This window comes from Aquarana catesbeiana, linkage group LG13 (genome assembly GCF_042186555.1).
Source record: "Aquarana catesbeiana isolate 2022-GZ linkage group LG13, ASM4218655v1, whole genome shotgun sequence".
Lineage (NCBI taxonomy): Eukaryota > Metazoa > Chordata > Amphibia > Anura > Ranidae > Aquarana > Aquarana catesbeiana.
Genome location: NC_133336.1, coordinates 234805680 through 235070338, shown reverse-complemented (window position 1 = coordinate 235070338; position 264659 = coordinate 234805680). Strand labels below are relative to the sequence as shown.

Below are 264659 nucleotides of genomic sequence, written 5' to 3'. Positions count from 1 at the left end.
AGCAAGGTCCATAAAGACATGGATGAGTGAGTTTGGGGTGGAGGAACAAGACTGGCCTGCACAGAGTCCTGACCTCACCCAAAAGAACACCTTTGGGATGAATTAGAGCTGAGACTGCGAGCCAGGCCTTCTCATCCAACATCAGTGCCTGACCTCACAAATGGGCTTCTGGAAGAATGGTCAAACATTCCCATAGACACACTCCTAAACCTTGTGGACGGCCTTCCCAGAAGAGTTGAAGCTGTTATAGCTGCAAAGGGTGGGCCAACTCAATATTGAACCCTACGGACTAAGACCGGGATGCCAGTAAAGTTCATGTGCGTGTAAAGGCAGGCGTCCCAATACTTTTAGTTATATATATATACACATACACACACAATTATAGTGCTGTGCAAATAACGGCACTATATATGTACCTGCAATTAATAAACAAACAATTAAGGATATGGGGGGAGGAAAGAGTTAATAAGGGCTGGTTAGGGTAAGCTACACATTATATAGTTTCTTGCTTATGTTTTTTTTAAGTGGTGATAAACCCTAAAGCAAACATTAATTATATTGCAGCTTACCAATTATTAGATGGGATGGCTACATTAGTTTTCTTCTTTAGGCTTACTTTCTTTTTTTTTTTTTCACCCAATGATCCAGCCAGTAAGTCTGTTGTTTTTCAAACATTAACATGTGATCCTGCAGATGTAACAGGGGGTTGAGACAGACCATTTACCACTGACAAGGGTACTTACAATGATCAACTTTTATTTACTTACTTGCTTATAAAAGTATTAGTTGGAGGTCAGCTTCAACTTGTTAGTGTATTTAACTCTAGTAGAACATTTAACACTCCCCCCCCCAGACTGAAGAAGCTGCTCTCCAAGGGTGCCTCCTGTTCTCCTTTAGCCAGAGTGGGGGCGCTCTAACACAGGAGGTGTGTTACTGGCCAGATCACCAGGTGAAAACAGAGGGGTAGAAAGCCTAAAAAAAAAAAAAAAAAAAAAGAAAACTAATGCAGCCACCACATCTAATGACTGGTAAGCTGCAATATATTATATTTGTGGTTTTGGGTTTAATTTTCATTAATTTGAAAGTTTGCTGGACAAGCATTATGTAGATAAAAACGACAATCCTATGACCCGCACAGCAACAGGAAAAAAAAAATACACAGCAGCAAAAAATATGACAAGTTGAAGGAAGAGGGGGCAGTGCACTGACTCTTTGGCTCGTCCGCACTGACGAAACATGTCAGAGTATAACGGCAGATAGGACCGCAAGTGTGGAAAGCACGCTGATCCAGAGGAGACACGGAAGGTAGCGAGCTGTACCGCGAGGTGGTGAGAAGCCGGAGATTCAGCTCATGCAGGAAAAGCAGGCACACTGGCAGCTTGTTTTTATGGTTAAAAAGCAATGCTTTTTAACCACTTGCCTACCGGGCACTTTTACCCCCCTTTCTGCCCAGGCCAGTTTTCAGCACTCTCACACTTTGAATGACAGATGCGCGGTCATGCAGCACTGCACCCATATGAGATTTGTATAATTTATTTTCACACAAATAGAGCTTTCTTTTGGTGGCATTTAAGCGCCACTGTTTTTTTTATTTTTTGCTAAATAAAAAAATAGACCAAAAAGGTAGAAAAAAAATAACTAACTTTCAAAGTTTTTTAAAAAAAATCTTGGAAACAGACAATTTTTCTCCTTCACTGATGGGCACTTAAGAGGTGGGACTGATGGGCATTAAAAAGGCAGCACTGATGGGCTGCAATGATGGGCACTAAAGAGGCGGCACTGATGGGTGCTAAAGAGGCGGCATTGATGGGCACTGATAAGGCAGCACTGATGGGCTGCACCGATGAGCACTAAAGAAGCGGCACTGATGGGCTGCAATGATGGGCACTAAAGAGGCGGCACTGATGGGCTGCAATGATGGGCACTAAAGAGGAAGCACTGATAGGCGCTAAAGAGGCGGCACTGATGGGCTGCACTGATGGCCACCAAAGAGGCGGTACTGATGGGCTGCACCGATGAGCACTAAAGAAGCGGCACTGATAGGCTGCACTGATGGGCACTAAATAGGTGGCACTGATGGGCTGCAATGATGGGCACTAAAGAGGAGGCACTGATAGGCACTAAAGAGGCGGCACTGATGGGCTGCACTGATGGCCACCAAAGAGACGGTACTGATGGGCTGCACCGATGAGCACTAAAGAAGCGGCACTGATAGGCTGCACTGATGGGCACTAAAGAGGCAGCACTGATGGGCTGCAATGATGGGCAAAAAAGAGGCGGCACTGATGGGTGCTAAAGAGGCGGCATTGATGGGCACTGATAAGGCGGCACTGATGGGCTGCACCGATGAGCACTAAAGAAGCGGCACTGATGGGCTGCAATGATGGGCACTAAAGAGGCGGCACTGATGGGCTGCAATGATGAGCACTAAAGAGGAGGCACTGATAGGTGCTAAAGAGGCGGCATTGATGAGGCGGCACTGATGGGCTGCACTGATGGGCACTAAAGAGGCGGTACTGATGGGCTGCACCGATGAGCACTAAAGAAGCGGCACTGATAGGCTGCAATGATGGGCACTAAAGAGGCAGCACTGATGGGCTGCAATCATGGGCACTAAAGAGGAGGCACTGATGGGCACTAAAGAGGCGGCACTGATGGGCACTGATGAGGCAGCACGATGGGCTGCACTGATGGGCACTAAAGAGGCGGCACTGATGGGCACTGATGAGGCAGCATTGATGGGCACTAAAGAGGCGGTACTGATGGGCTGCACCAATGTGCACTAAAGAAGCGGCACTGATGGGCAGGGCCAGATTAAGAGCAACATGGGCCTAGTGCTAAGGATTTTGGTGAGCCTTTTATGAAAATAAATAAAATGAAAACGCAAACAATTTTTTGTTGAATTAAATTAAAGAGAGAGAGGGGTGTGAGAGAGAGAGAGAGGGGGGGGTGATAGCGAGATAGGGGGCTGAAAGAGAGGGGATGAGAGGGAGGGGAAAAGAGAGAGAAAGGCGTTGAATGAGAGAGATGGGGACGAGAGAGAGGGGGTGAGAAAAAGGGGAATAGAGAGAGGGTGAAAGAGAGAGAAGGTGGTAGGAAAGAGGGGGTTGAAGGGGGCGAGAGAGAGAGAATGGGGGATGAAGGGGGTGAGAGAGAGAGAATGGGGGATGAAGGGGGTGAGAGAGAGAACAGGGTGAAAGAGAGGGGATGAGAGAGAGAGAGGGGGGGTGAGAGTGAGGGGGTGAGTCTGTGGGGGGCACAGCATAGTACATTACACGGGGGGGGGAATAGCACAGTACATTACATGGTTGGCACTACACATTACATGGTGGATACATGGATACAGCACATTTAATGGTGGGCGAAGCACAGCACATTACATGGCGGGCACAGCACATTACACTGTTGGCACTGCCCAATACAGCACATTACAAGGTAGGCACAGTACATTATATGGTGGACACAGCACATGACATGGTTGGTACTGCACAACACAGCACATTGCATGGTGGGCACAACACAGCACATGCACACGGTGGGCACAGGACCTTATATGGTGGGCACTGCACATTACAAGTGGGCACTGCACAGCACATTATATGGTGGGCACAGCATATTATATGGTGGGTACTGCACATGGCATGGTGGGAACTGCACAGCACATGACAAAGTGGGCACTGCATGACACCACATGATATGGTGGGCACTGCATGACACAGCACATTGTGAGCACAGCACATTAATTGGTGGACACCGCACATGACATGGTGAGCCCTGCATAGCGCATTCCATTGTGGGTACTGCACGGCACATGCCATGGTGGACAATGTACAGCACATTACATGCTGGGTACAGCACATTACATGGTAAGCACTGCATGGAGCAGCACATGACACGGTGGGCACAACACAGCACGACAGGGTGGGCACTGCACAGTAATTTACATGGTGGGCACTGCACATGACACGGTTGGCACTGCATGGCACAGCACATTACATGGTGGGTACAGCGCATTACATGGTGGGCACTGCATGGCACAGCACATGACGTGGTGGGCACAGCGCATTACATGGTGGGCACTGAATGGCACAACACATTACATGGTGGGCACTGCATGGCATAGCACATTTCATGGTGGGCAATGCAACTGCACATTACATGTTAGGAACTGCACATGACATGGTGGGCATTGCTGAACAGCCCAGTACAATGCACAGTGGACACAACACACTACATGCTCGGCACAACACATGGCAGGGTGGGCACAGCACATGACATGGTGGGAACTGCACATGACATGGTGGGCACTGCATGGCACATCACATTACATGGTGGGCACTGTACACTACTTGGTGGGATCACTGCATGGCACAGCACATTACATGGTGGGCACTGCACGTGACATGGTGGGCGCTGCAATGTACAGCACATGACATGGTGGGCACTGCAATGTACAGCACATGACATGGTGGGCACTGCACATTACATAGTGAGCACTGCAATGCACAGCAAATTACATACTGGGCACAGCACATTACATTGGGGCACTGCAATGCACAGCACATGACATAGTGGGCACAGCACATTACATGGGGCCACTGCAATGCACAAGACATGACATGGTGGGCACAGCACATTACATGTGGGCACTGCAATGCACAAGACATGACATGGTGGGCACAGCACATTACATGGGGGCACTGCAATGCACGACATGACATAGTGGGCACAGCACATTACATGGGGCCACTGCAATGCACAAGACATGACATGGTGGGCACAGCACATTACATGGGGGCACTGCAATGCACGACATGACATAGTGGGCACAGCACATTACATGGGGGCACTGCAATGCACGACATGACATGGTGGGCACAGCACATTACATGGGGGCACTGCAATGCACATGACATGACATGGTGGGCACAGCACATTACATGGGGGGCACTGCAATGCACATGACATGACATGGTGGGCACAGCATATTACATGGGGCCACTGCAATGCACAAGACATGACATGGTGGGCACAGCACATTACATGGGGGCACTGCAATGCACGACATGACATAGTGGGCACAGCACATTACATGGGGGCACTGCAATGCACATGACATGACATGGTGGGCACAGCACATTACATGGGGGGCACTGCAATGCACATGACATGACATAGTGAGCACAGCACATTACATGGGGCCACTGCAATGCACGACATGACATGGTGGGCACAGCACATTACATGGGGGCACTGCAAGGCACATGACATGATGGGCACAGCACATTACATGGGGGCACTGCAATGCACATGACATGGTGGGCACAGCACATTACATGGGGGCACTGCAATGCACGACATGACACGGTGGGCACAGCACATTACATCATTTGAATATATGAGCAATTCATAATATATGTGGAAGATTTTTTGGGACTTCCATTTGCTTATATATATATATATATATATATATATATATATATATATATATATATATTATGAGGATTTGCAGCACCACATAATGTCATAGGTTGGAATTGAGTCTTTTTTCGACCTCACCTACTATGTAATGTCTATTTATTTGATTTATTTTCAGACACTGATTCGATTTGTATGATTTTTAAAAGGGGCAGCAGCACTAAACACTATTTTTGATTTATATACACTATATTGCCCAAAAGTATTGGGACGCCTGCCTTTACACGCACATGAACTTTAATGGCATCCCAGTCTTACTCCGTAGGGTTCAATATTGAGTTGGCCCACCCTTTGCATCTATAACAGCTTCAACTCTTCTGGGAAGGCTGTCCACAAGGTTTAGGAGTGTGTCTATGGGAATGTTTGACCATTCTTCCTGAAGCCAATTTGTGAGGTCAGGCACTGATGTTGGATGAGAAGGTCTGGCTTGCAGTCTCCGCTCTAATTCATCCCCAAGGTGTTCTGTTGTGTTGAGGTCAGGACTCTGTGCAGGCCAGTCAAGTTCCTCCATCCCAAACTCGCTCACCCATGTCTTTATGGACCTTGCTTTGTGCATTGGTCCAAGTCATTTGGTGGAGGGGGGGGGGGTTATGGTGTGGGGTTGTTTTTTGGGGCTTGGGCTTGGCCCCTTAGTTCCAGTGAAGGGAACTCTTAAGGTGTCAGCATACTAAAGCCCCATGCACACTACTAGATTTTCTGCAGATTTTTGTCTTCAGATTTACCAAAACCATGTAGTGCAAGGGCCTGCCTGATTGCATGCAAATTGAAAAACTCTTAAAGCGGTAAACCCACACATCTAATAAATAAATAAATAAATAAAAAAAATGAAAAACCCTGCAAGGCAAAGGCATAATAAGCTAGTATGCACCGCATAATAGCTCATTATGAAATACCTTAGAACAAAGTCCCCGTATCACAGCCCGGTCAACGCCAAGGGAGCTGACATCTTGCCCTCTGCGTTTCTTCCGGGTTCATGGCTCAGGCGCTGTGAGTGGCCGGAGCCGCAATGACATCACTCCTGCACATGCGCGCGGGAGTCTTCTTCCCAGCAAGGTCCGGCAGCATCTGCCGGACCTTCAGCCGTGCATTCAGAGAGCATGCGCCACTGACGTCAGTGGCTGCATGCAAAGGGAATATCTCCTAAGCCATACAGGTTTAGGAAATATTTATTTTACCTACAGGTAAGCCTTACCTATAGGTAAAAGTGACAAATTAGGGTATACAACAACTTTAAGGTTTGACCTCATATTATATGGTTTTGATGAATCTAAAGACAAAAATCTGCATAAAATCTAATAGTGTGTATGGGACTTTAGACATTGAAGATAATTTCATGCTCCCAACTTTGTGGGAACAGTTTGGGGATGGCCCCTTCCTGTTCCAACATGACTGCGCACCAGTGCACAAATCTAGGTCCATAAAGACATGGATGAGCGAGTTTGGGGTGGAGGAACATGACTGGCTTGCACAGAGTCCTGACCTCAACCCGATAGAACACCTTTGGGATGAATTAGAGCGGAGACTGCGAGCCAGGCCTTCTCGTCCAACATCAGTGCCTGACCTCACAAATGCACTTGTGGAAGAATGGTCAAACATTCCCATAGACACACTCCTAAACCTTGTGGACGGTCTTCCCAGAAGAGTTGAAGCTGTTATAGCTGCAAAGGGTGGGCCAACTCAATACTGAACCCTACGGACTAATGCCCCGTACACACGGTCGGATTTTCCGACGGAAAATGTGTGATAGGACCTTGTTGTCGGAAATTCCGACCGTGTGTAGGCTCCATCACACATTTTCCATCGGATTTTCCGACACACAAAGTTTGAGAGCAGGCTATAAAATTTTCCGGCAACAAAACCCGTTGTCGGAAATTCCGATCGTGTGTACACAAATCCGACGCACAAAGTGCCACGCACGCTCAGAATAAATAAAGAGATGAAAGCTATTGGCCACTGCCCCGTTTATAGTCCCGACGTACGTGTTTTACGTCACCGCGTTCAGAACGATCGGATTTTCCGACAACTTTGTGTGACCGTGTGTATGCAAGACAAGTTTGAGCCAACATCCGTCGGAAAAAATCCTAGGATTTTGTTGTCGGAATGTCCGAACAAAGTCCGACCGTGTGTACGGGGCATAAGACTGGAATGCCATTAAAGTTCATGTGCGTGTAAAGGCAGGTGTCCCAATACTTTTGCCAATATAGTATATATATATATATATATATATATATATATATATATATATACACACACACACACACACACACACACACACAAATATTTTATTTATTTTTTTATATTTAACATTTATATGTGGTATAGGTTGTTTTCTTGCAGACATGATATATTTTTACACATTTGCACATATAAGTCTGTGGCACGGTGTAAGTGTGGTTTATATATTTAGGAACAATTGGGCAGAACAGAAATGATTCAGGCTTATAATAACAACTCACATAAACAAACATGTTTATATTGTTTGTCACACATAAACACGTTTATTTTTGGAGGAGGTGAAGATGAGGAACCAGTTACTTTTTATGCCTAGATGAGTTTGTTACATTGTAACACATTTTATGTATATAGATGAGTTTGTTACATTGTAACACATTTTATGTATATAGATGAGTTTGTTACATTGTAACACATTTTATGTATATAGATGAGTTTGTTACATTGTAACACATTTTATGTATATAGATGAGTTTGTTACATTGTAACACATTTTATGTATATAGATGAGTTTGTTACATTGTAACACATTTTATGTATATAGATGAGTTTGTTACATTGTAACACATTTTATGTATTATAGATGTGTTTGTAACACGACAGTTTTATCTTTATTATTTGGTAGGAATTTAGCAGCAGATTTTGTTCACTAATGACAAGTTTTTGTCACCTATAAATCTCCATAGGAGTCTTTTTAGACACACACAGTGACAAATACTAGATTTTTTTTTTTCCAGTTTCATGTCTGCATTTAGAAATATAGTTTATCTATGGAGGTTACTAAAATTTAAATCTAAAAAGCATAATGAAAGCAAACAATACATTGTTATTATCCAGAAAATACTACAACCGTAGCAAAGTCTATTGTTATTTACCTCCATTTGAAAGGTTCATGTTTCAAAGGCCCCATCCAAGACTGCAGGCTTGCGCAGAAACATTCACAACACTTTTTTTTTTTTTTTAAATGAACTTTAATGTAACAAGCATTCAATAGACATAACACATGGAGGCCACATGTTCCTATGTCCCCTCCCTCCCCCCCCAGGGTATCTAGCTGCAGACCGAAGCTCCACTCTCCACAGGAAACACCTGGCCTCCACATTTTTTTAATTTTTAACGTAACCGTTTTGCTGCCAGAGCTTTTTTTTTTTTTTTTTTTTCCAGACATGTTTAAAAAATTATTTACTGCCCCAAGATTACATGAAACCCTACTTTATCCACTTACAGACGATCCCTGAAAACTCATCTCTTCGGAGATGCCCCCACCGAACAACTGTACATTTATCTTCTCAATCAGCACATCGCCCCACAGTTATGACCTCTTGTATCTCTTGACCTTCCCTCTTAGATTGTAAGCTCTAATGCCCAGCACACACGTTCCGATTATCGTATGACCGATCGTTCGCATTTTGTTGCATAAAACTAATATCGAATACAACAGTGCAAAATGTGTGTAAGGTTTTTGTGGTACTATTCTGGAAAAATCTTCCGCTGTGCGTAGCTACGTATTTTAAATGATGTCAAAAACGTGTGACCCCTGTGTCCGTCTGGTTTATTTTCGTGTTTCCGATCATGCATGGTGTTTGTCTATCGACTTTTAGCGGACGCAAACTGTACTGATTACACGATTGTCGTACGATGGGCTGTCGTCCGAGCAAAGTTCTCGTGTTTGTCCCTTCGGATTCGGTTGTGATCGGCTATCAAAAGCTGTGTACTAACGATCAGATCATCGAACGATCTGTCCGAAAGCAATTTTTATCATCCGATAATCGGAACGTGTGTACGGGGCATAAGGAGCAGGGTCCTCTGATTCCTACTGTATTAAAGTGTATTGTATTTGTACTGTCTACCCTCAAGTTGTAAAGCGCTACGTAAACAATATAAATTCTGTATAATAATAATAATAATAATAAACAATATATCTTTTCTGAGAGCAAACACACTAGAAAAAAAAACACTAAAGTGAATTTAATCACTTCAAAACCAGCCTCGTTTTGGATTTTAGGTGTTTAAGAGTTTAAAACAGGTTTTTTTGCTAGAAAATTACTTAGAACCCCCAAACATTATATATTGTTTTTTTTCTAACACCCTAGAGAATAAAATAGCGGTCATTGCAATACTTTTTTTTGCACCGTATTTGCGCAGCGGTCTTCTAAGCGCACTTTTTTTGGAAAAAATTCACTTTTTTGAAAAAAAAAATAAGACAACAGTAAAGTTAGCCCAATTTTTTTTTATATTGTGAAATATAATGTTACGCCAAGTAAATTGATACCCATCATGTCACGCTTTAAAATTGCGCCCGCTCGTGGAATGGCGTCAAACTTTTACCCTTAAAAATCTCCATAGGCGACGTTTAAAAAATTCTACAGATTGCATGTTTTGCGGTACAGAGGAGGTCTAGGGCTAGAATTATTGCTCTCACTCTACCGGTCGCGGTGATACCTCACATGTGTGGTTTGACCACCGTTTTCATATGCGGGCGCTACTCACATATGCGTTCGCTTCTGTGCGTGAGCTCGTCAGGGCCGGGGCGCTTTAAAAATTTTTTTTTTTTTTATTATTATTTATTTTACTTTATTTTATTTATTTTTTCACTGTTTTTAAAAAAAAAAAAAAATTTGGATCACTTTTATTCCTATTACAAGGAATGTAAACATCCCTTGTAATAGAAAAAAGCATGACAGGACCTCTTAAATATGAGATCTGAGGTCAAAAAGTCCTCAGATCTCATATTTAGACTAAAATGCAAAAAAAAAAAAAAAAAAAAAGTCGTTTAAAAAAATGACACAAAAAAAATTGTGCCTTTAAGAGAAGTGGGCGGAGCCGTCGTAATGACGTCGCTCCGGCCGTCACATGGTATAGAGACGGGTGGGGGCCATCTTGGCCTCACTCGTCTCAGTACCTCAACGGTGACAGGTCCCGATCTCCTCCGCCGCTACCGACGGCTCCGGTAAGAGGCGGAGGGTGCGGGAGAGCGGCGGGAGGGGGGATGGCACCTCTCCCGCCGCCGATAACGGTGATCTCGCGGCGAACCCGCCGCAGAGACCACCGTTATCGTGTACAGAATCGCCGGCCCTAAAGATGGATACCTCGGTTGTGGCAGCAGCTGCTGCCGTTACCGAGATATCCATCTTTAAAACAGAGGACGTCAATATACAGTGGGCAGTCGGGAGGCGGTTAAAGAGAAACAAATATAATAAAATGACCCACATTTTTTGGTAAAACAAAAAACTCCCCAAACATTAAATATACAGTGCCTTGCAAAAGTATTCACCCTCCTTGGCTTTTTACCTATTTTGTTACATTACAGCCTTTAGTTCAAAGTCTTTTTAATTTGAATTATATGTGATGGATCAGAACATAATAGTCTAAGTTGGTGAAGTAAAATTAGAAAAATTAATACATAAAACTATTTTTCAGAAATAAAAAAATGATAATTGGCATGTGCGTATGTATTCACCCCCTTTGTTATGAAGCCCATAAAGAGCTCTGGTGCAACCAATTACCTTCAGAAGTCACATAACTAGTGAAATGATGTCCACCTGTGTGCAATCTAAGTGTCACATGAACTGTCATTACATATACACATCTTTTTGAAAGGCCCCAGAGGCTGCAACACCTAAGCAAGAGGCACCACTAACCAAACACTGCCATGAAGACCAAGGAACTCTCCAAACAAGTAAGGGACAATGTTGTTGAGAAGTACAAGTCAGGGTTAGGTTATAAAAAAATATTCCAATCTTTGCTGATCCCTAGAAGCACCATCAAATCTATCACAACCAAATGGAAAGAACATGGCACAACAGCAAACCTGCCACGAGACGGCCGCACACCAAAACTCAGGGACCGGGCAAGGAGGGCATTAATCAGAGAGGCAGCACAGAGACCTAAGGTAACCCTGGAGGAGCTGCAGAGTTCCACAGCAGAGACTGGAGTATCTGTACATAGGACGACACTAAGCCGTACGCTCCATAGAGTTGGGCTTTATGGCAGAGAGGCCAGAAGAAAGGCCATTACTTTCAGCAAAAAACAAAATGGCACGTTTTGAGTTTGCGAAATGGCATGTGGGAGACTCCCAAAATGTATGGAGGAAGGTGCTCTGGTCTGATGAGACTAAAATTGAACTTTTTGGCCATCAAAGAAAATGCTATGTCTGGCGCAAACCCAACACATCACATCACCCAAAGAACATCATCCCCACAGTGAAACATGGTGGTGGCAGCATCATGCTGTGGGGATGTTTTCCAGCAGTCGGGACTGGGAAACTGTCCAGAGTTGAGGAAAAAAGATGGATGGTGCTAAATACAGGGATATTCTTGAGCAAAACCTGTAGCACTCTGTGTGTGATTTGAGGCTAGGATGGAGGTTCACCTTCCAGCAGGACAATAACCCCAAACACACTGCTAAAGCAACACTTGAGAGGTTTAAGGGGAAACATGTAAATGTGTTGGAATGGCCTAGTCAAAGCCCAGACCTCAATCCAATAGAAAATCTGTGGTCAGACTTAAAGATTGCTGTTCACAAGCGCAAACCATCCAGCTTGAAGGAGCTGAAGCAATTTTGCTCAGGAGGAATGGGCAAAAATCCCAGTGGTAAGATGTGGCAAGCTCATAGAGACGTATCCAAAGCGACTTGGAGCCGTGATAGCCGCAAAAGGTGGCTCTACAAAGTATTGACTTTAGGGGGGGGTGAATAGTTATGCACATTGACTTTTTCTGTTATTTTGTCCCATTTGTTGTCTGCTTCACAATAAAAAAAAAAAACATCTTCAAAGTTGTGGGCCTGTTCTATAAATTAAATGATGCAAATCCTCAAACAATCCATGTTAATTCCAGGTTGTGAGGCAACAAAACATGAAAAATGCCAAGGGGGTGAATACTTTTGCAAGGCACTGTATTATGAAAGTAGACACACTAGAGAATAAAATAGTGGTAGTTCCAAATTTTTATGTCACACAAAATTACCAAAGTATGTAGGAAACGCAAAATTTTTGTAAAAAAAAAAAAAACACACTAAAATGTATTTAAACCTTGGTTCACACTGACTGCGGGAAATAAATGGTGCGAGTTCAGCTGAACCCGCACGGTTTCATTCTCGCATGTCAGTCCCAAAATAGTACAGGAACTACTTTTGGAAATCGGTACGACGTGCACCGATTTGGATGCTGCCATTGCAGAGAATTGCTGACTGATTTGGCGTGACATGTCAAATCTCACGCCAAATCGCATCAATGTGAACCAGGGCTGAAGGGAAACAAATTCAATAAATTACCCCCACATTTTTTGGTAAAATATAAAAGACGAGGTTTCACGAGTAAATAGATATCCAACATGTCAAACCCTAAATTTGTGTGCACCTATGAAATGGCGACAAACTTCAGTAACCTGTATTTTCCATAGGTGACACTTCAAGAGCCCCCTATAGGTCATCAGTTTAGTGGTACAGAGGGGGTCTGGTGCTAGAATTATTGCTCACACTCTGGCGTGTGTGGTGACATGTAACGTGTCTCACAATCAACGTTTTCAAGCATAGGCGCCCCCTGACATGTGTGTTTACGTTCCTGCGTGCGTATATGTGGGGGTGGGGGACTCTAGTGGGACTGGGATAGTGCAATCTGACACTAACTGCTGCTGGGGGAACTGACATCACCAGTGACACCAATACAGTGATCAGTGCTAAAAACATGACACTGGATGGGAAGGGGTTAACATATAGGGGCGATGAAGGGGTTAAATATGTTCCTTAACTTGGTGTAATGTGTACAGAGTGTGCTGCTTTATACTAATGATCTCTCAATTTCTCACTCCCTCTGTACAGAGCGCTGTGTTGAATTTCAACACAGAGCTCTGGGCTGTGATTGGATACAGCTGATCAGCTGGTCCCGGGTGTGAATCATTGGCCGGGACGCTGTGTGAAATCACAGCAGGAGCCTGGTGGGGGTGAACACGCACGCGCCCTAAACCTGGGAGTAGGCAGAGACGTACCAGAGCATCGCTTTGCCTACAGCGCCCCCCCCCCCCTCCCCCCAGTCCTCAGTACAATGCGGTTGGGCAGGTCGTTAAGTGGATAATATTTGCACCAGAACAGATATGATTTTCAGGACAATGAAAGTTTAATGCCAACATACCATTGAACCTTAAAACATTTTTTTGCATGGAGATCCATGTGTGTCTCAATCTTGGTCCTGTTAGTTGGCATGAAGGTGGGGCAAAAAGGACTGTGCTTAGAGACATGGATTGTATTCTTCTTCCAACATAAACATGAACTTTCATCATCACCAAAAAATATAAATTGGTAAATAATAAACAATTGCTTTTACAAGGAGAGCACTTCAACAGAAAGTACAAAACCTCCCAAAAATATCTTGTATTTTTGCAAATCCCATTAATTATTAGTGACAACAGAATGGCTCAGTATGTGATGCAGAATGCTGTCACTGGAGCTCCACTCTACACAGAAATCATGTACAGGAGTCATGTGACCTCCACTTCCTGTAGTGGAGCTCCAGCTGCAGATGTTTCATCAGATTTGGCGACCCGTCAGAATGTGTAACGGAAGTGATGTTTTGTCACTGCCATCTTGCTACACCCCGCACTCCACCACAGTAACGATACGCTGAGAAGGGGGCAAGCGGACATCTTGTTACACCCACCGGAGTTTTGCGTTTTACACTTATTTTTAACAGTAAAGTGAGTTTATATAGTGAAATACAGTACTTACAACTCCGTCTGACTGGTTAGTTGTTGAATTTTAAAAGCAGCGGTAAGCCTGCTCATCTCATAGGTTTACTAATTCAACTAATTAAAATTCAACATCTAAACATTCATACGGAGTTCTTAGTACTGTATTTCACTATATAAACTCGTTTACTGTTAAAAATAAGTGTAAAATGCAAAACTCCGGTGGGTGTAACAAGATGTCCGCTTTCCCCCTTCTCAGTGTATCCTTACTATGGAGGAGTGCGGGGTGTAGCAAGATGGCGGCGACGGAATGTCACTTGCGTTACACATTCTGACGGGTCGCCTAATCTGAAGAAACACTGAGATTCACAATAAAGTTCAGTAAAAAAAAGAAGTGGAGTGGAGGCCATGTGCTTCCTGTCATCAGTGGAGCTCCACTCTGCAGACAGACCCCTCTCTGTTACATTAAAATTAATTGAACAAAAAAAAAATGTGGAGTGGAGGCCACATGTTTCCTGTGGACACTGGAGCTACAGCAATAGCTATTCATTGGAAAATAAGGGGTTGCGCTAATACTAATAAAACCTAGTGAATGATTTACAATGAAGAAAAATTCATATAGTGATCATAAATAAATCAATGTGCAAAACTTGGTGGTATTGAAAAAAAGTTCATAAAATAAACATCGGTTAAGTGTTGTGAAAAGTCCAAAACCCCAACATTATACAAAAAAGTCCAAGTGATGTAAATGAAGATCCGTGACAACAAGGAAAGGTCCACCACCAGAAATGGAAGGGGTTACTCCTTACCAGAAGGCCATGACCCCCCACCACAGAGGGTCACGGCAAGCAGGGATCTTTAAAAACCAAAGATGGGAACTATCAGCGGTGTCCACCAGGGGTCATCTCATCAACAGCAACTCCAACGACCCGGGGCATAGATACCATAAAATAGAAGGGGCTCACATAGTGTAAAACCACTTACATTTATTAAAATAAAGTAAAATACAGATGTACACTTACAGAGTGTCAATAGATGGAACAGCCTTAAGTCCGGCTCCGTGGTCACCGGAGCTTGGACAAACCCGTCCTACTGGAATGCAACTCGCTTGGGGGTGACGTCAGCGGAGCCAGACGACGCGCTGACGTCACCCCCAAGCGAGTTGCATTCCAGTAGGACGGGTTTGTCCAAGCTCCGGTGGCCACGGAGCCGGACTTAAGGCTGTTCCATCTATTGACACTCTGTAAGTGTACATCTGTATTTTACTTTATTTTAATAAATGTAAGTGGTTTTACACTATGTGAGCCCCTTCTATTTTATGGTATCTATGCCCCGGGTCGTTGGAGTTGCTGTTGATGAGATGACCCCTGGTGGACACCGCTGATAGTTCCCATCTTTGGTTTTTAAAGATCCCTGCTTGCCGTGACCCTCTGTGGTGGGGGGTCATGGCCTTCTGGTAAGGAGTAACCCCTTCCATTTCTGGTGGTGGACCTTTCCTTGTTGTCACGGATCTTCATTTACATCACTTGGACTTTTTTGTATAATGTTGGGGTTTTGGACTTTTCACAACACTTAACCGATGTTTATTTTATGAACTTTTTTTCAATACCACCAAGTTTTGCACATTGATTTATTTATGATCACTATATGAATTTTTCTTCATTGTAAATCATTCACTAGGTTTTATTAGTATTAGCGCAACCCCTTATTTTCCTATGCTTTTCTACAATTGATGTTTTTGTGGGGATTGCTGCTTTTCACATTATTTGATTCGCACTTGCTTTTTAGCGCAGTTTTTTTTCACCATTTTTTCTATAATAGGTATTCATTGTTTGTTACAATAAAGTTCAATAAAAAAAAAAAGGTGGAGTGGAGGTTGCATGCTTCCTATCAAACGTGGAGCTCCACTCAACACAGGGGCGTAACTAGAAATAGCAGGGCCCCATAGCAAAATGTTGAATGGGGCCCCCCTGCAAACAGCCCCCCCCCACAGCTGCCCTAGTGTCAATGCAGCGTAACCTGTGCCACATACAGCGTGACCTGTGCCCAATGCAGCGTGACCTGTGCCCAATACAGCGTGACCTTTGCCCAATACAGCCTGGTCTGCCTGTGCCCCATACAGCCCCACTTATGCAGAGAAAGAGGCAAGCCACCCGGATCAGCAGAGAGCGGGATTTCCCGCTGTAATAGCTTTCATTTGAATTTCCTTTCTTCCCAGGGCTCATCGTCACATAGCCCCACCTCTTGGCCCGACGCCTTTGATGACGTCACATGTCCCGCATTGTCTATCAAAGGCACCGGGCCAAAGGGTGGAGCTATGTGACGTGAGCCCCGGGAACACTGGAAGTTCTAATGAAAGCTCTTACATCGGGCAATTCAGCTCTCTGCTGATACGGACAGCTCGCCTCTTCCTTTCCTCTCTCTTCCCCTGGCTGGGAGACTGTGCCGGCGGTGCTCTTATCCTCACTGGGCTCCACTTGGCTGCGGGCCCCATAGCGCCCGCATGGGTCGCTATGGTGGTAGTTACGCCTCTGACTCAACAGCCAGATCTTTCTCGCCATGCAATGTGCTGCTTCCTGGGAATGTAGCAGTCTAAGCAGATATTCACACTGAGATCTGACCATCTCACTTGTAATTCTGCTCTAGAGAGTAAGATACTCAGCACAAGTTATCTGCTCAATGTGGCCCTCCAAACTGTTGCGGAACTACATGTCCCATCATGCCTCTGTCTTTGGAAGTCATGCATGTAAAAGTCAGCTGCTTGCAATGCCTCATGGGACTTGTAGTTCCACAACACCGGTTGAGCACCCATAATGCAATATTATGCCAACACACATACCAACCTACAAGAATACTTGATACAGTGATGCATTTTTTTTCTTCTGCCTTAACCCTACGTTTACACCTATACACTTTTTGGTGCGTTTTTTCGTTTTGGAGAAACGCACTACAGTCCATTTAACCTGCCCTCCTATAGTACACGCTCACATCTATGCGTTTCTCAGCCGATGCACTTTTGAAATGGGCCGGGGAATTTTTTTTCCCGCAGTACAGATTGCGTTTTGTGTGTAATAGTCTTCAATGGAGTCGCACCAAAAACGCAAGTGATGGATTTTTTGATGCGTTCTGTGTTTTTATTTTTGCTCTAAATTCACTGTATATAGTTGGTTGCTAAGGAGCGGGTCTGGGAAGCCGGCTGCCGCGTCCTTAACAACCGATGAGTCATCAGCTACCAGTGGGGTTCCCCGCTGACAGCTGAATGTAAAAAGATTTGCAGGCTAAAAAGATTTGAGAAGAAAATGCCATGGGGTCCGCCCCCCCAAATAGATACCAGGTGCTTTGGGTCTCGTATGAATCTTGAGGGGAAACCCCATGCCACAATTTAAAAAAAAAACGGCGTAGGGGGTCCCCCCAAAACCATACCAGACTCTTCAGTCTGATATGGATTTTGAGGGGAAACCCCACGACACAATAAAAAAAAAAAACAGCGAGAGGTCCCCCCAAAATCTATACCAGACCCTTATCCGAGCATGCAAACTGGCAGGCCAGGAAAGGGAGGGGGCCCAGTATTCTGTCCTCCTGCCATATTAGACCACATGCCCTCAACATGGGGAGGTGGTCCCTATGTTGATGTGGACAAGGACCTCTTCCCCACAACCCTGGGCTGTGGGCGGGGGGCTTATCAGAATCGGGAAGCCCCCTTTAACATGGGGGCTCCCAAATCCCCCCCATGTGAATGAGTTTGGGGTACAAACAAGAGGCCGCATGCCTCCCAACTTTTTGAGATGGGAATGAGGGACACCTATCAGCAAAATTATGCAGGCATAGGACACACCCCCTACCACGCCCCCTTAAAGGAGAATTGTACAAAAAAACAAGAGTGGTTAAACCCACTACTATTCCTTTATATTGGCTTTTGTGATTTATAACTGCAGCAATTTAGAAATCAGATGAAAGGTTTAGCACTGGGAAACACTTTTTGATAGATAAAAAGTGCATTTTAGATACAACTATATAGATCAGACCAAAATGAGGGACAAATGAGGAGGGATGAGGGACAGAGGGACAATGCTCCAAATCAGCGATAGTCCCTCGAAATCAGGTACAGTTGGGAGCTATGCCGCCACCTTGTGACATCGCTGCCCAGGGCATGATGGGTCAGTGATGTCACAAGGGGGTAAAGTCTCTGGATGACATCACCAGGTGGCCACGCCCCATAGTTATATAAGAAATGTCAGATGTCAGAGCGGACAGAACGGCGGGAGCCAGCATCAGAGGAGGATGTTTTTATTTATTTTTTAGAAGGTTGGCAGCGAAGAAGGCATTGGCGGAGGAAGTGGAGGAAGAAGGCCATTGCAGGAAGAAGACCAGCGGAAGAAGTAGATGAAGAAGATTGGAGGAAGAAGACTGGTGGAAGAAGAAGACCAGCGGAGGAAGAAGACATTTTTAATAGAGAACTTGTCAAAAACCGTGTTCTGTGTTTCTTTACACTACACTACTTTTTTGGGAGTGAATGAGTCGGGGTACAATGTACCCCAGACTCATTCACATAGGAGGGGCAGGATCTGGGGTTTCCAGGTTCCTATAAGCCCCAGCCTGCAGACCCGCACCACCCTGGGGAAGAGGACCACCCCCCCATGTTGGGAGCATGTGGCCTGGAATGGTTCAGGAGGGGGGGATACTCGCTCAACCCCCCCCCCATTTCCTGGCCTGTCAGGCTGTGTGCTCAGGTAAGGGTCTGCTATGAATTTTTTTTTGGGGGGGACACTGTTTTTTTTGGTGTTTTTTTTGGAGCTTCCCCTCAAGATCCATAGGAGACCAAAATGGCCTGGTATGGATTTTGGGGGGACCCCACGCCGTTTTTTTCTTGAATCTTTTTAACCGGCAAATCTTTTTCTTACATTCAGCTGTCAGCAGGGAATCCCACTGACAGCTGATGACTCACCAGCTGTTAAGGACGTGGCGGCCAGCTTCCCGACCCACTCATTAGCAACCAACTATATACAATGAATTTAGAGAGGAAAAAAATGCATGAAAACTGCATGCAAATATGCATCGTAAATATGGGTTTAAAAACGCAAAAATCACTGAAAAATGCAACTGCATAGAATGTGAACCTAGACTAGACTAAAAAAAAAAATTGAAATTTACTGCCAAAATTACCGCTACTGTTCAACTGTCCTGCTGGAAAATGTGATTAATCAGCGGCTGCAGCTATTGACGCTGACGCTGGCCAGTGTATTCTGACAGTGGGGAAGTCTCTGCAAAGGGGAAATTCCTACATCCAGCTTTTTTTCTTTGGATGCAGGAATCAGTTTTTTTTTTTTTTAGGCATCCTGCTGGTTAAGGCTCGGTTTCCACTATTGCAACCCCAAAGTCGTGCTTTTTTTCGCAATTTTTTTGCCATGACTTGAAACAATGTCTGTGTATTCTTGAGATCTATGGCCCTTAAGTCGCATCAAAGTGGGACCAAAGTAGTGCAGGGACTACTTTGAAGTCGCTGCCACTTGAAGTCGCACAGATATAAACGGTACTCATTGGAAATCATGGTGTACGACTTGTCATGCGACTTTTCAGTCCCAAGTTGCATGAAAAGTCGCACTAGTGGAAACCGAGCCTTACTAAAAAAAATAAACATGTCTATCCAGTAAGGAAAACAGAGAATATACACATACTGTATGTCAGGGCCGGCCTGTGCATTAAGGGCGGATGGGCACCGCCCCCTCTATCCTTACCACCCCCCTATATAGTTAATGGATAGATTCATGCATTGTATTGCATATCCATGGCCGCCGCTGCCACCCCCTATTCAGGCATCACCCCTTTTTGGATGCCGGGCGCCTGAATTACAGCGGCGGGGGTGTTTTTTCAAAGCACCTGATTAGAGCCAAAGGCTCTAATAGGCTTCAAAATAGGGTGGACTCGGGGCGCAGAGCATTGCACTCGGAGTCCACCCAGATGTGTTAGATTGGCTGAAAGGTTAGGCGATCCTATTAGATGCCTAGGTGGAGGGGAGAAGACGCACGGTGGAAGCCGCCGCAATCTCAGAAGGGAAGAGGACACGGAAGGTGCTGCAAGATGCCTGTCCCCCTGCCCGATGATCCCCGATGTGCCCGCCGATCGGGTAAGTGCTGGTGAACTGGCAAAAAGCGGAGGGGGGGGGGGGGTTGAGGTGCCGGGGGGTGGGGGGTGTTTGGTTGTTTGCCACCCAAAAAAACACCAGCCGCCACTGCTGTATGTACATATATAAATAGTATACAGATCAGTGTAATGATGTAGAGACCTGTGTAAAAAATAAAGTGATGGCTACGTGCACAAATAGAACGACAATTCAACTTTATTTTTGTAAGCATATATTTTAACAACGTCACATACTATTATACACATCAATGAACAGTAAATAATAAAAAAAAAACACATTCAGGTCCAGGTTTTTATTGCTATTGGGACATTGCAATATGCAAGTAATATTTACCGACCATCACACCAATGATACGAAGAGACTTTTAAAAAATAGAATAAATGTACAAAGAGTTTTTTTTACCAAAACATTTTTCTATAACACCAAAACTAAACCTAACTAATAAAAGAGCTGTTAGGAAAGGAGATTTCGATTCAGACTCAATTGTAAAGCGCTGTGTGAATTGACAGCGCTATACAAGTACCTTAAATAAATAAAATAAATAAATTAGCCAAAAGTGACAATTTTCTGATCTTGCCATGTCAGAGTCTGAAGAAATCGAAGAATGGACTGGGAAACTGGAGATGGTAACTTGTATGCATCATGTCAGATACCATTGGTCCATTTGTGGGCAATTAGCTGGTGGTAGGCACTAGAGGTGAGAACTGTCTACTGATATTGTGGAACACTGTAATGTGTGGAGGTTCCTGTATACACAGGTTGAATAGATTGGACAGGAAAATTTGGATTTTAAGGGTCATATGGGGCAGGGTAATGAGAAATGGTAGCATAGCTTACTTGTATTATTTGGATCCTCATTTTGGCCACCAAATCTGAATGCACCTTTTCCATTTCAGGGATTAGACTCTTAGAAAAATTGATGGTGCTCCCTCTCCTGTGTGGCCAGTTTTCTGACCACAGACAAAAATCAGCAGAGTCCTGTGAGGAGCTCTTTTTTGGGTGCTTGATATTTGGGTCTGTGTCGGTTCGCTTGGTATACAGGCCTGTTCCTTTTCTTTCCCATCAAAAAGCAGCAGGGATTCCTCAATGTTTTGTTCTGGTTCATCCCTGTTTTGACTTTTAAAACCGCTCAGACCTTCTTCATCGAAATTGCTTTCTGTACTGCGGTCAACATAACATATAATTTTAGAAGGCATGTGGCCTTTTAAACACTTGCAGAGGTTCACACGATCAGTCTATATATTGTACAATGCTGTAGACTTTGCATATACATGTACCATTTTCATGCAAACCGGATGTCCATTTTGTCTTGTGTTTCTCTTTCTGTAGCTCCAGTATCTAATTATTCACAAGAAGGAGTAGGTAGGTGGTATTGGAACTCCAAAGTTTTAATTCAAGCCACATAGTAGTGTGGGGTAATAGCCATGCGCCGTGACTAACACTAGGCTCGCAGCTGACACAAACCAAAGTGCTTCCAAGGCCACTTTGGACTGTGGCTGATGAATGAGAGGGTAATAATGAAGTGCTACATCATCATATTATAGTCTAAAAACAAACTTTATGCCAATAAAAAGTCTGCTGTAAACCGTATAAAAGGTCAACTTGTTTAGCTAAGCCTTGCCCTAACAATTAGGACTTGGAGGACAGAAGATACTGAACATGGACTATCAGATATTATTTTGTATTTTCTGGAAAAAGCTCATCAGCAATTTATTGTTGCAATATGTGGCTCTTAAGGAGGGGTTAATTTAACCCTTAATAATGGCAAGGGTTTACAAGGCATGATTGTGCATTGGTTTTATATCATCAACTTAGATCAGATTATTCTACTTTGGATGCATTAAATAAGAAGTAATTACATTCACAATACAAGATTCTGGGCTGACAGAATCCTATTGCATCCCCAGAACAAAGGAGGAGAAAATATTATGCACCTGAACAAAATTAAAAGGCATGTTCACAAATACTAAGATTATATTTTATAAAAATGAAGAACTGGAACTGCTGAGGAGACATGAGGAGGAGTTTAACTTTGTGGGAATATCAGAAACCTGGTTTGACAGCTCACATGACTGGCTTGCAACCGTTCAGTGGTACTCTTGAAGGGACAGGGTAGACAAAAGAAGGGGCGGGGTGTGCCTGTATGTGAAGAGGTATTTGCTAGTATATAAGGGATGACATTGCTAATGGGGCAAGGGAGGATGTGGAATCCTCGTGGCTGGAACGTCAAAGGGAAGAAACAAATAAGAAATTAATTATGGGTGTATGCTACAGGCCCCCTAATCTGAAGGATGAAGAAGAGACTGATCTCCTCTCACAGTTAGAAATTGCGGTGAGGCAGGGCAATGTTATGATCATGGGGGACATTAATTATCTGGATATTGACTGGGCAGACAGAACTACTCACTCATTTAAGGCTCATGATTTCTTAAATGTCTTGCAGGACAATTTCACGCATTAGTTGGTGCATACCCCAATTAAAATTAAATGCTTTTTTTTGCTTTTTTTTTTTGTTTGTTTAATTTATGTATATATCTGTCTGTATTTGGGAAGTATGTATGTAGTATATTATTCATTTTTTGTGCAGCAAGGTCTTTTACCTCCTTTGGTCTAATGAGAACCTCCAAGGCTAAAGATAGTTGACATCCTTCAATATGTAGTGGGTTGTGAGGCATAGTGGGTGCAAAGATGGTGAAAGTAATTGGGCGTCAGACTGGATGTAAAAGAGGTTTTATTTCTTTTAACAGTCCTTTTTATATATTTTGGGGGATAGAGGGTTAGGGCCAGGACACCCTTATATAGTTGCAAACTCAATTGACAGAATCTGAGACTTTAATAGGAAAACAGCCGTGCAGGGAAAGGCCCCAGCAAGGCGCCACTTCTGCACGTGCAGGATTACTGTCTCCTATGGTAACAGTCCTTTAACAGTTCCTAACTCAAATGTATCAGTTCTTTCAGCTCTACTACAACTGCTCCTTGTAGTTCTTCAATACTGAGCTCCTGGTCTCTCACTAGACCCACTGATTCACTAACTATGAATCCCTTGACCTCCTCCAAGGTTTGCAGTGGTATCCCCTCAAGCCTCACCCCCACTTCTCTGCTGGGTCCGTAGCTTGGCATTCCAGATACTCCTCAATCTTCAGCCCTGCTAACCGGCTCGGTCTCTGGCTTGACACACAAGGCTGCTCTGCAAGCGTCTCCTCCGCTGGTTGGGTCCCTGGCTTGATCATCGCCTGAAGTTTCCCGATTCTCCACCGTGCCCTTTGGTGAGAATATGGTTCTGGTACTTGCTTCAGTTACTCACTGTGGTCCCTGGTAAAGGTGATTGGTCCCTTCGTGGCAACAGCTTCCCTCCGACCACCGACAGGTTCTCCGGCCGACAGAACCGTCACTTTTGTTTGGACTGCAAGCCTCAGTCCCAACCCTGTGCTGCCCTCTTACTTCTGGATAGGCCCCCACACAGCCTGGCAGCCATATGCCTCTGGGATAGGCCCAATCTCCAGTCTAGCAGCCCGGGGCAGACAACACACGTTTACCCAGACGGCAGTCCAGTGGCACAGAACACATATCACCTGACCTCACCCAAATATATAGGCTCTCCCAGCAGGCAGGCCAAGGGATTAGAGAAAACCCCTGCCCATTGGCTGGGACACCCACATACCTATAACCTGACCTTGGGTTGCCCTTCTCATATCTAGTACCACCAAGTACCCGGCCATCTAGTGGTAGAAGAGAAAAGTGCAACAAGGCCAAGCTTAGGGAGAAACCAATAGATCCCTATCAATCGACCAAGATAACTACTCTTGGCAAATAAATTTGTGAGGAGCTCCCTGACTAAACTCCAGGGTACTACATATGTATATAAAAAACAATAAAAAAGTTACTGGATAAAAAAAAAAAAAAAAGAATTAATGCTCTGCTGGACATACTAATTACAAACAACACAGATCTGATTTACAGATGTGGAAGTAAAGGATAACTTAGGAAATAGTGATCACAGGGCAATTACTTTCACCATAAATTATAGGAATAAAAGAACAAGAACAGTACATTTCAAAAGAGCCAACTTTACTAAACTGCATTTTAGACTATACTACATTAAATTGGATCAAATGCTAGAAACAAAGAACACAGAGGAAAATGGGAGTGCTTTAACCACTTCAGGCCCGGAAGAATTTACCGGCTTCCTGACCAGAGCACTTTTTGCGCTGCATTGCTTTAACTGACAATTGTGCGGTTCTGCGACGTTGTACCCAAACAAAATTGACGTCCTTTTTTTCCCACAAATAGAGCTTTATTTTGGTGGTATTTGATCACCTCTGCAGTTTTTATTTTTTGTGCTATAAACAAAAAAAGAGCAAAAATTTTGAAAAGAAAGCAATATTTTTTACATTTTGCTATAATAAATATCCACAAAAATATGTAATTTTTTTTTTCCCTCAGTTTAGGCCGATATGTATTCTTCTACATATTTTTGGTGAAAAAAAAATTGCAATAAGCGTATATTAATTGGTTTGCGCAAGAGTTATAGTGTCTACAAAATAGGGGATAGATTTATGGCATTTTTAATATTAATTTTTTTTTTTTATTAGTAATGGCGGTGTTCTGCGATTTTTATTGTAACTGGGACATTATGGCGGACACATTGGATACGTTTGACACTATTTTGGGACCATTGTAATTTATACAGCGCTCAGAGCTATTAAAATGCAATGATTACTGTATAAATGACACTGGTAGGGAAGGGGTTAAACACTAGGGGGCGATCGAGGGGTTAAGTGTGTCCTAAGGAGTGATGCTAACTGTGGAGGGGGGGGGATGAACGGGGAAATGCCTTGTTTACATCTCCCCATTCTGCAGCTCCGTGACACAATCGCGGGACACTGGCGGACATTGAGTCCACGCGCGGCCACAATGCCGCTTCTTAAAGGGGACGTACGTGTACGCCCATTTGAACAGCTGTGCCAGTGTGGCGACTTATATCGTTGTGCACTGGTCAGCAGGCGGTTGAAAACATATTAAAGAAGTATTAAACCCAAAAGCAAACATTTATTTAATTGCAGCTTACCAATTCTTAAATGTACTGGCTGCATTAGTTAGCCTTTTTTAGGCTTTCTTTCCCTTATTTTCATCTGATGATCCAGCCAGGAAGTCTTGTTTTTCAACAGAGCAAGCTCTCTTTCAAATGTAGCAGTTAGAGTGTTGAGACAAACCATTTACCACTGACTTATGGTGCTTACAATGATCAGTCTTTATTTATTCATGTAAAACCTTCACCCCAAAAGGAAAAAAAACTGTTGCTATAACTCCTCGTGTAACTGCAGTTTTAGTTGGAGTTTGATTTGTTTGTTAGTATATCTAAATCTGCTACTACAGCCAACACCCCCCCCCAGACTGACAATGCTGCTATCCAAAGGTGCCCCCTGTGCACCATCATCCAGAGTAGGGGCACTCTAGTACAAGAGGTGTGTTACTGGCCAGACCACCAGGTGAAAACAGAGGAGAAAAAGACTAAAAAAAGAAAAAAAATAATGCAGCTACTATATCTAATGATTGGAAAAGTGTAATATCACATTTTTGGTTTTGGGTTTAATGCCGCATTAAATGATGGCATTACCAAGTGCATTGCAATGGGCAACACATATAAAAGAACTAAAGCTAAACCTGGGTGGCTAAATTCTAGTATGAAAAGGCATATTGATTAGAAAAAAGTTGTCCTTTAAAAATATAAGGCCAAGGGGACTCTGTCGGCATTCCAGTAATACAAAGATCACAATTAGAAATGTAAAAGTGTGATCAGCACTGCTAAAATAGACCATGAGAGACACATAGTGGAGGAGAGTAAAAAATCCCTTAAAATTTTAAAAATTTATATTATTAGGATACAATATATAAAAAGTAAAAAGTTGAGGTCAGGGCATTTTGGCCTAATAAGGGATAATCTGAGAAGTTGGTTACAAGTGACAAGGAGAAGGTAACTGCATTAAATAAATTCTTTGCCTCAGTTTCTACAAAGGAAAAGAAGGGGTAATTATACATAAGACTGTATTCGTATGTACTGTATTATTAGTGACACAACGTGGAAAATCCCCTTGTGGCTTAGAGAAGCCAGAGTTCAAAAAAGACTTGAAAAACTAAATTTGAATAATACACCAGGACAAGATGGCTTACACCCCAGAGTTCTCAAAGAACTTAGCCATGTTATAGCCCGACAGCTATTTCTAATCTTATGGACTATAGTTTCCAGATATATATCTCAGCCCTTTTTTGCATATTGGTACCACCTTTGTTTTTTCAACAATCCGCTGGTACCATGTTTGACTGGCATGTGCCGTTAACCCGTTCATGCTCTGCAGTATTAACCACTTCAGCCCTGGACCATTTGGCTGGCTAAAGACCAGAGGACTTTTTGTCATTTGGCACTGCGTTGCTTTAACTGACAATTGCACGGTCCTGCAATGTGGCTCACAAACAAAACCGACGTCCTTTTTTTCCCACAAATAGAGCTTTCTATTGGTGGTATTTGATCACCTCTGCAGTTTTTATTTTTTGCGCTATAAACAAAAAAAGAGAGACAATTTTGAAAAAAACATTTTTTTTCCTCAGTTTAGGCCGATTCATATTCTTCTACATATTTTTGGTAAAAAAAAATTGCAATAAGCGTATATTGATTGGTTTGCACAAAAGTTAGAGCGTCTACAAAATAGGGGATAGTTTTATGGCATTTTTATTAATCTTTTTTTTTTACTAGTAATGGCGGCGATCAGCGATTTTTTTATCGTGACTGCGACATTATGGCGGACACATTGGACAATTTTGACACATTTTTTTGACCATTCACCTTTATACAGCATCAGTGCGATTAAAAATGCATTGATTACTGAGTAAATGTGACTGGCAGTGAAGGGGTTAACCACTAGGTGGCAGTGTAGGGGCTAAGTGTGTCCTAGGGAGTGATTCTAACTGTGGGGAGGAAGGGCTACGTGTGACACATCACTGATCACCGCTCCCGATTGCAGGGAGCTGTGATCAGTGACAGTGTCACTAGGCAGAACGGGGAAATGCTTGTTTACATTAGCATTTTCCCATTCTTCCTCTCCGTGAGATGATCGCGTGTATCCCTGCGGATATCGAGTCCGCGGGACCTGCGATCTCACTCACGGAGCTCGTGACAGGTGCACACATGCACGTCTACAGCGACACGCACGCGATGGCACAACTGTAAATTCAAAGGGATGTACAGGTACGCTCATTTGCGTAGCTGTGCCATTCTGTCGACGTAAATATACAGGCGGCGGTCGGCAAGCGGTTAAAGACTAAAAAATATTGAACATTCTCTGCATCTTATCTTATATGTATTAGCTCATCTATGATGATTCCTCCTCGTCTTGGGCCATTTCTGAATTTCATTCTCCTCCTCATCCAGAGCAAAGTTCTGGCTCCATTCACAGCTGTAGCAAAGCTTCTTCCTCTGAGGTCACTATGTAAAAACCTTCAGTCCTGACCGGAGGCGTTCCAACCTTTTAAATTTTCTTTTAGTTTTAGCTGACAAACTATTGTCTTCGATCCTAGAATAGAGGATATAAATGGTCATCAGATCTCAGAAAAATGCTCTCACACCATATCCTTCACTCTCTGTGTGCAATAATAAAGGATATGCATGAATATTGTTGTCGTTATTTATATTATTACTGTTATTGTTAATACTGTTCACAAGCCTAATTACTGTGCCCCAGAGAAATAGGAGAAAAGGGACCCTCTCCCAAATGTCTGATTGTTGAACTTTCTGTATACCTCCAGCAGTCAATCAAGCTTTGCCTTTCCTGTTGCTATAGTTGGTCAGACAATGCAAACTGACACAGAAGTATATCATTTGATGGAATTGCAACTATATTCCACTATCCACAATAATTTATATCAGGATGCTTTGCAATACATCAAAGGCTGCAGAGATTGGTGAACAGAAAAAGAATGACATGATGATGGATGTAGACTGGGAGGATGAATACTGTACACATATGAGTACATGGATGGACAGATACACTTTGGAGGAATTCTGGGTAAAATAAAACTACATAGTTAAAACACTGATCCCTGTTTTAACTACTTGCCAACCGACTGGAAGGGTGATAGCTCAGGTTTTAGAGATGGACCCAGTTTTAAAGCATGACCTGTTAAGTATCTTTTTATTTGGTGTAACATCTCCTTTTATATTTCACCTATCAGGATGGTGAGTGGAAGGAAGACAAAAACATTTGTTTCTTGATCTCCCCTAGGAGGAATGAACCCCGAAATCTGTGAGCACTTCCAGGTACAGAGTTGTCAGATTGTGGCCAGGAAAAGGACTGATCAAGTATAGTCTGTACTTGAAGCTGGAGTAGTACAGAGGAATCATATGTCCAAATGGCCCAAGATTCCTCCACAAAGAGTACCTGACACTATTACATGAAGGGCTTGCCAGCTGCCTGCAATAGCAATAAAGTTTAACACACAAACACAAATGCACATGCAGAGTGCACACTGGGCATATAAACTAACATAAGACACATTTTAGGCATTTATGCACACTCACAATAAGAGGAATAATTTGAGGACCAACAGTAACTGCCAACTTGAGCTGTCAAGATTTTTTTTAAAGAGTCTCCTATGAAAATTGTTGGGCTTTGCAGATAAACCCAAGAAAATGTACATATTGCAACATATCAGTCCCTAGATTTGGTGGCTGCATTCATTTTTTTTTCCATTTTGAACAATTACAGAAAATGTCTGTTGGTCTTTCCAGAGATGCCATGTGCTTAGCTCTTATGACAAAACAACCAACGTTATTTTTCTTCCAAGAAATTGTGTATTAAAATAATATGATCCAAGCTAGCCTCATTATATAGGTAATTCATAAACATATATAATTATGTCTATATCCTATTTATTGCCTATATACAGTTATGTCAAATTCTAACACTATATATAAAACTACAAATAATATCAGTCACCAATTTATAATTGCACTTAATTCTGAGAATAATAAAACATTTTATTTATAAACTGACTGTATCCATATACAGTGAAAACAAGTCATCACAGATGGTGCACCTCCCAATGTAATGACCCACCAGTCTCCAAATTCACATAATGAGAGTACTACTTTGCTCTTAGGCCTCTTCCATATAAGAACTGTCAGGCAGCAAAAGCAGGAAGTTGAGGTGCATTCCTCAGCCACCTGTCAAAACAAGGCAAAGGCTGCCATACAGCGCCATACACATTGTTGCAGCAAAATGTTTCTTATCTGGCGTTCACAGGATGGTTAGTAGATGACAGTCTTTCTCAAGCCCAAACGTAGGTCTGCTTTAACATCTTGTCATGATTCTAGCACCCACTGCTCAAGCCCTAGAAAAAGGGAGGTCTCTCCCTGAAAAATTCATTAGCTAATAAATGTTTCAAAAAGACTTTTAAATGATATGAGCTTCTGTAATTGTTACTAAAAAATACCTGAGCACTTGGGTTTTTAAGGCACCAGATATCAATTAAATCTCAACCATGTATCAGCATGCAGAATTTTATTTCTACATAACATAAAAAAATGTACATAAAACACCTATGATTCTAATAATCATTGAAATTGGTGTACCCAAAGAAAATATCTAACCTTCTACAGCTTCCAGCAGCTACACTGGCAAAGCAGTTGCATTTGTGTTTATTTTTTTGAAAACTGTCATTAATCTATTTCTTCATTGCTGTGCTGCCACCCTATGGTCACTGTTTATATTGACTTTTTTTGCCAGAGCTTCCATCAGATGACTGAAATGAGGACCTTCCAGACAGTTCCAGGACAGGTCCAGTGTCCTCAGTGTCTGGTTATTTCTTATTGTATGTAAACTGTACCACAATATTATTGTCTCAGTCAGTCCTCTTATACTCCCTGTAATTCCTCTATCCGGCTTGTTGTCAGAGCTTCCATCAGATCCCTGAAATGAGGACCTTCCAGATTGTTCCAGGACAGGCCCAACGTCCTCAGTGGTTATTTCTTATTCCAAATGCTGGTTGGAGTCATGTTACTAGAGGAAAATAAATTTCTCCCCCAGGAATGAAGGTAACTATTTTCTACATGAATTGAAATTATTTATATTAGATCACTTTATAAAACTCCAGGAAATAGAATTTTCTAAGAAATATTTTAAAATTGAGGAGACCCCCCAATATTGTCATTCATGTGTAGAGACCAGAATATGTCCATACACAAGATGACCACAGATAGTTTTTTTCATTCAGCCATTTGTTGAACTTGCCCATTCAACAAATGTCAACCTAACGATCGACTTCTGTTAAACAAAGAAACCCACACACTGATCATAATTTGGCTGATCCCTGCTAAACTGGCCAAATTTAAATCCATTTATTGCCAGATTTGAACAGCAGTCTAGGATTGGCTACTTGGGGAGTCCAAAAAATTAGACCAATTTTGCTTACATTATCAATTACTAGCAAGATTCTAAGATTTATACAACTGAATGTTTAACTGCTCTAGAATAATGTTTCAGTCAGTCCTTTTATACTCACTGTAATTTCTCTATCCGGCTTGTTGTCAGAGCTTCCTTTAGATCACTGAAATTAAGACCCTTCAGATTATTCTCAGACAGGTCCAGTGTCCTCAGTGTCTGGTTAGTTCTTATTCCAGATGCCAGGTGGGGGCAGGAACTGTCTGACAGGTGATTTTTATACAAACTGGAGAAGAGAAGAATGTTGTAAGAGGACAACTACCCATTTTTTCTTTATGCAACCTTGCACCATATTGTGCCATACTCCTGGTTATAGTCCTGCTCTGGACATCTCTGGCCATAGGCCTTAATATGTATGATTAAAGGAATGTCCACACATAAAAATGCATTTCCAGCACTTTACTGTAACTTTGCAAGTAATTTTGGGACATTTGGCATCACATTTGACACACTAGCAAAATTCTTTGGTCTAAAACATCACACATAAGAGTAGACATTCTGTAGCTGTCATTTATGCACAGAACAATAGTTTGTAAACCATATTTCCCTTTGTGCCTCCTCTGCTTGGGGGCACCACAGAGTTGGGACCACTTCCCCGCGTATATGAAGTCCACAGCATTCAGCTTCCATCACAGAGTAAGGATAAGGTGCTTTCCTTAACATACCAATCTCTCCCATTTCTATAGCTGTGCCCAGCTGGGCACACTCCCATGATGGTACAATCATCCCCAGGTGTCACTAGTATTCACATCAGAGGACTTAGGCCTGGCCTAAAAGGCCTTAGGCATCCCATTCATAACCCACAAAAAAACACAAAAAGAGTCAAGGTGACTACAGCTGTTCCTTCTGAGTTCTGTACTCCCTCACCTAAGGGTTCAGGCTTCTTATGGGCCCTGGAACAGTAGCCAACTACATGCGAATAGCTCTGGGGTGTTTGGCTCCCTTGCCCCAACTCAACCCAGCTCCTCCTACTGGCATTAGGGATGAGTCGAACACCTCCCGGGTTGGTTCGCATCCAGAACATGCGAAAAGTCAAAAAATTTGTTCGAACACGCGAACACCGTTAAAGTCTATGGGACACGAACATGAATAATCAAAAGTGCTCATTTTAAAGGCTTATATGCAAGTTATTGTCATAAAAAGTGTTTGGGGACCTGGGTCCTGCCCCAGGGGACATGTATCAATGCAAAAAGAAGTTTTAAAAACTGACTTTTTTGGGGAGCAGTGATTTTAATGATACTTAAAGTGAAACAATAAAAGTGTAATATTGCTTTAAATATACCAAAACTAAAAATGAAATGTGTGGGAGTCCCCCTAAATTGCATACCCTTCAGGTCTGGTATGGATATTAAGCAGAACCCCGCACCAAAATAAAACAAAAAATGGCGTGGGGGTCCCCCCAAAAATCCATACCAGACCCTTATCTGAGCACGCAACCTGGCAGGCCACAGGAAAAGGGGGGATGAGAGAGCAGCTACCCGGTTACGTAAACGGGTGACCCCGCCCCCCTCTGACGACACGGGGAAAGCCACAGGGAAGTCCCCGTGCGTCACCGGGTGGCCCTGCCCTCCGTTATATAGGAAGTGTCAGAAGAACCGAAGCGTCACACAGCTATAGACTCCCACTGAGGTGGATCATGCAGATGGAGCGGAGAAGAAGCCGGAGGAAGATGCGGAACGAGAAGAGTGGAGGAAGAAGAAGATGGAGAAGAAGAAGAACACCGAAGGAAGAAAAGAAGATGGAAGAAGGAGAAAATAATAAAGGACTTGTCAAAAACCGTCTCTTGTGTTTTTTAACCTTTTTGACACTTTTATTGTGAAATGGTAGGGGTACACTTGTACCCCATTACCAATTCTCACAGGGGGAGCCGGGATCTGGGGGTCCCCTTGTTAATTCCAATAAGCCCCCCGCCCACAGACCCCCACAACCACCAAGCAAGGGTTGTGGGGATGAGGCCCTTCTCCCCATCAACAGGGGGACAAGGTGCTTTGGGGGCTACCAATGTTGAGGGCATGTGGCCTGGTACGGTTCAGGAGGGGGTCACTCTCTCGTCCCCCCTATTTTCCTGCGGCCTGCCAGGTTGCATGCTCGGATAAGTGTCTGGTATGGATTTTTTGGGGGGACCCCACGCCATTTTTTTTAAATTTTGGCACGGGTTTCCCCTTAAAATCCATGCCAGACCTGAGGGGTCTGGTATGGATTTTGAGGGGGACCCCCACGCCATTTTTTTTTATTTTTGGCGTGGGGTTCCCCTTAATATCCATACCAGACCTGAAGGGCCTGGTATGGAATTTAGGGGGACCTCCACAAATTTTTTTAAAATTTTGGTTCGGGGTTCCCCTGTGGGGAAATTCCATGCCGTTTTTATAAATTAACTTTTATGTGTATTGCCGGACCGACAATTCATTATAGCCGGCGCTAACGATAGTAGTTTTACATGACTTTTTTTTCCTTTAGAAATGTCATTTTGCTGTCAGACTGTTCTAAACACGGGAAACATGCGCCCCTTTACAGGCATACTATAGACACCCCCAGGTACTAAATTCAAAGGAATATTACACTTTTATTGTTTCACTTTAAGCATTATTAAAATCACTGCTCCCAAAAAAACGTCAGTTTTTAAAACTTCTTTTTGGATTGATACATGTCCCCCTGGGGCAGGACCCATAGACTTTTAAAGGGTGTTCCGCAGCTTTCAAATTTGCCGCGAACACCCCAAATTGTTTGCTGTTCAGCGAACAGCCAATGTTCGAGTCAAACTCATGTTCGACCCAAACATAAAGCCCATCCCTAACTGGCATATATACGGGCAGTGACTCCACCTATTACATCAGTGAAAAGGGACTTTCCTAGAAAGGGACTTAACACCCAATTACAAAATTCCCTCTACTATACTATATTGGGAACAGAGACATCTAGTGCCAGACAAGCTAATTGCAACTGCCAACACTGTTACCAAAAGAAAATAAATTTTTCCCAGGAATTAATGTAGCTATTCGCTACATGAATAGAGCTCATTTTTCTTTATTGGAATCATTTTTAGACCATGGATTGAAGAAAAGGCTGGACGGCCACACTCTATTGACACCTTTATTGAAGACAGCTTAAAAAATTCTTCTGGTGCAAAGACATCAGAGGCACAGGATCAATGAAAAGCTGACATGTTTCACACCACTATGGGGTGCTTAGTCATAGCTAGAGCTACACCCACACAAACTATCCATTCAATTTGTGTTCAATCAGACAGGCCTGTGTACTACTTGGCTGACAGTAGATATAAAAACTGCACATTCAGACTGTACCACATGTGGTGAGCTTTAGACAAAGTCTATTTTATAGATGATACCAGAGTGTAATAAGATTTAAACAACTGCATGTTAAACTGTCCCAGAATATCATTGTCTCAGTCAGTCCTGTTATACTCACCGTAATTCCTCTATTTGGCTTGTTGGCAGAGCTTCCATCAGATCGCTAAAATGAGGACCCTCCAGATTGTTCTTAGACAGGCTCAGCATCCTCAGTGTCTGGTTATTTCTTATTCCAGATGCCAGTTGGGGGCAGGAACTGTCTGCCAGGTTATTCTTATTCAATCTGTAGAAGAAGATAAGGATGTTACCAGAATAAAATGAATCCCTCCCCCAAGAATGAATGTAACTATTCTGTACATGAATGGAGCTCATTTCTCTTTATTGGAATCAGGCCTTGACTGGCCATAGGGCCCAAGGCAGCTGGGCTGCTCCGTGAGCCAGTGCCGCTCACCCAGCCCCTCCGTAGCTGCCAGTTCAGTGTCAGGGCCAGGTGACCCGTGACTATGGGGGAGGCTAGAGGAGACACCTGCTGCAAACACCACAGAGCTGGACAAGAGAGAATGTAAGTGTGGCCCCCCTGTGCACCTGGATAGGAGGAGTGGTGGGGGCAGCTACATATAGAAGAATCAATCTCTCCATTTTCCTTTCCTGATAGCCTGCTGCAGGTAGAGGAGGAGAAGCTGGCTTTCAGAGGCTGCAGGAGGAAAATGGAGTGATTGATTCTTCTATATGCAGCCACTCGCACCATTCCTCCTATCCAGCTTCCTTCTGCCACCCCCCCGTGCTCTCCGACCCCTCGGTGCTCTCAAACATCCCCCTGTGCTCTCTGCACCCCCAGTGCTCTCTGACATCCCCCTGTGCTCTCTGACCCACCTGTGCTCTCCAGCCCCCTATGCCCTTCAGCCCCCAGAGCTCTCCAGCCCCCCTGTGCTCTCTGGCCCCCGAGTGCCTTCCAACCACCCCCGGTGCTCTCTGAAATTCCCATGTGCTCTCCACCCCCTGTGCTCTCGGGGCCCCACAGTGCTTTCTGACATCCCTGTGCTCTCCAGCCCCCCTATGCTCTCTGCCTCCCCCCTGTGCCCTCTGGCCCCGAAGTGCTTTCCAACTCCCCCAGTGCTCTCTAACATCCCCCTGTGCTCTTCAGCTCCCCCGCCATGCTCTCCAGCCCCCCCATTGCACTCCGACAGCCCCCTGTGCTCTGCACCACCCCACTGTGCTCTCTGGCCTGAAGTGCTTTCCAACTCCCCAAGTGCTCTCCACATCCCCGGCTCTTTGGGCCCCCCAGTCCCCTCCAGCCCCCCAGTGCTCTCCAGCCCACCCTCAGTGCTTTCCAACCTCCCCCCCAGTGCTCTCTGACATCCCCCTGTGCTCTCGGGTCTCCCCCAGTGCTTTCCAACATCCCTGCACTCTCCAGCCCCCCTGTGCTCTCCAGCCCCCCAGTGCTCTCCAGCCCCCCCAGTGCTCTCCAGCCTCCCTGTGCTCTCCAGCCCCCTGTGCTCTCTGCCTCCCCCAAGCTCTCTGGCCCCCAAAGTGCTTTGCAACTCCCTCAGTGCTCTCTGACATCCCCCTGTGTTCTTCAGCCCCCCTCACCGTACTTTCCAGCCCCCCCCAGTGCACTCCAACATCCCCCTGTGCTCTCCACCTCCCCCTGTGCTCTCTGGCCTGGAGTGCTTTCCACTCCCCTAGTACTCGATGACATCCTCCTGATCCTCCTGCGCTCTTCGCCCCCCCAGTGCTCTCTGCCCCCCCATCACCCACCAGTGCTCTCCAGCCCCCCCTGTGCTCTTGGGCCTCTCTGCTGCGCTCTCTGGCCCCAAAGTGCTTTCCAACTCCCACAGTGCTCTCTGACATCCTCCTGTGCTCTCCAGCCCCCCCGCTGTGCTCTTCAGCCCCCCAGTACACTCCAACATACCCCTGTGCTCTCTGCCTCCCCCTGTGTCCTCTGGCCCCGAAGTGCTTTCCAACTCCCCCAGTGCTCGCCGACATCCCCCTGTCCTCTCCAGCCCCCCGCCATGCTATCCAGCCTTTCAGTGCACTCCAACATCCCCCTGGGCTCTCCAGCCCCCCAGTACTCTCAAGGCCCCATGTGTTCTCCACCCCATGTTCTCCTCTTCCACCCCATGTTCTGTGCCCCCCAGTGCTCTCTGTCCCACCCTGTGTTCTCCGCTTCCTTCCCCATGTTCTCCGTCTCTCCCCTGTACTCTCCACCTCCCCCGTGCTCTCTTTCCCCCATGCTCTCCATCCCCCAGTTCTCCCCACCTCCCCCCTGTGCTCTCCGCCTCTCCCACTCTGTTCTGTCTGCCTTCCCATTTGCTCTCTAGCCCTCCCCCCCAGTGCTCCCTGCCCCATCCCCATGCTCTCCACTCCATTTGATGTACTCCGCTTTTCCCTGTGTTCTCCACCTCTACCCCATGCTCTCCAACCCTCCAGTGCTCTCCGAGCCCCCCCGGTGTTCTCCAAGCCCCCGGCACTCTCCAGCCCCCCCATGCTCTTTGCCTTCCCCCGTGCTCTACATCCTGTGCTGTCCAGCCCCCCATGTGCTCTCTGCTTCCCTACATGTTCTCTGCCTCTTCACTGGGCTCTCCCTCCCCCCATGTTTTTTGCCTCCCCCTGTGCTCTCCACCTGCCCCTGTGCTCCACTGCCCACCAGTGCTCTTTAGCTCCTCTGTGGTATCCACCCCACCCCGTGTTATCCAACTTCCTCCCTGTGCTCTCCAGCCCCCCCATGTTCTTTTAAAGTAGCACACCACTCAAAGTAGTCATCCTTATGTGTTCCACCTCCACTGCACAAACAGAGGATGCTGGCCTTGCATGTAGCAGATGATCTGGTTTGTAGAAATACTTGGATGGCCGCATTCTATCAAAATCACCTTTATTGTGTCAAAAACATATGACATTCCATACAGCAAACGAGGGAAGGAGATACAGCATACAATACAGCTAACACTTTTCACACCATACTCGGTGCTTAATCATAGCTGAAATTATAAGCTAACACACAGCAATATATACATAACCCTTCCATGCTCTTTCCCATCATCTATTGCCCCCCTGCAGTTCTGGAGGGTTCCCCCCTCCCCTCTCCTGCTGGCTGCTGGGGGGGATCCATCAGGACAGAGAGTGGGGAAGGGGCCGGTTAACATGTCATGGGCTGCTCAGTTTAAAATGTCCGGGCCTATTTTTTGTCCCAGTCCGAGCCTGATTGGAATCATTTATATTAGATCACTTTATAAAACTTCAGGCAATAGAATTTTATAAGAAAAATGTTATAATGGAGTAGACACCACAATAATGTCATCCATGTGTAGAGGTGGTAATATCTCCACACACATGATGACCACAAAATAGCACTGACATGCATAGTTGTGCGCAAGGGGTGTGCCAGGTGTGTCAACTCCCCCTACTGCCCAGGCTTCCCCCCATGTTGCCCCCTCTGCAGTGCTGCTGGATTCCCTCCTCTCCCCTCAGCTGCTGTAGGGGAAGTTTCAGGATGGAGATTAGGGGCAAGGGCTAGTCAAAATGTAATTTACTGTTCTCTTCCTTTTCTAAATGAACACACACAATCACAAACTGAAGCATAGTAAACACTTCAGTATGTTTGAGCTTTGGGGTGCACACTCTAATGCAATAGGCTGCACACACCTATGCTGACATGACTCGTATTGTGCTATAACTTCCTTGTGTTCAGCAGACAGTGTGAGGCCGGAATCAGCATTGCTAGTGATTGGATGGGAGGATTCTTATCTGATATTCTGTTTATCTCTGCTGTTACAAGCTCTGTACTTATAGGAAGTATTAGGGAGATCCCCTGACACTGAATAGTGGATGTTCATGTCACATAAAAGAAATATGTATGAGGTTCTGCTCCCTGTATACATGACCTCCTATAATCTGATCTATTTTATTAAATACCAGACTAAATGTAAATTTAAATTTATAAAGCTCTTTAACCACAATACAAGGCACTTTCCTGGCCCAATTTTCAGCTTTCAGCGCTGTTGCAATTTGAATGAAAATTGCGCATTTATGCAACACTGTACCCAAACAAAATTTGTATAATTTTTTCCCCACAAATAGAGCTTTCTTTTGGTGGTATTTGATTACCACTGGAGTTTTTATTTTTTGCGCTCTAAATAAAAAAAGGCAGAACATTTCAAAAACATTTTTTTTATTTGTTTCTGTTACAAAAGTTTTTTTAAATAAGTATGTTTTCTCCTTCATTGATGAGCACTGATGAGGCTGCACTGAAGGGCACTGATGAGGTGGCACTGATCAGCACTGATGAGTTATATGCAGCACTGATGGGCACTGATAGGCGGCACTAATAAGCAGCACTGATGGGCACTGATAGGTGGCACTGATATGCAGCATCAATGGGCACTGATAGGTGCACTAATAGGTACTCATAGGCGGCACTGATGGGCACTCATAGGTGACACTGGTGGGCACTTATAGGCAGCACTGATGGGCTGCACTGATGGGCGGCACTGATGGATGGCACTTATAGGCAGCACTTATTAGGAGGCACTGACAGGCATCACTGATGGGCACAGGGTGTGATCCTAATGGGCACTGATTGGCATTCCTGGTGGGCTCACCTGATGGTCTCCAGTGGGCATCCCTGGTGGTCTCCAGTGGACATCCTCAATGGATCTGCACTGATAATAAATGGGCAGACCCCCCCTGTCAGGAGAGCAGCTGATTGGCTCTCATCTACTCGCGCCTGTCAGTTAAAGTAGAGGAAAACCCAATAAACGTATCTTCCTGGTTACCATGTGATCAGCTGTAATTGGACACAGCTGAACACATGGTAAAGAGCCTACATCATAGGCTCTTTACCAGGATCGGAGATGTGGTGTGTCAGACTGGCACACCACATCACTAATCACCGTGCTGCGTGCCCCCGTCCAGTCAGGATAATGAAACCGTTTTCCGCCCGTCATTCTGCTATATGGCGGGCGGGAAGTGGTTAAAAAAGTTTATTTTATAGCTGATAACAGAGTATGATTCTAAGATTTAGACAACAGTCTGGGATTGGCTACTTATGAAATCCAAAAATGAGATTGATTTTGCCTACAATATCAGATTTTATAATGTTTGGAATATTAAACTGTCCCAGAATATTATTGTCTCAGTCAGTCCTGTTATACTCACTGTAATTCCTCTATCCGGCTTGTTGTCAGAGCTTCCATCAGATCACTGAAATAAGTACCCCCCAGATTGTTCTCAGACAGGTCCAGTCTCCTCAGTGTCTGGTTATTTCTTATTCCAGATGCCAGGTGGGGGCAGGAACTGTCTGTCAGGTCATTATAACGCAATCTGTAGAAGAGGAGAAGAATTTTACCAGAAGAAAATTAATTTATCCCCAGGAATGAATATAACTATTCTATACATCACTGGTCTCCAAACTGCGGTACTGGGGCCAGATGTGGCCCTTTGCTTGCCTCTATCCTGCCCTTGAGGCATTATTTCTGCCAATGACACCAATAATGAGGCACCATTCCTTCAATGACAACAACGATGGGTCATAATTCCTTCCACTGACAACAAAAATGGGGCACTATTCCTCCCATTGACACCAACTATTTCTCCCCCCTAATACCAAACACTGGGCATTGTTTACTCCCACTGGGCACAGTCCAGTGCCCCTAATGTCTGAAGGTCAGTAAGGTCAGGCCCTTTCTTTAGAAATTTTGGAGACCCCTGCTTTACATGAAAGGAACTCATTTCTCTTTATTGGAATCATTTATATTAGATCACTTTATGAAACTTCAGGAAATTTAATTTTTTAAGAAAAATGTTTTAATGAAGTAGACCCCCCAATATTGTCGTCCATGTTTAGAGACGGTGATATCTCCATACACAGGATGACCACAGAACACCACTGACATGAATCGTATTGTGCTATAATCTCCTTGTGTATGGAGCATGAATGGTATCAGCAGACAGTCCCTGGAATTCAAAAAGAGTGTTTAGGACACTCTTTAGAATTACAATGAAGCCTCCCTACCACAAATGTCAGCATGGGTGACAGATACATATAACTTCTGTACAGTGTGGAGGTGCACTGAGACCAGAATGTCCATACAGACACTTTAACATAATTTACAAGGCGAGAGAAGACCTGATGGGGAATGTAGCTGACAGCCTCCTTAAAAACTGGTGGCCAAAGAGGAGCACCGAATATGCCACTCTGCTACACTACAGACAGGGGCAGGCACTCTGCCTGTCTCTGTATGGCAGTTTACAGTAGGTCTTAATTGCCCTGTTTGGTTATCTACAAACTGGAGGTAGTTATTTTTGAATTTGGTGCATTAATGGCATCACTTTGTAAAAGTGGCACTGTTAAGAAATATCTGAATCTTGTGTTGGTAAAGTTACCGAAATTGGCAGTAAAGATTTATGAATTTGGCATAGGCCATTTGAAAGGGCCATAACGCCAAAACACTGTCCTTACTTCTTTATTGCTGGTGATTGGATAGGGTGATTTTTTTTTATCTGATATTCTATTTAAGCCTGGTACACACTAATGCCCCGTACACACGATCAGACATTCCGACAACAAAATCCATGGATTTTTTTCCGAAGGATGTTGGTTCAAACTTATCTGGCATATACACAGTCACACAAATCTTGTCAGAAATTCCGAACGTCAAGAATGTGGTGACATACAACACGTACGACGAGCCGAGAAAAATGAAGTTCAATAGGCAGTGTGGCTCTTCTGCTTGATTCCGAGCATGAGTAGAACTTTGTGCATCGGAATTGTGTACATACGATCGAAATTTCCGAGAACGGATTTTGTTGTTGGAAAATTTGAGATCCAGATCTCAAATTTTGTGTGACGGAAATTCCGATGGAAAATGTCCGATGGAGTCTATACACGGTCAAAATTTCTGACAACAAGCTCCCATCGAACATTTTCCGTCTGAAAATCTGACCGTGTGTACGGGGCATAACAGTTTATTTTTTGTGCAACCCAGCAGGTTGCACAAAAAAAACCTGACAGCTCCAGTCAGAGCTGCTGTACTAGCCATGCGAGGTAAGTTCAGCGATCTCCCCCGTCGAGCTATTCTGTTCTGACAGAGGGACAGCCTCCCCGCCAGAACACTCCGATCAGCGCTCTCTGTCATTGGCTGAGAGCGCTGATTGGGAGTCAATCGGCTGCTGCTTTTCCAGCATGCACGTTCGATAGACTGACATACACACAGGCCGAATCTCAGCCGCTTTTTTTTCGAACCGGCCGTTGTTTTTCGACATTCGGCCCATGTGTACAGGGCTTTACAGTATCTCTGCTGATAAAAGCTCTTTATTCACAGGAGAGATATCTAATATAACAGTGTATGGTCATATCAGGTAAAAAAAAAGTATGTATGAGGCTCTAATTGCTCATTGCAGTAAAAAAAAGATTCCCCCATGTATAACTGCCTATTCTATTTTACCAGATATCCAAATAAACTGAATATGAAAATACTATTTTGTTGTGCTATTAACTTTCAAAAACAAGATCATTTTTAGTGATTGGTTATTTATGGAGTCAAAAGATCCATTTTATTGATAATGTCATTTTTTGTAAGTTTAGGATGTAAATTCCCCCAGAATATTATTGCCTCAGTCAATCCTGTTATACTCACTGTAATTCCTCTATCCGGCTTGTTGTCAGAGCTTCCATCAGATCCCTGAAATGAGGACCCTCCAGATTGTTATCAGACAGGTCCAGTGTCCTCAGTGTCTGGTTATTTCTTATAACAGATGCCAGGTGGGAGCAGGAACTATCTGTCAGAAGATTAGAGGACAATCTGTAGAAGAGGAAAAGAATGTTACCAGAAGAAAATTAATTTCTCCCCAGGAATGAATGTAACTATTCTCTACATGAATGGAACTCATTTTAATTTCTTTTTATTGGAATAATTTACAGTGGGTATATTGCAGCCAGAAATGAAGACAGACACAGTTTTTGTTTTATCCAGCTGTATTTACTCAGTGCAATTTATAACATCTAAGTGAAAGATATAACACCAACATGTCAGAAAAGATCCCCAGAATCACTAAGTTGGAAAAAGGATCACCCCCTTCCTAAAAATTGCTTGCAAAGTCAGTCAGTTGTAGCTAATCACCTTCTCAATGGCACACAAAGCCATCTGACTTTAAACTGTGATCAGTTGTGGTAATTTTGATTAGCTCAGCACTAAAAGCTTTCCTGGAGCATTTTAGTCCCTGGTAGTGCAACTGAAGCAAACAATGGGTGGCAAGGCACTCTCAAAAGATCTCGGGGATAAAGTTGTAGACTGGCACAAGCCAAAGGCTTTATCAATGCCTAGAAGCACAGTGAAGTTTATGTCAGGGAAGAAACCAGAATCAACCCTGTCAGTTGTGCCGTTTCCCAGTACGCATGCCCGGTGGAATGGCGCTTCAGCACACGCGTGTTCGTGGCTCAATTGAACGGCGCACGCATGCGCACTAGCGCACTAGCGCACGCATAACGTGAATCCTCTGCTGGCCTAAAAAGCCATCTGGCTGTTCAAGCAAATTGCTGGTTTGTCTCTCAGCTTCCCTGTGATCTTGTTCCTGTTTCCTGCTGATCAAGTGCCTGTTGTGACCCGGATTACCTTGACCTACTCTAATTCTCTCCTGGACCTGACCTCTGGCTTGTTTAACAGACTCTGTTTACCTCTGGTGTTTGACCCTCAGCCTGTGACCTGGATTGTCTCCTGTCTCCAGTGCCTTGACCATCTGCTTTTTTTGGATCATTCTGCTGTCTCCTGTGTTTGACCCTCGGCCTGCTCTTGGATTTCCTCTAGCCTTGTATCCTAGCTTGTCTACGAACTTGTCTCTGTTGCTGGTTCACCAGCCTGTCCTGTACTTTGTTCTCTTACCTACCCACTGGGCCCAACACCTACCAGCCCTTGCTTGGCTATCCAGCTCCTCGCTGACCTTCACGAAGATCTGCCTACCCTTTTCTGACAGAACAAACCAGTCATGTCAGAGGTCAACAGAGTGTGTTCTCCTCTTGATATCTTGTGCCAGCAGGTCATGGCCCTCACGGAAGCAGTCCAGAAATTACAAGAGGGTTATGTCCAAATCGATGGTCACCTTCAGCAACTTGCTGGAGCACCTGCACCAGCTCCATCACCCACCAGTGGGGCCTCCTCTTCTCAGGTCCAGTCTAACCCTGCTGTGATGATGGCCGTTCCCGAACCTAGGGTCCCCACACCGGAGGGATTTGTGGGTGACCAAAAGAAATTCAGAGCATTCAAAAATGCCTGCTGCCTATACCTAGCTCTTCAAACCCAGGACCTTTTCTTCTGAAGTCGTGAAAGTTGGTTTCATCATTTCCCTACTGTCCGAAGAGCCACAGGCCTGAGCCCACAGCCTCATGGAACAGAGAAGCCCTCTATTAAATTCCATGGATAGCTTTTTTGAATCTATGGGCCAACTATATGACGACCCACAATGCACTGTCACAGCCGAAGCCACTTTACACGCTTTGTTTCAAGGAAAGAGACCGGTAGAGGACTATACTGTTGAATTTCGCAAGTGGTCAGCTGACACCGGGTGGAATGAGGCCGCTCTCAGATATCAGTACCGCCAGGGTCTCTTGGATGCTCTTAAAGATGAGCTGGCTTGGGTTGAGACCCCTGCTACTTTGGAGGACTTAATTCAATTAGCTACTAAACTAGACAGGTGCATGCGGGAGCAGGGCTCCGAGCGCTTCCAGGCTCCCCGACCCAGCTGGATACTCCCTAAGTCTTCTTCTGCCTATCCACAATTACCGGTACCCTCAGTCACCTCCGCTCCGGAAGGAGAACCCAAGCAGCTAGGCCTGGACTGATCTACTCTTACTCCTGATGAGATGCAACAAAGATGTCAAGCCAATCTATGCCTGTACTGCGGAGGAACAGGACATTACCTTCGCAACTGCCCTGTAAGACCCAGTAAGTCACATTCACGGTTTATTATTACCAAGCCACAGTGCATGCTTGGCCAATCACAGCGCCGTCTGCACAGAGAGCTGTAATTGGCCAAAGCCAGGGAGGCTTTGGCCAATTATGGCACGGGGGTTTAGTACACGCCCCACACTATATAAGGCCGCCTACGTGGCGGCCTTGTGTAGTGTGTTGTGGCAGAGAAAGTTAGATAGACAGAGAGACAGTGTCATTTGATTTAAGTTAGATAGAGTAGGCAAGTCGAGTCAGTTAGCTGCACTTACAGTGTATTGTATATATATATATGTATATATATATATATATATATATATATATATATATATACATACATCCCAGGTGTTCAGTTTAGCTAGATCCATTTCAGTTATTCTCTTCCTAATATACTGACAGGCAGGCAGGTGTTTTTACAGTATTTCCAGTTAGTGAACTGTGTACCCTGCACAGTTGCACCTACTGTATAGCTACCTGAAGCCAGGTACTTCTGTGCTTCTTCTGATTCTATTAATAGCACAGGCAGGCTCTTGAAGTATTTAGAGTTAGTGTATTGTGTAACCATGCACAGTTGCACCTACAGTATAGATACCTGAAGCCAGGTGCTTGTGTGCTTCTTCTGATCCCATTAATAGCACAGGCAGGCTCTTGAAGTCTTTCCAGTTAGTGTACTGTGTACTCTGCACAATTGCACCTACAGTATAGCTACTTGAAGCCAGGTGCTTGTGTGCTTATTCTGATCCTATTAATAGCACAGGCAGGCTCTTGAAGGATTTCCAGTTAGTGTACTGTGTAACCCTAAACAGTTGCACCTACAGTATAGCTACCTAAAGCCAGGTACTTGTGTGCTTCTTCTGATCCTATTAATGGCACAGGCCAGCTCTTGAAGGATTTACAGTTAGTGTACTATGTAACCTTGCACAGTTGCACCTACAGTATAGCTACTTGAAGCCAGGTGCTTGTGTGCTTCTTCTAATCCTATCAATAGCACAGGCAGGCTCTTGAAGTATTTTCCAGTTAGTGTACTGTGTACCCTGCACAGTTGCACCTACAGTATGGCTACCTGAAGCCAAGTGCTTGTGTGCTTCTTCTGATCCTATTAATAGCACAAGCAGGCTCTTTAAGTATTTACAGTTAGTGTACTGTGTACCCTGCACAGTTGCACCTACAGTATATCTACCTGAAGCCAGGTGCTTGTGTGCTTCTTCTGATCCTATTAATAGCACAGGGAGGCTCTTGAAGTATTTACAGTTAGTGTACTGTGTAACCCTGGACTGTTGCACCTACAGTATATCTACCTGAAGCCAGGTACTTGTGTGCTTCTTCTGATCCTATTAATAGCACAGGCAGGCTCTTGAAGTATTTACAGTTAGTGTACTGTGTAACCCTGCACAGTTGCACCTACAGTATAGCTACCTGAAGCCAGGTGCTTGTGTGCTTCTTCTGATCCTAACAATAGCACAGGCAGGCTCTTGAAGTATTTCTAGTTAGTGTACTGTGTACCCTGCACAGTTGCACCTACAGTATAGCTACCTGAAGCCAGGTGCTTGTGTGCTTCTTCTGATCCTATTAATAGCACAGGCAGGCTCTTGAAGTATTTACAGTTTGTGTACTGTGTAACCTTGGACAGTTGCACCTACAGTATATCTACCTGAAGCCAGGTGCTTGTGTGCTTCTTCTGATCCTATTAATAGCACAGACAGGCTCTTGAAGTGTTTCCAGTTAGTGTACTGTGTAACCCTGCACAGTTGAACCTACAGTATAGCTACCTGAAGCCAGGTGCTTGTGTGCTTATTCTGATCCTATTAATAGCACAGGCAGGCTCTTGAAGTATTTCCAGTTAGTGTCCTGTGTAACCCTGCACAGTTGCACCTACAGTATAGCTACCTGAAGCCAGGTGCTTGTGTGCTTCTTCTGATCCTATTAATAGCACAGGCAGGCTCTTGAAGTATTTCCAGTTAGTGTACTGTGTAACCCTGCACAGTTGCAACTACAGTATAGCTACCTGAAGCCAGGTGCTTGTGTGCTTATTCTGATCCTATTAATAGCACAGTCAGGCTCTTGAAGTATTTCCAGTTAGTGTACTGTGGAACCCTGCACAGTTGCACCTACAGTATAGCTACCTGAAGCCAGGTGCTTGTGTACTTCTTCTGATCCTATTAATAGCACAGGCAGGCTCTTGAACTATTTACAGTTAGTGTATTGTGTAACCATGCACAGTTGCACCTACAGTATAGCTACCTGAAGCCAGGTGCTTGTGTGCTTCTTCTGATCCTATTAATAGCACAGGCAGGCTCTTGAAGTATTTACAGTTCGTGTATTGTGTAACCATGCACAGTTGCACCTACAGTATAGCTACCTAAAGCCAGGTGCTTGTGTGCTTCTTCTGATCCTATTAATAGCACAGGCAGGCTCTTGATGTATTTCCAGTTAGTCTACTGTGTACCCTGCACAGTTGCACCTACAGTATAGCTACCTGAAGCCAGGTGTTTGTGTGCTTATTCTGATCCTATTAATAGCACAGGCAGGCTCTTGAAGTATTTAAGTAAGTGTACTGTGTAACCCTGCACAGTTGCACCTACAGTATAGCTACCTGAAGCCAGGTGCTTGTGTGCTTATTCCGATCCTATTAATAGCACAGGCAGGCTCTTGAAGTATTTCCAGTTAGTGTCCTGTGTAACCCTGCACAGTTGCACCTACAGTATAGCTACCTAAAGCCAAGTGCTTGTGTGCTTCTTCTGATCCTATTAATAGCACAGGCAGGCTCTTGAAGTATTTCCAGTTAGTGTACTGTGTAACCCTGCACAGTTGCACCTACAGTATAGCTACCTGAAGCCATGTGCTTGTGTGCTTATTCTGATCCTATTAATAGCACAGTCAGGCTCTTGAAGTATTTCCAGTTAGTGTACTGTGGAACCCTGCACAGTTGCACCTACAGTATAGCTACCTGAAGCCAGGTGCTTGTGTGCTTCTTCTGATCCTATTAATAGCACAGGCAGGCTCTTGAAGTATTTACAGTTCATGTATTGTGTAACCATGCACAGTTGCACCTACAGTATAGCTACCTAAAGCCAGGTGCTTGTGTGCTTCTTCTGATCCTATTAATAGCACAGGCAGACTCTTGAAGTATTTCCAGTTTGTGTACTGTGTACCCTGCACAGTTGCACCTACAGTATAGCTACCTGAAGCCAGGTGCTTGTGTGCTTATTCTGATCCTATTAATAGCACAGACAGGCTCTTGAAGTATTTCCAGTTAGTGTACTATGTAACCCTGCACAGTTGCACCTACAGTATATCTACCTGAAGCCAGGTGCTTGTGTGCTTATTCCGATCCTATTAATAGCACAGGCAGGCTCTTGAAGTATTTCCAGTTAGTGTCCGGTGTAACCCTGCACAGTTGCACCTACAGTATAACTACCTAAAGCCAAGTGCTTGTGTGCTTATTCTGATTCTATTAATAGCACAGGCAGGCTCTTGAAGTATTTCCAGTTAGTGTACTGTGTAACACTGCACAGTTGCACCTACAGTATAGCTACCTGAAGCCAAGTGCTTGTATGCTTCTTCTGATCCTATTAATAGCACAGGCAGGCTCTTGAAGTATTTCCAGTTAGTGTACTGTGTACCCTGCACAGTTGCACCTACAGTATAGCTACATGAAGCCAGGTGCTTGTGTGCTTATTCTGATCCTATTAATAGCACAGGCAGGCTCTTGAAGTATTTACAGTAAGTGTACTGTGTAACCCTGCACAGTTGCACCTACAGTATAGCTACCTAAAGCCAGGTGCTTGTGTGCTTCTTCTGATCCTATTAATAGCACAGGCAGGCTCTTGAAGTATTTCCAGTTAGCGTACTGTGTACCCTGCACAGTTGCACCTACAGTATAGCTACCTGAAGCCAGGTGCTTGTGTGCTTATTCTGATCCTAATAATAGCACAGACAGGCTCTTGAAGTATTTCCAGTTAGCGTACTGTGTAACCCTGCACAGTTACACCTACAGTATAGCTACATGAAGCCAGGTGCTTGTGTGCTTATTCTGATCCTATTAATAGCACAGGCAGGCTCTTGAAGTATTTACAGTAAGTGTACTGTGTACCCCTGCACAGTTGCACCTACAGTATAGCTACCTGAAGCCAGGTGCTTGTGTGCTTCTTCTGATCCTATTAATAGCACAGGCAGGCTCTTGAAGTATTTCCAGTTAGTGTACTGTGTAACCCTTCACAGTTGCACCTACAGTATAGTTACCTGAAGTCAAGTGCTTGTGTGCTTCTTCTGATCCTATTAATAGCACAGGCAGGCTCTTGAAGTACTTCCAGTTAGTGTACTGTGTACCCTGCACAGTTGCACCTACAGTATAGCTACCTGAATACGGGTGCTTGTGTGCTTCTTCTGATCCTATTAATAGCACAGGCAGGCTCTTGAAGTATTTCCAGTTAGTGTACTGTGTACCCTGCACAGTTGCACCTACAGTATAGCTACCTGAATGCGGGTGCTTGTGTGCTTATTCTGATCCTATTAATAGCACAGGCAGGCTCTTGAAGTATTTCCAGTTAGTGTACTGTGTACCCTGCACAGTTGCACCTACAGTATAGCTACCTGAAGCCAGGTGCTTGTGTGCTTCTTCTGATCCTATTAATAGCACAGGCAGGCTCTTGAAGTATTTACAGTTAGTTTATTGTGTAACCATGCACAGTTGCACCTACAGTATAGCTACCTGAAGCCAGGTGCTTGTGTGCTTCTTCTGATCCTATTAATAGCACAGACAGGCTCTTGAAGTATTTCCAGTTAGTGTACTGTGTAACACTGCACAGTTGCACCTACAGTATAGCTACCTGAAGCCAGGTGCTTGTATGCTTCTTCTGATCCTATTAATAGCACAGGCAGGCTCTTGAAGTATTTCCAGTTAGTGTACTGTGTAACCCTGCACAGTTGCACCTACAGTATAGCTACCTGAAGCCATGTGCTTGTGTGCTTATTCTGATCCTATTAATAGCACAGTCAGGCTCTTGAAGTATTTCCAGTTAGTGTACTGTGGAACCCTGCACAGTTGCACCTACAGTATAGCTACCTGAAGCCAGGTGCTTGTGTGCTTCTTCTGATCCTATTAATAGCACAGGCAGGCTCTTGAAGTATTTACAGTTCATGTATTGTGTAACCATGCACAGTTGCACCTACAGTATAGCTACCTAAAGCCAGGTGCTTGTGTGCTTCTTCTGATCCTATTAATAGCACAGGCAGACTCTTGAAGTATTTCCAGTTTGTGTACTGTGTACCCTGCACAGTTGCACCTACAGTATAGCTACCTGAAGCCAGGTGCTTGTGTGCTTATTCTGATCCTATTAATAGCACAGACAGGCTCTTGAAGTATTTCCAGTTAGTGTACTATGTAACCCTGCACAGTTGCACCTACAGTATATCTACCTGAAGCCAGGTGCTTGTGTGCTTATTCCGATCCTATTAATAGCACAGGCAGGCTCTTGAAGTATTTCCAGTTAGTGTCCGGTGTAACCCTGCACAGTTGCACCTACAGTATAACTACCTAAAGCCAAGTGCTTGTGTGCTTATTCTGATTCTATTAATAGCACAGGCAGGCTCTTGAAGTATTTCCAGTTAGTGTACTGTGTAACACTGCACAGTTGCACCTACAGTATAGCTACCTGAAGCCAAGTGCTTGTGTGCTTATTCTGATCCTATTAATAGCACAGGCAGGCTCTTGAAGTATTTACAGTAAGTGTACTGTGTAACCCTGCACAGTTGCACCTACAGTATAGCTACCTAAAGCCAGGTGCTTGTGTGCTTCTTCTGATCCTATTAATAGCACAGGCAGGCTCTTGAAGTATTTCCAGTTAGCGTACTGTGTACCCTGCACAGTTGCACCTACAGTATAGCTACCTGAAGCCAGGTGCTTGTGTGCTTATTCTGATCCTAATAATAGCACAGACAGGCTCTTGAAGTATTTCCAGTTAGCGTACTGTGTAACCCTGCACAGTTACACCTACAGTATAGCTACATGAAGCCAGGTGCTTGTGTGCTTATTCTGATCCTATTAATAGCACAGGCAGGCTCTTGAAGTATTTACAGTTAGTGTATTGTGTAACCATGCACAGTTGCACCTACAGTATAGCTACCTGAAGCCAGGTGCTTGTGTGCTTCTTCTGATCCTATTAATAGCACAGGCAGGCTCTTGAAGTATTTCCAATTAGTGTACTGTGTAACCCTGCACAGTTGCACCTACAGTATAGCTACCTGAAGCCAGGTGCTTGTGTGCTTATTCTGATCCTATTAATAGCACAGACAGGCTCTTGAAGTATTTCCAGTTAGCGTACTGTGCAACCCTGCACAGTTGCACCTACAGTATAGCTACCTGAAGCCAGGTGCTTATTCTGATCCTATTAATAGCAGAGGCAGGCTCTTGAAGTATTTCCAGGTAGTGTACTGTGTAAACCTGCACAGTTGCACCTACAGTATAGCTACCTGAAGACAAGTGCAGGTGTTCTCATACTAATAATACTACAGGGAGGCAGTTGATTCTGCTAGCTGCAGTTTAATCGGTATATATATATATATATATATATATATATATATATATATATATATATATACATATATATATCCCAGTTTTGTGCAGCTACATCTCACTGCAGGCCATTAGTATGTCTGGAAGGCTAACAAGGAGAGGCAGACAGTCACAAGCCAATAAAAGAGGGCATGCAGGCTCTGTGTTTAGAGGCAACAGTACTGGTCGTGGACAGGGTGCATCCTCATCAGCATGTGGCCGTGGGACACGCTTGGCCTTTTTTTCGGGAGCTGGCCATGTTGAGCCGCAACATGCGGAAGACTTGGTCGAGTGGATGACCAAGCCGACCTCATCCTCCTCATCCTCTCTCACCCAGGCTCAGGGTACTTTGTCTGGCAAAGCAGCTGCCAACGCGGCCTCTTCCCTCGGCTCAATGGCATCAGTCACTCGTTCCCTAGCCTCACCATGTCCTCCTGAGGAGTCCCCCGAACTGTTTGACCACAGTGTTGAGTACATGCTCCAGGAGGATGCCCAGCGTTTTGAAGGCTCTGATGATGGTACTCAGCTAGATGAGGGCAGTAATGTGAGCCCGGACAGAGGGGGTGCCCAAGAAGGACAGCAATCTGACAGTCATGTTCCCCCCCGCTGCAGAATACTGCCTGGTTTGCTCCAGTTATAAGGAGGGAGGGGGTGATGAGGTCACTGACTCCACGTGGGTGCCTGATAGGAGAGAGGAGGAGGAGGCACATCACCAATGAGGCAGGATGCCCTCCAGGGGCCAGCTTAAGGGCAGCACACTGACTGCATCACACCGCAGATCTCCGCATGTACAGGGCGCTGCTGTCTCTGCGCATTATTCCAAAAGTTCTTTGGTGTGGGTCTTTTTTGAGACGAGTGCATCAGATCCCACCGCTGGTATTTGCAACATATGTCTCAAGCGTATCTCGCGTGGCCAAAACATCTCCCGCTTGGGCACCACATGCTTGACCAGACATATGTTGACCTGCCATGCAGTTCATTGGCAAGCGTACCTAAAAGACCCACACCAAAGCTCCTCAGCAGCTGGGATCTCCATCCCCACTATACCTTCAGGCCTCTCTGAGACCTGCACTGAGAGGAATGAAGGTATAGAATTAGGTGTGTCACAGCCAAGTACTTGCGGGCAATCTGCTATCAGTACACCGACGTCAGATTGTACCAGGCAAATTTCCCTGCTCCAGCTGCTGCACCGCAGAAAGAAGTTCGCTTCCAGCCATCTACATGCCCAGCAGTTGAATGCTAGCCTGGCAAAATTGCTAGCACTTCAACTGCCACCTTTTCAGTTGGTAGACTCTGCCCCCTTCCGTGAGTTTGTGGAATGTGCGGTTCCTCAGTGGCAGGTTCCCAAACGCCACTTTTTCTCAGTGAGGGCGATTCCGTCCCTCTACCAGCATGTGGAAGGCAATGTCTTGGCCTCGCTGGACAGGGTGGTCAGCGGTAAGGTGCATATTACCACTGACTCATGGTCCAGCAGGCATAGACAGGGATGTTACCTAAGTTTCACGGCAAATTGGGTGACTCTGCTGGCAGCTGGGAAGGATGCAGGACAAGGCGCAGTAGTGTTGGAGGTTGTTCCGCCACCACGCCTCCAAAATGCTACTACTGGTGATTCTGACACACCTCTGTCCTCCACCCCTCCTCTTCTTTTTCTCCATGGCCTCTTCCTGTGCTTTGTCCTCAGAACCAGCGGTGCTCCGTAGGCATTCAAGGGTCTACGCAAGTACGCAGGCCAAAATATGCCATGCGGTTCAGAGGTGGTTGACGCCACACCAGCTTAAGCCAGGAATAGTGGTTTGCGACAATGGCACCAACCTCCTCTCCGCCCTCCGACAGGGACAACTGACCCATGTGCCCTGTTTGGCTCACATCCTTAACTTGGTGGTGCAGCGGTTCTTGGGCAGGTACCCGGGCTTACAGGAAGTCCTAAGGCAGGCCAGGAAAGTCTGTGTGCATTTCCACCAGTCGTATAATGCCAGTGCTCGGTTTGCTGACCTCCAAAAGGAATTTAACCTGCCCAAGAACCGCCTAATCTGTGGCATGCCCACCAGGTGTAACTCAACGTTGGCCATGCTGCAGCGGCTGCACACACAGCAGAGGGCCATCAATGAGTACCTGTGCGACTATGGCACCAGGACAGGGTCAGGGGAGCTTGGTTCTTTCCCCACGCCAGTGGGCCATGATCAGGGATGCATGCACTGTCCTGTCACCATTTGAGGAGGCCACAAGGATGGTGAGCAGTGACAGTGCATGCATCAGTGACACTGTCCCCCTTGTCCACCTGTTGGAGCACACGCTGCATGGAATAATGGACAGGGCACTTGAGGCAGAATAAAGGCAGGAAGAGGAGGCCTTCCTTAGCTCTCAAGGCCCCCTTTATCCAGACAGTGTTCCTGCATGCCCGCCAATCACACAGGAAGAGGAGGAGGAGGAAGAGGATTGTGTCAGCATGGAGGTGGAGCCTGGTACTCAGCATCAGCAGCAGTCTTTAAGGGATCATTTACAGTCCCAAGAAACCCATGGACTTGTACTTGGCTGGGAGGAGGTGGCTGCGGATCATGTCGTCCTTAGTGACCCAGAGGACTCTGGACTGAATGCCTCAGCAAACCTACGCTGCATGGCCTCCCTGATCCTGCAAAGCCTGTGGAAGGATCCTCGTATTCGTGGTATCAAGGAGAGGGATCGTTACTGGCTGGCAACCCTCCTTGATCCACGTTACAAGGGTAAGGTTGCGGACCTCATCTTGCCATCGCAGAGGGAGCAGAGGATGAAACATCTTCGGGAGGCCTTCAGAATGTGCAACGCGTTCCCAGAGACTGGGAGGTTACAAACTCCTGTTCCTGGACAACGTGTTGCTGAGGCTTTGGTTAGTCAAAGAAGGGGCGGTGGAGAAGGTGGCTGTCTGACCGATGTGTTCAGACAATTTTTTAGTCCGCAGCCCCAAGGTATGATCAGTTCCAACATCCATCGCCAGCGTCTGTTTTACATGGTGCAGTAATACCTAGGGGCAAGATCTGACTTGGACACCTTTGCCACCGAAAATCCTCTGGGTTACTGGGTCTTGAGGATGGATCACTGGCCAGAGCTTACACAGTATGCAATTGAGCTACTGGCCTGTCCTGCATCCAGCGTTCTTTCGGAACGCACATTCAGTGCTGCTAGAGGCTTTGTAACCGAACACAGGGTGCGCCTATCCACCGACTCGGTCGATCGACTGACCTTCATAAAAATGAATCATTATTGGATCACCACCAGATACTAAGCACCTGATGCTGATGTAACCGAACAATTTTTTTTGAAATGTCAGATTCCTTCAAGATTCCCTATGCTGATGCTGAGTTATGCTGTTATGCTGAGTGACTATCCTCTTCCTCCTCAATGATCATGCTGATAGCTTGTAAGAATATTTTTGGTTCTGGGTGCTGCCACCAGTGGCTAAGGCCCAATTTTTCTGCCCCTGTTTAACAGGGGCATGTAATTACAATTTTTGATGCAATACTTTGCAGCAGGGCTCATTCCTGCACTCCAACTAGAGTATCTGTGAGGGGTTGCAGTGTTGTGGCACCAGCACCAGTGCCTAAGGCCCAATTTTTCAGCCCCTGTTTAACAGGGGTGTGTAATTACAATTTTTGATGCAATACTTTGCAGCAGGGCTTGTTCCTGCGCTCCAACTAGAGTATGTGTGAGGGGTTGCAGTGTTGTGGCACCAGTGCCTAAGGCTCAATTTTTCTGCCCCTGTTCAACAGGGACATGTAATTACAATTCTTGATCTAATATTTCACAGCAGGGCCTGTTTCTGCGCCCATCAAGAGTAGCTGTTAGGACTTACAGTGTTGTGACACCAGCACCAACACCATCACCAAAGGCCCAATTTTTCTGCCCCTGTTCAACAGGTGCATGTAATTACAATTCTTGATCTAAAATTTCACAGCAGAGCCCGTTCCAGCACCCACCAGGAGTAACTGTGAGGACTTACAGTGTTGTGGCACCAGCACCACCATCACCAAAGGCCCAATTTTTCTGACCCTGTTCAACAGGGGCATGCAATTACAATTCTTGATCTAATATTTCACAGCAGGGCCTGTTCCAGCGCCCACCAAGAGTAACTGTGAGGATTTACAGTGTTGTGGCAACTGCACCACCACCACCAAAGGCCCAATTTTTCTGACCCTGTTCAACAGGGGCATGCAATTACAATTCTTGATCTAATATTTCACAGCAGGGCCTGTTCCAGCGCCCACCAAGAGTAACTGTGAGGATTTACAGTGTTGTGGCAACTGCACCACCACCACCAAAGGTCCAATATTTATGACCCTGTTCAACAGGGGCATATAATTACAAATCTTGATCTAATATTTCACAGCAGGGCCCTGTGAGGGCTTACAGTGTTGTGGCAACACCAACACCTAAGGCCCCAATTTCTGCAGCGTATATAGGGCAGGCCCCTACTTTCAAACATCCAACTTACAAACGACTCCTACTTGCAAACGGAAGGAGACAACAGGAAGTGAAATGAAATCTCAGAACAGGACAGAAAGTGAGGTGACATCTTTTGAAGAGGAGCACAGACAGCAAAACAACTGTCATGGGGTGATAACCCTTCCCTATGTTTTCCAAAAAGCTTAAAATAGATTTTTTGGCTAGAGCTAAACACTTTAAAAATGTACCAGTTCAAAATTACAAACAGATTCTACTTAACAACAAACTTACAGTCCCTGTCTTGTTTGCACCGCCTGTATACTGCTGTTCAAAGGGCCTGGGGGCCCCACACCTTTCCTTTTTTTAATTTGGGTGCGGGGTTCCCCTTAATATCCATACAAGACCCAAAGGGCCTGGTAATGGACTGGGGGGGTACCCATGCCGTTTGTCTCACTGATTTTCATCCATATTACCGGGACCCGACATTACATTAAAGCCGTAAGCAGTTTTAAATGACTTTTATTCCTTTAAAAATGTCATTTTGTGCAGGGACTGTTCTAAGCATGGGAAACACACTCCACTTTACAGGCATACTATAGACACCCCCCAGGTACGATATTTAAAGGAATATTTCACTTTTTTTTCACTTTAGGCATCATTAAAATCACTGCTCCCGAAAAAACGGCCGTTTTTAAAACTTTTTTTTGCATGGATACATGTCCCCTGGGGCAGGACCCGGGTCCCCAAACCCTTTTTTAGGACAATACCATGCAAATTAGCCTTTAAAATTAGCACTTTTGATTTCGAACGTTCAAGTCCCTTAGACTTCAATGGGGTTCTAACGTTCGTGCGAAGTTTCGGTCCCTTCGCAGGTTCTGGTGCAAACCGAACTGGGGGGGGTGTTCGGTTCATCCCTAGTTCCAGACCAGTCCCACAAGAAACCCAACCCATCCTTACCACCACAGACTCCGGTCACCGAGAGTTCTTACGCTTTGACCTCATCAGTTCCCCTATGTTCCCTATTATCTCGGGGCTCCCTTGGCTGCAGGCTCATGATCCTCAAATTAATTGGAACAAGAAAGAGCTCTCCTTCTCCTCTACATATTGCTCCAACAACAGCTACGGTGACATAACACTAATATCTATAGGGGAACGGTGGTGGTGTTTATGATTTTGAAGGACATTTTTTGATTAGTCTTTTCCTGATGTCATCTGTTATGGATTTCAATTTCAATTTGTAGCGCAGCTTTTTTATATAATATTGCTCCAAGCAATATTGTCTCGTTCCAGCTCTAGCTTCCTGCCTGACAGTAGTGTACCTCAAATTCAAAGATGTCTTTGATAGGAAAAAAGACTACTCTCTACCACCTCACCGGTCCTACGAATGCCCTATTGAACTGTTACCTGGCTCTGAGATCCCTTTTGGACGCATATTCCCCCTGTCTGAGACGGAGTTGGAGGTCCTTAAAGCTTACATTGATGAGAACTTGGAAAAAGGCTTCATTCGCCCTTCCTCTTCTCCGGCAGGAGACGGCATTTTCTTTGTTGGGAAAAAGGATGGCTCTCTAAGACCTTGCATCGACTACAGAGAACTCAACAAGATACAGTAGGTGACCGCGATATTGTGTCAATCTCGACGCTGTTATCGGAGAGATTTGACACCTGTGAACCCCGTCGCGGGAGCCAGCACCGAGCTGGCTCGCTCATCGGGAAAGGAAAACTTTTTTCCTTTCCCGATGAGCGACAGGCAATGCTGACATCTGTCTGGTATGGAGCATGAGGGGGAATGCCGCACCAAATTTTAAATAAAAAAACGGCATGTGTTCCCCCCCACGGGCATACCAGGCCCTTAGGTCTGGTATGGATTTTAAGGGGAACCCCCCTACGCTGAAAAAATGGCATGGGGGTCCCTCCCAAAATCAATACCAGACCCTTATCCGAGCACGCAGCCTGGCCGGTCAGGAAAGGGGGTGGGGACGAGCGAGCACCCCCCCTCCTGAACTGTATCAGGCCACGTGCCCTCAACATGGTGGGTGGGCGCTTTGGGGCAGGGGTGCTTCTGCAGCCCCCCCAGCCCAAAGCACCTTGTCCCCATGTTGATGAGGACAATGGCCTCTTCCCGACAACCCTGGCCGTTGGTTGTCGGGGTCTGCGGGCGGAGGGCTTATCGGAATCCTTTAATAAGGGGGCCCCCAGATCCCGGGCCCCCCACATCGTACATCATACCCCTACTCATTCACCTGGGGGAAAAAGTGTCAATAAAAAAAACACACTAGACAGGTTTTTAAAGTAATTTATTAGGCAGCTTCTTCTGACTTGGGGGTCTTCTTCCGACTTCAGGGGTCTTCTTCCGACTTCTCCGCTCTCTCCGGCCTCTTCTCCCGGTGTCCGGTTCTTCTCCTGCTCTCCGGCCTCTTCTCCCGGTGTCCGGTTCTTCTGCCGGGTTCCTCCACTATCTTCTGCTCTTTTGTTGCTCTTTTGCTAGCGGTGGCTCGGTCTTGTTACTTCTTCTCTTCTTCCAATGTTGACACGGCGCTTTCTCCCACTGTAATGCTGTGTGAGCAGTGCGCGATGACTTATATAGGCATGGCTCGGGACCATCATGCCCTGGGACTGTGACATCATAGGGGGGTGGGGTCACCGGGTGACATCACCCGGTGACTACGCCCCATGTCTATATAAGTCAACGTGCACTGCTCACACAGCAAGAAGGATCAAGACAGCGGAGAAGACCGGGCCACCACTAGCAAAAGAGTGGCAAAAAAGCAAAAGATAGCAGAGGAGCCCAGCAGAAGAACCGGACACCAGTAGAAGAGGCCAGAGAGCGGGAGAAGAACCGGACACTGGGAGAAGAGGAGAAGAGGCCGGAGAGAGTGGAGAGGTCGGAAGAAGACCCCTGAAGTCAGAAGAAGACCCCCTGAGTTGCCTAATAAATTACTTTAAAAACCTGTCTAGTGTGTTTTTTTATGGACACTTTTTCCCCCAGGTGAATGGGTAGGGGTACGATGTACCCCATAATCATTCACATAGGGTGGGAGGCTGGGATCTGGGGGCCTTCTTATTAAAGGGGGCTCCCGGATTCCGATAAGCCCTCCACCTGCAGACCCCGACAACCAATGTCTGGGGTTGTCGGGAAGAGGCCCTTGTCCTCATCAACATGGATGCCCCCCTGCCCCAAAGCGCCCACCCCCCATGTTGAGGGCATGCGGCCTGGTATGGATTTTGGGGGGACCCCCACGCCATTTTTTTCTGCGTAGGGGGTTCCCCTTAAAATCCATACCAGACCTAAGGGCCTGGTATGCCCCTGGGGGGGAACCCTTGCCGGTATTCTATTTAAAATTTGGCGCAGCGTTCCCCCTCATGATCCATAGCAGGCAGCTGTCAGCACTGCCTGTTGCTCATCTCGAAAGGAAAAACAAGTTATCCTTTCCCGATGAGCGAGCCAGTGTGAGATGCACAGTACCCTGTTACCGAGAACCAGCGCGATGGGATCGCGCTGGAAACACATTCTCGGGGTCAGGTACTCTAGATATTAAAAATCGATACCCACTCCCCCTCATCCCAGAGTTATTCCAGCGTTTCCGGACCTCCCAAATTTTTTCCAAACTAGACCTACGGGGCACCTATAACCTTATTCGAATTCATGCTGGTTGACGAATGGAAGACTGCCTTCAGGTCCAGATTTGGACACTACGAATACCTGGAGATGCCTCTTGGGCTGTGCAAAGCCCGGCCACTTTTCAACATCTAGTGAATGATATTTTTCGAGATTAACTTGACAACTTTGTAGTCGTCTACTTGGACGCCATCCTTATCTTTTCTGCCACCATTGAATTGCACCAAATCCATGTGAAAAAAGTTCTCACAATCCTCAGAAGACATAGACTGTACCTCAAGGCTGAGAAGTGCGAATTTGAAAAGACTGTTGTCCATTTTCTGGGGTTTGTCATCTCCACCGAAGGGGCGCTATGGGCCCTCAAAAATTCAAGGCGATCCAGGAATGGCCAGCCCTGGTAGATAAGAAGGGAGTGCAACGATTCCTAGGCTTCGCTAACTTCTGTTGGAGATTTATTATAGGTTTCTCATCCATTGTCTCACCCATCACTCAGTTAACCCTTCAGCACAGTCGTTTCCAGTGGTCCCAGGAGGCTCAAGAAGCCTTTGTCAAACTAAAGACTCTATTTACTTCTGCACCAATTTTACAGCATCCAGACCCAGTTCTGCCATTTGTATTGGAGGTAGATGCCTCCAAAACTGCTACGGGAGCCATTCTCTCTCAAAAAGGCGGGGTCCCAAGGCACTCCTTCATCCCGTAGCCTTTGCAAGTCCCCCAGAGAGGAATTATGATGTCGGTGTCCGGAAGCTGTTAGCCATCAAGTTCACCCTGGAGGAATGGAGATATCTGCTGGAAGGTGCGTCCCATCCTATCACAATTTTAACTGACCACAAGAACCTGGAGTACCTCAGGACAGCCAAACGCTTATGACCCCGACAGGCACGGTGGGCACTTTTTTTCTCCAGGTTCAACTTCCACATCTCATACAGACCTGGTTCCAAAAATGGGAAAGAGGACGCACTCTCCTGGATGTTCCCAGAATCTCCCCAGTTAATGGAACCCAGTAACATTTTATCGCCGCAAAATTTTTTTCCTCTTAGTCTGATCTGACAGACGCTATCAAAACAGCATCCAGCCACTGTACTGATCCAGAGATGCCCTCCTTGGAGAAACGCAACAACTTGCTTTGGGCCCGGAATAAGATTTTTGTCCCACTCAAAGTAAGACCTTTAATTCTAAAAACTTTTCATCATCATAAACTGGCCGATCATTTCGGAATGTAAAAAACCTCAGAATTAATCTCCCATTCCTTTTGGTGGCCTGGTTGGAGATAGGACTGTAAAGATTATGTCTCCTCATGCATCTCTTGCCAGCGCAGTAAGGGATCTAATGCCAAGTCTTGGGGGCTGCTGAGGCCCTTACCTATTCCAGAACGGCCATGGGCAGAAGTTTCTATGGACTTTATTGTCGATATGCCACCCTCAGAAGGATTTTCCACCATTGACCGTCTCTCAAAGATGGCACACTTTTTACCCATGATAGGCACTCCTTCTGCTCTGGATACAACCAATATCTTTATTAAAGAGATAGTAAAGCTTCATGGGGTACCTGTTAGTATTGTCTCGGATAGAGGCATCCAATTTACCTCCAAGTTTTGGAAGGAGCTCCGCAAGTCATTGGAAATTAAGGTTTGTCTCTCTTCCGCATACCACCCCTAGAGCAATGAACAGACTGAGAGAACAAACCAAACCCTAGAACAGTATCTCCATTGCGTTTGTTCCGGATCCCAGGACAATTGGTCTTCCCTTCTGCCCTATGCAGAATTTGCTTACAACAATTCCATACATACAGCTGCCAACCAAACACCTTTTTGGTCAAATTTTGGATTTCATCCCTCTTTTCTCCCTAACTCCATCCCCGAAACCTCAGTCCCTGCCGTTCAAGATTGAATAACCTCTATTCAATCAAACTTCCAGAAGATTCAGGAGACTATGCAAAAGGGTCAGGACAGTCTGGCTATCTGCCACCAATCTCAGGTTGCCTTGCCCCTCACGAAAATTGGGCCCTAGATTCATAGGGCCATTCAAGATTAAGAGAATGGTGAATCCTGTGGCCTTCGAGCTAGCATTTCCTAGCTCCTACAGGATACACCCAGTATTCCACGTATCTCTTCTGAAACCAGTGGTCCCCAGTCCATTTCCTGGAAGGGAAGAACCTCCTCCTCCAGTTGAGGTTAACTGGGAGAACGAATTTGAAGTGGAAGCCATACTAAACTGCAGAAAGATGGGTAGACAACTACAGTATTTGATAAAATGGAGGGATATCCCCCCGAAGATAACTTTTGGGAACCCTCTGGAAATCTACATGCTCCACGGTTGATCAAAACCTTTCACCAGGATCATCCAGAGTTAATGTCCAGTTTGGGTGTCCAGAGGCCACCTCTTGGGGGGGGCACTGTCAGGGAAGAAACTAGAATCAACCCTGTTAGTTACGCAATTTCCCTGCACGCATGCCCAGTGGAACGGCACTTTGGCACACGCGTGTTCGCGGCTCAACTGAACGGCGCGCGCATGCGCACTAGCGCACTCATAGCCTGAATCCCCTGCTGGCCTATAAAAGCTGCCTGGCTGTTCAAGCAAATTGCTGGTTTGTCTCTCAGCTTCCCTGTGATCTTGTTCCTGTTTCCTGCTGATCGATTGCCTGTTGTGACCCGGATTGCCTTGACCTACTCTGATTCTCTCCTGGACCTGACCTCTGGCTTATTTAACGGACTCTGTTTACCTCTGGTGTTTGACCCTCAGCCTGTAACCAGATTTGTTTTCAGTCTCCAGTGCCTTGACCCTCTGCCTGTTTTTGGATCATTCTGCTGTCTCCTGTGTTTGATCCTCGGCCTGCTCTTGGATTTCCCCTAGCCTTGTATCCTGGCTCCCAGCTTGTCTATGAACTTGTCTCTGCTGCTGGTTCCCTAGCCTGTCCTGGACTTTGTTCTCTTACCTACCCGCTAGGCCCAACACCTACCAGCCCTTGAATGGCTATCCAGCTCCTCGCTGACCTTCACGCAAGATCTGCCTATCCTGCTGGTAGCTTGTGCCTCTTTGTGTAATTCGCCCTCTGTACCATCTCCAGGGGGTGGAATGCGCTTAGTCGCAAGAGTGAACCGCTCTCTGCATCTTGGCCTCCGTGAGCACCCTTTTCTGACAGTCTATTATTAAGAAGTTTAAGGTATTTGATACAACACAGACCCTCCCTGGCTCCCAACTGGATGAAAAAGCCAAAGGAAACTGGTCAAAGAGGCTACCAAGATGCCTACAGCAACTCTGAAGCAGTTGCAGGAATTGATGACACATAGGGATAGACGAACGGTTCAGCCTGAGCATGAGTTCAGGTCGAACATTGGCTGTTCGCACATTCGCCAAACAACCAAATTATCAGAGCATTTGACCGTTTGTTTGGCCCGCAATGAAAGCTTTCCCCAATCAGGGCACAGAGCACTGTCAAGAGCCATTATTGCACGCTGTCATGATGGCTCTATCCAATCATGGCTCATTGCTGTTAGTCCCGCCCCACACTATAAAGGTATTCTTTCAATAGCGGCCATTTTCAGTGTAATAGCGGCATGGAGAGAGATAGAACAGGGCTCTGTTCAGTGCTATTAGACAGTTAGTGTGCTATTCTGATTCTATTGTCAGTGTAGAATATCAGTTTAGTGTGAATCTAGGGATAGTTCAGTGTGAGAGTAGTGCGACCATTCATCTTTACATTAGTGTGAATGTAGGGATAGTTCAGTCAGTGTGAGTGTAGTGACCATTTAACATAGTATATTTCATTGCATTACTGCAAGTTTAACACCAAATATTTCAGTGCATTACGTGCCGTTTAACGTAGAACATTTCTGTGCATTAATTTATGCTTAACGCAGTATATTTTTGTGCGTTACTGCAAGTTTAACGCCGTACAGTTCAGTGTATTACTGCAAGTTTAACGCCGTATATTTCAGTGCATTGTCTTCTGTTTAATGCCGTACAGTTCAGTGTGTTATTGCAAGTTTAACACCGTATATTTCACTGCATTATTTTCCGTTTAACGCAGTACAGTTCAGTGCGCCAATGACTGCTCATAGGATGCATGCACTGTACTGTCACTATTTGAGGAGGCCACAAGGATGATGAGCCGTGACAATGCATGCATCAGTGACTCAATCCCTGTTGTGTACCCGCTGGAGCACACTCTGTGTGTCATTATGGACAGAGGACTTGAGGCAGATCAGCGGGAGGAAGAGGAAGACTTCTTTTCCTCTCAAGGCCCACTGCAGACACCATTGTTCCTATGCCACAGAACACACAAGAAGAGAGGGAGGAGGAAAAGGAGGAGGAGGATTCTGGCAGTTTTGGAGGCATTGAAGCAGAGGAAGACATACGTCAAACAGTAAGAGATGGTTTTCGATCCACAGAACTCTTGGGAGTAGTACGTGACTGGGAGGAGGCAGTTCCAGATACTATAATCCTCAGTGACCCCAAGGAGTCTGCTTCTCATGCCTCCACAAATTTGTGGTGCATGGGCTCCCTCATGCTTCAAAGCCTGCGAAAGGACGTGCCGTGAAGGAGAAGAATCACGATTGGTTGGCAACCCTCCTTGACCACCGCTACAAGGGAAAGTCTCAGAACTCATCCCATCCCCACAGAGAGATCAGAAGATGAATTCTCTTGAGGACACCTCAAAGAGGAGTTATCTAATGCTTTTCCTGACTCTGGTAAGTTACAGTGTCATGGAAAATGTAGTTTTGAGGCTTCTGTTGGTCAAGAGAAGAGCTGTGGAGAAGGCGGTCACCTAAATGATGCATATCTCAATTTTTTTAGTCCTCACCTCCCAGGGCTGTCAGCTTCCACATCCCATCGGCAGCGTCTGCATCACACGGTGGACGATTATCTAGTGGCGAAAACAGAGATGAAGAGCTTTCCAGTCAACGATCCACTGGCTTACTGGGTCATGAGAATAGACCACTGGCCAGAACTTGCTCAGTATGCAATTGAGTTGCAGAATTCAGTGCTGCTGGAGGTTTTGTTACTGATAATAGAATGCGTCTGTCCACAGACTCGGTAGACTGTCTGACATTTATCAAAATGAATCAGTCCTGGATTACGGATTAAGTGTTTTTTGGATGTGGAATCTCTGCAGGACTTCTAGGCTGCCTAGCGTTGTGGGTGTTGATTTCATCTGGAAGAATTTTTTTAGTGTAGGTTTCATGGGCACAATGAACAACCTGTTTGACAAGTGCATATCATTGCATTTTAAGAAAGCAAGGCCAATTCTTGCTTTCATCAAGAGTACCTCTATAGGTTTACGGTGTGAAGGTGCCAATGACACCCAAAGACCAAAAATTCTGCCCCTGTTACTTCTACCCAAAGGATGTGGAAGAGACACCATAATTTATCAAAAAAAAATCTCTATTCTTGTTCCCAATGCACTACATTTTGGCCTCATCATACAGACTGGCTCTGCAAGCCATTGCTTACAAAATAAAGAAAGCTTGCAGCTTTTTGGTTTTATAAATGCAATTATTTCTGCAGGAGCTTCTCTACACAGTACAGATGTGCCACTTTACAGGTAGTCTAAGGGGACCCCACAGGCACTATATTGAAAGGAATTTTTAATTTTTATCCTGGGGTCACATGACAGTCTGAAGTATCTGTTATATAGAGGGCTTAGAGCGGACTTTCCTATCACTGGCTCTATGAATGCGACCTTCAAGGCCTAGTGCCCCATTCTTCACCTTAATGGCTCTAGTCAGGATGACATTTCTCTGGCCTCCCTGCTTTGGCTGAACCCTCATCTACTCCAATTTTTATTATGTATTTGTGCACTAAGCTTTGCTGAGCAGTTATATGCGTTGTTTATACCTCATGCAAAATATTAATAAACAGAATTTGATTTTAAAAAAAGGATTAAAGTGGTTGTAAACCTTCACATGTATCCAATTAAGTGACTAGCATTATGTGATACACAGAATGAAACAAATACTCCTACATTAGTTGTAGCTGTGTATCTGCAGTCATTTCTTCTGTAGATCATTCTGAAAACACAAATATGAAAGGATTTCTCCTCTGTTCTAGGAGCAGGGGGTGGGGATCTGAAGTCTTCACACAGCCGACAGCTCTGTGTCAGGAACCATGAATCAGACTGAGACAGAAGGGCAGTAAAAATCACACTTTTTAATAAAATGGTAAAATAGTACAAACAGAATAAACGTGGTCAAAACATAGCCAGTAACCAGAGCGGGTAGTCGGTACAAAAAATAACAGGTAGTTGCCAGGTTAAACCTTAATGGGTACTAATGAATATAAAGGGTAATAGCGAGTATGTACAAAACCTTCATCCAAACGGACGCAGTTCTGGTTGCCCTATAGGCATACAAAAAAACACTAATGCCCCGTATACACGGTCGGATTTTCCGATGGAAAATGTCCGATCGGAGCATGTTGTCGGAAATTCCGACCGTGTGTGGGCTCCATCGGACATTTTCCATCGGATTTTCCGACACACAAAGTTTGAGAGCAGGCTATAAAATTTTCCGACAACAAAATCTGATCGTGTCAATTCCGACCGTGTGTGTAGCCTGTTCCGACGCACAAAGTGCCACGCATGCACTTTCGTCACGCTGCAATGTTAAAAATGGTTTACCTTTACAGCGCACTCTCTTCTTCTTTATAATGTGAGAAGAATTAAGTAATTTTGCTGCTCATATTCACACAGACTTCTCACAAACTTCTTTCTTTACTATTTATCGGGATTCCCTCAATATATTTTGATTTGTGACATCTGACAACATTATTTTTGTGTTATGTTGTATTGTTTTTTTTTTTTTTGTTTTAAGGCAGATTATTTTTTTTGGTTTGTATTTTTTTCAAGGCTGATCTTTGTTTTATTGTATTTTTATTTTTACTCCAGAATATTTTTGTGTGTGTTTTGTGTGTCAAGTTACCACAACACCATTGATATGTTGTTATATTTAATCTGTAGGAGATTGTTTGGTGTTGTTGTCTCTTGTTAATTTCACATTGTACTTTAGAAATGTACCTGAATCGTCACCAACAAACTGTCTTTTTTGGATGAAAACACACATAGGAGAGTATAATTTTCCATAAAAATTCATTTATTAAGGGCTCACAACTAAACAAAGAGGGAGGCAACGCTGGAGAAACAGCAGAAATGGGCGAAGCCTTGGACCGCCAGGGCACACATCAACTATTTTCAAGCAAAATTGGTGGCCTGAGGAGTCCTTATCTAAGGGAGTGCAGTCTGGTCCAGAAGTCCCAGAGATCCGGAAAGCAGCAGATGACATCTGTGTCCCCAGGCTGTGGTCATACAAGAGACTGCAGCTTTTGTCAGACCAGACTGAACCCAGGGCCATCACTCTCTGGTCTTCCTCTCTGGCCCTGCAGTTTTGTGGCAGCCATGCAGGCAAAGGCCTCTTCAGTGAGGCTTGGAGGGACGCAGAAGCCTCCTGAATAAGCCTGAGTGCAGAATCCTGAACGTGACTCCCCTTCCTGGGTCTTTTGTATGAAAGGCGGAGGGGAGGAACCTGCGATTCGGTCATGCTGCGACTGGTCCCAGGCTTCTCCTGGCTGACACTTAGCCCCTCCTCCTCCTGGCTGACACTAACCCCCGCCTTCTCCTGGCTGCCACATTCCACAGCCTCCTCCTGGCTGAGGTCTTCCTGTGTATGAAAAAGGGACATTGTTTTAGTTTTTTATTCATCAATCACACACAATTTTCACCTCCTGACGGTTGCAAATTGAATGTTAACAAATATAACAGACTATCATTCTGAGTCCAGCATTTTTCATTCTTGTCCCAATTTTGGGTGCCCACTACTGTCTATTGATATGTAAAACACTTTTTTCAATCAGCAATTAGTGATCATTAATAACATCTAATAAACATCATTTATTTATTGACCAGATATCAGTAGAACAATGCTATACCTGACTCCAGCTGGGCTCCTCCACTTCTTCCTGGCTGGAAGGCCCAGGTTGGACATCGGAAGCCTCAGCTGGGGTGGAAGGAAGAGTGGAAGGAAGAGTGGAGAGGGATTCCCTGACTTCAGTGTGGTCTGACAGAAATCGCAGTCTCTCATAGTACCACAGCCTGGGGACATAAACATCATCTGCTGCAGCTCCGGATCTCTGGGAATCCGTGACCTTCTTGCGCTCCCTTAGATAAGTGCTCCTCAGGCCACCAATTTTGGTTTTTAAATAAGGGATGGTTGCTGTGGGGACCACCAGCGTCACCAACTCCAGCAGTTTCTCCAGCGCTGCCTGCCTCTTTTGTTTATTATTATAATGAGGATATCTCACCTACCACAGACAGGGCAGCTCCCTGTACTTGTCTATGAACAGGGGGAGGAAATTGTGGTCATTGAAGCCATCCATTTTCTCTGCAAGACACAACACAAGACAAACCCTAAGGTCAGGCCAAACTCTCCTAATCTTGTTACAATATAGGCTTCATTTTCGAAGCAGTATAGGCCCAAGTTTAGATCTTACCTTCGTTATTACGATCGGCGCCTCCGATGCTCCTTCCGCCGCTCACAGATCGTACGTAATACGCACGCGTGTTACGCTTTATACACACTGCGCATGCGTGTAACTCCACCCGCCCCTGACGTTCTTTCTATTCTATTCCCCGCCCCTTTTCGTTCTGCGCAGTGGGGGAAGAGCACATGGCGGAGATACAGTAGGTGCGTGCTAATTACAGGAACGAGGAGGAGAAGAAGGAAAGCCCGGATCCGGAGACATCCCGATCCAGAAGGAGATTTAAGGCCTCAAATATGTCCTTTGGGGAGATGTTGGAGATGGTCGACATCCTGAAGAAGGCCGACTATGATGGAAAGTATGGACCTTACTCCAACCCCAATGTCAGAAAGGCCAAGATCATGGCGAAAGTGGTCAGGAGTCTGCACCGGAATTTCAGGGTACGACGATCGAAAGATCAGCTCAGGAAGCGGTGGTCAGACCTCAAATTACGAGAACATGAGCAGTACAGAAAGATCCGGAGAGTGCTGCAAAAAAGTAAGTAGTTGTGCTGTGTTCCTATTCTTTATGTTTATTACGCTTGTGCTGCTCCATGTGCTTTTCTTAAAAGTGTACATTTTAAAATGGCAACTTTCATGTTCATGGGCACATTATTCGTTTGTATCAAACATTTTTCTTTCGGCCTATAAAACACCATTGTTTTGGCCATATGCATTTGGCCACATTTTTTACGCCCTACTTGTATGAAACTAATTTGGTTGTGTAGATGGCTTTGTTACTAGAATGAAATGCAAACTAGATTCTGTGTAAGAAGAGGACACTGAGCAGCTGTTTTCACATCTGGACACTGGAGCACTAGTGTGGGACACCAGAACACCATTTTTATTAGGGGGGGCACACAGGTGCTCCAGTGTATACTATAGGGGGGTCTCCATCTGTGAAGCTTGTACATAACAGGTAAAGTATTGCAGCTTGACAAAGGACACTGAAAATGCTACATTTTGGAACTCTGCCAAAATAGACAATTGTACCCCACTTCCAAGCAATGTTTCCTATTTATAGTTCTGCCATCAAATATCTGTGTGCTAAGTATAGCATTTTTGTTTTACGTAGGGGAGAAAAGACTCGGAACACCCCTCATCCGAGGAGACCAGATCCCCCCCTCTGGAAGAAGGGGAAATCCCCCCCAACACAAGAAGAGCAGGAGGAAGAAGATGTGGTGGAACTAGTCACCACAACAGGTGAGTGTCTGCGACCACAGGCTCAGGTAAGAGATGGATGCCGGCATATTTTTGATACCTGTTTTTGTTTGGTTTCTCTCTTTTTAGGTGATTGTGATGTTGTGGATCCAGATCCTTTCACATTAGAAAGTGCCCAGATCCTGATCGGGGAGATCATGGGGTGTAATTTAGCTCTGGTATACCTCAAGAAAAACATCAATGATGTTATTCAAAAAAATAAGAACATCATTGATGTTTTGGGGCGAGTTTAAAACCCCTCCAAATCACTTTGTTTTTTTGTGTGCTACAAAGTTCAAAATGTTTTAGCGATTTTTAGAAAAGCAAAATTTGGAGGATGCACACAGTGTGCCAACATGTGCTATCTGCTATTACGGGAGATCAATGTAGACGTTTTGGGGGTGCAACCCCTTCCTCAATAATAAAGTAGCAGAGAGGAAGGGGTTTCTCCCCCAAAACACGTCCCTTGATCCCCCGTGATGGCAGGTAGCACATGTTGACATTGGGAAATTTGTGTGCATCTTCCAAATTTTGCTTTTCCTGGGGTGACTTCACCCCATCTGAACGCAATATCAAACACAGTTCCTAAATAATCATGTCTGATATTGCCTTCAAGTTCTACCAAATGTGAACTTTGTAAGTTCAAGATTTGTGTCTTTCTTGTTGGTTTTACACATGCCTGTTTTATCTTAAATGGACATTTCTATTTTTGATAATGCCACCCTAAAAAATTTTATACAACAAACATGTTGGTTTGTTTTAAAAACCTTTTCTAAATGCACATGTGATTGTGCAGGTATTAAAAAGATTGTTAAACAAGAATGTGTGGATTATTGTCTCAACGCTACAACACTTTTGGGGTGATGTAATTGCTGTTTTCTGGGACAATGGGGGTTAGTTCCTAAGGGCAAATCCTCTTTGCACTACAAGTGCAGTTTCAGTGCAGTTTCAGGTGCACTTGTAGTGCAAAGTGTCTTTGCCTTTAGTAAATAACACCCAACAGTGCTTTTTATAAGGTTACACAATCACGCCATTTTCTGGACTCACCACATTTCTGTCAGGGTCAGCTAAAACAAACACAAGCAGTAAATGTCACCAAAGATTTGCATTTTTTTTTATTGGACAAAAGGTTTCACAAATTGTCTGGCATATTGATGGCCCCCCTACCCCCAAAGAACTCAAGGTATCTTAACCGGACATCACGGGCACTCAGGGAGGGCAAGCCAGGATGGCCACTTTCAAGCGCCGTCAGGGTTGTTTCATTTATCATTCTGGCCTCAGGCCCAACTGAGCTAGCATAGTTGGCAGAATGTTGACGTAAAAAGTTATGTAGAACACAGCACGCCAAGATTATATGATTCACTTTATACTCCGCCATATGGATGGGTGTAAGAAATAGGCGGAACCGGGTGGCCATGATTCCAAATGTGTTCTCCACCACTCTTCTGGCTCTGGCCATCCGGTAATTAAAAACCCTCTGTTCTGGGGTGAGGGTCCTCATCGGGAATGGCCGCATAAGATGGTCTCCCAGCGCAAATGCTTCATCCGCAACGAAGACGAATGGGAGTCCTTCCACATTCTCTTCTGGAGGTGGCAAGTCCAAGCTGCCATTCTGGAGACACCTGTAAAACTCCGTCTGGGCGATGACTCCACCATCGGACATCCGGCCATTCTTCCCCACGTCCACATACAGGAACTCGTAATTAGCTGACACCACCGCCATCACCACAATACTATTGAACCCCTTGTAATTATAATAGTACAACCCCAAGTTGGGTGGTGGGATGATGTGGACATGTTTCCCATCAATTGCCCCTCCGCAGTTAGGAAAGTCCCACGGCTGGGCAAAGTGGGAGGCCACAGTCTGCCATTCCTGTGGCATGGAAGGAAACTGTTGAGGAAAACAAAAAAAAATTAGTATTTTTGCACATAAACATGGAAAGCAGATTAGACACAAACATTCTTGGCCAACATCCAGATAACATTTATTAAGGTGAATTTTACAACACCAAAGTATAAGGTACACCTATCATATTCCCCCTCCCCCCCTCTCATGGGCCATTTCTAACATTATAGGGGGGGGATCTTGGGCAGGTAACCCTCTTCACTTCATTGAGAGATGAATGCCTAAATAATGGGTATTACTTGGAACAGCCCCTCCTTAGTTACAGTATTGGCAGCCCACTGGACAGGTAAGAAGTGTCATAATACAAAGATATAAATACACACTGTACACATTTGAGCACATTTGGACATTCTGCTATTACCTATCAAGATAATAATAGTATCCAAAAACTTTAAACAGTACCATTTGAAAGTATACCGGCAGGCCCTTGCACTACATGCTTTGGGGAATTCATCCATAAATCTGACCACAAAAGAGATGGGTATAGTGTGTATGGGTTTGGCAAAGTCAGCAGATAGAGGATTGAGGATAGATAGAGAATTGGGATCAGCTGACTTAGCAGTTGGGGGGAAGGAGGGTTCCAAATGATTTGGGGACACCACAAAAACAAGCCTCTGGCACTCTGCCTGAATTTAAAGCACAAATCACATTTCTAAACATTTTCGGGGTGTTTGGGGTAAAGCACTACTACGGAGCTGATAAAATACATTGTTAAGTGACTACATGAGGTGAATATAGGGCCAGGAGAGCATGCTGGGGAGGTAAGTGAAGGCAAATATGTATGAAGGACAAAAAAACCCCATAAAATTCCAGCATGCATGAGGAGAAAGGGGACATTCACAGTATATTACAATCATGGTAATTATGGAATGAGGAAAGAAATACAATATATTAGCAAACATTCAATACAATAAAATGTGATATCAAAGGATAAAAATCTTACCTTCATATACTCCTTCTGCAGGACCTGGATGATGGCAGAACAGGTCTCTGGGATAATGATACCCAGAGCCTGGGGTGAGATGCCTGTTGAGAACTTCAAGTCCTGCAGGCTTCTCCCTGTCGCCAAGTACCGCAGGGTAGTGACGAGCCTCTGCTCCGGAGTGATGGCTTGCCTCATGCAGGTATCCTGCCTGCTGATATAGGGGGTCAGCGAAGCCAACAAACGGTGAAAAACGGGGTCCGTCATCCTGAGAAAGTTCCTGAAATCATCAGGATTATTCTCACGGATCTCACGGAGCAAAGGCATGTGACAGAACTGGTCATGCTGAAGCAACCAATTCTTGGTCCATGAACTCCTCCCCACCCTGTTCATGGACTGGGCTTGTGTCAAGGTCAGGACCCCAACACCAAGCCCCCGCACAGCACAAACGCTACGAGGAGTACGTATACGCAACATGGCTAGAAAACGGTCGGCTGCTCAGAACAAAGTAACAGAACGCACTGAAGAACAGCAAGGCCTGTGAAGAGCAACCTGAAAAACAGCGAGCGGACAAGATCGCACAGAAAATTTCAATACGAACTGACTGCACGCACTGAAGAGCAGATACAAACCCACAAGCACAAACTGAACCGCAGAAAACGATTTGAAAGCCATGAGTCTGAAAAAGCGCGAATCGTCTCTCACCAAACTTTTACTAACACAAGATTAGCAAAAGGAGCCCAAAGGGTGCCAGCGCTTGGTTCTGAACTGGCCTTTTCTAGTCTTGTCGTATGTGGTTGACGTCACCGCGTTGTTGGCAATCGGAAATTCCGATAACTTTGTGTGGCCGTGCGTACGCAAGACAAGTTTGAGCCAACATCTGTCGGAAAAAATCCTAGGATTTTGTTGTCGGAATGTCCGATCAATGTCTGACCGTGTGTACGGGGCATAAGAGAATAAAGTTGCAATGGTGATTGTGGTGTGTATGCAGGATGTGTAGCCACGGCTCCCTATGTTTTTAACTATTTGACAATGTTGTCTCATTTTTAATTGGTCTGTGATAGCCACTTATTTGTGCCCCCCCCCCTTTTCTAGCTTAATTGGTTGTTGTGAATTTTTGTACTAATAAAGCCAGTTTGTATTCACCACAGTGTTCTGTTTTAGCCCTCTTAAGAGAACTTTATTCTCTTAGTCTTTTTTTCGGTAGTCGGTACAAGCCAGTAAAATAGGAATCCAGAGATCAGTGTAGTCAGAAGCAGCAAACGGAATCAGGAACCAGAACGGACATCAGCCAGGCAAAAGTCTTTAACAGGAAAACACAGCAGAGAATATCCGGATATGTTGACAATGGCGAAAGCACAGGAGATCTGTTCCAGTTTAAATAGCCAGCAAGGCTGACTGACAAGCAGGATATGATCATCAGGTGAGTCACAGTGGAATGAAGAGTACTGGCAATTAACCAACCGCTGGGTAGGGATGAGCTTCAAGTTCGAGTCGAACTCATGTTTGACTCGAACATCGGCTGTTCGCAAGTTCGCCAAACAGCGAACAATTTGGGATGTTCACGGCAAATTCGAATGCCACGGAACACCCTTTAAAAGTCTATGGGAGAAATCAAAAGTGCAAATTTTAAAGGCTTATATGCAAGTTATTGTCAAAAAAGTGTTTGGGGACCTGGGTCCTGCCCCAGGGGACATGGATCAATGCAAAAAAAAGTTTTAAAAATGGCCGTTTTTTCAGGAGCAGTGATTTTAATAATGCTTCAAGTCAAACAATAAAAGTGTAATATCCCTTTAAATTTTGTAGCTGGGGGGTGTCTATAGTATGCCTGTAAAGGGGCGCATGTTTCCCATGTTTAGAACAGTCTGACAGCAAAATGACATTTCAAAGGAAAAAAAGTCATTTAAAACTACGCGGCTATTGCATTGCCGGTCCGACCATACACATAAAAGTCCATTGATAAAAATGGCATTGGAATTCCCCACAGGGGAACCCAGAACCAAAATTTAAAAAAAAAAAATGACGTGGGGGTCCCCCTAAATTCCATACCAGACCCTTCAGGTCTGGTATGGATTTTAAGAGGAACCCCGCGCCAAAATTAAAAGAAAAACGGCGTGGGGTCCCCCCAAAAATTCATACCAGACCCTTATCCGAGCACGCAACCTGGCAGGCCGCAGGAAAAGAGGGGGGGACGAGAGAGCGCCCCCCCTCCTGAACCGTACCAGGCCACATGCCCTCAACATTGGGAGGGTGCTTTGGGGTAGCCCCCCAAAGCACCTTGTCCCCATGTTGATGAGGACAAGGGCCTCATCCCCACAACCCTGGCCGGTGGTTGTGGGGTCTGGGGGCGGGGGGGCTTATCGGAATCTGGAAGACTTGTGACGTCACGGGGAATGCCACAGGGAAGTCCCGTCACCGTTATTTAAGAACCGTCAGAAGAGGAGATGTGTCACACAGCAGGAGCCTCCCTCCATGCCAGCATGGGTGCGGAGCAGCCCGGAGAAGAAGATGAAGAAGATGAAGAAGATGAAGAAGATGAAGAGAAGAGCGGGAGCCTCCCCCCATGCCATGGGTGCAGAGCGGCCAGAGGAGAAGAAGATAGAAGACGCCGCGGAGGAGATGCTGGACGAGAACACTGGAGGAAGAACCAGAAGAGCCAGAAGAACCAGAAGAAGAAGAAGGAAGATAGAAGAAAGAAGAAGCATTTAAATAAAGGAATTGTCAAAAACTGTCTCTTGTCATTTTTAACATTTTTGACAGTTTTTTAGTGACATGGTAAAGTACCCCCTTACCATTTCACACAGGGGGGGCCGGGATCTGGGGGTCCCCTTGTTAAAGGGGGCTTCCAGATTCCGATAAGCCCCCGCCCACAGGCCCCCACAACCACCGGCCAGGGTTGTGGGGATGAGGCCCTTGTCCTCATCAACATGGGGACAAGGTGTTTTGGGGGGCTACCCCAAAGCACCCTCCCAATGTTGAGGGCATGTGGCCTGGTACGGTTCAGGAGGGGGGGCGCTCTCTGTCCCCTCCTCTTTTCCTGCTGCCTGCCAGGTTGCGTGCTCAGATAAGGGTCTGGTATGGATTTTTGGGGGGACCCCATGCCATTTTTTTTTTAATTTTGGCGAGGGGTTCCCCTTAAAATCCATACTAGACTTGAAGGGTCTGGTATGGAATTTAGGGGGATCCCCACGTCATTTATTTTTTTAAATTTTGGCCGGGGTTCCCCTTAATATCCATACCAGACCTGAAGGGCCTGGTATGGAATTTAGGGGGACCCCCACGTCATTTTTTTTTTAAATTTTAGTTCGGGGTTCCCCTGTGGGGAATTCCAATGCCATTTTTATCAATGGACTTTTATGTGTATGGTCGGACCGGCAATGCAATAGCCGCGAGTAGTTTTAAATGACTTTTTTCCTTTGAAATGTCATTTTGCTGTCAGACTGTTCTAAACACGGGAAACGTGCGCCCCTTTACAGGCATACTATAGACACCCCCCAGCTATGAAATTTAAAGGGATTTTACACTTTTATTGTTTGACTTTAAGCATTATTAAAATCACTGCTCCTGAAAAAACGGCCGTTTTTAAAACTTTTTTTTGCATTGATCCATGTCCCCTGGGGTAGGACCTAGGTCCCCAAACACTTTTTATGACAATAACTTGCATATAAGCCTTTAAAATTAGCACTTTTGATTATTCATGTTCGTGTCCCATAGACTTTAACGGTGTTCGCGTGTTCGAACAAATTTCTTTCTGTTCGCATGTTCTGGTGCGAACCGAACAGGGGGGTGTTCGGCTCATCCCTACCGCTGAGTAAGCCTGAGCTCTGAGAAGGAAGAGCTGAGACACATCTCTTTTACACAGTACATAGAACAAGCACAGCTGTGAATGAGTTACAGGCTGCTGTTCCCTTCCCATTACCATTTTAACTCTTGGTGTCAGGAAAAGCTGCCAGAAGTAAGCCATACTAATAGAGTAACCAGGCAGCAGAGAGAAATGACACTCAGTGCTTTGGAGAAAGACAAGGACACAGTATAGAAGGATGCGCGTTTTTCATATTTTATGTCTGAGGTTTACAACCAATTTAAGCCAACTAGGGGGCGTAACATATCTGAGGGAACTCTCCTGTGGGTGGAGATAGAGCTGAAGCCATCTTACATTACCAGGTTTAGTCTTGGTCATAGTGATTTGGGCATCTTGTGTGTGATTGGTCACCATTTTTCTGTAGCACTGCTACAGTATGTGTCTGACACAGACATCCCATCTGCTGCCTCTACTTATCCATTCATTCTGTGCAGCTATCCAATACATATACGTACCTAAATACTTATGGAGTTCACATACAGTATAATAGAATATAAGCAGCACCAATAATCACTAATTTATCTGGGGAAACTGCTGATAATTCCAGTATAACACAAGGTTATTCTTTACCTTAAATTCTTGAAGTTGTTTAGAGTCGGTATTAGTTTCCTCAGTTTTTCACTCTGAATGCTACATGAATGTAGATTTACTTCTTCTGTCTCTTCACAGGTTTGAAGGATAAAAGACAGCACAGAGCAGTCCGGAGGGGTGAGGGAGACTTCAGAAAAATCTACTTTTTTTGTTCCAATACAGTGTGACGCCAGAGCCTTATTCCTGCTCTCATAGAGATAATAGAATATATTAAGAAGACCTCGCTTATCTTTTATATATTTGTCAGGTCTTTGGTTTGTAATTTTCTTCTGGATCCAGGTGATGACATGTCTGGCAGCCTGAGTAGACAATTCTCCCACATGAGACTTTAACATGGATCTAGTAGAAGAGTCTGAGAGACCGCAGAGGAAACGGAGGAATATTTCAGCACGCCCGCCTTTGTAAGATTCAGCCTTATCAAGTGTTTCCTGTAATCTGTCAGGATCATAGTTAGTAAAATGAACTAAAGCAGCAAAAAACTCTTGAAGAGTGAGATGTAAGAAGCTGTAATCCACATCAGGAGGCTGACCAGATTCCATCATCAAAGATGAAAAGAGATGTTTATCATTTTTCACAGTGAATGAGGAAAGATGACACTCATCAAATACAATCCTGTGATTCATGACTCCATGTTCTGCCATCCACCCAATAGATGTCAGCAGTTCCCAGTCAGTGTGACCCCCGTCATTATTCTGGCTGTGATTGGCCAGAATGTTGGAGATAAAAGTCACAAAGAGTTGTGTCACTGTTTTGGATAATGATGTCTTCAGTGGATCAGTAATTGTTGGTTGAGATCTGAAGCACATTGATAACACTGTACAGATGATCCAGCAGTATGATGGGATATAACAGAAAGTGTACAGTGTGTCATTCTCCTGCACATAATTAAAAGCCTTCTCTGATGATTCCTCATTTCCAAAGAAATTTTTAAAGAAGGTCAGTCTGTCTCCATGAAGAAATCCCATGATCTCAGCTATTCTCTGGAAAACACCAGTATCAACTGATGTCAGTCTGGTTGGACGGCTGGTTATCAGTACAGAGCAACCCCTAAGAAGACTTTGCCTCACCAAACTGACCACAATCTCACCACATTTTGTCCTGTAAGCAAAGAGTCTACTTGATCTGAAATCCATTTGGTGAATACTTTCATCTAAACCATCAAATATAAACAGAAGTCTCTCTGGAACTTGTAAAATGTCTCCAATCTGACTCTGCAGATATGGATATTGACTAAGAATCATCTCCTCCAAGCTGACCTCTCCCAGTCTATTAAGGTCCCAGAATCTGAAGAGGAAGACAAAAGCAAATCTCTGGTAGTGTTTTCCGGTCACCCAGTCATAGACAAGCTTCTGCATCAGTGTGGTCTTTCCTATTCCTGACACTCCGCTCACCATTACTGCATGTGGTACACATTGTGACTGGGGGTTCCATCGGAACAGCTTGTTGGCGGAAATCTGTTCCAGTCCAGTTTGTGTTTTCTTCAAGCATTTCTCATGTGTTACCCCAGTCTGTATTAGCTCATTATGGGGACGCTGCCTGAACTGATCAGTGGAAACTATAATCAAGTTCACATAATGCTCATTGATGAGGAATCTTTGTGGTTCCAGGGTAGTTCCTGGGGGTCTATGCTCCACTAGAGTCTCAGTCTTCTCCATCAGATCTTTTTTGTGGTTTTCCTGAATATCTGGGAATGTAATGGAAATATTTTATGACTCAGGTTAAAGTAGAAATTTAAAATGTTGATATTATTATTCTCTTCTGTAATGTTCATAATATTAACAGAGATTTTATCACTGCTTTGTAATCTCATATTTTAATATTGCAGAAAATTATGTGTCCATCTTACATTCAGATATTATGTAACAATATAATTTTTTTTATAATTCAGCTGAGATGGCTGATTGAACTCCTTGAAGTAACACAGGCAGTGTGCACAGGACCAGGGCCTCTGATAGCAATGTACAGTCCTCCCAGTGGAAGGGTCAGGGATTGCCTGTAGCCCCTTCTAGGTGCAATGTGTCCCCTTGGTCTCTTCCCCTCACATTCCTGGTAAGTGCCTCACACAGAGCCGGCCTGCCCACTCTAAGACCAGACTCTGCATTCCATCTGCCTCTGTTATACTCTATGCTAAACGTTGGCATCTCTGGCTGTCACTTTTGTATCTTTCACCCCTTCTATCCAAGTAGACATGGCCTTTGCCAGCCAGCACAACCTCCCACAATGTACAGTATGTCCAGCAACACTACCACCATAAAACATGTCGCTGTGAGCGGGAGTAGCCTATTAAAAATACTGTCTATCAAGCTATAAAATAATGTTAAATAACATGTTGTTAACTTGCATTGATGCACAATGACCCAGATGTTAAAAACGTATCATCGACTAATAATTTTTACAAATATACATTATTAAAAATAAATTTAAGAAGGGTAATGTTAACGAGGAATGAGCCCATGGTTCGAGTCGAACGTAAGTTCGACTTGAACATCGGGTGTTCGCCAAACAGCAAATTTTATGGGGCGTTTGTGGCAAATTGAGTGCCACGGAATGCCCCATAATGGGCCCCATAATGCACTGCGAGGTCGCAGTGCATTGCTGTATGATGATTGGCCAAAGCATGCACCTGACCTGCATGCTTTGGCCAATCCCAGCGCCTTCTGCTAAGAGAGCCATAATTGGACAAAAGCAGGGTGCCTTTGGCCAATCATGGCTCAGGGGGACTAAGTCCACGCCCCACCCTATATAAGGCTGCCAACACAGCAGCCCTGTGTAGTGTTGTTGGCATGGACGGAGAGATAGCGTGATTTAGATTAAGCAGGCAGGTTATTCAGTTAGTGGCAGTGTATTTGATAGATTTTATATATATATATATATATATATATATATATATATATATATATATATATATATATATATAGTGGGGCAAAAAAAGTATTTAGTCAGCCACCAATTGTGCAAGTTCTCCCACTTAAAATGAGAGAGGCCTGTAATTGTCATCATAGGTATACCTCAACTATGAGAGACAAAATGTGGAAACAAATCCAGATAATTACATTGTCTGATTTTTGAAAGAATTTATTTGCAAATTATGGTGGAAAATAAGTATTTGGTCACCTACAAACAAGTACGATTTCTGGCTCTCACAGACCTGTATCTTCTTCTTTAAGAGGCTCCTCTGTCATCCACTCATTACCTGTATTAATGGCACCTGTTTGAACTTGTTATCAGTATAAAAGACACCTGTCCACAACCTCAAACAGTCACACTTCAAACTCCACTATGGTGAAGACCAAAGAGCTGTCGAAGGACACCAGAAACAAAATTGTAGACCTGCACCAGGCTGGGAAGACTGAATCTGCAATAGGCAAGCAGCTTGGTGTGAAGAAATCAACTGTGGGAGCAATAATTAGAAAATAGAAGACATAAAAGACCACTGATGATCTCTCTCGATCTGGGGCTCCATGCAAGATCTCACCCAGTGGAGTCAAAATGATCACAAGAACGGTAAGCAAAAATCCCAGAACCACACGGGGAGACCTAGTAAATGACCTGCAGAGAGCTGGGACCAATGTAACAAAGGCTACCATCAGTAACACACTACGCCACCAGGGACTCAGATCCTGCAGTGCCAGACGTGTCCCCCTGCTTAAGCCAGTACATGTCTGGGCCAGTCTGAGGTTTGCTAGAGAGCATTTGGATGATCCAGAAGAGGATTGGGAGAATGTCATATGATCAGATGAAACCAAAGTAGAACTGTTTGGTAGAAACACAACTCGTCGTATTTGGAGGAGAGAGAATACCGAGTTGCAACCAAAGAGCACCATACCTACTGTGAAGCATGGGGGTGGCAACATCATGCTTTGGGGCTGTTTCTCTGCAAACGGAACAGGACGACTGATCCATGTACATGAAAGAATGAATGGGGCCATGTATCGTGAGATTTTGAGTGCAAACCTCCTCCCATCAGCAAGGGCATTGAAGATGAAATGTGGCTAGGTCTTTCAGCATGACAATTATCCCAAACACACTGCCCGGGCAACGAAGGAGTGGCTTTGTAAGAAGCATTTCAAGGTCCTGGAGTGGCCTAGCCAGTCTCCAGATCTTAACCCCATAGAAAACCTTTGGAGGGAGTTGAAAGTCTGTGTTGCCCAGCGACAGCCCCAAAACATCACTGCTCTAGAGAAGATTTGCATGGAGGAATGGGCCAACATACCAGCAACAGTGTGTGACAACCTTGTGAAGACTTACTGAAAACGTTTGATCTCTGTCATTGCCAACAAAGGATATATAACAAAGTACCGTATTTATCGGCGTATAACATGCACCGGCGTATAACACGCACCCCAATTTAGGAGGGAATTTTAAGGAAAAAAAAATTACATTTAAATGCCCTTCATTGCAGCCTTGTCAGTGCAGCCTTGTCAGTGCAGCCATGTCAGTGCAGCCTTGTCAGTGCAGCCTTGTCAGTGCAGCCTTGTCAGTGCAGCCTTCCCCAGTGCAGCCTTCCCCAGTGCAGCCTTGTCAGTGCAGCCTTGTCAGTGCAGCCTTCCCCAGTGCAGCCTTCGTCAGTGCAACCTTGTCAGTGCAGCCTTCGTCAGTGCAACCTTGTCAGTGCAACCTTGTCAGTGCAGCCTTCCCCAGTGCAGCCTTGTCAGTGCAGCCTTCCCCAGTGCAGCCTTGTCAGTGCAGCCTTCCCCAGTGCAGCCTTGCCCCAGTGCAGCCTTGCCCCAGTGCAGCCTTGCCCCAGTACAGCCTTGCCCCAGTACAGCCTGGGATCCCCTGTCCCTGCTTCCAGGGCTTCAAAATCGCGGTCCGTGATTTGAAAATGGCGCCGCCGGCGCCGAAGTACACAGAGCCGGTCCTCGGCTCTTTCCGGGTGCTCTCGTTTACTTTTGGCTCCACTCGTAGTCCCGAGCGGAGCTATCCGAGTAGGTTCGGATAGCTCCGCTCGGGACTACGAGTGGAGCCGAAAGTAAACGAGAGCCGCCGGAAAGAGCCGAGGACCAGCTCTGTGTACTTCGGCTCCGGCGGCGCCATTTTCAAATCGCGGTCCGCGATTTTGAAATTTGGACAGCTCGGGATCAGCGGGGATCGGCGTATAACACGCACCTGCGACTTTCCCCTGATTTTAAGGGGGAAAAAGTGCGTGTTATACGCCGATAAATACGGTATTGAGATGAACTTTTGATATTGACCAAATACTTATTTTCCACCATAATTTGCAAATAAATTCTTTCAAAAATCAGACAATGGTGTCCTTTTATGAAACTGAGATCAGCGGCGATCCCGAGTCTCACCGCTGATCTCAGCGCTTTACCAGTTTATGAAACTGAGATAATCAGCGGAGAACATGTTCTCCGCTGATTATCTCAGCACAGTGAGAATTCACAGAAACGGCCAGTTTATGAAGGTGCGATCTCCACACCTCACTGGCGATCTGTGACAGAATTCTCACTTTCTGATTCACCATTTCAGAAGTGGAGAATCAGAGTGAGAAGCCTGAAACTGGCTGATATTCTGGAGAAAGAAAGAAGTCTTTTGACTTCTTTCTTTCACCAAACAGTCAGAGCACACCTTCCCCACCATTACACACCCCAAAACCAGCAGGATAGGAATTTATAGTGTATATATATATATATATATATATATATATATATATATATATATATATATATATATATATATGTATGTATATATATATATATATATATATATATATATATATATATATATATATATATATATATATATATATAAATATATATATAAATATACATCTATATATATATATATATATATATATATATATATATATATATAGCTATATATAGATACATATAGATACATATATATATATATATATATATATATATATATATATATATATGTATCTATATATAGCTATATATATATATATTTTTTTTTTTTAGATGTTCACGTCTCTGGCTGGGTTCACACTTGTGCGATGCGTGAACCAGCGTGATTCCTGTGCGGGTTTTCACATCGCACCTACATTGACATCTGCGCACCACTGCGGGTGTCAATGTAAAGTTAATGACACCCCCAGATCATTTCACAGATCGCAGTGCGAACTATGTAATGGTGCAGGAATCGGATCGCATGGGTGTTCACACCCATGCGATCCGATTCCAGTGCGGACCAAATAAAGGGTCCTGTACCATTTTGGTGCAAATGCAATATGATTTAGGGCCAGTTCCCACTGCTGCGGTGTCCGAGATCGGATGTGATTCGCACCGCAGTGCAAAATTACATCCGATCTCTGTGCGATGCGATTTCAGCCATACAGATAGTATTGCTAAATTTGCATTGCCCTCGGACCAAACTCTTACAGGACCCTTTTTTTGGTCCACAGCAGAATCGGATTGCATGGGTGTTCACACCCATGCGATTCGATTACTGTCCGAGTTTGCAGATCGCACTGCGATATGCGAACTGATTTGGGGGTGTTGTTAACTTTTAGGCCCAGTTCACACTTGTGCGATGCCGGACATCGCACAGGCATCGCATGTTATTTGCAGCACACTGCCATTCACATTACATGCGATGTCTGTGCGGTGCGATATCAGCTGTACAGATAGTATGGCTGATATCGCACCGCATTCGGTGCAAACACGCACAGGACCCTTTTTTCTGTTCGGACCAGAATCGGATCGCATGTGTGTTCACACATATGCGATCCGATTCATGTCCGAACTGTCAGTTCGCAGTGTGATATGCAAGCTGATCTGGGGGTGTCCTTAACAATGTATTGACACTCCCCAGCGATTCGCATATGGCAGTGTGAACTGACATGCGAGTCGGTGCGATGCGGGAACCCGCAGTGGATTCGCAGTGTTCTCGCATCGCACCAGTTTATCAATTTTTATGTTTATCTATAATGAAATATATTTTATTTTAATTTATTAATAAATATTTATACTTGTATACTTTATTAAAATTATTTTTTTAATGATTATAAATGTATTTTGCATTTATATGAATGGTGTATAGCTGCATTACATATGTGCATTACATTCATTTACTATACACCATTCACATTTAAATAGGGACATGTATGATCTTTAAATATTGATAAAAACAATGTTTTTTTTATAATTAGGTTAATGTATATTGTGTAGGGGGAATTTAACTTTATTATTTTATTAATATGTTGGGGAATAATGTGTGCTGATTTGTGTTAAAGTTTTGTATTTTATGGTTCCTCATACTGTAATCCCGCTATATCACGCGAGATTACAGTGAGAGGAGCCATTCTCAGGAGTTCCCGGCGTTTGTAGATCGCTCCTCAACTCAACATGAGAAGCGCTCTACACACTTTCATAAACAGGCACTCAGAGGAGAGCGATCTCCTCTGAGAATGCCTGAGAACTGAAAAGCGGTATTTTACCGCACTTTCATAAAAGGACACCTATGTGATTGTCTGCATTTGTTTCCACATTTTGTCTCTCATAGCTGAGGCATACCTATGATGACAATTACAGGCCTCCCTTATCTTTTTAAGTGGGAGAACTTGCACAATTGGTGGCTGACTAAATACTTTTTTGCCCAACTGTATATATATATATATATATATATAAACTGTATATATATATATATATATATATATATATAGTCTGCATCCAGTGTAGCCTATATCTACAGTTCATTCCGTGGTGTACTATTTCTAATATACTTCAGGCGGTGTATTAATATATATATATATATATATAAAGTCTAGTATATATATATCTATATATATATATATATATATATATATATAGATATATATATATATATCTATATATATATATATATATATATATATATATCTCTATATATATATATATATATAGAGATATATATATACTCTGCATCCAGTGTAGCCTATATCTACAGTGCATTCCATGGTGTACTGTTTCTACTACACTTCTGGTGGCGTATATCACAATACAGTGCAGCCGTAGTGCAGTTGCTACTACACTTCTGGTGGCGTACACAGTACACAATACAGTGCAGCCGTAGTGCAGTTGCTACTACTTTTCTGGTGGCGTACACAGTACACAATACAGTGCAGCCATAGTGCAGTTGCTACTACTTTTCTGGTGGTGTACACAGTACAGAATACAGTGCAGCCGTAGTGCAGTTGCTACTACTTTTCTGGTGGTGTACACGGTACACAATACAGTGCAGCCATAGTGCAGTTGCTACTACTTTTCTGGTGGTTTACACAGTACACAATACAGTGCAGCCGTAGTGCAGTTGCTACTACACTTCTGGTGGCGTACACAGTACACAATACAGTGCAGCCGTAGTGCAGTTGCTACTACTTTTCTGGTGGTGTACACAGTACACAATACAGTGCAGCCATAGTGCAGTTGCTACTACTTTTCGGGTGGTGTACTCAGTACACAATACAATGAAGCCGTAGTGCAGTTGCTACTGCTTTTCTGGTGGTGTACTCATTACACAATACAGCCATATTGCAGTTGCTACTACACTTCTGGTGGTGTACACAGTACACAATACAGTGCAGCCATAGTGCAGTTACTACTACTTTTCTGGTGGTGTACACGGTACACAATACAGTAGGCTTTTGCAATTCGTTTCGTAACTAATCGAAATTCGGCCGAATTTTGCATCTTTCGGACATTCGGATGCATCCGAATGTCCGAATAAAAAAAAAACGAATTTCAACTAATGAAACAAAAGGTCAACTCTAAGTAAATTTTACAGTCTAATCAGCTGATTAATTTTGTGCTGGAGGTTGGATTACTGGCAAAGTGCATTCCTGAGAACTGAGTGAGAAGGGTGTTGTATTGTATTTGAGCAGAGGAGAAGAGATATTGTCATTGTGTGTTCAAAGATTCAATAAACAAACGACTTTCCAAACTACGAATCTTAATTACGAATATATATACATACATAAATAGCAAATTTCAACGAATACGAACGAAATTATAACGCATATAACGAATGAATTCGACATGATTCGAGATTCAGTATAACGAATATCGACACTCTACAGAAATAAGGAATTATCCGAAAACGTATTAACGTAACATTTGCGAGGCTGTTGGAACTCTGTCTAAGTGGAACTGGTCTCTGCTCATTTGTGAGGCTGTTGGAACTCTGTCTAAGGCTGGATTCACACCTATGCAGTTTTAGTGCTTTTTGCATCTTGCAGATTTGCACTGCTGTCCATTTGACATGGTTTCCTATGGAACACATTCTGTAGTGAAAATCTGCAAAATGCAAAAAGCACTAAAACTGCATAGGTGTGAATCCAGCCTAAGTGGAACTGGTCTAAATGGTGAGTTAAAACCAGAGGCGGGACCTTGAGTGGAGAGTGAACAAGTCTTGCTTTTTGATTTCTGGGTTGCATTTTTGGGTAAGGTGTCCAGATTTTTAAAATGAAATCCGAGGACATATTTTTTTTTTTACTAGTAATGGCAGCAATCGACGACTCTTTGCCTGTCTCCGCCGCCGCCCGCCTCACAGCCTGTCAAGTCTAAAGCCCCATACACACTATCAGATTTTCTGCTGATTTTTTCCTTCAGATTTACCAAAACCATATAATGTGAGTTCAAACCTTAGGAGTTTCAATTTGTATGCAATCAGCCAGGCCCTTGCACTACATGGTTTTGTTAAATCTGAAGACAAAAATCAGCAGAAAATCTGATAGTGTGTATGGGACTTTACTCTTCGGGCCCCGGCTACTACTGGGTGGAGAGTGGAGGAAGGTCACTCCACCAGGGAAGGCAAGCAGATAAGCAGGCAGGCGGCTGGCTGGGACTTGAGCCAAGGCAGAAGAACATGCGAGCGGAGCTGAGTGGGCATGCGTGGGCATGCGCCCAAAACTGAAGAAATAGTCCCTCCGCTCCGACCAGCACATGATCATCAGAACACAGATAATGGAAAAAAATAAACCCCCATAAGCTAGTAGGAGCGGCAGAGGAGGGGGGGTGCAATTCAGATTTTTTATTTTTATTCTGCATGGGCTGTCTTTGAAATTGCCCCAGCCCCTGTTCAAATCCAATCCGGGGACAAAACTGGGGACAGACCTGGTCCGGGGACAGTGTCCTCAATCCGGGGACTGTCCCCAGAAACCGGGGATGTCTAGTCACCCTATTTTTGGGGCTTTTCCTTTTAGCTTTTCAATCACCTTTTTTTGTCACTTTTTAAACAGCGTTCTTTTTTTTCTTTGGTTCGTTCAGACTACCAATTAAGGGGAGTGGTTAATTGCTCACAGGTGCTTGAGACCTATATAAACCTGTGTAGGACTCATAGTGAGCCTGCTCATTTGTGAGGCTGTTGGAACTCTGTCTAAGTGGAACTGGTCTAAGTGGTGAGTTAAAACCAGAGGGGGGACCTTGAGTGGAGAGTGAACAAGTCTTGCTTTTTGATTGCTGGGTTGCATTTTTGGGGCATTTCCTTTTAGCTTTTCAATCACCTTTTTCTGTCACTTTTTGAACAGCTTTTTTTTTCTTTGGTTCCTTCAGACTTCTAATTAAGGGGAGTGGTTAATTGCTCACAGGTGCTTGAGGCCTATATAACCTTGTGTAGGACTCATAGTGAGCCTGCTCATTTGTGAGGCTGTTGGAACTCTGTGCAAGTGGAACTGGTCTAAGTGGTGAGTTAAAACCAGAGTTAGCGGAACTGGTCTAAGTGGTGCGTTAAAACCAGAGTTAGTGGAACTGGTCTAAGTGGTGAGTTAAAACCAGAGTTTAAAACAGGAGGTTATAACAGGGGTCATAGTACCTGTGTAGTGTGTGTAGTACCTGTAGTACCTAAGTGTTGTCTGAGTAGTGTGTGTGGATCGTTAGTACTTGTGTATTGTGTACTGTATACTTGTGTATTGCGAGTGCACGTAGGTCTGCGAGTGCACTTAGGTCTGCGAGTGGCCTGCAAGTGCACGTAGGCCTGCGAGTGCACATAGGCCTGTGAGTGCATGTAGGTCTGCGAGTGCACGTAGGTCTGCGAGTGCACGTAGGTCTGCGAGTGCACGTAGGTCTGCGAGTGCATGTAGGTCTGCGAGTGGCTTGTGAGTGCACGTAGGCCTGCGAGTGGCCTGCGAGTGCATGTAGGTCTGCAAGTGGCCTGCGAGTGCACGGAGGTCTGCAAGTGGCCTGCGAGTGCATGTAGGTCTGCGAGTGCACGTAGGCCTGCGAGTGCACGTAGGCCTGCAAGTGCACATAGGCCTGCAAGTGCACATAGGCCTGCAAGTGCATGTAGGTCTGCGAGTGGTCTGTGGGTGGACGTAGGTTTGCGAGTGGACGTAGGTCTGCGAGTGGTCTGTGGGTGGACGTAGGTCTGCGAGTGGCCTGCGAGTGCACGTAGGTCTGCGAGTGGCCTGCGAGTCTGCGAGTGCATGTGAGTCTGCGAGTGCACGTAGGTCTGTGAGTACCTGTGTATTGTCTTGTTGTGTACCTGTGTATTGTCTTGAGTATTAGTGCCAGGAAGCTAGCTATTAGGTAATTTGGACAGGCTATAATCCCCAATCCTCACTAAGTGTAATAGGTACGATGCCCGGTGGGTGTGGAGAGGCGACTCTTTGTATATCTTGCTGCATGTATGTGTTCCTTGATCATCCGATCGAGGGCGAATACTGCTGTGCAAAACGTAAGCACATTGTTTCCCTGGAAGCCCAGGTTCTGAATCTGGGGAAGCAACTGTCAGCACTGAGAAGTCCCTCCATACTAAAGGAGAGCCAGGAACGTACACGGCAGGTGCCGGCAGGGGCCAGCACAGAGGCGGGTGTAGACAAAGAGGTGCAGGCACTAGCAAAGAGTAGATGAGTGACAGTCAGGAAGGGTAAAGGGGGAAGTGCCAGGGAGGCCGATTCAGGACTGGAGCATCCCAATAAGTACGCTCCATTGAGTGACATTGGTGAAACCAGTCAGGGACCAGCACTGCTGGAGCTGAGGGACTCTCCTAGCTGCCGGGGGAAGAACTCCTCCAGTGAGAGTGGGGGGGGGGGCAGTGAAGGGAAAGGAAAGACAGATTCGGGTGGTAGGGGGACTCAATTCTTAGAAGGACAGAGAGGGCAATCTGTAACCAAGACCTGAAGCGCCGAACAGTATGTTGTCTACCGGGCGCTCGGGTTCGGCACATCACGGATCTTGTGGACAGATTACTGGGAGGGGCTGGGGAAGACCCAGCTGTCATGGTGCACGTTGGCACCATTGACAAAGTCAGAGGCAGATGGAGTGTCCTAAAGAACGATTTTAGGGACTTAGGAGCTAAATTGAGGAAAAGGACCTTCAAGGTAGTATTCTCGGAATACTACCGGTACATCGAGCCACACCAGAAAGGCAGAGGGAGATTAGGGAAGTAAACAAGTGGCTATAGAGCTGGTGTAGTAAGGAGGGGTTTGGGTTCCTGGAGGACTGGGCCGACTTCTCAGTCGATAACCGGTACTATAGAAGGGACGAACTGCACCTAAATGAGGAGGGTGCAGATCTGATGAAAATGAAGAAGGCCAAAAAGTTAGAGGGGTTTTTAAACTAGGCGATGGGGGGGGAGGGTCCAGAGGTAGAGATGGTCAGTGCGGAAGATATTCCAGAGGGTAGTATTGGGGGCATTAGTGGTAGGTTGACCAAAGCACAAAAACACAAGGTAAGTATAGTAGCAAGTCCTAGTTGCAATCTCGAAACACCCAATACGAGGACAATATGCAACCGGTCTAAACTATGTGGCATGTTCACCAATGTCAGGAGCATGGCGGACAAGATGAGTGAACTAGAGATACTGTTGTACCAGGAGGATTTGGATTTTGTGGGAATTTCAGAGACCTGGTTCAACAGCTCTCATGATTGGCTGGTAAACATTCAAGGGTATACCCTTTACCGCAAGGATAGACAGGGTAAAAAAGGGGGAGGGGTATGCCTATATATCAAGAATAATGTACAAGTGAATGTGAGAGATGACATCACTGAGGGAGCTAGGGAGGAGGTGGAATCCTTATGGGTAGAGCTCCAAAGGGATGAAGCTAAGGGGAAAATAATACTGGGAGTATGCTATAGGCCCCCTAACCTGAGGGAGGAAGTGGAGACAGATCTCCTATCACAATTTGGATTAGCAGCAAGGATGGGAAGTGTTATCATAATGGGGGATTTTAATTATCCAGACATAGACTGGGCGGAGGGAACATTCATTTAAGGCTCGCCAGTTCCTTAATGTCTTGCAGGACAATTTTATGGGGCAGATGGTAGACGCACCAACTAGAAATAAAACATTACTGGATCTACTGATTACCAACAATACAGACCTGATCACGAATGTGGAAATCCGGGGCAATTTAAGTAACAGCGATCACAGGTCAATTAGTTTCAGTATAAATCACACAAATAGGAAACATAAAGGGAATACAAAGACACTGAATTTCAAAAGAGCCAACTTCCCTAAACTACAAACCTTGCTAAAAGGCATCAATTGGGATAAAATATTAGAAACAAAGAATACGGAGGAGAGATGGGTTTGCTTTAAGAGCATATTAAATAAGGGCATTAGCCAATGTATCCCATTGGGTAATAAATTTAAAAGAGCGAACAAAAGTCCTGGATGGCTTAGCTCCAATGTAAAAATGCATATAAAAGCAAAGGAGAAGGCCTTCAAAAAATACAAGGTTAAGGGATCATCATCAGCATTCAGACTTTATAAAGAATGCAACAAGAAATGTAAGAGTGCAATTAGGACGGCTAAGATAGAACATGAAAGACACATAGCGGAAGAGAGCAAAAAAAAATCCCAAGAAATTCTTTAAGTATGTAAACAGTAAAAAAGGAGGACAGGCTAAATTACCCCCATAAAGAATGAGGAAGGACATCTGGTTACAAAGGATGGGGAGATGGCAAAGGTATTGAAGTTATTCTTCTCCTCAGTCTTCACGAGTGAATCAGCGGGCTTCAGTAACCAAAACTGCAGTGTTTATCCTCATGACACAACACAGGAAGCACCTCCATGGTTAACAGAGGACAGAATTAAAATTAGACTTGAGAAACTTAACATGAATAAATCACCCGGACCAGATGGCTTGCATCCGAGGGCACTTAGGGAACTCAGTCAAGTGATTGCCAGACCGTTGTTTCTAATTTTTACAGACAGTCTACTGACCAAAATGGTACCAGCTGATTGGAAAAAAAGCCAATGTAGCACCAATATTTAAAAAGGGCCCAAAATACATCCCTGGGAATTACAGACCAGTTAGCCTAACATCAATAGTATGTAAACTCTTGGAGGGGATGATAAGGGACTATATACAAGATTTTAGTAATGAGAATGGTATCATTAGCAGTAATCAGCATGGATTCATGAAGAATCGTTCTTGCCAAACCAATCTACTAACCTTCTATGAGGAGGTGAGTTGCCATCTAGATAAAGGAAGGCCCGTAGACGTGGTGTATTGGGATTTGGTAAAAGCATTTGACACAGTTCCCCATAAATGTTTACTATACAAAATAAGGTCCGTTGACATGGACCATAGGGTGAGTACATGGATTGAAAACTGGCTACAAGGGCGAGTTCAGAGGGTGGTGATAAATGGGGAGTACTCGGAATGGTCAGGGGTGGGTAGTGGGGTCCCCCAGGGTTCTGTGCTGGGACCAATCCTATTTAATTTGTTCATATACGACCTGGAGGATGGGATAAACAGTTCAATCTCCGTATTTGCAGACGATACTAAGCTAAGCAGGGCAATAACTTCTCCGCAGGATGTGGAAACCTTGCAAAAAGATCTGAACAAATTAATGGGGTGGGCAACTACATGGCAAATGAGGTTCAATGTAGAAAAATGTAAAATAATGCATTTGGGTGGCAAAAATATGAATGCAATCTATACACTGCGGGGAGAACCTCTGGGGGAATTTAGGATGGAAAAGGACCTGGGGGTCCTAGTAGATGATAGGCTCAGCAATGGCATGCAATGCCAAGCTGCTGCTAACAAAGCAAACAGAATATTGGCATGCATTAAAAAGGGGATCAACTCCAGAGATAAAACGATAATTCTCCCACTCTACAAGACTCTGGTTCGGCCGCACCTGGAGTATGCTGTCCAGTTCTGGGCACCAGTCCTCAGGAAGGTTGTACTGGAAATGGAGCGAGTACAAAGAAGGGCAACAAAGCTAATAAAGGGTCTGGAGGATCTTAGTTATGAGGAAAGGTTGCGAGCACTGAACTTATTCTCTCTGGAGAAGAGACGCTTGAGAGGAGATATGATTTCAATATACAAATACTGTACTGGTGACCCTACAATAGAAATAAAACTTTTTCGCAGAAGAGAGTTTAACAAGACTCGTGGTCACTCATTAAAATTAGAAGAAAAGAGGTTTAACCTTAAACTACGTAGAGGGTTCTTTACTGTAAGAGTGGCAAGGATGTGGAATTCCCTTCCACAGGCGGTGGTCTCGATAGCTTCAAGAAACTATTAGATAAGCACCTGAATCCCTGCAACATACAGGGATATACAATGTAATACTGACACATAATTACACATAGGTTGGACTTGATGGACTTGTGTCCTTTTTCAACCTCACCTACTATGTAACTATGTAACTATGTAACATAACGAATATAACAGAACGAAATTATGTATTTTACGAATGACAACAAACTGAAACTAAACAAAATTTTCCATTGTGCACAAGTCTACAATACAGAGCATCTGCTACTACTTTTCTGGTGGTGTACACAGTACACAATACAGTGCAGCTGTAGAGCAGCTGCTACTAATTTTCTGGTGGTGTACACGGTACACAATACAGTGCAGCTGTAGTGCAGTTGCTACTACTTTTGTGGTGGTGTACACTGTACACAATACAGTGTAGTGTGGTGTTGCAAAACAAAATATACATCATGTTCGGAAGGCCACCAAGGAGAGGCAGATGCTTGCAGGCCACTAAAAGAGGGCAAGAAGCTTCTGTGTCTACAGTCAACAGTGCTGGTCATGGACATGGTGCATCCTCTGCAGGTGGCCGTGGGGCATGCTTGTCAATTTTTTCTGCTGCTGGCCGTGTTATTGAGCCAGAACATGCAGAAGAGTTGGTGGAGTGGATAACAAAGCCGTCCTCATCCTCCTCATCCTCTTTCACCCAGGCTCAGAGTAGTTTGCCTTCCAATGCAGCTGCCAAAGCGGCCTATTCCACTGGCTCCTTGTCCACAATCACTCCTTCCATAGCCCCACCATCATGCACGGAGGAATCCCCCGAACTATTCGACTACAGTGTCGGGTACATGATGCTGGAGGATGCGCAGCAATTTAAAGGCTCTGATGTTGGTTCCCAGGTCAAAGAAAGGAGTAACGTGAGCCTAGACAGAGGGGGTGCCCAAGAAAGACAACAAACTGGCAGTCATGTTCCCCCAGCTGCAGCATACTGCCAAGTTTGCTCAAGGGACGAGGAGGGAGGGGATGATGAGGTCACTGACTCTAATTGGGTGCCTGATAGAAGAGAGGAGGAGGAGGAGGCACAACTCCAACGAGGCAGGATGTCCTCTAGGGGGCAGCTTAAGCGCAGCCACCCTACTACATCACACCGCAGAGCTCCGCAAGTGCAGAGCGCTGCTGACTCCCCGCTGATTTTGAAAAGTTCCTTGGTGTGGGCCTTTTTTGACACCTGTGCAGCAGATCGCACCATTGCTGTTTGTCTGAAGCAGATCAAGCGTGGCCAGAACAGCAGCCACTTGGGCACCACATGCTTGACCAGACATATGATGATCTCCAATGCAGTCCGTTGGCAACAGCACTTGAAAGACCCACATCAAAGAAAAAGGCAGACTTCTCCTTGCTCCTCATCTGGGATCTCCAACCCCACTATACCTCCAGTCCTCTCAAAAACCTGCACTGAGAGGAATGAAGGTATAGCAATAGGTGTCCCAAGTACTTGCAGGCAGTCTGCTATCAGTACACCACCATCTGATTTTAGCAGGCAAATTTCCCTATCCCAGTTGCTAAATCATAAAAAGAAATTTGGTCCCAGCCATCCACATGCTCAGCATCTGAATGCTAGCTTGGCCAAATTGCTAGCACTGTAACTGCTGCCTTTTCAGCTGGTAGACTCTGCCCCCTTTCATGAATTTGTGGAATGTGCTGTACTTCAGTGGCAGGTTCCAAAACACCATTTCTTTTCACAGAAGACCGTTCCAGCTCTCTACCGGCATGTGGAAGGCAATGTTTTGGCCTCGTTGGACAAGGCGGTCAGCAGTAAGGTGCATATTACCGCTGACTCATGGTTTAACAGGCATGGGCAGGGACGTTACCTTTCCTTCACTGCGCACTGGGTAACTCTGCTGGCAGTTGGGAAGGATGCAGGACAGGGTTTAGTATTGTTGGAGCTTGTCCTGCCACCACGCCTCCAAAATGCTAGTGGTGATTCTGGCACAGCTCTCTCCTCCACCCCTTCTCTTCTTCTTCCTCTATAGCCTCTTCTGCAGATTTGTCCTCTGAACCAGTGGTGCTCTGTAAGCGACCTCCCATGCAGTCCGTTGGCAACAGCACTTGAAAGACCCACATCAAAGAAAAAGGCAGACTTCTCCTTGCTCCTCATCTGGGATCTCCAACCCCACTATACCTCCAGTCCTCTCAAAAACCTGCACTGAGAGGAATGAAGGTATAGCAATAGGTGTCCCAAGTACTTGCAGGCAATCTGCTATCAGTACACCACCATCTGATTTTAGCAGGCAAATTTCCCTACCCCAGTTGCTAAATCATAAAAAGAAATTTGGTCCCAGCCATCCACATGCTCAGCATCTGAATGCTAGCTTGGCCAAATTGCTAGCACTGTAACTGCTGCCTTTTCAGCTGGTAGACTCTGCCCCCTTTCGTGAATTTGTGGAATGTGCTGTACTTCAGTGGCAGGTTCCAAAACGCCATTTCTTTTCACGGAAGACCGTTCCAGCTCTCTACCGGCATGTGGGAGGCAATGTTTTGGCCTCGTTGGACAAGGCGGTCAGCAGTAAGGTGCATATTACCGCTGACTCATGGTCTAACAGGCATGGGCAGGGACGTTACCTTTCCTTCACTGCGCACTGGGTAACTCTGCTGGCAGCTGGGAAGGATGCAGGACAGGGTTTAGTATTGTTGGAGCTTGTTCCGCCACCACACCTCCAAAATGCTAGTGGTGATTCTGGCACAGCTCTCTCCTCCACCCCTTCTCTTCTTCTTCCTCTGTGGCCTCTTCTGCAGATTTGTCCTCGGAACCAGCGGTGCTCTGTAAGCGTTCAAGGGGCTATGCAAGCACTCAGGCAAAAAGAGGCCATGCGGTGCTTCAGTTGGTCTGCTTAGGGGACAGGAGCCACACCAGGGCAGAGATTCTGTCAGCTCTGCAGGGGCAGGCTCAGAGGTGATTGACGCCACACCAGCTTCAGCCAGAAATGATTGTATGCGACAATGGCACCAACCTTCTCTCCGCCCTCCGACAGGGACACTTGACCCATGTTCCATGTTTGGCACATGTCTTGAATTTGCTTGTGCAGCGGTTCTTGAGCAGGTACCCAGGCTTTCAGGATCTCCTGAAGCAGGCCAGAAAAGTCTGTGGTCATTTCCGCCAGTCATACAATGCCAGTGCTCGGCTGGCTGACATTCAAAGGGAATGCAACCTGCCCACCAATCGCCTCATTTGTGACATGTCCACCAGGTGGAACTCAACTTTGGCAATGCTGCAGCGGCTGCACATGCAGCAGAGGGCCATCAATGAGTACCTGTGTGAGTATGGCAAAAGGACATGCATCAGTTTTACTGTCCCTCTTGTCTTCCGGTTGTAGCACACGCTTCATGGAATAATGGACAGACCACTTGAGGCAGAACAGCGGGAGGAAGAGGAGGACTTCCTTACCTCTCAAGGCCCCCTTTATCCAGATAGTATTCCTGTGGGCCCGCCAAACACACAGGAAGATGAGGAGGAGGAGGATTGTGTCAGCATGGAAGTGGAGGATAACACTCAGCAGCAGTCTTCAAGGGATGGTTTTCAGTCCCCAGAAACCCAAGGAGTTGTATGTGGCTGGGAGGAGGCTGATATGGATCATGTGATCCTTAGTGACCCGGAGGACACAGAATCGAATGCCTCTGAAAACTTACGCTTAATAGCCTCCCTGATTCTACAAAGCCTGCGAAAGGACCCTAGGATTCATGGTATAAAGGAGAGGGATCATTACTGGTTGGCAACCCTTCTTGATCCACATTACAAGGGTAAGGTTGCAGAACTCATCCTGCCTTCACAGAGAGAGCAGAGGATGAAACATCTCCAGGAGGCCTTGAAGAAAGGTTTGTGCAATGCATTCCCAGACCCTGGGATGTTACAATTTCCTGGTGCTGGGCAACATGTTGCTGAGGCCTCGTTTAGTCAGAGGAAGAGCGGTGGAGAAGGTGGCTGGCTGACCGATGCCTTTAGACAATTTTTCAGTCCTCAGCACCAAGGGCTGATCAGTTCAAGCAACCATCGCCAGCCTCTGCATTACATTGTGCATGAATATCTAGGGGCAAGAGCAGACTTGGAGACCTTTCCAACAGACCATCCACTGAGTTACTGGGTCTTGAGGATGGACCACTGGCCAGAACTTGCTCAATATACAATTGAGCTACTGGCCTGTCCTGCATCCAGTGTTCTTTCTGAACGCACATTCAGTGCTGCTGGAGGGTTTGTAACGGATCAAAGAGCCTGTCCACATACTCCGTTGATAGGCTCACATTCATAAAAATGAATCAGTCTTGGATCAGCAGCTATCAAGCACCTGATGCTGATGTAACTGATTGATTTTTCTATGGATGTGGGATCCCTTGAAGAGTATGCTGAGTGACTATCCTATTCCTCTTCAATCTTGATGATGCTAGCTTCCAACAATATTTTTGGTTTAGGGCACCACCACCACTGCCTAAGGCCCAATGTTTCTGTCCCTGTTTAACAGGCTTATCAGTGCCCATCAGCGAAGGAGAAAAATTACCTTTCCAAATTTTTATAAGAAACTATGAAAAAGTTTTTTTTTCATAATTTTTGGTCTTTTTTTATCTATTTAGCAAAAAAATAAAAAAAAAAATAACCAAGTGGTGATTAAATACCACCAAAAGAAAGCTCTATTTGTGTAAAAAAAAATATAAAAATGTAGTTTGGGTACAGTGTTGCATGACCGCGCAATTGTCATTCAAAGTGTGACAGTGCTAAAAGGCAAAAATTGGCTGGGGCAGGAAGGGGGTAAAAGTGCCAAGTAGGCAATTGATTAACCACTTCAATACAGGGCACTTATACCAATTTCCTGCCCAGACCAATTTTCAGCTTTCAGCGCTCTCACACTTTGAATGCCAATTACTCAGTCATGCCACACTGTACCCAAACAAAATTTTTATCATTTTTTTCACACAAATAGAGCTTTCTTTTGGTGGTATTTAATCACCACTGGGTTTTTTCTTTTTTGCGACATAAGTGAAAAAAGAGCAAACATTTAAAAAAAAACACTTTTTTTTTGTTTCTATGATGAAATTTTGCAAATAAGTAATTTTTGTTCATACTACTACATATCTTTGGTAAAAATAACCCAAATAAGTGTATATTATTTGGTCTGTGTGAAAGTTATAGAGTCTACAAGCTATGGTGCCAATCAGTAAAAATTGATCACACCTGATGGACTCTCATTTCTTGAGGCCCAATATGTCAGGAAAGTACAAATACCCCCCAAATGACCCCTTTTTGAAAAGTAGACAGTCCAAGGTATTTAGTAAGAGGCATGGCGAGTTTTCTGAAGTTGTAATTTTTCCCACAATTCTTGGGAAAATTAAGAATTTTTTTTCTCACACACAGCATATGCATACTTTCAATTACACCCCAAAATACATTCTGCTACTCGTCTTGAGTATGGCGATACCACACGTATGTGACTTTTTTACAGCCTGGCCACATAGAGAAGTCCAACATGCACGGAGCACCGGCAGGCATTCTAGGAGCATAAATTACACATAAAATTTCCTAATGACCTATTACACTTTTGTAGGCCCTAAAGCACCAGTACAATTGAATTACCCACAAAATGACCCCATTTTGGAAAGCACACACCCCAAAATATATTCTATGAGGCATAATGAGTCTTTTGAACGGTTAATTTTTTTCCACAAGTCTTTGGAAAATGTGGAAAGAAAACTAAAACGTATTTTTTTATACAAAGTGGTCAATATATAAGAGATTTCTAACACATAGCATGTATATAGCAAAAATGACACCCCAAAATACATTCTGCTACTCCTCCCAAGTATGGAGATACCACATGTGCAAGACTTTTAAACAGAAAGGTCAAACATTTAAGTAGTACCTTCAGGCATTCTAGGAGAACCAGAAGAGTGGAATTACCCTCAAAATGACCCCATTTTGGAAAGCAAACACCCCAAGGTATATTCTATGAGGCATGGGCTGCAGATAGGTACTCGGGTACTCTGATGGACTGGAGACAGGTACTCGGGTACTGTGATGGGCTGGTGAAAGGTACTCGGGTACTCTGATGGGCTGGTAATAGGTACTGGGGTACTCTGATTGGCTGGCGACAGGTACTCGGTTAATCTGATGAGCTGGTGACAGGTACTCGGGTACTCTGATGGGCTGGTAACAGGAAATTAGGTACTCTGATTGGCTGGTGACAGGTACTCGGGTAATCTGATGGGCTGGTGGCTGGTACTCAGATGGGCTAGTGACAGGTACTTTGATGGGCTGGTGACAAGTACTTTGATGGGCTGGTGGCAGGTTCTCTTTATTACTGGGGGGGCAATCAGTGTGTGTTGGTGTGCACTGTAAGTGGTAACAAGCTGTTACCGCAATCTCCTCGATTGGTGTGTGAGGAGGAGAACCCAGTAACAGCTTGTTACTGCGGTTTGTTTACATTCTGTGACCGGCTGTGATTGGACATTTGTAATATGTATATCAAAATGGCTGTCTTTTTCACCCCTTAAAGTTGTTAAGGACCCCAATGGTAGATATTTGTTAGTAGCAGGGGAAATAGAGGGGGAACAGGTTATCTTCCTTACTTTCTATGCGCCTAACAGATAGTCTTTTTCCAGTCTCTTTCCCAGACGCTGTCTCCGCATTTTCTGGGGACCGTGGTTCTGGGGGGTAACTCGAATATAGCTTTGGACTCGGTCTTTGATAAGACGGGGCCCCCTGGGTCCTGCATCCTATGGCCATCCAGGAAGGGCACTGTATTTGATAAATTTCCTACATCAATTTAAACTAATGTTTGGTGGGAATTCAATACCTCCAAATATGACTTTACATACTATTCTAATGTTCATCTAATCTACTCTAGGATAGACCACATCTTCACCTCTTTTCGAAATGTCCTCTTGTTCAGTTCTTCCAAGGTCGCTTGGTCCAATCATTCGCCTGTTATGGCAACTCTCAATGCTCTTCGCAAAGCCAACTCAGTTTACTTTTGGCATTTAAATGAACCGCTACGAGCAACTCCTCTGTTTGCTTTGATGTTGAGATGCATTTGAAAGAATTCTTAGCGGTTAACGACCCAACACAGGCCTCACCACAAACCAGGTGGGCGGCACATTAAGTCCCATGCAGGGTATCCTTATTAAGCTGGCCTCAAGATATAAAAAACAAATTTGGAAGCCTTAATATGCCAAAAAGAGTCCGAACCCTCAACTCGATCTTCGGAATAAAATAGAAGCCACGCGTCTTGAATTAAGCATATGTCTCACTTCCAAGATAGAGATACACCTTGGGTGGTCTCAGGCCAAATTTTACCAACATTTTGACTGAATGCAGAAACTGCTGACCCAGAAACTGACTTCCAGTCCGCAAATGACATCAATCCCTAAACTTAGAAAATGGACGGCTCACTGACTCAGAATCTCGTGATCGTGCTTAACCCTTTCACATCTAAGGGTAAAACAAATCTAAAAAACTAAGCTCAATTTTGCAACTTTGCCACGTGTTAGTAAAACTGTACATATCATCACAGCTACTTAGTGTATCCAGGTGGATTATACAGTGCCTTGAAAAAGTATTCTTACCCCTTGAAATTTTCCACATTTTGTCATGTTACAGCCAAAAACGTAAATGTCTTTTATTCGGATTTTATGTGATAGACCAACACAAAGTGTCACATAATTGTGAAGTGGAAGGAAAATGATAAATGGTTTTCAAAATGTTTTACAAATAAATATGTGAAAAGTGTGACGTGCATTTGTATTCAGCCCCCCCGAGGCAATACTTTGTAGAATCACCTTTCACTGCAATTACAGCTGAAAGTCTTTTTGGGGATGTCTCTACCAGCTCTGCATATCTAGAGAGTGACATTTCTGCCCATTCTTCTTTGCAAAATAGCTCAAGCTGTGTCAGATTGGATGGAGAGCGTCTGTAAACAGCAATTTTCAAGTCTTAACACAGATTCTAAATTGGATTTAGGTCTGGACTTCGACTGGGCCATTCTAACAGATGAATATGCTTTGATCTAAACCATTCCATTATAGCTTTGCCTGTATGTTTAGGGTCGTTGTCCTGCTGGAAGGTGAACCTCTGCCCCAGTCACAAGTCTTTTGCAGACTCTAACAGGTTTTCTTCTAAGATTGCCCTGTATTTGACTCCATCCATCTTCCCATCAACTCTGACCAGCTTCCCTGTCCCTGCTGAAGAAAAGAATCCCCACAACATGATGCTGCCACCATCATGTTTCACTGTGGGGATGGTGTATTCAGGGTGATGTGCAGTGTTAGTTTTCCACCACACATAGCATTTTGCTTTTAGTCCAAAAAGTTAAATTTTGGTCTAATTTGACCAGAGCACCTTTTTCCACATGTTTGCTGTCCCCCCCCCACATGGCTTCTCGCAAACTGCAAACAGGACTTCTTATGGCTTTCTTTCAACAATGACTTTCTTCTTGCCACTCTTCCATAAAGGCCACATTTGTGGAGTGCACAACTAACAATTGTCCTGTGGACAGATACTCCCACCTGAGCTGTGGATCTCTGCAGCTCCTGCAGAGTTACCATGGGCCTCCTGTCTGCTTCTCTGATAAATGCTCTCCTTGCCCGGCCTGTCAGTTTAGGTGGACGGCCATGTCTTGGTAGGTTTTCAGTTGTGCCATACTCTTTCCATTTTCGGATGATGGATTGAACACTGCTCCGTGAGATGTTAAAAGCTTGGGATGTTTTGTTATAACCCAACCCTGCTTTAAACTTCTACACAACTTTATCCCTGACCTGTCTGGTGTGTTCCTTGGACTTCATGATGCTGTTTATTCACTAAGGTTCTCTAACAAACCTCTGAAGCCTTCCCAGAATAGCTGAATTTTTAATGAGATAAAATGACACACAGGTGGACTCTATGTACTAATTAGGTGATTCCTGAAGGCAATTGGTTCCACTAGATTTTAGTTAGGGGGATCAGGGTAAAGGGGGCTGAATATAAATGCACGTCACACTTTTTACATTATTTGTAAAAAAAATTTTGAAAACCATTTATCATTTGCCTTCCACTTCACAATTATGCGCCACTTTGTGTTGGTCTATCACATAAAATCCCAATAAAATACATTTACGTTTTTGGTGGTAACATGACAAAATGTGGAAAATGTCAAGGGGTATTAATACTTTTTCAAGCCACTGTATCTTGTTTTTTTTTTTTTTTTCAGGACAAATTGTGCTTTTTTCTGGTGGTAAATAGTAATGGGTATCTCTTGATTTTTTTTTTTTATTATCAAAGGAAAACTGGCCCAAAATACAAAAAAAAAAAGTTTTGGTTGTGTAGCAAAGTCCAGTGTCCAGCTTTTTCCTGTGGCTACTGATTCCAGCACCACCTCTTCAGGCACTGCCATCCCACCTGGTTGCAGCTGCCCCTTTACACTAGCCCCCCTGGCTACTTCTCCACAGTCGTCCCAGACTGCTCACTCACCAGCCCACGCGGTTGACTCCTATGGAGAACTCCTCCTTGCTCCCGTGCCTCCAGGAAGGAGTTCCTCTGTGTGTTGTGGGGGATCCTTCCAGCACTCAAGCCCCAGGCCTGAGGTCACCCCCCCAGTCTAGGGGGCACCCTCAAGGGCCACTGACAGCCTCCAAAGCATTCCTTCTCCATCTTCCACCCGACTGCCCCTGCTGGCATGACCCAAGAGTATTTAAGAGGTCCCCGCCCCCTGCCAACCCACTTGGCTGGGGATTGGCTGGGTCCTTCATCAATACTCCAAGCAGCTCTTCCTAAACACCACCCTCTACTTCTGGAAGCTTCTCCAAGGTTCCAGAGAGTAGGGGGTGTTGACAGAGATGCTGCTTGATGAGTCATCCAGCCTCCCTGAGTCACTCATCCCTGACGCAGATTCAACCCAGGCACGGCTGCCCGCCAAGCCAAATTTACCTACTGTAACAACTATGTACACTGTCTAGTACACTAGAGGGTGCTACATCCCTTTCGAGGGTAAATTTCAACATTTGGGTTGCTTGCACCTATCATACATGTTGTTAATGTATGCCTTTTTTCTTTTTTTTCCTTTGTGTCTCGCCTGCCTTGCAAGCTCCATTTGCTGTTACCATCAAGGGCTTGTGGCTGTATTGTTACCTATTTGTATATTAACCTGCAATAAAAATATTGAAACAGAAAGTCAAAAATGTTGTTTTCTTCTCAAAATTTTTGGTCTTTTTTCATTTATATCACAAAAAAAAGACCCAGTGGTGATGAAATACCACCAAAAGAAAGCTCTATGTGTGTGAAAAAATGATAAAAATTTAATTTGGGTCCAGTGTTGCATGACCACGCAATTACCATTATGGGATTGTCCAGACTCCCATAAATATTCAAGCTCAGGGTCTGCCTCTTCAAGCCTACTACATTCTAGAGTCTACTAGAAAGCAGGGAGAAGTAGTGGAGCCTGTAGTCTGTGAGTCCCAGAACAGATAAAAAATAATCACACTCTGCTCCACTGGCTACAGAAGAGCCACAAAGATTACATTTACTTAAAACGGAGTTCCACACAGAAATGGAACTTCTGTTGCCTGGATCCCCCCCCCTCCGGTGTCACATTTGGCAGTGGCACCTTTCAGGGGGGAGCAGATACCTGTCTAATACAGGTATTTGCTCCCACTTCCGGTGAAAGATCACCGCAGTATCCGCGGCAATCTATGCTATGTCCAGCCCCTCCTCCTCCCCCCCCCCGTCTGTCTTCTGGGACACACACAGGTCCCAGGAGACAGAAGGGACCACTCAGAACACGCAGCACGACTCGCGCATGCGCAGTAGGGAACCAGGCTTACTAGCAATGCCGGCTCCTCTGCCCACAGCCGACGCGACGGATCAGCTTTAGGTGCCCTGGACAGGTAAGTGTCCTTATTTTAAAAGTCAGCAGCTGCACTATTTGTAGCTGCTGACTTTTAATTTTTTTTTTTTAGGCGGAACTCCGCTTTAAGCCTCACTAGCAACTAGGGTTGTCCCGTTACCGATACTAGTATCAGTATCGGTTCCGATAACGAGTATTTGCAGGAGTACTTGTACTGGTGCAAGTGCTCCCGATGCTTCACCCGATACCTGGACACTCAGGAACAATCGGTGCAGTGGCAAAGTTATAATCACTGATCTCCCAGTGTGGCTTTCAATAAAGCAGCTGAAAGCCACGGAGGGGAAAGGAGGAGAAGCACACAGGGAGATTGGTGATTATAACTTCCCCACCGCCACACTGGTTGTTCCTGAATGTCCCCTGTATCCTCCTCCAGCTCCGCTATGAGTCCTCCTCTGTGTTCCTTCGTGGGCTCCTCAGGTTCCCCCCCGTCCTCCTCCGCTCCCCCTCTGTGCGCTCCTCTGTGTTTATCTCCAGTCCCCCCTGTTCTCCAGCGTCCCCCCTGTTCTCCAGCGTCCCCCCTGTCCTCCTCTGGTCCTCCCCGTCCTCCTCCGCTCCCCCTCTGTGCGCTCCTCTGTGTTTATCTCCAGTCCCCCCTGTTCTCCAGCGTCCCCCCTGTCCTCCTCTGGTCCTCCCCGTCCTCCTCCGCTCCCCCTCCATGCGCTCCTCCTCCATTTTCTCCTCTGGTTCCCCCCCTCCTCCTCTGCTCCCCCTCCATGCGCTCCTCCGGTCCCCCCCTCCTCCTCCACTCCCCACCTCCTTGTTCTCCTCTGGGCCCCCCCCTGCTGCTTAGAAAGGGACTGGTGAATATCTATCCTCAGTGCCTTTCCATGTATGTCTCAAAGGGGAGATGTCAGGGGTCTGTTTAGACCTCTGATATCTCACCAAAGTCCCCCTACTTCCCAACAGGATAGAATAAAAAAAATTAAAATAAATAAACATTGTAATAAATAAATATTCTAAAGTAAAATTGAAAAAAAATTATAAAAAATAAAATAAACACTGACACAATAAACAAAAAGAAAGCATTGTAAAATAATATATATATATATATAATAAAAAAGTAAAAAATAAAAAATAGTAAAAAAATAAAAAGCTACTGACACAAAAAAAGTGTAGCCCCTGTTCCCAAAAATGGAGCTATAATGTAAATTTAGTTTTTGGCTGATCTGTAAACAGCTCAGCTTTGATTGATTGTACATAGTTTATTGGTTCTGATCTAAACTTGTGTTGTGCATTTCCCACTGTTGCCAGTAGGTGTCACTGGTACCACAGGACAGTGTGAAATAACAACTAGGTTGTGCTGTAATGTATATTCTTTTTCAGGAAACAGCCCAGTTTGAGGTTTCTGGCCGCTGTTTTTTCTGGGAAGGGGTATTTATTGGACAGAGGCCATGTGTTCTAGTCAGTTCTCACCTCGTGGCCCTCCAGGCTGAGGCTATGTTGCTGCAAGCTCTGCAAGTAGGCCCAGAAGCCTTTCTGGGGCCTACTACTCCTGAGGTGGTCCTTAGGCTGTCTTGCCTGAATGGAAGAAGCCGAGCCAAGCTGAGGAGATCCAGGGGAGGACTCTTGCTGGAGAGAGCCAGGATGAAGGCTGGTCTCTCAGAAGGGCCTGATGACTCGGTGGGAGGACGCACCTACATCCAAACTACTCTCATAGTACCGCCGGATGGCTTAAAGGTTCTGGTACTGTGAAGCTGTTTTACAATCCAATCAAAGTAACAAGCTCCTGGCTGCTAAGTTTGTGAGAGAGACTTATCCAGGCATCTACTGGCTGCTAAGTCTGTGAGAGAGGCTTATCCATACCTCCCAACTTTTGAACTTGACAATGAGGGACACTTAGAAGATCCGATGTGTGGAGAGCGCAGCGCACCATGCCGAGAAGTGGGCGTGGCCAGCAAAAAAGGGCGTGGCCATTTGGTTGTGGTTTAAGAGGTGTGGTCAATCATATTGGAGACATGTTTACATCACTATAATATTAAGTGCTATAAATTAAATTTCTGTTAAATCCTATATAATATAACTACCCATTTTAATGGCATGCCAATTAGCACAGCATGATGGATGTATATTAAACATTCAGCTATACAAACCAGGTCATAGCTGCCAGGTCATAACCAAAGATATACACCATTTAAATAATTATTTTTCTCTCTTGTTGCTTCTGCTACCTTGGATTTTGCAGGATATTAATAGTGGACCTGAAGTGCCGGTTCACACTGGTGCGATGCCAAACATCGCACAGACATCGCATGTAATTCGCAGCGCACTGCCGTTCACATTACATGCGATGTCTGTGCGGTGCGATATCAGCCATAGAGATAGTATGGCTGATATCGCACCGCATTCGGTGCAAACACGCACAGGACCCTTTTTTCTGTTCGGACCAGAATCGGATCGCATGTGTGTTCACACATATGCGATCCGATTCATGTCCGAACTGTCAGTTCACAGTGCGATATGCAAGCTGAACTGGGGGTGTCGTTAACAATGTATTGACACTCCCCAGCGATTCGCATATGGCAGTGTGAACTGACATGCGATGCGGGAACACGCAGTGGATTCGCAGTGTTCTCGCATCGCACCAGTGTGAACCGGCACGAAGTCAATAGATAGATGAGCTTTGTGAAAAAAAACACCCAATACTATAAGATTCAACAAGAAAATAAATTTATTTAAAACAAAATCTCTTAAAAAAAAACAACAGTAACAACTCCAAGTAGTGTTTAGTGAAAATAATAAACATATTTACTTTTTAAGAAACAAAATAATTTACTGAGGCTGCAGCATATGCAGAATATAAATTATAAATAACCCAACATTCTATTAACCTAAAGAATGCAAAAAAGCTACACTCAAGCAGAACTGAATTCACCAAAACAAGATCAGTCTAAAATGTCCTAATCCTCACTGCTGGTTTCTGCTACATACTTAGTTTCTATTGACTCTCTTTTCCGCTTTGGAGCAGCTTTTTTGCTCAGCAGAGCTGCAGTATGTTTTTTAAACAAAGGGGCAAATCTCTTTTTGGATACCCCTTCACTTCCTCTTTGCTTTGTAGAAACAGATGATGCCACCTGAGAGTCTTCAACTGCGGATATTCGGGGAGATTGCAGGATTGGACGGGGAGATCGCAGGATGGGAAGTTGGGGTGGACAGGGAGATCGCAGGATGGGACGGGGAGATTGCAGGATGGGACGGGGAGATTGCAGGGTGGGACGGGGAGATTGCAGGGTGGGACGGGGAGATTGCAGGGTGGGACGGGGAGATCGCAGGGTGGGAAGGGTGGTGGACGGGGAGATCACAGGGTGGGAAGGGTGGTGGACGGGGAGATCGCAGGGTGGGACGGGGAGATCGCAGGATGGGAAGTTGGGGTGGACAGGGAGATTGCAGGGTGGGACGGGGAGATCGCAGGGTGGGACGGGGAGATCGCAGGGTGGGACGGGTGGTGGATGGGGAGATCACAGGGTGGGAAGGGTGGTGGACGGGGAGATCACAGGATGGGACGGGGGGTTTGCAGGGTGGGACGGGGAGATCGCAGGGTGGGACGGGGAGATCGCAGGATTGGACGGGGAGATCGCAGGATGGGAAGTTGGGGTGGACAGGAAGATCGCAGGATGGGACGGGGAGATTGCAGGGTGGGACGGGGAGATTACAGGGTGGGACGGGGAGATTGCAGGGTGGGACGGGGAGATTGCAGGGTGGGACGGGGAGATTGCAGGTTGGGACGGGGAGATCGCAGGGTGGGAAGGGTGGTGGACGGGGAGATCGCAGGGTGGGAAGGGTGGTGGACGGGGAGATCACAGGGTGGGAAGGGTGGTGGACGGGGAGATCACAGGATGGGACGGGGAGATCGCAGGATGGGAAGTTGGGGTGGACAGGGAGATTGCAGGGTGGGACGGGGAGATCGCAGGGTGGGACGGGGAGATCGCAGGGTGGGAAGTTGGGGTGGACAGGGAGATTGAAGGGTGGGACGGGGAGATCGCAGGGTGGGACGGGGAGATCGCAGGGTGGGAAGGGTGGTGGATGGGGAGATCACAGGGTGGGAAGGGTGGTGGACGGGGAGATCACAGGATGGGACGGGGGGTTTGCAGGGTGGGACGGGGAGATCGCAGGGTGGGACGGGGAGATCGCAGGATTGGACGGGGAGATTGCAGGATGGGAAGTTGGGGTGGACAGAGAGATCGCAGGATGGGACAGGGAAATTGCAGGGTGGGACGGGGAGATTGCAGGATGAGACGGGGAGATTGCAGGATGAGACGGGGAGATTGCAGGATGGGACGGGGAGATTGCAGGGTGGGACGGGAAGATTGCAGGGTGGGACGGGAAGATTGCAGGGTGGGACGGGAAGATTGCAGGATGGGACGGGGAGATTGCAGGATGGGAAGTTGGGGTGGACAGGGAGATTGCAGGATGGGACGGGGAGATTGCAGGATGGGGCGGGGAGATCGCAGGGTGGGACGGGGAGATCGCAGGGTGGGACGGGGAGATCGCAGGATGGGACGGGGAGATCGCAGGGTGGGACGGGGGGTGGACAGGGAGACTGCAGGATGGGAAGTTGGGGTGGACAGGGAGATCTCAGGATTCAGGATGAATGGGGGTGGACAGAGAGCTCAGGAGAGGAAGCATAAACAGGGCAATTCAGATTGAGACACACACAGAACACTTCCCATTTCTCAGCACACACTCTCCTTATCTCCTGCTGCAGAGTCCTGTACAGATTAAACAGACAGAACGAGTGATGCTCTGTGTCTGCAACCTGAGCTAAGATTCTGGGCACAGGCTTCACCAGAAATCTATCTGTCATCTGCCAGGACACTGCAACAGCTTAAGTTAACAAAGGGGCAAATCTCTTTTTGGATACCCCTTCACTTCCTCTTTGCTTTGTAGAAACAGATGATGCCACCTGAGAGTCTTCAACTGCGGATATTCGGGGAGATTGCAGGATTGGACGGGGAGATCGCAGGATGGGAAGTTGGGGTGGACAGGGAGATCGCAGGATGGGACGGGGAGATTGCAGGGTGGGACGGGGAGATCGCAGGGTGGGACGGGGAGATTGCAGGGTGGGACGGGGAGATCGCAGGGTGGGAAGGGTGGTGGACGGGGAGATCACAGGGTGGGAAGGGTGGTGGACGGGGAGATCGCAGGATGGGACGGGGAGATTGCAGGGTGGGACGGGGAGATCGCAGGGTGGGATGGGGAGATCGCAGGATTGGACGGGGAGATCGCAGGATTGGACGGGGAGATCGCAGGGTGGGATGGGGAGATCGCAGGATTGGACGGGGAGATCGCAGGATGGGAAGTTGGGGTGGACAGGGAGATCGCAGGATGGGACGGGGAGATTGCAGGATGGGACGGGGAGATTGCAGGGTGGGACGGGGAGATTGCAGGGTGGGACGGGGAGATTGCAGGGTGGGACGGGGAGATTGCAGGGTGGGACGGGGAGATCGCAGGATAGGATGTTGGGGTGGACAGGGAGATTGCAGGATGGGACGGGGAGATTGCAGGGTGGGATGGGGAGATCGCAGGGTGGGATGGGGAGATCGCAGGGTGGGAAGGGTGGTGGACGGGGAGATCACAGGGTGGGAAGGGTGGTGGACGGGGAGATCGCAGGGTGGGACGGGGAGATCGCAGGATGGGAAGTTGGGGTGGACAGGGAGATTGCAGGGTGGGACGGGGAGATCGCAGGGTGGGACGGGGAGATCGCAGGGTGGGAAGGGTGGTGGATGGGGAGATCACAGGGTGGGAAGGGTGGTGGACGGGGAGATCACAGGATGGGACGGGGGGTTTGCAGGGTGGAACGGGGAGATCGCAGGGTGGGACGGGGAGATCGCAGGATTGGACGGGGAGATCGCAGGATGGGAAGTTGGGGTGGACAGGAAGATCGCAGGATGGGACGGGGAGATTGCAGGGTGGGACGGGGAGATTACAGGGTGGGACGGGGAGATTGCAGGGTGGGACGGGGAGATTGCAGGGTGGGACGGGGAGATTGCAGGTTGGGACGGGGAGATCGCAGGGTGGGAAGGGTGGTGGACGGGGAGATCACAGGGTGGGAAGGGTGGTGGACGGGGAGATCACAGGATGGGACGGGGAGATCGCAGGATGGGAAGTTGGGGTGGACAGGGAGATTGCAGGGTGGGACGGGGAGATCGCAGGGTGGGACGGGGAGATCGCAGGGTGGGAAGTTGGGGTGGACAGGGAGATTGAAGGGTGGGACGGGGAGATCGCAGGGTGGGACGGGGAGATCGCAGGGTGGGAAGGGTGGTGGATGGGGAGATCACAGGGTGGGAAGGGTGGTGGACGGGGAGATCACAGGATGGGACGGGGGGTTTGCAGGGTGGGACGGGGAGATCGCAGGGTGGGACGGGGAGATCGCAGGATTGGACGGGGAGATTGCAGGATTGGACGGGGAGATTGCAGGATGGGAAGTTGGGGTGGACAGAGAGATCGCAGGATGGGACAGGGAAATTGCAGGGTGGGACGGGGAGATTGCAGGATGAGACGGGGAGATTGCAGGATGAGACGGGGAGATTGCAGGATGGGACGGGGAGATTGCAGGGTGGGACGGGAAGATTGCAGGGTGGAACGGGGAGATTTCAGGATGGGACGGGGAGATTGCAGGATGGGAAGTTGGGGTGGACAGGGAGATTGCAGGATGGGACGGGGAGATTGCAGGATGGGGCGGGGAGATCGCAGGGTGGGACGGGGAGATCGCAGGGTGGGACGGGGAGATCGCAGGATGGGACGGGGAGATCGCAGGGTGGGACGGGGGGTGGACAGGGAGACTGCAGGATGGGAAGTTGGGGTGGACAGGGAGATCTCAGGATTCAGGATGAATGGGGGTGGACAGAGAGCTCAGGAGAGGAAGCATAAACAGGGCAATTCAGATTGAGACACACACAGAACACTTCCCATTTCTCAGCACACACTCTCCTTATCTCCTGCTGCAGAGTCCTGTACAGATTAAACAGACAGAACGAGTGATGCTCTGTGTCTGCAACCTGAGTTAAGATTCTGGGCACAGGCTTCACCAGAAATCTATCTGTCATCTGCCAGGACACTGCAACAGCTTAAGTTAACAAAGGGGCAAATCTCTTTTTGGATACCCCTTCACTTCCTCTTTGCTTTGTAGAAACAGATGATGCCACCTGAGAGTCTTCAACTGTGGATATTCGGGGAGATTGCAGGATTGGACGGGGAGATCGCAGGATGGGAAGTTGGGGTGGACAGGGAGATCGCAGGATGGGACGGGGAGATTGCAGGGTGGGACGGGGAGATCGCAGGGTGGGACGGGGAGATTGCAGGGTGGGAAGGGTGGTGGACGGGGAGATCACAGGGTGGGAAGGGTGGTGGACGGGGAGATCGCAGGATGGGACGGGGAGATTGCAGGGTGGGACGGGGAGATCGCAGGGTGGGACGGGGAGATCGCAGGGTGGGATGGGGAGATCGCAGGATTGGACGGGGAGATCGCAGGGTGGGATGGGGAGATCGCAGGATTGGACGGGGAGATCGCAGGATGGGAAGTTGGGGTGGACAGGGAGATCGCAGGATGGGACGGGGAGATTGCAGGATGGGACGGGGAGATTGCAGGGTGGGACGGGGAGATCGCAGGATGGGACGGGGAGATCGCAGGGTGGGACGGGGGGTGGACAGGGAGACTGCAGGATGGGAAGTTGGGGTGGACAGGGAGATCTCAGGATTCAGGATGAATGGGGGTGGACAGAGAGCTCAGGAGAGGAAGCATAAACAGGGCAATTCAGATTGAGACACACACAGAACACTTCCCATTTCTCAGCACACACTCTCCTTATCTCCTGCTGCAGAGTCCTGTACAGATTAAACAGACAGAACGAGTGATGCTCTGTGTCTGCAACCTGAGCTAAGATTCTGGGCACAGGCTTCACCAGAAATCTATCTGTCATCTGCCAGGACACTGCAACAGCTTAAGTTAACAAAGGGGCAAATCTCTTTTTGGATACCCCTTCACTTCCTCTTTGCTTTGTAGAAACAGATGATGCCACCTGAGAGTCTTCAACTGCGGATATTCGGGGAGATTGCAGGATTGGACGGGGAGATCGCAGGATGGGAAGTTGGGGTGGACAGGGAGATCGCAGGATGGGACGGGGAGATTGCAGGGTGGGACGGGGAGATCGCAGGGTGGGACGGGGAGATTGCAGGGTGGGACGGGGAGATCGCAGGGTGGGAAGGGTGGTGGACGGGGAGATCACAGGGTGGGAAGGGTGGTGGACGGGGAGATCGCAGGATGGGACGGGGAGATTGCAGGGTGGGACGGGGAGATCGCAGGATTGGACGGGGAGATCGCAGGGTGGGATGGGGAGATCGCAGGATTGGACGGGGAGATCGCAGGATGGGAAGTTGGGGTGGACAGGGAGATCGCAGGATGGGACGGGGAGATTGCAGGATGGGACGGGGAGATTGCAGGGTGGGACGGGGAGATTGCAGGGTGGGACGGGGAGATTGCAGGGTGGGACGGGGAGATTGCAGGGTGGGACGGGGAGATTGCAGGGTGGGACGGGGAGATCGCAGGATAGGATGTTGGGGTGGACAGGGAGATTGCAGGATGGGACGGGGAGATTGCAGGGTGGGATGGGGAGATCGCAGGGTGGGATGGGGAGATCGCAGGGTGGGAAGGGTGGTGGACGGGGAGATCACAGGGTGGGAAGGGTGGTGGACGGGGAGATCGCAGGGTGGGACGGGGAGATCGCAGGATGGGAAGTTGGGGTGGACAGGGAGATTGCAGGGTGGGACGGGGAGATCGCAGGGTGGGACGGGGAGATCGCAGGGTGGGACGGGGAGATCGCAGGGTGGGAAGGGTGGTGGATGGGGAGATCACAGGGTGGGAAGGGTGGTGGACGGGGAGATCACAGGATGGGACGGGGGGTTTGCAGGGTGGAACGGGGAGATCGCAGGGTGGGACGGGGAGATCGCAGGATTGGACGGGGAGATCGCAGGATGGGAAGTTGGGGTGGACAGGAAGATCGCAGGATGGGACGGGGAGATTGCAGGGTGGGACGGGGAGATTACAGGGTGGGACGGGGAGATCGCAGGTTGGGACGGGGAGATCGCAGGGTGGGAAGGGTGGTGGATGGGGAGATCACAGGGTGGGAAGGGTGGTGGACGGGGAGATCACAGGATGGGACGGGGAGATCGCAGGATGGGAAGTTGGGGTGGACAGGGAGATTGCAGGGTGGGACGGGGAGATCGCAGGGTGGGACGGGGAGATCGCAGGGTGGGAAGTTGGGGTGGACAGGGAGATTGAAGGGTGGGACGGGAAGATCGCAGGGTGGGACGGGGAGATCGCAGGGTGGGAAGGGTGGTGGATGGGGAGATCACAGGGTGGGAAGGGTGGTGGACGGGGAGATCACAGGATGGGACGGGGGGTTTGCAGGGTGGGACGGGGAGATCGCAGGGTGGGACGGGGAGATCGCAGGATTGGACGGGGAGATTGCAGGATTGGACGGGGAGATTGCAGGATGGGAAGTTGGGGTGGACAGAGAGATCGCAGGATGGGACAGGGAGATTGCAGGATGGGACGGGGAGATTGCAGGATGAGACGGGGAGATTGCAGGATGGGACGGGGAGATTGCAGGGTGGGACGGGAAGATTGCAGGGTGGAACGGGGAGATTTCAGGATGGGACGGGGAGATTGCAGGATGGGAAGTTGGGGTGGACAGGGAGATTGCAGGATGGGACGGGGAGATTGCAGGATGGGGCGGGGAGATTGCAGGATGGGGCGGGGAGATTGCAGGATGGGGCGGGGAGATCGCAGGGTGGGACGGGGAGATCGCAGGGTGGGACGGGGAGATCGCAGGGTGGGACGGGGAGATCGCAGGGTGGGACGGGGGGGTGGACAGGGAGACTGCAGGATGGGAAGTTGGGGTGGACAGGGAGATCTCAGGATTCAGGATGAATGGGGGTGGACAGAGAGCTCAGGAGAGGAAGCATAAACAGGGCAATTCAGATTGAGACACACACAGAACACTTCCCAGTTCTCAGCACACACTCTCCTTATCTCCTGCTGCAGAGTCCTGTACAGATTAAACAGACAGAACAGTGATGCTCTGTGTCTGCAACCTGAGCTAAGATTCTGGGCACAGGCTTCACCAGAAATCTATCTGTCATCTGCCAGGACACTGCAACAGCTTAAGTTAACTGCAGCAACTTTCCTATCACACATACACAGACCTGCAGAAAGCCCTCCTCCTCGTCTTCAGCACAGACTGGCAACTGACCCCGCCCCCACGGGGAGTGTTCTGTTGGCAAATACAGGAGGATGATTGCCATGTGCTGCAGCCAATCACCATGAGGACAAGCAGCCGCGAGTTCCAATCAAAGAAAATTTCCACACAGTGAGAAAACCAGCCTCAGGCTGTGCCGTGCGGGATTCATTCTGTGTGCACAGGACAATGCAGGGAGCATTCTCCTAACTTTCTTCCAGAGCAGGAAAAGCCTTCAGGGGAGACCCGGAGTTGGGGGGTGGAGCCAGGGGCAGAGCTTAGGCGTGAGGAGGAATCCTCCTCCAGCTCGCACTGAATGCTGGGGCTCCACTCTCCTCCTCGTCGTGACGTCACTGGTTGTTAGACGCCAGGCGGGCCATGCCTAGCAACCAGTTGTTTTGGCAGTTAGCCAGGCAGCATCTGGGGGTGAAATGAAGCGGTCTTGGCCAGAACCAGTACAGCGCCGGGCAGTGAGGGACAGCGGCAATTTTTAGGGGGCATCAGATTGGCCAATGGGGCAATTCCGGGACATTGTGTTGTCCCGGAATGAAGGTGCCCGGGATGCGGGACAGACCTCCCACAGCGGGACTTTCCCGGGCAATCCGGGATGGTTGGGAGGTATGGCTTATCCAGGCACTTACTGGTTGCTAGGTCTGTGTGAGAGACCTACCCAGGTATTCAAGATCTGCTAGAAGAAAAGCTGTTTTGTCCTTTGATTCAAGGAGTCTGTAAGTGATCTGCTAAAAAAGGTATCTGAAACCTCCCCTCAACCCCTTTTCTACAACCTTTCTCAAGTTCTAATTAAAGCATTGAAAAGTACCTAAAGTGACTGGCGCCTATATTCTGTTCAATATAAAGAAATGGGGGAACTAATGCGCAAAACCAAACTGTATAGAATAGGATATAAAAGGATGGGGGAAGCTCCCAACATAAAAGTGTTCCCACACAGATAAAATATACGAATAAGTGAAATATGTGGCGCTAACTAAAGTGCAGAAATGAATCAATATGTATATAAATACTAAATAGAACCGCTCACACACCTGACAATCGTGTAGAACAGAATAGGCAAGTGCAAGTGAAAATAAAGATAACAAATCTTCTCTCCTCTTCTCTAGATCACTGGTAAAGTGCACCAATGGCACAAATTCCAAACAGCAATCTAAAATAACATCCAGTGTGTATATAAGGTGCATTAAGTGAAAAAATATATGATAATTTTAGTCTAATGATATAATGACATACATAAAAAAAAAAAAGAAAAGTGAAAAATAAAAATTTCTGAATAAATCCAATATTTTCCTGGAGTGTTAAAGGTGAAGTTCAAAAAACAAAGTCCAACAAGTGATAAACACTAATATAAATAAGTTCACATATATAAGTTCATAAATTAAATCCATGTGCAAAAAAAAAAACTGCGCAAAAACAACTTTCGATCAATGTCAAATTCCTCCAATCACATATATAATATCTGTGGTGTGCCACACGATTCCCCCAGCCTCTCACCTCAGATGCAGACCCCTATGGGTCGAGTCAAGCCTTCAGTATGGAAAACAGCAAATCCCAGCACAACAATCGATTTCCAACGATTGTCCCAACAATAGCAGATTTTTGGGGGTGACTCCAGGCTTAACCGATGCGGTGAGTACATGAAATAAAAGAGGGTGGCTCCATCATGTAGTATTTCAAAAAATGGTTTTATTAAAACAAAGAGTAACTTACAGTTTAAAATCAGATAATCCAGCAAACAGCAGAGTACTTCCGGTCTCGGCCGGTGACCGGAAGTGAGGACACCTGGCTCTTCCCTGACGCGTATCATCACTGAACACTTGGATCTATCAAAGGTTATTCCCTTGGATAAAGTCACGTGTTCAGTGACGATGGATAAAGTCACGTGTTCAGTGACGATGGATAAAGTCACGTGTTCAGTGACGATGGATAAAGTCACGTGTTCAGTGACGATGGATAAAGTCACGTGTTCAGTGATGATACGCGTCAGGGAAGAGCCAGGTGTCACCCTCAAAAATCCGCTATTGTTGGGACAATCGGGACAATTGTTGGAAATCAATAGTTGTGCTGGGATCTGCTGTTTTCCATACTGAAGGCTTAACTCGACCCATAGGGTTCTCCGTCTGAGGTGAGAGGCTAGGGGAATTGTGTGGCGTACCACGGATATTATATATGTGATTGGAGGAATTTGACATTGATCGAAAGTTGTTTTTGCTCAATTTGTTTTTTGAACACGGATTTAATTCATGAACTTATATATGTGAACTTATTTATATTAGTGTTTATCACTTGTTGGACTTTGTTTTTTGAATTTCACCTTTTACACTCCAGGAGAATAGTGGATTTATTCAGAAATGTTTATATTTCACCTTTCTTTTTTTTTTTTTTTATGTATGTCATTATATCATTAGACTAGGATTGTCATATATTTTTTTTCACTTGATGCACCTTATATACACACAATGTTATTTTGCTGTTTGGAATTTGTGGTATTGCTGCACTTTACCAGTGATCTAGAGAAAAGCAGAGAAGAGAGATTTGTTATCATTATTTTCACTTGCACTTGCCTATTCTGTTCTACACGCTTACTTGTCAGGTGTGTGAGCGGTTCTATTTAGTATTTATATACATATTGATTGATTTTGATTTAGTTAGCGCCACATACTTCACTTATTCGTATATTCTGTTCAAGCTTCCCATTATAGCCATGGACCCAGCCCTGGGGTGAATGTAAGCCCGCTCCCTGTATCTGGAGGTACCTTCCTGCTCCCAGTAGACCCAGGGGGGCGCTACAAAAGTATCGGCGAGTACATGAAAAAAGTTACGGTACTTTTACTCGGTCTTAAAAAAGTGGTATCGGGACAACTCTACTAGCAACCTAACCTAGGTTGGTGCTACAGTAACATTACAGAGATAAGTATGTTCCTGACTGGCAAGTGACAGCTCCAAATCTCCTCTATCAATCAGGAACAAATCAGCATCATCCCCAACCTTGTGATCACTATGAAGTCTCTAACATGGTGAACACATTTTTTTACAAATATTGACAGTTGAAGCCGGAAGGCTGCGGAAATCTAGTTTTAAACATCCATTTCACTGCAATGAGCTTCTGGACTTGAAATAAAATGAGATGTTCAGGAATTCTGATTCTGGGAAGGCCAAAAGACAAGCCCCATGTGATATGCAGGTGGACGCATATCATTATTAATAATTTGTCAGATTCAGAAGCCCTCAGATGAGTAGATGGTATAAATGAAGTGTAATTGTAAGCTCTAATGAGCAGGGCCCTCTGATTCCTCTTGCACCAAATGGTTTTGTAACTGTACTGTCTGCCTTAACTTTGTAAAGTGCTGTGCAAACTGTTGGCGCTATATAAATCCTGTATAATAATAATAATATTTATTATTATTTCAACATCATCTCAGCACTTAACATGAAGTGAGTCCTGTGTGTTATCAGATACATTATGTGTTTTATTTACCTTTCAGCTTTGGAGTCAGTGAATGTCCAAGTTCATCCAGGAGAATCTGATCCACCAGACCCTCACCTATAGAGAGGAATATAAAATGATGGGTCTGAGTCATGTATAATTGAAGCTGACCTTTCACATACACCAAACTACACATTAGATTAATATCTAAACAAAGGAATATAACTTAAAGTGGCTGTACACCCTTACATAAACCCAGTGAATTGACTATCCTTATGCAGCGCCCTCTAGTGTGCTACTAGTGTGAGTGCAGGAAAATTTATGTTGACTCATGCTTTACCCTGTGAGTCTTAATTGGGTCATGGGTTTACTTTAGGTCAGGGCTGGATGAATCATGCAGACAAGTCTCTGGTGCCTCCCTCCCTGGTTCTGTAATGTTGGAGAATGTTCTGGAAATGGAGGCTAGGAGGATTGTTCTGAATACTCAGGGGAGTTTGGCCAATCCCTAGGTGGTGGGTCTGACAGGGTGGTCGGGCCAGCCCTTAAGTATGCATAAGTCATGCTGGCAAGGAGATGGGTGGAAGATGGAGATGGAGAGCTGAGGGGACTGTCGTTGGCCCTTGAGGCGAACCCCCTAGTCTGGGGGAGGGGGGGTGCTCTGCCTTGTGCATGGGAATTTAGCGCTGACCTGGAAAGGTACTGACCACAGAAGCAACATGGAAGTAGTCTTTCCTGAGAGGCAGCAGGAGCAAGGAAGACAGTGTGAGTACTACAGCATGGACAGGGGCTTACAAGGGGAGAGCCTGCCACACAAAGCAGGTCTCTCTGGAAGATAGCGGGGTGCTTAAATCTTCCCTAATCTTGCCCTGGAAGATCTCTGGAGAGGCAGTCAGGTAGACTGGTGAAGAGTCAGTCGGGTAGACTCGTGAAGAAGCAGCCAGGTAGACTGGTGGAGAAGCAGCCGGGTGGGATGGTGGAGAAGCAGTCGGGTGGGATGGTGGAGAAGCAGTCGGGTGGGATGGTGGAGAAGCAGTCAGGTGGGCTGGTATTTCCTGCAAACTAATATATAAAGTGCTTGTGCAATCATTAGTCCAGCATAGTGCAATCATAGGTGCAAACAAAGTGCCAATCGTAGTTCCTTCCTGCTTGTGAAGATTCACCAGCAATATGATTCAAAACCGCATGGTCTTTGTCCTGCACCAGTGGATGAATCTACCTCCTTCCTTCTCCAATTACAAGGTTCCCATCATGATGGTATAAGGCAAGGATATGCAATTAGTGGACCTCCAGCTGTTGCAGAACTACAAGTCCCATGAGGCATAGCAGCCACAAGCATAACACCCAGAGCCAGAGGCATGATGGGACCATACCATTGAAGAGAGAGATGTATATAGCGTAATACTGTTTAGTTTATTGAAATTGTTAAAAACAAATGCACTTACAGCAATGAAAAATCTTGCATCAAATCTTGGCATGTAAATAATGATTGACTGCTGCCGTGGCATGCATTCCAGCCATCAGATTAAGTTCTCGTCCCCACTTGACGTGTTTCGCTCTTCCCACTGGGCATCTTCAGAAGCCAGTGTGACACCCAGAGGATATTCACACAGGAGGCTTCCCAGATAGCCAGTGCTCCCCCTTATTCAGGGAGATCAGTGAGAACTGATATAAAACAATTCCACTATAGGTAGACAAGGCATCAGCTCCAATGGTTCCAGACAGCCCAATCATAGATCTAACCCTCCTATGACTCCAGATAGACCATCCACTGGATTCATGCTCCCACCAGAGGTCACATACAGTAAGTATAAAACAAAAGCTCCACATAGTGTAATAATGTAAAACCAATCCTAGCATGATTGGTTCTTCTGTATCCTCTCCTGGAAATAATTTGTCACCTTCTGTTCTAAGCCTGGAAGAGCCCTACTCTCTTTGTACAGCCGCTGCAAGGAGTCAGCACAATTGTCAGTTAAAGTAACGCAGTGTTGTATCGCAAAAAACGGCCTGGTCATGAAGGGGTGTAAATCTTTTGGGGCAGAAGTGGTTAATCTCAGTTTGACAGTGCAGCATGCTACAGATCTAGTATACAGGTAGGTAGGTCACAACACTGTGGTGCTCCCAAGGAGAGGAGTGAGGAGATACTAAGGGAAGATGACTTAAAAGGTATGTGCTAACGATCTCCACCCAAATGACTGCTAACGGATATCTGCTTGCGCCTACAGTGTTTTACGTTGAAGAGTTCTGTTAGTGTGATGTTAAATGTCCATCTTTGGAGATACAGTAAAGTGCGAAAAAAGATATCTTTTGTGTGGACATTCTTTTCTTCGTGAATATAAAAGCTAATGGCCGGGGCCGGCCTAAGGCCAGAAGTTGGGCACAATATGGCGAAGTGGGTCACTGTTCTGTTCAAGAAGAAGTGGAATAAGATCTTGAGCAATTTTGTGCCAACAGTCAGCCAATCACAAGCCACCATACATGCTTTTTTGGGGAAAGTTAGAAAGGAATTAAGTGGTCACATGGTTTCTAGACATGTGCGGTTCGTTTCGTTCGGAATTAGTGTTCGGACAAATTTTTTGTTATTCAGAGATTCAGATATATCCAAAAACAGAAATTACAATATAAACAAATTTTAGACCCAGTGCTGAGAGAGGGGCCGCAGAGGGTGGGGGATTAGTGAGGGACGACTCTCTCTTTCTCAGCAGATAAAAGCTGTCAGCAGGAAGAGGGGGAGAGACCAGCTTTCAGCTGTTGGGTTAGACAGACACAAGTGTCATCCATCACTAATCCCCCTCCCTGTGTGGGCCCCCCTGTGGGCTCGGGACCCCTACAAGAGGACTGGTGGCCCCCCATCAGCGGCCCTGGTTCCAAATTCGAATCAAAAATAAAAAAATAAAAGTTTTCGATACAACCGATTCTAAATGTATCGATTTCAACATTTCTAATTGAAAAAAAATTGTAAATTCGAAAATTTCCGAATGTAAATCTCGAATACGAATTTGAACGAATCAACTAAATTTAACTAAACGAAATAACTAGATTATGAATCTAAATGAAACAAAACACATTTTTTCATCCTGCGCATGATGCACATGTCTACAAAAAAATCTGTAGAAATCCTGTCTATACTAATAAAAAAAGACACATTCCAAACTGATAGTTTTTTTGTTCAGAAACTGGAACAAGAGAAAATCTATCAAATAGGAAATGAGAGGAGAGCAATGATAATGGAGAGGAGTGCAATCTTTATGGAGTTACACTTAGGATCAGGTGTAACTCCCCCTGTCTGAGGCACCCCTTGTCTCTACCCCCTACCCACTTCTGACCACCGTCCCTTGATTCCACCCCCTACCCACCTACCAGTACTGCCCCTTTTAGAGAATAAAGAACCAAGTATTATTTTGTGGTGCTAAATCATTTGTATGGAACATGGTAATGATAAAAAGAAAAGCAGTAAAATAGATCCCCTGCAGCCAGCAACAATAGAATCCCAGCAATAGATCCCCACACAACAATAGACTCCCCCAGCAACAATGGAGTCCACCCCAACAACAATAGATTCCCTGCAGCAACAGTGAACCACCTACAACAAAATATCACACCCAGTAACAAAATATCCACCCAAGCAACATTAGACCCCCCAGCAGCAACAACAGATATCCCAGCAGCCAGCAACATAAGACCCCCCCAGCAACAATAGATCCCCCATCAGCAACAATAGACCCTCACACAAAATCAGATCCCCACCAGTGACAATAGATCCCCCAGCAGACAACATCAATAAACCCTCCAGCACACCCCCCACCCAATGCTATTACATACATTCAGTGCTGGAGGTGCCAACTGCATTCCCCCGAGTTCCCACTGAAAAAAAGCCCTGTACAAAGAGGCTAGGGTATATAGAAGATAGGCTAGGGTATATAGAAGAGAGGCTAGTGTATACAGAGGCTGGTTATAGATAGGCTATTGTATACAGAGAGGCTAGAGTATACAGAGATGCTAGAGGCTAGGGTATACAGAGAGGCTGGGTATACAGAGAGGCTAGTGTATATACAGAGAGGCTGGGTATACAGAGAGGCTAGTGTATATACAGAGAGGCTAGTGTATATACAGAGAGGCTAGGTATACAGAGAGACTGGGTATACAGAGAGGCTAGTGTATATACAGAGAGAATAGGGTATACAGAGAGGCTGGGTATACAGAGAGGCTAGTGTATATACAGAGAGAATAGGGTATACAGAGAGGCTGGGTATACAGAGAGGCTAGATATACAGAGAGGCTAGTGTATATACAGAGAGGCTGGGTATACAGAGAGGCTAGGTATACAGAGAGGCTAGGTATACAGAGAGGCTGGGTATACAGAGATGCTAGGTATACAGACAGGCTGGGTATACAGAGAGGCTGGGTATGCAGAGAGGCTGGGTATACAGGGAGGCTGGGTATACAGAGAGGCTAGGTATACAGAGAGGCTAGTATATATACAGAGAGGCTGGGTATACAGAGAGGCTAGTGCATACAGAGAGGCTGGGTATACAGAGAGGCTGTGTATACAGAGAGGCTGGGTATACAGAGAGGCTGGGTATACAGAGAGGCTAGTGCATACAGAGAGACTGGGTATACAGAGAGGCTGGGTATACAGAGAGGCTGGGTATACAGAGAGGCTGGGTATACAGAGAGGCTAGGTATACAGATAGGCTGGGTATACAGAGAGGTTAGCGTATATACAGAGAGGCTGGGTATACAGAGAGGCTGGGTATATAAAAGATAGGCTAGGGTATTACAGAGTTTCCCCCCTCCTCCATGGTCTGCACTCACCTGCTCAGGAGCTTGTGTGAGAAAGTTCCTCCCGACTCTATGATATGAGCGGAGCAAGGGAGGAGACTCACTCTCACACTGATCTCCTGGCTGTGGATGTCAGGGAAGCATGGAGTGCAGACTCAGTGAAAGTGCCACAGCTGTGCAGGAAGCGCTCTCAGGCAGCCCGTGACACTCTCACGGTAGGGCCAGCCCTGGCCTCGGGGCCATGAGCCCCAGATTCGGGGCTCTAACCTCAATAGCCAACCCCCAGTTCCCACTGAAAAAAAGCCCTGTGTATATATATATATATATATATATATATATATATATATATATATATATATATATATATATATATATATATATATATATATATATATAATTAACATCTCCCCCTTACATTGGGGTCACCAGAGAGGTTGTCACATTACCTGCCACAAGATGCAGCTTGTCACTTGCCACGTCACCTGCCACCAGATGTGAATTGTTACATACAAAGAGGCTAGGGTATATAGAAGATAGGCTAGGGTATATAGAAGAGAGGCTAGTGTATACAGAGGCTGGTTATAGATAGGCTATTGTATACAGAGAGGCTAGAGTATACAGAGATGCTAGAGGCTAGGGTATACAGAGAGGCTGGGTATACAGAGAGGCTAGTGTATATACAGAGAGGCTAGTGTATATACAGAGAGGCTGGGTATACAGAGAGGCTAGTGTATATACAGAGAGGCTAGTGTATATACAGAGAGGCTAGGTATACAGAGAGGCTAGGTATACAGAGCAGGCTAGTGTATATACAGAGAGGCTAGGTATACAGAGAGACTGGGTATACAGCGAGGCTGGGTATACAGAGAGGCTAGTGTATATACAGAGAGAATAGGGTATACAGAGAGGCTGGGTATACAGAGAGGCTAGTGTATATACAGAGAGAATAGTGTATACAGAGAGGCTGGGTATACAGAGAGGCTAGATATACAGAGAGGCTAGTGTATATACAGAGAGGCTGGGTATACAGAGAGGCTAGTATATATACAGAGAGGCTAGGTATACAGAGAGGCTGGGTATACAGAGAGGCTAGTGCATACAGAGAGGCTGGGTATACAGAGAGGATGTGTATACAGAGAGGCTGGGTATACAGAGAGGCTGGGTATACAGAGAGGCTGGGTATACAGAGAGGCTAGTGCATACAGAGAGACTGGGTATACAGAGAGGCTGGGTATACAGAGAGGCTAGGTATACAGACAGGCTAGGTATACAGACAGGCTGGGTATACAGACAGGCTGGGTATACAGAGAGGCTGGGTATACAGAGAGGCTGGGTATACAGAGAGGCTAGGTATACAGATAGGCTGGGTATACAGAGAGGTTAGCGTATATACAGAGAGGCTGGGTATACAGAGAGGCTGGGTATATAAAAGATAGGCTAGGGTATTACAGAGTTTCCCCCCTCCTCCATGGTCTGCACTCACCTGCTCAGGAGCTTGTGTGAGAAAGTTCCTCCCGACTCTATGATATGAGCGGAGCAAGGGAGGAGACTCACTCTCACACTGATCTCCTGGCTGTGGATGTCAGGGAAGCATGGAGTGCAGACTCAGTGAAAGTGCCACAGCTGTGCAGGAAGCGCTCTCAGGCAGCCCGTGACACTCTCACGGTAGGGCCAGCCCTGGCCTCGGGGCCATGAGCCCCAGATTCGGGGCTCTAACCTCAAAAGCCAACCCCCAGTGATGCCACTGCTTGGGATGATTGGTGTCAGTCATTATTTTATAACAATGTTGTCTGAAAACACAAAGTCTGTTACCTGTCTGTCTGATTTCATCAAAAACCGCCAAAAAGTTAGGATGAGGATGATCTTTCTGTAGCGCACAGAGACATTCCCAGAGTCCAATCACAGCTTTTCTTCCACGATCCTGAATATCTTGTAACAAAGTGCGAGAGAAGGAAGACGGGTCTTTTTCCATTGGCTCATATTTCTGGAGACGATAAGTTATTATTATTCCATTTTTGCAGTTAGAAATGTGACTTCAATATATATCTTTTGCCTACTACTTGCCTACTACTTGCCGCCCGTGCTATAGCCGAAAGAAGGCTTTAATTGCCAGGAAGGCATCTGACATTCTCCCGAGCATGCGCTGCCTGCGTGTCCCTGCGGGTCGCGTGCGGCGCGCTCTGTGATCACCGAGTCTATGAGCCTCGACTGATCACAGATCTGAGTAAGGAGCCGATCCCGGCCCCCTACCACGTGATAAGCTGTCAGCCAATGATAGCTGATCACGTGATGTAAACAGAAGATCAGTAATCAATATTTTTTTCCCCTCACGCTGTCAGCGTGAGCGAAAATAAAATCCGATCACTGGCTTCTGTCAGAGGGACATCAGTCCCACACACAGAGAGCCATGGCTGCCTATTCTGTGCCCACCAGTGCCAGCTGCCAGTGCCAGCTATCAGTACCCACCAGTGCCACCTACCAGTGCCCACCGTGCCACCTACAAGTGCCCACAGTGCCACCTACCTTTGCCCACTAGTACCACCCAAAAATGCCCACCAGTGCTGCCAATCAATGCCCATCAGTGCCTCATCATCAATGCCACCGATCAGTGCTGCCAATCAGTGTCACCTACCAGTGCCACCTATCAGTGCCACCTATCAGTACCACCACTCAGGGCCGCCTATCAGTGCCACTTTGCTTATCAGTGCCTATCAGTGGGGCCTACCAGTGCCCATCAGTGCATCCTCATCAGCGCACATCAATGAAGGAGAAAAATTACCTGTTTTCAAAAATTTTTAACAAACTATGAAACTTTTTTTTTTTCAAAATTTTTGGTTATTTTTTGGTTTTTTTTAGCAAAAAAAAAAAAAAACACAGCAGTGAATAAACACCACCAAAAGAAAGCTCTATTTGTGTGAAAAAAATGATAGAAATGTCATTTGGGCACAGTGTAGCATGACCGTGCAATTGTCATTCAAAATGTGACAGCGCTGAAAGCTGAAAATTGGTCTGGGCAGGAAGGGGGTTTGAGTGCCCAGTAGGCAAGTGGTTGAGTTAAAACATAAAAGTTTACAAGATTTTACGCCAACAAAACCATGGAATTTTGACCGAAGGACGTTGGCCCAAACTTGACTTGCATACACAAGGCACACAATTGTTGTCCAACAATTACGAACGTAGTGACGTACAAGACGTACTACGTGGTTTTTCAGATCTTTAGCGCTACCCTTTGGGCTCCTTCAGCCAATTTCGTGTTAGTAGAAGTTTGGTGAGTGTTGATTTGCGCTTTTCAGTTTGTGCTTTTCAGTTAGTTTCTGAAGGCCCGTAGTCAACCAGCCATGTTGCGGAATCGGAGGAGATAACGTGTTATTTATCATTGGCCTTGGAGTTATTGCTTTGACATTATTTTTTTTTTTTTTGGTTGAATAATGATTTGATTTGGTATGTTTTCTATATTTTTGGATGCATAGAATGCACTTTTTGGTTAAGTTCTATTGGCAGATAGCATGTCTAATTTTATTTGTTTTATTTTTTTAATGCACAATAAAAAATTTGTGTAGACTAATACTTGACAGTTTGAGAGTAGGCAGTTACATTTTATAAAATACAATGTAAAATTGACAAGGGACATCAACATAGTTTTATCTTTGATCTTAAAAACTACGGGATAATGGTGTTGTGGTAACTTCCCCAAATAAAAAAAAAACAAAAAAAAACATAATAATATTATTCTTGATATCACTAGAAGAAGAGAATTGTGCGCTGTATTTGGAGATTTCATAATTTGCCACGTCACGAATGTTAATTCTCCATTATGAACGCTAGTTTACAAGACCGACCGCTTCCAGCTCGTCCTTGCTTCCGAGTCTGCGTGTTTGTACTTTGGACTTTTGTCCGAAGGTCTTGTGTACACACGTTCAGAAAATCCGACAACAGACATTTGACCGCAGAAAATTTGAAAACCTGCCATCCAACATTTGTCCGCGGAAAGTCCAACAACATTTGCCAGAAGGAGCGTACAAACGGTCAGATTTACCGACAACAGTCTGTCATCGAACATTTCCCATCGGAAAATCCGATCGTGTGTACGAGGCTTAACATGTATATGAAGATATTGATGTGAGGCATTTATGATGGGAAAAGAAACAATGTAACACCGCGGATAATGTTTGCTGTTTTATAAATACACCCCATAGTGTATAATTGTATTCTGATGGGAACAATTGTGCAATGTAATGAAGTTTTGATATGATGACATTTATCTTGTGAACTTATTATAAAATCAGTTGTTTATGATCAGTATGCAGTGATATGATGTACAATTACAAAGGCTCGGGGAAATCCAGGTTTATTACTATTGACTCCCAAACTATACATATTTTGCTGTAGGGAATTTAGAAATATCTTACGTCTGTGTTTAAAACATTCCGAGGTTGTAGTTCTACAAGGACGGCATGAGGGTCCATGTTCTCCAGGATGTAGATGAGGTCATCTCTGTAATACTCGTATATCCTCCTCAGTGATGAATCGTCATACGCAGACAGCTGACAACGGAACCTCCTGATGTCCTCTAGAAGAACACAGAAATACATTTTGTGGCCTTCCTAAAAAACAGCTTTATAAATGATGTGAATTAACTTCCATCACAAATGTTTATCCCAATGCCGGATCAGTGTTCTGCAATTGGTGGGTATGTAACAAATTACATTTTTATAAGGAGCATAGGAAGCAGAAATCACTATAAGGACCAATATATGTATTGCCCTGGGATTGGGGATTTATATTTGTACACCCCAAGCTAACGATCTATGAATCCTTACTAAAAGTTATTCATAATCAAGCTTGGTTGTAACCGGGGGCTTTTAACCATCTAAAACTCAACTAAAGATTATTAAAAAAAAACTTAATTAAAAAATGCATACAGTTAAAATACTAAATGTAAGGAAGATAGGGGGCGCTAGATACCATATTATTCAAGTGCTCTAAATAAATAAATCTCCTGCATTACCAAAAAAATGGAAATGTAAGAAAGCTAGGGGGCGCTAGATACCATACTATTCAAGTGCTTTAAATAAATAAATATCATGCATTACCAAAAAAAATGAAAAACATAATAATGACAAATCATAATTAGATTACACATTGGAGTGCCCACAATAGTGAAAAAAATATATAGTGATTGATTGTCCACATAAAAAAGTGATTTGCAGTGGTTAAAATGATATCTTTCAATAATATCCCAATCTTGTTGCTGTAAACGAAAGGTTTTCCATCACCAAAGGAAAAATAAGAAAAAGGAAAACACCTCGAAGTAGTAGATATCTGCTTACCAGATACCAATGACTCCTTTAGTTAAAAAGAGAGTCACTAGCGCTTGTGCAGGGTTGTGCCTGCTCACATGGATGGCCGGACTGTGGTTGGTATTATAGGCATGGATCGTTCCCGTCAAGCTCATTCAAGATAGGATAAGGATACATAGGAAACAAAAACAGTCTCCATAGCGTAAAACCATTTATTAAAAAAGTAAACAAATTAAAAAGCCAAATGGCCGCTTACATTGGTGGGTGCCTACCCGGCACTGGGGCTGCTTGCATGTCAGGGTGACTTCACAGTCAGAAAAAGCCTTTCATGTCTCCTCCACGCTGGCGTGCGTTCCAGCTTACACAGGGGGGCAGCCAAAGGATCCGGATGTTGTTGGGTGATAGGACATGTGACCACGTACCACTCCGACGTACGTTTCGTAGTGAACGTCTTCAGGGAAGCGTACGTTGGTCACTGGAATGGTGGTTTTTATTAGGAACAGGAAGGGGGCGGGTAATTGGCAAATGGGCCACAGGAACTGTGCTCATAGCAATAAAGTTGGAAAGTTCAACTATGGTCTGGAGCATTAGCTCCATCTTGTGGATATTTACTATATTGTTCAAAAAAAATCCTTAATTGAAAACGAATGTGACTTTTTATTAGGAACAGGAAGTGGACGGGTAGTTGGAAAATAGACCTTTTGGCTTTTTAATTTGTTTACTTTTTTAATAAATGGTTTTACGCTATGGAGACTGTTTTTGTTTCCTATGTATCCTTATCCTATCTTGAATGAGCTTGACGGGAACGATCCATGCCTATAATACCAACCACAGTCCGGCCATCCATGTGAGCAGGCACAACCCTGCACAAGCGCTAGTGACTCTCTTTTTAACTAAAGGAGTCATTGGTATCTGGTAAGCAGATATCTACTACTTCGAGGTGTTTTCCTTTTTCTTATTTTTCCTTTGGTGATGGAAAACCTTTCGTTTACAGCAACAAGATTGGGATATTATTGAAAGATATCATTTTAACCACTGCAAATCACTTTTTTATGTGGACAATCAATCACTATATATTTTTTTCACTATTGTGGGCACTCCAATGTGTAATCTAATTATGATTTGTCATTATTATGTTTTTCATTTTTTTGGTAATGCATGATATTTATTTATTTAAAGCACTTGAATAGTATGGTATCTAGCGCCCCCTAGCTTTCTTACATTTCCATTTTTTTGGTAATGCAGGAGATTTATTTATTTAGAGCACTTGAATAATATGGTATCTAGCGCCCCCTATCTTCCTTACATTCCTTTTTTTGATTATCTATTTTTTTGATTATTCAAAAATTGGGGAGCAGCTTACACTGATTGTTTATATATTTCCACAAATTTTCTTTATTGTTGGGAATGTTTTCTTACTAGATGTATCACCAGTATATGTAATTCATATATATTATCTGCTATCGACACCACTGGCGCGAAGGTTTTTACTATTTTCTAGTTAAAATAATAAACATTTCTGGTGGCAATACTTAACCTATCATCAGCAATGTCTCCTTCAGTATTCAGGCAGATACAATCTACTTTTTCCACTGCAGGTGGTGATCTTCTGCATTGGCACTGCAGTTAGGGAGGAAGTCAAGAGAAGCATGGTTCCTATTAGATAATGCCACCCCATGTGACTCCAGCAGTCATCTTGGGTCAGGCAGAGCCTTTTTAAGGCCCTGGCTCCCAGTTTTGGCATGCATTTTGCCAGTTGACCGGGACAGGACTAGTAGCAGGGAAAGGTTCCTGGCAAGGAGGAAAAGCATAGGCTCACAACCTCTCTGGACACCCTTCTGTTTGGGCACAAGACGGCCAGGCCACATTCTTCCCCTCTCAAAAGGCACTGTCAGTTCAGCTGAATCCTGCTCTCTGCATGCTTTTGAAACTCCGAGTGTTCCTGACTGGGGTGCCTACCCACCGGATTATCTGTGAACTGTCTCTGCATAATTTCAATACAAGTTTTTTCATCTACCTGGAACTGAGTCTATTACTGCCACCACACCATGCTGCACCCCACCTAAAAGTATTTTATTTTTGACACTACAAGGTGCTGCTCTCCCAGGTGGAATGAAGTCCATTATCATTTATCCCAGCTGATTGGCTGCAGCCATTGATCGATCAAAGTTTTACAGTGTGTCCGTTCTACAGAAGTCAATGTACTAATTTGACTACTGTAAAACAGGGAGGGCAAAATACAGATCAGAATTCAGACAGTCCCTGCTGAACCAGCAATTTCAACCCATCTGTACCCAGCCTTACATTATATCCAGCTTCATTGGCAGCTGTTTTTTTTGGGGGGGGTGGCAAACGATCCACCCCCTTCCCCCGGTTGGTCGGTTCACGGACGGCACACACCACCCACCCCTGTTGGTCAGTCAGTAGGTCGTGACCCTCGCACTTATGCTATCTTGCAAGCAGCGTCGGCTTCTCTCTGGGCTGATCTCTCCTGTGCCTCCTCCCTCCTCCTCCTGGTGGCCAATCGGAACTCCTTTCGGCCAATCGGGTGACGCGTCTCAAGACCCGCTTCCTGATTGGCCAGGAGGAGAATCAGTGTTACAATAGCGAATATTCATTTGCTATTGTCGCACAACTCGATGGGCTCGGAGCGCAGTGCTCTGAGCCCATCCTTTTTGAAGCCTATTAGAGCCTCTGGCGGAGCCAATGTGGACAAGTCATCAGCCTGCTCAGCGAGGATTAACAGACAGATTCCCACCCGAGCAGGCAGACTCCTGGTCAGAGGTGTGCGCAGCCTATTGCATTAGGGTGTGCACCCCAAAGCTCAAATACACATGCCTTTCCCTGCAGCCTCAGCTGTATTGGACAGTGAATGAATGGGAAGTACTCCGTGCTGGGCGGCTTCCTGTTCATTCAAAAACTGAAGCATAGTAAACACTTACTTAGTCAATAAACACTTTACTATGCTTTAGCTATGGCACACCCACTGTGCATGCCTATGTTCCGGGTAGAGTTCACCCCATGTGAAAGTAGCCTAAAGCTCAATCAGTGTACCATTGCTAAACAGAAAACAGCCAATACATATATATGATGAGAAAACACAGCTGCACACACGTAGATTTAATTCATTGTAACCTGCCATATATAGCAATGGATTAATTTGCAACAATATTTAAAAGATAGAGATGATAGAGATAGAGATGATAGAGATAGAAATGATAGAGATAGAGATGATAGAGATGATAGAGATGATAGAGATAGAGATGATAGAGATGATAGAGATAGAGATGATAGAGATGATAGAGATGATAGAGATAGAGATAGAGATGATAGAGATAGAGATGATAGAGATAGAGATGATAGAGATAGAGATGATAGAGATAGAGATAGAGATGATAGAGATGATAGAGATAGAGATGATAGAGATGATAGAGATAGAGATAGAGATGATAGAGATAGAGATGATAGAGATAGAGACAGAGATGATAGAGATGATAGAGATAGAGATGATAGAGATAGAGATGATAGAGATGATAGAGATAGAGATGATAGAGATGACAGAGATAGAGATGATAGAGATAGAGATGATAGAGATGATATAGATAGAGATGATAGAGATGATAGAGATAGAGATGATAGAGATGATAGAGATAGAGATGATAGAGATGATAGAGATAGAGATGATAGAGATGATAGAGATGGAGATGATAGAGATGATAGAGATGATAGAGATAGAGGTGATAGAGAGAGAGATGATAGAGATGATAGAGATGGAGATAGAGATAGAGATGATAGAGATAGAGATGATAGAGATAGAGATGATAGAGATAGAGATGATAGAGATAGAGATGATAGAGATGATAGATGATAGAGATGATAGAGATAGAGATGATAGAGATAGAGATGATAGAGATAGATAGATATAGATATACACGCATTGTATAAAAGGCAAACAGCAACTGTTTTCTGATTACCAGGAATGATGGCTCTTCCCTTACTCCCTAAACGCCCTCGGAAGACTCTTCTAATGAGGTTTGCCATCTTCTTGCTCTGTCTTCGTTCTTCTACAGCAGAATTCCAGTCATGCCATGGAACACCTAGACACCGAGATACATTGCAAATAATAGCCATTATGTTCAAAGTCCCTAGAAGAAATAAGATGTCTGAGGATCCACGTCCTGCTGCAGACTGAAATCTCTGTAGAACTTTATTTTTCATAATGGTATGTCCAAAATGAAAATCCATAGAAAGATAAATAGTTTTATAAAAGGCAAAATTAATAAAACTCTGTATTCATTAATACATCAATGCATTGGGGTTGATTTACTAAAACTGGAGAGTGGACATGGAAGTCCAATCTGACTTTGACCTGCGACTTCATGTCCGACTTACATGCGACTTCAATGAACTTGATCCGATTTTGAGATGATTGCTACTTGTCCTTTGACCAATCAAAACAATTCCTTTGACTCTGGAATGGATGAAACCACATGCCAAATTTATCCCAAAAAATAAAGGCGTGGGGTCCCCCCCAAATCTATACCAGGTCCTTTGAGTCTGGTATGGATCCTGAGGGGGAACCCCATGCCAAAATTAAAAACAAAACAGAGTGGGGTCCCCCCCCAAGACCATACCAAACTTTTTTCAAAGTCTGACCGACACAAGTCGGACCAGTTAAGATGGCTCTCATAGGGAACCATTGATTTTAACATGTCATGCGACTTGTGCTCTCGAAGTCGGAGTGCATGTGGGACCAGTGTGAACAGGCCCTAAAACCTGGAGGCTGGTTGGTTTCTATGCAGAGTTGCACCAGATTTTGCAAGCTCCGGTTTTAGTAAATCAACCCCTATTGATTTTTAAATGCAAGCAATGCAACCCTGGACTTTACAAGCTCAAAAATATCACGTCTTTACAGCATGTGATAATAGACTCCCGATGTCTCATTAAACAGAACCTGTTGCTTCCACTGCGCTGTGATACCAACAGAGGTACGTAAAGAAGTTTAAAAAAAATAAAAGTAACAAAAATCAATAACAAAAAACTGTTTTTAAAGGTCCCATGTACACTCTGATGTGGCTATGCTGAAAAATGCCAATTGCGCTTGAAGGGAGAGGTCTGTACTCCTCACTGCAGGTGGCACTAATTAAAGTGGCAATGCAGAAGGGGATGGAAGTTGTGTAGAACTTGGTTCCTCTGTGACTTACTGCAGTCACAGATAGACAGCTGTCTGATTGGATAGCTGGTGCCTCATTTGACTTTGGTGGCCAACTTAGGTTAGGCAGAGTCTATGTAAGATACTGTCTCCCATGTTTGGCACGCTTTATGCGAGTGGCTATTGTAGACACAGGATTCCTATCTGATAGGGACAAATGCTTAGAGGTAGAGAATGGTTCCGGAGGAGTAGGGACAGTGCAGGGATTACATTTACCTCCCTTCAGGAAGCTTCCCCTTTGACCATGGACCAGGTAGCCCGCATTCCTCTCCTTGCTGCAGAAGCTGTCAGCATCTTCAAGTCTTCTATTGACGTACCAGGTCTGTCAGGAACAGATTAGTACAGAGTGAATTTAGGGGAGCAGAAAGAACAGATTCCTTCTAAGCATCTGGAGAACCTTTAAATGTGGAGGGTGCTCCTACTGTCAGTTCATAAAAACCAATAAAAACATCTGACAACCAAATGGTGCCATCTTTCATGGCCATCACTGTGTCAATTGCAAGACCAAAGGTATTGCATTTTTTGTTAACTTGCAAATGTGGATGTTTTTATGTCACAAAAACCAAAGAGTTTTGGAGGAGAATATACAGACATGTACTAAGCATTAAGACATGCAACCCCAATCTTCCTTTCAGTAGACATGTTCCACTGGTGCATGAATGTATATTCCCATAAAATGTCTTTTTTGGCTTCAGATCGAGTTCACCCCAACAAAAGAGGGGATGGTCGGAATAAGCTCTTATTACAACATGAACTAAAATAGATATATCAATTGAAGGCAACCTCTCCCCCCGGCTTAAATGATTCTGTCAGCTTTAAGCCCTTCCTAGAGGGGTTCACATCAGAGGGAATGGAAAAATAACAAAACATCTTAAAGAGTAAAACAGAGAAAAAAACATTCCCCTCTGGGTGATCTATGTACATTACAAGGACTTTAACAACCTTTGTTTCAGATTCCTACCTTTTGTTATTCTGAAGAAATCCCTCTGTGTTTGTCTGTGTCCATGTGGTAAGGTAATCTAATGGGAGTGGTTTCTTAATTATCAACCAGCTGCTTCACCTGCAGGGCACTAATGATAAAAATTGCAGGGTCTGCATCCCTTTATACGGGATTTCCTATTGGGAGTATCTGACCAAAAATGACATGTTTGTTGCAGGGGATGCCTGAAATCTGACTTGTATCTCAGTGCAGACTTCTGTGAAAATCAGTGAGCCAAACGCAGAAGCAGGAAATTATGTTTCTGGGGGGCATTCTGTGTACATTCTGTGTACAGAACACCTCCAGGTAACCATATTGCATTTTACAGGAAATGACAGAGCTGCAGATTGAAAAGGAAAGGTCATTTTTAATAACATTCAATTACAATATGACTTGTGTACCAATTGTTTGCGTTATATTATTTTTTTTTATTTGCAATTTTTTTTCCCACAAAAGTGGAGTTACCCTTTAAGTCCACCAGTATAGCGGACATGTATAATGTTATATATATTTATGCATTATATATAAAAAAATACCATCATGCTACACCTTAACCACTTCCTGCCCAAGGCCGTCATATGACGTCCTGGACCATGAGTGTAGATAGACCCCAGATCTCTCCATAAAGAGGACCTGTCATGCCCTATTCCTATTACAAGTGATGTTTACATTGCTTGTAATAGGAATTTTAAAAAATTAAAGAGAAAGTGTAAAAATTTAAATGAAATAAACAATAAAAAAAAAAGAAATTGAAAGCGCCCCAGTCCCCGAGTGTTTGCCATTGCATACGTACGTCGCGCCCACATATGTAAACGGCATTCAAACCACACATGTGAGGTATCTCCAAGAACGTTAGAGTGACAGCAACAATTCTAGCACTAGGCCTCCTTTTGTAACTCTAAACTGGTAACCTGTAAACATTTTTAAAGTGTCACCTACGAAGATTTTTTAGTACCAAAGTTTGCGTGCCACCAGCGTGCGCAATTTTAAAGTGTGACATGTTAGGTATCTATTTACTCGGCATTACATCATCTTTCACATTGTAAAAAAAATTGGGCTAACTTCAGTGTTTTTTTCTTAATTCCCCAAAAAAACGCATTTGAAAAATTGCTGCGCAAATATTGTGTGACATAAAAAGTTGCAACGATTGCCATTTAATTCCCTAGGGTCTCTGCTAAAAAAAAACATATATAATATTTGGTGGTTCTGAGTAATTTTCTAGCAAAAAAATTATGATTTTTACATAGGAGAGGAGTGCCACAATCGGCCCGGGATGCCCCTTTTTTCCCCATGAATAAGGTATTCCAACTTCGATCTTTATTAATTCAGATGGGGGACTCCCATCTGTCAGATTAAATTGATCAGCACTGCAGCCACTGATTGAGCCCATGTTCACAATGGGCCAATTTGGCATGCGATTTGCATGCCAAATCGGTGGCTATTGCCAGCAATGGCACTGTCCGAATCGGTGCGGCGCCGCAACGATTCCCAAAAGTAGTTCCTGTACTAGTTTTGGAAACATCGGGGGCAATTTAAATAGGTATCTGTGCATTACCCACACAGATGTCTCTCAAATTGCCACCGAACTTCGACTGCATTGACGATTTGAAATCGTGCAAGTTCGAACCCGCAGCAGCGTGAACCTAGGCTCAATGACAATTTTCCAACATTCCTATTGAACAGAAGTCTATCGTAAGATCAACTTCTGTCTAGCCGAAATGGCCATAGATGAATCGAAATTCAGCTGGTACCTGCTGAATTACAATGGCCAGCTTTAGTTTATAGTTAGGGACCACACATCAAAGAGGGGCGCTGGAAAAGCAGTATTTGAAGGAGGCAGTGCCTTCCATTTTGAGGGCTAAGAACAAACATTTATGTTTACTGTAATTAGTATAACTAGATAGTTTATTGAGACTCGATTCACATTGGTGCAATGTTCACACTGCCCTATGCGAACCGCTGGGAGTGTCAATAAAAAGTTATCGACACCCCCAGACCGGTTCGCATATCGCAGTGCAAACTGTCAATTCGGACAGGAATCAGGTCACATGGGTGTGAACACCTATGCGATCCGATTCTGGTGCGGACTAAAAAAAAGGGTCCTGAGCGACTTTGGTCTGAATGCGATGCAAATTCAGCCATACAACCTGTATGGCTGAGTTTGCATCGCACAGACATCGTATGTGATTTTCACTGCAGTGCGGTGTGAATCACATGCAATGTCGCACAGCGCACTGATGTGAACTGAGCCTGAGAGATAGCCTAAATTATTACAAAGCTCAGTAAAGTCTTTTTAACCACTTCCAGTCCAACCTACAGCAGTTTTACAGCTACAGGGTGGCAGCTGTGTGCAGGATCACGTATATATATACGTGATCCGACACCTCCGGGTAAGGGGCATGCATGCACGCCGACAGCGGCTCACTTCCCCATGGTGGATGCTGGGTACTCAATGTCTGCTGGCACCCACTGACCTGGAAATTTATAGATAGGCAACTCCTATCCTCATATTGATTGGTGGTTCCAAATTAATAACTACTGCAGTAGGGAACAGACACAAAAGATACACCCCGCATCTTTCCAAATAACTGTTTGTTTTATTATGACGCAATTGAAGGTTTTTATACACATGATTATGTAGGTATCACATTAATATTACAATTGTATGTTTATGGCAACAAGGGGCGTAACATAGGCAGGCTAATTCTAATCAGGACTCGAAAGAATGCAAACATGTACTGAAAACAAATAATTGTATCAAATACTTACCGTAATTTTCCTTTCCTGACTCCAAACCATGGCAGTGTAGTGATAGAGCTCCGCCTCTTGACCACTCCCTCAGGACCAGTGAATAGCATAAATGAAAGGCCTAGTTAGGCCCCACCCCATTCTCTGTAATTAGCTACATACCGAAACGTACAAGGGTGGGACCATATACTGCCATGGTTTGGCGTCAGAAAAGGAAAATTACGGTAAGTATTTGATACAATTTTCTGTTTTCCTGGCGCCAACATGACAGCATACTAGTGATAAATAACTAGCTGACAGGGTGGGATCTACTTGTCAAACCAATCTTCTAATTAGGATGAGACAGAGGACTGAATAGTCCTTCCTACAAAGTCCCCCGATGACAAGGCCCCCTGGTCTATTCCGTCAAGTTTGAGTAGGAATGTTGGAACGACCACAATACCCCTCTACAGATGGGCACCATGGATTCTTTTGAATGTGCTGCCTATGAGGCTTCAACCACTCTGGTAGGGTGCTCCGCCACCACTGACGGAGGCTCGCGACCTATAGTCCTATATGCACAACCAAGCCTGCTAGGATCCAGGCAGTAACCTCTTTCCCTTGATGATTCCCAGCTGGAATGACAAAAGGTTTATTTAGATGGCCTGAAAGGGATAATTGTGGACAGATACTACTTTAAAGTTCTGAAAATGAACAGTACGTGTGACTTTCCTGTGTGATGTTCTGGAAAGTTAGGCAATGTCCAGCTGTCTGTTAAATAGCAGGCTGTTGCTACTTTTGATGCAGGATGATCTACAAGACCCAAAAAAAAAATTAAAAAAATGTATATATATATTCTGCTTAAAGTTCTTGCAATTGATACTGCCTTGTAAGTGATAGCCTGAACCGAACACTGCTCTGTTGGAACAAACGGTTAAACTGATATGAGATCCAGCAAATCCAATAGGTCTTTCTTCCTTGGTGACCGACTCCTCACGACTGCCCTCAAAAGTTGTGCAAACTGATGGATTCTTGGCCCATTTAAATGTGTTTTTGCCGATATAGCCCCACACTCGTGAGCTATGTGAGGATAGGCTAAGGCCTGGAGGAAGTATAGAACAGCTGACACTGGAAGGGCAGTAGGATCTGTCTCGCCCTACCAAGAAAAAGCAAACTTGTTCCAGAATTAGGCCTAGATGTTGTAAGTAGAATGTCTTCTCGCACACAACAAAGTAGAGATCACTCTGGAGTTGCCCATCCTCCCCCCTTTAGTGCCCCTGCTTGCAGCCCCAGTCTGCGTATGTTATGGAGGGGAAATGTCTTCTGTATTCTGAAATGAATGGCCAGGGAAAACTGAGGGCCTCCTGGCCAATACAGAGGACTGGCTATGACAACTATGTTCTCCCTTGATAGCCTCAAGAGGAATCTCATTTACGGGAAATATTGGGGAAAAATATATCGTTTAGATTGCAGTCCCAGGGAGAGACCAGAGCATCTGCCCCCTGCGCCTTGTGGTACGGAAACAAAGTCAGACCAAAGTTTGTGAACACTGTGGGAAACGAGGAGGTCTGTCTGTGGTAGGCCCCACCTGTGGACCAGCTCAGAGAAGACCTGGGACGTAGACCCACTCGTTGTGCTCTGGGAAGCTTGTACTTGCTCAAAAAAATCCGCTGGGAGGTAAACTGCTTCCGGAATTTTGCTGGTGATCTTCCGCCCCAGGCATTATGGGTTTCACCTCTCTCAATGGCATATTGCTGCGAGTTTCACCCTGGAGCTGAATGTAGGCAACTGCTGCCCTGTTGCTAAACTGCAAGGAGATTGGTCCTCCTTGACTCTGTGTAGTAAGGCCAAAGTGCTAAAAGGGCTGTTTGAACCCCCAGCGCCTTCAAGATTACCCTCCTTGGCTGGGAATCTCTGCTTGCCTTGACTGAAAGTCCTTCACAGTGCATCGTCCCAGCTGTCTTGCAGACATGATTCATAGCAATTCTCCAGTCTGGGGGTCCTAATGGACCGAGACTTCCAAGGTCTTCCAAGGTCTTTCCATCACCCCGGACCGCTACTCATACTGAGTAACACTTATTAACTGTGTTCTATCCTGTTTCCTCCCATTCACTAAGAATTCTAGTTAGAATTTTCACAGGTGCCCATGCACCCCAGGAATCATCTATATGCATGATGACGTTGTGCCCAGATGACTGAGGCAATGAGAAGCCATAAAACAAGCGGAAGTATTCGTCCTTTAGAATTCTGTTACTGACTGTCACCACTTCCTCTGATGGAAATAAAACAGGGGAACTACCAGAGCACCCCCGGGTACACCAACCATTGGGATGGAGAAAGTTGGCTTTGCTTTCCCTCTAAGGTGTGAGGATAGGATAGGCATCCTGACGATCCAGCAACAGCCTCCAGCCATGTGGTTATACTGTTTAATGGACTCTGTCTTAAAGATTTTAAAGAGGGCCCAAAAGGGTTCGACCTCTCCCGATCTGCAACTGGACACTAACCAACATCTCCTGCGAACTCCAAACAGGATTGGGTAGAAAACCTGCAATCCCTCTTGAGTCTGAGGTGTCTGTAAGCATTGTAGCAGCCCACCCGCTGTTGTGGTGGACTTGGCAGCTCCATGGGAGAGAAATGGTCTGGAGGAGGAGCAGTGAGGAATCTCCTGAAGTGACCATGAGTGCCTGATACTTTCATCCAAGGCTCTGTACAACATGCTGTCTAGAAACCCGTGAAGCGTGCCTTCTAGGTCTTACCTTAAGAGTCTAGGTATGCACTTGTGTGACTGGCTCACTGATTTTCCCAGAAGTCTACACTAAGTCAGATTTTTGGCATCCACTGCTACAAAAATTTCATTTTTGGCAAGATACTCCCAATAGGAAATCATGTCTAAAGGGATGCAGACCCTGCCACTCTCCTCAGAGTCCTGCAGGTGCAGCAACTGGTTGATAATTATTAAATCATTCCCATTAGACTCACCCAGTACATGGGCTGGTTATTGCAGGTCTGCCAGCACCTGCAGATGCTACAGTATGTAGAAGCAGGTTGACCATTAGCTTGTTCAGGGTATACAGTTTCGACAGCCTGTTTATATTTTTCTCGAACCCCCTCCATTCCCTCCACTTTTGTTTCTAGGAAGCAATACGCAGCCCAGGGTCTCAACCATATGGCTTCCCTAGCCACCAAAGTGCCAGGGTGCTCTTCCAGTGGTTAGACGAGCAACGAGGAGGGACTTCCTGGTCAGCCTCCATATTTTGAGTAGCAGACTGCTGCATCTGTAATATATGTAGCAAGGACCCAGGCCTCCTTCAGTCCAATGAGAACCTCCAGAGCCATGAGTTGTCGACATCCCTCCACATAAGTGGATCGTAAGGCATAGTAGGTGCAGTGCAAAGTAGATTCATGGACGCCAGACACCTAGGGTGTGCCACCTGTCCAGGATTCACCTGGACAGTTCGGGTTTTGAATCATGTGTCAGGGTTTCAGCCCACCTGAAACCCGAACACATTACCCAGACCAGGCTGTGGCTCCCCAAGTAACCAAGATAGTCATACACAAATCTGTTGCCACTGTAGGCGGCTGTTTGGCATCACTGAAGGGTGATGATGTCAAGGGCAATTTTGGCCACACCCACTAGTGCGCTCTGTGCGCTACATTACTGCTCTCCTTGGGGCATCCAAATGTGTCTGTGCAACGCCAACCCGGCAGACTCCCAGACTTCTACAGGAGGACAGCCACGCAGGGAAAAGCATCAAAGGAACAATGGGGGAAGGGAAAGGGATCACCGCTCCAGGTGGAAATGTGGATATAGAACTCTCCTCGGAACTGGAACACCAGGTGCCGGCTAAGCATATAGCAACATGAGGCAAAAAAGAAAGTTCTGGACAGCCGCACTCAGGAATATAGCCTTTATTAGTAAAAAGTTAAACGGATACAAGTCACAGCAAAAAATGGGACAAACGAGCTGACGCATTTCACACTTAGCAGTGCTTAGTCATAGCTGCCCTACCACCAAAAGCAGTGCAAAATATATACTAAAATGTTTCAAATATGTGACTCCATGTGTAGTTAATTGAGTCTAATTACTCAATTAGATCTTCAATTGGAAGAAACCTTGATTAACAAACGTGTACAACGTGTGTGAGTTGGGGGAATACACATGAATATGTGAATTCAGTGCAAACATGAAGCAAATGCTTTTATAATGAATTAAATTACATTTAAACCAACCAAAATAAAGTGTCTAAATAACTTATTTTGTTTTAATGAATTGTTCCAATGAACTGTAAATATGTCCAATAAATATGTGAACACCTAAATAGTTGGTGAAAAAATCAAATGAAATTAAAATAAAATGTGATAAGAATTAAACTTTTAAATAAAATAAAATTAGTAACTATATGATAATAATAAATCTGTGTTAATGATAATAGTGAAAAATATATATATGTATATACATAGGTGTGCCAAAACATACTTAACCACAGAGGTATATGTAAATAAATGAATGATTAAGTGCTGTCTAACACCAACTGTGTGTAAGGAACGTGTACTCCTATATACATATCCCCTGTGTATACTTTTATATGGGATCCACCAGATCTCTGTTGTTGTATATGCAATAGGTATATCAGCCCCCAAAAATTGCACTCGCCTGCTCGCATTTTGCGAGTGCATTTTGAGGGCTGGCGAGTAAGGGCTGCCTGGAGCGGTCGGGTGAGGAGGGCGAGCACAGCCTGGGTGGAATGGGGAGTCCTCCCAGCGATCACGGATGGGAAGAGAGAGAGAGCCACCCGGATGTTCAGAGCGCAGCCAGGGAACACAGCCATAACAGCTCTCATTTCACATTGCCGTGCTCCCCGCTGCTCGCTGTCAGATACAGCCTCGCTCCCTGATCCTGGGACTTTGATAGACAGATCACACGTCCAATCCCGGGACGGGTGATCTGTCAATCAAAATTCCTCGGCCAGGGGGCGGGGCTGTATCTGACGTTGAGCGGCGGCAACATGGCAATTGAAATGAAAGCTGTTATGGCTGTGTTCCTTGGTTGCGCTCTGAACATTCGGGCGACTCTCCTGTTCCTCTCCTCCCCTGCACAGGTAGGCTGCATGGTGGGCACAGGCTGCATGGTGGATGGTGGGCACAGGCTGCATGGTGGATGGTGGGCACAGACTGCATGGTGGATGGTGGGCACAGGCTGCATGGTGGATGGTGGGCACAGACTTCATGGTGGGCACAGGCTGCATGGTGGATGGTGGGCACAGGCTGCATGGTGGATGGTGGGCACAGACTGCATGGTGGATGGTGGGCACAGGCTGCATGGTGGATGGTGGGCACAGGCTTCATGGTGGGCACAGGCTGCATGGTGGATGGTGGGCACAGGCTTCATGGTGGGCACAGGCTGCATGGTGGATGGTGGGTACAGACTGCATGGTGGATGGTGGGCACAGGCTGCATGGTGGACACAGGCTTCATGGTGGATGGTGGGTACAGACTGCATGGTGGATGGTGGGCACAGGCTGCATGGTGGGCACAGGCTGCACGGTGGATGGTGGGTACAGACAGCATGGTGGATGGTGGGCACAGGCTGCATGGTGGACACAGGCTGCATGGTGGATGGTGGGCACAGGCTGCATGGTGGACACAGGCTGCATTGGTTGTTAATAGGGATGAGCTTCGTGTTCGAGTCGAACCCATGTTCGACTCGAACATCGGCTGTTCGATCGTTCGTCGAATTGCGAACGATATGGGCCGTTCGCGCCAAATTCGTGTGGCGCGTCACGGCCCATAATTCACTGCGGCATCGCAGTGCATTGCTTGCTGATGATTGGCCAAGCATGCACTATGACCCGCATGCTTGGCCAATCACAGCGCCGCCTTAACAGAGAGCCATAATTGGCCAAAGCCAAGGAGGCTTTGGCCAATTATGGCTCAGGGGATTTAGTACACGCCCCACACTATATAAGGCCGCCTGCACGGCGGACCTGTGCAGTGTGTTCCGGTGTGCTTAGAGAGAGAGAGAGACAGACAGTGTCATTTCATTTGAGTTAGCTAGATTAGGCAGGACAGTCAGTCAGTTAGCTGCACTTAAAGTGTATTGTGTATATATATGCATCCCAGGTGTTGCATATATATATATATATATATATATATATATATATACACACTGTATTCAGTTTAGCTAGATCCGTTCCTGTTATCTTCTAGACTATTTACATTTAGTGCAGTGCGTCCTGCTCACAGTGTTCAGCTAGATCCGTTCCTGTTATATTCCTACTGACAGGCAGGCTTGTCTTGTTACAGTATTTTGAAGAAAATTACTGGTGTTCTTTTGATCCTATTAGTGCCACAGTCAGGCAGCTAGACTATTTACAGTTAGTGCAGTGCGTCCTGCCCACAGTGTTCTGCTAAACCTACAAGTAAGTGGGGTGCGTCCTGCTCACAGTGTTCAGCTAAACCTACAAGTTAGTGGGGTGCGTCCACCTCACAGTGTTCAGCTAAACCTACAAGCTAGTGTGGTGCGTCCTGCTCACAGTGTTCAGCTAGATCCGTTTCTGTTATCTTCTTACTGACAGGCAGGCTTGTCTTGTTACAGTAAATACAGCTACCTGAAGAAAATTGCTGGTGTTCTTTTGATCCTATTAGTACCACAGTCAGGCAGCTAGACTATTTACAGTTAGTGCAGTGCGTCCTGCTCACAGTGTTCTGCTAAACCTACAAGTTAGTGGGGTGCGTGCTGCTCACAGTGTTCAGCAAAACCTACAAGTTAGTGGGGTGCGTCCACCTCACAGTGTTCAGCTAAACCTACAAGCTAGTGGGGTGCGTCCTGCTCACAGTGTTCAGCTAGATCCGTTTCTGTTATCTTCTTACTGACAGGCAGGCTTGTCTTGTTACAGTATTTTAAATAAAATTGCTGGTGTTCTTTTGATCCTATTAGTACCACAGTCAGGCAGCTAGACTATTTACAGTTAGTGCAGTGCGTCCTGCTCACAGTGTTCTGCTAAACCTACAAGTTAGTGGGGTGCGTCCTGCTCACAGTGTTCAGCTAAACCTACAAGTTAGTGGGGTGCGTCCACCTCACAGTGTTCAGCTAAACCTACAAGCTAGTGGGGTGCGTCCTGCTCACAGTGTTCAGCTAGATCCGTTCCTGTTATCTTCTTACTGACAGGCAGGCTTGTCTTGTTACAGTATTTTAAAGAAAATTACTGATGTTTAGGGATGAGCTTCGTGTTCGAGTCGAACCCATGTTCGACTCGAACATCGGCTGTTCGATCGTTCGCCGAATTGCGAACGTTATGGGCCGTTCGCGCTAAATTCGTGTGGCGCGTCACGGCCCATAATTCACTGCGGCATCGCAGTGCATTGCTGGCTGATGATTGGCCAAGCATGCACTATGACCCGCATGCTTGGCCAATCACAGCGCCGTCAGTAGAGAGAGCTGTAATTGGCCAAAGCCAGGGTGGCTTTGGCCAATTATGGCTCAGGGGATTTAGTACACACCCCACACTATATAAGGCCGCCTGCACGGCGGCCCTGTGTAGTGTGTGTTCCGGTGTGCTGAGAGATAGAGAGAGAGAGAGACAGTGTCATTTGATTTGAGTTAGATAGATTAGGCAGAACAGTCAGTCAGTTAGCTGCACTTACAGTGTATTGTGTATATATATATGCATCCCAGGTGTTGCATATATATATATATACACTGTATTCAGTTTAGCTAGATCCGTTCCTGTTATCTTCTATCTAGACTATTTACATTTAATGCAGTGCGTCCTGCTCACAGTGTTCAGCTAGATCCGTTCCTGCTATTTACATTTAGTGCAGTGCGTCCTGCTCACAGTGTTCAGCTAGATCCGTTCCTGTTATCTTCTAGACTATTTACATTTAGTGCAGTGCGTCCTGCTCACAGTGTTCAGCTAGATCCGTTCCTGCAATTTACATTTAGTGCAGTGCGTCCTGCTCACAGTGTTCAGCTAGATCCGTTCCTGCTATTTACATTTAGTGCAGTGCGTCCTGCTCACAGTGTTCAGCTAGATCCGTTCCTGCTATTTACATTTAGTGCAGTGCGTCCTGCTCACAGTGTTCAGCTAGATCCGTTCCTGCTATTTACATTTAGTGCAGTGCGTCCTGCTCACAGTGTTCAGCTAGAGCCGTTCCTGCTATTTACATTTAGTGCAGTGCGTCCTGCTCACAGTGTTCAGCTAGATCCGTTCCTGTTATCTTCTAGACTATTTACATTTAGTGCAGTGCGTCCTGCTCACAGTGTTCAGCTAGATCCGTTCCTGCTATTTACATTTAGTGCAGTGCGTCCTGCTCACAGTGTTCAGCTAGATCCGTTCCTGTTATCTTCTAGACTATTTACATTTAGTGCAGTGCGTCCTGCTCACAGTGTTCAGCTAGATCCGTTCCTGTTATCTTCTAGACTATTTACATTTAGTGCAGTGCGTCCTGCTCACAGTGTTCAGCTAGATCCGTTCCTGCAATTTACATTTAGTGCAGTGCGTCCTGCTCACAGTGTTCAGCTAGATCCGTTCCTGCTATTTACATTTAGTGCAGTGCGTCCTGCTCACAGTGTTCAGCTAGATCCGTTCCTGCTATTTACATTTAGTGCAGTGCGTCCTGCTCACAGTGTTCAGCTAGATCCGTTCCTGCTATTTACATTTAGTGCAGTGCGTCCTGCTCACAGTGTTCAGCTAGATCCGTTCCTGCTATTTACATTTAGTGCAGTGCGTCCTGCTCACAGTGTTCAGCTAGATCCGTTCCTGCTATTTACATTTAGTGCAGTGCGTCCTGCTCACAGTGTTCAGCTAGATCCGTTCCTGCTATTTACATTTAGTGCAGTGCGTCCTGCTCACAGTGTTCAGCTAGAGCCGTTCCTGCTATTTACATTTAGTGCAGTGCGTCCTGCTCACAGTGTTCAGCTAGATCCGTTCCTGTTATCTTCTAGACTATTTACATTTAGTGCAGTGCGTCCTGCTCACAGTGTTCAGCTAGATCCGTTCCTGCTATTTACATTTAGTGCAGTGCGTCCTGCTCACAGTGTTCAGCTAGATCCGTTCCTGTTATCTTCTAGACTATTTACATTTAGTGCAGTGCGTCCTGCTCACAGTGTTCAGCTAGATCCGTTCCTGTTATCTTCTAGACTATTTACATTTAGTGCAGTGCGTCCTGCTCACAGTGTTCAGCTAGATCCGTTCCTGTTATCTTCTAGACTATTTACATTTAGTGCAGTGCGTCCTGCTCACAGCGTTCAGCTAGATCCGTTCCTGTTAAATTCCTACTGACAGGCAGGCTTGTCTGGTTACAGTATATAAAGCTACCTGAAGAAAATTACAGGTGTTCTATTTGATCCTATTAGTACCATGGTCAGGCAGCTAGACTATTTACATTTAGTACAGTGCGTCCTGCTCACAGTGTTCAGCTAGATCCGTTCCTGTTATCTTCCTACTGACAGGCAGGCTTGTCTGGTTACAGTATATAAAGCTACCTGAAGAAAATTACAGGTGTTCTATTTGATCCTATTAGTACCACGGTCAGGCAGCTAGACTATTTACATTTAGTACAGTGCGTCCTGCTCACAGTGTACAGCTAGATCCGTTCCTGTTATCTTCTAGACTATTTACATTTAGTGCAGTGCGTCCTGCTCACAGTGTACAGCTAGATCCGTTCCTGTTATCTTCCTACTGACAGGCAGGCTTGTCTGGTTACAGTATATAAAGCTACCTGAAGAAAATTACAGGTGTTCTATTTGATCCTATTAGTACCACGGTCAGGCAGCTAGACTATTTACATTTAGTACAGTGCGTCCTGCTCACAGTGTTCAGCTAGATCCGTTCCTGTTATCTTCCTACTGACAGGCAGGCTTGTCTGGTTACAGTATATAAAGCTACTTGAAGAAAATTACAGGTGTTCTATCCCAGCTTAGTGCAGCTACAGGCCATTAGTATGTCTGGAAGGCCAAGAAGGAGAGGCAGACAGTCACAAGCCAATAAGAGAGGGCAAGCAGGCTCTGTGTCTAGTGCTGGTCGTGGAGACGGTGCATCCTCATCAGCACGTGGCCATGGGACACGCTTGGCCTTTTTTTCGGCAGCTGGCCGTGTTGAGCCGCAACATGCGGAAGACTTGGTCGAGTGGATGACCAAGCCGTCCTCATCCTCCTCATCCTCTCTCACCCATGCCCAGGGTACTTTGTCTGGCAAAGCAGCGGCCTCTTCCCTCGGCTCAATGTCATCAGTGACTCCTTCCCTAGCCCCACCATGTCCTCCTGAGGAGTCCCTCGAACTGTTTGACCACAGTGTTGGGTACATGCTCCAGGAGGATGCCCAGCGTTTGGAAGGCTCTGATGATGATACTGAGCTCGATGAAGGCAGTAACACGAGCACGGACAGAGGGGGTGCCCAAGAAGGACAGCAATCTGGCAGTCATGCTCCCCCTGCTGCAGCATACTGCCAGGTTTGCTCCAGTGATGAGGAGGGAGGGGATGATGAGGTCACTGACTCAACGTGGGTGCCTGATAGGAGAGAAGAGGAGGAGGAGGAGGAGGAGGCGGCACATCACCAACGAGGCAGGATGCCCTCCAGGGGCCAGCCTAAGGGCAGCACATTGACTGCATCACACCCCAAAGCTCCACATGTGCAGGGCGCTGCAGTCTCTGCGCGTTATTCAAAAAGTTCTTTGGTGTGGGCCTTTTTTGAGACGAGTGCATCAGATCGCACCGCTGCTATTTGCAACATATGTCTCAAGCGTATCTCGCGTGGCCAAAACATCTCCCGCTTGGGTACCACATGCTTGACCAGACATATGTTGACCTGCCATGCAGTTCGTTGGCAAGCGTATCTAAAAGACCCACACCAAAGAACAAAGAGGACCTCTGCTTGCTCCTCATCAGCTGAGATTTCCAACCCCACTAGACCTTCAGTCCTCTCTGAGACCTGCACTGAGAGGAATGAAGGTGTAGAATTAGGTGTGTCACAGCCACGTACTTGTGGGCAATCTGATTTTGGTACACCGACGTCAGATTGTACCAGGCAAATTTCCCTGCCCCAGCTGCTGCACCGCCAAAAGAAGTTTGCTCCCAGCCATCCACATGCCCAGCGGTTGAATGCTAGCTTGGCAAAATTGCTAGCACTTCAACTGCTGCCTTTTCAGTTGGTAGACTCTGCCCCCTTCTGTGAGTTTGTGGAATGTGCAGTTCCTCAGTGGCAGGTACCCAAACGCCACTTTTTCTCACGGAAGGCGATTCCGGCTCTCTACCAGCATGTGGAAGGCAATGTCCATGCCTCGCTGGACAGGGCGGTCAGCGGTAAGGTGCAAATTACCGCTGACTCATGGTCCAGCAGGCATGGACAGGGACGTTACCTAAGTTTCACGGCGCATTGGGTGACTCTGCTGGCAGCTGGGAAGGATGCAGGACAAGGTGCAGTAGTGTTGGAGGTTGTTCCGCCACCACGCCTCCAAAATGCTAATGCTAATGATACACACCTCTCTCCTCCACCCCCTCCTCTTCTTCTTCCTCCATGGCCTCTTCCTCGGAACCAGCGGTGCTCCGTAGTCGTTCAAGGGGCTACGCAAGTACGCAGGCCAAAAGATGCCATGCGGTGCTTGAGCTGGTGTGCTTGGGGGACAGGAGCCACACTGGGGCAGAGGTTCTGTCAGCTCTGCAGGGGCAGGTTCAGAGGTGGTTGACGCCACGCCAACTTAAGGCAGGAATGGTGGTTTGCGACAATGGCACCAACCTCCTCTCTGCCCTCCGACAGGGACAAATGACCCATGTGCCCTGTTTGGCTCACGTCCTTAACTTGTGGTGCAGCGGTTCTTGGGCAGGTACCCGGGCTTACAGGATGTCCTGAGGCAGGCCAGGAAAGTCTGTGTGCATTTCCGCCGGTCATATAATGCCAGTGCTCGGCTGACGGACCTCCAAAAGGAGTTTAACCTGCCCAAGAACCGCCTAATCTGTGACATGCCCACCAGGTGGAACTCAACGTTGGCCATGCTGCAGCGGCTGCACACGCAGCAGAGGGCCATCAATGAGTACCTGTGCGACTATGGCACCAGGACAGGGTCAGGGGAGCTTGGTTTTTTTTCCCCACGCCAGTGGGCCATGATCAGGGATGCATGCACTGTCCTGTCACCATTTGAGGAGGCCACGAGGATGGTGAGCAGTGACAGTGCATGCATCAGTGACACTGTCCCCCTTGTCCACCTGTTGGAGCACACGCTGCGTGGAATAATGGACAGGGCACTTGAGGCAGAACAGAGGCAGGAAGAGGAGGACTTCCTTAGCTCTCAAGGCCCCCTTTATCCAGACAGTGTTCCTGCGTGCCCGCCGATCACACAGGAAGAGGACGAGGAGGAAGAGGAGGAGGAGGAGGAGGAAGATTGTGTCAGTATGGAGGTGGAGCCTGGCACTCAGCATCAGCAGCAGTCTTTAAGGGATCAGTCCCAAGAAACACATGGACTTGTACGTGGCTGGGAGGAGGTGGCTGCGGACCATGTCGTCCTTAGTGACCCAGAGGACTCCGGACCGAATGCCTCAGCAAACCTACGCTGCATGGCCTCCCTGATCCTGCAAAGCCTGCGTAAGGATCCTCGTATTCGTGGTATCAAGGAGAAGGACCAATACTGGCTGGCAACCCTCCTTGATCCACGTTACAAGGGTAAGGTTGCGGACCTTATCTTGCCATCGCAGAGGGAGCAGAGGATGAAACATCTTCGGGAGGCCTTGCAGAAAGGTCTGTGCAACGCGTTCCCAGAGACTGGGAGGTTACAAACTCCTGTTTCTGGACAACGTGTTGCTGAGGCTTCGGTCAGTCAAAGGAGGAGCGGTGGAGAAGGTGGCCGTCTGACCGATGCGTTCAGACAATTTTTTGGTCCGCAGCCCCAAGGTATGATTGGTTCCAGCAACCATCGCCAGCGTCTGTTTTACATGGTGCAGGAATACCTAGGGGCAAGATCAGACTTGGACACCTTTCCCACCGAAAATCCTCTGGGTTACTGGGTCTTGAGGATGGATCACTGGCCAGAGCTTGCACAGTATGCAATTGAGCTACTGGCCTGTCCTGCATCCAGCGTTCTTTCGGAACGCACATTCAGTGCTGCTGGAGGCGTGGTAACCGATCACAGGGTGCGTCTGTCCACTGACTCGGTCGATCGACTGACCTTCATAAAAATGAATGAGTCTTGGATCACCACCAGCTACCAAGCACCTGATGCTGATGTAACCGAATAATTTTTTTTGAAATCTCAGATCCCTTCAAAGACTGCCTATGCTGATGCTGAGTGACTATTCCTGAGTAATTATCCTCTTCCTCCTCAATCATCACGCTGATAGCTTGTAAGAGCATTTTTGGTTCTGGGCACCACCACCAGTGCCTAAGGCACAATTTTTCAGCCCCTGTTTAACAGGGGCGTGTAATTACGATTTTTGATGTAATACTTTGCAGCAGGGCTCGTTCCTGCGTTCCAACTAGAGTGTCTGTGAGGGGTTGCAGTGTTGTGGCACCAGTGCCTAAGGCCCAATTTTTCAGCCCTAGTTTAACAGGGGCGTGTAATTACAATTTTTGATGTAATACTTTGCAGCAGGGCTCGTTCCTGCATTCCAACTAGAGTGTCTGTGAGGGGTTGCAGTGTTGTGGCACCAGCACCAGTGCCTAAGGCCTAATTTTTCAGCTCCTGTTCAACAGGGGCATATAATTACAATTCTTGATCTAATATTTCACAGCAGAGCCCTGTGAGGGCTTACAGTGTTGTGGCCACAGCAACACCTAAGGCCCAAATTTCTGCTGAGTATATAGGGCAGGACCCTACTTTCAAACAACTAACTTACAAACGACTCCTACTTGCAAACGGAAGGAGACAACAGGAAGTGAGAATAAATCTACCCCTAGGAAGGGAAATTCTCTCCTGTAAGAGTTAATATGGGAAAAACATTTCTCCTTTCCACTGATGCTTTCCAATCCATTGGGACAAAAAGTGAGGTGAAATCTTCTGAAGAGGAGGAAAGACAGCAAAACAAATGTCACAGGGGTGATAACCCTTCCCTATGTTTTCCAAAAGGCTTAAAAAAGATATTTTGGCTGGAGCTAAACACGTTAAAAATGTACCCGTTCAAAATTACAAAGAGATTCTACTTAACAACAAACCTACAGCCTGTATACTGCTGTTCAGAGTATATAGGGCCTGGTGGCCCCACACCTTTCCTTATTTTAATTTGGGTGCGGGGTTCCCCTTAATATCCATACAAGACCCAAAGGGCTTGGTAATGGACTGGGGGGTACCCATGCCGTTTGTCTCACTGATTTTCATCCATATTGCCAGGACCCGACATTACATTAAACCCGCAAGCAGTTTTAAATGAGATTTTTTCCTTTAAAAATGACATTTGGTGCAGGGACTGTTCTAAACACGGGAAACACACGTCACTTTACAGGCATACTATAGACACCCCTCAGGTACGATATTTAAAGGAATATTTCACTTTTTTTTTTTTTACTTTAAGCATCATTAAAATCACTGCTCCCGAAAAAACGGCCGTTTTTAAAAGTTTTTTTTGCATTGATACATGTCCCCTGGGGTAGGACCCGGGTCCCCAAACCCTTTTTAGGACAATACCATGCAAATTAGCCTTTAAAATGAGCACTTTTGATTTCGAACGTTCGAGTCCCATAGACGTCAATGGGGTTCTAACGTTCGTGCGAACTTTCGGTCCGTTCGCAGGTTCTGGTGCGAACCGAACCGGGGGGTGTTCGGCTCATCCCTAGTTGTTAATATTTATTTTTATAACTTAATTCTGAATAAAACATTTAAGTGTAATTTAATGAGATAATTTATGAGGGTGTGTTTAGGGGTGGAGCAGGGCGTGTGTAGGGGTGGGGCGTGTTGTTGGGCGGGGTTGGGTGGGGCAACTGGTGGAGAGTAACCCTTGAGGCCTGGCTAGTAGCTCAGGACTTGAAATTTTGAGCACTGGGTATATCATGAAGTCACATATGTTCCAAAGGATGTATACATGAGCCTATGTACATATATATACACATATAAACATAATCCTTCTTTGCACAACTAACTGTAAAAGTACTGTAGACTCCAAATATAAGTGAACACTTAAATATTTATCATCATATAAAAAATGTATTAATTTCCTATCCAATTAAACACTTATCATCATTGAAAAATTCTATACATGTTATTGTTATCACAAAATTTAAAAATATTTCATTTATATATAAAAGAACTGTATCACAGCATATACACCAGATGAAAAAATATATATATGCATCTATAAGCATTCCAGTGATGTCCAAAAGAACTGTTGAGAAAATCCAGTCTATGAATCACTCCATTCATTGAAATGTGAAGACTATGTTACGAATGTTCTTTCATTACGTATAACAGACAAAACAGAAGAAGAAATGGTCATGGGGAGCAAGTATCGCAAGAAACCTCATTTTAGATATGATGACGATTTGGGAGATCCAGGAACTACCTTTAGCAAAAAAATAGAAAAAATAAGTAATAATAAAGAAGAAAAATGGTAGCTGGTCAAATAACTGAAAACATAAAAGCCACCATATCATAAGTACAAAAAATCAGGTAAAAAAGCCCAAAGAAACCCCCAGAAAAACCCAATACGGCAAAGAAATAGAATCCAAAGAGCAGTTCAAAAAGGAGTTAGCATCGTAAACCACAAGATCAAAATTATACTGTAATGAAAAACCTCCTTATATCCATATACACATATGTAAATATGACAGTGGTGTCCGCTTTCTAAAAATACCGCAATTGTCCTAATGTGTAGTGGCCGCTAGTGTTCGGCATATATGCAGCAATCTACAACGATGTCGATACCGCAACCATAGTGAAACTATAACTATTGGACGGGGTACTGGATAAGGTGCTGGATAGGAAACCCACATTGTCATGCTATAAGGCTGTAAATGTATCTAAGCAAATGTGCATGCAGGATATCTATGGGAACAAACCTCTACGTAAAAAAAAAAAAAAAAAATATTACTACTCATATCAGACACGCGAACCACAGTCTAAACCCATGCCGGCATCGCAAGCCTCAAAGAATTGCAAGATGTCAGCTACTGGTAGAAACAGTTTGACAAAATACGGGACATTGTTACCCGCTTGCGGACCAGTCGACCAGGTTGGCTCCGCTGTGCGAAATCACGTTATTGTACGTGATCTCGCGAGGCCTGGAAAGCAGGAGCGCGCGCTTGCCCCCCGTGAGCACCGTGAGTCTGACCGCGGGTCCCGCGGACTCGATGTCTGTGGAGATACCTGTGATCATCTCTCAGAGAGGAATAATGGGAAAATGCTAATGTAAACAAGCATCTCCCCGTTCTGCCTAGTAACAGGACACTGATCACCGCTCCCTGTAATCGGGAGCGGTGATCAGTGTCATGTCACACATAGCCCAGCCACCCCACAGTTAAAATTACTCCCTAGGACACACTTAACCCCTGCAGCGCCCCCTCTTCACATTTCAATGTATGGAGTGATTCATAGACTGGATTTACTCAACAGTTCTTTGGACATCTCTAGAATGCTCATAGATGCATATATATACATATATTTTTTCATCTGGTGTATATGCTATGATACGGTTCTTTTATATATAAATATTTTTACATTTTGTGATAACAATAACATGTATAGAATTTTTCAATGATGATAAGTGTTTAATTGGATAGGAAATTAATTAATTTTTTATATGATAAATATTTAAGTGTTCACTTATATTTGGAGTCTACGTCCACAGTTAGTTGTGCAAACAAGGATTATGTTTATATGTGTATATATAGGTACATAGGCTCATGTATACATCCTTTGGAACATATGTGACATCATGATATACCTATTGCATATACAACAACAGAGATCTGGTGGATCCCATATAAAAGTATACACGGGGATATATATATATATACACACACACACACACGTTCCTTACACACAGTTGGTGTTAGACAGCACTTATTCATTCATTTAATTACATATACCTCTGTGATTAATTATGTTTTGGCACACCTATGTATATACATATATATTTTTCACTATTATCATCAACACAGATTTATTATTATCACATAGTCACTCATTATATTTTATTTAATTTAAATTAATGTTTAATTCTTATCACATTTTATTTTCATTTAATTTCATTTTTTGTGCTCACATATTTATTGGACATATATACAGCTCACAGTTCATTGGAACAATTCATTAAAACAAAATAAGTTATTAAGACACTTTATTTTGTTTGGTTTAAATGTAATTTAATTCATTATAAAAGCATTTGCTTCATCGTCGCACTAAATTCACATATTCATGTGTATTCCCCCAACTCACACACGTTGAACACGTTTGTTAAGGGTTTCTTCCAATTGAAGATCTAATTGAGTAATTAGACTCAATTAACTACACATGGAGTCACATATTTCAAACATTTTAGTATATGTATTGCACTGTTTTTGGTGATAGGGCAGCTATGACTAAGCACTGTTAAGTGTGAAACGCGTCAGCTCGTTTGTCCCATTTTTTTGCTGTGGCATGTATCTGTTGGACTTTTTACTAATAAAGGCTATATTCCGGAGTGCGGCTGTCCAGGACTTCCTTTTCGCCTCAGGGAAAAGCATCCAGCAAGATGCCACATCTGCATGGACAAGAACGCTATCTCCTATGGCAACAGTCTCCAACAGTTTCCAATACAAGTGTAACAGTTGCTTCAGGTAATTAGGGCAAGTTCAAAACAGGAATCTTGTGCCACTCTTATCAATAATAAAGACATTTGGCATTACCTGTTAGCTGCATACTCCTCCAGGCAGTGTCTACTCAGCGGCCTCCTGGGCATAGATACTGCGCCACAGGCCCTGCAGGACTCTTGCTTGGGGCGCTGGCTCTGGGGAAGAGGAGCAAAGACGTTTTCCTTGGAACTTTTCTCCTGAGTGGGAGTGCCATCCGGGCTATGCTCCTCTGAAGAACGTCCGCCTTGCCTTGGGCCCTTTTGAGAGCGAGGGCATGCAGTGCTGAAGCAAATCAAAGCAATCTGCACGAAAGGGCACTCTTTTCCTGAAAACTTACTGATACCGTGGTCCCCACCCTAGTTGTTGAGGGTCTTTGTGTGAGCAGTAACTGACTCTTGATCTGTGGAGAAATGGGACGGCCAGCTGAGGTGGGAATAGCTGAAAAGCAACAGAAGGAGCCTGAGTAGATACAGGATAAAGGATTCCACTTTCCTTTTTTTTATTTATCTACATATACCTACATGTATATACACACATATCTACATATGTACACACACACATATATCTACATACATACACATACCCATACCCCCCCCCCCCCCCCACACACACACACACACACACACACATATATATATATAAATATATACAGTGGGGACGGAAAGTATTCAGACCCCCTTACATTTTTCACTCTTTGTTATATTGCAGCCATTTGCTAAAATCATTTAAGTTCATTTTTTTTCCTCATTAATGTACACACAGCACCCCATATTGACAGAAAAACACAGAATTGTTGACATTTGCAGATTTATTAAAAAAGAAAAACTGAACTATCACATGGTCCTAAGTATTCAGACCCTTTGCTCAGTATTTAGTAGAAGCACCCTTTTGATCTAATACAGCCATGAGTCTTTTTGGGAAAGATGCAACAAGTTTTTCACACCTGGATTTGGGGATCCTCTGCCATTCCTCCTTGCAGATCATCTCCAGTTCTGTCAGGTTGGATGGTAAACGTTGGTGGACAGCCATTTTTAGGTCTCTCCAGAGATGCTCAATTGGGTTGAAGTCAGGGCTCTGGCTGGGCCATTCAAGAACAGTCATGAAGTTGTTGTGAAGCCACTCCTTTGTTATTTTAGCTGTGTGTTTAGGGTCATTGTCTTGTTGGAAGGTAAACCTTCGGCCCAGTCTGAGGTCCTGAGCACTCTGGAGAAGGCTTTCATCCAGGATATCCCTGCACTTGGCCGCATTCATCTTTCCCTCGAATTGCAACCAGTCGTCCTGTCCCTGCAGCTGAAAAACACCCCCACAGCATGATGCTGCCACCACCATGCTTCACTGTTGGGACTGTATTGGACAGGTGATGAGCAGTGCCTGGTTTTCTCCACACATACCGCTTAGAATTAAGGCCAAAAAGTTCTATCCTGGTTTTATCAGACCAGAGAATCTTATTTCTCACCATCTTGGAGTCCTTCAGGTGTTTTTTAACAAATTCCATGCGGGCTTTCATGTGTCTTGCACTGAGGAGAGGCTTCCGTCGGGCCACTCTGCCATAAAGCCCCGACTGGTGGAGGGCTGCAGTGATGGTTGATTTCTACAACTTTCTCCCATCTTCAGACTGCATCTCTGGAGCTCAGCCACAGTGATCTTTGGGTTCTTCTTTACCTCTTTCACCAAGGCTCTTCTCTCCCGATAGCTCAGTTTGGCCGGAAGGCCAGCTCTAGGAAGGGTTCTTATATAAACAGGTGTGTGGCTTTCCTAATCAAGTCCAATCAGTATAATCAAACACAGCTGGACTCAAATGAAGGTGTAGAACCATCTCAAGGATGATCAGAAGAAATGGACAACACCTGAGTTAAATATATGAGTGTCACAGCAAAGGGTCTGAATACTTAGGACCATGTGATATTTCAGTTTTTCTTTTTTAATAAATCTGTAAAAACGTCAACAATTCTGTGTTTTTTTGTCAATGTGGGGTGCTGTGTGTACATTAATGAGGAAAAAAATTAACTTAAATGATTTTAGCAAATGGCTGCAATATAACAAAGAGTGAAAAATTTAAGGGGGTCTGAATACTTTCCGTCCCCACTGTATATATATATATATATATATATATATATATATATATATATATATACACACACACACACACATATATATATATATATATATATATATATATATATATATATATATATATGAAGGCCAGTATGGTGGCCTCAAATTATGGGAGGAGCCCGGGGGGTATTTAACCAGACCACCCACAGTGGTCTGTGTCGATTCCAGTGCGCGGTATTACGTCACCAGGCCGACTTTGTTAATTCACTGCGTGTTTGTGAGTTCCTGCTCTCGAGATCCAGTGTGTTGCAGTTCCCCGTTTGCAGGTTTTCGTTGACCGTTACACACTCGCTGTCGCAGGTAGGACTTGTTGTTACCGTTCCTACGAAACTCGAATCGTTATGTTATGTTCCCATTCGTAAACCGCCGTTACGGCTCGGTAGGTCTTACTATGTCATTCGCATGTATTCACACTTTCTACCTAGCTCTGTTTCTCAGTCGAGCCCAGTTGCATCTGCCACGTAACGACTCGTGGTAGCCCTCCGATCGGCTCCATTTGTATTCAGCCAACTAGGCATTACAAACCATACAAATAGTACATAGAGCCACTTACGAATCAAGTCACATTGGCGGCGCATGGTCCCAAACCTGTGTCCTATACTTCACACCTCCTACTAAAACCCCCATTCCACCTACTGACCCCCTACAGCTCCTACGAAACACCCACTTCACCTAACTGACTCCCTACACCTCTTACTGGATACCTAGCACTCACCAACAGCCAATTTGAATCTAGTCGCAGCTTCGGCTTTATGATTCAGATCCTCAGCAAACACAAGCCCCTTCAACCACCATCAACATCAGTCAATCCGAGTCCAGTCATATCACTGGCGCTACGATTCAGATCCGGCACACAAGCCCCTTAGTCACCCTGCATCTACATCCGATTTGAATCTAGTAGCATCATTAGCGCAACGATTCAGATCCTCGGCAATACAAACTTCACCAACTGATCCGAGTCCAGTCGCATCACCGGCTCAACGATTCGGATCCCTCACGACAACACCACCAGTGCTCACACTCCAGCCCGGTTCGAACTAGTCACATCCACAGATACGAATACAGTAGTACTTACGATTCGCATCCCCAGCCTTCCATTCTATCATGCATAAACATACACAAGTCACTCCATCTATTTGTACAATGTTGCACACGGTCATTCCTACATAGTCAAATTTCCGCTAACGTTTCGCTTTTTAAAGGCTGCTTACTTGCAATTGCTGCAAGCATTTCTGCAAATGACTCAAAACTCATCTCCAGTAGCAACACGGCTGCTCACCTATTTCTCTATCACTTTCCCCTTTCAGGTCAGTAGAGTTTCCAGTTGGTCCATCCTGCACCAGGTTTGGACAGTATCTTCCTCAGGTAAAAAAAAAAAAAAAAAACTTGTCGAGGGCTTGCATCTAATCACCAGGGGGCCAGCTTCTGCCCCGAACAGCTCTTCACACTCCCCCTTCTTAAAACAAAAATTCCTATCTCATCCTACTACAGGTTCTCGGTCAACCCAGTTCTCGACCCCAACCAAGACTTCACTACTAGGGCTTCAAGTCAGGTGTGTAGTTCAAAGGAATCCACCTTTGCTTTTCTCTTAAAACACTCACGACATGTTTTTTACTTCACATACACTATTCGACTTGCTCCTGAGGAGTTAGTAACTGTCACATACTTCTCTGCATTTCACTCTGTTTTCAAAGCAACAGCCTTCACTACGCAGACAAGATCGCCTAAAGTCCAGCTTGCTGTCAGTGCAAGCGTTAGCAGACCGAACACACGTCAATTAACTACAGATCGCAACATTCCTACTTAGCATACCAGACGCTAGCTCCCTGCCCCAGTACGCCCTGGGGGCTCTGGTTCACTAGTCTGTGCCGAGCACAGACGGCACCCGAGCTATCGGTTACCTAGCCAGTCACCTCCTGGCTCACCTCGGTTGTCATGCATTCTTTTGAGTTTTCTAATACTACACTCAACAGCGCTTGCACGCAAACTAGCTGTCACTACACCTGCTGCTCCTTGTCCTGTCCTTTATTTTCCTCTGCCTTCCATCTCACCTTCCCAAAACATCTATCCCCTTCTACCTTTGCAACTTACCTTAAAACATATGCATTTCCCCTTATTTTAGCTGACGCTATGTTGCAGGCCGACAGCGATGACTTTACCTCTGCCCTGCCGTCACCTGGGGCAGGCTCAGCAAGGGATGGCTCGCAGTCTCCCAGAGCTTGGACCATCCCCAAGCTTACAGCAGAACTACGACGCAGGAGTATTCCCTACCCTGCTACAGCTAGGAAAGCTGAGCTCTTTAGGCTGCTGTTTCCACCGCCAGTGGCAGCCCAACCAGGCACCCAGGCGTCACTGCAGTCAATTGCCTCAGCAATTACTCAGCTGCACTCCTTGGTGACCACACTCTCAACAGCAGTCATCAACATCCAGGCCAGCATGGGAACCCTGGAGGTATGTCAAGCTGCGCCCCCACCATCTACAGTCACCACCGTCAACCCCATGCCTCTCCTTACAGGTACACCTGACATCTGCACCAACGTCTTCCCCACGCATCTCGTCCCAGCAGGCATCAGGAAGGACATCTTGGATGGGAAGGACATTAACTTAGCATCCCTCCTTATTTCAGTACATGTCATATTCATGGCAGGGCATCGCCGTCATCCTGAAGGCTAAAGACCATAGGCTTACCTGCAAACTCACTGTCACAGAGTTTGTACTGGCCTTTAGGATGCTTAGAGACGTACTATGCACGGTCAACCCCAACAGGAGGGAAGAATTGGACCTGTACTTACATGCAGTAGTGGATCTAGGTTACAGGTATGGGGGATGCTCATTTTATGACTACCATAGGTCATTTTCAGCTAAAGCAGCAGCCAGACTCTCTCAGTTCCAATTGACTACCAACTGGAGCACCATCGATACAGAGCTGTTCTGTCACCATTTCGCTGGCCTAAGCTCCTCACTCTGCACTAACTGCCAATCTTCCACCCATATGGCTAACTGGTGCTCCGAGTTAGGCAGCAGACTCCTCCCCAACTTTTCCTCCATCTCTAGTGCCACTCAAAATCCAACGGCATTTACTCAGCCGTCCCAGGCAGATAGGTTTGGACGACCCATCTGAGCACTAGGGGGTGCAGCCATATGGAACAATTTCAACTTCGGGGGTTGCAACTTCCCTCACTGCAAACTCCTTCATATCTGCCACGCATGTCATAAAGCTCACCCCAGAAACACCTGCGGTGTCAAACAGCTTAAATTCCTCATGACTGGGCCTCTTGCACGTCGGATGGCTCAGGTTTTAACTCTCCTCACACCCAACACCTTCACTGGCTGCCTTCCTCATTCAGGGATTCACTACAGGCTTCCACACCGGACTTATCACACTCCCCAACACAACCCACCAGTGCAAGAACCTGTTTTCATCCGCCACCAACGAGGAAGCCATCACCACTTTGCTGCAGACCGAACTAGACTGGGGGTACATGATCGGTCCCTTTACACATTCATTTTTCTCTGTATGGAGAGTCAGCCCTATCGGGCTTGTCAAGGGCAAGTTTTCAAATAAACTTTGTTTAGTCTATGATTTGTCCGCCCCTCATTGTTCTCACATACCCAGTTTAAATTCCCTCATACCCTCAGAAGAGTTCTCCCTTAAATATTCATCTGTAGACTTAGCTATTCAATCTATCATGAGTGTAGGAGCAGGCGCTTGGCTCTCAGATGCCTTCAAGTTGTTACCAATCGAACTGTACCTATGGCGATGGCACGAAATCAAATGGAAAGGCTTGTACTATTTCGCCACTAAGTTGACTTTCGGCTCCAAAAGCAGCCCGTGGCTGTTTGACACATTTGCTCAGTCCCTTTCCTGGATCCTGTCATATCACGCGTCATGCCAGAAAGTGATTCACTACGACGACTTTCTACTCATAGAAAAACCTAGTGAGCCCCCAGTAGATCTAAACAGCCTAATGCCTTGTACACACAGTCGGACATTGTTCGGACATTCCGACAACAAAATCCATGGATTTTTTCAGACGGATGTTGGCTCAAATTTGTCTTGCATACACACGGTCACACAAAGTTGTCAGAAAATCCGATCATTCTAAACGCGGTGATGTAAAACAAGTACGTGGGGACTATAAAAGGGGCAGTAGCCAATAGCTTTTGTCTCTTAATTCATTCTGAGCATGTGTGGCACTTTGTGCGTCGGATTTGTGTACACACGATCGGAATTTCCGACAACGGATTTTGATGTCGGAAAATTTTATAGCAAGCTCTCAAACTTTGTGTGTCGGAAATTCCGATGGAAAATGTGTGATGGAGCCCACACATGGTCGGAATTTCCGACAGCAAGGTCCTATCACACATTTTCTGTCGGAAAATCCGACAGTGTGTACAGGGAATAAGAGAGATCTTCCACAATCTTAACGTGCCTATAGCAGAAAAGAAAGTGGAAGGCCCGGCACAGCTCATCACCTTCTTGGGTGTCATACTCGACACTTGCGCCATGCAGGCTAGCCTGCCTCCCGACAAATTGACCTGCATCAGCGCGGTCATTCATACCTTCACCAGTACTCAAGGCTGCACTAAGAGGCAACTACAATCTTTGCTTGGCATGCTTAACTTTGCCATAAGGATTATCCCTTAAGGGCAATCCTTCGTCTTCCGCATCCTGGTGTTCCTCTCCCAGGTACAAGACCCTGACCAAATTCTTAAACTAGATGAGGCAGTGATAGCTGATCTGGCCATGTGGGACGATTTTCTCACAAATTGGAACTGTATTTCCATGTTCATTCCGTCAGCATCTCCCACTTGACCTCAGATAGTCATGGATGCCACAGCCTCCACAGGCTTTGCAGGAATACATGGCCATCACTGGTTTGCAGGGACATGGCCGCCAGAAATACTCTTGATTCCTGGGTTCAGTCAATCCTTCTTGTTGTTCGAGATCTACCCCACTGTTGCAGCAGCTCAAGTCTGGGGCAACAACTGGGCAGGAAAAACAGTGACATTTGCCACAGACAACCAAGCCACAGCCAGTATCATTAATAAAGGCCGGTCCAAATCCTTGGCATCATGTCCTTCCTGCGCAGGCTGGTGCAACTGTCACTACAGCCCCAATTAATTGTCCTCTGCATCCACATCCCAGGCATAATGCAATACTTCGGCCGACAAAATCTCGTCTTAACTTTACATCATTCTTTTCGCAGGAACCTGGAGCCGACCCAACCATGTCTGTTATCCCACATTGGTCGCAGCTAACCCTGGATTGAAAAGACACCTTCACGACGCTACTAGTCTAATTAGCCTATCGTTATCTCACAACACCCTGAAAGCCTACCGTACCACCTGGAAGATCTATGACAGGTTTCTAGCTTCAAACCCCGCGGCAGTACCAGGAGATCTCTATCACATTCTGGCCTTCATATCATACTGCCACACACAGCTGGCATTGTCGCACAATACCATTAGACTTTACCTAGCTGGCATCCAACATTTCACCTCCTTACAAGATCCTACCAAACCATCTTTGTTTGCCGCCCATGCGGTCAAGGCCATCCTGCGCGGTATTCACAAGCAACAGCCCCAAATCAGCGGTAAACGCTTACCTGTCACCAGTGCCATATTCCGAGACATGTCCACTATCCTCTCATGTTCCCCCTTTGGCTTATTACCCAGCTTGGTCATCCAAGCAGCCATCTACCTGGAATTCTATGGTTTTCTACACCCCAGCGAATTCACAGTCACTGGCCCCAGTTGTAAGATGTTACGTAGACGCCACCTCACACTCCACTACAGTCACTTCATCTTGCACCTCGCGGTGTCTAAAACACAATATATATATATATATATACAGTGGGGACGGAAAGTATTCAGACCCCCTTAAATTTTTCACTCTTTGTTATATTGCAGCCATTTGCTAAAATCATTTAAGTTCATTTTTTTCCTCATTAATGTACACACAGCACCCCATATTGACAGAAAAACACAGAATTGTTGACATTTTTGCAGATTTATTAAAAAAGAAAAAACTGAAATATCACATGGTCCTAAGTATTTCAGACCCTTTGCTCAGTATTTAGTAGAAGCACCCTTTTGATTTAATACAGGCATGAGTCTTTTTGGGAAAGATGCAACAAGTTTTTCACACCTGGATTTGGGGATCCTCTGCCATTCTTCCTTGCAGATCCTCTCCAGTTCTGTCAGGTTGGATGGTAAACATTGGTGGACAGCCATTTTTAGGTCTCTCCAGAGATTGGGTTTAAGTCAGGGCTCTGGCTGGGCCATTCAAGAACAGTCATGGAGTTGTTGTGAAGCCATTCCTTCGTTATTTTAGCTGTGTGCTTAGGGTCATTGTCTTGTTGGAAGGTAAACCTTCGGCCCAGTCTGAGGTCCTGAGCACTCTGGAGAAGGTTTTCATCCAAGATATCCCTGTACTTGGCCGCATTCATCTTTTCCTCGATTGCAACCAGTCGTCCTGTCCCTGCAGCTGAAAAACACCCCCACAGCATGATGCTGCCACCACCATGCTTCACTGTTGGGACTGTATTGGACAGGTGATGAGCAGTGCCTGGTTTTCTCCACACATACCGCTTAGAATTAAGGCCAAAAAGTTCTATCTTGGTCTCATCAGACCAGAGAATCTTATTTCTCACCATCTTGGAGTCCTTCAGGTGTTTTTTTAGCAAACTCCATGCGGGCTTTCATGTGTCTTGCACTGAGGAGAGGCTTCTGTCGGGCCACTCTGCCATAAAGCCCCGACTAGTGGAGGGCTGCAGTGATGGTTGACTTTCTACAACTTTCTCCCATCTCCTGACTGCATCTCTGGAGCTCAGCCACAGTGATCTTTGGGTTCTTCTTTATCTCTCTCACCAAGGCTCTTCTCCCGCAATAGCTCAGTTTGGCCGGACGGCCAGCTCTAGGAAGGGTTCTGGTCATCCTAAACGTCTTCCATTTAAGGATTATGGAGGCCACTGTGCTCTTAGGAACCTTAAGTGCAGCAGAAATTTTTTGTAACCTTGGCCAGATCTGTGCCTTGCCACAATTCTGTCTCTGAGCTCTTCAGGCACTTTCTTTGACCTTATGATTCTCATTTGCTCTGACATGCACTGTGAGCTGTAAGGTCTTATATACACAGGTGTGTGGCTTTCCTAATCAAGTAAAATCAGTATAATCAAACACAGCTGGACTCAAATGAAGGTGTAGAACCATCTCAAGGATGATCAGAAGAAATGGACAGCACCTGAGTTAAATATATGAGTGTCACAGCAAAGGGTCTGAATACTTAGGACCATGTGATATTTCAGTTTTTCTTTTTTAATAAATCTGCAAAAATGTCAACAATTCTGTGTTTTTCTGTCAATATGGGGTGCTGTGTGTACATTAATGAGGAAAAAAATGAACTTAAATGATTTTAGCAAAGGGTGAAAATACTGAATACTTTCCGTCCCCACTGTATATATATTATATATATATATATATATATATATATATATATATATATATATACAGGGCTTTTTTTCAGGGGGAACTTGGTGGAACTCAGTTCCACCACCTTTGGCTCAGACCCTTGGGGGGTCTGCTGACCACAATCACTTGTAAACACAGAAGTCTGGTTTCTGTGTTTACAAGTGACAACTCTGCACTCTGTGTGTAACCCCCCTGAACTCTGCACTCTGTATGTAATGCAATCCTGGTATTTAACGCCCCTTTAAGACCCTCCTACTGTTCATAAAATTTGACTGACCACACCCACTATTTGATGTGATTTGGAGTGTGCGAGTGGGGGGAGGGGTTTTGGGGGGGTCGTGGTTGAGTTCCAGCACCTATTGTTTGAGAAAAAAAGCCCTGTGTGTATATATATATATATATATATATATATATATATATATATATATATATATATATATATATCTATCTGCAGAGGGTCAGTCTGGGGCGGGTTAAGAAAAGGGTTAATTGAAGAGGGCAGGAACTTCTCCTTCAGGCCTGCTTACTGTCAGCTGAGCTGAAGATGTCAGAGAGGAGTTATGTGGTTATGTGTTTGGAGAGAGAGAGAGACACAGCAGCATGCTGTGTGAGAGGATCCATTGCTGGATTGTATACCTGCTGGGGTGAGCAAAACCATACCAGAGACTGTATCTCTGGCTAGAGCCGTGTACTTTGTCTATATATCAGCCTGCTGGCTAAAGAGACTGAACTTTTCCTATCTCTGCACCTGTGTAACAAGACAAGCCTGTGGTTTCTTCTGTTTGTTTTGCTGAATAAAGACATTTTTATTTTACTGAACTGTCTGAACCGGCCTTTCATCCCTCTGATCCACTACAATACATACATGTATTTACATACACCCACACATATACCCACACATCCACATACATTTTTTTTTAAAGTGTATATACGTATACACACACCCATATCACATATAAATACATACATATTCACACATACCTACAGACACATGCAATACCTGCAGAGGACAGCAAGGAATGGGAAAGGTAATGAAAGACAAAAGAGGGAGACATAGGTAAAAGATACAGGCGACCCTGTATGGCACAAGGGGCCAAGAGGGAGATAAAGCATAGCTGCCCCCCATATTCCACAAGCACTGCAGTTACCAATTTTAAAAGCAGATTTTGTTCCTAAAGAGGAAACACTGCAGGGGCCCCAATAAGACCCACAGAAGGGGCTCCCAGACTATAGAGCATTTTAGCAGCCTGAGAGCTGGGACTTCGCACTGGGAGAGGCTGAACCCAGCCGGATGCTGCACGGAGGCAGAGGGGGGGAACATAGTACTGCTTACTCTTCACTGGTGCGTTGAGGTATGAATGAATGGGGTGGGGGCCTAACTAGGCCTTTCATTAATGCTATTCACTGGTCCTGAGGGAGTGATCAAGAGACGGAGCTCTATCACTAGTATGCTGCCATGTTGGTGTCAAGAAAACATTCTTAGTGCCGTGTGCACAGTGAGGGCAGTGTGCAATACATATAAAATAGAATACAATTATACACAGAACTTACAATTTTCTTTTACACCCGCCAATCATCGGGCACACAGACAGAACTGTGATGTAAACAAGGCAGATCACCGTTTTGACAGGAGGAAAGAGATGGGGTTTGTGTTCCTGCAAAGCACCTCATTCAGTATAGTAAAAGACTGGCTAGGCACTCATTTAACCGCTTGCCAACCAGCCGCCGTCATTATACAGCGGCAGGTTGGCCCATTCCCGCAAATCACTATGGGTGTACGTCGGCTCCTTTAAGAGCCATAGCAGGCATGGCGGGGGGGACCCAATGCACGCGGCCGGTGGCCACGATGTCCGCCGGCCACCTTCAATCGCAGGAAATAGAGCCATAACGAGGATTTGTCAATGTAAACAGACAGATCTCCGTTCTGACAGGGGGGAGAGACAGATCTCCTGTTCCTAGTTATTTGGAACATCGATCTTTCTCCTCCCTCCTGTCAGTCCCCTCCCCCCACAGTTAAAAACACCTCCCTAGGGAACACTTAAAGGGGTTGTAAAGGTTTGTGTTTTTTCACCTTAATGCATCTTATGCATTAAGGTGAAAAATCACCTGGCAGTCACTGGCTCCCCTAGCCCCCCTGTTTTACTTACCTGAGCCCCTTCATTTCTTCAGCAAGGATGCACTGTATCTCTTTCCACGGGGTCCCGGCTCTTGTTTGGATAGATTGATAGCAGCGCAGCCATTGGTCAGGGGGTGGGGCCGAGTCCGGCATTCTGTGTCTATAGACGCAAATGCTGGACCCGGGAGCGCGCCGGCAAGGTAAACCCTTCTCCTAGGGGGTTATCATATGTGGGGAGGAGCTGTGAGAGCCACTGGGGGACCCCAGAAGAGGAGGATCGGGGGTCACTCTGTGCAAAACAAACTGCACAGTGGAGATAAGTATGATATGTTTGTTATTTTAAAATAAAGAAAAAAACGAACCCTTACAATTACTTTAACCCCTTTATCGTCCCCTAGTGTTAACTTCCCTGCCAGTGACATTTACACAGTAATCAGTGCGTTTTTATAGCACTGATCGCTGTATAAATGTCAATGCTTCCAAAAAAGTGTCAAAAGTGTCCGATCTGTCCGCAGTCCTGCTAAAAATTGCAGATCACCGCCATTACTAGTAAAAAAAAGTTTAATAAAAATGCCATAAATCTATCCCCTATTTTGTAGGACTGCGCAATTGTCCATTAAACCAACGCAATGCCGTATCGCAAAAAATTACTTGGTCATGAAGGGGGGGTAAATCTTCCAAGGTTCAAGTGGTTAAACCAGAAGAAATTTGCATGTCCCACCTCCACCATCAATGGTTTAACCCTTATTTTTGCACACCATTCTCTATTTGCCCCTAGGTTAACTGGATATCCAGAACCACTGGTGGACAACATGGGTACATTTTTATTATTATAAAGCCATAGTATTCATTTCAAAATACACAACACTGTCTCAGGCTCCACAGCTATCATCAGTACAAGGCATGGAAACCAAAGCTTGTGTGGACTAGGGCAGGGGTCTCCAAACTTTCTAAGCAAACGGCCAGTTTACGGTCCTTTAGACTTTAGGGGGGCCAGACTAGGGCCATTTAGGAATAGAAAATGTCCAGGTGTCCAGTGGGCGTAAACAATACCATGTCTTTGGTATTAGTGGGAGGACTAGTGGACTAGTGCCCCATCATTAGTGTTAATGGAAGGAACTGTGCCCTTTTGATGGTCAGTTTGGTGAATAGTGCCCCATGGTTGCTGTCAGAAATAAGAATGATGCCCCACTACTGGTGTCAGTGGATGGAATATTGCCCCATGGGCCAGATTAAGGTAAGCAAAGGGCTGCATTTGGCCCCAGGGCCGCAGTTTGGAGACCCCTGGACTAGGGCATGGGGATCAACCAGAGAATGTAACCAGACAGGTGATGGTGTAAAACGTGTTTTATTTGCTTTCTTTTATTGCTGGTTCACACCACAAAAACGCACCCCAGATCCATTCTGGATGCGTTTTTAACGTGTTTCTGGATGTATTTCAGATCATTTTTTTCTTCTTTTTTCCAGTTCTTTTTTCATGGTATTGGGGTCTGGTGAGTTTTTGAAGAGTTTTACTATGTTCCAGTACAGTCCAGTGTAGGATGCTGCAAAATGCAGCATGTTGTACTTTTTTTCTGGAACTGAAACGCCCTGGAACTGACCGAACTGATGTAAACTATGCCATTGGAACCCATATAACCTGCTTTCTATGCGTTTTGATGCAGAAAAAAATTCACTAGACTGCATGTGGTGTGAACTGATTGTTCTGTTGTAAAAACTCAGGTCAAATTGCATTTCAAAATCACAGCCTATTGGCGGCAATGCCACCGTTCCAATTGGTGCGACACTGACTTTGCTGCGCCACACTGATTTCCAAAAGTAGTTCCTGCACTACTTTTGGCGACTTCGGGGGAAATTTCAATAGACATCTGTGCATGAACCCCGCACAGATGTCTTTCAAGTTGCCCCCGAAGATGGACTGAAATGCAGCTTTGAAATCGTGCGAGTTCAGACAATTTCAAATTTGCTTTCAATGTGAACGAGGGCTAAATATAGAAAAAATAACTGGTTGTTCTGCGTGCTCAGTCACATACGCAAATAACAATATGTACTCACTGAGAACAATAGAATGATTTACCACCACCCTCATTGCTGCAGGGTTAGGCTCACATTCCCTGCTATGTACACACCCTGTGCACACCCCCTGGATACACACGTACACAATGGGGTTGATTTACTAAAGGCAAAAATACTGTTTACTGCAAGTACAGTTGCTCTAGATCTGAAGGGAAGTTCTGAAATGAAGGGAAGCTCTGCTGATTATCTGCTGATAATCATGTTAAAGCAAAAAAATTTTTTTTAATTTTTCCTTGCATGTGATTGGGTATTTTTTGGGTATTAAGCTTTACCTCATTTACTAAGCTCTGGAGCAACTGTACTTGCAGTGCACAGTATATTTGCCTTTAGTAGATCATACTCAGTGAGATGTAGGAGGTGGCACTGCAGTGCAAACCCCATATAAAGGGTTTTACTGATCTACGTGGCTTTACGTGTTTAGTTACATCTGCTGCCAAAAGGAGGATTGATTGTGTGAGGAATTTGTAGGCAACAGTGATTTTTATTTATCAATTACCAAAATATATAATAAAGTAAATTAAATAAAGTAACTACACTCTTACTTAGATTTAAATAAAAAAAAAAAAATGTGTTTCCTTTAACCACTTCAGCCCCGGAAGGTTTTACCCCCTTCCTGACCAGAGCACTTTTTACAATTCGGCACTGCGTCGCTTTAACTGCTAATTGCGCGGTCATGCAATGCTGTACCCAAACGAAATTTGCGTCCTTTTCTTCCCACAAATAGAGCTTTCTTTTGATAGTATTTGATCACCTCTGCCGTTTTTATTTTTTGCGCTATACACGGAAAAAGACCGAAAATTTTGAAAAAAAATGATATTTTCTACTTTTTGTTCTAAAAAAAATCCAATAAACTCAATTTTAGTCATACATTTAGGCCAAAATGTATTCGGCCACATGTCTTTGGTAAAAAAAATGTCAATAAGTGTATATTTATTGGTTTGCGCAAAAGTTATAGCGTCTACAAACTAGGGTACATTTTCTGGAATTTACACAGCCTTTAATTTATGACTGCCTATGTCGTTTCTTGAGGTGCTAAAATGGCAGGGCAGTACAAAACCCCCACAAATGACCCCATTTTGGAAAGTAGACACCCCAAGGAATTTGCTGAGAGGCATGTTGAGCCCATTGAATATTCATTTTTTTTGTCCCAAGTGATTGAATAATGACAAAAAAAAAAAATTACAAAAAGTTGTCACTAAATGATATATTGCTCACACAGGCCATGGGCATATGTGGAATTGCACCCCAAAATACATTTAGCTGCTTCTCCTGAGTATGGGGATACCACATGTGTGGGACTTTTTGGGAGCCTAGCCGCGTACGGGGCCCCGAAAACCAATCACTGCCTTCAGGATTTCTAAGGGCGTACATTTTTGATTTTACTCCTCACTACCTATCACAGTTTTGAAGGCCATAAAATGCCCAGATGACATAAAACCCCCCCAAATGACCCCATTTTGGAAAGTAGACACCCCAAGCTATTTGCTTTGAGGCATGTTGAGTCCATGGAATGTTTTATATTTTGACACAAGTTGCGGGAAAGTGACAAATTTTTTTTTTTTTTTTTTTTTTTTTTTTGCACAAAGTTGTCACTAAATGATATATTGCTCACACAGGCCATGGGCATATGTGGAATTGCACCCCAAAATACATTTAGCTGCTTCTCCTGAGTATGGGGATACCACATGTGTGGGACTTTTTGGGAGCCTAGCCGCGTACGGGACCCCGAAAACCAATCACTGCCTTCAGGATTTCTAAGGGCGTACATTTTTGATTTTACTCCTCACTGCCTATCACAGTTTCGGAGGCCATGGAATGCCCAGGTGGCACAAAACCCCCCCCAAATGACCCCATTTTGGAAAGTAGACACCCCAAGCTATTTGCTGAGAGGCATGGTGAGTATTTTGCAGCTCTCATTTGTTTTTGAAAATAAAGAAAGACGAGAAAAAAAAATTTTTTTTTTCTTTTTTCAATTTTCAAAACTTTGTGACAAAAAGTGAGGTCTGCAAAATACTCACTATACCTCTCATCAAATAGCTTGGGGTGTCTACTTTCCAAAATGGGGTCATTTGGGGGGGTTTTTTGCAACCTGGGCATTCCATGGCCTCCGAAACTGTGATAGGCAGTGAAGAGTGAAATCAAAAATTTACGGCCTTAGAAAGCCTGAAGGCGGTGCTTGGTTTTCAGGGTCCCGTACGCGGCTAGGCTCCCAAAAAGTCTCACACATGTGGTATCCCCGTACTCAGGAGAAGCAGCAGAATGTATTTTGGGGTGTAATTTCACATATTCCCATGGCATGTTTGAGCAATATATCATTTAGTGACAACTTTGCGCAAAAAAAAAAAAAAAAAAAAAAAAAATTGTCTCTTTCCCGCAACTTGTGTCACAATATAAATTATTCCATGGACTCAACATGACTCTCAGCAAATAGCTTGGGGTGTCTACTTTCCAAAATGGGGTCATTTGGGGGGGTTTTGAACTGTCCTGGCATTTTATGCACAACATTTAGAAGCTTATGTCACACATCACCCACTCTTCTAACCACTTGAAGACAAAGCCCTTTCTGACACTTATTGTTTACATAAAAAAATAATTTTTTTTTGCAAGAAAATTACTGTGAACCCCCAAACATTATATATTTTTTTTAAAGCAAATGCCCTACAGATTAAAATGGTGGGTGTTTCATTTTGCAGCGATTTTTCAAACGCATTTTTTGGGGAAAAAACACACTTTTTTACATTTTAATGCACTAAAACACACTATATTGCCCAAATGTTTGATGAAATAAAAAAGATGATCTTAGGCCGAGTACATGGATACCAAACATGACATGCTTTAAAATTGCGCACAGACGTGCAGTGGCGACAAACTAAATACATTTTTAAAAGCCTTTAAAAGCCTTTACAGGTTACCACTTTAGATTTACAGAGGAGGTCTACTGCTAAACTTACTGCCCTCGATCTGACCTTCGCGGCGATACCTCACATGCATGGTGCAATTGCTGTTTACATTTGACGCCAGACCGACGCTTGCGTTCGCCTAAGCGCGAGAGCAGGGGGGACAGGGGTGCTTTTTTTTTTTTTTTTTTTTTTTTTCTTTATTATTATTATTTTTTTATCTTATTTTTAAACTGTTCCTTTCATTTTTTTTTTTTTTAATCATTTTTATTGTTATCTCAGGGAATGTAAATATCCCCTATCATAGCAATAGGTAGTGACAGGTACTCTTTTTTGCAAAAATTGGGGTCTATTAGACCCTAAATTTCTCCTCTGCCCTCAAAGCATCTGACCACACCAAGATCGGTGTGATAAAATGCTTTCCCAATTTCCCAATGGCGCTATTTACATCCGGCGAAATCTAAGTCATAAAATGCTCGTAGCTTCCGGTTTCTTAGGCCATAGAGATGTTTGGAGCCACTCTGGTCTCTGATCAGCTCTATGGTCAGCTGGCTGAATCACCGGCTGCATTTTCAGGTTCCCTGTTGAGACAGGAGAGCCAGAGAAAAACACGGAAGATGTTGGGGGGGGGGAGGGGCATTCCCTCCCACTGCTTGTAAAAGCAGTCTAGAGGCTAATTAGCCGCTAGGATTGCTTTTACATGAAAGCCGACCGCTGGCTGAAAAGAATGATACCAAGATGATACCTAAACCTGCAGGCATCATTCTGGTATAACCACTCAAAGTCGTGAATGGCGTACCTGAAGACAAAAAAATGGTTAACAATAAAGCACAGTAAACGGTAAGGTATAAAAAATTGCATACCTGAAAAGCAAACATGATAAAACATAATAACAATAAAACATTGCAGAATAGAATACAGTAAAAAAGAACAGAACAATAGAGAGAGAGAATAGAGAGAGAAAGAACAATAAAACGACAACTATTTTTTTTTTATTTTATATTTTTGTATGTGGTTTTTTTTTTTTACACTTTTTTTTGTAACTAACTTTTATAACTGTAACCGGTTCCAGGTTCGGGTCTCTCAAAATGCGATGGCATCTTGGGAGACCCTGTGAAAGTGTGCCTAGTCTGTGCAATGCTGTACCCTACGCTAATACTCAACTAATGAATGGTAGCGTTCAAAACATTCACCAATGCAAAGACCAGGATTGTCAGGACAGGAGGGACAATAATAGCGGGTGTCACGCCTATATCCGCGCTTGCTGCAGACACAACATTTTTTTTGGGGGGTTCGTTGGGTAGGGGTACTCGGGAGGACATAAAGAAAATGCCTCTCATGCAGCCGACTGCATTTGGTTGGGGATGTGAATGGGGGAAGTACGGGCGCTGCAGAAGCGGTGTGTTCCCAATTAGGATTGGCGAATGCAGCAGGAAGGGCACTATGGGCACGACGGGCCTGTGTTTGTCTTCTTGGTGGCAGCGGGACACTACTTGTGCTTGTCACCTCACCAGCTTGAACTGCACTTATGGGACTCGCCATGTCACCAAGTGTTACTGCAGTGCTGGTTTGACTACGACCGGGGTGTACTAGGCCGCTGGCGCTTGCCAGTTCACCAAAACGCTACCAAAAAAACTGTTAACGATCGCAGGGATCAGGCCTGACTCTGCGAACGCTGCAGTTATGCGTTTAGTGTTTTGTAAGTGTCAGTGATCGATCGATACTGCACTTGGGTGGGCTGGGCTGGGCCGGGCGGAGGGGCAAAACGCAGGTGCTAGCAGGTATCTGGGCTGATCCCGCTAACACTGCGTTTGTGGGAACCCTAAACTGCTGGGGACGCTAGTATAGATCTGATCGGATCAGATATTGATCCGATCAGATACTATACCACTAAGGGAGGCGTATGCTGCGTGCATGGGTGTTAGCGGTACTGGTGCTAACCTGACGCTGCCTGGGGCTGGTGCTTGCCAGTTCACCAAAACGCTACCAAAAAAACTGTTAGCGATCGCAGGAATCAGGCCTGACTCTGCGAACGCTGCAGTTATGCGTTTAGTGTTTTGTAAGTGTCAGTGATCGATCGATACTGCACTTGGGTGGGCTGGGCTGGGCCGGGCGGAGGGGCAAAACGCAGGTGCTAGCAGGTATCTGGGCTGATCCCGCTAACACTGCGTTTGTGGGAACCCTAAACTGCTGGGGACGCTAGTATAGATCTGATCGGATCAGATATTGATCCGATCAGATACTATACCACTAAGGGAGGCGTATGCTGCGTGCGTGGGTGTTAGCGGTACTGGCGCTAATCTGACGCTGCCTGGGGCGACGCATATCACCGCCGGGCGACTGGGGGGGCTAAACCTTTATTCGGTAATAAACGGCGGGTGCCCTGACACTATAAAAAATAAACGAACTAACCAGCGTCACTCGTAACAGTTATACGGTGATCAGTGGTGAAAGGGTTAACTAGGGGGCAATCAAGGGGTTAAAACCTTTATTAGATAGTATATGGGGGTCCCTGACGCTATAAAACGCTGACGGCGAACCTAAATATTTACGTTCCTAACTAGCGTCACCAGCGACACTAATACAGCGATCAGAAAAATGATCGCTTAGTGACACTGGTGACAGAGGGTGATCAAGGGGTTAAAACTTTATTAGGGGGGGTTAGGGGGGTATCCTAGACCTAAAGGGGGGTAATACTCACTGCCCTAACACTGTAACTGTCACAAACTGACACTATGCAGTAATCAGAAAAAAAAAAAAAAAAATACTGCTAATGTCAGTTTGTGACAGGGGGGGGTGATCGGGGGGGGATCGGGGGGCGATCGGGGGGGGATCGGGGGTGTAAGGTATGCCTGGCATGTTCTACTGTGTGTGTGTGTGTGTTGTGCACTCACATGTCTTCTCTCCTCGGCGCTGGGACGGAAACTGCCAGACCGAGGAGAGATGACATCACATCCTCTGCCTGTGTGAAACTACACACAGGCAGGGGAGGATTCCTATTGGCTGGGAGCGATCGCGAGGGGGGGGCCACGATCGGATGGTCTCCCCCTCGCCTCCCGACGCTCCCAGTCAGATGCCGACCGCCGGTGGCACCGGGGGGGGTCCGATCGGACCCCCCGCCCGCGGGAGGCAGATCACGTACAGGTACGTGATTCTGCCTGCCCGTGCCATTCTGCCGACGTATATATACGTTAGGCGGTCGGCAAGTGGTTAAGATAATTAGCACCGTCCATGCTTATTCCCATTGGCTTGTCATTATTATCCTACACCAGTGGTCTCCAAACTGCAGTCCACAGGCCGAATGTGGCCCTTTGCTTGCCTTTATCCGGCTCTCTTGGCACCATTTCTCCCACTGTCACCAATGATGGGGCACTATTCCTCCCACTGATACCAATGATGGGGCACCATTCCTCCCACTGACACCAATGATGGGACGCTATTCCTCCCACCGATACCAATGATGGGACACTATTCCTCCCACTGATACCAATGATGGGACACTATTCCTCCTACTGATACCAATGATGGCACACTATTCCTCCTACTGATACCAATGATGGCACACTATTCCTCCTACTGATACCAATGATGGGACACTATTCCTCCAACTCATACCAATGATGGGGTCCTATTCCTCCCACTGACACCAATGAAGGGACACTATTCCTCCCACTGATACCAATGATGGGGCTCTATTCCTTCCACTATCACCAATGATGGGGCACTATTCCTCCCACTGATACCAATGATGGAACACTATTCCTCCAACTCATACCAATAATGGGGCCTTATTGATCTTTTATTAAAAGAATCAAGCAACCAATTTTATACAAAAGTAAAAAACAAAACCATAGTACAAAACTTCAACAGAAATCCAAGAAATACACATCCATGTTCAGAATATATACAATATATACATAACCCACTACCAAAACATTTTTAGAAAACTATTTACATAAAGCAGCAGAGAGGGCCTAAGAGGCACAACCCATCACCTATGTATGCAGCCATTTATCAAAAATTAATCCAAAAAAATAATAATCTAGGGTGATAAGAGACAGACAGCCACACCCGGGAAAGAGACTCCTGGCAGTCAGGGAGGCTTGAAACCCCTCCACGCCTTCAACCAAGCCCCCTGACTCTGCTTGTCTCTCTCAAGTATCCGAATCTTCTCCACCTCATGCAGAATGTCATACACCACCACCTCAACAGGAAGGATTTTATGCCGAATGCTGACCTGACACTGTGCGTTCCAGGTGAAATAACGGACTACTAGGCTAACTAGAAAAAGTGTATCTAAACAAAAAACACCACCAGTATTGAATGCTCCATACACCCACTCAGCATAACCCAGCCTGGAGAGGAAAGGAACACTGAGGGCCCGCCCCACCTGTTTGTACACCTCTATGTTAAAAGGGCAATGAAGTAGAAAATGGTCCATAGTCTCCTCCTCACCTGCACACTCCTCCCGAGGACAGCTACGATCCATCCCACTGCGGAATTTCAAATTGCCCCGAACATAGAGTCTCCCATGGAAGCACAACCAGGCCGGATCCCTAAATTTAGGGGGCACTCTGTCCAAATTAATAAGTCTTAACCCTGACCTCAAAACTGGGCCTGGGCAATCCCTTAAGGCCAGTGGGTCATGAAAGACTTCGCTCAAAACTCGACTCATAAGGACTTTCCTCGGAACCGATCTGAGATCTTCAGCCGACAATCGCCATTGCCGTAATAACTTCAGGCACGGAGCGACATAGGCTGGTAGCTGACCACGATGACCCCTGAGATTCTTCACCTGGCCACCTTCTTCCCAAAGTCGCAGAAAAGGCCCAAACCAAGATCTATATATGCCTACCCATCCAGGAGGTTCCACTGCAAGCATATTACCAATGTTAAACTTGAGAAAAAGCAGTGAAAAGAAAAGAACTGGGTTGACCATACCTAAGCCACCCTCCCTCCTGGATAGATAGGTGACATTCCTCTTGATGGGGTTCAGTCTGTTCCCCCACAACATCTGGAAGAACACACTACTGACCCTAGCATAGAGAGACACTGGCAAGATGCAGACAAAGCTGACATACAAGAAGATCAGAATCAGGTAAGTCTTAATCAGATCAACCCTTTCCCTCATAGATAACTTCCATCTCTTCCAGCTGACCACCTTAGTATTGGCAATTTCCAGTCTGCCTTCCCAGTTTTTGAGGCCATAATTGCCACCTCACCTTCCTTTCCCATCCAGAAAACTTCACTCTTTTCCTTATTGATCTTGGAGCCTGATGCTTCAGAATACCGTGATGTCAGAGAGACCACTACCTCTGCTTCATCCGCCCCGGTGACAATCACCGACACATCGTCCGCATAGGCAACAACCCTCAAAGGCATAGGCAACAACCCGGGAGCCCCACTGGCACCCCACACAACATGCCGCTCTCTAGCTTCCGGATGAAAGGGTCGATTGCAAACACATAGAGCATGGGACTCAGGGGACAACCTTGACGCACTCCAGAGCCAACCTCAAAGGACTGCCCAACCCAACCATTAACAAGAGGAAAGCTTATGCTCCCTTATACAAGACTTTCAACCAATCGACAAAACCACCCGGCAGACCGTACTTACTAAGGAGCAACCACAGGTACTCATGATTAACACAATCAAAAGCCTTTGCCTGATCCAATGTCAGCAAATACTTTCCCCAGCCTGCAGCCCTGCATCGCTCCAAGGCCTCCCGGACAGCTAAAACTGCTGTGAAGGTGCTCCTACCCTGGACTGAACAGTGATGGCGAGAAAGCAAAGACTCTGCTACTGACGATAGGCGCCAGAAAAATATCTTTGCCAGTATCTTTCTATCGACATTAAGAAGGCTGATGGGGCGCCAATTCTCAATCACCGAAGGATCTTTACCCTTTGAAAGAAGAATTACAGCCGAGTGCCTCATGGAAGGGGGAAGTACTCCCTCTGCAAGGCAACTGTTAAAAACCTCTACCAAATGTGGGGCCAGAATAGGCTTAAAAGCTTTGTAAAACTCAGCCGTCAAGCCATCCGGTCCAGGTGACTTTTTGATGGCAAGCTGTTCAATTGCCCTCATCACCTCTTCAACTGTGATCTCCTCTGTCAAATTCATCAATGGGACATCTTCATCATTTAGACCTGGAGTAGAGTCCAAAAATCTTTGCATCTTGTCACGGTCAAGCTCTTTCCTCCCAAGAAGGTCAGCATAAAAGGACCTCACGACCTCCAGAATCCCTGACCTGGACTTTGTCAAGGAACCTGTACTGTCCTTAAGGCCAACGACCGTTTTAACTGCTACACCTTATTTGCAGTTCTGGTAAGGGTCAGGCGAGTGGTACTTCCCACTCTAGAACCAAAGAGGCATGCCAGTCATATTGACACTTCCTGAGAAGGAGTTTCACTTCAGAGCTTGCCCCAGGATCTCCTCCTCTCGAGACAAGAATATCCATCTTCTTTCATAAATGTTGGTAGGTCATGTATTTATTAAACTGTTTCTATTGGCTAGGCCCCTGAAGAATCCAGCGATCCTCTTTTTGGTCAGCTCCCACCACTCAGTCTTGCTGCTACAAAAGTCCAGGATGGTCACCTGAGCCTGAAAGACTTCCTCAAAGGATTGTCTCACATGTTCTTCCTTGAGTAGAGTCAAATTCAATCTCCAGATGCCCTTGCCCCTCTGAGGGGTGTCTGAAGCATTCAGGACCACAGATAGCATACAGTGATCAGAAAACTCTACTGCCTGCACCACTGGGGGCAAGAAAGCAGAGGTCTCCTTAAAAAAAAAAAACCTGTCTATCCTACTCTGACTATTACCTCGATGAAAGGTGAACCCGGTGTCATCCGGGAGGTGCTTAATGTGCACATACATAAGACCAGCATCCCTAACCATACTATTTAAAAAAAACGCTATCATATCCCAGCCTGTCCTTGAAGTCCTTCCTGTCCTTGGGCCTAGTTACTGTATTAAAGTCACCTCCAAAGACCACTTGCCGGGATGTAAAAAGAAATGGCTTGATCCTTGTAAAAAGGCATTTCCTGTCCCACTTTGTGTGCGGCCCATAGACATTAATTAGGCGCAGGTTCTGCCCTCGCACAAGGACATCTAAGACCATACATCTCCCAATTTCCACCTCAATAACCCGCCGGACAGTTACTATCCGGTTTTAAACAACACCGCCACACCGCTGTAAGGCTCGGCCACAAGAGACCAGTAAGATGGACCATACCTCCACTCTCTCTTGGCCATATGAATATCTGCCAAGGAGGTGAGCCTAGTCTCTTGCAAAAATAAAATTTCAGCGTCTAATTGGCTGAACAAAAAGAAGGCCATAGAACGAGCTCTTACTGACTTAATGCTGGCGACATTCATTGTCACCACTTTTAACGGAGGGGGAACCGCCATTTGGGTTATTGGGTGGATTGCTTCTTAGCTCCCCTCTGCTGCTCATCACCAGAAGCCTCTCTCTTTCTTGAGGCCGCCTCAAACTCCATCTCAGAATCGGTACTTCACTCCGAAGAAGCTCCAGATGAAGAAATATCCCACTTAGAGGACCTATGACGGTTGGAGACAGGCACTGGAGCCCGTTCCGTCCTCACCGCCTGCTTCTTCTGCTTTCCAACCTTGCAGGTCCGCTTCAGAGATGCCCTGATCTCTTGTTTTATTCTTTGAAGTCTTTACAGAAGACTCCTTTACAGAGAAAGAAGCGACCTTTTTAGTACACGCTACCTGACTCGGGGGGCACAGACTTGGAAGGTTCTGACACAAGAGGAGAGGGTACAGTAGGCTGGGGGGACACAGAGACAGATACAGAAGGAATACTTACAGACACAGGAGGAGTGGCCACAGGAACTGGGGAGGGATCCTGAGCAGGACCTGGGGAGTCGGTCACCACAGAGGAGAATGGTACACCACCAGGGGCCTCACCCTCCATCCCGTCCAGCCTTGACATGTCATCAATTACCTCCTTCTCCATATTGTGCCAGGCTTCAGGACATCTGCTATAGGGGTGGCCAAGGCGCAGGCACAGGTTGCACCTGATCATCTCGGTGCAGTCCTTGGCCATATGACCCTGACCCAGACACACTGAACATATCAAGGCTGAACAGGAGGAGCTCAAATGCCCCTTTTCTCCACAGCGGTGACACAGCTTCGGCTGACCAGGGTAGAAAATAGTCATCCTATCCCTCCCTATAAAAGCTGAGGAGGGCAGATGACGGACAACATTCCCATCCCTGGCCAACCTGACTGTAACCGACCAACCCCCAGTCCATATGTTACGTTCATCTAGTATTTTATCGGGCTTAGTCAATACCTCACCATAATTCTTTAACCAGACCTCTAAATCTCGAGCAGCAACACTCATTAGTGAGAATGATTGTGATTTTTTTCACTGTTGACCTTTGTGAAACCACATCTGGGGCCAGACCTTCCCATTCGGGTCTTGACCTGCACTGAGCCTCATATCGCTCCCAGAACAGGTCAAGACCCTCTGGCCTGGTGAAACTAATAGTATAGTCCCGGCTCCCAGCAAAATGTATTAGGGCATACAGTTCGTTTACCCCAAAACCCATCTCCAAAATCATGTCCACCACTGCACGCCATGCTGGAGGGATTGCACCACCTTCCCATTTAAGAATGACTACGTTTCTTCTCGGACCCCCAGCAGAAGCCAGAGAAAAAAGACCAGATCCTGGGGTGCTCAAAGTGGTAGGTCGCAGGGGGAAAACCTGCTTGGGGGCGGAGCTACCAGGAGCAGAGCGTACCACCTGAGCAAATGTAGGTTTATCAGGGCCAAGGCCCCACACTGATGTCACATTAGTCTGTACATTACTATTGTTATTAACTGCTTGAACAGAGTTGGTAGGATTGTCCATCATACTTGTACTGGGACCATTATCCATTACACTGGTACTGGGATGATTTTTATCAGTCACGCTTACATTCAAAATCCCATCAGGAATACTCACAGTTTCTGGTGAAATACCAGCTGTCTCCTGAAGCTGTGCTGTAGAGTCTTCAGCAGCTGTGGGGCAAACAGCTTTAGACTCAGCTAAAGGGGGGTTAATTGGTTCTGCTGAAACTTGCAGTTCCTTTGCAGGAATGTGATTTTTTAAATGCAATTTTTGCTGTACTGCAGTATCAGCAGGCACAGCATTGCTACACATGGGATTAGCAGCCTGATTATCACTGGGCACATTGTCAGTATCAGTCACAGTGTTGAAAAAAACAGTTTTATGCACCACATGGGGCTTGACAGGCTTTACCTTGTCAGGCACATTATCAGTAATGTCCTCATCATGAAACACCAGCTGATCCTCCCGCATAGGAGATTCCATTACCTGGATTACCCTCAGCATGCCTCCTGAGTCCTGGGAAGGCATGGGGCTGCTTACCTCTCCCTGAGGGGGCAGGGGGTCTGAACTGGGGGTCTCCTCCACCACCATTTTTGTCATCCTCGAAAACCTTCTGTCATTGCAGAATTTTTCCTTAAAGGGCCCATCTTTGCCTTCCATCATGGCCACAATGGTTTCTTGGTGTTCCACCCGGACCTTGGCCAGTTGGATTTCCGGATCCATGGACCCACGCTTCTGGCTATGCAAGCCCTCACGCTGCCTTCTCAAGCGCTTCAGCTCTGCTCTGAGCTTGTAGAGCTTGTCTCTTTCCTTATTCAGGGCTTTAATCCCAGCCACCACTCGCTCCCGAATGGCCTCTGAGCCTTCATCCTCACCAGGGGTAGAGAGATCCCCAGCCATGGTTTGTACAAGGGCAGGTATGTTACCTGATGGCCCAGGAGATGGCTGCGAGCTTCCAGCAAGAGAGGCCCCGCTGGCCTCCATGGCTTCCCCAGAAAGGGGCCAGGAGAGCTGGGATAGATTTCACCACCACTCTCCTCTCACACAGATCACCTGGAGCAGCTTCAGAGACACCTTCCTCCTGACACACCTGTGCTCCAATGATGCATGGGACACTATTGATCTTTTATTAAAAAGAATCAAGCAACCAATTTTATACAAAAGTAAAAAACAAAACCAAAGTACAAAACTTCAACATAAATCCAAGGAATACACATCCATGTTCAGAATATATACAATATATACATAATCCACTACCAAAATTATTTACATAAAGCAGCAGAGAGGGCCTAAGAGGCACAACCCATCACCTATGTACGCAGCCATTTATCAAAAAATAAATCCAAATAATAATAATCTAGGGTGATAAGAGACAGACAGCCACACCCGGGAAAGAGACTCCTGGCAGTCAGGGAGGCTTGAAACCCCTCCACGCCTTCAACCAAGCCCCCTGACTCCGCTTGTCTCTCTCGAGCACCCGAATCTTCTCCACCTCATGCAGAATGTCATACACCACCACCTGAACAGGAAGGATTTTACGCCGAATGCAGACCTGACACCGTGCGTTCCAAGTGAAATAACGGACTACTAGGCTAACTAGAAAAAGTGTATCTAAACAAAAAAGCCCACCAGTATTGAATGCTCCATACACCCACTCAGCATAACCCAGCCTGGAGAGGAAAGGGACACAGAGGGCCCGCCCCACCTGTTTGTACACTTCTATGTTAAAGGGGCAATGAAGCAGAAAATGGTCCATAGTCTCCTCCTCACCTGCACACTCCTCCCGAGGACAGCTACGATCCACCCCACTGCGGAATTTCAAATTGCCCCTAACATAGAGCCTCCCATGGAAGCACAACCAGGCCAGATCCCTAAATTTAGGAGGTACTCTGTCCAAATTAATCAGTCTTAACCCTGCCCTCAAAACTGGGCCTGGGCAATCCCTTAAGGCCAGTGGGTCATGAAAGACTTCGCTCAAGACTCGACTCATAAGGACTTTCCTCGGAACCGATCTGAGATCTTCAGCCGACAATCGCCACTGCCGTAGTAACTTCAGGCACGGAGCGACATAGGCTGGTAGCTGACCACGATGACCCCTGAGATTCTTCACTTGGCCACCCTCTTCCCAAAGTCGCAGAAAAGGCCTAAACCAAGATCTAAAGATGCCTACCCATCCAGGAGGTTCCACTGCAAGCATATTACCAATGTTAAACTTGAGAAAAAGCAGTGAAAAGAAAAGAACTGGGTTGACCATACCTAAGCCACCCTCCCTCCTGGATAGATAGGTGACATTCCTCTTGATGGGGTTCAGTCTGTTCCCCCACAACATCTGGAAGAACACACTACTGACCCTAGCATAGAGAGACACTGGCAAGATGCAGACAAAGCTGACATACAAGAAGATCGGAATCAGGTAAGTCTTAATCAGATCAACCCTTTCCCTCATAGATAACTTCCATCTCTTCCAGCTGACCACCTTAGTATTGGCAATTTCCAGTCTGCCTTCCCAGTTTTTGAGGCCATAATCACCAGGTCCAAATTCAATGCCTAGAATCTTAATTCTTTCCTGGGGCACTGGAAAGGTGTCCGGGAGATCAAAACCCTCACCTTCCTTTCCCATCCAGAAAACTTCAGTCTTTTCCTGATTGATCTTGGAGCCTGATGCTTCAGAATACCGTGATGTCAGAGAGACCACCTCCTCTGCTTCATCCGCCCCAGTGACAATCACGGACACATCGTCCGCATAGGCAACAACCCTCAAAGGCTGCTCACCTGGGAGCCCCACTGGCACCCCACACAACATGCCGCTCTCTAGCCTCCTGATGAAGGGGTCGATTGCAAACACATAGAGCAAGGGACTCAGGGGACAACCCTGGCGCACCCCGGAGCCAACCTCAAAGGACTGCCCAACCCAACCATTAACAAGAGGAAAGCTTTCTGCCCCCTTATACAAGACTTTTAACCAATTGACAAAACCACCCGGCAGACCGTACTTACTAAGGAGCAACCACAGGTACTCGTGGTTAACACGATCAAAAGCTTTTGCCTGATCCAATGTCAGCAAATACTTTCCCCAGCCTGCAGCCCTGCATCGCTCCAAGGCCTCCCGGACAGCTAAAACTGCTGTGAAGGTGCACCTACCCTGGACCGAACAGTGCTGATGACGAGAAAGCAAAGACTCTGCTACTGACGATAGGCGCCAGAAAATGATCTTTGCCAGTATCTTTCTATCGACATTAAGAAGGCTGATGGGGCGCCAATTCTCAATCATCGAAGGATCTTTACCCTTTGAAAGAAGAATCACAGCTGAGTGCCTCATGGAAGGGGGAAGTACCCCCTCTGCAAGGCAACTGTTAAAAACCTCTACCAAATGTGGGGCCAGGATGGGCTTAAAAGCTTTGTAACTCAGCCGTCAAGCCATCCGGTCCAGGTGACTTTTTGATGGCAAGCTGTTCAATTGCCCTCATCACCTCTTCAACTGTGATCTCCTCTGTCAAATTCATCAATGGGACATCTTCATCATTTAGACCTGGAGTAGAGTCCAAAAAGCTTTCCATCTTGTCACGGTCAAGCTCTTTCCTCCCAAGAAGGTCAGCATAAAAGGACCTCACGACCTCCAGAATCCCTGACCTGGACTTTGTCAAGGAACCTGTACTGTCCTTAAGGCCAACGACCGTTTTAACAGCTACACCTTGTTTGCAGTTCTGGTAAGGGTCAGGCGAGTGGTACTTCCCATAGTCCCTCTCCAGAACCAAAGAGGCATGCCGGTCATATTGACACTTCCTGAGAAGGAGTTTCACTTCGGAGATTGCCCCAGGATCTCCTCCTCTCGAGACAAGAATATCCAGCTTCCTCCGTAAACGTTGGTAGGTCATGTATTTATTAAACTGCTTTCTATTGGCTAGGCCCCTGAAGAATCCAGCAATCCTCTTTTTGGTCAGCTCCCACCACTCAGCCTTGCTGCTACAAAAGTCCAGGATGGTCACCTGTGCCTGAAAGAATTCCTCAAAGGATTGTCTAACATGTTCTTCCTTGAGTAGAGTCGAATTCAATCTCCAGATGCCCTTACCCCTCTGAGGGGCGTCTGAAGCATTCAGGACCACAGATAGCATACAGTGATCAGAGAACTCCACTGCCTGCACCACTGGGGGTGAGAAAGCAGAGGTCTCCTTCAAAAAAAACCTATCTATTCTACTCTGACTATTACCTCGATGAAAGGTGAACCCAGTGTCATCCGGGAGGTGCTTAATGTGCACATCCACAAGACCAGCATCCCTAACCATACTATTTAAAAAAACGCTATCATATCCCAGCCTGTCCTTGAAGTCCTTCCTGTCCTTGGGCCTAGTTACTGTATTAAAGTCACCTCCAAAGACCACTTGCCGGGATGTAAAAAGAAATGGCTTGATCCTTGTAAAAAGGCATTTCCTGTCCCACTTTGTGTGCGGCCCATAAACATTAATTAGGCGCAGGTCCTGCCCTCCCACAAGGACGTCTAAGACCATACATCTCCCAATCTCCACCTCAATAACCCGCCGGACAGTTACCATGCCGGTTTTAAACAACACCGCCACACCGCCGTAAGGCTCGGCCGCAAGAGACCAGTAAGATGGACCATACCTCCACTCTCTCTTGGCCATATGAATATCTGCCAAGGAGGTGAGCCTAGTCTCTTGCAAAAATAAAATTTCAGCATCTAATTGGCTGAACAAAAAGAAGGCCATAGAACGAGCTCTTACTGACTTAATGCTGGCGACATTTATTGTCACCACTTTTAACGGAGGGGGAACCGCCATTTGGGTTATTGGGTGGATTGCTTCTTAGCTCCCCTCTGCTGCTCATCACCAGAAGCCTCTCTCTTTCTTGAGGCCGCCTCAAACTCCATCTCAGAATCAGAACTTCGCTCCGAAGAAGCTCCAGATGAAGAAATTTCCCAATTATAGGACCTATAACGGTTGGAGACAGGCACTGGAGCCTGTTCCGTCCTCACCACCTGCTTCTTCCGCTTCCCAACCTTCCTTCTCTCCTCCAGGTACTGCAGGTCAGCTTCAGAGATGCCCTCATCTCTTACTTTTTTCTGTGAAGTCTTTACAGAAGACTTCTTTATAGAGGAAGAAGCAACCTTTTTAGTACCCGCTACCACTCCTGGTGGGGGGGGTGCTCCCTTTGAATCAGACTTAGGAGGGGTAGACTCCTGGGGGGTAACTGACTCGGGGGGCACAGACTTGGAAGGTTCTGACACAAGAGGAGGGGATACAGTAGGCTGGGGGGACACAGAGACAGATACAGAAGGAATACTTACAGACACAGGAGGGGTGGCCACAGGAACTGGAGAGGGATCCTGAGCAGGACCAGGGGAGTCGGTCACCACAGAGGAGGATGGTACACCAGGGGCATCACCCTCCATCCTGTCCAGCCTTGACATGTCATCAATTACCTCCTTCTCCATATTGTGCCAGGCTTCAGGACATCTGCTATAGGGGTGGCCAAGGCGCAGGCACAGGTTGCACCTGATCATCTCGGTGCAGTCCTTGGCCATATGACCCTGACCCCGACACACTGAACATATCAAGGTTGAACAGGAGGAGCTCAAATGTCCCTTTTCTCCACAGCGGTGACACAGCTTCGGCTGACCAGGGTAGAAAATAGTCATCCTATCCCTCCCTATAAAAGCTGAGGAGGGCAGGTGACGGACAACATTCCCATCCCTGGCCAACCTGACTGTAACCGACCAACCCCCAGTCCAGATGTTACGCTCATCAAGTATTTTATCGGGCTTAGTCAATACCTCACCATAATTCTTTAACCAGACCTCTAGATCTCGAGCAGGAACACTCTCATTAGTGAGAATAATTGTGATTTTTTTCACTGTAGACCTTTGTGAAACTGCAACTGGAGTCAGACCTTCCCATTCGGGTCTTGACCTGCACCGAGCCTCATATCTCTCCCAGAACAGGTCAAGACCCTCTGGCCTGGTGAAACTAATAGTATATTCCCGGCTCCCAGCAACATGTATTAGGGCATACAGATCGTTTGCCCCAAAACCCATCTCCAAAATCATGTCCACCACTGCACGCCGTGCTGGAGGGGTTGCACCACCTTCCCATTTAAGAATCACTACATTTCTTCTTGGACCCCCAGCAGAAGCCAGAGACCCAAGACCAGATCCCAGGGTGCTCAAGGTGGTAGGTCGCAGGGGGAAAACCCTCTTGGGGGCGGAGCTACCAGGAGCAGAACGTACCACCTGGGCAAATGTAGGCTTATCAGGGCCAAGGCCCCACACTGATGTTACATTAGTCTGTACATTACAATTATTATTATCTGCTGGAACGGAGTTGGTAGGACTGTCCATCACACTTGAACTGGGACCATTATTCATCACACTTGTACTGGGATGATTTTTATCAGTCACACAAACATTCACATTCCCATCAGGAATAATCACAGTTTCTGCTGCAATACCAGCTGTCTCCTGAAGCTGTGCTGTAGAGTCCTCAGCAGCTGTGGGGCAAACAGCATTAGACTCAGCTGAAGGGGGGTTAATTGGCTCTGCTGAATGCTGCAGTTCATCTGCAGGAATGTCATTTTTTAAATGCAAACTTTGCTGTACTGTAGCATCAGCAGGTACAGCATTGCTACAAATGGGATTAGCAGCCTGATTGTCACTGGGCACATTGTCTGTATCAGTCACAGTGTTCACAAAAACAGTTTTATGCACCACATGGGGCTTGACAGGCTTTACCTTGTCAGGCATGTTATCAGTAATGTCCTCCTCATGGAACACCAACTGATCTTCCCGTATAGGAGACTCCATTGCCTGGATGGCCCTGAGCATGCCTCCTGAGTCCTGGGAAGGCATGGGGCTGCTTACCTCTCCCTGAGGGGGCAGGGGGTCAGAACTGGGGGTCTCCTCCTCCACCTCCATTTTTGTCATCCTGGCAAACCTTCTGTCATTGCAGAACTTTTCCTTAAATGGCCCATCTCTTCCTTCCATGATGGACACAATGGTCTCCTGATGTTCCACCCGGACCTTGGCCAGTTGGATCTCCGGATCCATGGACCCTCGTTTCTGGCTGTGTAAGCCCTCACGCTGCCTTCTCAAGCGCTTCAGCTCCGCTCTCAGTTTATAGAGCTTGTCTCTTTCCCTATTCAGGGCTTTAATCCCGGCCACCACTCGCTCCCGGATGGCCTCTGAGCCTTCATCCTTACCAGGGACAGAGAGATCACAAGTCATGGTTTGCACAGGAGCAGGCATGTCACCTGATGGCCCAGGAGATGGCTGGGAGCTTCCAGCAGGAGAGGCCCTGCTGGCCTCCATGGCTTCCCCAGAAAGGGGCCAGGAGAGCTGGGATAGATTTCCTCACCAGTCCCCTCTCACACAGATCAGCAGCAGCTCCAGAGACAGCCTCCTCCTGACACACCTGTGCTCCAATGATGGGTGGGGCACTATTCCTCCCACTGACACCAATGATGGGACAATATTCCTTCCACTGATACCAATGATAGGACACTATTCCTTCCACTGATACCAATGATAGGACACTATTCCTTCCACTGATACCAATGATGGGGCACTATTCCTTCCACTGATACCAATGATGGGACACTATTCCTTCCACTGATACCAATGATAGGACACTATTCCTCCCACTGATACCAGTGATGGGACACTATTCCGCCCACTAACACCAATGATGGGACACTATTCCTCCCACTGATACCAATGATGGGACACTATTCTTCCCACGAATACCAATGATGGGACACCATTCCTCCCACTGTCACCAATGATGGGTCATTATTCCTCCCAAAGATACCAATGATGGGGCAGTATTCCTCCCAATAACATCAACGATGGGACACTATTCTTCCCAATGACACCAATGATGAGGCATTATTCCTCCAATATCAATAACAGGGCACTATTCCTGCTCCTACTGACTCATGACTGTCTTTTTTATTTACTCTCACTGACTTCCAAGACAGAGGCACTGTTTATTCCTATTGATGCTGGGACATTTTCTAATCTCATGGGACCACACTCTGCCCTCCTCTAATGTCTGAAGGACAATAAACTGTCCTTTGCTTAGCAAGTTAGGAGACCCCTATCCTACACGGTGCACATGCTAAATATTTTCTAAAGAGTGCAGTTGTTAAAGTCTAGTGGACATTTCCTATTACTTTAACTAGAAAAGACTGAAGGTGCAAGAAACAAAAGGTTCATATAAAATGAGTTAGGCTGAATTCACAGTAACGTGCATTTTGAGTTGTCATTGAAATGGAGCTCTACCCAAAAGGGGAAGCTCCATTTGTCTGCCTATTCCCCCCTCCGCTGCCACATTTGGCACCTTTTGGGGGGGGGAGGGGGTCGCGGGTACCTGGTTTTGACCAGGTTTTGTTCAGCCCCACCCCCGCTGCTTCCTCTGCAGTCTTTTAGGATGCATCACAGAAGACTATGGGGTCATTCACAAGGCGCAGCACAACTCGCACATGCGCAGTAGGAAACTGGCTCTGAAGCCACAAGGCTTCACTTTCTGTTTCCCTTTCTATAGATGCCGTCGCCTGCACCCGAAGCTGATTGGAGAATCAGCTCGGGGTGAGGGCAACGCTGGATGCCTGGACAGGTAAGTGCCCTAAGATTAAAAGTCAGCAGCTACAGTATTTGTAGCTTCTGACTTTTACTTTTTTGGGAGGGAGCCTGGAGCTACTCTTTAAAGCAAACCTTTAATGGCTTGCCATCATTTTCTTCTTACCCACACCCCCACACCCCACCCTTCACCACCAATACACAGATAGGTACTTGTTATTTTAAAGGACTTTCCCAAAATGTCTTTCAGGACAGCACCCGAGAGATCATGGCTCCTCCAACAACATGAAACACCTCATCATCCAAAGCTTTAATAGGAGGCCTCCACCCAGCTTGCCTTAAATTTTTTGTGTTTCCTCTAGGTGGTAGGAACACCTCCGGTGGGAGCCAGTATCTCTCAGGTCTGTCCTGGGAGACAAGAGGATCTCACCTGAAAATATTTTACTTTTACTGCCAGACATCTGTGATCCGCCCACGGCCCTCTAACTAGTTGGTTCCCGTGGGCTCTCTTCCCCTTCCATGCTTGGGGAGAGCCTGTACTGCCTGGGAGTGCTGCCCTGTGTTTTTGGCAGATGGAAGGTGTGCAGAGGCCCCCCCGCAGAGTGGGGCAGCGGAGGTCAATACTGAAGCCGTTATTCTGGTGGCTGAGGAGAGCTCTCAGCAACATCCTGTGCAGTGTACAGGAAGGGGCGGCACTTCCGGGTCGGAAGTGCAGCACCATTCTGGCCGCAAAGCGAAGGGGGGAAAGAGCAGGGTCACCTGGTGCCATTAACTTCCGGTTCTGGGTTGGCGCAGCAGCGTTTTTTAATCCAGGAACTGGCCATTCATTCAGCCATGTGACTACAGTGCACTCTGCAATGGAGGAAAGTGCAGCGAATAACGGGGCAAGCCAAGGCACCAGCAAGCCCAAGGTAAGGGACTGTGTTCCTATTTATGTGGGCCTTTCTCCTATGGGTTATCACCCCACCCTTAGAAGGAGCTCTCCCTGATGGCAGCACAGTGACTAGATGGTAGCACTTCTGTCTAGACACGGGGGGCTTAAAGCGGAGCTCCACCCTAAAGTGGAATTTCCACTCATCGGATTCCTCCCCCCCTCCGGTGCCACAATTGGCACCTTTCAGGGGTGAGGGGGTGCAGATACCTGTATCATACAGGTTTTTGCACCCACTTCCAGAAATAGCTAGCCCGTCCCCCCCGCCCATTGTGTTCTGGGAAACAAACAGTTCCCACAACACAACGGGGACCAGTGAAGACGCACAGTGTGACTCGCGCATGCACAGTTGGGAACCGGGCAGTGAAGCCGCAACGCTTCACTTCCTGATTCCCTGACCGAGGATGGCGGCGGAGGCAGCCGAGAACCGAGCGATTGATCGTCATCTGCTGCCGACATCGTGTGTATCCTGGACAGGTAAGTGTCCATTTATTAAAAGTCAGCAGCTGCAGTATTTGTAGCTGCTGGCTTTTAATAATTTTTTTTAAGGTGGACCTCCTCTTTAACTAGGATTGCCTGTGGTGGTGGGGCTTGCTTGGGCACAGGGTAATAGGTCCTTTCCTAGTGCACCTGGGTGTTTTTAGATGTGTGCCTGCTGTACAGCAGTACTTCAGCATGATTCCATTGTTGATTTCTGTTTGTCCAGGCTAAAAGCGCTGTACAACCAGTAAAGAGAAGGTGTCCTGTTTGCATGGAAAAATTAAGCGAATCCTGGACAAAGCTCCTTTGTGCAGATTCTATCATGGATTTAGTCAAGGAGGAGTCTCCATCCATTTGTGGCAATCTTGTTACAACCATTAAGGATGAGCTCCGTGCCACTTTTCAGGCTTTCAGGTGAAACCTGAGAAAAAGCCTGGGCCCTCAGGGGAAGCTAGGGCCCTGCAGTGGACCCCAGAGTCTCAGGGGGTTTCTCTGTTTTAGAAGGTAGGTCTGACTTCAGAATACGTCCCAAGATCCTGTTTCACCCTCTCGGGGGGGGGGGGGGGATGGATTCAGAAGAGGAGGAAAATGGGGCAGATGCCACCCCAAGTACAAAATGTCCCTGGAGGAGGAAGGGGGTCTCCTTAACGTAATCCACGCTACCTTGGGGATAGAGGCAGAGAAGAAGGAGCTCTCCCTGCACGACCGTATGTATGCAGGTCTAGGGGACTCCAAAAGCAGCGCTTTTCCTATTCATTCCATAGTCACAGACAAGAATAAGAAAGAATGGCTGGAGCCGGAGTAGAAACCATTCTTTTCTCAGGCCCACAAAAGAAGATTCCCTTTTGAGGAAGACCCTGAAACCATCTGGAACAAAGTTCCAAAACTGTATTCTGCCTTCTCACAGATTTCGAAGTCGACTGACCTAGCTTTTGAAGATATGGGCACACTAAAGGAGCCTATGGATAAGAGGATGGACATACTTCTTTAAAAAGCCTAGCAATCAACCATGAACAATCTGAAACCAGCAATGGCAACAACATGTGTTGCTAGGAATCTAGAGCACTGGGTTAATCAGATGAAATCCCATAGTACAGCGGATTCCCCCGAAAAACAAGAGATTCTGGATTCCTTTGCAACCCTATCTGCAGCACTGGCATACATTGCGGATGCTTCAGCAGAGTCCATACATATGTTGGCTAGGTCCGCAGCGTTAAGAAACTCTGCTAGGAGTGCCTTAAAACGCAGGGAAAAAGAAGCCATGGCCCTTCCAAAAATCCAAAGGTAGGAGTCTAGTGCTCTTTAATTCTCCTGCGACTTCAGAAAAATCGCAGTGACTCCTTCCTTACTGTCGGGGGAAGGCTTCAGGAGGTTTCTTTTGCAGCAAAGATGTATTACTCAAAACCATGAGTTATCCCCAGAGGCGTACCTAGGCTTCATTAAAGAGTAATGCCCCGTACACACGGTCGGATTTTCCGATGGAAAATGTCCGATCGGAGCGTGTTGTCGGAAATTCCAACCGTGTGTGGGCGCCATCGGACATTTTCCATCGGATTTTCCGACACACAAAGTTGGACAGCAGGAGATAAAATTTTCCGACAACAAAATCCGATCGCGTCAATTCCGACCGTGTGTGGCCTGTTCCGACGCACAAAGTGCCACGCATGCTCAGAAGAAATTCAGAGACGGGACAGCTCGTTCTGGTAAACTTAGCGTTCGCAATGGATACAGCACTTTCGTCATGCTGCAATGTTAAAAATGGTTTAATACAGCGCACTCTCTTCTTCTTTATAATGTGACAAGAATTAAGTAGTTTTGCTGCTCATATTCACACACACTTCTCACAAACGTATTTCGTTACTATTTATCTGGATTCCCTCAATATATTTTGATTTCTCACATCTGACAACATTTTTTTTATATTTTATTTTTTTTTTTTTGTCTTTAATGTAGATTTTTTTTTGTGTTTCTCTTTTTTTTTTTTTGGTGATTTTGATTTGTACTCCCGAAAATGTTTGTGTGTGTTTTTTGTGACAAGTTCCCACAACACCATTGATATGTTGTTCTATTTAATCTGTAGGAGATTGTTTCGTGTTGTTGTCCCTTGTTAATTTCACATTGTACTTTAGAAATGTACCTGAATCGTCACCAACAAACTGTCCTTTTTGGATGAAAACACACACAGGAGAGTAGAATTTACCTAAAAAATTTTATAAAGGGCTCACAACTAAACAAAGAGGGAGGCAACGCTGGAGAAACTGCAGAAGTGGGTGAAGCCTTGGACCCCCAGGGCAGACATCAATTATTTAAAAGCAAAATTGGTGGCCTGAGGAGTCCTTATCTAAGGGAGGGCAGTCTGGTCCAGAAGTCCCAGAGATCCGGAAAGCAGCAGATGACATCTGTGTCCCCAGGCTGTGGTCATACGAGAGACTGCAGCTTCTGTCAGACCAGACTGAACCTAGGGTCATCACTCTTTGGTCTTCTTTCCACGCTTCCTTCCACGCTGTGGCTGTGGTGGTGGAGTTGTGGCAGCAGGAGGAGGAGGAGGAGGAGGATCGTCGATCTCAATGACATCCGTCTTGGGTGTTAGTTCCCCACTCAACCCCTTACGTAGGACTTTATGAATCAGGTCCTCAGAGAGCTTGCGTTGACCCTCCTGCATGCCCTGCAATTTTGTGGCAGCCATGCAGGCAAAGGCCTCTTCAGGACTGGGGAAGGCTCTGAGGGACGCAGAAGCCTCCTGGATCAGCCTGTACGCTGAATCCTGCACGGGACTCGGAGTCGTCTTCCTGGCTCGTTTATGTGGCAGGCGGAGGGGAGGAACCTGAGACTCAGTCAGGCTGCGACTGGTCCCAGGCTTCTCTTGGCTGACACTTAGCCCCGCCTCCTCCTGGCTGCCACCCATCCCCGCCTCCTCCTGACTGCCACATTCCACAACCTCCTCCTGGCTGAGGTCTTCCTGTGTATGAAAAAGGGACATAGTTTGAGATTTTTAGTCATCAATCACACACAATTTTCACCTCCTGACTGCTGCAAATTCAATGTTAACAAATATGACAGACTATCCTTCTGAGCCCAGCAGTTTTCATTCTTGTCCCAATTTTGGGTGCCCACTACTGTCTATTGATATGTAAAACACTTTTTTTTATCAGCAATTAGTGATTAATAATAACATCTAGTAAACATCATTTATTTTTGACCAGAAATCTGTAGAAGAATGCTATACCTGACTCCAGCTGGGCTCCTCCACTTCTTCCTGGCTGGAAGGCCCAGGTTGGACATCGGAACCCTCGGCTGGTATGGAAGGAAGTGTGGAAGGAAGAGTGGAGAGGGATTCCCTGACTTCAGTCTGGTCTGACAAAAATCGCAGTCTCTCGTAGTACCACAGCCTGGGGACATAAACGTCATCTGCTGCAGCTCCTGATCTCTGGGAATCCGTGACCTTCTTGCACTCCCTAAGATAAGTGCTCCTCAGGCCACCAATTTTGGCTTTTAAATAGGGGATGGTTGCCGTGGGGACCACCGGCATCACCAACTCCAGCAGTTTCTCCAGCGCTGCCTGCCTCTTCTGTTTGTGGTTATAATGGGGGTGTCTCACTTGCCACAGACAGGGCAGCTCCCTGTACTTGTCTATGAACAGGGTGAGGAATTTGTGGTCGTTGAACCCATCCATTTTCTCTGCAATACACAACACAATACAAACCCTAATGTCAGGCCAAACTCCCCTAATCTTGTTACAATATAGGCTTCCATTTAGAAGCAGTATAGGCCCAAGTTTAGATCCTACCTTCGTTAGCACGATCGGCGTCTCCGATGCTCCTTCCTCCGCTCACAGATCGTACGTAAGACAAACGTGTGTTACGCTTTATACACACTGCGCATGCGTATAACTCCGCCCGCCCCTGACGTTCTTTCTAGTCTATTCCCCGCCCCTTTTCGTTCGGCGCAGTGGGGGAAGAGCACATGGCGGATAGACAGCATGATCCTGATAATTGGAGCAACGAGGAGGAGGAGGAGGAGGAGGAGGAGGAAAGGCCGGAGCCTGAAACGTCCCGATCCAGAAGGAGATTAAAGGACTCAAATATGTCCTTTGGGGAGATGTTGGAGATGGTGGACATCCTGAAGAAGGCCGACTATGATGGAAAGTATGGGCCTTACCCCAACCCCAATGTCCGAAAGGCCAAGATCATGGCAAAAGTGGTCAGGAGTCTGCACCGGAAATTCGGGGTACGACGATCGAAAGATCAGCTCAGGAAGCGGTGGTCGGACCTGAAATTACGAGAACATGAGCAGTACAGAAAGATCCGGAGAGTGCTGCAAAAAAGTAAGTAGTTGTGCTGTGTTCCTATTCTTTATGTTTATTACGTTCGTGCTGCTCCATGTGCTTTTAGGAACTGTTGTACAGTTTAAAATGGCAACTTTCATGTTCATGGGCACATTATTCATTCGGATCACACATTTTTCTTTCGGACTATAAAATACCATTGTTTAGCCCATATGCATTTGGCCAGCATTTTGAGGCCCTATACTTGTCTTCAAAGAATTGGGTTGTGTAGATGGCTTTGTTACTAGAATGAAATGCAAACTAGATTGTGTGTAAGGAGAGGACACTGAGCAGCTGTTTTCACATCTGGACACTGGAGCACTAGTGTGGGACCCCAGAACACCATTTTTATTAGGGGGCCACACAGGTGCTCCAGTGTATACTATAGGGGGGCTACATCTGTGAAGCTTGTACCAAACAGGTAAAGTATTGCAGCTTGACAAAGGCCAATAAAAAATATACATCTTGGAACTCGGCTAAAATAGACAATTGTACCCCACTTCCAAGCAGTGTTTCCTATTTCTAGTTCTGCTATCAAATATCTGTGTGCTAATTCTACCATTTTTGTTTTACATAGGGGAGAAAAGACTCGGAGGACACCCCTCATCCCAGGAGAACACAGACCCCCCACCTCTGGAAGAAGGTGAAATACCAACAACCCAAGAAGAAGTGCAGGAGGAAGAAGAAGATGTGGTGGAGATTGGCACCACAACAGGTGAGTGTCTGCGACCACAGGCTCAGGTAAACGAGATGGATGGTGGCATATTTTTGAGATCTTTTTTTTTTTTCTTTATCTCTTTTTAGGTGATCGTGATGTGAGGGATAGAGAACGCTTTACTTCTGAAAGTGCCCAGATCCTGATCGGGGAGATCATGGGGTGTAATGCCGAACTGCAAAACATCCAGCAAAAAATCAATGATGTTATTATAAAAAATAATAACATCATTGATGTTTTGGGGCGAATTTAAACCCCACAAAATCACTTGTTTTATTATTGTGGTCCAATCTTTTAAAATTTTTTGCAATGTTTTGAAAAGCCAAATTTGGAAGATGCACACAGTGTGCCAACATGTGCTATTTGCCATCACGGGAGATCAATGGACGCGTTTTGGGGGTGCAACCCCTTCCTCAATTATAAAGTCGCGTTGAGGAAGGGCTTGCTCCCCCAAAACACGTCCCTTGATCCCCCCTGATGGCAGATAGCACATGTTGACATTCGTAAATTTGTGTGCATCTTCCAAATTTGGCTTGAACGCTATATCAAACCCAGTTCCTAAATACTGATGTCTGATATAGCCTTCAGGTTTTACATAATGTGAACTTTGTAAGTTCAAGTTTTTTGGCTTTCTTGTTGGTTTTACACAGGCCTGTTTTATCTGAAATGGATATTTCGATTTTTGATAATGCTACAGCAAAAATTGTTATACAACAAACATGTTGGTTTGTTTTAAAAACCTTTGGTAAATGCACATGTGATTGTGCAGGTATAAAAAAGTGGCTTACTCAAGAATGTGTGGATTATTGTCTCAACACTACAACACTTTTGGGGTGATGTAATAGCTGTTTTATGCAAAAGTGGGGGTTATTTCCTAAGGGCAAATACACTTTGCACTACAAGTGCAGGTTCAGTGCAGTTGCAAGTGCACTTGTAATGAAATGTGTTTTTGCATTTAGGAAATACCAGCCAAACATTTTAGGGGGTGTTTGGGGTAAAGCACTACTATGGAGCAGATAAAATACATTGTTAAGTGACTACATGAGGTGAATATAGGGGCAGGAGACACCATGCTGGGGAGGTTATTGAAGGGCAAATATGTATGAAGGACTGAAAATAATAATGAAATAAAAATCCAGCATGCATGAGGACAAAGGGGACATTCACAGCATATTACAATCATGGTAATTAGGGAATGAGGAAAGAAATACAATATATTATCAAACATTAAAGACAATAAAATGTGATATAAAAGGATAAAAATCTTACCTTCATATACTCCTTCTGCAGGACCTGGATGATGGCAGAACAGGTCTCTGGGATAATGATCCCCAGAGCCTGGGGAGAGATGCCTGTCGAGAACTTCAAGTCCTGCAGGCTTCTCCCTGTCGCCAAGTACCGCAAGGTAGCGACCAACCTCTGCTCCGGAGTGATGGCTTGCCTCATGCAGGTATCCTGCCTGCTGATATAAGGGGTCAGCGAAGCCAACAAACGGTGAAACACGGGGTCCGTCATCCGGAGAAAGTTCCTGAAATCATCAGGATTATTCTCACGGATCTCACGGAGCAAAGGCATATGAGAGAACTGGTCACGCTGAAGCAACCAATTCTTGGTCCATGAACTCCTCCCCACCCTGTTCATGGACTGGACTTGTGTCAAGGTCAGGACCCCAACACCAAGCCCCTGCACAGCACGAACTCTACGAGGAGTACGCATATGAAACATGGCTAGAAAACGGTCGGCTGCTCAGAACGAAGTAACAGAACGCACTGAAGAACAGCAAGGCCTGTGAAGAGCGACCTGAAAAACAGCAACGAGCGGGCAAGATCACACAGAAAACTCCGATACGAACTGACTGCACGCACTGAAGAGCAGATACAAACCCACAAGCACAAACTGAACGGCAGAAAACGATCTGAAAGCCACGAGTCTAAAAAAGCGCGAATCGTCTCTCACCAAACTTTTACTAACACGAGATTAGCAAAAGGAGCCCAAAGGGTGCCGCGCTTGGTTCTGAACCGGCCTTTTTTAGTCTCGTCGTACGTGGTGTACGTCACCGCGTTCTTGGCGATCGGAAATTCCGACAACTTTGTGCGACCGTGTGTAGGCAAAACAAGTTTGAGCCAACATCCGTCGGAAAAAATCCTAGGATTTTGTTGTCGGAATGTCCGAACAAAGTCCGACCGTGTGTACGCCCTATTAGAATTTCAGTTGTTTGTTTTTTACATCAATTTTAATTTTTAATTGTCTGCATATCCATTAAAGATTCTGCCACATATTTTTGGTAAAAAAAATCCCAATAAGTGTATTTTGATAGGTTTACCCAAAAGTTATCGCGTTTACAAACTAGGGGAAAGATTTAGGTCATTTTTATTTTTTATTTTACTAGTAATAGTGGCGATCTGCGATTTTTAGCAGGACTGCGACATTGCGGCGGACAGATCGGACACCTAACTGACATTTTTTACACTTTTGAGGGGACCAGTGACATTACTACAGTAATCAGTACTAAATATATACTCTGTTACTGTAATACTGACACTGGCAGGGAAGGGGTTAACACCAGGGGCGATCAAAGAGTTAAATGTGTGGGGGTGTCAATAGAAAGTTAACTACACCCCAGATCAGTTTGCATATCGCAGTGCGATCTGTCAGTTTGGACAGGAATCGGATCGCATAGGTACGAACACCCATGCAATCCGATACTGCTACGGACCAAAAAAAGGGTCCTGTGTGACTTTGGTCCTAATGCAATGTGAATTCAGCCATACAAGCTGTATGGCTGAATTTGCATTGCGCAGACATCACATGTGATTTGCACTGCAGTGTGGTGCAAATCACATGCGATGTCGGACATTGCATATATGTGAACCGGCCCTAAATGTACATTAGTTTATGCATCATTACATGTATATTTTTCCATTTGATGTTTCTACCAGAGTCTTATGGGGCGTACACACGGTCGGACTTTTCGTCTACAAAAGTCCGACAGCCTGTCCGACAGACTTCCGGCGGACTTTCGGCGGACTTGCAGCAGACTTTCTAATGACCGGACTTGCCTACACACGACCACACAAAAGTCAGACGGATTCGTACGTGATGACGTACACCGGACTAAAATAAGGAAGTTCATAGCCAGTAGCCAATAGCTGCCCTACCGTGGGTTTTTGTCCGTCGGACTAGCACACAGACGAGCGGATTTCGGGGTCAGTCGTAGTTACGACGTAAAGATTTGAAGCATGTTTCAAATCTAAAGTCCGTCGGATTTGAGGCTGAAAAAGTCTGCTGAAAGTCCGGAGAAGCCCACACACGAACGGATTACCAGCCAGCTTTAGTCCGTCAGCGTCCGTTGGACTTTTGTAGACGAAAAGTCTGACCGTGTGTACGCCCCATTACTGTCACAAAGGTCTAAATTCAAATACAATTGTCAGTTCAGTTGGGACCTACCTACCTACCTAGCTTCATGGCAGTTGGCACTGACTCACTGGCACACCGAGACGAGTTCACCGACACTTGACTGTCTGTCTTCTCGGGCCTTCTCCACAGCGCGCTGCATGCTGGAGAAGAAGATGAGATCAGAAGATGGAGGGACAGGAGGAGGTGGGTGGAGCCAGCCAGCCTAAATCCACTAGGCGCGGAGGAGAAAGAAGGTAAACCCTCCCTCCTCCGCTCTGATTGAATGCTGGAGGCAGGAGCCTCGGACGGAAAGCGAGACCGAGACTCCAGCATGCCATTCAGAGTGGAGGAGGAGGGTTACCTTGTTCCCCCTCCTCTCCACGTCGCAGTCTTATGCCCCGTACACACTTTCGGACTTTGTTCGGACATTCCGACAACAAAATCCTAGGATGTTGGCTCAAACTTGTCTTGCATACACACGGTCACACAAAGTTGTCGGAAAATCCGATCGTTCTAATCGCGGTGACGTAAAACATGTACGTCGGGACTATAAACGGGGCAGTGGCCAATAGCTTTCATCTCTTTATTTATTCTGAGCATGCGTGGCACTTTGTCCGTCGGATTTGTCCACACACGATCGGAATTTCCGACAACGGATTTTGTTGTCGGAAAATTTTATATCCTGCTCTCAAACTTTGTGTGTCGGAAAATCCGATGGAAAATGTGTGATGGAGCCTACACACGGTTGGAATTTCTGACAACAAGGTCCTATCACACATTTTCCGTCGGAAAATCCGACCGTGTGTACGGGGCATTAGACTTAGCCAGCACCACCACACCAGGCAGGCACACTCAGTGTCAGGCAGCCGCAGCAGGCTCAGCCTAGGCTCAGGTTCTCAGGCAGCACTCTGATCTGTCAGTCTGTCTGACCTAAGGATCTCTTTACATTACACAGCCCTTGTACCTCTGGACCCCTTTAAATTACACAGCACCATGCACCTAAGGACCTCTTTATGTTACATAGCCCTTGTACCTCTTGGACCCCTTTACATTACACAGCACCTTGCACCTAAGGACCTCTTTACATTACACAGCCCTTGTACCTCTGGACCCCTTTACATTACACAGCACCATGCACCTAAGGACCTCTTTATGTTACATAGCCCTTGTACCTCTTGGACCCCTTTACATTACACAGCACCATGCACCTAAGGACCTCTTTATGTTACATAGCCCTTGTACCTCTGGACCCCTTTACATTACACAGCACCTTGCACCTAAGGACCTCTTTATGTTACACGGCCCTTGTACCTCTGGACCCCTTTACATTACACAGCACCTTGCACCTCTAGACCCCTTTACATTACACAGCACCTTGCACCTCTGGACCCCTTTACATTACACAGCACCCTGCACCTCTGGACCCCTTTACATTACACAGCACCCTGCACCTCTGGACCCCTTTACATTACACAGCACCTTGCACCTCTGGACCCCTTTACATTACACAGCACCCTACACCTCTGGACCCCTTTACATTACACAGCCCTTGTACCTCTGGACCCCTTTACATTACACTGCACCCTGCACCTCTGGACCCCTTTACATTACACAGCACTCTACACCTATGGACCCCTTTACATTACACAGCACCTTGCACCTAAGGACCTCTTTACATTACACAGCCCTCTACACCTCTGGACCCCTTTTACATTACACAGCACTCTACACCTCTGGACCCCTTTAAATTACACAGCAACCTACACCTCTGAACCCCTTTACATTACACAGCCCCCCACAGCTTTAGATGCCTGTATGTTACACAGACACTGGACCCCCTGCATGTTACACAGACCCCCCCTACAGTGCAGACCCCCTCATTCAGTACAGACCCCCCTACAGTTCAGACCCCCTACAGCACAGACCCCCTCCCCCACAGCGCAGACCCCCCTACAATACAGACCCCCTCCTACAATACAGACCCCCCCTTCAGACCCATAATGTACCTGCTCAGATGATCAGCATCAGCGCGGGACATGCACAGTCAGCATTCAGCAGGTGTAGACACAGGAGGGGGAGGCGGCTTCACTCTGCTCGGCTATGTGAGACAGTCACAGCCGAGACTTATCAGAGCCACGGCGCGGCCACGAGAGCTGCCCAAACCCGCCCACTGTCTCTGCTCCAGTCGCAGAGGGGGGGCACCGGCCTGACACCCCCCCAGTGTGTGGCACCATGACCCGGGGCGGTCCCACTTAGTACGCCACTGGGCCATCCCACTAGCCCAGCAGCAAGCAGCAGTGCGTGGCGCCTGTGCTGCAGTGACTGAAGAACACTGCCAATTGGCACCCCCCCTAGGGCGCCGGTCTCGCCAGCCGCTTGGTCCACCCTTGGTTCTCCCAGGGTTATGCGATCAAATTCACGGAAGAACCTACAAGAATGTTTTTGGTGACAAACGCTCCAAGGGATCCAGTCAGGGCTCTCGCAATGAAGTCCCTAATCCAGGAACTGAGATCACAGAGGGTCATTGTTCCAGTCCCTACATCATTGCCCCATGATTGGTGTCAGTGGAAGTAATAGTGCCCCATCATTGGTGTCAGTGGAAGTAATAGTGCCCCATCATTGGTATTAGTGGAAAGAATAGTACCTCATCATTAGTGTCAGTAGGAAGAATAGTGCCCCATGATTGAAGTGGAAGGAATAGTGCCCCATCATTGGTGTCAGTGGGAGGAATAGTGTTCCATCATTGGTGTCAGTGGGAGGAATAGCGTCCCATCATTGGTGTCAGTGGGAGGAATAGTGCCCCTTCATTGGTGTCAGTGGGTGGAATAGTACCCCATCATTGGTATCAGTGGGGGGAATAGTGCCCATCATTGGTATCAGTGGGAGGAATAGTGCCCCATTATTGGTGTCAGTGGGAGAAATAGTGCCCCATCATTGCTGTCAGTGGGAGAAATAGTGCCCCGTCATTGGTGTCAGTGGGTGGAATAGTGCCCCATCATTGGTATCAGTGGGGGGAATAGTGCCTATCATTGGTATCAGTGGGAGGAATAGTGCCCCATTATTGGTGTCAGTGGGAGGAATAGTGTCCCATCATTGGTATCAGTGGGAGGAATAGTGTCCCATCATTGGTGTCAGTGGGAGGAATAGTGCCCCATTATTGGTGTCAGTGGGAGGAATAGTGTCCCATCATTGGTATCAGTGGGAGGAATAGTGTCCCATCATTGGTGTCAGTGGGAGGAATAGTGTCCCATCATTGGTGTCAGTGGGAGAAATGGTGCCCCATCATTGCTGTCAGTGGGGGAAATAGTGCCCCATTATTGGTGTCAGTGGGAGGAATAGTGCCCCATCATTGGTATCAGTGGGAGGAATAGTGCCCCATCATTGGTATCAGTGGGAGGAATAGTGTCCCATCATTGGAATCAGTGGGAGGAATAGTGCCCCATCATTGGTATCAGTGGGAGGAATAGTGCTCCATCATTGGTATCAGTGGGAGGAATAGTGCCCCATCATTGGTATCAGTGGGAGGAATAGTGCTCCATCATTGGAATCAGTGGGAGGAATAGTGCTCCATCATTGGAATCAGTGGGAGGAATAGTGCCCCATCATTGGTGTCAGTGGGAGGAATAGTGTCCCATCATTGGAATCAGTGGGAGGAATAGTGTCCACCAAGACGCAGTTTGGAGATCACTGCTCCAGGGCTTCTGCTTAAAAAATATATATAATGTTTGGGGGGTTCTAAGTTGTTTTCTAGCTATATTTCTAGTTATGATTTTTACATGTAGGAGAGAAGTGTCAAGGCTTGGAAGGCAAGTGCTTAAGTTATCTCTAAATATGTGGATAGAGAAGCGTATGAGCTAAGCGGTCCATACATGATTCAGCTCTTTTATTCAACCAGCGGGTTGAATGAAAAAACTGATTTGATTCCCTCATTCCACATATTAGTGTTGGACGGGGTTAAGCTCCCTGCCCTGTCTACGTATTCTGACAGCAGGGAGACTTCGGTAGAATTTCAATCCATGTATGGCCAGCTTAAGCCCTGTACACGGACTAATTGTCACTGTAACGGCTGGTTACAAAAAAAAAAATTTAAACGTCCGACATTTGGCCTGTGTGTATTTTGATCTGTCCACAGAAGCAAGACATTCGGCCTGGCTTCTGTTGGACCTGCATGCTGGGAAAACCAGCAGCTGACCGACTCACAATCAGCACTCTTAACCACTTGCCGACCAGCCACCGCAGTTGTACTGCGGCAGAATGGCGCGGCTGGGCGAAACAATGTTATGTTATGTCGCTTCGCCCTGTGGCCACTAGGGGTGCACACGCCCCCCAAGCCGATGCGAATGCACGGCGGCCACGATCACCGCCGGGCTCCCACGATTGCCGCTGACACATGGAGAACCGGGTACTGTGAGTGTGTAAACACACAGTTTCCGGTCCTCTGATGGGAGAAGAGACAGATCGTCTGTTCATACAGAGTATGAACAGCGATCTGTCATCTCCCCTACACTGTCCCCTCCCCCCTTCAGTTAGAACACACAATAGGGAACACAACCCCTTGATCGCCCCTTAGTGATAACCCCTTCCCTGCCAGTGACATTTTTACAGTAATCAGTGCATTTTTATAGCACTGATCGCTGTATAAATGCCAATGGTCCCAAAAATGTGTCAAAATTGTCTGATGTGTCCTCCATAATGTCGCAGTCCCGATAAAAATCGCAGATCGCCGCCATCACTAGTAAAAAAAAATAAATTTTAAATGAAAACGCCATAAATCTATCCCCTATTTTGTAGACGCTATAACTTTTGCGCAAACCAATCAATATACGCTTTTTTTTTTACCAAAAATATGAAGAAGAATACATATCGGCCTAAACTGAGGGAAAAAAATGTTTTTTTTATATATTTTTGGGGGTTATTTATTATAGCAAAAAGTAAAAAAATGTTGTGGTTTTTTCATAATTGTCGGTCTTTTTTTTGTTTATAGCGCAAAAAATAAAAACCGCAGAGGTGATCAAATACCACCAAAAGAAAGCTCTACTTGTGGAAAAAAAAAAAGGACATCAAGTTTGTTTGGGTGCAACGTCGCACAACAATTGCCAGTTAAAGTGACGCAGTGCCGAATCTCAAAAAGTGCTCTGGTCGGGAAGGGGTTAAAATCTTCTTGAAGTGGTTAATCAATGGCAGAGAGCGCTGATCTGTATATCCTGGCGGGGGGGGGGGGGGCGCCCCCCTTTCTGAATACAACAGCTCAGTGGGGGAGATCACTGAACTAACATTGCATGGTTAGTACAGCAGCTCCCGACCGGAGCCATCAGGTTTTTTTTCATGCAACCCAAAGAAAATGTAGTGTGTACCAGGCTTATATTATCTGTGGTTTTACAGTACACTTCCTCTGTAAATATAATAGATAAGAGTGCTGCAGGTACAGGTATAAATACAGAGAGATTCAAGGATCTTATCACCAACAAATCTTTCCTATTATACATCTGAATGGTCCATCCTGCCTCTTGTAGTTCTCCCCCCTGTTATATAAATAAGTTAAATATAGTCTTACCTTTATGGACAGCTCAGTGTTAGAAGACACGGAACTATGAAAACTGTGGGCGAGGTCAGACTAACTTACTTTTATTTCAGGTGTTCTTTTGCAGAGAGACGTAGAACCTCCCGCCAATAATACAACACAAAACAAAGTAGTTAGATCATTGAAGTATCAGCACATAGTGGTAATGTGGATACTAGTGATAGAGGATACTCAGTGCCAAGTCCTTACAGGTTATGTATAAAGAAAGAAAAACTTGGGCTTGGGACTTTCTTGACACAATAAACACTATAGTAATATAATTAAAAATACAATTTATTGAAGATAATTAAAAATATAAAAAGGGACAAAGACAGAATTCAATTCATATCCATACATTTACAGTTTATACATTCCATACACAGCTCTGTAATAAAATATCATTATGCAGTAATTGGGATTACCACTATACATACAATCATGTAGAGATTCAGAAAGGAGCTATGCAGAAACAATGATCGATGGTGAGAAATCGCTCAACATGTTGCACGCCAAAGCGCTTCTTCAGGAGCACAAAACAATTTACTGGAATATAACAAAACATCCCATAAATACAAAACATACATACTAAAAAGAAAACAAATTAGACAAATATTACATATTTAATATCGTCGTCACTAAAGCCCAAAGGATGGTACTATAACACTGTCGGGATAATATTGAAATATCATGGGGGCATATGTAACATGATATGTATTTAAATATAGCATATGTGTATGGTTAATTCCGTTTTGGATCACAAAGGGTGCGACTGCCAGAAGAGGGGAAGAAGTTATAAGAGTATGTGAGATTAGAGCAAGGAGAAAAAAGGGGAGAAAAGGAAGGGGTTAGACAAGGGAAGAAGAGAGCACAGAAGGGGGAGAAAAGATTGAAACATGAAGGAGAGAAGGGGGAAGAAGGAAAGGAAAGAAGGTGGAAGAGTACAAAACAAAGTAGAATATGCTGGAGCTCAAGTTCAGGGCAGTTTGATTATTAACGTTTTAGCACTAACTTAACCACTTCAGCCCCGGAAGGATTTACCCTCTTAATGATCAGTCCATTTTTTTGCGATACGGGCACTGCGTCGCTGTAACTGACAATTGCGCGGCCGTGCGACGTTGTAGCCAAACAAAATTGATGTCTTTTTTTCCCCCCACAAATAGAGCTTTCTTTTGGTGGTATTTGATCACCTTGCGTTTTTTTTTTTTTTTTTTTTTGGCTTTAAACAAAAGAAAGACCAACAATTTTGAAAAAAAACAAAAAAAAACAAAACAATATTTCTTACTTTCTGCTATAAAACATATTAAAAAAAAAATCTAAATCCCTGATGAAGTCACGTGACCTGTGACGCCACGCGTAGGGAAGGCACCTTCCACTGTCAGAATTGTACGAGCTCGCCGCACCTTTGGTTATATGCGCCTTCTGCTATTTTATTGTGAGAGTCCCATTTTTATTGTCAATAAAGCTTATATGGTTTTAAAAAATACTACACTATGGCATCCCTTTCCTCTTTTGGCCGCCATGCCCCCTGAGGACCTGAGGCATATAGAGACCTAGTCTTGGACCCAGGACCAACCCCCATAGGAGCTGTCATAAGCGGTGATTGATCTATGCTGTAACCTCAGTATAATGAGGTAAGGGGCCATTATCTACCAGTGTAGGAGTGTTGCATGAAGAGGACTGAGTATCTCTGCGATCTTTACACTTCACATCCCTCACCTATTCAAGTGATTGGTCTTAGAATCAAGTTTGCTGTTTGCACTATCTCACTGTTTGGCACTTTGAGGATTGCTGAGCCATTGGAGATTTTTTTTTGTTGCACAAGCCACTTTTTCTGGACTGTATATATGTTTTTATAATAAAAGCTGTAGATGAACAGGATAAAATAAACCGCCCACACCTGTCCTTCCACCACTGCGCCCTGAATATTACACCTGTTGTGAACTGCCACTTACAAAAAGGAAATATTGAAATCTGAAAACACCCTATAGCAGTGGCGTCTCCAGCTTTCATATTTAGGGGGGGCACAGGAGGAGACAGGGACAAAAGTAGGGGGGCCAACTATAAAAATGTTTGTGTATATATATATATACACACACACACACACACATCATACAGTGCCTTGAAAAAGTATTCAAACCCCTTGAAATGTCCCACATTTTGTCATGTTATAACCAAAAATGTAAATGTATTTTATTGGGATTTTATGTGATAGACCAACACAAAGTGGCACATAATTGTGACGTAGAAGGAAAATGATAAATTGTTTTCAAAATTGGCACCTGGGGTGGATCTTATATCAGGCATCCCTCCCCCCAGGTGGACAGGCAGCGCACCGTATGTTGACGTCAACTGATGTTAGGGTAGTATACTGGTAGATTGGGGTGACATAGTGCCAGGTTAGGGTGATATACAATAGTGCCAGGTTAGGTGATAGTGTCAAGTTAGGTGATATATAATAGTGCCAGGTTAGGTGGTAGTGCCAGGTTAGGTGATATACAATAGTGCCAGGTTAGGTGGTAGCGGCAGGCTAGGTGGCAGTGCCAAGTTAGGTGGTAGTGCCAGGTTAAGTGATAGTGCCAGGTAGGGCGGTAGTGCCAGGTTAGGTAATAGTGCCAGGTTAGGGTGGTAGTGTCAGGTTAGGGTGGTAGTGCCAGGTTGGGTGTTGCTGCCAGGTTAGGTAATAGTGCCAGGTTAGAGTGGTACTGCCAGGTTAGGTAATAGTGCCAGGTTAGGTAAAAGTGCCAGGTTAGGTAATAGTGCCAGGTTAGGTACTAGTGCCAGGTTAGGTGGTAGTGCCAGGTTAGGTGATATACAATAGTGCCAGGTTAGGTGATATACAATAGTGCCAGGTTAGGTGGTAGTGCCGGTTTAGATTATATAAAATAGTGCCAGGTTAGGTGGTAGTGGCAGGCTGGGTGGCAGTGCCAGGTCAGGTGGCAGTGCCAGGTTAGGTGATAGTGCCAGGTTAGGGTGGTAGTGCCAGGTTAGGTAATAGTGCCAGGTAAGGTGATATTCAATAGTGCCAGGTTAGGTGGTAGTGCCAGTTTAGATGATATAAAATAGTGCCAGGTTAAGTGGTAGTGGCAGGCTAGGTGGCAGTGCCAGGTCAGGTGGCAGTGCCAGGTTAGGTAATAGTGTCAGGTAGGGTGGTAGTGCCAGGTTAGGTAATAGTGTCAGGTAGGGTGGTAGTGCCAGGTTAGGTGGTAGTGCCAGGTTAGGTAAAAGTGCCAGGTTAGGTAATAGTGCCAGGTAAGGTGATATTCAATAGTGCCAGGTTAGGTGGCAGTGCCAGTTTAGATGATATAAAATAGTGCCAGGTTAGGTGGTAGTGGCAGGCTAGGTGGCAGTGCCAGGTCAGGTGGTAGTGCCAGGTTAGGTAATAGTGCAAGGTTAGGTAATAGTGCCAGGTTGGGGTGGTAGTGCCAGGTTAGGGTGGTAGTGCCAGGTTAGGTAATAGTGTCAGGTAGGGTGGTAGTGCCAGGTTAGGTAATAGTGTCAGGTAGGGTGGTAGTGCCAGGTTAGGTAATAGTGCCAGGTTAGGTAAAAGTGCCAGGTTAGGTAACAGTGCCAGGTAAGGTGATATTCAATAGTGCCAGGTTAGGTGGTAGTGCCAGTTTAGATGATATAAAATAGTGCCGGGTTAGGTAGTAGTGGCAGGCTAGGTGGCAGTGCCAGGTTAGGTAATAGTGTCAGGTAGAGTGGTAGTGCCAGGTTAGGTGGAGCATCTTATTACTGTTGTGTGGGTGGGATGTGTACTGCACCAATCATATGGGATGAATAGAGGAGGATAGTAAGCAGGGATTGGCGCAGTACACATCCAACCCACACAAGCAACAGCAATGGTAAGATGCTCCACCTCGGGGTTCTTCCTTAAGCCCTGAAAAAAATGGGCGGCGGGGGGGGGGGGGGGAGATGGGAATGAGAACCATGGGGTGGGGGAGGAGGAGGAAGGGGGGGGGGGGAGTGGAGGTGGGTATGAGATGGGGGATGGGTAGAGGAAAACTGGAATGAAAGAGGAGGATCCTGGTTTGTATAGGGATAAAAAAGGAGGAGGATTTGTGCTGGCATGAGGGAAGGGTGTGTGTGTATGGGGGGGGGGGATATAGATGGGTGTAGGTAAAGTAAATGGGCTGTCTGGCTGGGAGGGGGAGAGGGACAGATTTCCATTACCTGGTAGTGTTGGGGGTGTACAGGGTGGGGGATTCCTGCCATTTGCAGTGTTTGTAGATCCTAGGACACACACCTGCAAGAAGGTGAAGTGTCTGCAGAGGAGAAGACAGGGGGAAAGAAGGGGGAGGGGAGTGAGGGAAAGTGTCAGGAAAAGAATTTGGCCGGAATTGGGGGGGGCCCAGTAGGATGTTGGGGGGGTCAGGGCCAGGGGGTCAGGGGTCAGGGGGTCAGGGCCAGGGGGTCAGGGGGTCAGCGCGCTACTCAGAGGCGTCACCAGCCTGGGGCCACTGGGGGCCCTGACCCCCCCAACATCCTACTGGGCCTCCCCAATTAATCCAGCAGCTGAAAGCCGACAGGAGGGGGAGACACACACGGCATCTTTCTGTGACTGTCACAGCGCACCGATCTGCCTCCCTGTCTGTGCATCCCCACAGCACTGCCCATTTTCCTCTGCCACAAAACAGATGGATCTGTCAGGACACAGAGTGGGGGAAGGAGCCCCTTCTTAGGGCTGTCTTAATGCACAGGCTCTTCTGCAAACTGCCCAGGCGTGCTTGGAGCATGGAGGGCCCTAGAAGTTTCCTCCCAGCAGTATTCTAGCAGTGGCAACAGTTCCCCTCACTTTGACCATCTCTTGCTACACTACAGGTGAGTTCTGTTATCTGTCTCTCAGCTGTCTTCAGTGCTTTCTTCCTCCCCACCTCAGCTACTACTATCCCGTCCGGCACACAGATCTACCTCTGCCTGTCATACTGCCTCTCAGATCGTTGGTACCCTTGCTCCATTCTCCCAGCCGGTTTGTCGACATCTCGCAGCCCTGCTCATTTACAGCCTCTTCCTCAGCCGGCCAAATTCTTTTCCTGACACTTTCCCTCACTCCCCTCCCCCTTTTTTCCCCCTGTCTTCTCCTCTGCAGACACTTCACCTTCTTGCAGGTGTGTGTCCTAGGATCTACAAACACTGCAAATGGCAGGAATCCCCCACCCTGTACACCCCCAACACTACCAGGTAATGGAAATCTGTCCCTCTCCCCCTCCCAGCCAGACAGCCCATTTACTTTACTTACACCCATCTATATCCCCCCCCATACACACACACCCTTCCCTCATGCCAGCACAAATCCTCCTCCTTTTTTATCCCTATACAAACCAGGATCCTCCTCTTTCATTCCAGTTTTCCTCTACCCATCCCACATCTCATACCCACCTCCACTCCCCCCCCTTCCTCCTCCTCCCCCACCCCATGGTTCTCATTCCCATCTCCCCCCCCCCCCCCCCCCCCCCCGCCGCCCATTTTTTTCAGGGCTTAAGGAAGAACCCCGAGGTGGAGCATCTTACCATTGCTGTTGCTTGTGTGGGTGGGATGTGTACTGCACCAATCCCTGCTTACTATCCTCCTCTATTCATCTCATATGATTGGCGCAGTACACATCCCACCCACACAACAGTAATAAGATGCTCCACCTAACCTGGCACTACCACTCTACTTGACACTATTACCTAACCTGGCACTGCCACCTAGCCTGCCACTACTACCTAACCCGGCACTATTTTATATCATCTAAACTGGCACTACCACCTAACCCGGCACTATTTTATATCATCTAAACTGGCACTACCACCTAACCTGGCACTATTGAATATCACCTTACCTGGCACTATTACCTAACCTGGCACTTTTACCTAACCTGGCACTATTACCTAACCTGCCACTACCACCCTACCTGACACTATTACCTAACCTGGCACTACCACCCTAACCTGGCACTACCACCCCAACCTGGCACTATTACCTAACCTTGCACTATTACCTAACCTGGCACTGCCACCTGACCTGGCACTGCCACCTAGCCTGCCACTACCACCTAACCTGGCACTATTTTATATCATCTAAACTGGCACTACCACCTAACCTGGTACTATTGAATATCACCTTACCTGGCACTATTACCTAACCTGGCACTTTTACCTAACCTGGCACTACCACCTAACCTGGCACTACCACCCTACCTGACACTATTACCTAACCTGGCACTATTACCTAACCTTGCTCTTTTACCTAACCTGGCACTGCCACCTGACCTGGCACTGCCACCTAGCCTGGCATTACCACTTAACCTGGCACTATTTTATATCATCTAAACTGGCACTACCACCTAACCTGGCACTATTGAATATCACCTTACCTGGCACTTTTACCTAACCTGGCACTATTACCTAACCTGGCACTACCACCCTAACCTGGCACTATTACCTAACCTGGTACTGCCACCTGACCTGGCACTGCCACCCAGCCTGCCACTACCACCTAACCTGGCACTATTTTATATCATCTAAACTGGCACTACCACCTAACCTGGCACTATTGAATATCACCTTACCTGGCACTATTACCTAACCTGGCACTTTTACCTAACCTGGCACTATTACCTAACCTGGCACTACCACCCTACCTGACACTATTACCTAACCTGGCACTACCACCCCAACCTGGCACTATTACCTAACCTTGCACTATTACCTAACCTGGCACTGCCACCTGACCTGGCACTGCCACCTAGCCTGCCACTACCACCTAACCTGGCACTATTTTATATCATCTAAACTGGCACTACCACCTAACCTGGCACTATTGAATATCACCTTACCTGGCACTACCACCTAACCTGGCACTACCACCTAACCTGGCACTACCACCTAACCTGGCACTACCACCCTACCTGACACTATTACCTAACCTGGCATTACCACCCTACCTGGCACTATTACCTAACCTGGCACTATTACCTAACCTTGCTCTATTACCTAACCTGGCACTGCCACCTGACCTGGCACTGCCACCTAGCCTGCCACTACCACTTAACCTGGCACTATTTTATATCATCTAAACTGGCACTACCACCTAACCTGGCACTATTGAATATCACCTTACCTGGCACTTTTACCTAACCTGGCACTATTACCTAACCTGGCACTACCACCCTAACCTGGCACTATTACCTAACCTTGCACTATTACCTAACCTGGCACTGCCACCTGACCTGGCACTGCCACCCAGCCTGCCACTACCACCTAACCTGGCACTATTTTATATCATCTAAAATGGCACTCCCACCTAACCTGGCACTATTGTATATCACCTAACCTGGCACTATTGTATATCACCTAACCTGGCACTAGTACCTAACCTGGCACTAGTACCTAACCTGGCACTATTACCTAACCTGGCACTACCACCTAACCTGGCACTACCACCCTAACCTGGCACTATTACCTAACCTGGCAGTACCACCCTACCTGCCACTATTACCTAACCTGGCATTACCACCCAACCTGGCACTACCACCTTAACCTGACACTACCACCCTAACCTGGCACTATTACCTAACCTGGCACTACCGCCCTACCTGGCACTATCACTTAACCTGGCACTACCACCTAACTTGGCACTGCCACCTAGCCTGCCGCTACCACCTAACCTGGCACTATTGTATATCACCTAACCTGGCACTACCACCTAACCTGGCACTATTATATATCACCTAACTTGACACTATCACCTAACCTGGCACTATGTCACCCCAATCTGCCAGTATACTACCCTAACATCACTTGACGTCGACATACGGTGCGCTGCCTGTCCACCTGGGGGGAGGGATGCCAGATATAAGATCCACCCCAGGTGCCAATTTTGAAAACAATTTATCATTTTCCTTCTACTTCACAATTATGTGCCACTTTGTGTTGGTCTATCACATAAAATCCCAATAAAATACATTTACATTTTTGGTTATAACATGACAAAATGTGGGACATTTCAAGGGGTGTGAATACTTTTTCAAGGCACTGTATGATGTGTGTGTATATATATATATATATACAAACATTTTTATAGTTGGCCCCCCTACTTTTGTCCCTGTCTCCCCATGTGCCCCCCCTAAATATAAAAGCTGGAGACGCCACTGGCGCTGCTCCCCTGGTAGTGAGAGTGAAATAACCTATACATCCACTCTATTCTTGATGAGTGAGTTGCATGTGCTCAAACTGACCCTAGAAAATCCTAAACACACATGAAAATGTACAAGTGAACGTGATAGTTCAATTGAATTACATTGTGATCAAAATTAAACTGCCTTAATAACTAGGCTGCAAGATATAATGATGACATAACATTGTACCTTTTCGTTTTTTTTTTTTTTTTGTTATTTGTAAATTGTGTGTACCAATTCCATCGTCACTCACATGCTTATTTATGCACTATTTGATAAGTCTGACACTGCATGCCTTATATTGCTTATGCTGATGTTATTGTAATTTTCTACAAGTCCGGACACTTTGATTCCATTTTTTTTTTTAGATTAGTTATATTTTATTATAATTTAGACCTCACAATATTCTATATAGGGTGTTTTTACTGTGAAACACACTTCACGCTCACGTTAGGTGACTAGCTTCAGACACATTTACATTGCAGTACGCCCTCCATTTATGTATTTGTTCATTTATTTGGATTAGCGCAGCACCACACCCACCTGCTAGTTTACTTTATTATTAGGGGCCAGGTAGGACCCTAGCCGGTGCAAGCGGTTTTTCCCTTTGGTATTATACTTACTACATGGTAGCGCGGGACTAAAATACTCTGCACAGCGCCTGTAAAGCGCCTCTCCTCTCACTCCAATGTGAAAGCCAGAGGGCTTGCAGGCGCTTTTAACCCTTTTTCGGCTAAGCAGTGCCCACCAGTGCCACCCACCAGTGCCACCTATCAATGCCCACCAGTGTCACCTATCAGTGCCCATCAGTGCTGCCAATCAGTGCCTCATCATCAGTGCCACCTATCAGTGCTGCCTATCAGTGCCACCTACCAGTGCCCATCAGTGCAGCCTCATCAGCGCACATCAATGAAGGACAAAAATTACCTGTTTGCAAAATTTTATAACAAACTATGAAAACCTTTTTGGTCTTTTTTTGTTGTGGTGATTAACTACCACCAAAAGAAAACTCTAATTGTGTAAAAAAAAAAAATGTCATAGGCGGACAGTAGTGCATGACCGCACAATTGTCATTCAAAGTGTGACAGCGCTTAAAGCTGGAAATTGGCCTGGGCAGAAAGGGGGTTTAAGTGCCGTTAAGCAAGTTGTTAAAGTGTATTTTTTCACAAAAAAATTGTGTTTGGAAAAAACCCTGCGCAAATACCCTGTGACATAAAAAAAATTGCAAAACCCACCACGTTGTCTATGGCCTCTATTTAAAAAAAATCTATAACGTTTGGAGGTTCTAAATAGCTCTCTAGCACAAAAATACAGATTTTTCTATGTAAACAAAAAGTAGAATAGGGGTGGTCTTCATGGGCTTTCTATTTTTGAGTGGGAGAAGATAAGATGGATGGGGATGGGATTCTGGTTTGGGTTGGACCTAGATCTGAGGTGAACCCAAGCTGTTAAATGCTTGTAGACTGTTTGGCCCAAATTGGCCAGTTTGCACATCCTGATCCCCAGTTGCCGTCATATGAACAAACATCTGAGGATCCCAGGAGCTCTGTTTACATTACTGCAGAGCCAGAGATCCGTCATTTAATGATGGGAATGAGCAGGGCCGGCCCAGGACATTGTGCTGCCTGGTACCAAGAATGAAATGCTGCCCCCCCCCCCCAAAAAAAAATCACACTCACCAAAAGGCCCCCACATTCATAATTTGATATCATGATAACTTAAGAGGACCTGTCATGGCTCTATACATGTATATAGGAGTATAAAGAGGACCTGTCATGGCTCTATACATGTATATAGGAGTATAAAGAGGACCTGTCTTGGCTCTATACGTGTATGTAGGAGTATAACCAGGACTTGTCAGGGCACTATACATGTGTATAGGAGTGTTAAAGGACGTGTCATGGCTCAATACATGTATGTAGGAATATAAAGAGGACCTGTCATGGCTCTATTCATGTATAGGAGTATAAAGAGGACCGGTCATAGCATTATACGTGTATATAAAAGTATAAAGTGGACCTGTTATGGCTCTATACATGTATATAAGAGTATAAAGAGGACCTGTCATGGCACTATACGTATATATAAGTATAAAGATGACCCACCCCTTCCATAGTTGCCAACATTGAAAAAAAATTTTTAGGGACACTTTTTTGGCTGTAGACGGAGTCTTATTATAATTAGGGGACAGGGCATGCATTTATAGGCATTGCACAGGGGGAAAGAACAAATGCGGCGAAAAATGGGCGTGGTTTACGTAAAATAGTGGGCGTGTCTTAAGTGGGCGTGGCTCAAAGGGGGTGTGGTTAGAGTCTGAGATGAATGAGGGATGGAGAGGTGTTATGGTGTCAGGATGATTGAAGTGCATTATTTCTATTATTACATTGTAAAATAATATGAAATCATTCAACTCACCATAATGCCGAATCAGTGGGATCCCTGCGCGTGTCAGCTGTCACGTCGCCTGCCACCAGCCGTCCGTCCTTGCATCAGGTGTCCCAGCGGAGCCCCCCTTACATCAGGTGTCCCCAGCGGAGCCCCCCTTACATCAGATGTCCCCAGCGGAGCCCCCCTTGCATCAGATGTCCCCAGCGGAGCCCCCCTTACATCAGGTGTCCCCAGCGGAGCCCCCCTTACATCAGATGTCCCCAGCGGAGCCCCCCTTACATCAGATGTCCCCAGCGGAGCCCCCCTTTCATAAGGTGTCCCCAGTGGAGCCCTCCTTACATTAGATGTCACCAGCGGAGCCCCCCCCTTACATCAGATGTCCCTTTAGCGTTTCTGGACAAAATGCAGATGTGTTTGCCCACAAAGAAAACCACTGATTAATTCCAGTGGAAATTCTTGTTTGTTTTTTTCATAAGGTTACAGGCTTCAAAAGCGTCTATTCATAGTAGTTCCTGGTTAGCCTGAGAAAAGCAGTCTCATACACTAAAAGAAAAATATGAACCACTACAATATACTCCCTGAACTTTAAAACTGAAGTGGGGCCAAAAACTATTTTTGTATATTTGCACAGTAAAAATAAGTTACCTCTAACAAAGTGTACCCCATCTCTGGCTGCTGCAGCGTTTGCCAACCCCTTGCCTTCCAGTGGGCCTTTAAGTGGGTTCTAATGCTAGGAGATGGAGGTGGTGTCTAGATCATGTGATCACTGTGAATAGCTCTCATAGCAGTCAAATAATTGTAAGTCCAAGCAGCTGGCTCCCGATCGGACCCCCGCCCCTTTCCATAGCAGACTGGCAGCGGGGTGGGGGGCAGAGCTGGGCACAGGGTGGGCGGCGACGCAGGAGCTGCGTCTAGCCACCCAGTCTTCCTGGTCTTCTTAAAAATGGCGGCCGGCGGAGACAATGTCTCCACCGGCCTGCTGACCTCTAGCGGCGGCAGGGAAAAATCGTAAAAGAACAGATTTCTCGGGACATTTCCCAGGAAACAATAAAATAAAAGAGTCCAAATCCCGGGAATGTCCCGGGAAATCCGGGACAGTTGGTAAGTATGCCCTTCCTGTCAAGGCCAAACCCCTTGCTGTTTAAGACCTGCCCTGAAATTTTCGAGTGGGGACACTAGTTCTGAGGGCCTTGGAGGGGGGGGAATGGATTTCCTTAATTTGTATAGGTTTCCTCTCACTTCCTGTTTGGCTATGGGGCAGGAAGTGAAAGGAAAAATATGCAATGGGACAGGGATGGTAAAAAATAAACTGACAGGGGCTATAACCCTCCCTTATTCTATCCAAAATGAAAAAAAAAAGGTGTTGCCTATAGTTCTACTTTAAGTACAAATTTCTGATAATTTTATGGAGAGCACTAAGAAGATGTAACCATGGTGCAGCAGAAAACATATAGCACAGTGAGGAAGGTTTGTGGTCCAGGATAATAAGACAGTCAAAATTAGAAGCCCCCCCCCCAGTTGCGGAATGGGGCTTTATGGGGAGCTAGACTATTTTGTCTCTCAGCCCAGTTATAAAATTTTCCCACAACAAAATCTGTTGTCGGAAATTCCGATCGTGTGTACACAAATCCGACGCACAAAGTGCCACGCATGCTCAGAAAAAATTAAGAGACGAAAGCTATTGGCTACTGCCCCGTTTATAGTCCCGACGTACGTGGTTTACGTCACCGCGTTTAGAACGATCGGATTTTCCAACAACTTTGTGTGACCGTGTGTATGCAAGACAAGTTTGAGCCAACATCCGTCGGAAAAAATCCATGGATTTTGTTGTCAGAATGTCCGATCAATGTCCGATCGTGTGTACAGGGCATTACAGTGTACCGCAAGCCGGCAGGGACTCTTTCCATGCTGCCCCCCTGCAAAGTGCTGACCTAGGCCTGGGCCTTGTCAGCCTAGGCCAGGACACAGCGTTGTATACGTGTATGTATAAGTATAAAGAGGACCGGTCATGGCACTATACGTGTATATATAAGTATAAGGAGGACTGTCATGGCACTATACGTGTATATATAAGTATAAAGAGGACTGTCATGGCACTATACGTGTATATATATAAGTATAAGCACTATACTTGTATCTATAAGTATAAGGAGGACCGGTCATGGCATTATACGTGTATATATAAGTATAAGGAGGACCGGTCATGGCACTATACGTGTAAATATAAGTATAAGGAGGACCGGTCATGGCACTATTCGTATAAGTAAAAAAAACTAAAAAAAAACGTTTTTACTGCGCTATCCCAAAAGTGATCATGTGTATAGGGTTTAACCTTAAATAATGTGAAAAAAAGCTGCAACTAACAATGTGAGACACACACACTAGAAATAACATAAAAAATAAGCTGTGCTATAAATTGATTTAGAATATGGAAACAACAAAAAAGTAAAGACAAAAAACATTGAAAAATTGTATGATTAAACATAAATAAATATATGCAATATAATATCACATCAACATTCTTATCACCAGTGATATGTGCAAAAAAAAAAGGAGACAATTAGTGAACATAACATGTGTAGCAGAATGCAAAAGCTGCAAAACAGAGTCCACTCAAATAGGCTGATTTGAAAAGCCCACTTAATAGGCAGTCCTCTAGAGGGTGACTTTGTAATCTTCCTACAAGCGGTGACATGCAACTGTGGGTGGTGTGTGCTGGGGTACAATACAAAAGTGCCTCCACCCACGAAAAAAGCTGCCGCTTAACAGCTCCTTAGATCTTTTTTTAGGGAGATCAAACGTGCCTTTGGCTCTCAACCCCAGCCTTGGGTCTTTCAACGGCTGTCAACGCTAGAGGGATTCCTCAAAATCTCAACCATAATGCCGCGTACACACGGTCGGACTTTTCGTCTACAAAAGTCCAACGGACGCTGACGGACTAAAGCTGGCTGGTAATCCGATCGTGTGTGGGCTTCTCCGGACTTTCAACGGACTTTTTTAGCCTCAAATCCGACAGACTTTAGATTTGAAACATGCTTCAAATCTTTACGTCGTAACTACGACGGACCCCGAAGTCCTCTCGTCTGTATGCTAGTCCGACGGACAAAAAAACGACGCATGCTCATAAGCAAAAACTAAACGGAAGCACTCGGTCTAGTAAAACTAGTGTTCGTATTGTAGGTAGCACATTCCTCACGCTGCAAAATCTGTGATCGTTGAATGCAGCGCATTTAATGTCTTCTTTACGAATGCTATAAAGAACAAAGATGTTTTGCTGTTCATATTCAAACAGAGTTCTCCCAAACAGATTTCTGGATTCTTTTTCTCTTTGATCTCATGAATGACATGGTATGCTTTTTCAAAACAATGTTTCCATACTAATAATACTTTTTAAACTTTTTTTTTTTTTGGTGGAGTCATCTTTTCTTGTAATTTTTATCCAGATATTTATTTTATGATTGTTGTGGAACTTTTTTTCTGTTTATCTCTAAATTTTTTTGTAAAGTTACCACAGGGAACCCATTTTTATATATATTTTTTAATTTTTTTTTAATGTTTGTAAAGTTACCACAAAGAACCCTTTCTAATTTTTGTTTTTATAGTGATTTGTTATTTTTTTTAGATAAAGTTAACCCAAAGAACCGTTTTTGGTTATGTATCTTTTTTTTTTTTAATACTTACCACTCGAACATTATTAACATTATTTTAATCTATTTTTGTTGTGTTTTTGCAAAATCAATGAGATTGTTGTCCCTTGTTAATTTAAAACATTGTGTCTAAAATCTATGATTTAAAATAAAAAACCTAAACTCAAAAAAGATCCATTTATTTATGGTCTAAATAAAATAAAGAGGAAGTCAACACTGGAAAAAGTATGTGTACAAGAAAATGGGGATCTTGAGGAGTCCATATAAGAGGGAGCACAATCTGGTCCAAGAATCCCAGAGATCAACAGCACCAGCAGATGATATAGATGTCCCCAGACTGTGGTACTACAACAGCCTGCGTCTTCTGTCAGACCAGACTGAAACCAAGTCATCACTTTCTTCTCTTCCCTGCAGCCTTTCCTCCACGCTGCCCTGCAGCCTTCCCTGCAGCCTTCCCTGCAGCCTTCCCTGTAGCCTTCTCTCGAGGCCGTGGCTCTGGTGTTTCAGTTGTGGCAGGAGGAGGAGGAGGAGGAGGAGGAGGAGGGGGGGCTGCCTCATGTAGTTGGGTGTTTCGTGTTAGCGTGCCCTGCAGCCCCTTCTGGATTGTTTCCCCAAATAGTCGCTCACAAATGAGGCGCTGCTCCCAATCCATTTGAAGAAGCCTGCTGGCTAAGTAGCAGCCATAGGACTCTTCCGCTTCGGGGGGGCTCTTTAAAAAACGGGTGGCCTCTTGCATGAGGCGCAGGGATGCCTCCTGTGTGACCGTCCCCTTCCTGGCCCTTTTTTTGGGAAGGTGGAGGGGAGGCACTTGGGATTCGGTCAGGCTCCTACTGGGCCCAGCCACCTCACTTGGCCCAGCCACCTCACTTGGCCCAGCCACCTCACTGGGAGCAGCCACCTCGCTGGGAGCAGCCACCTCCTGCCTGACACTGGGCCCAGCCTCCTCCAGGATGATGGTGAATCCGGCCTCCTCCAGGCTGTCCATGGGCCCGGTCTCCTCCTGCCTGCCACTTTCCCCACATTCCTCCTGTATGGACTCATCCTGTGTATAAAAAAAGGACAATAGTTTTAGTATATTTTTTTGAGTTCATCAATGACACACAGTTTGCTTCTCATGACTAGCAAATTCAATGTGAATACATCTCTTTAATAAAAGAGTATAATCAGACACCCTAATTATTTCAAGCAGGTGCCAAACATATTTAGCCACTACTGTCAATTTATATGTATACACAATTTTGAGGGCAAAATTATTTTAGACAATTATAACATCCAGTTAACATCATTAATATTAGTACAGTAAATATTTGTTAAAATAATTTACCTGACTCCAGATGGTCATATCCGGTTCATCCAGGATGGAAGACCCAGCTTGCTCCTCATCAGCCTCTGCTAGGGTGGAGGGAAGGGTGGAGGGAAGGGTTGAAAGTGATGCCCTGCCTTCAGTCTGGTCATCAAGAAAACGGAGTTGATTGTAGTACCACAGCCTGGGTACATAAACATCATCTGCTGATGCTCCTGATCTCATTGATTCCTGGATCTTCTTATGTTCCCTCTTATACATGTTCCTCAAGACCCCAATTTTCTTGAGCAATGTCTCCATTGTTGCTTCCGGGATGGTCGCCTGGACAAAGGCCAGAAGTCTCTCCAGCGTTGACTTCCTCACATGCTTTGCATAATACTGTGGGTGTTTCACCTCCCACAAATTCCTCATTAGGGATGAGCCGAACACCCCCCTGTTCGGTTCGCACCAGAACATGCGAACAGGAAAAAAGTTCGTTCGAACATGCGAACACCGTTAAAGTCTATGGGACACGAACATGAATAATCAAAAGTGCTAATTTTAAAGGCTTATATGAAAGTTATTGTCATAAAAAGTGTTTGGGGACCTGGGTCCTGCCCCAGGGGACATGGATCAATGCAAAAAAAAGTTTTAAAAACGGCCGTTTTTTCAGGAGCAGTGATTTTAATAATGCTTAAAGTCAAACAATAAAAGTGTAATATCCCTTTAAATTTCGTACCTGGGGGGTGTCTATAGTATGCCTGTAAAGGGGCGCATGTTTCCTGTGTTTAGAACAGTCTGACAGCAAAATGACATTTTGAAGGAAAAAACTCATTTAAAACTACTCGCGGCTATTGCATTGCCGACAATACACATAGAAGTTCATTGATAAAAACGGCATGGGAATTCCCCAAAGGGGAACCCCGAACCAAAATTAAAAAAAAAAAAAAATGACGTGGGAGTCCTCCTAAATTCCATACCAGGCCCTTCAGGTCTGGTATGGATATTAAGGGGAACCCCGGCCAAAATTAAAAAAAAAAAATGACATGGGGTTCCCCCTAAATTCCATACCAGACCCTTCAGGTCTGGTATGGATTTTAAGGGGAACCCCGCGCCAAAAAAAAAAAAAAAAAACGGCGTGGGGTCCCCCCAAAAATCCATACCAGACCCTTATCCGAGCACGCAACCTGGCAGGCCGCAGGAAAAGAGGGGGGGACGAGAGTGCGGCCCCCCCTCCCTCCTGAACCGTACCAGGCCACATGCCCTCAACATTGGGAGGGTGCTTTGGGGTAGCCCCCCAAAACACCTTGTCCCCATGTTGATGAGGACAAGGGCCTCATCCCCACAACCCTGGCCGGTGGTTGTGGGGGTCTGCGGGCGGGGGGCTTATCGGAATCTGGAAGCCCCCTTTAACAAGGTGACCCCCAGATCCCGGCCCCCCCCTGTGTGAAATGGTAAGGGGGTACATAAGTACCCCTACCATTTCACGAAGAAAGTGTCAAAAATGTTAAAAATGACAAGAGACAGTTTTTGACAATTCCTTTATTTAAATGCTTCTTCTTTCTTCTATCTTCCTTCATCTTCTGGTTCTTCTGGTTCTTCTGGCTCTTCTGGTTCTTCCTCCGGCGTTCTCGTCCAGCATCTCCTCCGCGGCGTCTTCTGTCTTCTTCTCCTCGGGCCGCTCCGCACCCATGGCATGGGGGGGAGGCTCCCGCTCTTCTCTTCTTCTTTTCTTCTCTTCTTCTCTTCTTCTTTTCTTCTCTTCTTCTCTTCTTCTTTTCTTCTTTTCTTCTCCGGGCCGCTCCGCAATCCATGCTGGCATGGAGGGAGGCTCCCGCTGTGTGACGGCGCTCCTCGTCTGACAGTTCTTAAATAACGGGGGGGGCGGGGCCACCCGGTGACCCCGCCCCCCTCTGAAGCACGGTGACTTGACGGGACTTCCCTGTGGCATTCCCCGTGATGTCACAGGGAAGTCCCGTCAAGTCACCGTGCGTCAGAGGGGGGCGGGGTCACCGGGTGGCCCCGCCCCCCCGTTATTTAAGAACTGTCAGACGAGGAGCGCCGTCACACAGTGGGAGCCTCCCTCCATGCCAGCATGGATTGCGGAGCGGCCCGGAGAAGAAAAGAAGAAAAGAAGAAGAGAAGAAGAGAAGAAAAGAAGAAGAGAAGAGCGGGAGCCTCCCCCCCATGCCATGGGTGCGGAGCGGCCCGAGGAGAAGAAGATAGAAGACGCCGCGGAGGAGATGCTGGACGAGAACGCCGGAGGAAGAACCAGAAGAGCCAGAAGAACCAGAAGAACCAGAAGATGAAGGAAGATAGAAGAAAGAAGAAGCATTTAAATAAAGGAATTGTCAAAAACTGTCTCTTGTCATTTTTAACATTTTTGACACTTTCTTCGTGAAATGGTAGGGGTACTTATGTACCCCCTTACCATTTCACACAGGGGGGGGGCCGGGATCTGGGGGTCACCTTGTTAAAGGGGGCTTCCAGATTCCGATAAGCCCTCCGCCCGCAGACCCCCACAACCACCGGCCAGGGTTGTGGGGATGAGGCCCTTGTCCTCATCAACATGGGGACAAGGTGTTTTGGGGGGCTACCCCAAAGCACCCTCCCAATGTTGAGGGCATGTGGCCTGGTACGGTTCAGGAGGGAGGGGGGGCCGCACTCTCGTCCCCCCCTCTTTTCCTGCGGCCTGCCAGGTTGCGTGCTCGGATAAGGGTCTGGTATGGATTTTTGGGGGGACCCCACGCCGTTTTTTTTTTTTTTTTTGGCGCGGGGTTCCCCTTAAAATCCATACCAGACCTGAAGGGTCTGGTATGGAATTTAGGGGGAACCCCACGTCATTTTTTTTTTTTAATTTTGGCCGGGGTTCCCCTTAATATCCATACCAGACCTGAAGGGCCTGGTATGGAATTTAGGGGGACTCCCACGTCATTTTTTTTTTTTAATTTTGGTTCGGGGTTCCCCTTTGGGGAATTCCCATGCCGTTTTTATCAATGAACTTCTATGTGTATTGTCGGCAATGCAATAGCCGCGAGTAGTTTTAAATGAGTTTTTTCCTTCAAAATGTCATTTTGCTGTCAGACTGTTCTAAACACAGGAAACATGCGCCCCTTTACAGGCACACTATAGACACCCCCCAGGTACGAAATTTAAAGGGATATTACACTTTTATTGATTGACTTTAAGCATTATTAAAATCACTGCTCCTGAAAAAACGGCCGTTTTTAAAACTTTTTTTTGCATTGATCCATGTCCCCTGGGGCAGGACCCAGGTCCCCAAACACTTTTTATGACAATAACTTGCATATTAGCCTTTAAAATTAGCACTTTTGATTTCTCCCATAGACTTTTAAAGGGTGTTCCGCGGCATTCGAATTTGCCGCGAACACCCCAAATTGTTTGCTGTTCGGTGAACTTGCGAACAGCCAATGTTCGAGTCGAACATGAGTTCGACTCGAACTCGAAGCTCATCCCTATTCCTCATCTCTCTATATTTAGAAATAAAAGCAGTAAGGAACTCTGGATCCTTAAATAGGGGATTCATAATGTCTGTATAAAAGATAAAGTCACAAGACAAAAAACACTTATTAGGTTTCTGCTAAACCCTCATCATCTTATCCCTATGTAGGCCTCATCAATCTGTCAAGCCATATAGGCCGCTTGCTACAAAGTCTTGACCAAAAGTATAAATTTTAAATTACCTTCGTTTAGTAGCGTCCCGGTCCACTATCACCTACGCACAGAACGTACGTACGACACGTGCGCAAGGCCCCTCTTTAGACACTACGCATGTGTGAAACTCCACCTGCATCGCCCGCCCCTGACGTTCGATTTTAACTCATGTTCTCCGCCCCTTAATTCTACGCACAGAACGTACGTACGACACGTGCGCAAGGCCCCTCTTTATACACTACGCATGTGTGAAACTCCGCCTGCGTCGCCCGCCCCTGACGTTCGATTTTAACTCATGTTCTCCGCCCATTTTTAGTTACGGCGCGTAGTGGGGTGAATAATGGCGGAGACACATGACATGTTGACTACCTCAGGTAGCGAAAAAAGCCCGGAGGCTGGAACGTCAACCAGATCTGTGAGGCCTAGATTTAAGGCCTCCAATATGAGTTTTGAAGAGATAGTGGAGATGGTGGCCATTCTTCAAAAAAAGGACTATGATGGGAAGTATGGGCCGTACGCCCGGCCAAATTTGCGCAAGGCCAAAATAATGGCGAAGGTGGTGGACACTTTACAGGCTTCTTTTGGGGTACAGCGCTCCAGGGATCAACTTAGAAAAAGATGGTCTGACCTGAAACTCAGGGAGCCGGATCAGTTCAGACGGATCCGTAAAGTCCTCCAAAAAAGTAAGTACCTTGTGTTGATTACCTCGTATACCGCTCCATGTGCTTTTCATTCCTATATACGATTGTTTGCATCGTTTGAAACGATCTTTTAATAAACATCGTTACATATCTATATATAATATATACATATATATCTCTCTCTATATATATACACATAGACATATATATATATATATATATATATATATATATATATATATATATATATATATATATATATACATACATATATATATATATATATATATATATATATATATATATATATATATATATATATATATATATATATATATATGTATGTATATATGTATGTATATAGATATATAGGTAGATATATAGATAGATATAGAATTTTTTGCTTTTTTTTTTAATTAAATTAATATTTATTTTTAGATTTAGATTTTGTTTGAGATTGAAGATTTATATTTAGTTATAGATATATAGAGAGAGAGAGATCCAAAGATTTCTTGATATATTTTGAGATTGATATCTAGATATCGAGATATCTATCCATCTTGATATGTCTTTAGAAATTAAAATCTTGAAGTCTACTAGGAACTCTACACAAACAGACAATTTGTACACCACTTCACTACAAATGTTTGAAGATTAGTATGTACTAAAATATCTGTGTGCTAAGTATATTAATTTTTTGCTTCACATAGGGGAAAAATCACTCAGCCAACAAGAGGAACCCAGTCCCCCCCCAGCAAAACAACATACTTGGGAAATCAGCCCAAGCCCCACTGAGGATGTGGAGGAAGGAGAGGTGGGCGACATGGGCACCCCACCAAGTGAGTGTCTGACACACCAGCTTACGGTAATCTATGCATGGCTGCCTTTTCTTTTATGTAATTTTTCTACTCTATTTTAGGTGATCTGGTTGTGCTTGAGTCAAGCAACAGCGCCACCCCCGAGGATGTTCAGGAATTATGCGACATGGGCACCCCACCAGGTCAGTGTCTGAGACACCAGCTTTATGGTAAGGTAAACTATGTATGTGTGCATATTTCTAAACACATTTTTTTGTTTCATTCCACTTTAGGTACAAGAAGTGACTATTTCACCTCAGACAGTGCCCAACGGCTAATTGGTCAAATAATGGCCTGGAATGGGGAGATCGATGAAATGCGTAATCGGCTGGATCGTATGCAGCAGGAAATGAAGGACATGATTGATGTTTTGGGTCGAATCTAAATGCCCTTTTTGAAACCCCAAAACATCGATCATGTCCTTCATTTCCTGGTTTGCTGACCCCATTCTGGGCCTTCTCTTTTTTATTTTTGTTAAAATTATATGGCTGTTTAACAGCATTTAAAAAAGGAGGGCTGTTTAGAGAAAATACCTTAAAAATCCAAAAAAAAAAAGTGATTTTAAAAAACCAAAAAAAAAAGTGATTTTAAAAAACCAAAAAAAAAAAAAAAGTGATTTTAAAAAACCCAAAAAAAAAATAAAAAAGGGATTTTAAAAAACCAAAAAAAAAAAAAGGGATTTTAAAAAACCAAAAAAAAAAAAAGAGTGATTTTAAAAAACCAAAAAATAAAATTAAAAAAACGCATGTTTGCTAAAATCAAAATGCCCAAAAAATTGTATTTTTGATTATGTAAAAATATTTAACTATAATTATATTTTTCGAAATTTTTAAGATATCATTATATTTTTGTCTAGGAACATTTTATACTAAATGCATAACTGAATGCATAACAACGATTAATAAAAACATCTGCTTAGGAATTAAAGAAATGTGTGGTTTGTTATTTCAATGCTCAGTATCAGTTTGGTTATAATTTTAAAAAAGTTGTTTACAGTGGCAATGGAGCTTATTTAGACATTTAAAAGGAAAATACAGTTGGCACTACAACTGCTCGACCATAACCTAGGAGAAAGCCCAAAAGAAAGGCAAGCAATAAATATAATTCACGATTTCATCAAGATTTTTTTTATTTAAAATATTTAGATATCCTGGCCCATTGCAATGGCCCCCCTACCCATAAAATAATTAACATATTGCTGTCTAACTTGACGGGCACTTTGGGGGGCCAAGCCAGTACAGACAGTATCCAGGCCCGTAAGGTTGTCATCGATAAGTCCGGCCTCAGGCCCAACCGTTACCATATAATTTGGAGAATGTTGTTGTAAAAAGTTGTGCAGGATGCAGCACGATAAAATGATAAAATTAAGTTTGTATTCCGCCAAATTAATGGAGGTTTGAAACAGGCGGAACCGGCTGGCCAGAATCCCAAACGCATTCTCAACCTCTCTTCTAGCTCTGGCCAGCCGGAAATTAAAAACACTCCTCTCCGGGGTGAGGGTTCTTTGCGGGAATGGCCTCATGAGGTGCTTGCTCAGAGCGAAGGCTTCATCGGCAATGAAGACAAAGGGGAGTCCTTCCACGTTATCCGCATCAGGTGGCAATCCCAGGCCACCACTCTGGAGACGCTGGCAGAACTCCGTCTGGGCAAATACTCCTCCATCCGACATCCGGCCATTCTTCCCCACATCCACATATAAAAATTCATAGTGTGCCGACACCACCGCCATTAAAACAATACTGTGGAACCCCTTATAATTAAAATAGTATGACCCCGAATGGGGTGGTGGCACGATGTGGACATGTTTCCCATCTATAGCCCCTCCACAATTGGGAAAGTCCCAACGGGTGGCAAAATGGGATGCCACAGTCTGCCATTCCTGTGGCGTTGAAGGAAACTGGGGAATCAAACAAGAAAATAAAAATCATTAATTTTGAAGATAACATTGCAAGAAAATTATACAATTAAAAACATTATTCCCCAGCATCAGTATAACATTAAATAATTTAAATCTTCGGGAAGAACTAATATGGAAAGGCACACTTATCAGATTGCTCACCCCCTCTGATGGAACATTGATTACATTTTAGGGGGTTGTGAAATCCCTAAAAAAGATTACTTTTAGGACACGCAGGGATTTAGGGACTAAAAAGGCTACAAGACTGCAGTTGTCGCACTCTGCAAGTGCAGTTGCTACCCAGCTTACAGTAAATGAGGTAAGGTAAAAAGGCAGTCATGTTGCAAGGAGTACACAATCACATGCAAGGACAATTAATGAAAACACTTTGTGGCTTGCATATGATTTGATGATGGAAATAAGCAGAACTTCTGCTCATTTACTAAAGCACTGGAACAAATGCACTTGGAGAGTGCACATGCATTTTGCAAAGTGCAACATATATTTGCTTTATACAAATCAACACCACAGAACATTCTAGCAAATTTTTACGAGGGTGGGGGGGGTGGGGGGTTGGGAAATCAAGCTAATTGCTAATTATAAGCACACTAAATACACTCAAACAAAATACATTCAAAATGAGTAGACCAGGTGGATATGTGCCCATCATTGCATGCTGGGGAGGTTATTGAAGGAAAATATACATGCATGACAAAAAAGAACAGGAAAAAACTCCTGCATGTGTGAGGATAAAAAGGGGACATTCACACTATATTGCAATGATGGTAAGTAGTGTTTGAGGCAAGAAATACATTACATTATCAAAGATTACATAAAAGAACATGTGATGCTAATAAAAGAAAAATATCTTACCTTAATATAGTCCTTCTGCAGGACCTGGATGATGGCAGAACAGGTCTCTGGGATAATGATCCCCAGAGCCTGGGGGGAGATGCCTGTCGAGAACTTAAGGTCCTGCAGGCTTCTCCCTGTCGCCAAGTACCGCAACGTGGCAACTAGCTTCTGCTCCGGAGTGATGGCTTGCCTCATGCAGGTATCCTGCCTGCTGATATAGGGGGTCAGCAAAGCCAACAAACGGTCAAAAACGGGGTCCGTCATCCGGAGAAAGTTCCTGAAATCCTCAGGATTATTCTCACGGATCTCACGGAGCAATGGCATGTGATAGAACTGGTCACGCTGGAGCAACCAATTCTTGGTCCATGAACTCCTCCTCGCCCTGTTCATGGACTGGTCTTGGTCTGAAGAATAAACTACAGCACCAAGCACATACAATGCACGAGCTCGACGACGAGTACGTACAGGTAACATGGCTTCAAAACGGTCGGCTGGTCAGAACGCACTTAACAGAACGCACTGAAGAACAGAAAGGCCTGTGAAGAACGACCTGAAAATCAGGAACGAGCGGACAATAAAACAAAGATTTCTCAATGCCAACTGACCAAACGCACTGAAAAGCAGATACAAACCTCACAAGCACAGACTGAACAACAGTTAAAACGAACTGAAAAATACGAGTCTCACAAGCGCGAATCGTCTCTCACCAAACTTCTACTAACACGAGATAAACACAAGATTAGCAGAAGGAGCCCAAAGGGTGTCGTACGGGCTATTGAACTTCCGTTTTATAGTCTCGCCGGACTTGATGTACGTCACCGCGTACTAGGCTGTCGAACTTTTGTGTGGTCGTGTGTAGGCAAGTCCGTTCGTTAGAAAGTCTGCCGCAAGTCCGCCAAAAGGACAGGCTGTCGGACTTTTGTAGACGAAAAGTCCGACCGTGTGTACGCGGCATAAGATGTCATCTCATATGGCGAGTATGTGTTCATAAACCATTATTCCCTCCCAGTTGAGAATATTCTGGAAGCCTTGGAACTTGTCAAAATGTGTATGCTCTGAAACTGTTGAGCTGCCTTTGAAGTTGATGCGACTGTATAATGCAACTTTCCAACTCAGCATCAGAGAGCTAATATAGTGTATATATAGGTATAAGGAGAACCGGTCATGGCACTATACGTGTATATATATATATAAGTATAAGGAGGACCGGTCATGGCACTATACGTGTATATATATAAGTATAAGGAGGACCGGTCATGGCACTATACGTGTATATATATAAGTATAAGGAGGATCGGTCATGGCACTATACGTGTATATATAAGTATAAGGAGGACTGGTCATGGCACTATACGTGTATATATATAAGTATAAGGAGGACCGGTCATGGCACTATACGTGTATATATAAGTATAAGGAGGACCGGTCATGGCACTATACGTTTATATATATAAGTATAAGGAGGACCGGTCATGGCACTATACGTGTATATATATAAGTATAAGGAGGACCGGTCATGGCACTATACGTGTATAAATAAGTATAAGGAGGACCGGTCATGGCACTATACGTGTATATATATAAGTATAAGGAGGACCGGTCATGGCACTATACGTGTATAAATAAGTATAAGGAGGACCGGTCATGGCACTATACGTCTATATATAAGTATAAGGAGGACCGGTAATGGCACTATACATGTATATATAAGTATAAGGAGGACGGTCATGGCACTATACGTGTATATATAAGTATAAGGAGGACCGGTCATGGCACTATACGTGTATATATATATAAGTATAAGGAGGACCGGTCATGGCACTATACGTGTATATATATATATATATATAAGTATAAGGAGGACCGGTCATGGCACTATACGTGTATATATAAGTATAAGGAGGACTGGTCATGGCACTATACGTGTATATATAAGTATAAGGAGGACCGGTCATGGCACTATACGTGTATATATAAGTATAAGGAGGACCGGTCATGGCACTATACGTTTATATATATAAGTATAAGGAGGACCGGTCATGGCACTATACGTGTATATATATAAGTATAAGGAGGACCGGTCATGGCACTATACGTGTATAAATAAGTATAAGGAGGACCGGTCATGGCACTATACGTGTATATATATAAGTATAAGGAGGACCGGTCATGGCACTATACGTGTATAAATAAGTATAAGGAGGACCGGTCATGGCACTATACGTCTATATATAAGTATAAGGAGGACCGGTAATGGCACTATACATGTATATATAAGTATAAGGAGGACGGTCATGGCACTATACGTGTATATATAAGTATAAGGAGGACCGGTCATGGCACTATACGTGTATATATATATAAGTATAAGGAGGACCGGTCATGGCACTATACGTGTATATATATATATATATATAAGTATAAGGAGGACCGGTCATGGCACTATACGTGTATATATAAGTATAAGGAGGACTGGTCATGGCACTATACGTGTATATATAAGTATAAGGAGGACCGGTCATGGCACTATACGTGTATATATAAGTATAAGGAGGACCGGTCATGGCACTATACGTGTATATATAAGTATAAAGAGGACATGTCATGGCTCAATACATGTATGTAGGAATATAAAGAGGACCTGTCATGGCTCTATACATGCATGTAGGAGTATAAAAGGACCCGTCAGGACTCTATACATGTGTATATAGGAGTATAAAAGGACGAGTCATGGCTCAATACATGTATGTAAGAATATAAAGAGGACCTGGCATGGCTCTATAAAAAGGACCTGTTATGGCTCTATTCATGTATAGCAGTATAAAGAGGACCGGTCAAGGCATTATACGTGTATATATAAGTATAGTGAGGACCTGTCATGGCTCTTTGCATGTATATAGGAGTATAAAGAGGACCTGTCATGGTTCAATACATGTATGTAGAAGTATAAAGAGGACCTGTTATGGCTCTATACATGTATATAGGAGTATAAAAGGACGTGTCATGGCTCAATACATGTATGTAGGAATATAAAGAGGACCTATCATGGCGCTATATATGTACGTAGGAGTATAAAAGGACTTGTTATGGCTCTATACATGTGTATAGGAGTGTAAAGAGGACCTGTCATGGCTCTATACATTTATGCAGGAATATAAAGAGGACCTGTCATGGTTGTATACATGTATAGGAGTATAAAGAGGACCTTTCACGGCTCTATACATGTATATAGGAGAATAAAGAGGACCTGTCATGGCTCTATACATGTATAAAAGAGTGTAAAGAGGACCGGTCATGGCTCTATACATGTATGTAGAAGTATAAAGAGGACCTTTCATGTTTCTATACATGTATAGGAGTATAAAGAGGACCTGTCATGGCTCTATACATGTATTTAGGAGTATAAAGAGGACCTGTTATGGCTCTATACATGTAAGTAGGAGTATAAAGAGGACCTGTCATGGCTCTATACATGTATAGGAGTATAAAGAGGACCTGTCATGGGACTATACATGTATTTAGGAGTATAAAGAGGACCTGTCATGGCTCTATACATGTTTAGGAGTGTAAAGAGGACCTGTTATGGCTCTATACATGTATGTAGGAGTATAAAGAGGACCTGTTATGGCTCTATACATGTATATAGGAGTATAAAAGGACCTGTGTGTGGCCACGATGTCAGCCGGCCACCCACAATCGCTCCACAGAGAGCCAGAATGGGGATCTGTCAATGTAAACAGACAGATCCCCATTCTGACAGGGGAGGAGAGACAGATCTGCTGTTCCTAGTAATTAGGAACAGAGATCTCTCTCCTCATTCAGTCAGTCCCATCCCCCCAGTTACAAACACCTCCCAGGAAACATATTTAACCCCTTCCCAGCCAGTGACATTTACACAGTAATCAGTGCATTTTTATAGCACTGATCGCTGTATAACTGTCACTGGTCCCAAAAATGTGTCAAAAGTGTCTGATCTGTCCACCGCAATGTCATAGTCTCACTGAAAAATCACAGATCACAATCATTACTAGTAAAATAATAATAATAATAAAAAAATGCCATAAATCTATCCCCTTTTTTGTAGACACTATAACTTTGAATCAATATACACTTATTGTGGTTTTTTTTTACCAAACGTATGTAGAAGAATACATATTGGCCTAAACTGATGAAGAAATACCACCAACAGAAAGCTCAATTTGTGGGAAATAAAGGACATAAATTTTGTTTGGGTACAGCATCACATGACCACACAATTGTCAGTTAAATTGACGCAATGCTGTATCGCAAAAAAAAATTATTGAAGTGCATTATTTCTATTATTACATTGTTATATAATATAAAATAGTTCAACTCACCATAATGCAGAATCAGTGGGAGCCCTGAGCATGTCAGTTACCACGTCACCTGCCTTCAGATGCGGACTATCACTTGCCGCGTCACCTGCCACCAGATGCGGATTGTGACTTGCCACATGTTACGGACTGTCACTTGGCACGACGTCACACATTGCGGATTGTCACTTGCCACGACGTCACAGATTGCGGATTGTCACTAGCCACGATGCCACCTGCCACACATTGTGGATTGTCACTTGCCATGTCACTTGCCACGACGTCACCTGCCACACGTTGCAGATTGTCACTTGCCACTTCACCTGCCACACGTAGCGGATTGCCACTTGCTGTGTCCCAGAGTGAAGGCAGGCAGCAGAGAGATGATGTAATCTCTCTTCTGCACAGTGAGAGCGGAACTGCAGTGATGCAAGGCAGGCGATGAGAGATGATGTCATCTCTCTGCTCCCCCGCCCGCTGGCCCACTGATTGGCCAGCAAGCCCAGTCACGCTGACTGTCTCATCCGTTCATTCTGCTGCCGACCCGCCCCTGACTAATCCCCTGTTCTGCCCACACACTCCTGTCATCATACCTCCCAAATTTTGAACTTCAAAATGAGGGACGCTTTTGGGAGGAAGCAACCGATGGCTCGCTACGTGCACTGCAGCAAAAAGAAAGATTCTCAGTGATGCATACAAAAACCCCAGCACAGTCATTTAAAAAAATAAGAATAAAAAGCTTCCATTTCAAATGATTTTGCATAAACTATGGAAGTGTGCGTTACACAAAGTGTGGAAGGATTCAGGAGTGCGTTATGTACAGAGTGCAGGGCTCAAAAGAGTGTTAAATACATAGTGCAGGGTTCTGGAGTGTGTTATGCACAGGGTGCAGGGTTCTGGAGTTATATATAGAGTGCAGGGTTTTGGTGTGTGTTATGTACAGAGTGCAGGAGAGTGTTAGGCACAGTGCAAGGTTCTGGAGTGCATTACGTACAGAGTGCAAGGGTTCAAGAGCGCTAGGTACAGAGTGCAGTTGTCCATCCACATCTCACTATTGCCCTTCTCCTCAACTATAACCTCTGAACGACCCCCCCTACACACACACACACATATAATATATAACACACATACCACACACACATACACGCACACACACATATATATATATAAAACGCACACCACACACTCACACACACATACATAACACACACACACACACACACCACACCACACACACATACACACACTAGGGTGCCCACATGTCCCAAATTGCCCAGGACATTCCAGCAATTAGCAGGTCTGTCCCGGGTCCTGGGCACCTTCATTCCGAGACAATACAATGTCCCGGAATGAAATTGACAGAGCGAGCAAACTCCGCTGGCGCTCGCTCTGCCTCCAGCTCCATCTGCTTCCCCTCTCCGCCCAAACACAGCCGAGCCCGCCCGAGCCGAGCGGAGCTGAGACCGCCCCCCCGCCCGAACACAGCCGAGCCCGCCCGAGCCGAGCGGAGCTGAGACCGCCCCCCGCCCGAGCACAGCCGAGCCCGCCTAAGCCGAGGGGAGCTGAGACCGCCCCCCTGCCTGAACACAGCTGAGCATGCCCGAGCCAAGGAAAGCTGAGACCGCCCCCCGCCCGAGCAACTCTGTACTTACCCATGGGATCTGTACTGAGGGGGGTCTATACAATATTGGGGGGGTGTCTGTACTGATTGAGGGGGATCTACATTGGGGGGAGTCTGTACTGATTGAGGGGGATCTATATTGAGGGAGAGGGGTTTGTTCTTATTGGGGGGCCTGTACTGAGGGGGGTCTATACAATATAGGGGGTGAGTCTGTACTGATTGAGGAGGATCTGTACTGAGGGAGGGGGGTCTGTACTTAGTGGGGGGAGTCTATACTTAATGAAGGGGGTCTGTACTGAGGGGGGACTTTACTTGGCAGGGGGTGACACTAGGGCTGGGGAAAAAATCGATTCAAATCTTGAATCGAGTTGAGAGGTCAAATCGATTCAAAATTTAAGCAAATCGATTTTTTTAGGTTTTTTTTTTTCACCACGCCGGTCCTGAGGCGCTGCGGGCACGAGTTTTTACGCGAGGCCTTAGCTTCGGCCTAGTCCGTGGCTTCGGCCGGACGCCGCGGACTAGGCCGAAGCCACGGCCTTGCCTAAAAACTCCTGCCTGCAGCTCCCCAGGACCGGCGCTGACACCGCGCCGGTCCTGAGGAGCTGCGGGCAGGAGCCTTTAGGTGAGGCCGCGGCTTCGGCCTAGTCCGCGAGGCCGGACACTGCGAACTAGGCCAAAGCCGCGGCCTCGCCTAAAAACTCATGCCCGCAGCGCCTCAGGACCGGTGCGGTGTCCAAAAAAAAAAGAAAACTCGATTCGAATCGTGAATCAAGTTTTTTTTAAGAAAATCGAAGATTTTTTTTTTTTAAAGAAAATCTCCCAGCCCTAGGTGACACCATGTTTTACCAGAAAAGATAAAAGTGTAACCCTGCGCTTACCCAACAAGGAAGCAGCTCACACAACAAATAAGGATTTTGTCGAATTACAAATGCATATACAAGTGTAGCGCTGTGGGTTAAAAAGCTTATAAAATAATGAAAATAAAGGAAAAACGTCTGTGTCAAACAACCATGGTTGCAAATTATGTTAACTTCACAGATAAATAAAATAGACAAAATAAGTCTCTGATGTTTCTTCAGATGTTTTTAAAAGTTTGAAGAGGACTGATGTTAGTCCAAAGGTATGTATAGTTCCTTATTCACCACGTGGATAATACATGGAAAAGAGTGATGGACCCTCCACATAAGGACAAAATGAAGGCTTACCAGAAGGATTGAACTCATAAGAACATACGTTCAATGAGTCAATCAAGCTTGTAACCCCAACGGGTATTCAAAAGGAGGAACCTTGCGACTGGATGGTGGTAAAGCTTCAGTATATGTCCACACTTCTGACGGAACTCAAGATAAATGGCAAACCTTCCCACGGGTCATCTCAGATGGATAATCCATATAAGAATAAAGAAGGGGAGCCACATAGCATAATACCTTTGGGAAAACAGATTTATTAAAATAAGTAAACAACTTACATTTCAGTAGTAAGAAAAGCGCTTCAAATTAAAATTATGGCAGGCAGTGGAGTCTTCCGACGCGTTTCGTCTTAAAAGACTTCTTCTGGGGTGCTCACTCACTGCTGCCATACCCCTTAATATAGATATCTAAGCCCCCTTAATGAGGATATAGCTCGTGTCTAAATTACAAAGGTACTTCCGGGTTTGGCCAAAATGGCGGACCCGCGTGCGTTCCACGCCTCAATTGGGTGTATGTACCGGACGTGCGTCACCCGTGCGTTCCCGTCTGAACGGGTGACGCACGTCCGGTATCTCGTTCCCTTTCTCCACTATGATATAGAGAGTGGTAATAACAGCTTTATATTGTAAATATCCTCACTAGGAAGTGTTTCCTATTCCAGTTACATTCCTACTTTGTCCCTACACTCATATTTTGATTATATCTTATAGCAACTTCTCAGTACAATGCTGGAACGCATATACATACACCCAATTGAGGCGTGGAACGCACGCGGGTCCGCCATTTTGGCCAAACCCGGAAGTACCTTTGTAATTTAGACACGAGCTATATCCTCATTAAGGGGGCTTAGATATCTATATTAAGGGGTATGGCAGCAGTGAGTGAGCACCCCAGAAGAAGTCTTTTAAGACAAAACGCGTCGGGAGACTCCACTGCCTGCCATAATTTTAATTTGAAGCGCTTTTCTTACTACTGAAATGTAAGTTGTTTACTTATTTTAATAAATCTGTTTTCCCAAACGGTATTATGCTATGTGGCTCCCCTTCTTTATTCTTATATGGATTATCCATCTGAGATGACCCGTGGGAAGGTTTGCCATTTATCTTGAGTTCCGTCAGAAGTGTGGACATATACTGAAGCTTTACCACCATCCAGTCGCAAGGTTCCTCCTTTTGATTACCCGTTGGGGTTACAAGCTTGATTGACTCATTGAACGTATGTTCTTATGAGTTCAATCCTTCTGGTAAGCCTTCATTTTGTCCTTATGTGGAGGGTCCATCACTCTTTTGCATGTATTATCCACGTGGTGAATAAGGAACTATACATACCTTTGGACTAACATCAGTCCTCTTCAAACTTTTAAAAACATCTGAAGAAACATCAGAGACTTTACACCATGTTTTACCGCATCGGTGGGGTGACACCAAGCGAAGCCACTGCCACCCACCTCCTCTATCTTCTCTGGGACCACTCCAGCATGCTCTAAAACAGGTCCCCGGGCCGCACTGCCATGGTGGCAAGTGACATGCTGCATCTGGAGGCAGGCTCTGGTGCTGCATCTGGTAGCAGGCGACGGTGGCATGCTGCATCTGGTGGCAAGTGAGAAGCTCATGATTCTGCATTATGGTGAGTTGCTAACTACACTCTCGTTTTGACAGGCGAAGTCTCTCATTGACGGCTGCACAGTGCACATCTAGCTGACTTGCTATCAAATCCCTGGCTGTACTGGATGTGCACACTGCTGCAGGCCCTATTGAGAGTAAAATTAGCTCCTCGCAGTGGGATAAGCATCGGAGTGGGCGGAACGGGCTGGCTGGCGGATGGCAATTTGCCTCCCCCTGAAAGTGCTGCCTGGGACCGATGGTACAATCAGGTCCCATGGTAGGGCCGGCCTGGGAATGGGACAGTATATTGCTGGATAATGAATTTGATGATGAATTTACATTACTGGACATCATGATTGATAAGGGTTCACCATATACCTTGCAAGGTAACCCCCAATATTAAATAGCATATGGACTCTCAAGCTCTTACTGAGGCTCACATGATCAGTCTATACAGTATGTGTATTATAAAGTGCTATGGAATTTGCATATGCGTGTGCCATTTTCGTGTAAACTGGATGTTTCTCTTCTTTGTATGCATTATATAAGAAGAAAGTAAAGAGAATGAGTAATGTTTGTATGTTTATTTGCAGACAGAGATCAAAGAGTAGTCAGGGAACAGAAAAATCCAATCAGCAGGGCAGACAAACGGGGAGTTTTGAGCATGTGTTACAAATACAATATCACAAGCATGAGACTGCAGGCTTAGCTGGCTTAAATCAGGTTTGGTCTCCACCCAGAGACTGGCTACATCAACCACCTTGCAGGGGGAAAGACAGACAGGGAAAATGCATCATAGCCAGAACCAGGATGCTGGAACGAGCAGCTATGATGAAGCAGGAGCTCTAGATGCTCCTGACAATGGCACAGCTGATGTTAGTGCTTCCTCCTCTCCCCTGCAGCAGCTGCTGCATGATACAGGGGAGCTAGAGCAGCAGGATCATGTGACTGGACTGGATTAACATTGGATAAGCACATGAATCTTTTAGTTATACTGGGTATGCATGATAGGAGGAGAGGGAAGGAAAGTTGTATTAACCACTTGCCAACCAGAGACATATCCATACGTCGCTGGACTTCAAGCAGTTACAACAGGATGATGCCCATAGGTACCATTTTTTGTAGAGCCGGCAGTCAGCTCTTTTAGCTAACTAGTTGCTGGATTGCTTTTACAAGCAGCGGGAGGGGATGACCCCTCTCCCACATCTGTCTTGGGCTCTCACATCCCACTGGGAGACCCAAACAACCAGCCAGCATGTTTGCCTTCATGCTGGAAGGTGAACAAAGCAGGGATCAGCTTTGATTGGCATTCCGCTGCAGTAATCCTAAAGCGATGCCTCGACATCACTTCTGGTTTACCCGGATGTCAATGGCGCCATTTTTTAAAAATTGAAAGCCTTAAAAAAAACAGATCTTGTTGTTCTGAATGCTATTAAGGGCAGAGGAAGGATGTGGGGGGCTCCATAAAGAGTACCTGTCAAATCTCTATTGCTGTCACAAGGATGTTTACATTCCTTGTGACGGCAATAAAAGTGATAAAAAATAAAAAAAAATAAGCAACAGTATAAAAAAAAATATTTTTTTAAAATTGGTAATTAAAAATAAAATTAAAGTGCCCCGTCCCCTTGTGCGAAAGCACAAAGACAAATGTGCGTCGGTCTGTTAGCATATTATTCCAAATTCAAAATTCGGCACTTATAGGTGTTATATTATATTCATGGCAAGCTTGCAAAACATATTTGGTTTTATGATTAGTCATAATAAATATAGTATGTGTGAATGACCTTGATCAAATGTTCAGTAAAATAGTTTTTCATCTGAAGCTGAGTTAGTAATAAGTTTCTGGTGTAGCTAATTTGAGAATGGCATATAAGGTATAGATATAGAATGTCAAGGGAGGTCCAGAATAGACCAGTATTTATGTAGTTAGTAGGGATGAGCTTCCCGTTCGAGTCGAACCCATGTTCGACTCGAACATCAGCTGTTCGATCGTTCGCCGAATTGTGAACGTTATGGGCCGTTCGCGCCAAATTCGTGTGGCGCGTCACATCCCATAATTCACTGCGGCATCGCAGTGCATTGCTGGCTGATGATTGGCCAAGCATGCACTATGACCCGCATGCTTGGCCAATCACAGCACCATTGGTAGAGAGAGCTGTAATTGGCCAAAGCCAGAGTGGCTTTGGCCAATTATGGCTCAGGGGGGTTTAGAACACGCCCCACACTATATAAGGCTGCCTGCACGGCGGCCCTGTGTAGTGTGTTCCGGCTTGCTGAGAGATAGAGAGAGAGAGACAGTGTCATTTCATTTGAGTTAGATAGATTAGGCAGGACAGTCAGTGAGTTAGCTGCACTTACAGTGTATTGTGTATATATATATGCATCCCAGGTGTTGCATATATATATATATATATATATATATATATATATATACACTGTATTCAGTTTAGCTGGATCCGTTCCTGTTTCTTCCTACTGACAGGCAGGCTTGTCTTGTTACAGTATTTACAGCTACCTGAAGAAAATTGCTGGTGTTCTTTTGATCCTATTAGTACCACAGTCAGGCAGCTAGACTATTTACAGTTAGTGTAGTGCGTCCTCCTCACAGTGTTCAGCTAAAACTACAAGTTAGTGTAGTGAGACCTCTGCACGGTGTTCAGCTAAAGCTACATGTTAGTGTAGTGCGTCCTGCTCACAGTGTTCAGCTAAAACTACAAGTTAGTGTAATGCGACCTCTGCACAGTGTTCAGCTAAAGCTACAAGTTAGTGTAGTGAGACCTCTGCACAGTGTTCAGCTAAAGCTACAAGTTAGGGTAGTGCATCCTCCTCACAATGTTCATCTAAAACTACAAGCTAGTGTAGTGAGACCTCTGCACAGTGTTCAGCTAAAACTACAAGTTAGTGTAGTGAGACCTCTGCACAGTGTTCAGCTAAAGCTACAAGTTAGTGTAGTGCGCCCTGCTCACAGTGTTCAGCTAAAACTACAAGTTAGTGTAGTGTGACTGTCAAGTCTGTAGTGTGAGGCCGGGTTGCTGAGAGGGCGCCCCTTGTGGCTGAGTGCAGCGCGTCCCTGGATTTCGGTACAGGGAATGCGATGCACAGAGGTGCACGTGTTGCCAGGGATACTGCAAGCAGGCTGGTTGGCTGTAAGTAGCTAGAGTGCGTTGTGGCAGCCGTGTGGAGAGAAGTCTTGAATGGTATCAGCAGGGTAAACCAGGAACAGGGTCCGCAGCCAGGCCAGGGGTCAGATACCAAAAGACAGTCCGAGAGAGGTACAGGAACAAGCCGGGTCATACACAGAGGGCAGAAGATCGGAGAGTAGTCAGCCAACCCGGGGTCAGAGCGAGGAGATAAACAGGAACACAGGTCAAGCCGAGCAGAGATCAAGCAGGGGTCTTCAGAGTATACAAGGCACAGGAACACAGGAGCTGTTTGATAATCCAACAAACTGCAAGTGTCTGTGGCAGGTTTAAATAGGCCGGGGGGGTGTTCCCACAAGATCAGGGCGTGCTCACTTGACTTGCCTGCCACCATGACGGTTACTGGCGGAATTGCCCACAACACGGCCATTTGCCTGCAAGCGACCTCTGCACAGTGTTCAGCTAAAGCTACAAGTTAGTGTAGTGTGTCCTCCTCACAGTGTTCAGCTAAAACTACAAGTTAGTGTAGTGAGACCTCTGCACAGTGTTCAGCTAAAGCTACAAGTTAGTGTAGTGCTTCCTCCTCACAGTGTTCAGCTAAAGCTACAAGTCGGTTTAGTGTGACCTCTGCACAGTGTTCAGCTAAAGCTACAAGTTAGGGTAGTGCATCCTCCTCACAGTGTTCAGCTAAAACTACAAGTTAGTGTAGTGAGATCTCTGCACAGTGTTCAGCTAAAGCTACAAGTTAGTGTAGTGCGTCCTGCTCACAGTGTTCAGCTAAAACTACAAGTTAGTTTAGTGTGACCTCTGCACAGTGTTCAGCTAAAGCTACAAGTTAGGGTAGTGCGTCCTCCCCACAGTGTTCAGCTAAAACTACAAGTTAGTGTAGTGCGACCTCTGCACAGTGTTCAGCTAAAGCTTCAAGATAGTGTAGTGCATCCTGCTCACAGTGTTCAGCTAAAACTACAAGTTAGTGTAGTGAGACCTCTGCACAGTGTTCAGCTAAAGCTACAAGTTAGTGTACTGAGACCTCTTCACAGTGTTCAGCTAAAGCTACAAGTTAGTGTAGTGAGACCTCTGCACAGTGTTCAGCTAAAGCTACAAGTTAGGGTAGTGCGTCCTCCCCACAGTGTTCAGCTAAAACTACAAGTTAGTGTAGTGCGACCTCTGCACAGTGTTCAGCTGAAGCTTCAAGATAGTGTAGTGCATCCTCCTCACAGTGTTCAGCTAAAACTACAAGTTAGTGTAGTGAGACCTCTGCACAGTGTTCAGCTAAAGCTACAAGTTAGTGTAGTGCGTCCTGCTCACAGTGTTCAGCTAAAACTACAAGTTAGTGTAGTGCGACCCCTGCACAGTGTTCAGCTAAAGCTACAAGTTAGTGTAGTGAGACCTCTGCACAGTGTTCAGCTAAAGCTACAAGTTAGTGTAGTGCGTCCTCCTCACAGTGTTCAGCTAAAACTACAAGTTAGTGTAGTGCGACCTCTGCACAGTGTTCAGCTAAAGCTACAAGTTAGTGTAGTGCGTCCTAAACTTACAAGTTATTTTTTTTGCGAGCTCTGCACAGTGTTCAGCTAAAGCTACCTGGCAACAGTGCTGGTCGTGGAGACGGTGCATCCTCATCAGCACGTGGCCATGGGACACGCTTGGCCTTTTCTTCGGCAGCTGGCCGTGTTGAGCCGCAACATGCGGAAGACTTGGTCGAGTGGATGACCAAGCCGTCCTCATTCTCCTCATCCTCTCTCACCCATGCTCAGGGTACTTTGTCTGGCAAAGCAGCGGCCTCTTCCCTCGGCTCAATGTCATCAGTGACTCCTTCCCTAGCCCCACCATGTCCTCCTGAGGAGTCCCTCGAACTGTTTGACCACAGTGTTGGGTACATGCTCCAGGGGGATGCCCAGCGTTTGGAAGGCTCTGATGATGATACTGAGCTAGATGAAGGCAGTAACGTGAGCACGGACAGAGGGGGTGCCCAAGAAGGACAGCAATCTGGCAGTCATGCTCCCCCTGCTGCAGCATACTGCCAGGTTTGCTCCAGTGATGAGGAGGGAGGGGATGATGAGGTCACTGACTCAAAGTGGGTGCCTGATAGGAGAGAGGAGGAGGAGGAGGAGGAGGAGGAGGCAGCACATCACCAACGAGGCAGGATGCCCTCCAGGGGCCACCCTAAGGGCAGCACACTGACTGCATCACACCCCAGAGCTCCGCATGCGCAGGGCGCTGCAGTCTTTGCATGTTATTCAAAAACTTCTTTGGTGTGGGCCTTTTTTGAGATGAGTGCATCAGATCGCACTGTTGCTATTTGCAACATATGTCTCAAGCGTATCTTGCGTGGCCAAAACATCTCCCGCTTGGGCACCACATGCTTGACCAGACATATGTTGACCTGCCATGCAGTTCATTGGCAAACGTATTTAAAAGACCCACACCAAAGAACAAAGAGGACCTCTCCTTGCTCCTCATCAGCTGAGATCTCCAACCTCACTATACCTTCAGTCCTCTCTGAGACCTGCACTGAGAGGAATGAAGGTGTAGAATTAGGTGTGTCACAGCCAAGTACTTGTGGGCAATCTGCTTTCGGTACATCGACGTCAGATTGTACCAGGCAAATTTCCCTGCCCCAGCTGCTGCACTGCCTAAAAAAGTTCGCTCCCAGCCATCCACATGCCCAGCGGTTGAATGCTAGCTTAGCAAAATTGCTAGCACTTCAACTGCTGCCTTTTCAGTTGGTAGACTCTGTCCCCTTCCGTGAGTTTGTGGAATGTGCGGTTCCTCAGTGGCAGGTACCCAAACGCCACTTTTTCTCACGGAAGGTGATTCCGGCTCTCTACCGGCACGTGGAAGGCAATGTCTTGGCCTCGCTGGACAGGGCGGTCAGCGGTAAGGTGCATATTACCGCTGACTCATGGTCCAGCAGGCATGGACAGGGACATTACCTAAGTTTCACCATGCATTGGGTGACTCTGCTGGCAGCTGGGAAGGATGCAGGACAAGGTGCAGTAGTGTTGGAGGTTGTTCCACCACCATGCCTCCAAAATGCCACTACTAATGATTGTGACACACCACTCTCCTCCACCCCCTCCTCTTCTTGTGCTTTGTCCTCGGAACTAGCGGTGCTCCGTAGCCGTTCAAGGGGCTACGCAAGTATGCAGGCCAAAAGATGCCATGCGGTGCTTCAGCTGGTGTGCTTGGGGGACAGGAGCCACACTGGGGCAGAGGTTCTGTCAGCTCTGCAGGGGCAGGTTCAGAGGTGGTTGACACCACGCCAACTTAAGGCAGGAATGGTGGTTTGCGACAATGGCACCAACCTCCTCTCTGCCCTCCGACAGGGACAAATGACCCATGTGCCCTGTTTGGCTCACATCCTTAACTTGGTGGTGCAGTGGTTCTTGGGCAGGTACCCGGGCCGGGATGTCCTGAGGCAGGCCAGGAAAGTCTGTGTGCATTTCCGCCGGTCATATAATGCCAGTGCTCGGCTGGCAGACCTCCAAAAGGAGTTTAACCTGCCCAAGAACCGCCTAATCTGTGACATGCCCACCAGGTGGAACTCAACGTTCGCCATGCTGCAGCGGCTGCACATGCAGCAGAGGGCCATCAGTGAGTACCTGTGTGACTATGGCACCAGGACAGGGTCAGGGGAGCTTGTTTTTTTTCCCACACCAGTGGGCCATGATCAGGGATGCATGCACTGTCCTGTCATCATTTGAGGAGGCCACGAGGATGGTGAGCAGTGACAGTGCATGCATCAGTGACACTGTCCCCCTTGTCCACCTGTTGGAGCACACGCTGCGTGGAATAATGTACAGGGCACTTGAGGCAGAACAGAGGCAGGAAGAGGAGGACTTCCTTAGCTCTCAAGGCCCCCTTTATCCAGACAGTGTTCCTGCGTGCCCGCTGATCACACAGGAAGAGGACGAGGAGGAGGAGGATTGTGTCAGTATGGAGGTGGAGCCTGGCACTCAGCATCAGCAGCAGTCTTTAAGGGATCAGTCCCAAGAAACACATGGACTTGTACGTGGCTGGGTGGAGGTGGCTGTGGACCATGTCGTCCTTAGTGACCCAGAGGACTCCGGACCGAATGCTTCAGCAAACCTACGCTGCATGGCCTCCCTGATCCTGCAAAGCCTGCCTAAGGATCCTTGTATTCGTGGTATCAAGGAGAAGGACCAATACTGGCTGGCAACCCTCCTTGATCCACGTTACAAGGGTAAGGTTGCGGACCTTATCTTGCTGTCGCAGAGGGAGCAGAGGATGAAACATCTTCGGGAGGCCTTGCAGAAAGGTCTGTGCAAGGCGTTCCCAGAGACTGGGAGGTTACAAACTCCTGTTTCTGGACAACGTGTTGCTGAGGCTTCAGTCAGTCAAAGAAGAAGCGGTGGAGAAGGTGGCCGTCTGACCGATGCATTTAGACAATTTTTTGGTCCGCAGCCCCAAGGTATGATTGGTTCCAGCAACCATCGCCAGCGTCTGTTTTACATGGTGCAGGAATACCTAGGGGCAAGATCTGACTTGGACACCTTTCCCACCGAAAATCCTCTGGGTTACTGGGTCTTAAGGATGGATCACTGGCCAGAGCTTGCACAGTATGCAATTGAGCTACTGGCCTGTCCTGCATCCAGCGTTCTTTCGGAACGCACATTCAGGACCCGGGTCCCCAAACCCTTTTTAGGACAATAGCATGCAAATTAGCCTTTAAAATGAGCACTTTTGATTTCGAACGTTCAAGTCCCATAGACGTCAATGGGGTTCTAACGTTCGTGCGAACTTTCGGTCTGTTCGCAGGTTCTGGTGCGAACCGAACCGGGGGGCTGTTCGGCTCATCCCTAGTAGTTAGAGGAATAATACATATTTGTTTATATCCTGTTAAGTTAGTTTAGTGTAGTCTCAGTCATATTAATAAGCATTAGTATATAGTTACTTAATGTAGTTAAAGTTGGTAATATGTGTTCATATTAGTAGATGTTTGGTTATATGACATTACGTAATCAGCACATTACTACAAGTGTTACATGTGGGATTGTCAATCAAACTCTATATATGACTCTCTGAGTTAGTATCTCCTTTTGTATCGCATATTGCTGAAGTTAGCAGAAATCAATGTGTGTCATACAAGGTTCTAAGTTTTTGTGAGGTTAGGACGTTCACATGTAACATATAAATCCATCGCTTCAATTTTAAAGGTCAGACAGACACACACACCCACTAGGAGAGATGACACAGACATATTCACACAAAGACACTTTGACAAGTTGGAACAGCTGAATTCTCCCAGAAGTCTAATGCCCCATACACACAATAGGATTTTCCAACAACAAATGTTGGATGTGAGCTTGTTGTCGGAAAGTCCGACCATGTGTATGTTCCATAGAACACTTGTTGTTGGAATTTCCACCAACAAGTGTTTGAGAGCAGGTTCTCAAATTTTCCGACAACAAAACTTGTTGTGGGAAATTCCAATCGCGTGTACATATGTCTGACGCACAAAAGTCCACGCATGCTCGGAATCAAGCAGAAGAGCCGCACTGGCTATTGAACTTCATTTTTCTCGGCTTGTCATACGTGTTGTACGTCACCGCGTTCTTGGCGATCGGAATTTCCAACAACATTTGTGTGACCGTGTGTATGCAAGACAAGTTTGAGCCAACATCCTTCGGGAAAAAATCCACGGTTTTGTTGTCAGAAAATCCTATCGTGTGTACAGGGCATAAGAACATCTTTTTGGTTACATAAGACAGCATGGAGACAAAAGGCAGCAGCCATAAAGCACACATGCTTTTATAAGCTTATTACAGCTTTATAACTATTTATTCTATTTCATATGTTTTTACCTACACTGAACTGCACTGTAATGCCGCGTACACACGCTCGGAATTTCCGACAACAAATGTTCGATGGGAGCTTGTTGTCGGAAATTCCGACCGTGTGTAGGCTCCATTGGACATTTGTTGTCGGAATTTCCGACAACATAAATTTGAGAGCTGGATCTCAAATTCCGAGCGTGTGTAGACAATTCCGACGCACAAAATTCCACGCATGTCCGGAATCAAGCAGAAGAGCCACACTGGCTATTGAACTTCATTTTTCTCGGTTCGTCGTACGTGTTGTACGTCACCGCGTTCTTGAGGTTCGGAATTTCCTCCGACAACATGTGCGACCGTGTGCATGCAGGACAAGTTTAAGCCAACATCCGTCTGAAAAAAATCCAGGATTTTGTTGTCGGAATGTCCAATCGTGTGGACGCGACATTATACTTTTTTCATTGTATTTATGATGCCAACTGTGTGACAATAAACTCACACTTTGTTTTTAAGTCAGTTTGACTATCAGTGATATTCATCCAGAAACACCCTTGAGATACAAGAATATTAGATAAGGAATTTATTCTTCACGGTCCCGCACACACGGAAACAGAGATCATCCCACACATGTGAGATATCACTGCGAATGTCAGATCATGGGTAGTAATTCTATCACTAGACCTCTTCTGTAAATCTATAGTGGTAACCAAAAAATGGTTGGGCCCGGAAAAACCTAGGACAAAAGAATGGTTTGGGAGAATGGATCATATCTATAAAATGGAATATTTAAGTAGTAGAGAAGAGGGCCAGGTAGCAAGATTCAATAAGATATGGGAAAATAGATAGAGTTTAATAAAACTAGGAAGTATACAGAAAAGTGGATGCAGTAGGTAATAGATAGGAAGAGGAGTAGTGGGGAAGGGAAGAATACGAAGAAAAATTGGAGTGAGCGACATGGGGGATGGAGGTGGAGGATAACAAGTATATGAAGGTAGCAGGGTGTAATGGTTTTTTTTTTAACTGTGATGACTGAAATGTATACAGTGTTGTTTATAATATAAAATCAAATAAAGTTTAAATATTAACCACATCAGCCCCGGAAGAATATATATATATATATATATATATATATATATATATATATATATATATATATATATATATATATATATATATATTACAGTGTATATTTACATATATATATATATATATATATATATATATATATATATATATATATATATAAAAAATTGACCCCCCTTAATGACCAGAGCATCTTTTATGATTCGGCACTGCATCACTTTAACTGACTATTGCGCAATCGTGCGACGTTGCACCCAAACAAAATGTATGTCCTTTTTTTCCCACAAATAGAGCTTTCTTTTGGTGGAATTTGATCACCTATGTGGTTTTTATTTTTTGCGCTATAAACGAAAACGATTTAAAAAAAAAAGCAATATTTTTTACTTTTTGCTATAATAAATATTCCCCAAAAATATATATATAAAAAAACTAATTTCTTCCTCAGTTTAGGCCGATATGTATTCTTCTACATATTTTTGGTAAAAAAATCGCAATACGCGTATATTGATTGGTTTGCGCAAAAGTTATAGCGTCTACAAAGTAGGGGATAGATTTATGGCATTTTTATTATTATTTGTTTTATTAGTAATGGCGGCGATCTGCATTTTTTTTCGTGACTGCAACATTGCGGCGGACAGATTGGACACTTTTGACACTATTTTGGGACCATTGACATTTATACAGCAATCAGAGCTACAAATAGCCACTGATTAAAATAATAAAAGAAACCGCGCTAAAACAACTTAAGTTGAAAGAGATTAAATATGCATCAAATTGATAAGTCCATCTCAAACATCCAAACAATGTCAGTTGTTATCCGGCAGGAGATCACCATAGGACATAGATCTTCATCCCCAGCAAAAGTGACATCACACTCAAAATCACCATAGAAAATAGTGTTGGAGATAGGACAGTCCTTCACCTGCAAAATAACTGCCCCTTACCAGCTCCCTTGATCTCTGGTCAGGAGATCAAATGCGCCTTTTGGCTTATATCCCAGCCACAGTCACAAATCAGGATAGATGTAATGTCAGAACAGGTCCTCATAATGTCTTAAATGACCCCCAGGCAGCTTATCCAATGGCCAGTCATATAAAAGAGAAAGGGGCTCCCATAGTGTAAAAACGTATAAAACTTTATTCAATAAAAAGGTAATGCACTTACATGTAATCGAATTGGTTCATGCAACAGTGGATATATGAGCCGGCCGGCTCTCTCTATACAAACGCCCGTAGCATCCGGGACTGCGTGTAAGTGTTGTGGTGCTGATCACCACCAATTATATGCCAGTAAATTACAGAAGGAACCGCCCAGTCCTGAGGTCCGAGCAGTGACAGATGCAAATGCCGCCATATAGCAATGGGGCAGATGCCAGTATATAAGCAGGGAAAGACCCCGATATTAGTCGATGTCCTCCCTTATCTAAAAAATATACCGTACTATTGTTCATTATATACCCTGTCTTCGATGCAAAAGACTATGCATATCTGTTGTATATAAACTAATTATTGTTAATATTCCATAGACATAACCCGCCGAGCGGAGTGGCGACATCTGGTGGCCCAACTCTATATGGCATGGCCTTAAACCTTTATTTCCCATTCATAAGGTCACATAGAGATGTCAATTAAAATTCAGAAAAGGGATCAGTAGAATAAATTATATTTAGTCTTTCACTAACCTCCCACTGTGGAGGGAAAGACAAGGAGGAAAAGAACCAAAAAATGCTAAAATAAAAAAGGGGAATTTTGTATTACTTTTTTACCAGATTGTATAAAACTTACAGTATTCAACACCAGGCATGATAAAAGCCCGTCTAGATGGTTATGTTAAGCCGAAAGTAGGCTCAAACATATCAAATCACTTTGGCCCATATATTAATTAGGTGAATCTTCATATTACCGAATATTCTAAGTTAATTGATACCCAATGGGTCAATTCAGAAAATTATATATAATGTAAACCTGTAACTAGGAATTAGAACACATATATACCTCTCCCATCCCCCCCCCCAAAATGCTGCAGGGGACTCAGGACTGGCTTACATGTATTCACCCTAGCTGTTATCAATGAACGAATTGACATCTGTATCTATGTTAAGGCCATAGGGGGTGTAACACCGTACCCTATGGATCCACGCCATCTCCATCTTGGACAGTTCCCTAACCAGGGATCCCCCTCTCCAATGGGCATTATACTTGTCAATGGCTAGAAAAATTATATTTGCTGGGTCACGATTATGGACCTTATCATAGTGTTTGGAAACAGAATGGAATTTAAAACCCGTTTTGATGTTAGTTATGTGTTCCCCTAAACGTACCTGCATGGCCCGTTTGGTTCAGCCTATATATTGTAGACCACAGGGGCATTGGAGCAGGTATACCACCCCAGTAGAGCTACATGTAATGAATGGTTCTATTTTGTGCTCTTTGGAGGTACTGGTTGAGACAAAAGATAATGTCTTTTTGGTTTTAATTCGATTAAGTGTGCAGATTTGACATCTGCGGCATTTGTGATAACCCGAAAGACCTTGAAAAAAAGACAATCTCTTACCAGGGGGGTCTACTACATTGGGGGCAATAATATTCCTCAACGAGGGGGCCCCTCTAAATATCACCTGGGGTTTCTTGGGCAAAAAAGTGTTAATCAATGTATCATTACTCAACAGATGCCAATGTTTACTGATGATTTTCTTAATCTGATAATGTTGGGTTGAATAAGCTGTAATAAAAGGAATGACTGGACTCTCCTTCCTTTTTGTAGGGGCCATATTCAAAAGTTCAGATGATTCACTGATTACTGTATAAATGTCACTGGCAGAGAATGGGTTAAACACTAGGGGGCGATCAAGGGGTTAAGTGTGTTCCCTCAATGTGTTCTAACTGTAGGGGGGATGGGCTCACTAGAACATGACAGAGATCACTGCTCCCGATCACTGGGAGCAGTAGATCCCTGTCATTTCACTAGGCAGAACAGGGAAATGGCTTGTTTACATAGGCATCTCCCATTCTGCCTCCCCGTGTCACAATCGCGGGCACCCGGCGGACATCAAGTCCACGGGACCCACGGTGCGCGGTGGGTTGCGCGCCCGCTAGCCCGGCGATGACGAAATTTTTAAAGTGTCGCCTATGGATAGTAAAATGTAATTTGTTTGACGTCGTTGCATGGGCGTACGCAATTGTAAAGCGTGACATGTTTGGTATCTAGTTACTTGGTGTGACATCATCTTTTATATTTTACAAAAAAATTGGCTTATGTATTGTGTTTTTGTTACTTTAAAATTTTTAAAAAGTGTATTTTTTCCCCAAAAAAATCGCATTTGAAAAAATGCTGCGCAAATACCGTGTGACATAAAAAATGGCAAAACCCACAAATTTATTCTTTAGGGCTTCTGCTTTAAAATATAATTCAGGTATGGCTTTTATTGAATCGCCCCTACTGTCCCTGTTCCTTTAAAGGTTATGCAGTTCCTTTAAAAAGTTGTTCCTTTTAGAGTTTTAGTTGATTGTTGCTTACTAAAACATACAGTAAAGCATGACAATTCTTCCCTTTTTCACGCCTACAGGTGTGATGGCACACACTTCACATGTAGGGTAGCCCATTTATTTCCATAAAGTGCCCTGTGTGCAAAAAAAAACAAGAAAAAAGTCCCTGACCCTTTTCCAAAATCATACCGCACCGAACCTCAGGTCAAGTGGTTAAATAGTGAATATACATACATTTAAAAGTTCATATTCAAAAATAAAATGCAAGTGCATCCACAATAACTGTGAATAGTTGAGATGAATAAATGTGCCCGACACAAATGATGTCTAGGAGCCAGTCACAGCCACCCCAAATGTGCTCTCCCTGCCACTACCAAGAAGTCAACACACTGACCAGAGACACATGACCCTATAAGCTAATAATGGGTCTGAAAAGGGTAATTAGAAAAAAAGCACTGTAGATCACCACCCCAATGACCAGGGGTCTCTAGGGAGCAGAAATCTCTTTAATGATACCCCTCTATGATGCCAAAAGATGAAAATGCCACTGAAAGAAGAGGCATCATTGTGCAACACGTTTATTCAAACTGCATAAAAACAACAGCACAGAAAGCCACTCACATAATATAGTGCCTTGGCGGGCACTAAATCTATTCATTGGTAGGTAAAACTTGCAGCTCCCTGACGAAACACATTGAGATGGGGTTATTGTAGTATATCTCTCCATGATGCCAAAAGATGACGTCCCTTCTAGATAAAAGGCATTGAGGCAGGGTTATTGCACGTATATCCCTCCATGCGGGGGCGGACTGATAACTCATGGGGCCCCCGGGCAATAGGAGATTATGGGGCCCCCAGGCAATCAGAGATTATGGGGCCACACAGTATACAATCACACAATATACAATCACACAGTATACACATACATGTACACACAGTATACCCAGACAGATGTAAAAACAACACAGATTTATACATACTGTCTCAGGTTTTACTGAGGCTGGCAACCCTGATGGGGCCCCCTAGTGGCCCAGGGCCCTCGGGCAGTGCCCGAGTGACTCAATGGTCAGTCCGCCCCTGCCTCCATGATTACAAAAGATGGTGTCCCTTCTGGATGAAACATGTTGAGGCGGGGTTATTAGACATATATGTCACATCTGGGGATGTCACATCCTGTTACTGAAATGCATACCGATTCCGGGATCAGAACAGCTGCTATAAAGAGTTTAATGGCCACTGGTCTTATGTAATGAAAGTTAAGGGGAAATAGTGCTTTAAAGCACTAAAGAAAGGATGGTTTTACCACTACCTGGATAACAATCAATGGAAAGAAGAAAGGTTTTACTTAAAAGGTGTGAATGCACCTTTACAATGATGTATTAATATTTCTGCCCCGAGTTTTGCTTTAATGTTCTCCACTTTGTACATATTCCTTCTGTAACTCGATATGCCTGGATGTGGCACTTTTATTTAGGCCAGTCTACACAATAAATGTTCCCTGATCATAATGTTCTCTCTCATACATGAGTAATAAGTCACTATTGTGGCTTCTAAGAACAGCTCATGGCATGGGACCAGGAGAGGACCCTTTAATCTGAAATGTATTTTATTTCTTAACAGCATTATAAATACTTTGTTCTTCCTGTGTTACATCGTAATAAGACAACATAATATACTGTAAGCTTGAATTTGAGGCTTACATCTTTTGTAACTGACGATCGTACTTCTAGCCAAGGAAAAGGAAAGCTTATTTTGTAAATTTCTGCAATACAGTCACATTTCCCATATTTTATCTCTTTAAACTGACTGAATATACTGAATGATAACTGTAGATGTGATAAAAAAAAGTATGTTCTTAACTTCCTCAGTGGCATGACAGCACAGTGCTTTATATAGAACATGTAAGAGAAGTTAATTGTACATGTCTCTTTTACAACCGTGACAGTAAATAATTTATACAATTCAATTCTTGACCTTTTAGAAAAAAATGTCCTTTAAGTGCACTGTGTTCGGGCGCCGGACACAGTGCACTATGGGAAGCACCACATCTATGCAATCACGAGATTGCAGATGAGGCACTTCATTTGCAGGATTTTGAGTTGGCTTGTGGTGAAGTCCATCGCGCCGGACAACTTCCGCCCGCCCGTAGTATCACTTAACTCGGAGATGCTTTGTTCTCCGAGTTAAGACATCACTTCCGGTTTCCCTGTGCCAGTGGTAAACCGGAAGTGACGTCAGAAGCTCCGTGGAACGCACGGCCCAAGTGGACCTGGTAAGTGAGGCTCTAATAGGCTGCAAAATAGGTGAACTGCGAGTGCCATGCTTGGCGCTCGCAGTCCACTCAGCTGTGTCATTCGCTTTCCTAACACTGAACCGCCTCTCCGCCAATGAGGTGCAGGGGTCTGTTACCTGTCACCTGATTGGCTGAAACGACAGGCGCCGCTATTGGACGCCTATCAGTAGGAGAGGACGGGAGATGAGGCAGGAGACGCATGAAGGACCCCACTCGTCGCAATCACCCACTGCCCCACAGACACAGGGTAAGTGTCGGCAATCGGGCGGGGGGCACACTGGCAGCATTTAATGGGCATAATGGCAGCATTTAATGGGCATACTGGCAGCGTTTGGGCACACACTGGCAGCATATTATGTGCAGTTGGGCACTCTGGCAGCATATGATGGGCTGTTGGGCACACTGGCAGCATTTGATGGGCAGTTGGGCCCACTGGCAGCGTTTGATTGGCAAACTGGCAGCATATGATGGGCAGTTGGGCACACTGGCAGCATTTGATGGGCACACTGGCAGCATATGATGGGCACACTGGCAGCATTTGATGGGCACAGTGGCTGCATTTGATGGCACAGTGGCTGTGTTTGATGGCACAGTGGCAGCATTTGATGGGCACAGTGGCAGTGTTTGGCACAGTGGCTGCGTTTGATAGCACAGTGGCTGCATTTAATGGCACAGTGGCTGCGTTTGATGGCACAGTGGCTGCAATTTAAGTTTTTTAAAAAGAAATTTCAGTTTGTTTGCACCCCCAAAAAGTTTGAGCACTAGCCGCCACTGTCTGTGGTGTTTTCTTCTCCTCTTGGGTTGTTCTGCATATTTCTTAATCTCATTGTTCTTCTCATCCAGAGTCCCAGCTCCATTCACAGCAGCAGTGCTTCTTCCTGCAGTCCTCATGTGACAACCAGTACTGGCCCGAGCTTTTCCAGGTTTTTTAATCCTATTTTTGCTTCCTCTGACATGGAACTTCCCAAGATCCTAGAATAGAGGTTATAAACAGACATCAGATCACAGGAGATTGTTCTCATGATATTTCCCAGCATCCTCCAGAACACCTAATACACCAACTTGTCAACTTCTTGCATGGACTATGGAGGGTGATGGAGATATTACATTATAAAACAGGGAATAGCCATCCTCATTGGTCATTTGCAAGATCTATTCTATGAGGTCCCACAGCCACCAATCACATTCAGACTTCAATTTTCCAGCTGCCATTCTCTAGGCAGGGATGACTTTGATTGGTGGCTATGAGATAACAAAGCTGAATATTATGTAGCACCCTTCTAGATAGGTGCACAAATTCATTAGATTTAGTGCTGGCTCACTCTGTTCAGTGGAGCTTGGTGTGTTTTTGTTGTTAGGTAAATTCAGTTTGCCTCACTGTAACCAGTGCTGCTATAATTGTTGTGTAAATTTACTTGTGCTCACTGTAGTCAGTGCAGCTGCATGTGATTAATTACGTCTGCTCAATGTTTCAACTGCTGTTGGTTTTGACTGTTTCCTCTATTGTTTTTTTTAATCACAACATACAAAGCAACCCACAACACTGCCCCCAGCTATATCACCAAACTCCAAACTGTTTCCTCTGCTTTCCAGAGAACTGAAAAGAAATAAATGGCACCTCTAAGTGCAGAAGTAAAACTTTATATTCCCCAAAAGGGTTAGAAACACTTACAAAAGGGTGGATGGGTAGGAGCACATCATATTAGTAATATGGCAGATGGTCCGGCGTTCTGGTAGACCCAAGGAGAGTCTCAGGGATATCCGGAGGTGTAATTCTATGGTAGCATATTCTGAAGTGGCCGGCAGATGGAAGCCACAACTCTCCTGGATACTGGGAAGACAGCTAGGCTGTCTGAGACAGCATGGTAGCCGAATCCAGGAAGTGACCTCAGCAGGAACCAGAACGCCGGACCACCTGCCATATTACTAATATGATGTGCTCCTACCCATTAACCCTTTTGTGAGTGTTTAACACTTTTGGGAAATATAAAGTTTTACTTCTGCACTTAGAGGTGCCTTTTTTTCTTTTCATTTTATTTCCAGAGTTTGCTTCTCTCTTCAAGTGCTGCCGGAAGTGCATGAAGACCCTCTTCTATTTATACGTAGACTGATATCTGCTTGGTCTGTTACGCAGAGTGCCCTTATCAACACTTTTACCTGGTTCCAGAGAACTCTTTGGAACATAGTTGTGAAGCAATGCAAATAGCAGCATAAATATTTATACAGCCCTTGCCAATCCCAGGGAGTATGGCCCTTAAAGGGGTTGTAAAATACTATGCATACTATGCATTAAGATGAAAAAAACTTCTATCACTGACCAGCCCCCCCATTTTACTCACCTGAGCCCATTCGTTCCCTCGACAGAGACAGGCTTTACATCTCTGGCTGGGGTTCTCGGCTCTTGATTGGATAGATTTCTAGCAGTGCAGCCATTGGCTCCCGCTGCTGTTAATCAAATCCAATGACATGGGCGGATGGAGGCGGGGCCAAATCCAGCATTCCGTGTCTATGGATGCAAATGCTGGACTCGGGAGCATGCCCGCAAGGTAACCCCCAGGGAGAGCGCCTCTCCTAGGGGGATTACGGATGTGAGGAGGAGCCGCGAGCACCGTTGGGGGACCCCAGAAGACGATGATCGGGGCCACACTGTGCAAAATGAACTGCACAGTGGAGGTAAGTATGATATGTTTGTTGTTTTTGTTTTTTTTAAACGAGGGTTTACAACCCCTTTAAGGGCTGCTGGGAGTCTTTATAAATACTCGGGACACTGAACGGTTGAGGGTCTTTGCCTGCAGCGGGGGTGTCTACTGAAGATCTCTCCATGCTAGAGAGTCAGCTGTGTGTGTTTGACCAAAGGGGACATCAGCTGGTGTCCTGAAGAGCTCAGTCTATCCAGTTATCCACTTATTTGTAAAGGGACTCTGCTTTTGGTGCTCTAAAGAAAGAAGCTAGTGTGCCTTAACTGCTTCTATTACAAGCCAAGTCCACAGTTTGCTATTGCAAGGACCTCTGCTTTAGCTTTTCAGAAAGGAATCTATTGTCCTTAACCTGTACATAGTTCTCATTTTGGAGTATCCCACTAAATTCCCTCAACCCTATCCCAGGTTTTCCAAAAATAAAAACAACAAAAAGAATGCCCTTAGACTGGGTATTGAGACAAAGAGTGACTGTGAATGTGTGCTTGGCTGTGGGGCAATAACTGGGAAATAGAACATTGTCAAATTTTCAGCAGCTCCTTTGGGGTAGCGCTACAATTACTTATGGCTATAGAAAGTATTACGAAAGAGTTAATTTAGATAAGAGCACATGTCACCATCTAAACATGGAGGAGGGATCTGAGTTTGTGTTACAGCAGCCTAGGTGTGTATATATCCTGGACACACAGTCAAGCACAGCATGCAGTGCATTAATAACCGTTATAAGTTATAAGTTATAGGTTCAGGGATTAGAACTTTTTTTTTGGGGGGGGGGGGGCAGTGGGTACATGTTTATGACGGGTATCCTCTCCCAATTACAGTGGTATCGCCGCAGAGATTCCAACAGAAGTTCTCCCCCTGCCTGAAACCTTCTGGGACACGTCATAGGTCCCAGAAGGCTGCAGGGCCATTCACAAAGCACAGTGCAACTCGCACATGCGCAGTGGGAAGTCGGCTGTCAAGCCATTATCTCCTGCATCATGTGAGTGGCTAGGGTTTAGCCATTTTTTTACATAAATGGTCCCTTTTTAATACCACACTTTTTTTTTTCAGATATATTTATTGAATTTTGAGTTCACAAAGAGACAAAAAAAACCATATTACAAATGTATAATAAAAAGAAAAAAAAGAAAAAATATTATTGTACAAAAAAAAATAAAGTCAGTACCAGAACATCTCACATGTCTCATGTTGTTTGTAACAATGGTGCCAATCAGAAAGCGCAATAACAACAAATACAATATTAGTCAGAACAAAGTGTATAACAATGTCAAGTATAGAGTTATTATGACTGTATAGAAGCCAAAGTCAAAGTACTAGTAATTCCCCTGGCCAAATTTTATGGAACACTTTTGGTTACTTCCGAAGGTCAAAGGTAAGTTTATATAAGGGTAGGGAGTCATTAACAAGTTTCAACCAATGCATCAGAGTAGGTGATGTTGATCCCTTCCAGAATAACAGAAGTGATTTCTTGGCATAAAAATACAGTATATGTAACAATCTCTTAGCATGGGAGGATAGCATTAGGTCTCCTAATATACCGAACAGGCATTTCTTTGGGTTCAAAATATTTGTTAGGCCCAAGGCAGTGGAACGGAAGGAACCTATGTCTGTCCAAAATCTCTGAACTGCTGAGCAGGACCAGAAGCAGTGTAGAAATGCAGCAGCCTGTCCGCAGCTTCAGAAGCACTCTGAGGAGGGTCGCTAGCCCATCTTATATCGTCTAGTGCAGAGGTGTCAAACTGGCGTCCCTCCAGCTGTTGCAGAACTACAAGTCCCATTATGCCTCTGCCTGTGAGAGTCATGCTTGTAACTGTCAGCCCTGCAATGCCTTATGGGACCTGTAGTTCGGCAACAGCTGGAGGGCTGTCAGTTTGACACCTGTTGTCTAGTGGGAGTAAGGTGGGATTGATGGAAAGCTTTTAATTGTATAATTCTATCCTTAGATGAGATAACGGAGGTTTTAAAGGCGTCACTGAACTCAGACCACTCCGCCTCTGTCAAAGGTATATCCAGGGATGCCCATTTAATTTGCGAAGCCTTAAATCTTTGATTTGATTCTGTTATAAGGGCCAAGTAATACGTTTAGTGGGGTCCAGCCGTCTCAACAGTTTCCCCAGGGGCGATACTTGGATAGGATTATCTAGGGAGCCAAATTGTGCTCTCACCGCATGGCGAAGTTGGTAGAAGGACTTAAAGCCTTGTGAATCATACAGGTGACATTGTTATTTAACCCCTTTTGAGGACCATCTCTGTGGGACAGGCAAGGAGTACAGTTCAGGAAGAGTAGGATTAAACCATAAGGGATTATTAGGGGATGATGACCATACATCAGTGGAAAGCCGCATCACAATAATTTTAAATAGGGAAAGGGATATATGTAAAATTGAGGTGCCAGGCATGCCTGTATGCAGAGACTGTAAATAATATTGTGAAGGGCTTCGAAGGATTAGGCAATGGCCACCTCCGTGGTGGTACATGTATTAGCCGAGACAGGATGTAGTCGGTCATGGACGTGAACCAGCTGGAAGACTAAATAGTATAAGTAGAAGTTGGGAATGCTGTACAAATAGCATCAATACGTTTAAAAATTGACTTGAATTTTGAATGGGGAGTTGGCCAGAACATAACAGTTTAGGGAGGTATATAATTTTTATAATATTTGCTTTGCCCATCATGTCCAAGGGCAAATCCATCCACTGCTTAGTTTGAAGCTGTAATTGGGACAGTAAAAGACACCGGTTATTAGTTATGTAGAGTGATAGAGGTACTTGGACCGTTTTACCTAAATACTGTATCTAAAGGAGGAAATGACTTGCAGTCTGGAGTCCGGGTGAATCAGATATATAGCTGCTTGGTCTAATGGAAACAGAATGGATTTGTCCCAATTCACTCAGAAGCCAGAATAGTCCCTAAATGTGGTAATTTCCTGTAACAGGGAACTCAAGGAGTTTTGAGGATCAGCCAAATATACTGATGTGTCATCTGCATAAAGAGAGATGCGCTCCTCCATGATACCTATAGGGAGACCTCTGATTAAAGTAGAAATACGAATACGCATGGCCAGGGGTTCCATGGCCAGGGCAAAGAGGACTGGGGACAAAGAACACCCCTGTCTTGTACCCTGATGGATCGGTAAGGGGACAGTGACATGAGAGTTTAAACTAATACGAGCTACAGGGGCGGTATAAAGGAGACGGTTCCTTGCTATCACCCGGGGGCCAAAGCCATAGAGTTGCAAGACTTGGAACAGATTGGACCATTCAACACTGTCAAAAGCTTTACATGTGTCTAGAGAAGCAATAACATGGGTAAGGGGACAGTCACATGGGTATTGCAAGTTGTGGAACAGTCTGTGAATGTTCATCCTGGTAGAACGGCCAGGTATAAAGCCCCCCGGTCACTCTTGACCAACTTCGCAGCCACCTTATTCAGATTATAAGCCAGAGCCTTTGCTAGGATCTTCACATACACATTAATAAGGGATATTGGCCTATAAGAATCACATTTAAGTGTTGTCTTTACGAGGTTTCAACAAAAGAATATTTAAAGCCTCTCGCATAAAGGGTGGCAGGATCCCAGGTTCTAAATCTTTGTTAAACGTACTAAGAAGAAATGGACATAATAACTGATGAAACCGGACATACCATTCAGTGGGAAGGGGTCTTATGAACAGTTGCAAGATGGACAGAGCAAGTTCTTCAATGGAAAGGGACTCTCTTCTCTTGCACGATTAGACAGGGAGAGAAGAGATACCTGAGTCAAATAGGTGTTCAACTGACATTCTGAGTATTGGACTTTGGTGGAATACAGGTCAGTGTAAAAGGATAGGAAGGCTTCCACTATCTCCTGCGAAGCATCAGCAATGCGTCCCAGTGGTGTCAAAATTCGGGCGATAGAGCTAGGTGTATAATCAGGCCTGGCTAAGTAAACGCCCAGCTTTGTTACCTTGCTCGTGCATTTTTTGTGTAGTGTAGAGCATGTTTTTTTAGTGAGATCTAGCAGCTGAAGCTCATATTCTCTATGTGTGTGCAACCATGTATCCTGTGTACAAGGGGCAGGGGCAGCAGCATAAGCGGACTCTGTCTCTTGCATAGCATTTTCCTGCTCTTCGGTGTGTTGCAAGGCATTTTTACGCAGTGCACCAGTGGTGGACATAAAAGATGTCCCGCAGGGCCTCCCACTCCGTAGAGGGATCAACGGTATCTAAGTTAGCATTTCAGTAATCTGCAATACCTTTTGTACATTCCCCCTGTACCACCTCATCCTTCAACCAGTGCGAGTTCAACTTCCACATAGTGGGGCCCGTACAGGGGAGGAGAAGAAGGCTCACTGTAAGAGGTGCATGATCAGATATGCCTCTAGGTAGGTATGACACTTCAGATACAAGAGGCAGTGCAACGGTTGAGACAAAAGCCATATCAATGCGAGACATGGTGTGGAAGGAGTCGGAGTTAGAGGAAAATTGAGGAGCATCCGGATACTTTCACCGCCGTATCTCAGTGAAGCCATACACATGTGTCCTTGATACTTCACTTAGAGGCACTTTTCCTTCTTTGTTTTTTACAATTACACAGTGAAGCCTTTAAGATACTGCAGAGGATACAGCAGTGAAAAAATGGCCAGCAGCAGGACAATTTTAATGAGGCATAACAGCCCTAACTGGAGCACAATGTTCTAGCACTCTTTTTTTTTCTTCTTTCAAACAATACAGAGGCGTGCTGTGGAAAAAGGCAGCTTGAAGAACAGATTGTCAGTAACAAGTGAATTCTCCACTGTGAAAACCCCAAAACTTAAAAAAGACCCTATCAACATCTAAATTGAATAAAATCCACAAAATAAATGAAGACTTCAATTTATCAACCCTAAAAAAAGGCCCTTAAGCCTTCATTCACACCGGGCTGATTTGACATGCCAAATTGGAGCATATTCCCAGCAACGTCACCGTCCGAATCGGTGCAATGCCGACTTTGCGGCGCCGCACCGACTCCCAAGAGTAGTTCCTGCACTACTTTTGGCGACTTCAGGAGCAATTTCAATAGAGATCTGTGCATGAACCCACATAGATGTCTCTCAAATGGCCCCCAAAGTCGGAGTGAAATGCCGATTCGAAATTGTGCACGTTCAGCTGAACATGCATGATTTCAAACCCGCATTCAGTGTGAACCTGGGCAAAGGGAGCTGTGCTGCAAAAAAAAAGTTTAACCTAGAGCAAAGGCCCTGCCAACATAAAATAAAAAATAACATACCCCCACATAGATGAAAACCCCAAAATACCATCCAATGAGACAAAAGGGAATCCTTGCAGCTAAAAGGTTTGCTATTGTTAGGACAGCAGCTAAAAAGTGATCGCTGTCAAGAAATTTTAAGAAATATTTGAACTAGCTAAAACGTGATATTTGACCTTAAATCAACCACAAAATAAAATGACAAAAAGACAAAAACGATCCCAATAAGAAGAAAAAAAAAGTCTGCAAAGGTTTTTATTGCCCAAAGAGCTAGCAAGCAGAATTAAAGTATAGTTTCCTAAGTGACCCTAATCTCTCCTTATGTGGCCTTTGTGTCCTTTGCTGCCTCCTCGGTTTTTGTTTGGCATGGGAGCTGCGATGTGCTAAGGGAGATTCTTGTCTCCTGCTGTCCCCCCCACCTCGTTCCATGGACTTTGGGGAGGGGCCACTGGCATATCGGCGCTATGCTCCTACACCCATTGGGTGGCTTCCACCCAGTGGCAGTGCAGTTTGTCATCTTGGATAGACGGGAGTCCACTGCACATGCATGCTCCCATTGGTAGCTGACACCCTGGGCGTCAGCACACTAATCCATCCTTGCATGGCGTTGGGGGTGGAGCGGACCGGACCCCTTTGGGGGTATAAGTTAGGGGTGAGACATGGCTGAGTTCACTTCCTTCGCTCACCAATACTATGCACACCACAGAGATTTTCATTGCTGTTCAGCTGTTTGCATATCAAGGTAAATACATTCTCCCCATCCCAGCACTCACCTGGTGCTGTATCTGTATTCCCTGCAATTTTTGTTTCATTTAAAACACTGCTTTTCACACAACCTTTTCCCTTTTTCTTTCCCAGACAAACACATTTTTTCAGGATTTACTTTCTTACTCATGGTCTCTATGTCTGCTCCATTATTGGAACAGGTTAGTCCACTTATGTTTCTATAATTGTACAACTTTTGTCTACTCTGCTTTTTTAGCAAAGCTTGACACATATACTTATGCTAGAGCATACAAGCTCTCATACAAATATATTATTACATTATATAACTTGATGTTCATCTTACTAAATTTGGCACATCATTGAGACATATACATCTATGTTTACAGCTGATATCTATCAATCTACATACTGAGACAATAGGACCATTCACCTTCACTTATGCCATGTCTGCCGCCTGGCATCCCCCCTGGGGGTACCTGTGTCCGTCTTCTCCCCCTCAGCTTCCGTGCCATACTCTGGCTGCTGCCGTCCATTTGGGGGTTCAGCGATGGAAACTCTGGTTTCGTTCATTGGTAAGTATTGGGCTGTTTTGTTCTAGCCCATTCTGCCATTGTTCTTACATTTACCACTGTGACACATCTTTTTGTCTATTCAGATACATCTCATCTGCATCCACCCCTGATGAGCGAGCAATGATCTCGCAAAACGCGCGTCAGTTTTTCTGATGCGTGTATTTGTATATACTGCATTGTATAACGTTTGTATCAACTTTATTTATTCTCTTCATTATGTGCAAATCCATTGGCTGAGCTAATATGCTATATTGTTCATGTATGTACATTCATTTTAATAAACATTTATACTGCTATTACTCTTGTTACTCAGTGGCTAACTGTGACCACCTCATTTAAAGTCCCAGGGTGACTCTCTTTTTTTTGCATATGTATATAGGGATGGAGGTGTATCACTGGTGACTGCAGACCTTTTATTTAATTTTGCTTCTAATCTCTCCTTATGTAGTTTGCCAGCATTTACTATGCTTTCCCTACATCAACTTCTATTTTACTGACACAATAGCTGCTTTGTGCCCCTTTTAATATTGAGGATATTTCCCCGATGAAGTAATTCTGATGTTACATGTTGTGCAGAGTGCTGAGTAGGGATGAGCCGAACACCCCCCTGTTCGGTTCGCACCAGAACATGCGAACAGGAAAAAAGTTCGTTCGAACATGCGAACACCGTTAAAGTCTATGGGACACGAACATGAATAATCAAAAGTGCTAATTTTAAAGGCTTATATGAAAGTTATTGTCATAAAAAGTGTTTGGGGACCTGGGTCCTGCCCCAGGGGACATGGATCAATGCAAAAAAAAGTTTTAAAAACGGCCGTTTTTTCAGGAGCAGTGATTTTAATAATGCTTAAAGTCAAACAATAAAAGTGTAATATCCCTTTAAATTTCGTACCTGGGGGGTGTCTATAGTATGCCTGTAAAGGGGCGCATGTTTCCTGTGTTTAGAACAGTCTGACAGCAAAATGACATTTTGAAGGAAAAAACTCATTTAAAACTACTCGCGGCTATTGCATTGCCGACAATACACATAGAAGTTCATTGATAAAAACGGCATGGGAATTCCCCAAAGGGGAACCCCGAACCAAAATTAAAAAAAAAAAATGACGTGGGAGTCCTCCTAAATTCCATACCAGGCCCTTCAGGTCTGGTATGGATATTAAGGGGAACCCCGGCCAAAATTAAAAAAAAAAAATGACGTGGGGTTCCCCCTAAATTCCATACCAGACCCTTCAGGTCTGGTATGGATTTTAAGGGGAACCCCGCGCCAAAAAAAAAAAAAAAAACGGCGTGGGGTCCCCCCAAAAATCCATACCAGACCCTTATCCGAGCACGCAACCTGGCAGGCCGCAGGAAAAGAGGGGGGGACGAGAGTGCGGCCCCCCCTCCCTCCTGAACCATACCAGGCCACATGCCCTCAACATTGGGAGGGTGCTTTGGGGTAGCCCCCCAAAACACCTTGTCCCCATGTTGATGAGGACAAGGGCCTCATCCCCACAACCCTGGCCGGTGGTTGTGGGGGTCTGCGGGCGGGGGGCTTATCGGAATCTGGAAGCCCCCTTTAACAAGGTGACCCCCAGATCCCGCCCCCCCCCCTGTGTGAAATGGTAAGGGGGTACATAACTACCCCTACCATTTCACGAAGAAAGTGTCAAAAATGTTAAAAATGACAAGAGACAGTTTTTGACAATTCCTTTATTTAAATGCTTCTTCTTTCTTCTATCTTCCTTCATCTTCTGGTTCTTCTGGTTCTTCTGGCTCTTCTGGTTCTTCCTCCGGCGTTCTCGTCCAGCATCTCCTCCGCGGCGTCTTCTGTCTTCTTCTCCTCGGGCCGCTCCGCACCCATGGCATGGGGGGGAGGCTCCCGCTCTTCTCTTCTTCTTTTCTTCTCTTCTTCTCTTCTTCATTTTCTTCTCCGGGCCGCTCCGCAATCCATGCTGGCATGGAGGGAGGCTCCCGCTGTGTGACGGCGCTCCTCGTCTGACAGTTCTTAAATAACGGGGGGGCGGGGCCACCCGGTGACCCCGCCCCCTCTGAAGCACGGTGACTTGACGGGACTTCCCTGTGGCATTCCCCGTGACGTCACAGGGAAGTCCCGTCAAGTCACCGTGCGTCGTTATTTAAGAACTGTCAGACGAGGAGCGCCGTCACACAGCGGGAGCCTCCCTCCATGCCAGCATGGATTGCGGAGCGGCCCGGAGAAGAAAAGAAGAAAAGAAGAAGAGAAGAAGAGAAGAAAAGAAGAAGAGAAGAGCGGGAGCCTCCCCCCCATGCCATGGGTGCGGAGCGGCCCGAGGAGAAGAAGATAGAAGACGCCGCGGAGGAGATGCTGGACGAGAACGCCGGAGGAAGAACCAGAAGAGCCAGAAGAACCAGAAGAACCAGAAGATGAAGGAAGATAGAAGAAAGAAGAAGCATTTAAATAAAGGAATTGTCAAAAACTGTCTCTTGTCATTTTTAACATTTTTGACACTTTCTTCGTGAAATGGTAGGGGTACTTATGTACCCCCTTACCATTTCACACAGGGGGGGGGCCGGGATCTGGGGGTCACCTTGTTAAAGGGGGCTTCCAGATTCCGATAAGCCCTCCGCCCGCAGACCCCCACAACCACCGGCCAGGGTTGTGGGGATGAGGCCCTTGTCCTCATCAACATGGGGACAAGGTGTTTTGGGGGGCTACCCCAAAGCACCCTCCCAATGTTGAGGGCATGTGGCCTGGTACGGTTCAGGAGGGAGGGGGGCCGCACTCTCGTCCCCCCCTCTTTTCCTGCGGCCTGCCAGGTTGCGTGCTCGGATAAGGGTCTGGTATGGATTTTTAGGGGGACCCCACGCCGTTTTTTTTTTTTTTTTTTTGGCGCGGGGTTCCCCTTAAAATCCATACCAGACCTGAAGGGTCTGGTATGGAATTTAGGGGGAACCCCACGTCATTTTTTTTTTAAAATTTTGGCCGGGGTTCCCCTTAATATCCATACCAGACCTGAAGGGCCTGGTATGGAATTTAGGGGGAATCCCACGTCATTTTTTTTTTTTAATTTTGGTTCGGGGTTCCCCTTTGGGGAATTCCCATGCCGTTTTTATCAATGAACTTCTATGTGTATTGTCGGCAATGCAATAGCCGCGAGTAGTTTTAAATGAGTTTTTTCCTTCAAAATGTCATTTTGCTGTCAGACTGTTCTAAACACAGGAAACATGCGCCCCTTTACAGGCACACTATAGACACCCCCCAGGTACGAAATTTAAAGGGATATTACACTTTTATTGATTGACTTTAAGCATTATTAAAATCACTGCTCCTGAAAAAACGGCCGTTTTTAAAACTTTTTTTTGCATTGATCCATGTCCCCTGGGGCAGGACCCAGGTCCCCAAACACTTTTTATGACAATAACTTGCATATTAGCCTTTAAAATTAGCACTTTTGATTTCTCCCATAGACTTTTAAAGGGTGTTCCGCGGCATTCGAATTTGCCGCGAACACCCCAAATTGTTCGCTGTTCGGTGAACTTGCGAACAGCCAGTGTTCGAGTCGAACATGAGTTCGACTCGAACTCGAAGCTCATCCCTAGTGCTGAGTTGTTTGGCGTCTTAAGAGTGGATGATCCATACCTCACAGTGGACCACTATATATGGAACTTGCGGAGATGACAGTTGGATCAGCCCAGTGTGGTAAACCATGAGAGTAACCTCACCCTGTGATTATCAAAGCATTTTACTTTTTTTTATTGTGAGTGTGTTTCTTAATACTATTTTATGATACGGTGAGTGTGGATTTCATACAGTATATATTTTAATGGCTGGAAATGAAATATTTTCTCCTTGAGTGGACCAATGTGAATAGAAGATAACCAGTCCTTCATTGCAGCAGAACCCACCACTGACCCCGATCTGCATGAGACAGAAGAGTATGGGGACATCTTGAATGTTCTCAGGGAGTTATGGGATGAGGGCCACTCCATCACCCAAATCCTTTGAAGATCTTTTTAATCCTTGTATAGTACATACCAACTTCAGGTCTCGATCCATTTTTTTCCTGGTGCAATCTAAGGGCCCTTATGTGGAGACGTTTTATCAGGTGGTTTATAGGGACCTTATAAAACTTTGCAGGTGTAATCTGACAGTTAAATGGTTAAAGGCTAACCTCTATGATATCACAGTGGGATGTGTAGAGTCTCCCACCACTGACCCCATTCTGCATGAGGATTATGCATACTCCACAAGTACCTTTAAAATTTTGCCAGGGTAGGTCTGGTAAACGTAGATCCAACCTCTCAGTTATTGAAATATAAGCTTTAAAAGCCTTAGAGGCCAATTCCAACATTATAGTCTGTCAAGCGGACAAAGGAGGCAGTAATGTTGTACAGGACAAGGGAGACTACATGACATCATGGTTCTTCAGCTCCCCTCCAAAACTAACACTTATAGGGTCCTTCAGGAAGATCCTCTCCCCTCCTTTCAAACTGATCTTAAGTGCTTAGTAGAGAGGGCCTTCAGAGAAGGTCTTTTAAATAAGAAAGAAAAATCGTTCCTACTGCCATTGTTATGCAACACACCATATTTTTATCACCTGCCCAAAGTCACAAGTCTATTGAGTGCCCCTCAGGGAGACCCATTGTGGTCAGTACTAAGAGATTTTCAAGCTGCATGTCACATTATATCAATTATTTTTTACAACCGAACCGATAGTATCCCATCAGGGACTCGGGACATGTCATCAACATCCTTCAAAATTATAACTGGGAGGCTGGTTACTTGTGAGCATCCCTGAATGTATGCTCCCAGTATACGTCCATCCCCCACCAGGTTGGCCTTAGAGCCTTACAGCATTTTTTATTCAAAGACTCCAATTTAAACTATAAGCAGACCCATTTTCTACTGGATGGAGTGAGGTTTTGCCTGGAACACAGTTATCTTTGTTCCTTGAAGAGTTCCACCTACAAACCCAGGGCACTGCCATGGGTGCCAACTTTGCCCCCTGTTATGCCAACATTACTCTGGGGTATTGGGAGGAATTGTGTATTTGGCATAATATCCCCTTTTCTAAACAGTACTCACTTCTGTTACCAGCAGTTTAGACATTAATGGCTGTGTGTTGAGTTATTTTGAGGGGACAGCAAATTTACACTGTTATACAAGCTGTGAACTCACTACTTTACATTGTAGCAAAGTGTCATTTCTTCAGTGTTTTCACATGAAAAGATATAGTAAAATATGAGGGGTGTACTCACTTTTGTCAGATAGTATATGTTATAGTGCAGCTGTGAGGCGGCGTGCGCTTTTGTTTCTGCCAATTTTAATCCATATATATTTTCTAAACGTCTATTAAGTGTTAATGTTGAATTCCTCATCAGCAGTTGACCAGATCACCCTTGTGCTGTGGGATATGCTGGGTTAACTGTTAATTAATGGGTGCCG

At 45.4% G+C, this 264659-nt stretch overlaps 1 protein-coding gene across 1 annotated transcript; it reads right to left on the bottom strand.

The window, feature by feature from the left end:
* Window positions 1-21293: 21293 nt before the first annotated feature.
* LOC141116968 (NACHT, LRR and PYD domains-containing protein 3-like) lies at window positions 21294-202120 on the bottom strand. The gene is made up of 12 exons (XM_073609501.1): window positions 202080-202120; window positions 131323-131428; window positions 129869-129991; window positions 125004-125164; window positions 122407-122578; window positions 115867-115932; window positions 75826-77530; window positions 41968-42132; window positions 39488-39652; window positions 34452-34616; window positions 31087-31251; window positions 21294-28100 (listed from the first exon to the last, which is right to left on the bottom strand). The coding sequence occupies exons 3-12, from the start codon at window positions 129933-129935 to the stop codon at window positions 28013-28015; spliced, it is 2919 nt and encodes a 972-aa protein (XP_073465602.1). The 5' UTR covers window positions 129936-129991; window positions 131323-131428; window positions 202080-202120; the 3' UTR covers window positions 21294-28012.
* Between the last annotated feature and the right edge of the window lie 62539 nt (window positions 202121-264659).

Excerpts from the sequence above, each read along its gene's own strand:
- LOC141116968 (XM_073609501.1), bottom strand. The coding sequence starts at position 129,935 with ATGGCAAACCTCATTAGAAGAGTCTTCCGAGGGCGTTTAGGGAGTAAG. Across the intron at positions 115,933-122,406 it reads TGATGAAATCAGACAGACAG|GTGAGGGTCTGGTGGATCAG; the intron begins GTAACAGACTTT and ends TCCTCTCTATAG. Across the intron at positions 31,252-34,451 it reads AGCCAAATAGAGGAATTACG|TTTGTATAAAAATCACCTGT; the intron begins GTGAGTATAACA and ends TCTCTTCTCCAG.